The sequence below is a fragment of the Eleutherodactylus coqui genome, chromosome 4 (assembly GCF_035609145.1).
Source record: "Eleutherodactylus coqui strain aEleCoq1 chromosome 4, aEleCoq1.hap1, whole genome shotgun sequence".
In the NCBI taxonomy this organism is placed as follows: Eukaryota; Metazoa; Chordata; class Amphibia; order Anura; family Eleutherodactylidae; genus Eleutherodactylus; species Eleutherodactylus coqui.
In genome coordinates, this window is record NC_089840.1 from 27,865,073 (window position 1) to 28,153,430 (window position 288,358).

The 288,358-nt window shown below is 44.7% G+C and overlaps 1 protein-coding gene across 1 annotated transcript; it reads left to right on the plus strand.

The window, feature by feature from the left end:
* The first annotated feature begins 18,096 nt into the window (after window positions 1-18,096).
* Window positions 18,097-241,336, plus strand: HTR1F (5-hydroxytryptamine receptor 1F). Its single transcript, XM_066599147.1, has 4 exons — window positions 18,097-18,286; window positions 146,953-147,017; window positions 220,166-220,315; window positions 239,387-241,336. Exon 4 carries the CDS (start codon window positions 239,420-239,422, stop codon window positions 240,515-240,517), a length of 1,098 nt encoding a protein of 365 aa, XP_066455244.1. The 5' UTR covers window positions 18,097-18,286; window positions 146,953-147,017; window positions 220,166-220,315; window positions 239,387-239,419; the 3' UTR covers window positions 240,518-241,336.
* Window positions 241,337-288,358: the final 47,022 nt, after the last annotated feature.

Below are 288,358 nucleotides of genomic sequence, written 5' to 3' on the forward strand. Positions count from 1 at the left end.
ATAAAAATATTTTTTAATTATTAGAAAAAAACCTAAAGTTAATACTTTTTGGGGGGGCAAAAATGCATATTTTTTTAAGTGAATTTTTTTTCTTTAAAGTAAACGTCATTAATCTTTTTTGGACACGAGTTTTAGTCCCTCAAGGGGACTTGAAGATGTGACCATTCGATTGTTAAGATAATACACTGCATTACTTAATCAGTGCATTTAACTAAGCCTATGACAGCAGTGTACTAGACTCTGCCAGAGGGTTCAGTTGGATGCAGCTAAACTTCCTCCCCCTCCCCTTTTTTTCAGCTCCCATAGAAGTCTTCCAGCATATCTCGGTAAAAGATAGGGCAAGATCTATCTTTTGATGCTGCGTATAAATTCGGCAACCAAATTGCTAGCTTTCCAAGCGCAATTTTTTTTTTATGCGCCCAAAAATCGGTCATCTGAATGAATACATTGGAGTCCAATGCTTTAGATTTTTGCGATTTTTGGACGTAGCTAAATTAGCCGCATATATACTGTTGTGTGAATTAAGCCAAATGCTGGCCTCAGATATAAGATCATCATTCATTCGGGGAGAGCTGCCTGTGATTGGCTGAGCACCTCAGCCAATCACATTCAGTTCTTTCAGCAGGCGGGGATTTAAAATCCCTGCCTGCTGATAGATCAGCACCACAGTGCAGGGGACAGCAGGAGAAGACACGGCTGAGCCACTGCAGCTGAAGGAAGGTGAGTATCTATTTTTTTGTTTTTTAAACCACTTTTACTTGATTTTCAGGGAAGGGCTTATATTTAAAGCTCTTTCCTGAAAAAGAATGCAGAGGTGTTGGCAGACCATTGTCTTCAATGGAGCCACTGGCAGCAGCCGCAGCTCCATTGAAAACAATGTGTGCATTCCCTATGGTGCATGCATGCCCTATCTCTGCAGGCACGCACCTGTAAAATACGGACATGTGAACACACCATAGGGAATGCAATGTTGCAAATAGAAGCGTGTTTTTGTGCGTTCGTATGTACGCACAAAAACACGCTCGTGTGAACCCACCCTAATGGAGGCATTTTCTCCATATGTATTAACTTTAGAGCAGAATAGCCCCATAATACCATGCCACATCAATCAGTATACAATGGCTTTGTACCACATGTGCAGGTGGCCTTTATGTCATAGCATGTTAATTATCCGAGTACTCAACCTGCCTAATACAACATACTGAATGATGGATTCAGCGGGAGGGATGATTGAGCTTACTGCCCTACTGCCGAGTTCTTGTTCCTTTCTCCAATATCTATTACCAAGTCAATATTTTTAATCAGAAGATGGTTCATGGGCATCAGTCATCATTATTAGCACAGCACGGCTCTTTATAGTGTAGCGTAGAGAGTCAACAAACAATATAATATCTTTCAGCTCAAAATTCGGTGGTGAGATACAATGTTACACTTTCAATTAAAGGCACATTCACCAGTCTTATAAGAGAACAGATCATGACTAATCCGTCTGCGGGTCCTATTCCTTTATATGGGGCTTAAACAAATCCCAAAGTGCATCAGTCCCCAAGTTTTATTGTTACACGATTGTGTACAGGATTCTCCTTAGAGAGAGGAACTATATATGGTGAGTGAGGAGACTCAAATGGCCACGCACGCTCCTCTGGGTAATATGCAAATAAGGGAGATGGAATAAATCCTCCACAGTTCCACCTACTGAAAGGCAACATTCCTTCAAACCAAAGTCAGACTTTTTATACAAGCCTTGTTACAATGACCGGGAATTACAAGCAAAGCCAGACTCCATGTACAGACAGCTGTTTCAGGGTTTTTGCCCTTCATCAGTGTACAGTAGGAGTCTGGCTTTGCTAGTGAGAGGCCTGGGACGGGGGTCAGAAACGCTATCTTTTCTCCTTAGGGAGAGGAACTATATACGGTAAGTGAGGAGACTCAAATGGCTTGTATAAAAAGTCTGACTTTGGCTTGAAGGAATGCTGCCTTTCAATAGGTGGCGCTGTGGAGGATTTATTCCATCTCCCTTATTTGTACAGGATTCATCATGATCAATTCTTTCTATCAGTTCAAAGAGTGATTAATAAAACTGACAGAAACAGATGTCATCGGAAGTCACTGCATCATCAGAAATGGCAGCCATGGCATCGATATGAACAGATCTTAAAGGTACATTATATGGCCGAAAGTATGTGAGCCCCGACCATCACACCTATATGAGTTTGTTGGATATCCCATTACAAAATGATGGCTGTTAATATAGAGCTGAGTCTCTTCTGTGCCTACGCTCTTCAGGGAAGGCTTTTCATGAAATTTGGGAATCTGCTGTGAAAATTTGCGCCCATTCAACCATAAAATTTGTGATATAAGGCGCTGATGTGGGATGAGAAGGTCTGGCTCTCAATTATATCTCCCTTTCATCCCAGAGGTGTTGGATGCGGGTGAAGTCAAAGCTCTCTACAGGTCACTTAGTCAATTCAACGTATAGCAGTGCTGATGCTGCTGTGATCCCCTGCTGGCATTAACATGGCAGCAGGAATAACATGTTTATACAAACAAGGGAAAGGGCACAAAAGTGTTTTTCTACAGTATTTTTTTTAAGTTTTGCTTATGTCTCTGTATGGACCTGAACTATAAAAGCTATGATCACTATTAGGGCTCAGTCACACGGGCGTTTTTACGCGCATTTATTCGCATGTAAAAACGTTCACACTGCGTGCATCAAAACAAGGTTTGCACCTACTAAGGGTGACTACCCACTGCAGTTTTTTTTTCCCTGCGAAATTCGCAGCATTTTTTTTCTGCAGGGGTCTATGGGATTTGTAATGGTAAAATCGCGATCGTGCAAAATCGTGATTTCACGGTAAATTGTGATTTTGCGCGATCGCGATTTTAACATTACAAGTCCCATAGACCCCTGCAGAAAAAAAAATGCTGCGAATTTCGCAGGGAAAAAAAAACTGTAGTGGGTAGTCACCCTAAAGATAGAACATATGGGTGGCAATGGACGTGGTCACGCATTTTTTTTTTTTACATGCGTACGTTTTTTTGCCCGAATAAACGCACGTAAAAATGCCCATGTGACTGAGCCCTGATAATGCGTTATCGCTCACAATACGGATTATAGACCAAGGCAGGCCTGGACACCAGTATCTGGCATCTGGTTGCCATGGTAACCCATCAGCCGGCTGACAACTCCGTCTGTGAACCCTTTACATGCCACGATGTACATCGATTTCAGCCCATGCCATCCACGGGACATAAGTTTATGTCCTTCTGTCCTTAAGTGCCCCCCCGACCTGGATGTAAACTTGCATCCTGTGGCGTTAAGGGGTTAATTGCTGCATAGTTTTATACTAGTGTTGAATTAACCATCACAGTCAAGCCCTGTTTTGGTGTAAACTTTGCTAAAACTTCAGTTTGATGTAAACCCGTAGCTTGAGCGGTTCACCTTGAAAGAACGCACAATACTAATTATTCTTAATGTGATATAGAGACTGGTAGGTCGTCAGCCATTTTGGCAGTGTGTGACAGGCCTTCTTCTCTTTCCTTCTTTTTTCTTATTTCTTCTTTTTTTTTTGCTTTCCTTCTTTCTTCTTTCATTTTTTTCTTAACAAACTTTGCTTTAAAAACAGCTCAAAAGTACTTAGATACATGAATGTAGGTGACCTATAAGTGTTATGCAGGGGCGTAACTATAGAGGATGCAGGGGATGCGGTTGCACCCGGGCCCAGGAGCCTTAGGGGGCCCATAAGGCCTCTCTTCTCCATATAGGAAGCCCAGTACTATGAATAAAGCATTGTAGTTGGGGACCCCGTTCCAGGTTTTGCATTGGGGCCCAGGAGCTTCAAGTTACGCCTCTGGTGTTATGTATCGCTTTTATAGCGCCTAGACGGTCTTATTGTACACCAATTTTAGGGGGATTGGTGAAAGCCAGATTCTTTTTAAAACCAATTTGGACCAAACCAAACTTTTTGCCCAGTTTCAGCTAATCTGCCTGAATACAAGGGACTACAGGGACGGCTCCTCTTCAGTGCCTGCAGTCCGCAATGTTATTCCTGTAGCAGTTTTAAATATACAAAAGTTCTATTTTTTTTATCTATGACAACTTTATGTTACTCTGCACTCATCTTATGTTCCTGGCCGGCCGCGGGCGTGCTGCAGAGAATCCATCTCCCCTAACAAGAAGCTGCATTCTACTCCTCTTCACAGTGCAGGCACTCTCCCAGCTACCCCATGTACTGTGTCTCAGTGCATCAAGTGTAATACTAAGGCACACATTAAAAGATACCGAATGCATATCCTTTTAGGGGATCACACATACAGTACTTTTTTTTTGTGGGGAGACTACAATACTTTCCAGGGGGTGCACCCCTTTAGTAGCAATTGCCTCCACCAAACATTCCCTGTAGCTGCAAGATATGCAAAAGACCGGGGAGGAATTTCAGACCGTTCCTGAGTTCAGATTCTATTAGCAATTGATGCAGAAATATAGGTATTCCCAGAGCTCTATCTATCTATCTCCTATCTATCTATCTATCTATCTATCTATCTATCTATCTATCTATCTATCTATCTATCTATCTCCTATCTATCTATCTATCTATCTATCTATCTATCTATCTATCTATCTATCTATCTATCTATCTATCTATCTATCTATCTCCTATCTATCTATCTATCTATCTATCTATCTATCTATCTATCTATCTCATATCTATCTATCTATCTATCTATCTATCTCCTATCTATCTATCTATCTCATATCTATCTATCTATCTATCTATCTATCTATCTATCTCCTATCTATCTATCTATCTCATATCTCATATCTCATATCTCATATCTATCTATCTATCTATCTATCTATCTATCTATCTCATATCTATGTATCTATCTAACTATTTATCTATTTATCTATCTCACATCTATCTATCTATATATAATTTTATATATATATATATATATATATATATATATATATATATATATATATATATATATATAATTTGTGCCATTTTCATTGCCTGGTTCTCTCCACTTAGATGCCTTTCCATGAAGAGTGTATGAACAATGACAATAAGAGTGACAGAAGTGGAGCTCAGGAATGTGTCCACTTTAATCCGTCTCTGTTTGATGATCTTATTTCTTCATCCTCCCACTTCGTTCCGCAGCGCAGAGCGTTATTTCCTTCTAGAACAGTATATCACTCATCTCAAGCTGCACTGTGAAATCATAAGGAAATTCAGCATGGTGTCCCCCAGGGACTGAGAAATACAGTTCTGCTAAAGCTCACTGGAACTGATGTGCATGCTAAGAATATAAGGAACCAAAGATTTTGTTTCTATATTACAATGTATCATTAACCCAGATGTGTCTCTGTATGATGTATCACCTGGTGTGCATCATAACCAACACCTGCAATTTAGACACTTTTTTTGCCATTTGCACGCCTTCTGGTGATAGAGTTTTTTTAAATGAATACTAAGTTACTGTTAAAGGGACAATAACCTTTTAGACAACCTCTGCTCATCTACCAGCTTGTGTTAGTGTTATCATTTCTGTAATATACTTGCATTAAATTTGTGTTGCTTTACCAATGTAAATCATGTTTGAAGTGGCTTCTACTAGAGGACTCCCTTACAAATTCTCTGCAATCCACTGTCTGTTGTTAGACACAGAGCTTCTGTAGTAACAAGGACAAAGGGATGTTTCCTTAACAATGGGGAGAGAAGCTATCTTCTTTCCAGGCGGCTCCCCTGCACTCACAGGCTGCAGGCTGACAGTTCTGCATACACTGTGATAACAATCTCTATAGTCTCCGCATCTCTTGGGGGTGTATGTGTTTGTGACTTTGTCTATGTGTGTACATACATTATATTGGGTTTACTCACCATTTGGCAGAATGCCTGTATTGTACTGGAAGAGCAGAGGGGCAGGCATTCAAATACTGCCCCCCCCCTCCCAATGATTGGACCACAGACTGTGCAATACAGCATGGGAGCTAGGGCAAGGAAGTGCAGGATAGTGAACTACTGGTAGAATGCTAGGCTTGTTACAGCCCCCTGCCTGATAGTGAATTGCAAACAGCAGAGCAGCAGAAAAATTGGAAAGACTAGCTGAAACATCACAATGTACATACATGAAACAGGGTGAAAACAGTCTGGTAAGGAGAATCTGGTATATTTGAGAAAACATTTTGAAAACTTGGGTACACTTTGACACAGTAAGTCAAAAAGTTGAATTTGTCGTTTTACAATTTAGTACATACAGAAGCTAATACACACTAGAACTAGAAGTCCGATTGTCTAGTCCTCATCTCCCCAATATTTGTCATTGAAGGTAACCAGGAAGCCTCTCTAGATTTCTGATGATCATCCAGATCCAGTAAAGTCATTGAGTTTGTCCAATATCCAGCTAATGTGTATGACAACCTTAACAGTCCATCCTGATCATGCATGTACAACTCTTAACAGTGTATCAGAGCTCCATAGTAATAGAATGTTCATCTGTGCCAATTGGACATGATAAGGTCAGGTTTTCAGATTTTGCATACTGCATACGAAATATACATTGAAAAGTCTTACTCTTCATCCTTTACTTGCTTATTTGAGGGACTGAAGATAATTGACATTAAAGACTAGACTGGTGGCCTGGAGACAATTCATAGCAATGGTGCTCTCATGAATGATGAATACATTGGTTTTGCCTGAATGAGGTAGAATACAGAAGAGATGTGCATTATGTAAAATAATATTGTTTCTATACAAGGGGATAAGAAGTCAATTCAATAGGGCTGAGAAGATAAAAGATAGTGGAAAGTGCAAAGATATAGAAAATCTATAGGGAATAAGTGAAGCCCTTGAAACTGACAGCAAGGGTAAACTGAATACTGAGTGTGGCTAGTCATGATGGGGAGAGAAAAGCCTAATGATCGTTAAGGAAATGAGCTTCAGCCATTGTGTTTTATACAATGATTCCTTTGTAGGTGCAAACATTAACCTCTCTGATCAGCATCATCATCACAATTTCCTCCAGACATGTGACAAAATAGTTTTTTTCAAGAGATAAAAGATGTTCACATATATTAGATTGTCAATTGTTTAAATAGAATTTATTTGGGTGTAAGCCCCAACTTCTGATATCAGCCCAGATTAATCCTGTTCAAAACAATTCTCAAATCATAATAACTGCAATCTCTTAGAACCACCAGGACTACTCCTGTTGTATTGTCATCTCCTGTCCAGAGGCGAAACTTGAAGCTCCCGGGCCCCGATGCAAAACTTGTAACAGGGCCCCCAACTATAATGCTTTACTCATAGTACTGGGTTCCCTATATGGAGAAGAAAGGCCTTATGGGCCCCTCCAGACACCTGGGCCAGGGTGCAACCACATCCCCTGCATCCTCTATAGTTTCGCCCCTGCTCCTGTCTACTAGCTTACTGTTGTGGCAGTTATTATTCACCTTTCCCACAGCTGATCTATTAGAGTGGGTTAGCTGACCACATTGCTGCAGCTCGGCCTCAATTATAGTGGAGTTCCTGATTGGATTGACTCTCTTTAAATATGCCTGGCTTCTGGAATGTGTTGCTGGTTATAGCATAGATTATGTGCATTTAAATCCAGATTTTCCTGCTTGCTTTTAGTATCCTGTTCCAAGTCTAGCTTGTTTCTGGTCATCGTAGTCTTCTTCCTGTAGTTATTTCTATTCCAGTCTCTGCTTCTTAGCCTTAAAAAAATTGAAAAAGAAGTGAAGAGGGGGAGGGCTTTGGAGCAAGTGACAAAATACAAAAAAACTGACAGGAATTTTGTATGTAAAGATAGCTTAAAAATCCGCTAATATGTAGAGAGCTGCAGACGCCAATAACTCCAGATACTCTATAGGAGTGCCCAGGAAACAAACAAATTCCAGCGCAACTGAAAAAAACCATGAGGGCTGATAAGTGGTGTGACGTGTTTTGGCGGACTAAGGCGCCTTTCTCAAGCATAGCGGTATCTTGTCTGAACGCCATATTTATAACAAATGCATAGTTGTGCTAATGCTTATCGGGTTGTGCAGGAACGCCTCACGCTTGAACGCCGTGCCATCGGGTCACATGCTGACGTAACCGGAAGGAGCTGGCCTGATGGGAGGCACCGGCTGAAATTTGTTTGTTCTTGGTTTTTGTTTGAAAATAGGGGACCTCTCTTTAAGTAAGTGACTCTTGTTGTTTTCTACAATTGTTTAAAATAAGATGTTTTCAGTAGCGCCGACCCGCATTGCCTTTTTTCTCCCTCAGTGTTACACTGAGGTTATTTCAGTTCTGCTTCTTAGCCTTGTAATTGTTTCTTTATTCTCTGTATCTTTTTTTTTTGTCTTGACTCTTAGTTCATTTCTGCTCAGTTTGGGGTTTTTTTTGTATCTGTGTCTTAGTGTCCTTTCGTTAATTGTCAGGGTCAGTGTTACAAATAGTTTCCATTAACCCCTTAAGAGTGCGGCACTTTTTACTTTTTTCATTTTCAGTTTTTCCTCCCCACTTTAAAAAAAACCATAACTCTTTTATTTATTCATCAACGTAGCTGTCTGAGGGCTTGTTTATTGTGAGATGAGGTTTATTTTTCAACAGTACTATTTAATATGCTATATAATGAAGAGTAAATATTAGAGATGAGCGAACGTACTCGTCCGACCTTGATATTCGTGCGAATATTAGGGTGTTCGGGATGCTCGTTACTCGTAACGAGTACCACGCGGTGTTCTGGTTACTTTCAGTTTCCTCTCTGAGATGTTAGCGCGCTTTTCTGGCCAATTGAAAGACAGGGAAGGCATTACAACTTCCCCCTGTGACGTTCAAGCCCTATACCACCCCCCTGCAGTGAGTGGCTGGGGAGATCTGATGTCACCCGAGTATAAAAGTCGGCCCCTCCCGCGGCTCGCCACACATGCCTTGTGACTTAGCTGAGGGAAAGTACTATCGTGCTGGTGCTGCTGTAGGGAGAGCGTTAGGAGTCAGTGTAGGCTTCAAGAACCCCAACGGTCCTTCTCAGGGCCACATCTAATAGTGTGCAGGCTGCTGCTAGCAGTGTTTTTTTTTTTTTTTTTCTCAAAATCGGCAGTGCAGAGCATTGCACCCTCCATTGATACTACAGGGACAGAATTGTGTAGGCAGGGCCACAACACAGTTATTGTTCATTGAATATACGCAGTGGGGCCTTCCCTTTGCTAAAAAGGACAAAAAATTATATTTGGCCAGCCTGTGTCAGTCCTAAGGTCTGCGTGTACGTGTGTGCTGCGTGTACAATGTACAAAAATCAGACGCAACCAGCTACGCTTTACTGCAGCCTTGCGCCATTGTCTTTCCTGACTGGCAAATACCTGCTCTGCTAGAGTTAATAACTCTGCTACACTATAGTTGTGTGACACTTTTTGAGGGCCACACTACAGTTCTAAAAGTTATTGTTCATTGAATATACGCAGTGGGTGCTTCCCTTTGCAAAAAAGGAAAAGAAATTATATTTGCCCTGCCTGTGTCAGTCCTAAGGTCTCCGTGTACGTGTGTGCTGCGTGGACAACGTACAAAAATCAGACGCAACCAGCTACGGTTGAGTGCAGCCTTGCGCCAATTTCTTTCCTGCCTGGGAAATCAAATCACTGGTAATACAGCATGCTGAGGGGTAGGGGTAGGCCTAGAGGATGTGGACGCGGCCGAGGACGCGGAGGGCCAAGTGAGGGTGTGGGCACAGGCCGAGCCAGTGCGGTGGCCAGGGGTAGAGGCAGGGCCAGACCGAATAATCCACCAACTATTTCCCAAAGCGCCCCCTCGCGCCATGCCACCCTGCACAGGTCAAGGTGCTCTACGGTGTGGCAGTTTTTCACAGAGACGCCTGACGACCGACGAACAGTGGTGTGCAACCTTTGTCACACCAAGATCAGCTGGGGAGGCACCACCAACAGCATGCGCAGGCATATGATGGCCAAGCACCCCACAAGGTGGGACGATGCCCGTTCACCGCCTCCGGTTTGCACCACTGCCTCTCCCCCTGTGCCCCAACCTGCCACTGAGATCCAACCCCCCTCTGAGGACACAGGCACTACCGTCTCCTGGCCTGCACCCACACCCTCACCTCCGCTGTCCTCGGCCCCATCCACCAGTGTAGTTCAGCGCAGCGTCCAGACGTCGCTAGTGCCACAGTTTGAGCGCAAGCGCAACTACGACGCCACGCACCCGCACGCTCAAGCGTTAAACGTGCACATTGCAAAATTGATCAGCCTAGAGATGCTGCCGTATAGGCTTGTGGAAACGGAGGCTTTCAAAAGCATGATGGCGGCTGCCCCGCGCTACTTGGTTCCCAGTCGCCACTACTTTTCCCGATGTGCCGTCCCAGCCCTGCACGACCACGTCTCCCGCAACATTGTACGCGCCCTCACCAACGTGGTTACTGCCAAGGTCCACTTAACAACGGACACGTGGACAAGCACAGGCGGGCAGGGCCACTATATCTCCCTGACGGCACATTGGGTGAATTTAGTGGAGGCTGGGACAGAGTCAGAGCCTGGGACCGCTCACGTCCTACCCACCCCCAGAATTGCGGGCCACAGCTCGGTGGTGGTATCTGCGGCGGTGTATGCTTCCTCCACTAAAGCACCCTCCTCCTCCTCCTCCAACGCAACCTCTGTCTCGCAATCAAGATGTGTCAGCAGCACGTCGCCAGCAGTCGGTGTCACGCGGCGTGGCAGCACAGCGGTGGGCAAGCGTCAGCAGGCCGTGCTGAAACTACTCAGCTTAGGAGAGAAGAGGCACACAGCCCACGAACTGCTGCAGGGTCTGACAGAGCAGACCGACCACTGGCTTGCGCCGCTGAGCCTCCAACCGGGCATGGTCGTGTGTGACAACGGCCGTAAGCTGGTGGCGGCTCTGCAGCCTGCATGCCTGGCCCATGTCTTTAATTTGGTGGTTCAGCGCTTTCTGAAAAGCTACCCACGCTTGTCAGACCTGCTCGGAAAGGTGCGCCAGCTCTGCGCACATTTCCGCAAATCCCACACGCACGCTGCCACCCTGCGGACACTGCAACATAGGTTTAATCTGCCAGTGCACCGACTGCTGTGCGACGTGCCCACACAGTGGAACTCTACGCTCCACATGTTGGCCAGACTCTATGAGCAGCGTAGAGCTATAGTGGAATACCAACTCCAACTTGCGCGGCGCAGTGGGAGTCAGCCTCCTCAATTATTTACAGAAGAGTGGGCCTGGTTGGCAGCCATCTGCCAGGTCCTTGGAAAATTTGAGGAGTCTACCCAGGTGGTGAGCGGCGATGCTGCAATCATTAGCGTCACCATTCCTCTGCTATGCATCTTGAGAAGTTCCCTGCAAAGCATAAAGGCAGACGCTTTGCGCTCGGAAACAGAGCCGGGGGAAGACAGTATGTCGCTGGATAGTCAGAGCACCCGCCTGTCTATATCTCAGCGCGTTGAGGAGGAGGAGGAGGAGCATGAGGAGGATGAGGAGGAGGGGGAAGAGACAGCTTGGCCCACTGGTGAGGGTACACATGCTGCTGGGATGTCATCCTTTCAGCGTGTATGGCCTGAGGAGGAGGAAGAGGAGGAGGAGGATCCTGAAAGTGATCTTCCTAGTGAAGACAGCCATGTGTTGCGTACAGGTACCCTGGCACACATGGCTGACTTCATGTTAGGATGCCTTTCTCGTGACCCTCGCGTTACACGCATTCTCGCCACTACGGATTACTGGGTGTACACACTGCTCGACCCACGCTATAAGGAGAACCTTCCCACTCTCATTCCCGAAGAGGAAAGGGGTTCGAGAGTGTTGCTATACCGCAGGGCGCTGGTAGACAAACTGATGGTAAACTTCCCATCCGACAGCGCTAGTGGCAGAAGGCGCAGTTCCGAGGGCCAGGTAGCAGGGGAGGCGCAGAGATCAGGCAACATGTACAGCGCAGGCAGGGGAACATTCTCCAAGGCCTTTGCCAGCTTTATGGCTCCCCAGCAAGACTGTGTCACTGCTCCCCAGTCAAGGCTGAGTCGTCGGGAGCACTGTAAAAGGATGGTGAGGGAGTACGTAGCCGATCGCACGACCGTCCTCCGTGACGCCTCTGCCCCCTACAACTACTGGGTGTCAAAGCTGGATACGTGGCCTGAACTCGCGCTGTATGCCCTGGAGGTGCTTGCTTGTCCTGCGGCTAGCGTCTTGTCAGAGAGTGTGTTTAGTGTGGCTGGGGGAATCATCACGGATAAGCGTACCCACCTGTCAACCGACAGTGCCGACAGGCTAACACTCATCAAGATGAACAAAGCCTGGATTTCCCCAGACTTCTCTTCTCCACCAGCGGACAGCAGCGATACGTAAGCAATACGTAGGCTGCACCCGCGGATGGAAGCTACGTTCTCTCTCACCATCCAAAACGGGGACATTTCTGCTTCATCAATCTGTGTCTAATATTCCTCCTCCTCCTCCTGCTCCTCCTCCTGAAACCTCACGTAATCACGCTGAACGGGCAATTTTTCTTAGGGCCACAAGGCTCACTCATAATTTTTCGAAACAATTTTTATATGTTTCAATGCTCTTAAAAGCGTTGAAACTTTAACTTTAACCAATTTTTCCTTAAACTGGGCTGCCTGCAGGCCTAGTTACCACTTAAGCCACATTAACCAAAGCGATTAATGGGTTTCACCTGCCCTCTTGGTTGGCCATGGCCAATTTTTTGGATGTACATTAGTACTGTTGATACAGCAATTTTTGTGGGCCCTCGCCTACAGTGTAATCAAATTAATTTTTAGCCCACCTGCATTAAGCGCGACATTACTACCTCAGCTGTGTTGGGCAATGCAATGGGATATTTTTGTGTATCGCCGGTGGGTTCCAGGGAGCCACCCATGCTGTAGGTGCACACAGAGTTTAACCTACATCTGTCCACTTGTAAAGAACCCCAGTCTGACTGGGGCATGCAGTGTGGGCCGAAGCCAACCTGCATTAAGCACGACATTACTACCTCAGCTGTGTTGGGCAATGCAATGGGATATTTTTATGTACCGCCGGTGGGTTCCAGGGAGCCACCCATGCTGTGGGTCCACAGGGACTTCACAATAGGGAGTTGTACCTGCCTGTGTCTATGAATTAAAAACCGCGGTCTGACTGGGGCATGCAGACACCTTGACAGAATGAATAGTGTGTGGCACATAGGTTCCCCATTGCTATGCCCACGTGTGCAGCTCCTGATGGCGGTGGCACAGGATTCTATTTCTCATTGCTTCTGTACAGCATTGTGGGCTATCGCCCCGCCCCTTTTAAAGAGGGTCGCTGCCTAGCCGTGCCAACCCTCTGCAGTGTGTGCCTGCGGTTCCTCGTCATGGCAGACGCACTTATAAATAGACATGAGGGTGGTGTGGCATGAGGGCAGCTGAAGGCTGCGCAGGGACACTTTGGTGTGCGCTGTGGGGGGGAGGGGGGGGGGTTGGGCAGCATGTAACCCAGGAGAAGTGGCAGTGGAGTGTCATGCAGGCAGTGATTGTGCTTTGTTGGAGGTAGTGTGGTGCTTAGCTAAGGTATGCCATGCTAATGAGGGCTTTTCAGAAGTAAAAGTTTTTGGGAGGGGGGGGCCCACTCTTGCCGCTATTGTGGCTTAATAGTGGGACCTGTGAACTTGAGATGCAGCCCAACATGTAGCCCCTCGCCTGCCCTGTCCATTGCTGTGTCGTTCCCATCACTTTCTTGAATTGCCCAGATTTTCACACAAGGAAACCTTAGCGAGCATCGGCGAAATACAAAAATGCTCGGGTCGCCCATTGACTTCAATGGGGTTCGTTACTCGAAACGAACCCTCGAGCATCGCGAAAAGTTCGTCCCGAATAACGAGCACCCGAGCATTTTGGTGCTCGCTCATCTCTAGTAAAAATGTTTAAAAAATCTAAGTGGAGGGAAACAGAAAAAAATGCATGGGGGGGCTTGTTTCTACGGTATACACACTGCAGCAGAAGAAACATTATAACTTTATTCTGTGGGTCGTGTGGTGCAGAGTGTAAGCTCTCACCTACAACCTGAAGGCTGCAAGTTCAATCCCCGTGTGATTTAGGTAGCCGGCTCAAGGTCGACTTCTCAGCTTTCCTGTCTTCCCCTCTCCTGACTTTAACTAGTTTGTTGACCATGGTTCTTCTTCCTGCTGCTTGCCTTGGCCCTCAGCCTCCTTCTCGATTTTGCAAGAAATCCACCAGACTTGACCTTGTCTCTCTTCCTCAATTGTAACTCTGTCTACACCTTCTCAAGAACCTCAGTCTGTCCTTGTTCTTTGACTATGACTCTGCCTATACCCTCCAATACTGCATTATGGTGTTCCTGACCAGGTTGCGTCAATCACCTCATAAGACTATTTTTGTGGTAGCAGTCTGGGGCTCCCTGCAATGAAGACCAGACCCCGATTGGATAAAGGGTGCTGCCCTCAGATTTAGTCATAAGTCAAATCTGTTAGTCACAGCAGTTCCATGTCCACTGCTTGACATACTTCAGTTCTTCTCCTCCGCGTTGTACAGCATTGTGCCTGGTATGGACTGAAATGACACCTGAGCATTGCAGTCATTTCAATCAGCTGATTAGCGGGGATCCCGAGTGGTGGTATAGATCAGTGTTCCCCAACTCCAGTCCTCAGGGACCACCAACAGGTCATGTTTTCAGGATTTCCTCAGTATTGCACAGGTGATGTAATTATTGTCGGTGCCTCAGACATTGCCACAGGTGTTCTTACCATAGGAGATCCTGTTGGTGGTCCCTGAGGACTGGAGTTGGGGACCCCTGGTATAGATCATCAATAGTATAATGCTGGAAAACCCTTTTAACTGATAACTGAAATGCATGGGAAGTATATAGCAATAAACTTAACCATTTCCAATCCAATTTGTATCCTGGTTTTCCTAGGGGGCTTACTCTTTTTCTGCCATTATACAACGGCGCTATCTGCTGGCTAAAGCCAGTACTGCATGAGGTGACACGTTGGATAGGCTCTGACAGCAGAGAGACGGGCAATATACAGTAAGAGAACCCCTGACAGACAACATTGGAGCTGTACATCCTTAAATCATAATGTCTTCAGACGTCAGACAGTGGATTGTAAAGGGTTAATATGGTTTTTGTTATTATAGAAATACAATGTCACCATTTTCATAGGCGCATGACTAACATATTCCAAATGTAACTGTGAACAGACAGCGACAACTCTTAACAGGTATGTGCCCCTCTTGCAAAGTATGTCCCACTCGAAAAGCATGTACCCTCCCAAGAAGTATGTGCTGCCCTGAGAAGTATGTTGCCTGCAGAAAAAGCCTATTCCCCAAAAAAGTATATGACCCCCTGAAAATATATGCTATATGAAAAGAACGTCAGCCCCAAAAAGTTTGTGGTCCTGAAAGTACGTGCTGCTCTGAAAAGTGTATCATCTCCAAAAAGTATGTACTCCCTGAAAGTATGTGCCCTAGAAAAAGCATATGTTCTCTGAAAATGTGTGCCATTGAAACAGTGTCCCCCCAAAAAAGTATATGCTTCCCCTCCATGTGCACCTCCAAAAAAAAATATGTGCCCCTCAAAAGTATTCTCCCCTATAAGGTGCAAGTTGAAACGGCCCCAATATCCACAATACAAGGGCGCAACTTGCACTACAATATAGATGACTATATAAGAATAATAACAGACTATGAATGTCATCAGCTTGGATACTGCAACGTCTCTGTATCTCATTGGGTCACTAATTGTATGGATCAGGCATTGGGGACACTCTGCATTTTGTCGCTGCCCTGGTGCTGTACCCCCGCTGATGCGGGTCACTGATGAGGCTTCCGCTATCAGGCTTGCTTACTGTCTGCAGTATTGCTCGGTGCTGTGACTACTCTTCCTTAGTCAGTCCTCATCTGGAATACTGCACCCCACTTTAAAAAAGACATAGACAATCTGGAGCAAGTTCAGAGAAGAGTTGCCAAGATGGTGAGCGGTCTGCAAATCATGTCCTATGAGGAACAGTTAAAGGATCTGGGAATGTTTAGCTTGCAGAAGAGAAGGCTGAGAGGAGACTTAATAGCTGTCTACAAATATCTGAAGGGCTGTCACAGTGCAGAGGGATCAGCCCTATTCTCATCTGCACAAGGAAAGATTAGAAGCAATGGGATGAAACTGAAAGGGAGGAGACGCAGATAAGATATTAGATAGTGAGGGTGATCAATGAGTGGAACAGGTTACCACAGGAGGTGGTGAGTTCTCCTTCAATGGAAGTCATCAAACAAAGGCTTGGCAAATATCTGTCTGGGATGACTTAGTGATCCTGCACTGAGCAGGGGGCTGGACCAGATGACCCTGGAGAACCCTTCCAACTCTACCATTCTATGATCCTGCACTGAGCAGAGGGTTGGACCAGATGACCCTGGAGAACCCTTCCAACTCTACCATTCTATGATTCTACTCCGGGCACTAGCAGACCCTTTGCTGCTGACACAGCTCTGGTGCTTCTGTTCTGCAGGGAACACTTGGTGGCCGGATTACACCACCAAATTCTGTAGGGGTAACTCAGTGGTCAGATCGAACCACTGCCCTCTGCAGTAGACACTTTGTAGCTGGATCATACCACTCACTCTACATACATCAGTATCTTCCAACAACACATTGCCCAACTCCTATCTGTTTTAGCTGGATTCCTTCACAAGGATATGCTGCCCAACCACTTCCTGTCTTGGCCGAACTCCTCCGAGGAACAGACTCTGTAATTATAGCTGCATCTAGTGGCCAAAAGTAGCATAACAGGCACAGGGGTGCCCACAGCCTTTATGCTGCCTAAGGCAAAGTGTGAAATGTCCCCCCCCTTCCCCCCCAAAAAAACACTCTGTCTACAGGCATTGAAATACCAATACACAAGATAACCAACACATAACTAAAACATTGAGAATTCTCTGAAGTAATATAATAATAGTGCCCCCAGTAGTTACCCCAATAGTAAGAGTCCCTTTTAGTAGCCACAAAGTAATAATAACCCCCTTAATGGCCCCAGTAGTAATAGTGCCCCCCTTAGTCACCCTAGTAGCAATAGTAACCGTGTTGGTGGCACTAGTCGCAATAATGGCCCCCATAGTGGTTCCAGTAGTAATAGTTACCCTCATAGTGGCCCCAGTCGTAATAGTGTCCCCTGTAGTGGACTTCCAGCTGGGCAGCAGCTCAACAAGCCTTTCACTCACTTCATCTGCAGCTCCCATACGGTGGCTGCTGCTGCCATCATTCTGTGACTCCTGACCTCTCCCCCATTATGTACAGAAATTCAGAAGTCAGGAGTCACAAAATAATGACAGCAGCGGTGGTCAGAGCAGAGATACAGACCCGCCGAGTAAAGTGCTTGATGGGTTGCTGCCCAACCAGCTCACAGCCTGTAATTCTTTTTAACCAGCAGCCCTCCACCGCCCCACTGAGGTTCTGCATGCAGCCTACCGCCTGAGGCAGCAGGCTCACTTTGCCTCATGGTAGGGCCACCCCTTAACAAGCATATAGAATTACAATGCAGTATTGAGCAGTGAACCCTCACACACTGAGGAAAGACATGCCAGGAGAAGGGGGTACATAGGGGTTGCACTGCAAATGTCTCAGAGGGGCAAAACCAGCCCCTGAAAAGTATATCTCACCCCTAAAATGTATATAAAAGTTCAAATTGTCCTTGGCCTAGAATGCTGCACGTTACTTCTCGGTTGTGACAAAGTCTTTACAAAAAACATTGTATACAAATAAATCTTTCACCATTCATGACTTTAAATAATTGTACAAAATAGATACCAAAAAACAAGAAAAAAAACAAAAAATAATACAAAAAATTAAATGCAAGTATAGAAATAAAAGAAAAGTATAAAACCATAAAAAGCAAAACAAAAAAGCTGTAAAGAAATGTAGGGCAGCACTCAGAAAGGGGTCTCTTATCCCTCCTATACATGACCATCACAGAATGTAGAATCCAAGCACCAGGTGGCAGTAGACCTCCTATCAGAACCCAATGGAATGTTGCACACATAAAGCGGAGAAGATGCATCAGAACAAGGAGCTCTTGGGCTGCCTGCGAGTCTCTCTCCGAACAGCTTTTGCCTTATTTTCCTCCAGTCTTTTGCCTTCTCTTTAGCACTTTCAGGGTTTTCACTTTGCCTTGTCCTTCTCTCTGAGCTCACACATGGATTAACAAGGAATCCCATTCCGGGCTGTTTCTTCCTATTATTCTGCATGGTTTTGGGAAATGCTAAGAAAGTTGGAGCACATTGTGATGGGAGAGCAGCTGGGACGCACACGGTGCACAGGTAGGACGATCTCACCGCTAATGGATTTACCTAGAGCATCAAATGCAGAAAGGCGAACGCAAAACTGCGCTAAAGTTACCAAAATGTACTATAACGTATGAGAGTCATTCACAGACGGATGGTTCTTCGGTGTAGCAGAGCTGAGTTAGTCATTTGGTTACATCACAATGCGTTATTTCTGTTTTTACAGTTATGTTTGACTTTGTGTGCATAATGATGAACAGAGGAGTAAAGTGACGCAGTCAGCTGTGCTACAAGTCTATATAAAAGTAGCATTTTTCACTACATCTGTTGACTACTGCGATGTGTCTTGCTTGCAATTACTTATAAGACCGCAACTTTGTAGCTTTCGGCTTTTGTTTATTGTTACTTAGTTGTTCGAACCTAAATATTTATGCTTTCGAGGAGCCTAAATGGAAATATTATGGGTGGCTTCATACCTGCTTGGGGGGTTCTGCTTACCTGCTCCATTTGGGGATCAGGAAAGGGGAATCCCCACGCTGAATGACTCCGCCTCAGGGTGATGCGAACAGCACTAAACGGACTCCACTGAGTATAATGGAGTCCGTTCGGTTTCTGCCCGGTTTTTTAGAAGTGCTGCACGCAGCGCTTTATTCTTCCGGCATTTTGTGCCGGATCTGGAGTTTCCAACTCAGGTGTGAAATCGGTCTATTTGTGAGAAAATTGAAACTTCTCTTTTAGGCTTAATTCACATGAGCGAGTGCAACATCAAGCCCAATATCGCACTTGCCAGCGAGCGTTTTTCACGTGGATGCAAGGCGTTTTTCATTCAAAAACACCTCGCATCACTTCTGTGAAATTGCGATCCTCAGACGCTTGATTGATTTCAATGGGAAACGTCCCATCGGTCTTGCATGCATAGCGCACAGAATGCAATGACTTAAAAGGTCCCTTTAAAAACAATGGGCGAGGGGTTCCGGAGGAACACCAAAACATAAAACATGCTGCGATCCTCAACCTTGCAGCGAGGAAAAATTCCCTCTTGTGAATGGAGTCTATATTGGCGCGTCTCGCAACAAACAAAACCCGCGTGAGATTCTCGCCTGCGTGAATGTAGCCTTATGGACCGGACAGAGGATGAGGCCAAGTTCACATCTGCGTCTTCCTTTTCGCTTTAGGGTAAATTCACACAAATTATTTTTCCACCCGAATTTCAAACTGAAAAATCGGTCCAAAATCGGACAGAAATAGAACATTCATTTCAGTATAAATATTCACGTCGTACTTTGGTGCGATTTTCATGGGAAAATCACCCAGTTAAGTCTATGAGTGCATTTAAAAAAACGGATTGCACTTGCATGATTCGAGTTCGGTGTATTTTAAATACATGTAACCGTGGGGACTAGAGATGAGCGAGCGTACTCGCTAAGGCAAACTACTTGAGCGAGTAGTGCCTTAGCCGAGTACCTGCCGGCTCGTCTCTAAAGATTCGGGTGTCGGCGGGGGAGAGCGGTGAGTTGCGGGAGTGAGCAGGGGGGAGCGGGGGGGGGGGGGGAGAGTGAGAGATCCCCCTCGTTCCTCTCCGCTCTCCCCAGCTGCTTCCTGCTCCCTGCCGGCACCCGAATCTTTAGAGACGAGCAGGCAGGTACTCGCATAAGGCACTACTCGCTCGAGTAGTTTGCCTTAGCAAGTACGCTCGCTCATCTCTAGTCAGGACCTTAACAAAATAAGGACTACCAGAAAGTGCAGCGCCTACAGAGTGACGCTTTGATGCTTTACTTTTTTTTTATGCATGAAAAACAGTTGTAATACAGATGGAAATTGTGCATGAAAATCATCTGAAAATCACCTGTTTGCATACAGCCTTAAGGCCGCCCGCACACTGGTGCAGTCCGTTAAAAAAAACTGGACGACGCACGGATGGCATGCAGATTCATATTAATCAATGCAGCAGCACGCACTGCCCATTATTATTTTCACGCAGATACAAGCTGCATGAAAAAAACTCATCGCACGCACTATTCTGACTTGTTTTATGGATGAGACTCGCTCATTCAATGAGGAGAGAAGAATCGGACGGCACATGGTTGTCATCCGTATGTTGTCCATTTAATAAAAAAAAAGATGCAGAAAAAAAAAGAATTGGGTCTGATTCAGGTTTTTTTTTGTGGGCAAGAAAAACGGATGTCGAGCAAGATGAACAACAGACGCAAGGACTGAATATCGAGGCAACACGAAGTTGCGCAAGCATGAAAAAGGTTGTTTTTTGCAGATGCAGCATGCATGTTTTTTAATGAAAAACTATTTTCCCCAAGATCCCACATGAATGGAACGGCTGTTATGCATGGGCACTGCTTCAGTTATTGCAGTGGGACCCCCGGAGATAGCCGAGCTCTTGAACTTGGCTATTTCTGGCTGTGACATTGAAATGAATGGAGTGGTAGGGCGCATGCGCAGCCCCCGCTCTGTTGATTCCTGGATGCTCTAGACCAGTGTTCCCCAACTCCAGTCCTCAGGGACCACCAACAGGTCATGTTTTCAGGATATCCTCAGTGTTGCACAGGTGATGTAATTATGGTCGGTGCCTCAGACATTGCCACAAGTGTTCTTACCATAGGATATTGTGAAAACATGACCTGTTGGGGTCCTTGAGGACTGGAGTTGGGGACCCCTGCCCTAGACCACCATTCTCAGCACCCACCGATCAGAAAGTTATGTCCTATCGTGTATAAAGGGGATAACATTCTATCTCAGTACAACTCCTTTAAAGGGATATTTCACGTTCCATTAAGGGTGTCAGGACTGGTGGGGATTACTTGTTGTTGGATTTGCGCAAAGCATTTTTCATGGTGTTTTCAACGCAATTTTTAGGTGCAAACTACAAATATAACAACGCTTAACTTACCGTGTCAACTTTTTGCAATAAGTTCTTATCTTAAGGCATTAAAAAACTTTTGTCATGGTTCACCCCCGATCATGTGACACGCTGGTTGGCTCATTTAGCGCTGGACATGAGGGAGTAACGTCTACCTGTGGTTCCGGCACTGATAGGCTGGTTTGGTTATCTTTGAGTCCAGTCAGCCTATTAGTTGTTACTGACATGTGTATAAACCAGCCACATAGTTCTAATGGAGAGAGTTATACTGCTTGGGACTGGTCAGGATGTGCCAGAGTTTAGTTTAGTCCCCTGTCATTTTATTAGCGATTCACTTACAGGGTATTGATCAGTTTAGTAGTAGTGATTCAGTTAGGTTCTTAGGTTTAGTTATTCTTGTAGTAGTTGCCAGTTAGTCTTGAACTGTTTCCGATCTCTGTCCTGTAGTGGGGTCACTCTTTTTTGGGCAGGTGCTCTGCTAGAGGGATCAGTCTGGTTTTGGCAGTTCCGGCAAATAAACTCGTAAAGTTCTTCCTATCTAGTTTTAAGCCAATCTCATTTTAACACAACAAAACCCATTGTAAATCAATTAAAAGGGTAAAAAAAACTGAGTCGTAGAAAGTTATCATAATGCATTGGAAGTCAAGTTAAATTTTGCGGCATCTGTACCTGGCACAAATGTCTGTAGTCAAATATAGAAAATGTTATATATACAACGGTTTGGCTGTTGTCATTTTTGTAGTACTTTTGGGGACAAGTTTTTGTTTTTTCTAATGCCCCGTCTCTTAAGTTTGCTGTTTTTCTTGTCTGTAGGATTTGATAAATGAACAGATAAAGCACCCGCACAAAACGTTACATAATGAAGGACGCCACCAAAAGCTGCCGCTAGAAACATCATTAAAATGCATTTTCTACAAGTGTGTTAGGAGTGTTTATTAGGCTGCATCCACACCGGCTACAAAATCATGGCTACAATGCGAAGCCAATGGTTTGCAATGGGTTCTTTCACATGAGTGATGTTTTGTAGCGAGATTTTGTAACCTGTGTGGATGCAGCCTTAGGCCTCATGTCCACGGGGAAAATCAGGCCCGCCGCGGATTCTTCATGTAGAATCCGTAGCGGGCCCCTCCTGCCCCGCGGACATGAGGCCTAAAAATCAGAACAAACTCACCTGCTCCGGACAATGCGGATCTTCCTTCCTTCGCGGCCAGATCTTCTTTCTTCGGTCCGGCGGATGTGCGCAGCACGCCAGCGGCGTGCCGTGCGCATTTGCCGGGCACATCCGCCGGGCCGAAGAAAGAAGATCCGGCCGTGAAAAAAGAAAGAACCGAATCGTTCTGAGCTTAAAATCTGCATCATGTCCACGGGCTTAAAATCTGCAGCGTTTCTCCCGCATGCGGATCCGCGCCCCATAGGGATGCATTGGACACCCGCAGGTAGTTAAATACCTGCGGATGTCATTTTTCCCGTCAGGCGTGGATCCGCGTGCGTGAAAAAAATGGACATGCTCCATTTTCGTGCGGGTCTCCCGTGCAAACCCCATATGTAGCAAAATTTGCAGTTTTGACAACCAAAAACCATTACAGAGTCTTTGATAAATTCCCCCTACTTTTTGAGGCACTTTGTGGTACCCCCATAATTGTCCAAGATAACGAACTTCCACCCAATGTTCTTGTACAGCTGTGACCTTATAGCAACTGCTCCAGTATTTCTCTAGCTCTCAAGTCAATGATCATCACTCACGCCATCACCAGACGCATCCAGAAAGCCACATCACCGCCATACTGTACCACTGTGAGCCAGTGGTTCGTGCTTCGTCTATTTGTCTTTGCTGAGAGAAGACATTCACCTTATTTATGACACAGACAGGTAGGTCTGCGACTTTTGTAAAGTGACGTCACGGAGGGGTTGCAGCTGGATGGCATCTGCCTCCCTCTAGATTGGGATTGAGAATTGTTGCTGCCATTGGTCCTAATTTATGCATTCCTTTATATAACATAGGCCTAGTCTTTCCAGGTGGCCGGGACATTCATTACATACTGTATACAATACAGTGCTGTTACGTGTGCTGCTGAGACATGTTGCACTACTGTGCTTCCAGCAGCACAGCACTCTCAGGGTTAATGATTGAGCTGGGTGTGATACTTCCTGCTAGCCAATCCCCTGGGTCTGTGCTCTCATATAAACCCAGCTCATGGTCAGTCTGAAGCTGGTCGTGTACTGTTTGGATGTATCTGTGACATGTGTCCTGTTACTTGTTCTCTGTTTTGTTGCAGCTTGCTGTGTGATCTGTGCCTTGCTGTTCATGTTTGTTTGTACGTTTATTTTGTGTCAGTTTGGTCTGCTGAGTTTGTTTGCTATGTCTGCGCTAGGATGGCCCCTAGTGGCCCTCCAGTAGATGTGTCTTGCTAGCGTAGGGACTGCAAGATACGAGGGGCCTTGCCGGGGCTTGCAGCTTAGGTCATTGGCCAATGTACAAACTAACACCTTGCATTTATATTCAGCTTATCATCTGCTATTAGTGTTTGCATTGTGGCTGCTGTATGCTGTGTATTCTGGCTCTGTGTGTCCTGTTGTTCAGTCCCGGTCATGTGGCATGTGAATGCATCCTGTTGTGGTGTGTGGCTCCTAGGATCAGCTAGGGCCCAGATCCGAAGACCGCTGGGCTGCCCTTATTGGGGCAATGTCCCCGCTTAGGTAAGGCCATGCCATTCCTCCTGGTAGCACAGGGTCAGTTTGCTAGAAACCTGTGTGCGAACCTAGTCCGCTCTGGTCGCGATCGTGTGGGCCCTGTGCTTACTTTGCCCACACGATCGTAACAAGTTCCTTGCAAACGTATTTCTGTTTTGTTGCATTACAATCTGGAATAAAAATGGATTTTAATTTAAGTTTTATAGAATGAAGCTGACAGAATATCCAAATTGTTACAGCAGAATGAAAAAAAATACCTTGTTTAAAAAATAACCGAAAAGTTGTAAGCATCCTGAAAACAGAATTAAACATTTCTGTTTTTTTAGCCTATTGCTTTCAATGAGTTTTCAAAAAAATCTGTTTGCTGTGTTTTTTTTTTTTCTTCCTTTCTGCTATTTGTTAGTACGGTCTGCAGCGCTATTGGTTTGGCTAAGATAACGGAAACATAATGGACAGAAAGCAAACAGCTTTTTTTTCTTGAAAAGCCTATTGAAAGCAATAGAGTAATGGGGAAAAACTACCAAAATGGTTCAATTCCGTTTTTCTTCTAGCAAAATGCAACAGAGAGACAAAGTTGTGCTGGAAAGTTCCAACACAAATGTGAACGCAGCCTAACACTAATGCAGAGCAGAGGCGTAACTTGAAGCTCCTGGGCCCAGATGCAAAACTTGTAGCAGGGCCCCCAACTATAATGCTTTACTCATAATACTGGGTTCCCTATATGGAGAAAAGAGGCCTTATGGGCCCCCTAAGGCTCCCGGGCCCGGGTGCAACCGCATCCCCTGCATCCTCTATAGTTACACCCCTGGGCAGAGTATTTGGTAGTGAACAAGTAAAATACTGTGGAATCAGGTTTGATACAACTGGATACATTTTCTCTGGTTCTCTGGTTTTAGAACAAAATTCTCTCCCAGGACTGAAGGGGGAGTATATTACCTGTACTTGTTCTTCTATGCCATCCCTCCAATCTTCTGGTTTTAGGTGTAAGAGAAACCATTTTGACTGATTTACTTGGCATATATTCAGATATTTTTGTAAAGAACATTGCAAAAAAAAATAGAAAATCTGTGATTGACCTTTTGCTCACACAAATGTGTACTAAACACGGGCTTTATCCTAGAATTGTATTAGTAAATAGAACTTTTTATTATCTGTTTTACTTTATTTGATCTTCGATACATTTAGACCTTGACTAAGCTTAGGAGTGCTTATAGATTACCAATTATTGATCTCAGACAGCGCGTAACCAAGTGACCAAAAGACAGACGTCACTGGACGAGATAAAAGGCATAATGAGTTATGTATATGTTAAGTCAGGTGACTTTTTGGTCACCCGAATTCAATGCATTTGTTTTAAAGGATTATACATTTTCTGGCTGTTTGACAAATAAACTGAATCATTTGCGATTTACACAAGCGCTGTGTGACTTGTCAGAGATTCTTCGAGCTGCTTGAATTTTACCCTTAATTTGGAACGGCCGGAATATACGTGTAGCGCTACATGGCGCTAACACTAGGGTGTGTCCGCCCAGCTGCCCAGCAAAAAGAAAAGCACTGCATGCATTGCTTTTTCTTCAAGTATTTTGAGCCAAGTCTGTGACGGAGGTTCTGTTGACGATGTGAAACTGGCCGTAGACTACCAATGCACTGTACTTGCTCTGATTGGCTAGAACTGCTCATGTGATCAGCACTGACTAATCATAGAGCAGTGCACAGTGCACATAAAGTAGTTAAAACATTGTTACAGCAATGCTGGATTGGTGAAAACAGGCTGAGCGCCAATCAGTTCTTCCTTTCCATCACTAGAGTTCCCTTTGGAGGTTGACTGTTGGGGATCCTTTGGTATTTCCTGTCACTGCAGACGTTCCCTTAGGAGTCATCTATCAGAAATTCAGTGTTATGCTCTCTTCCCTGCTTCAATATCTACTGTGGTGTATGGATTAATTGGGTGAAAGGAAGCTATTTTCCTAGCTGGCTAAATCTGCCGTAATGGAAGTGCATTTGTTCTGGTCCCACCTCTACATGGGAATCGGTTATTTTCTTGCCTGAGGTATTTGCTGTGGTAGTAATCATCTGCAACTAAGCACCAGTGGTGATACTTTTACCGTGGGGCTTATTCACCTTTACCTAGCTGTGATATAGATTAACTAATATACCCGGCTTCAACAGAGTTAATTTGATACAGGTGTTTATGTGTTGTTCGCGCAGAAAATTTTCATGAAGTTATGGTTACTTCAGAGAAACTGAGGAATAAACTATGTATACGCAGAGGAGCATTAGATTCTCCTCAGACTGCATGTACCGATGTCCCTCTGCAGAATGTGCCATCCCTCCCACTCTCCTCACTTTTTACCCTTAAAGCAATACTGCTTTTCATTCAAATTTACCCCAGGCTGGAGGTTGCAGCCCTTTCTTAGCCTTACAGGCATGCTCCATTCCTGCAGTCCATGGCGGCTTCCTTATGTACTTTACAGTCTTTCAGTATATACACATAGAGGTCTGTTAGATTCTCCTCAGTACATACACATAGAGGTGAGGTAGATTCTCCTCAGTACATACACATAGAGGTGAGGTAGATTCTCCTCAGTACATACACATAGAGGTGAGGTAGATTCTCCTCAGTACATACACATAGAGGTGAGGTAGATTCTCCTCAGTACATACACATAGAGGTGAGGTAGATTCTCCTCAGTACATACACATAGAGGTGAGGTAGATTCTCCTCAGTACATACACATAGAGGTCAGGTAGATTCTCCTCAGTACATACACATAGAGGTCAGGTAGATTCTCCTCAGTACATACACATAGAGGTCAGGTAGATTCTCTTCAGTACACACACATAGAGGTGAGGTAGATTCTCCTCAGTACATACACATAGAGGTGAGGTAGATTCTCCTCAGTATACACACAAAGAGGTGAAGTAGATTCTCCTCAGTACATAAACAGAGGTGAAGTAGATTCTCCTCAGTATACACACAAAGAGGTGAGGTAGATTCTCCTCAGTACATACACATAGAGGTCAGTTAGAAACCCAAAACCTAAGCAAATGATGTGTATACAGAGGAGAATCTGAAAAAATAACTCTTATATATCATGGATTTTCACAAATTTTCACCCTTAGAATTGAATATTGATGTTGCGACCTCTTTATTTTACCTATTTAGGACCTAAAGAATGGTTGTGCCAAATTTCACGTTTGTACCACACTGAGAAGTTAGAGAATTAGATTAGGTACATTACATAGGGGGTCACTTACTTTCGTGCTTAGATTTTTTTGTTTATTTACAAAATCATACCTGTGGAATCCTAGTTTAAAATGTTTCTGCTCCAAATATAAATTAGAAAGAGTGATCTGGTGGGCAGGCTGTTTTCAGCAAGCTTTACTTGTAAGCCTGCCCCTCTCTTATCAAGCAGCAATACAAATTTTCGTGACACTCTGATGTCACTGCCATGCGCATGTGCAGATGAGCGCTGCGATTCTGCTCACAAACAAGATAGATGATCTGATGTCAGAGCATCATTAGAATTTGCAGCATTGAGAGTGGCCTGACTTACGGACAAAGCTTTCTGAAAAGAGAAACGGTCCAGCCTGCCCTCCAGACCGCTCTATGAAGTTTACGTGCTGCAATTAAACACACGCATATTCTGTAAATTGACATGGGACAATAAGCTTTCTAAATGGGGGTAAGTGATTATTCTAGCGCCAGGCTTAGTTTACTGTCTTAAATAGTGCTGACAGGTTCCCTTTAGGAGTCTTTAGGAAGATTCTTTACAGCAGCTTCATAGGCCATTCACACACTGGACAGATGACCCATTGACTTGCGTGGGAGACTGTTCTAGACATGCTCTGTCACTTGTGTAGAGGTCATTGTGCAGGTAGGGGATTAGATGGTCACAGCTGATCACCTAGTGTGAATGTTGGATCCTGTAATATCTACATATAGGTGTCACCTCTCAGTGTGATCTTGCCTGTGATAATGAATAAATGACTATTGCAGAGTTTTCTGCACAGATCAGGAAGTATCAGACTAGAATTAGGCTCTATGATCAGTGTGAAAAATGCAGGATGTTAAGATTTTTTTCTTAATATACATAGATTACAGCCCGGAAAAAAAAAAAAAAAAACACCAAAAATTCTTAAGATACGTTTAACACAAAAATGTTTATATATATAATAGGTCATTTTTTGATGTCACATTACCTTTAAATAGGACCTTTCATGTCTGAAGCGGCTCTTCTTAGAGTCTTCTACAGCTGCTATGAATGTTTTAAGTGTGCGGTGCTAATCACTCATTGTCAATCAAATCTGACGTCTGCCATTGTCAGTGACAGTGTCTACTTAACATACGCACAGCCCCGGGAGACAAATCTAAGGAAAGCTGTACGGAGGAACAGGGGCAAGTATATACAAAAGGAAGAAATTGTGGGGGTCAGTGGGCTGCGAAGCTATGTGGTCAACATAAGACATGACAGGTCCTCGATAGCATAGCAGACTAATCAGATAATACATTACATCTATATACAATGCGCTGATTCTTCCTGTGAGTATCTTGCAGTATAAGGAGGAGGTTGTCCGCATCGTGACTCTATAGCAGAGCTTAAGGAGATTGTACCAAGATCTCTTCAGAGTCAGTGGTGTCATGAGCCAAAACTGGAAGCACAGTGCAGTCCTTCAGTAACTGACGACATCTCCAGCTTAAGAGAAGATGCCAATCAACAGCCTGAAGGCTGCGGTTCAGCATTTGGAGGGAAAAGCGAGACCCGACTGAGTTGGCCATTGAAACTACCCATCAGACATGAAAGGGAGGAGATACAAATTAGATATTAGAAAAAACTTTCTGACAGTGAGGGTGATCAGAGAGTGGAACAGGTTACCATGGGAGGTGGAGAGTTCTCCTTCAATGGAAGTTTTCAAACCAGGGCTGGACAGACATCTGTCTGGGATGATTTAGTGAATCCTGCACTGAGCAGAGGGTTGGACCAGATGACTTTGGAGGTCCCTTCCAACTCTACCAATCTATGATTCTATGACATATCGGTAGTGATTGTCATACCATACAGGAAGTGTGAAAAACCAGATAAAAAGGACCCATACAAGATATTAGAATATAAAAATACAAATTCATATAATTTTGGCTCCTTTTATTGGGTGGATATGGATCTCTAGTATATACTGAATGGCCACTTTTAGTACAGACCACTAGCTACTAGTGCATTGGCAGCAGCTTGTCTGGCATAAATTCTATTAGGTGATGAAGGAATACCGGCCCATGCGGACAGGAAGCCTCTTGTAGCTTTCACAAATTAGATGGAGGTGCTGACATGTTCTGAACAGCTAACAGAAGCGGTCCAAATTCTGACCTACCATCAGCACAGTTCCATAGTAATCTGGATCCATCTGACCAGGCGATGCTTTTCCGCTGCTCAGTGATACAATTTCTGTGCTCTTTTTTTAATATAAATTCTTTTTAAAATGATGTTGGGTACAGAAAGAGAAAGGGTAGGGGTGAAATGCAGAGTTTACAAAACACTTATATGGTTCACATCTTTTGGTATCGAAATTTGCAATTATGGATACATAGAAGACGACAAAAACGAAACAAGAAGAGAAAGGAGACAAGGGAAAGGGAGGATAACAGAAATGGGAACAGAATGAGGATTCGAGTGACTCTGCTTTAAGAACAAAATAAAATCTCTACGGTAGATACGTTGTAATGAAGGGGCATAACGGCTGTAAGGGGATTTCTGATGTCTTTTAATAACCCTTTCCAATCCAATGTCGGGCCTGCCCCGACATCATCATTTCCCTCCACAGCTCCGATGTCGGGACAGGCCCGACACTGCAGTGCAGGAGTGCATCTGCACACGATCATCAGACACATCGGGTGCAGATGCACTCCTACACCGATCCTCATCAAGGTCCCCCGAGGAGAAGGCAGAAAGGGTTTTTAACCCTTTCTGCCTTCTCCTTTACACATTACATAGCGCTCAATTAGCGCTATGTAATGCAGAGAGATCCGGACGGCGATCATGTGACCGCCGGTGTTACCTGACCCCCAGTGGTCACATGAATGCCGAGCCAGGAGCCTGAAGGCAGAATGCAGAAGTATTACTTCCGCATCCTGCCCGGCGATCATGTGACTGCTGGGTGCCACCTGACCCCAGCGGTCACATGATCGCCGAGCCGGGAGGCTGAAGGGAGAATGCGGAAGTATTACTTCCGCATTCCCCCCATGGTGCATTGAGTACCTGCACCCTCTTGAACTCTGTCAGTTCAGCAGGGTGAAGGGAAAATGTATTTTTTCTCATCCATTCTCCCCAGCTCCAATTTATTTGGAGCTGGGGAGAATGGATGAGAAAAAAATAAAATGGATTGGAAAGGGTTAAGGGATTATTGTGAGGAGTTAGCCAAGGTGAAGAATGAAGTTTGGTCCCTAGCAGATGGCGTTCTAGTTCGGCCCATAGTTTGTCATTGGAAGAGTACATTAGCTCAATTATTCGGGCTAGAGGAACAGCATTGTAGTAGGATTCGAAGGTCAAGCAAACCGATACCTGCGGAGTGTTTATGTCTAATTGGAGTTATATATTTTACCCTGTGACTTTTGTTTTGTCAAATGAATCTGGAAATTAGGCGTTTAAGTTTGAAAAATAAAAATTCTATTGGAAGCACTCTCGGCAGGTAGACAACTTTTGGAAGGACTATCATTTTTATTAGGTTTTTTCTTCCTAGCCAAGATGTCTGGAGAGATATCCAAGTGGCAGGGTCTCTTTTAGTTTTGTCTAGCAGTGGTGTAAAGTTTAGCTTATATAGGTCGGATAGGTCAGGGGGGAGTTTGGCTCCTAGATTATGTGGGAGCATGTGTTTTGGAAGGGAGTTGTATTGGATAACAGGCACCAGGCCATTTCTATATTTAAATTGAAGAGTTCTATTTTTGAAATTTTTGTGCTCTTTTGCCCCCTGGAGTCTTGTCTTTTTTGTTTCAATGGGACTGTCGAGCATTTCTTGTTGTGACATTTCTGGCAATATATACTGTTGGGTATATTTTACACAATATCTGAATTAGAATGAAGGTCTTTACATAATACAAAGAATGTTTATCAGAGCTATAAAGTCAGAAGAACGACGTAAAGATCTCAAATTGTTGACTTTTTTTTAGAAGACTGTTTTGCTTTGAACATCTTCACTATGTGTCATTGAAGGTCATGTTACCCACAAGTATTTTCGGCGTACTTGTCAATTTTTATCAGTTTGTATTTGACAGTGATGAACCCCCGGGTGCCTAATTTATCAAGCATTTCTTCATTTTCCCTTCAGTTTCTACATAGCGCATTCAGAGCTCCACATCTTCACCCACAGGATATTTTAATTGCAGGTCAAGCTCTCGCACAAGCGTTTTGTGATGCTTTATTCCACTTATATTTGGTTTGTTAGGGTATGTTCACACACGTGGATTTTAGTGCAAATTAACATCAAATTTCCCATCAAAATTTGCAGAAGAAGTCTTGATGCTACTCTCTTTTTGCCCAACTACCTGCATTATTGACCCTATTCCCTCTCACCTTAAGTGGCTCTGCCCGGCTGTCATTGGTCACCTCATAACAATATTCAACCTCTTTCGTCTGGCATCTCTTCCTCCTCCTTTAAACACGCTCTCATATTACTAAAGAAACCATAGTCCACTTGTGTGGTACCGACCCATCTAATCTCTCCTTTATCTAAACTCCAGGAACGCCTTGTCTAATAAGCTATCTCTCAGATAACTCTCTCGTTGACCCCTTACAGTCTGGTTTTCGATCTCTACATTCTGCAGAAAATTCTCTTACTAAAATGTCAAACGATCTACTGATGTCTAAATCGTATGGCGACCACTGACTGAGTTTGCCACCGTAGATCAAATTTTCCTTAATATGCTCCACTCTGTTGGTCTTAAGGATATTGCGCTTTCATGGTTTCCCTCCTACTTACCTGACCATTCGTTCAGTTTAACATTTGCCAGCTGTACCTCTTCTCCTCTTCCCTTGGCTGTTGGGGTTCCTCAGGCTTCGGTTCTTCGTCCTCTCGTCTTTTCCATCTACACAGCCCTTATTGGGCCAACTGTTAGTAGATTTGGGTTTCAACACCATCTTTACCCTGATGATACCCAATGATATGCTTCTTCCTGTGACCTTACGCATCTGCTTCAACAAAACACCAGTGATTGTCAGTCCACTGTTTCAAACACTATGCTGTCTCTCTATCAAACCGAATGTCTCAAACACTGAACGTCTTGTCTTTCTGCCATCTCCCGACTGACCTAAACCTGATAACTCCATCTCAGTTTGTTGGTACCACCATAGCTACGCCCGCTGTCTTGGGGTCATGTGTGATTATGACGTTTACTCTTGGCTTGATTACTGCTGGTGGTCAGGAAAGGTTATTGCTATAGGTGAAGTCCAGCTCTGTTGTCTTGTGTTCCGTCAGCGTTTTTACACCTATTAGGACATGGTTGGACTAACATTTTAACATTGTTACTTTCTGTACTGGTTGCTGAGCATTTAGATCCAGGTTGAAGACTATAGAAGGTGTAGGCATGAAGCTTGCAGATGACAAATGCTTGAGTTTGTCTTCAGACGGATGCCTGGAACACATTGTGATCAATTCAATGCCAGCAGCAGGAGATGGGGGTCTTGATTTTGTAGAAGACAGTGACTTGTTCTCTCAGATGCTTTTAAAGAAAATGCACTTTTGTATGCCAAATAGGAAATGGCATTTATACTGTACATCATAGTGGGTGTAGTGCTCTAGTACCAGTATAGCTATCTAGTCCCTTCTGTGGATTAAAAGTCCATTTAGCCCAATGAGGTCCAGATGTGTTTTGAACAGTGTTTCACACATCCCCTTGCATATCCATGCACCTCCATTAAACGTCTATGGGGACTTTTGCTGCACAATACACAGAAATATAGAGCAGGGACTATTTTTTTTGCATGCGCACAAAATGCATGCGCGAAACATGCTCATGAGAACAAATCCATCGACATCAATGGGTTCTATTCTCTGTGCATTATGCATGTATATTTTCCGCACAAAAGGGTCGTGTGAAGAAGTCCTAAGGGTGCATTTACACACCCAGTTTTGTGCGTTGCGTGACTCAAAATTGGGTTGAAATAGACCCCATTGTTTTCAATGTGTATATTACCATGTGTGAAGATAGGAAAATCGCAGCATGTTCTGCACAAATTTGGCTCATTGTTCTCAATGGGTAACAAAAAAAGAAGTGCATCGCACTTACATGTATATGCGAGTTTTCATGCAAATGCATTGCTATTTTCAATCTTTCCTATTGAAAATACATGCTTTTTTTCACGCAGGTGAAAAACACATGTTGAGATCGCATGTTCAGTGATGCCATGTCATGTGATTATCTTGTAAATTGCAATGCATCACAACCTTACAAGCCCAATATCGGTCTGGGTCTCAAACTGATATTGCACCCTTAGGCTATATTTACATGGGAGGGCACAATATTGGTCCTAGAGTCAAGAGAGGTGTCATCTCTCCTTAAGGAGAGCACCCAAAAAGTGTGTGAAGACACCTAGGGGAGGAGACTTATGTTATGGGAATAAATATATTCCATGTACTTCACTGTCTGCTCCAAATTGGTCATAATGAGAAGTTGCATGCATGCAAATGTATCTGAGTCTGACTCCATGTGGTCATTCTTCAGCACACTTATGGTTTATTCACATCATAACGGCACAGATATAATTGAACATGACGCATCAATACAAATGTACGCCCCCAACATCATAGCAGCTCATGATTGGCTTAGTATGTAATGACTCTATGATAAACATATGTTAACACCCGAGGTGTATGCCGCTACCAAACATGTCACCTCTAACTAGATTAGAACAAACCAAACTTACACTGTGTTTATTATCCAAGTACCTTTTCCTTATCAGTGTATGAGGTCCAAGTGTTCTTTCTAGATAGGTTTCTTGTCAGAAAGCTGCGGGGGATTGTAACTCAACATTCTGCTTGCACATACCAGGGTATAATATTGAGCTCGTTAACCATTTAACTGCTAGCAATTTTCTATGAAGGTGTGTATACACACACACACACGTTTGCCTAGGCTGAGATGAGAAACATATGCATTATTACTATAACACTTATAAGGCCATGCATGCTCCTCTAGATAATGTACAAATAAGGTAGTTGGAACAATACCTCTGCAGCGCCACCTATTGGATAGCAGCATTCCTTCAAATCAATGTATAACTTTTTAACAATTCTGTAAAACAATGATTGGGAATAGGAAGCCAAGTCAGAAAACCACGCACAGACAGTTGTTTTGGGGCATTTGCCCCTCCTCAGTGTGCAGTAGGTTTCTGGCTTGGCTGGTGAGAGGCCTGTGATGTGGGTCAGGAGGGGTCTAGCCTCTCCTTAAGGAGAGCACCCAAAAAGTGTGTGAAAACACCTAGGGGGTGAGTGGGTCGGGACACGGCATCATCTTTCTCCAAGGAGAGCACCCAGAAGATTGTGAGAAGACACCCCTCTTGACCACATTACAGGCCTCTCACCAGCCAAGCCAGAAACCTACTACACTCTAATGAGGGGAAAACACCCTGAAACAGCTGTCTGTGTATGGTGTTCTGGCTTAGTTTCCTATTCCCAATCATTGTTTTACAGACTTGCTAAAAAGTCATACATTGATTTGAAGGAATGTAGCCATCCAATAGGTAGCGCTGCAGAGGTATTGTTCCATCTTCCCTATTTGCATTGGCCCAAGTTACTCAGACTGATATTGCTCTTGCAAACAAGCAATTCTCTGACTAGTGTGATGTGTTTTGTGAGAACACCACATCGTATTGCAACACTGTGAAAAATTGACATATTGCTGCAGTACTTAAAATGGTTAAAAAGAAAAGTATTGCATCACACTTACACATGGCATGCAAGTTTGTTGCGAGTGCCTTCCATAGGAAATACTGGCCATCATCGCCCAAAAATAGGACAGGCTTCAATTTTTCCATTTTGCAGCATTGCTACAAGAGAAAAATCACATGAAAATAGACCCATTGGAAATACTTTCCATGCAAGTTTTGTGCTTCCTGCAATGCACAGCACTCGCCCAATAAAATTGCCCATAAAATACAACCTTCCAAACCTTGCCTATGTGTCCAAAATAGCGCATTGATATTCGTTCTGTTTTAGCCTCAGTGGGATCCTTTGTTAGATTGAGAACTATTCACTGAAGATCTGATCAGCACAAGGTATCCGATTTTCCATTGAGGAGTGCGCTGGTAGCATTGGCCTTGTTGTGTCTTCTATAAAGCAACTTTAGGTGCTCTCATTGCACTCTAAGCATTCTCGGAGCACAGAAACCATGCACTACCTGTTCATCATTGTGTAAGGAGGAAGCGCTGACCCTGTACATCATGTAGAGATAGATCCAGGAACTTACTAGGCACTGCAGAGGAAGGTCCCTCCCCCCAGCAAGGTCCTGAAACTTACTAAAACTTACTAGGAACCCGAGGGAGAACAACGTAAACTGAATTAGAGGAGAAGGTAAAGACTATCCATGGAGGCCAGAGGTGTTGTATGGCAGGGAGAGACGAGCTGGGCATGCTGCTTATCAGGCATCATCTTGATGGTGAGATTTTTTTACTTTTGCCTTCAAATCCATCCCATAATGCATCAGCACAGTATTACCTAGAGGCTTTACCATTTCTGCCTGCTTGGGGGACAGTTTAATTATCATTACCTTCTATATTCACCTAAATAAGTACATAGTCAGGGGGTGACCTGTGATCTCCTCTAATATATCTGTGTGACAGGAGCTGTGTGATCATCATCAGTAGCTGTGGCAGAGGATTCTGTGTCCTCTTCCAGGCAGTTTCTATGGTAGGGTCCATGTAATAGCATCACACAGACTGATAAACTGGCTAGAAACTAAAGACATAAACCCAAGTAGATCTGAGCTGTCAGATCTGAGATCCCATGACCATCTAAGGAAAAAGTGGCCAGGAGTTTTAAATAGAAAGAAATAAGTAATCAATGTAACACCAGCCCTCCTATATATTGAGGGGATACCTACATAGCAAATGAGAAAAAAAAAACAATGGAGTGGCCCTTTAAGCAAAGTTATTTGTTGGTTTTTGAAACTTTATTTTCTAAATGAACACAGCTAATTTGCGGAAAAATACAGAAACACAAAGTATCTTTCTGCTCTGGTAATCACTTTGTTTCAGAACTCTGATCCTAATCAGGAAGACGCTTTATATTTCAGCAGCTAACGATATGTTGTTGATTTGATTAAAATAAACTAACGATACGTTTTTATAGAACAAAGTCCTGCTAATGACGGAAGACAAACTTGATGCGATTGCAACTCAAATGGTTAAACTTCACATGACCACTCTGTGTCACTCATATGTGTAACTCAATACTAGGCCCGCCTGAGGGGCCAAGGTAGACATCGGGGTAGGCTGGGGGCAGAGGGGCATGTGCCCCCCAGGCTGATGCCCTCAGAAAATTTGGGGAGGCTGCTTCTCCTGATGGATCCCCATTAACCTGGATGTGGCACGGCACAATGTTAAGCTTCAGCTACCCATTCAGAAAGATACATACTGGTGCCCTTAGCTTATTAGTGGTTTGGGCAGCCCCCTGGGAACGAGGGCTCCTAGGGGACACAGGGCCACCCAAATAGCAACCAGCTGCTGCTGGTAATTAGACAACAGTCACCACAGCTTTTCTATGGTGGGGGACTGCGGTGACAGCTGACTTGGGGAAGGAGAGGCCTGCATGGGTACACCTGGAGGCAGCGTCTCCGATCAAGAAATAATAGTAGTCCTTTGAACCTGTTACTGCTCCAGGCCTCATTGCGGATAATGCTTTACTGCCGGTGCAGGTATGTATATGTACTGTGTAATATATATAATATAGTGGCAATGTCTGCATTAGGGTGGGGATCGCCAGTCACTCACAGTCAATATAAAGTCCATCCAGCTCTATTTTATTCCAGCAATGGAAAAGATCAGTTGAAAAACAGTCACTTGCAGCATATAACCTTTGTGCAATAAACAGAAACAAAAGCACCAGCCCGGCAGGACACTAACTACACAGTACCTTGTTCATCTAGTAATAACATGCAGCATTTGTCAGCAAATATTCAGATGTTCACTCCCCGGCTCTGCCCCAGACTGCTTGGACTTGCAGTCCTTTATGTTCCAGTAACAAGCTCAGTCGAAACAGCTGAGCTAACTGGGACCCAAAAGGTTCTGCACCATGATTTTAATCTCATCCAGGCTAAGCATCTGGGTGAAATGCCCAGACAAGAATACGGGAGATGGTTGTCACATGCACTACACAACCAGGACTTGCCAGAAATTCCTACAGCTCCTTTAGCGTTGCTGTAGGCCTCTTGGCCTCCCGGACCAGTTTTTTTTTTTTCAGGTCTTTTCATCATTTTTTGAGGGACATCCAGTTCTTGGTAATGTCACTGTTGTGCCAAATGTAGTTCACTTCTTGAGGACAGTCTTCACTGTGTCCTATGGTATTTGTAATGTCTTGGAAATGTCTTAGCCCCCTTCTCCTGACTGACACCTTTCAACAATCAGACACCTTTGATGTCCTGTAAGCTCTTTATGGACCAACTACGAAAATGTTAGGAAAATCCTCTAGAAGAGCTGAACTTTATATGGGGGAAACCAGAATCTCTTTACATAATGGTAGTGGAGTACTACACCAGAAGGATATAGCTGTAGACTGCAATATTCTTCCGTTCAAAAAGCGGTAACCTAACAGAAAGGAAGCAAAGTGAATAAGGAAAAGCGAGTATACTCGCTAAGGCACTACTCGCTCGAGTAATGTGCCTTAGCTGAGTATCTCCCTGCTCGTCCATAAAGATTCGGGGACCGCTGCGGCTGACAGGTGAGTCGCGGCGGGGAGCAGGGGAGAGCGGGCGGAAGAGAGGGAGAGAGAGATCTCCCCTCCGTTCCTCCCCGCTCTCCCCCGCCGCTCCCCGCTCCATGGCAGCCCCCGAATCTTCAGGGACGAGCAGGGAGATACTCGGCTAAGGCACATTACTCGGACGAGTAGTGCCTTAGCGAGTATACTCGCTCATCCTTAAAAGTGAAGCCTTTCGGTTTCCTTTTTTTTTTTTTTTAAACCCTATTGAAATCAATAGGAAAAAAACATCTGTTTTATTTCAGTTTCTCTCCTCCAAAAATGGAGCAGAGAGACAAAAACCCTGAACTGACCCCAACACAGGTGTGAATGCAGCCTTCCACATGCTTGGTCTGGCCAGGCCATGAGATTGATTGACCCTTAAGATAATTTGCGAATCCTGTAGACGCCGTCATAGGCTGCAGCTCTATTTATCAGCAGCGGTGCCCTCTACAGCAGCGATTACATGCGCAGGTCGTTTCCATTACCAATTTCTATTTTCTCTTAGCTTTTACGGACACTGATGATTGGTTTGATGTTTTCTTATTAAATTTGTATCTTCCTAGAGAGTCTGACTATGTGGCCGGTAACATACAGCATCCAGAATCTTCTAAAAGGAGGTTTACCGTTAAATACTTAATCTACAAATAAAATACAGATGAGCAGATCTCTCCAAGCTGTTTTCTTCACCTATAAGAAGAGGGTTGTTGTCATGGCCGGTTGCGTCTCTCACCTCGTCCCGCCATCAGTCATGGCCGGCGCTGTGATCCCAATGTCATTTGCAGCAGATGCCGCATCCTCACTGCTTACACCCCAGCTAACACTGCTGCCCATAATACAACAACAACAAAAAAAATGGTATCACAGTAGTTTTATAAACAGAATAAAGTTAAAGGGTTTGTTCCGTTGCAAACTATTGATGGCCTATACTTAGGATAAGTCATCAATAGTAGACTGGTGTGGACCCATTGCCTGGGATCCCCTGTTTGCCAGGCCAGCAGATAGCTCTGTTCTTACTGTAGTGGTGAAGCTTGGTATTGCAGGCAAAGTTTCCATTCTTTTTAATTGGAATTTGGCCTGCAATACTAAGCCTCACCACTACAGTAAGAACGGTTTGTCTGCTTCCTTCAGAATTAGCTCAGCACAGGAGTATAAAACAAATTATAAATTGTCCCACCTTGCTTCATGTGCTGCAGCTCTGTTCCTGTCGGCAGGTATACTCACACGCATTCACATTGCCATCCGGCTGCTTTGGCTTCCGGCTTTCGTGAGATAATTCCTGCTTTATTTATATAAACTTGTGTTCATAACAAACAAAAGAGTCCGCGTTTTGTTTCACATAGAACCTTGATCACCTCTGGATAACAAACATTACATCAACCTTTAAAAAGCTTAATGTATAATTGATTAATTAAAAGCAAATGTGTTAACCCCTGCATTGACATTTTGTATTAATTGCCAGAATAATAAAAAAAGTTATGATTTTATTGAAAGTGGGGAGAAGACAAAAATAATTTAAAAAAAAACTGAAATGACCATGTCGTTAAGAGGTTAAGTCCATTTTGATTTTCAAATACTGACCAAAATACTGCTGTGAGCTCCTGCCTTTAGACAGACCCCACAGTAATATATTGTGGCCAATATCAATCAGTGTCTGATTCTTGCTAACTATGGGTAGGGAGTATGTCTTACTACTGTAAATGCCTGTTTAGTAGTGTTGAATAAAGTTGCCAGTTTGCCAAACTTTGGCAAAAAGTTTGGTTTGATTTGAATTAGTTTGAACTGAACCACAACTTCACTAATACCCCTAAAACTAGTGTATAGCACCATAAAAGTCCTTCTGTTTCTGCTGAAAGTTATGCATTATATAACTAAGGCCTCAGTCACACGGGCACATCGGCGCCCGTGTTACTGCAGGAAGGAGACGGACGTACCTGAAGACGGCCGTCTCTCTGCAGCGCCGAAGGAAAGAACATGTGACCGGCTTCATTGCCGGTCATGTGTTCTTTCATCAGTGCTGGAGAGAGACGGCCGTCTTCTGTCAGTCACACGGGCGCATCAGCACCGGTGTACGGGTGCCGATGCGCCCGTGTGACTGAGCCCTAAAGGTGATTATTAATAAGAAATCCACACAAACACTAACTCCATGCAGATATTGTTCTTGGTCAGATTTGAACCTCGTACCTCAGCATTGCAAGGCAACAGTGCTAACCACTGAGCCACCATACTTCTTCCTCAATATTACTACTTCTTCCTCCTCCTCCTCCGCTACTTCCGAAGGCAGAAGAAACCTGGTGGTTCAGTGGTTAACATTGTTACCTTGCAGCACAGGAGTCCTAGATTCAAATCTGACCAAGTACAACATCTGCATAGAGTTTGCAGGAGTTGATATAGAAGAATTATTTTAGTAAGTTCAGCCAAAAGGAACCACTGAGGTTCAGGTTCACGCAGAACTAAACTTTTAGCAAAGTTTGACCCGAAACAGTTAGTTTCTGTTCAGTCAATACTACTGTTCAGTCCTTTAGGGCAGTGTTCCCCAACTCCAGTCCTCAGGGACCGCCATCAGGTCATGATGTAATTATTGTCAGTGCCTGAGACATTACCACAGGTGCTCTTACTACAGGATATCCTGAAAACATGACCTGTTGGTGGTCCCTGAGGACTGAAGATGGGGACCCCTGCTTTAGGGAATATCTGTGACTGTTAGTCAAACTTTTTAAGCCGTTTCAACTTACAGTGCCGTGAGTCAAAGCAATTTGGAGATAAACTAAACCTGCTGTCATCTGTGTCCTGAAAGGTTGGATTGAGAAGACGACTCTCTGTACAGCATATATTTAATAAAATGTAAATTTTCTAATAGTATCCGGTTTAATTGTAAGGCTGTAACTTCTTCTTACTTCTAATCCGTGGGCACAGACGGTACAATAGTTAACAATTAGAGATGAGCGCGTATACTCGCTAAGGCACATTACTCGAGCGGGTAGTGCCTTAGCCGAGTATCTCCCCGCTTGTCTCTAAAGATTTGGGGGGCTGGGAGGAACAGAGGGGAGATCTCTCTCTCCCTCTCTCCGCCCCCCGCTCCCCGCCGGAACTCACTACTTACTTACTACTAGAGATGAGCGAGCATACACGATAAGGCAAACTACTGGAGTTAGTGCCTTATTCGAGTACCTGCCCGCTCGTCTCTAAAGATTCGGCTGCCGGCGGGGGAAGGGGAGCGGTGGCGGAGGAGAGTGGGGAGGAACGGAGGGGAGATCTCTCTCTCACTCCCGCAACTCACCTGTCACCCGCGCCGGCAGCCGAATCTTTAGAGACGAGCGGGGAGATACTCGGCTAAGGCACTACTTGCTCGAGTAATGTGCCTTAGCGAGTATACTCACTCATCTCTATTAACAATCTTTCTATCTGTATTTTCCACCTCTTGTGCCGTAGAGAGACTATGAAAATGAGAGTGGTCAGAAAAACTCATCAGACATTCAATGAGCTTAAAAAGGAGAGTGTTCTCTGCTGAGGAAGAGAAAGGCGACTGCGAGATGTGTGTTTATATGAAGTCCAGAGCTGATAAGAGACCGCAGAGATGGGCAGGATTCTAGGAAAATGGTTATATGCTAGTATAATATATCTAGTGTAGGAAAATGATCAGTCTGATTGTAACACAAGCGTGGTAAAATGCGTTCTGCTTATAAATGGGGTTTATAACGTAGTGTGTTTGTGACATTTATGAGCAGAGCGCATTTGACCATGCTTTAACCCTTTCCAATCCACTGTCTGACTTCTAAAGACATTCTGATTGAAGGCTGTACAGCTTCTGATGTCGGAAGGCATCCGGCACGGTATTCTTACTGTATATTACTGGCTGCTCTACTGTCGGGGGCCTCTCCGGCATGTCCAATACTGCAGTACTGGCTCTAGCCAGCAGGTGGCAGCATTGTATGATGGCAGAAAGAGAAAGCCCCCTAGGAAACCCTGAATCCAAAATTGGATTGCAAAGGGTTAAATTTACTGTCAGTTTTAAAGAGAGACTCTTTAAAAGTTGGTGCGACCCCCTTAGCCCCTTCCAGCTGCAGACCTTTTTCGTTTTTTCATTTTCTTCTTTTCCTCCCCACTTTCAAAACATCATAACTCTTTTTTTTACTTTTCTGGCTATGTATCTACATGAGGGGTTGTCTTATGCAGGGTGAGTTGTACTTTTCAATGGTCCAGCTACCATGTAATGTGCTGGAAAACTTTTAAACATTTGTAAGTGGGAAGAAATGAAAAAAAAAATGCAACTGTGTAATTCTGAGCGAACACTTGATTTTACGATGTTCACGAGAGGTTTACCTTTCCTTTTCTTCTCTATATGGCCCAGAACACCATTAGAATTCCTTCCAGTTATAACTCATCTCTACACACTCCCCCCATTCTGCTACCACCCCCAATGCCCTGTACACAAAAGTAGTTATCCCCTTTGTGTCTTATACAATACTTGTACCCTCATACAGTAATAACTCCCCCCATGGTGTCCACCACAGGAAATAATGCCTCATTTGTGCCTCACAGTAATAAAGTTCTCTTTTGTGCTCCAACACCGTAATACTTTCCCTTTTTATGCATCCTACAAGGTAATAATGCCCTCTTTTTGCCCCTGACAAGTAATGTCTTCATATCCTCAAACTATTGTCACCACAAAGCAGAAGTGGCTATCGGTGCCTCCAAAGTCGCAGTCCACCTCTTTACCGCCACAAAGTAATGATGCTCTCTCTGTGCTTTCCCCACTGTACCCCTCTAAGTCATGGTGCTCCACTTTGTACCAAAACCCAATATCCTCCAAAAACTACACCCAGCATAGCAGATGTAACTTTATCACTCATGCTGCTGCCGAACACAGTGCAACTTTTGCAAACCCAACTTCTTTCCTGTCTCCTGCTCTCACTGTGCAGTATATGCAGGAGATGGGGGAGGAGCAGGGCAATGCAAGAACTACAGTTTATCCAGCATTAGTGTGAGTAGTAAAGTTTCAGCTATTCTGCTGGCTGGAGTTTCTGCAATGGAAGTCACAATACTTGGCAGCTCAGATGGGGGCATATATAATAAAAATTTTAATGGGCTTTAAAGTGGCGGTTTTAACCATTTATCTGCCCTCTTGTGTATGCCCTTAGATGGTCAAACTATAGAAAATGCAGACACATAGCAGCTGTACTGTGGCTTGTATTCAAGAATATTTGCGAATTTACTTCATTCTTCAATTCCGATGACACAATGTTGGGATGTGTACAGTGCACGGCGGCTACAATGTCTACCAATCATTATCCATTGATGGCCATTGTCCAAGTAAATTGTCTTTGATGTCCTAAGGGCGAGCTCACGACATTGATGACCATGCAAGAAAAAAATGTATTTTAAAACTATTTGCTCCCGAGAATAGAATGAGGCCTTGAATATTGGCTTGTTGAATATTTTCTACAGCGACTACAGTGAGTGAGTTTATAAACCTGTTTTTTTATTTCATTGATTCATGACTGTTTGTGAGGAGCTGGTAGACCATGACCGGCACACCACAGGGATATGGCAGGATGATGAGGGGGGGGGGAAACACAAGTGTCAATTACGGGATGAGTTCTCTTATTTTACCTATAACTATAGAGAACTTTGTGCGCATTACATGACCCTGGAGGTCCCTTCCAACTCTACCATTCTATGATTACATCTCAGAGCAAATTGCAAGGAATACGTGTAAATGTTCAGTTTAGAATTCCTGTCCATTCTGTAGAGTCCGAAATCCTAATGTAACAAACAGTAAATCCTTAAAGGCTTTGGAAACATTTTGTGTATTTTATTATTTTAGTTTTATTATATCATCACTATCCGCTTTGTATTCTCACCGATCAGTTGTCTGAAGCGGCCATGGTGGGTGCCTTGGTCACATCACCAGGCAGAATGCCATAGATAGTGGCTGTGCCTAGCATAGCAGCTCAATTTTATTTATTCAAATAGGATGGAGCCACTCTCAGGTCATGTGACTAATGAACATTATGTCACATGTCTAAGAAGAGGCAACAGTGCTCATCCAAGTGTCGTGGTCTCTTCCCTTTCAGCTGATTGTCAAGGGTCACGGAAAACCCCCATTAACAAATTTCCACATCTGCTGTCATTGAATAGAGTGGGTCAGGAGCAAAGTCCACTTTATGCATGACAAGTGTTGACTGTCTTTGACAGCTGACACCTGATCACATCTGTCTGGATCAAAGATAACTGATTGCAACAGTTATAGGGCTTGTACCAGAATTTCAACTTATTCCCCATCCACCAGATTGGTGATAACTTGCTACTTGGTGAGGATAATGACCACAAAAACAACAACAAAAAATAAATTACACACACACCTTGAATTGTTGTTTTTTTTGGGTCAGCCTGTCTCCAAGTAGTCAGTAAGGTATATGTTCCCCACAATGGTACCAATATAAACTAACTGTCACCCCAGAAACAACATGCCCTCACACTGGCCCATCAACAGAAAATTAAAAAGTCATTGGGTCAAAAGATGGAGACAGGAATAAAAAAAAACGTTTTTGTTTTTTTTTAAGTACTACAGCACAAGAAAATGATAGAAATGTCTAAGTTGGGTGAAATGGAGCAAAATTGTGATTTTTGTAATTCTTGGGAGGTTGTGTTTTTACAGCATTTACAGTGTGGTAGAAATGGCAAGTCTCTTGTAGTTTCTCAATACCTTATATGGTATGTAAAACAGAGTCTGACAGCTTGAATATGCTGTCCAAACTGCTGGCCTCATGGTATAGAGCAGGAGAAGCCGAGCAGATTGATATATAGGTTTATAGGGAAAGATTTAGTATAACTTGTATTTTATTCATCTATATCTCTGCTCATTCTCGGCTAAAGAGTCCGGTAGGTGGAGCTATCAGTGATTGACAGCTATCTATGCATTTACAGTTATATACATACAGCAGTCAATCACTGATAGCTCCGCCTACCGGACTCTTCAGCTCAGAATGAGCAGATATATAAATGAATTAAGTACAAGTTATACTGAATCTTTCCCCATAAACCTATATATCAATCTGCTCAGCTCCTCCTACTCTGTAACATGCTGCCTGCAGAATACACTGCATGGTCAAGCCTACAGACTCCCTTTAAATGGTAGCATTGAAAAATATAACTTGCCTTTTTCATGTAGTTATGTCCCCAGAAAAATAAAACAGCTATGATTTTTTTGAAAGTGGGGATAGAATAATAAAAACAACCAAAGCTAGGTTGCAGCAGGAAGGGGTTAATGGTGTATGCGAGTACCTGCCCTCTCTTCTCTAAAGATTCGGGTGCCGGCGGGGGGCGGAGAGCGGCGGGGGAGAGGGGGGAGGAATGGGGGGGGGGAGATCTCTCTCTCACTCTCTCCCCCTACCCCCCCGCTCCTCCACTCCTCCCTGCTCACTCCCGCAACTCACCGCTCTCCCCCGCCGACACCCGAATCTTTAGAGACGAAGGGGCAGGTACTCGCATAAGGCAATACTAGCTCGAGTAGTTTCCCTTAGCGAGTACGCTCACTCACCTCTAGTTATTAATAATGTACTTAAGAACTTTGGTATGGATGCCACATCACAACCACAACTTAAGATGGGGCTGTCAGTGTAGCACCGATTTTCCCTTTTTACTTGCTACTGTATGCCTTTCATATACTGTAAAGCTGGAGTTCCTTGGGTCGACCAGAATAAATGGTTCCACCTGCAAAGAACGTACGGACGTCCACTTCACTTAGTATTCATTATTTTTGTTGCATATACAGAACATATCATCCACAAGATCTAAGAAACTGACCCTAGTAAAAAGTGACTGGCTACAAATTAAGGCCCGTATCTGGTTATCTTCCTGCAGTCAATTAACCCCTTTGTGTCTGCCATCTGTATATATAAGTCCTTATTGTTGATGCAACATGCAGCTAGGATGTATATATATGTCCTCCAGTTTAGCGGTAAGTCCCATTGTATAGCGTTCTGCTAGTAAAGAGATCCGGATGGAACTTTGTTTGTCAGTTCAGCCCTAATGAAGTGTCGTAAGGATTGGCTCTCAGCAATAAAAAGTGTTATACATAGCGATTAAAGTGAGCCGAAGTACCAGCGGATGACAAGAGATACCAAATAGTATGTACAGGGACCATTGCTCTCAGATATTCCAGTGATGATGGGTTAATTGGAGTGCACATATTTGGTATTGTTATACACAGGAGTGTGTCAGCATTTTTTGTAATCAGTTTTTTTCAAATTTATTACAATAAATAGAAAGAATTTGCTACTATTTCTGCCAATTCTTCTTTATATAAAATGTAAAATTAAAATGTACTGCTTTTGTTTTGGAACCATAAAAAAACCCAATCCATACCATTCAAAAAAAAAATAGATATCAAATAAAAAATATTAACCCTTAGTATGTATTGTTTTGAAAACATGAAATGTTAATGCGGACATTTAGGGATCAAAAGCCTCAGTCACAGAGGGGTTAGGGAGGTGTTACGTCCCGACCAGACCTGTGGCGTACACAAACGCAAGAAAAAGCACAACCTTGCATAACTCAACCAAAAGCATGACCGTGCAACGTAAACACAAAATGAAACTAATGGAAATCCTTTCCCTGTAAACCTCACTCCGAGAGGGACCCCTGCCTAATTGGCAGGCCGACCGCTCTGATAAGTGCAGACCCACACACGTACCTTGGCCACTATAAATCTTTACCAGGGAGCCCTGAATACAAACAGGAATAGTACAAGGTAATCAACTGTTGTACTTATCTGTAGCAGCAGTCTGCAGCAAGGAAAAGGAGCTCCAAAGACAGGCTGCACTCCTCTTCAGCATCTTCTGACTGCCATTACTTTTTAATTTTTCCATTGGCATAGTTGTGGGACGTCCTGTAATTTCTATTGGTACTATTTTGTAGTACATATGACTTTTTTGACCAAATACGGGTTTTCTATTTATCGGCATCTCATAGGCCATATACCAGCCGTAGACGTATGCTTGGATTGACATCATCAGGAAAATAACTGGTCCATAGGGTTAACACTGAACTTTCCCCCAAATGGGCTAATTGGCTTCTGCCTCTTGGGGTTTTTAGCTTCCTCTGGATTAACTAGGGGGTTGAAATAGGCTGAATTAGAGGGACATTCTCTTCATTCAGCCTTACATACTATGTTACTATGTGTTCCTCTCTTTCAAGACAATGTAGAGGAACATCACTGCAAGCTACAGAATACAGGTAATGAAAACTCATTAGAAGTAATGAAACCAAGGTCATGGCCAGGTGCTGCAACATACCGGACCCTCCAATTCATCTACGAGCTTCTGCTTCACGTCTACCACTTAGGAAGGAAGCAGACTACAATCCATACGGTAAACCATGCATAAATCTGAATTTAGCACAGTTCATTTCATCCTCTGTATTGCCAATTGAAGCTCAAATGGAGAAGACGCGAGCGCCGTCTGTGCCTGATTTCACATGGATTACTTTCTTTGGAAAGAGAGACCATGCTTACAATTTATACGGAACGGCTGAGAAATCATATTGTTCTCCTGTATTAAGGTGTATCCTGCCTGCTGCCAATTCTTCTTGAAATCAATTGTTTTGAGATCAGCAAATAAATGGAGAATAATCAAGGAATTATTATACAGCAAGTAACGACCTGGACAGGGATTTGCATACAATGAACAGCCCCTTTATTAGAGAATCTCTACACGCTCCTCTGCTTCACAAATGTACTTTTCAGCCAGATGCCAGGCAGCTCCAGCTAAATTCTGGCCAGAGTTGGAAACTAGTGTTGAGCGAACTTTAGAACTTTGCAAAAGTTTGATTCGGGCTGGCTCACTAGATTTCAGTCCAAATTAGTTAGAACTGACACAGAACATCACCGTTACCCCTAAAACTGGTGTACAACACTATTTAAGATCCATAGAAGCCCTGCATAACATTCTTAAGTTACCTAGGCAAGTATCTAAGTACTTTTCAGCTGCTTTTAAGCCAAAGTTAATGAAGACGAATTAAAAAAAATTAACTGGAAGAAGAAGAAGCCATTTTAGTAGGTTTAGCCAAGATGAGTTGCCCAAGGTTCAGGTTCGCGCTGAACCAAACTTTTAGCAAAGTTCGACCCGAAACAGGGTTCTACTGTTTCAGTTCACTCAACACTGTTGGACACCTATTGCAGTTTCAAAGGAAGAACCATGTGACAGGACTGAATTAAAGGGGATAGGTAACAAAGGGCGTCTCATCGTTCAGACCTTCACCAGTCTCAAGAACGAGAGTCCCATGTCCCCTTCTTCTCGTCACCCAGCCACAGTGATGTCAGATTGAATGGAGCGGTGGTTGCACACTCACAGCACTGCTCCATTCATTTCAATGGGGCTAATGGAAGGAGCTGAGTGCAAGCACTTGGTTGTCTCTGGCAGTCTCATTGAAAATTAATGGAGTTGCATTGTACATGCATGACTACTACTGTAATCAATCTCCTCCTCAATGTGGAAGATGCAGTGAAGCCTGCAGTGAGGAGGAGGATAGGAGACTGCCATTTTCAGCATTAGCCACAGGTGTAGCTAGGTTTCCCTGCACCAGGGACAGTAATTCCGTTTTGTGTTTTCCGCCATCTAAAGCTTAACTGTTTGTCGTGCTCCTTCGCCCACAGACTAGCCGTTGATCTGACGTTGGGTATGAAGAGCCATAACTGCACACTGGGCAAGACAGTTACAAAGGCTACCATCCACAGACATTCTCGTCCATGAGTTCTGTTCTACTCAATGGGTTGCATTCACAATCATTATAACCTCTTGGGCCCCAGGGATCCCGAAAATGGCATAAAAAGTCCCCTGGTAGACTGGATGGGTGGTGTGCAGGCCTGACCACCACTCCACCACTTCTCTGCAATTCAGTGCAATAGCAAATGGACATCGCTTGGCTATCTCAACAAAAAGTGAATGAATTGGTGATCACATGTGGGCAATCATGATACATCATTCTCATGATCCCTGGGGTCCCAGCAAGGTGCAAATTAAGTTCTATATAGGCCCTGGTCTCTATACAAATTCTGGGCCCCCAACAGTTCAAAGTTTTAAATCATCTGATACTACATAGCTACAGTATCAGAACTGAGATTATGGCATAGATACAATACCAGAATTGAGGGTGCTGCATAGATACAGGTAACAAAGCCAAGCTGACTACATAGATGCTGTATCAGAACGAAGCTTACTACATAGATATCTTACTAGAACCAAGCTTACTCCATAGATATCTTACTAGAACCAAGCTTACTCCATAGCTACGGTACCAAAACAGAGCTTACTACATGGATACAGTAACAGAACTGATTTTACTCTGTAGATACAATAAGAAAGCCACGCTTACTACATGCATAAGCTAAAGGAACCAAGTTTGCATTTGTCTACATCAGAAAAAAAAAAATAAATAAATATATATATATATATACAGTATATCCATTACTATGGTAAAAATAGCCACAAAATAAGTAATCACGGATCCATCAGAAAAATCATTTAGCCCGCATTCAGTTTTGTCCCCTTAAAAGAATATTCTAGCAATGTGGAATTTTTCTTCAGTTTTTAGCACCAAAAACTTCGTCAAAATCTGTATAAAAAAATGCATTAACCCTTTCCAATCCACTGTCTGACATCTTCCTACATTCTGATTGAAGCTTGTACAGCTCCAATGTCAAAAGACGTCCGACAGGGTATTCTTACCGTCTATTGCCAGCCACTCCGCTGTCGGAGCCTTTCTGGTGCACACACTGGCTTTAGCCAGCAGATGGCACCGTTTTATAACAGAAAAAAGAGAAAGCCAATTAGAAAACTGACTCCCAAATTGGATTGGAAAGGGTTAAAATTTGCACCATTGCTGTGGATTTTAATGTAGATCTGCATCAAACTTTACACGTTCAATTGGAAAGGGTGAAATTCGCTGTACATCTGCGTCAATATCTGCACTAAACGGCACAGGTTTTAACACAGATTTTGGTGTGGATTGGTACCCAAATCTACAATGTGTGCATGTACCATGGGGATGTCCACATGCTATGTAATTTTGGTGCACATTCTGACACGGATTTCACCCCCTTATTTGAAAATCCACGGTGCAGTATGAATTGTCCTGCTGCAGATTTAAAATTTACACCACAGATCAATTTATGCTGCGGATTCTCTCTGCAGTATGTACTGCTGGTACTGTTTAAGTGTTTGGTCAGACGAACGTGGTTTACACGCTGCTAAGCAACATGTAAACCACGCTGCTGACATGCAGGGATTATGTGCGTGAACGGGTTGTCTCTAGCTCCGCGGAGCAGCCCAATCACACATCCATGGTGCGGGCAGCCAGCTTCCACAGCTCATATAGGAGCCTATGGAAAGCAGGCTGCACAGCGTGCACCATGGAGCTAACATGTCCTAATTTTGTTAGAAGCGCAGATCCTGCACTTCTAAAAAGCATCCATGTGAGCGCTTCCATAGCAACCTATTGGTTGCTACTAGAGATGAGCGAACCTACTTGGTTCGGGTGTTTTTGCACTCGAGCCCCGCTTTTTCCGAGTAACTGACTGCTCGGACGAAAAGATTCGGGGGGCGCCGGGGTGAGCGAGGGGTTGCAGAGGGGAGTGGGGGAGAGAGAGAGCTCCCCCCTGTTCCCCACTGCTACCTCCCCTCCACCACGCTGCCCCCCGGCGCCCCCCGAATCTTTTCGCCCAAGTAGTTAGTTACTCGGAAAAAGCGGTGCTCGAGTTCAAAAACACCCGAACCGAGTAGGTTTGCTCATCTCTAGTTGCTACATAAGTGCTGTTCTCGCGCTGCTGTAGTAACGCAAGAAACACGCTCGTCTGACCTTGGCCTAAGGACTAAAATGCATGGCCGTATGCACAACTATGCATTTAAGCAGGAAACTCCTTCAGTCAGTTGTTTCAGTTCCTCCCTGCTCCCCTTTCTAGTTGCGCCCGGGGCGTACGCCCCACCTGCCCCCTAGCTACGCCCCTAGATTAGTCTTTTATCACCTGAATCAGTTATAAAAGTTGGTTTTGATCCAGCCTCTTTAACTTTCCTCCTTCTGACCCTATAGAAATCATCAAACAGGTCACATTATGAAATTTGCAGCAACCAGCAGTCCAAGTTCTATTCAATAGAATGGCGCAATTCTTTTAATTTGCATTATATATACAGAGATGTTTTGTGTAGTTGATAATATAATATAAAATCCCGTTTCTCATCGATTAAATGATGTCGGAAATGTTCCATCTTTTATCCAAGTTTGATTTGAAAGACAAATGTCGAAAATTACCATTTATATTGAAATGCATTTGAGACCACTTAGACTTTGCTTCAATTAGATGCAGTAATATCGCCTCAATTAGAGGTTTCCAAGTGTCAGAAAGGTCCCCGAAATGTGAGGAAAAGATGCAAATTATAAACAGGCAAGTCGTGGATCATAAGAGAAATGTGCAGATGTTATAATGAGGAAATCTGGAATTCATTGATTTAGTTTTATGCATTCATTACATTTTGGAGAACATTGCTCAATCAGCTTAGTTTGGTTGCTTAGTTATTGTAGAGATTTCGATTTTTTATTTCTTTTGCTCCTGACATCCATAGAGTTGTTGAAGTAACCTTCCGATCCTGGAACAAAACTTTGTCAAGGAACCGGAGGGGAAGAGTTATATAACTTGTCATCCTTTCTCCCCGTTCTACAGCCAATCCATTTTTTGGTGGGACGGGGGGGGACGGGCTCTTCATTTTTTAAACATGGCTGTGGTGCTCCAATGACTACTCAATGCATGGATGTGGCTCAGTGTTCAGCACTGCTACCTTGCAGTGCTAGGATCCTAGGTTCAAATCTCACCAAGGGCAACAGACAACATCTGCATAGAGTTTGTATGTTCTCTTTGTGTTTTTTCTTTTTCTCCAGAGCCGGAAAAAGATGCATGGTGCCTCATTACTTAGCACTGTTGACTTGCAGTGCTGGAGCCCTAAGTTGAAATTTAAGTGGGAGCAATATTGGCATGGAGTTTTACAATTCCTGACATTTGAATCTAGGACCCCAGCAGTGCTAATCATTGAGCTACATCCATTGAAGGTCCACCACACTTTTAGACAATGTTCAATACTTGTTTTTTGTGAATTTTCCGTTCAGCAGAAACAAAGTTCTTAAGGTTCGGGTTCTCACTGAACCACATTTTTAGCAAAGATCAACCTGAAACAGAGTTCTACTGGCTCAATTCGCTAATGTAGAAGCCCTGACTAGTTTATGGGATGTCACTGATGACATTCTGTGTTGGGCCTCCTATTGGCTGCAGCGATCACGTGGGTAAACAACTACGAGACTGCTGCAGCAAAAGTAAACAGACCCACCAGAGGACTGGAGCGGCAGTGGGGGAGCAGCGTGGTAGCAGGGAGGTGAATATTGTTGAGTTTTTATAATATATATAATTCATCTTTACTGCCAGCAGTGTAATGATATGTCAGAAAACCCACAAGAAATGGTGGTGATAAAAATATAAAGTTTTCTTAGTTGCAACTTTGCCAAAAAGTCAATATCTGAAATGGAATGGAATGAAGCAAGATTCTAGATAACGCATTGCCTGATGGTGTGACGGAGTGTGTAGCGCAGGGCAGACCTGTAGTGTTGAACAAATAGAAACAGTCGAACTTTCCTTCGTGTCAAACTTTACTAAATGCTCAGTTTGGCGAGAACCTGAACCTCGGGTGGTTTAACGTTACCAAATCCACTAAAAGAAGAAGGAAAAAGAAGCAGAAAGAATATTTTTCCTTGTTTTTGCTCCCTTTTCATTTTCTTCATTTACCTTCTTCTTTTCTTGTCCTTTTTTCTTATTTTTTTCAGCTTTTTCTTGATTATCTTTGCCTTAAAAAACAGCTTGAAAGTACTTCTATACTCTCCTAAGTGACCTAAGAGTGTTATAGGGAGCTTTAATGGCTCTTGGACGGTGTTATACTCTAGTTTCAGGCATATTGGTGAAGTTCCCGTTCAGTTGAAACTAATTTGAAATGAACCAAACTTTTTGCAGAACTTTGTTGAACCGGCTGAAGTTTTTCAAGAGTTTGCTCATCAGTACTTGGGAGTAGCCGTTAAATTAGATAAGATCACATGTGTTTTTGTAAAGGGAGCCGCCCTGCGCAGTGCCGACCGTACGTAAAGTAATGTGGAAACTTTTTTCTAATCTTGTTCTAACTGTAAGTAAAACTCTTCACTTTTATTAATGCTTCGGTTGGACACGTTTCATTGCATAACGATATTTTTAGCTTGATTAATTGAGATTAGATTCGGAAAGATTATTATCCTTTATTTCCAAAATGCATCCAAATTAAAAATCTTAATTATTCATTGCTGCTTGCAGGGATATTGCCTTGCTGCCACTCTGTGAATTCGGTTCATGACAGACAGAAAGTATTAAGTGCTCTGACACATGGTAGATGCTTTCCATGGAGGTGTCTGGGTCTCCTGAGAATATCACTAATTTGCCTCACTCATATTAGGAAATGTTAATCAATTACACTTTCCTCTTAAAATGAACGTATCCCGTCTCTTTCTATGTTAATTGAAACCAGATAATGAAACATTGTACATTTTTTAAATCTGTTTTTATTTTCTGATTTCACATGTTTTTAATTCTATTTTTTGTCCATGACTGTGGGGATAGCCATCTTGTCTGAGCTGCAATTAAAGGGGTTGTCCGGGGTCTTTCTAACCCTGGACAATCCCTTTAGCAATGTTTAAAGATATAATCTATAGCAGTCTTATGAAACATTCACATAATGCCTAGGAGTTGACTCATTGACTTCTATGGAAGGGTGTTATGGGCATACTCAGTGGCTTGCGCAGGGAGGAAAAGGAAGTGAGCTCTGTCTATCACCTATTGATTTCTATGGGAAATGCTGATTGATTTCTGTTGTGGAAATGCTGTGTGACCTTGCAGGGAGGGAGAGGAGGTGAGCTTTGGCCATCATCAACTCTGTCCATCACCCACTGACTTCTATGGGAGAGTGTTATGGATATGCACCTGTGCAATAAACGGGAGGAGGTGAGCTTTGACCATCATCTTTAGACTTCTATGGGCAAGCTATGTGACTTCTTCCAAGAGGAGGAGGTGAGCTGTGACCACCACCAAGTGGGAATTGTGGATATTGTCTTATCTGTATATAAATGTTAGCTATCACTGTAATCCTGCCCATAAAAATAATCGGATGACTGCTGAGAAGTTTTCTGCTTCCACTAAAAAACACATACAAAAATATTTCTAAGGCTGAAAACACATTGCAGTGGGTGCAGCAAAGCTTGGCGGTACGGAGTATAGGTGCGCCTGAAAGAGGCAGATTTTCTCTCCCTTGCCGGCCGTTCAAATTTCATGCCAGAGCGCAGCATGCAGAATAAATAACGTGATAACATTATTCGCTGAGTCAGCACAATTCCGGCGACACCAAGTTTATACAGTTTAAAGGTTTATATCACTTTTTAGGCAGAAGGAAGAGTAACAAAATGTGCAATTCTGGCATTTTTTTTTTGCAATTCTGTACACTGTGCAATATAAATAACTAGCTCATATACCCGGCTTTGCCCGAGTTATTTTTGATACGGGTGTTTACGTGTTGTTTGAACGGAACATTTTATGAAGTCAAGGTTACTTTAGAGGCACCAAGGAATAAAATATGTAGACACATAGAGGAGCGTTAGATTCTCCTCAGGCTGCATGTACGGATGTCCCTCTGCAGAATGTGCCACCCCACCCACTCTCCTCATTTAGGATCTAAAGAATTCATGGGCCAAATTTCACGCTTGTATGACATCGGGAAGTTACATTAAATAGGGATGCACTTACTTTTGCTATTAGCATTGAATAATCGAATTGTGACCCCTTTACGTTTCCTGTTCAGGATCTAAAGAATGCTCGTGCTAAATTTCATGCTTGTATGACACCGGGAAGTTACATTACAAAGGGGTGCACTTACTTTTGCAATTAGCATTGAATAATCGAGTTGTGACCCCTTTACTTTTCGTATTAAGGACTAGAGATGAGCGAGCATACTCGCTAAGAACAAATACTCAAGCAAGTATTGTCCTTTTTGAGTACCTGCCCGCTCGAGAGAAAAGATTCGAGTGCCGGCAGGGGGGGGGGGGGATGGGGAGAGATCTCTCCCCCCCCGCTCTCTCCTGCTCACTCCCGCCGACACCCGAATTTTTTCTCATGAGCAGGCAGGTACTCGAAAAGGACAATACTCGCTCGAGTATTTGTCCTTAGCGAGTATGCCCGCTCATCTCCATTAAGGACCTAAAGAATAGTTGCACCAAATTTCATGTTTGTACGACACTGGGAAGTTAGAGAATTACATTAGGTACATTACACAGGGGTGCCAATACTTTTGCACTTAGGAAATGTAAAACGGTCACAACTCGATTATTCAGTACTATTTGCAAAAGTATTGGCCCCCCAGTGAAATGTACCTAATCTAATTCTCTAACTTGCCGGTGTCGTCATAACATGAAATTTGGCAGGAGCAATCTTTAGGTCCTAAATAAGAAAAGTAAAGTGGTCACAACCTGAAAATTCAATGCTATTTATTTAGGATCTAAAGAATGCTCCTGCCAGATATATTATAGTTGTATGACATCGGGAAGTTAGAGAATTAGTGGCAAGTCTGTCAGTCAGTGAGGGCTTATAGATAGATAGATAGATAGATAGATAGATAGATAGATAGATAGATAGATAGATAGATAGATAGATATGGTAAATTAAATTATTTTTGCGCGTCAGTACAAGTACCTCAATACTAACTTTATATAGTTGTTTTTTGTCAACCGTTTTATCCTTTAAAAAAGATGTTTTTGCTGCATTCAAAGGTCTGTGTTACATGAGCATGTGCGCATTTGCGCCGTGTTTTTGTGCAGCGGGAATCGCATATTTGCGTCTGCAATTCCTTTTTTTGCTGTACTTCTTACTGCATATGCGTGCAGAAATAAAGGCAGTGATGCTCTCAGCTATTGAAATGGCCAATTAGTTTAATGAGTTCAGTATGTTCTTTCCCTTCGCAAATGCACAGTAAAGTAGAGCACATTGTGTATTTTTAGTGCAACGCAAAATACGCACTTGTAAACAAATCTATTGAACTCAATGGCTTCTATTCACGGCGTTTTGCACACTCATCTATATATATTCAAACTCTGCTCTGTAGCTTGCGAGTTCAAATAAAACAGTACGAAGATAGGCCCTGCCATATCTTTCTCGCACGCAGTATTAACGGGCGAGAATCCCGATAATGAAAATGAAACCACTGTAAATAATGGTTTAGTTCCACCCTGTTATGCGGCCATGATTATCACAGCCGCATAGCGGGACAACAGCATGCCCATGTGAGGAAGCCCAGAGTTGTATTTTCTAACGGTACTATTTAATGATCCACATGACTTTTTGATTGCCTTCTATTCTATTTTTTGTAAGGCAAGATATGCAAAATTAGCTATATTCACCATGCTTCTGAATATTTGTATTCACGTGTGCACCGTGTGGGTCAAATAATGTTCTAACTTTTATGTGGGTCATTATGAATGTGGTAATACTAAATTTGTAATGATTTTATCGTAGATGTGTGTGTGCAAAACTGCATTTCTATTTGAACCATTGGTTCCCTATGGTGTGTTTACATGTCCGTGTTTTACACCTGCAAAAAATTGGACATCCGCACGCCGGGAAGGTCAGTGCTGCGAGTAAATATTCCCCACGTGGAGTCCCCTCATCGTTGAACACTGTGACAGCACTGTCACGGTGTTCAGTGACAAGGGGACTCCCCGTGGGGAGTAAAGAATACCCTGCTACAGCTGTCACAGCTATGACAGCTGTGGCAGAGGATCGCGATGTTCCCCCATTGCTTTCAATGGGGTCGCCACTGCTGCTGGTGGCCCCATTGAAAGCAATATGATGCAGGCAACCACTGCAATGATTTTCAGGGAAGGGCTTTAAATATGAACCCTTCCCTGAAAATTATCCCTAGCTTGTGTAGAAAAATAAAAAAAATACACTCACCTCTCCGCCGCTGTCGGGGCTTCGCACTTCTAGTCGCTTGGCTTGCTGGCAGGCACTGCACTGAAGCCAATCACAGGCATCACTCAGCCATTCATTGACTTCATTGCCAATCGGGTGCAGCCCTTTCAGGAGGCGGGCATTTAAAAGAGCCGGCGAGCCAAGCGGCTAGACGCGCCGAGCCCCGACAGCGGCGGAGTGGTGAGTATATAATATATATTTTTTTTACACAAGCTAGGGATGATTTTCAGGGAAGGGCTTATAGTTAAAGCCCTTCCCTGAAAATCACTGCAGGGGTTGCCGGCATATGATTGCTTTCAATGGGGCCACCGGCAGCAACGGCAGCCCCATTAGAAAGCAAAGGGCGCAGACCTTCGTTCACACACTTTTTTTTGTTACATCTATGCAGCACTGTTTTGCACCCACATATGCGCATGCAAAACAACGCTCGTGTGAATGATGCATTAGGGGTAGAGGTGGGGTTTTCACTTTTTTGTATTTTTTTAATTTTTTAACAATTTTTTTTGTACGTTTTTCCTGGCTAGGGGGCTTTTTACTGTTTTTATAATACACTGCAATGCTTCAGTGCATTACTCTAGTTTATGAAGCCCTGCCCTCAAAGGCTACAATTGATTGCAGACATGGAGGCCTTCGCCAAGCCTCTAGGTACCATGGCAACAGATTGCGCTGGTCCAATGAGTGACAGAGACAGCCTCCTCCCTCTGTCATCCCAATACATGCCACGGTTGCGGGTGCTGGACCACTGTAGATACTGCCGGGACGTCTGTGCAGGTGCTGGGACTTCTGGGTAGCATTAGAAGTCGTGAATGCATCAGCTGATTGGCTGGCTATATCTACATCAAGCCAATCAGTAGCTACACCTGGGACCTCCAGCTACAAATCTGTCTCAGTGCCTGCATGGGTGTATCTACACCCAGCTGTCCCTGCACCTCATGTCATTATCGTTGCACCCAGATGGACGTTGGGTGACCACCTGAAAGTGAAAGCCACAGATTTTGCAATCATGTCCCCCCCAAGCCTTCAGCTTCGGGTGGTCAGCCTCCCAGCAGATTATAGTATATCTCAGTCTCTGCCAATGCGTTCTGCTAGGGGTCCCACCGGGGGACTCACCAGTTTCCCAATAGGGCATTCCAAGCCTGGAAACCACTATGATAAATAAAACTCTATAAGGCCTCCTGCACATGGGTGTATCTGCATTGTGGAGTCCACAGCAGGTGTCCGCCTCCGGACTCCGCAGCAAATATAGCCCATAGTATTCAATGGCAAAACGCCATTTAATCTCCACGATCGGAAATCAATTACGATTTTCCGTTCGTGGAGAATAAGTCGCAGCATGCTGCGATTTTGTGCGGGACATACACGGCTGACTTCCATTGAAGTCAATGGAAGCCGGCTGTCCCGCGGCACTTCCGCGGTGAGCACTACGGAAGTATTGCGGGATCCACATCACTCCAGAGCACCAGCAGCTACCGTGCATGTGTGACGGACTGCAAATCGCAGCGCTGTGCAGAAGCTGCCGGACAGGTACACAGGGGTCACTGGCCGAGCACAGAGACGAACTCCGCTACGGGAATCCCGTATGTGGAATCCGTCCTGCTCGTGTGCAGGAGGCCTTAGTAAAAAAAAACACAATTTAGCCGTGTGAAGTTGAACCAGCCTACAAATTGTAGTGTATTTCATCATTCCATTCATATGTTAGATGAAGATACTAAAATCCTAGAAACAAACACGAGTAGCTGATAGTTTAGTTTTCCACCCACTTCTGTTGTAGGGATTTCTCATTTCCATCTTCTGTTTCTGTTCCTGAAAGTCATACATATGATTTGCATTAAAATCAGCCTCCCACAGCAAAACGTTCACGACTTCATAGACCGAGTTCAAATGAATAAACAAATGGAAACCTCTGAATCAGCGCAGGCAATTAATATGCATCGCTGATATCTGCAGGAGCGAGAAATGCTATACGGATACAAATACAATCTTACATCTGCCTCTTCTTCTTTTATAGAATGAGTGCATAGAAGTAAAAGTGCACATTCTAGACTGTTAATCCCTTCAAGGGGGATTTCGGTAAACCGGAAAATTGGTAAAGAGACATTTTTTTGTTTTCACCCATTCCCTGGATGAATTAAATCTAATAGACCGGTAGGGGTCTGACCGCTGGGACTACTTCCATTAGTACTATTGAAATGAATGGAGAGGCACTGCACATGCGTGATGAATAGAGATGAGCGAGCATACTTGCTAAGGACAATTACTCTAGCGAGCTTTGTCCTTAGAGAGTACCTGCCCGCTCAGAAGAAAAGGTTCGGGTGGCGGCGCGGGTGAGAGGTGAGTTGCGGCAGTGAGCAGGGGGGAGCGGGGGGAGAGAAGGAGAGAGAGATCTCCCCTCTGTTCCTCCCCGCTCTCCCCCGCAGCTCCCCGCCCGCTGCCGGCAGCCGAATCTTTTCTTCCGAGCGGGCAGGTACTCGCTAAGGGCAATGCTCGATCGAGTAATTGCCCTTAGCGAGTATGCTCGCTCATCTCTAGTGATGAACTCTCGAGTGTAAGTGACATAACTCAGGTTGGGGCGGTTCTGCAGAAGTGGGAGGAAGTGAGGCAAACAGGACCCCCGTTGTTGAGATCGGTGGGGTTTCAGCGGTCAGACACCGACTGATCATCTAATTTTCCCTTATCCCATGAACAGGAGATAATTTCATTTTACTGGAATACCCCTTTAAATAATCCTTTTTTTTGTTTTTCCATTTTTGGTTTCTGCTCTCCACTTTCAAAAAAATCCAAACTTTTATTTTTTCATCAATGTAACTGAGGGTTTGTTTGTCTTTTTCAGTGCTACTATTTAATGTACCATATAATGTACTGGAAAACTGGGAAAAAAATGTGCAATTCTGCCATCTTCCTGTGAGGTCATCTTTTTAAGGTGTACACACTGCGGCAACCTTATTCCATGGGTTCATATAATTGCAATGATACCAAGTTTAGAGAGTTTTTTTTTTTTGGCTGTACTACTTAAAAATAAGTATCTTTAAAAAAAAAGTATTTTCTGTTGCTGTCTTCTGAACACCTTCAATTCTTTTTTTTTATCAATGGGGTTGTTTGAAGGCTGCTTTTTTTCTGGGACAACCTGTGGCTTCTATTGGTAGCATTTTGGCGTATATCTGACTTTTTGATTGCTTTTTTATCTATTTTTTTCTTGTAGAAGGGGTGACTAAAAAAGTACACTTCTTGCTTTGTGTTTTTTGTTTATCTGATGACGTTTAACATGTGGGATAAATGTGGGGCACCAGAATAGTGGGGCAGTGGTCGATAGAACATTTGGCGTGCGACTTTAAATGACTGCTACTTGTGGTCGAGTAGGGAATGATGGTAACTGTTGTCATGATGCCAGTTCATAGCCAGCCCTGAGCCCGCTATGAACAAAGTGTTTATAAGGGAATTTGGTGATATTGGGGGTTGTAGTCCCTTTCCCTGGAGGGAGGTGTAGTAGGTATTCTTGTATCTTGTCGCCACCGGAAGTGTGGGTGGTGACAAGATACAGCCTGCTTGACAGGCCGGCCACTCCCCCCTCTCAGGTCCTGTCACTCACTAACAGCGCCTTACCCGGTGCTACAGTGGCTTTCCTGCTGTGGACATACTGCACTGGGCTGTGGCCTCGGACAGTCAGGGACCGGGTATGGCAGAGCGGCTTTCCCGGCAGCCTGCCTGCATTGTGCGGGGGAGATGGAGTGAGTGAGTGAGCAGCGGCAGAGTGTTTTCCCCCGCAGCCTGGCTGCACTGCCCAGTGGCAGCAGACAGTGAAGGATCTGCGGTGCCGGACAGTGAGGGAGCAGTGGCGGAGGCTGCACAGCCGTTTCTCCATCAGCCTATCTGCACTCTGCAGCGGAGGACACTGAGGGAGCGGGGGAACCTGCGGGGCTGAAAGTGAGTAAGGGAGGGAGGGAGGTTGATGCTGAGGCTCAAGGACAGCAGGGACACTGCAAACAAACTGCGGAGACAGTGGTGGGTGATGGTGTGGCTGGCTTCGAGGGTTACGGTCATGGTTGGTTTCAGTTTTGGGGTTAATACTGAAACCAGCTGTGAGCGTAACCCTCCATCCCACCATTTACTGAATCTCCACGCTGCTAGGACCTTAAAGGCTTGAGCCAAAGGGGAGGTAGGGCTGTGAGAGGGGCGTTCCTGCTGTCATATCCCTAGCTTCCAGTGGCGTCAAGATACACTAATACCGGTGTAGTATTCAGTGCTATGCAGGTGGTCTTGGGTAGGAAGGAAGCTCCAGGAGTCCGGTTAACGGGTAATGCAATACAATTCTTAATTTTCATGTACTTTAGGCAGTTGACAGGTAAAAAAGGTCCTTACTGGAATTTCAGGATTGGAGAAATATCTTCTTTCTTTAAATAAATAATTTTCTTCTCTATGCACAACTTTCTCATTCTTTCTTCTATAATCCTCTGTCTCTCTCCTTCTGTATGTATATATATATATATATATATATATATATATATATATATAATCCTTTTCCTATATCTTTCTTTTCTTAGTACAATTCTTCTTTCTATCCCCTTGCTTATGCAGCCTTTCTATTATAATCTCCTCTCCTTCTCGCAGCACTGTTTCCTCCCTCCTGCTCTTACTCGATGCTCGCTCTTTCCTCTCTCACTCCCAGCTAACTCACTTTTCCTGACTGACTTTCAATACACTTACATTTTTAGAATAATAAAAAACTTGAACTTGCAATCTTATGATTGCTTATGCCATGTACTGCAATACTTGAGTATTGCGGTATATGGTATTTCTGATGGTATTCTGTTAATCAGGTCGTGTGATAAAAACACATCACAACCCTGTGGGCCTTTAAAACTCCAATCGTGGGTGTTGCACCCGGATGTAAGCTCTCAATGACAGCCAACATCATCCATGTATGTAACAGGTTAAGCTTCTGAGCCTCTTCCATATTAACGCCACATACCTGAGATGTAAATATACATCCTGGGACTTGAAGTTAAAGCCACAGACTTTTCTGACGTTTTACAAAGTGCGAGTTCAGTGTACATGAAAAAATGGTCTCTATGTATATTATCTGTATGGACCAGATCCATGACAAAAAACAATCAGCCAGTTACAAAATATTATGGAAATACACTCCTATAGTAGTAATATCGGCCAATCAAAAGTCTGTTGCTGTTAGGGCATTCTGAAAGTTATAGTTTCATCACAGTTGGAGAGCAGCAGGACATAGATCAATACAGTACTTTAAAGGAAACTTGTCAGGTCCCTCATTATGCCCGGGGTGTGGGCACTACAGTATAGTAGTACGCACTGATTTCAGCCGTCTCTCACTTAGGCCGCCTGCACACGGGCGGAAATACCGCCGTGGGATTTCCCTCGGGATTTCCGCCACTGAAAGTTTGCATAGGAGTGCATTACAATACGCACTCCTATGCAGACGGCCGCGGTTTGGCCACGCGAAATCTCGCGCGGCAAACAAACCGCGGCATGTCCTATTTTTGTGCGGGGCACGCACTCACCCGGCCGCCGGCTCTGGTCTGCGCATGCGCCGGCTGCGCCGCAGCCGGCACATGAAAGAGCCGGGGCCACCAGACGCGGGTGAGTACGCGCTCGTCCCTGCAGGCTCTCGGGTCGGGTCCCGCGGCGGGAATTCTCGCTGCCGGATCCGACCCGCTCGTCTGCAGGCGGCCTTATACTGTTTAGTTACTCAGTTTTCGAAAACTCACATTTCAAAGTTTGTATGGGGCAGAGATGAGTCCGATTCGACTCATTAATCTTATATCCACTGCTCCCTCTATCCCACTGCCATTGATTGACAGCAGGGGCGTAGCTAGAGGCTCATGGGCCCGGGTGGAAAAGTTTAGCTTGGGGCCCCCCTACAGACCCCTCCAACCCCCACTCCTTTTCATGGCTACTACTTCTACATCACTTTTAGCTACATTACTGTTTTTTTTTTTTAAATGACCGATCAATAGATCATTAGTAATCAGGGGTTTAGCAGAGCTTTAAAATATCCAGAACACAAGCCTCAAGGCATGCTTTGCTTCCTCAGGAAAGAAAATTTATATATATACACACACACACACATACACATTGGAGACAGCATAATAACAATACATACAATAGAGACAACATAAGCTAACTTTATATAACATGTTAGGGCTCATGTCCACGGCCAGGTTTTCACCACCTATTATGCGTGCGTTGGGCACACACACGTGGTGCGCAGTGAATGGAGTCAATGCAAGTCCATGGACTGCGTGTAGATATGCAAGAGAAATAAATCCCAGCATGCTCTCTTTCTTTGTGTACCATCCAACGTGAGCCCTGTACACTTGTATGGGCTGCATGTGATACACGGCCCATACGCAATACATTGTTTTCATACGCATTGACACTCTAAACACTCCCCATCACATGGAGTGCCCCTTGTCGTCGTCGCCCCCCGCCCCCCACTACCCATCACACAGAATCCCCTTTATACCACCCCACTCCCCATTACACGGAACGCCCCTTGTTTTCCCCCCACACACTCCTCATCACACAGAACGCCTCTCGTTCCCCACCCCCCATCACACAGGATCCCCCTCATTCCCCCCCCCCCGATCCCACAGGATCCCCCTTGTTCTCCCCCCCATCACACAGGATCACCCTCGTTCCCCCCCCCCATCACACAGGGCCCCCCTCGTTCCCCCCACCCCATCACACAGGGTCCCCTTTGTTCACCCTCCATCACACAGGGTCCCCTTCGTTCACCCCCCATCACACAGGGTCCCCCTCGTGCTCCCCCCCATCATACAGGGTGCCCCTCGTGCTCCCCACCCCATCACACAGGGTCCCCCTTGTTCTCCCCCCCCCCCATCACACAGAGTCCCCTTTGTTCACCCCCCATCACACAGGGTGCCCCTCGTGCTCCCCACCCCCATCACACAGGGTCCCCCTCGTTCTCCCCCGCCCCCCACCCCATCACACAGGTTCCCCCTTGTTCTCCCCCCCCCCCCATCACACAGGGTCCCCCTCGTTCTCCCCAGCCCCCCACCCCATTACACAGGTTCCCCCTTGTTCTCCCCCCCCCCCCACCCCCCATTACACAGGGTCCCCCTCGTTCTCCCCCACCCCATCACACAGTGTCCCGCACACTGACCGCAGTTTCAGCCCCACTTCAGTAGCCTTGAGTACTTCCAGCAACCTCATTGGTTGTTGGGGACACACCTTCCTTTAAGATGTGCCCGAGGATACAGTTACACAGAGCTGTGCACCAGAAGCAGGTGCTGACAGGAGTACAGTTACACAGATCTGCGGTGTATTCACAGAGCTGTGGAAGCACGAGAAGCAGTGAATACACCGCAGATCTGTGTAACTGTACTCCTCTCAGCACCTGCTTCTTGTGCACAGCTCTGTGTAAATGTATCCTCGGGCACATCTGAAAGGAAGGTGTGTCCCCAACAACCAATGAGGTTGCTGGAAGTACTCAAGGCTACTGAAGTGGGGCTGAAAAGAAACATGTGCGCGCGGGCCGGCAGCTTCTCCCGCAGAGGGGAGGAGTCTGAGCAGAGGTCCGGGAGGAAGCGCCGGCGTGCAGGAGAAGCTGCCGGCCGGCGCAGAGACCTTAATGAAAGTAACTGCGGTCAGTCCGTGTGAAAGAGGGCCCCAGGGGGCTCAGGGACCGGGTTGCAACTGCGACCCCAGCACCCCCTATATGTACGCCTATGATTGACAGGTCTCTCTACAGGCCGCCAGCACACGACAGGTCGGATTCCGGTGCGGTAATCCGACCCTGTGCCCATACGGTGACCTGGCGTACCTGTCTTTTCTTCTGTACTGCGGATGGTACGGCCAGTGAGCCGTCAGGCATGTGCAGTACATATTTTCCTACACTGTCGCTAGGTGATGACGCAGTTCCCGAGACCTTTATGCAATATTCAATGCAAGCCGTCCAAGCGGACACCGCAAAAAAAAAGAGTATGCTGCGATTTTTCCTCTGCGAGTGGAAAAACGCAATTGATTTCCGCTGACTTGACCATTTAGGGGGCTCTCCAGGACTTTAAAGGGCAACTAAACTTAAAAAAAAAAAATTCTGCCATATCATAAGAATTGATTGAAAGTTTTCCGAGACTAATGGCTAAAAGGAACATGAAGACATGTTTAGTTGAGCGCTGTGCCATTTCAGCTATTTCTGTTTCTGCTTGTAGCAGCGTATTGGCTCTATAGAAAGTCTATAGGGTTCATACACTGCTCGCTGATTACAACCGTTGGTTGCCCATTGGTTTTAGCCAACCTTGGGAATCTCAATACTTGGACTCACTGTGATCTAAACCTCTGACATGTCACTATGAACTTTCAGAAATTTCCTAATGATGGCTAATTCTGAGGTCCAACTCTCTGCACCCCCACCAATCAGATGATTGAAAGGACTGCTGCACTCAGACAAGTACCACGCTCCCTTCATTGTTTTCCAGGCACACTCTGTTCTTTGCAGCTCAGTCCTATGCAAATGGATAAGAATGAGCGATACTGTCATACACAGGGACCCCAAAATGTACAAAGCTGTGCCTGGTAAATAATCAAGAGACTGCGTCATGGGTCAAGGTATGGAAGGCTCAGGATACGAGGCAGCAGATGGAATAACTCAAGTGTAAAATATTTATTCAAGATCATAGAAGTAAAAGTAAACAATTAGATAGCAGATTATAGAACAGAATGTTTCCTACAGTCCAATTTTCCCTGATACAATCAATGAAAGACATGACAGACCTGCAGCTTATTTGTTAACTTTCCCTCTTTGTTGTGCACACCTAAAGATTTTCAGAGGCTGGCCTCACTTACAGTTCAGTGTGTATGACATTACTATTCAGTGATAAGCCTTTCTTCCTGCATCAGGTCATATCAATAGCCAGCAGAAATTGTCCTTTTTTAGGTGAGCATAAACCAATCAGCAAAGTCCAGTGAGTAATCTTACTTCCATTGCACCAAACTTTGGCACACACTATGCTTTTTGCAGAATTTTTAGCTCATCTTTTCCGTTAAACCTCTATGGTCACAGTACACATTAGTATGTGTGCTTACCGCTGAATGACTTGGCCTCTTCAATCAGTTGACCAGTAAGGATGCTGGAGGTTGAACCCTCACCAGTCTCTAAGGATAGGCTATCAATGTTATAGTCCCAGAAATCCCCTTTAGAGTGAAACTTTCATAAAGAAAGATTTTAATTTGCTACTGCGGTTTTCTAGCAATGGCAGACAAAGGTGGCATCAAGAAGACAGTTTTGCCAAGGTACAATGCCCAAATCTATCCATGCAGAGTATTTTAAAGGCAGCTTTGGATATCGCATGTCTGACTTAGTAAATGCACTGCCCTGATTGACTCTCTGTCTCCTGCCATGACTTCCAGATTTTGGCCTAAGGAGATCTGCAGGAGTGGCTTTAGAGATGCACTTTTGCTTTGGCAACAGGACCGCCCTTTCTGGCGTTGCATGTTCCTCCATAACTTGCCCATTCTTCTTCAGAACATTATTTTAATACTTCTGTGTTTTCATCTCCTTCACTTTTCTTTAATACTTTTATGCAGCTGAAGTCGGGCCGATAATTGATGGACGCTAATCATTGATAGGCAGAAGATGGCATGCTTATTCAGAAAGGGAAGCGCTGAGTTGATTTTCTTATGAAGACACACTGTCCTCTAATCTCCTAAGTAACCATCTAGTATTAACCTGCGGTGGCCTTTTCGGTCTAAATATTGTTTATCGGTGGTATTGTTGGAGGGTTGCCGGCAGACAGCGTGATTACCAAGCGCTTTACAGTGATTTACGAAATAATCGATAGCTACTTAGAATGTAACGACTTTAATAGCAGCAGAACACGTAGCCAAAGCCAAAATAGAAAACCCAACTTACCAAACTTTATCTTCCGATGACCTGATGATGCTGCCGTCAGCCGCCTACGTTGCCCCTGTGTATCAATCCTTCCCAGTGTCACTAAGCATCACATTACTGAACTGATTCTTCAGTAGGAAAGCAAACAACTGCTTGCCTGAATTAGAATGGGTGAGATGGGAGAACGGAGCAACTTATACGCCTGTAATAGGCCAAGTTCTGAAGGCCGATTTATCACTTGTAGGCTCTTGTGAAGCTCCAGCAATCACTATAATACTACACCAGTCTGTTCCAATTTTTCTTGCACTTCTTCACGTACCTGGAATAAATTGTTGCTGTACTTGAGTTTAGCTGGTTTGTGCAGTTGCATAGCAATGTCATTTTTATGAAATGCGTGAAATGTTGGGTTTGAGGATGCAGAGAAAAGAACATTTCCTCTAATATAATAGTAATAAAAGTAATAATGCTGATGGAAATTGAAGCCCTGGGCTTTCTTCTCTGTGTGAAACCTTCTCTTCATATTTTTCTGAGCACTATCATGATTTCCTATTTGTAACTGATACTGGCTGACAGCTGGGGTGTAAAGTTATTACAATGCCCATAGAGCTGTCAACCCCCTGAATAGAATATCTCATAAGTGGACATATTTGCAATCAGATGTTGTATCAAGCACACCTGATGCAAATAATCAAGTGCTTAATTAGTTGTATCAGGTGTGCTTGAGATCAAAATGCATCAAATACCTGGACTGTTCAGGGTTTTGTTGACTTTGACATTTGATTGAATATTACAAAAGAGTTAGTCTGAAAAGTTAAGAAAAGAGATCATTGCATTGTACAAAATAGGAAAAAGACAAAAAAAGGGAAGGCAATGAATGTTCCTAGAGATACAGTTGGAAGCAGTTCACAAGTTCAAAGTTAAAGAAATATTGGCTACACTACTTGGATGTGACAGAAAGAGGAAGCCATCACCACCTGCCACCAGATTCCTGAGGGGGCAAGTGATCAAAAGATGATGAATCTTTTTTGATCACTCGAATGACTGCAAAAGACCTGCCACAAGATTTGGTGGCAGCAGGCACTCAGGTTTCCATTTACACAGTAAGGTGCACACTAAATGCCAAAGGTTTTAATGCTTGAAAACCAAACCATACACCTCTACTGACCCAAAAGCACAAGAAAAGCTCCAATATGCTAAAATCCATATGGGTAAGCCACAGAAGTTTGAGGAGTCTGGTCTGTGAAGTGATTAAACAAAACTGGAACATCTAGGGCACATGGATCAACAATATGTCTGGAGGGAGAATGAAGTATACGCTGATAACAACCCACTGGTGACAGAGAAGCATAGTGGTAACTTGGTGATGTCTCTGTGTTTTGCTTCTTCTGGCACTGGAAACGTTCCACATGTGGAGCACAAGATCGATTTGGTCAATTATCAGGAGATCCTAAGAGAAAACGTCATGCCTTCTGTGAGGAAGCCAAAGCTTGGCCGTCAGTGGACCTTCCAACAGGACAATGATTCCAAGTATATCTCGAAGTCCACTAAGGCTTGGTTACAGAAGCAGTAATGGAAGATTCTGGAGTGGCCGTCACAGTTCCTGACTTGAACCCCATAGAAAATCTTTGGGTGAATTAGTAGAAGGTGGTTTCAGCACGCAAACAAAAGAATATTGGTGAATTAGAGGCCATTGTCTATGAGGCATGGGCTAAAAGCACATTTACACGTAACTGTTAAAAACACTAGCTGAGATAAAGTATATCTCAATAGACCGCACGCTGTTATCTCCATGGGAGTCAGCAAATAGCATTGCAACATTGCCAGCAGTCTTGAAGAGAACAATGCAGCTGTGTGTACAGCTGGGCGTGTGATTAATCACACGCTGGGCTCTGCAAACATCCCCTGGAGGTCCTTTTACATGCAAATGAAGATGATAAAGTGTTAATGGTCATTAATGACCATTAACACTTTATGCAAAAAGATCACAGAATCTTTCAGTCATATTAAAGATTATCTTTGCATGTAAACGGGCTTCATGATTCCTCAGGAATGCTGTCAGAACCTGGTATCTGGCTGTGCATCACTTTTGTAGTAAGTCATAACAGCAAAAAGTTCTCTTCTAAGCACTAAAGCCACTCGTCATGAAGGGATTGAATAATTCTGAGACTGCAGTAGTCATTAAATGTGGCATCTTGTTTGGGAGAAACTACTTGTTATATTACTTGTGTTCAGCTACTTAAATTGTTCTTACTTGATTTTTTTTGTTTTTGCAAACAGCTGAATTTGTAAATTTTGCAAATAAGCTTTATTTGCAATGAGGGGTTGGGGGGGGTGACCTTTTCAGGCTATCAGGTGAGCCTAGCATCACTTTACACCCTATTTGCATACTTTTTTCCCAGAGAGCACTGCATGGCCTATAAAAGGCTCTCTGTGCCAACTTGGCGCTCTCCATAAGGAAAAACCTTATTCCCCCAACATACTGTACCAGAAGTTTTTTTTTTTTTTAAACTGTCGTCGTAATGACAGACTGCTATGTAGGGGAAAAAAATGAAAAATTGATTTAAAAGTCTCATTTTCTGCAGCAAGAGACCAAATGAAAAGCCAGAAGAAAGCAATATCTATGTTAAATTCTCTCCAGAGAAATCTGTTGGAACCCAAAACTGAGGGAATGTAATCTCGCCAATACATGTCAACATGAAATGAAGTCTGACACTTCAACGGGAATCTGTATCTCATCCAGGATCAACACTCAGCTGGTAGAAACACTTCAGAAGATGGAGCAGACTGGCTGCCTAATTCCTGAAATGCGAATGCATGTCTACGAAGCTATGAATACTTTATATGATGTGAGATGGGGAGACACGAACGCTTTATTTTCAAGGAAAGTCTTGCATTTACATATATAGTGATTATTGGTAACAGCTAAACAATTTCCTTCTATTAAGCCCTGTCTGTGAGAAGGCTTAAAGGGGTTGTCCAGTTTTGAACTATTAATGGCCTATCTGCTGGATAAGTCATCAATAGTTGGTCAGTGGGGGTCTGCACATGGAATTCCCACCAATCAGCTGTGTGCTTGTAAACTGAAAAGATTTTTGCAGGTAGCTATGTCTTCACTGCAATTGTCAGGCTTGGTAGTACAGCCAAAGTTTCCATTAAAGTGAATGGAAACTTTGCATGTAATACCAAACCTGGCCACTCCAATGAGAACGGAGCTGTCTGCTTTCTACAGAAATCAGCTCAGTGCATGAGTGCAATGGTCTGATGAATAGTTGATAATCGGGGACCTTGGACAGTAGGCCCCTGCCGATCTACTATTGATGCCTTTTACTAAGGATAGGCTATCAATAGTTTACAAATGGAAAACCCCTTTAATAGAATACCTTTAAAGTACAATAAACTACAATACTGAAGTATAGAAGTGTATTGTACATGCCTCAGACACTGTTAGTTCAAAGTACAAACAACATTGATAAAGTTTTTTGTTTTTTTTAAAATTATGAGTAAATTTTAAAAATCTTACAAGTTTATAAAACCTCCTTTTCTAAGTCACGGCATTAAAAAAAATTGGTATTGTCATGACCTTGCATGTCCGTAAAAGATCCATTGATTAAAATATCACATTTATCCTGCATATTGAACGCCATTAGAAAAAAATATGTAATACCAAAAATTGTGTTTTTTTAAAAAAAAAAAGATTAATAAAAAGTGATCAAAAACTGTATGTACATGGTAGCAATAAAAACTATAGGTGGCCTCACAAAAAAAAAGCCCTCACACAGCGCCACAGAGAAATAAAAAAAAAGGTATGGGGGCCAAAAGATCACGGAAGAAAGTAATTTTCTTCTTTTTAACAGATAAAGGTATTTTATTTTTCAGTATGTCTGTAGGTAACATGGCCACAATGGAAAAACCCTTAGGCCTCATGTCCACTAGGAAATGCGGGCCCGCGCGGATTCTTTATGCAGAATCCCGCAGCGGGACCTTCTTTCCCGCGGACATGAGGCCTGAAAATAGATTTTTCTTACCTGTCCGGACGCTGCAGGTTCCTGTCCGTCGTGGCCGGATCTTCTTTCTCTCTGCCCGGTGGATGCACTCGGCACGCCGGCAGCATGCCGCGTGCATGCGCCGTGCACTCATTTATTTTTTTTTTTGAACTCCTGCTCTCCTGCACCGGAGAGCAGAAATTCAGCTGCGGGTGTACCGCTTCTATGGAAGCCTGCGGGAGCCGTCCGCGTGGGAGATCCGCAGAAAATGGAGCATGCTGCGTTTTCTCTCACTTGCGGGAGAAAGCGCAAATCCATTAAAATGGATAGCTAATGGATCCCTATGGGCAAAATTGAATGCAGCGGAATCCGCAATTCGATTTTGCCAGTGGACATGAAGCCTTACTGCGTTATATATGGCTGCCCCCTATGTAGCTCAAACTCCAGATTTGTTGCAGAACTTTCTGTGACTGAAAATCCGTTCCATATATCTGCATGGGGTTGATTTTGGCAGCGAGGATGTGGATTTCTGCAAGTGCGGAGTTCATGTCGGCACGTTTTTATTAATGTAGTTAGTTTTGCTCTGCTGTCAGACTATATGATTATCTCTATAACAAATGTTTTTGCAAAAGGCATCATCTCTCACCGCTACAAGAGGCAGGAGAGGCCTCTGAGATAAAGAGGGAAATCTGATGGACCGCATATTAAATCTGGTTTGACTTTTATTACAGTTAACAAGCTCCACTTTCCTGCATTCAGCTATTAAAATCTCTTGTATCAGCAAAAGTTTTAGCCTTATTTCAATATTATTAAGATGCTGATTTGACAAAACTGTACCCAGTGGCACAAGAGCGAGGGCCAAGCGAGGAGAGAATCTTGGTCAGATCTAAGCAAATAAAGTCACTCATTTACATTTCATTTAATGGAATGACTGCGTATCGTGTAGGAAGGTAAAACTGGCCAGGACAGGAATATAGCAGTAGCGGGGGCAGGCAGGAACAGAACGCTAGCCGGGACAGGAATATAACACTAGCAGGGGGCAGGCAGGAACAGTACGCTAGCTGGGACAGGAATATAACACTATCGGGGGCCAGGCAGGAGCAGTACGCTAGCTGGAACAGGAATATAACACTAGCAGGGCCAGGCTGGAACAGAACGCTAGCCGGGACAGGAATATAACACTAGCAGGGCCAGGCAGGACCAAAATGTTAGCCAGGAAAGGAATATAACTCTAGTGGGGGCAGGCAGGAACAGAACGCTAGCTGGGACAGGAATATAACACTAGCGGTGGCCAGGCAAGAACAGAGTGCTAGCTGGGGTAGATGTAACACTAGCGGGGGCAGACAGGAACAGAACGCTAACCAGGACAGGAATATAACATTAGCGGGGCAGGCAGGAACAGAACGCTAGCTGGGGTGGATATAAAACTAGTGGGGGCAGGCAGGAACAAAACGCTAGCCAGGAAAGGAATATAACTCTAGTGGGGGCAGGCAGGTAAAGAACGCTAGCCGGGACAGGAATATAACACTAGCAGGGGTAGGCAGGAACAGGACGCTAGCTGGGGTGGATATAACACTAGCGTGGGCCAGGCTGGAACAGAACACTAGTCAGGACAGGAATATGGCACTGACATGGGCCAGGCTGGGTGGGACACTAGCCGGGGAAAATATAACAGTGGCGTGGACCAGGCAGGAACAGAACACTAGCTAGGGTGGAATATAACACTAGCAGGGGCAAGGCAGGAACAGTACGCTAGCTGGGACAGGAATATAACACTAGCAGGGCCAGGCAGGAACAGAACGCTAGCCGGGACAGGAATATAACACTAGCGGGAGCAGGCAGGAACAGAACGCTAGCCGGGACAGAAATATAACACTATCGGGGGCCAGGCAGGAACAGTTCGCTAGCTGGGACAGGAATATAACACTAGCAGGGCCAGGCAGGAACAGAACGCTAGCTGGGACAGGAATATAACACTAGCTGGGCCAGGCAGGAACAGAACGCTAGCCGGGACAGGAATATAACACTAGCAGGGCCAGGCAGGACCAAAATGTTAGCTGGGAAAGGAATATAACTCTAGTGGGGGCAGGCAGGAACAGAGCGCTAGCTGGGACAGGAATATAACACTAGCGTGGGCCAGGCAAGAACAGAGCGCTAGCTGGGGTAGATGTAACACTAGCGGGGGCAGACAGGAACAGAACGCTAACCAGGACAGGAATATAACATTAGCGGGGCAGGCAGGAACAGAACGCTAGCTGGGGTGGATATAAAACTAGTGGGGGCAGGCAGGAACAAAACACTAGCGAGGAAAGGAATATAACTCTAGTGGGGGCAGGCAGGAACAGAACACTAGCCGGGACAGGAACATAACACTAGCAGGGGTAGGCAGGAACAGGACGCTAGCTGGGGTGGATATAACACTAGCGTGGGCTAGGCTGGGTGCAAAACACTAGTCAGGACAGGAATATGGCACTGGCATGGGCCAGGCTGGGTGGGACACTAGACGGGGAAAATATAACAGTGGCGTGGGCTAGGCAGGAACAGAACACTAACCGGGGGAATATAACACTAGTGGGGGCCAAGCAGAAACAGAACACTAGCCAGGACAGGAATATAACATCAGCAGGGACCAGGCAAGAACAGAACACTAACTGGGGGGAATATAACATCAGCGAGGGCCAGGCAGCAACAGAACACTAACCGGGGGAATATAACACTAGTGGGGGTCTGGCAGGAACAGAACACTAGCTGGGACAGGAATATAACATCAGCAGGGACCAGGCAATAACAGAACACTAACTGGGGGGAATATAACATCAGCGAGGGCCAAGGCAGGAACAGAACACTAACCAGGACAGGAATTTAATATCAGCGAGGGTCAGGCAGCCACAGAACACTAACCGGGGGAATATAACACTAGTGGGGGTCTGGCAGGAACAGAACACTAGCCGGGACAGGAATATAACATCAGCAGGGACCAGGCAATAACAGAACACTAACTGGGGGGAATATAAAATCAGCGAGGGAGAAGCAGGAACAGAACTACTGCCGGGAAAATATAACACTAGTGGGGCCAGGTATCAATGTAAACTTGCAGGAGCCAGGAAGGAATACAACTCGAGTGGAGGATCAGCAGAAGAGAATACTAGCAGGGATAGGAATATAACATTAGCCAAAGCCAGGCAGAAATGTAACACTGGCAGGGTCCTGTTGGGAATCTAACACTAGCGTGGCAGGGAGAGAACATAACACTAGTGGAGGGAGGACACGAATATAACACTAACGAGGGCCGGGCAATAATATTGGTAGTGGGGACAGGGATACAGCAATAGCGGGAGCAGGACAACAATCTAGCACTAGCGGAGATTGGTTTGAATATGTTGCAGTAGGTTGTAGGCAGCACAGGGAACAGGTTACAAAATACACATTTTTATTCTAACATATAAACTGCAAGAGGAATCTGGTTTTGCAATTTTTAGAAAACAGTTTATTAAATACATAAATCCTGTGAATCCGTTACAGGAACCGGTCTATTGACAACTATGGCCGCCTGCAGAAGGGCAGGATTTCCCGCGGAATTTCCGCCTGTCTAAGCTGCCATAGGTAGGCAGACGGCCGCGATTTGGCTGCGTGAAATCTCGCGTGGCCAACAAATTGCGGCATGCTCTATTTCTGTGTGGGGCTCCCCGGCCGCCGGCTCCGCTCTGCACATGCGCCGGCTGCCGGCACATGAAAGAGCCGTGGCCACGGGAGCAGGTGAGTGACGTGCTGCTCTCTGTAAGCACTCGGGTCGGGTCCCGCTGCGAGAATTCTTGCAGCCGGATCCAACCCGACCATCTGCAGGCGGCCTAAAAGTGAGAACAACTGGTTGTATACATCATGTATCATAACAATTATTAATTGCAATAACAGTAATGCAGACCTGAGTTATAACCAGAAATACTGCCGTAGTAGCTGGTAATTGGTAATCATGGCTTGTCACACGCAATTTGTAAATCGACTAAATCAGCTCTGCAACAAGCATATTCCGAACAGCGTTATAACAAAAGCTCCTTGACAAAACCTCCCGTGTTTCCAGCAAGTTTGAGCTAACAAACTCAGTCTTCTGCTTCACCTGGATATGAATTCCTATAGTTAAAGCACCAGTCCTAGCAAAACTGTTAAATCTATACAATGTTGCTTGCAGTGCACGCACTACGCAGTGCTTTACAAGGCCTCTCTCACTTACAAGGCCTCCCTCACTTACTGTACTGATGCAGGAGTACTCCTGTTTCAGCTTTGACTGTCCAGTTGGTGCAACCTCCTGCATGCAATCTCATCAGAAGAAGATCCAGATGTTCTTTTCCAAGTTGAGGCCGCTTCCACACAGGCGATGCAATATCGTCGCGAGTAAATATCCGCAATATCACATCTGTGTTCTGTGCGATATTGCTGCATTTTCTCGTGACGATATCACAATTTTGTGTCACGTGACTTTGTACCGCTCTTTTGCTAGGATTTTTGTGGAGGGCTTGAAAAAAAAAATACATCACCTAAGAGGCGCTGAGTATAACACTAGCAGGGGGTCATGGGGAAAATATATAAATAGTGGGAGCAGGGCAGAAATAAAACTCTTTCCTGTGTAGAAAGGGATGCACCCACAGCACTACATGGAAACCCACTTCGGGTCAGGCAAATGAAAAAACGCCAAGCCAAGTCGGAAGGTCAAAACCAAACCACCAGATTCCAATGTAGGTAAAGCAGTAAACACTTGGCAGCATAGATAGGTGCAAATCAGCTGTAAGCTTTCTTTTATTCCCCCATAACATATAGAGTGACAGCTAAGTTTCGACATCCACAGTCTTTTTCAAGCTTGTAATAGTACAGAGATAAGTGCAAACATATAAACCCAAGTCATGTAGTGCACCACCAATCAGTAATAACCACAAACGCGTGACAGATATATGGAATTACCATTTAAAAGTACCATGGACCCCAGGGTATAATAGAACCAGCAGCTCTCCATCTGTGGTTCGTAGCTGGTGGCTGAAAATATTCTTGTTGCCTAGGCCAGTCCCAACCAAGTAGAAGCCCTCATGGGGGTGGTCTGAACACCAGTAACAGATGATTTATCAGAGAAAAAACTCGTAAATCGCAAATTCCTGCAAAACCGACGTGTCCAAGTCCTATTTGAATGATTTGGTCCTTGAGACAGGGCAAAAAGAAAGGCGATGGGCAGGGTGAGCGGAATGACATCATTGAATGGCTGTGATTGGCTAACTCATGCGGCGTCAACATTGAATGGCTGTGATTGGCTGACGCCGCATGAGTTAGCCAATCACAGCCATTCAATGATGTCATTGCTCTCACCCTGCCCAACTCATGCGGCATCAGCCAATCACAGCCATTCAATGTTGACGGTGCGTGAGTTAGCCAATCACAGCATTAGCTTTCTGGAGGCGGGAATTTCAAGCATCCAGAAAGCAATGCTCTGTCGGTGACGAGAAGGGAGCGACAGCCTGCAGCAGCGCTGCAGAATGCCGGGGGAGGTGAGTACTGCTTTTTTTTTTTTTTTACACCGTATTCCCGGCGTATAAGGCGACAGTTTGGGGGTCGTCTTATATACCCAGTCGCCTTATACGCCGGAATATACGGTACATACTTTTAATGGTACCAAATAATGTGTTGAAAATTTTTTTAGATGGCGTGAAATGCGGGGAAAAACATAATTTGGCTATTCTTCTATGGGTTTGATTTTTATATTGTTAAGGCCTCATTCAGACGAGCGCTGTTAGCAGCTCACAGAATGCGCTTTTTATAGGAACCAATAGGTTCTTATAGAATCAGTCACATGAGAGAATGTTAGACGCGCTAAATCAGCGCACCTAACAAAAGATAGGACACGTGAGTGCAAATACACCTGTCGGCTCCGTGTCGGACCTGTCCTATCTATGCTGCATGCTTTCCATAGGCTCCTATGGGATCCTGAAAACATGCAGCCCGCACCTTGGATCGTGTGAACGGGCTACTGCAAGTGGCTTGAAGTAGCCGGTTCACAAAATCTTTACAGCACTATAACCGCAAGCTTTTCTTGCTGCTAACATCACTAAAACAGCGCTCGTCTGTCTGAGGCTTAACAGAGCTGTAAACTAGAGATGAGCGAGCATACTCGTCCGAGCTTGATGCTCGTTCGAGTATTAGGGAGCTCGAGATGCTCATTACTCGAGACGAGCACCACGCGGTACTCGTCTCGATTAAACGAGCACTGACCATTAAATTCAATTGAGCCGGCAATACAGTCGGCTCCATTGAAAGCAATGGGCTGCTGGCGATCGCGGGATGAATTGTCGGGAAGGGCTTAAATATATAAGCCCTTCCCTGCAATTCATCCAGAAATGTGTAAAAATAAAAAAAATATATATACTCACCTTGTCCCGGCAGACGGAGTTCAGCGCTGCCGGCCTGCAGTGGGTGTGAAGGGGGTGTGAGTCAGACATGCCCCTGATTGGCTCAGCGCTGAGCGCAGCTCTCAGCTGAATGACAGCAGTTCAGCACCACAGTGCAGGGGACAGCAGGAGAAGACGCGGCTGTGCCCAGGCAGCTGAAGGGAGGTGAGTATCTATTTTTTTAAAATCACTTTTAATTCATTTCCAGGGAATGGCTTATATGTAAAGCCCTTTCCTGAAAAAGAATTCAGGTGTGCCAGCGGACCATTGTCTTCAATGGAGTCGCCGGCAGCAGCAGCGGCCCCATTGAAGAGAATGCCTGCATTTTTATTCTTTTTTACACTAAAATCTTTCTTTTTCAGGTAAGGGCTTATATTTTTAAGCCCTTCCCGAAAATTCATCCCGCGCTCGCCGGTAGCCCATTGCTTTCAATGGAGCCGGCTGTATTGCCGGCTCCATTGAATTCAATGGGCTAACATCGTTCTTCTCTGCCACAGCTGTAACAGCTGTGGCAGAGGAGAACAATCGTTATGCTGACAGTGGGGGGGGGGGGGGGGGGTCTCACTCTTGCCACTATTGTGGCTTAATAATGAGACCTCAGAGCCCAAAATGCAGCCCTGCATGTTGCTCCTCGCCTGCCCTATCCATTTCTGTGTTTTTTACATGACTTTGGTGATTTGCTAAGATTTTCACAATTGAAAACCTTAGCGGAGCACCAGTCATATACAAAAATGCTCGAGTCGCCCATTGACTTCAATGGGGTTCGTTACTCGAAACGAACTCTCGAGCATCACTGAAAGTTCGACTCGAGTAACGAGCACCGAGCATTTTGGTGCTCGCTCATCTCTACTGTAAACATAACATTCACCCTAATGTGTTGGCTGACACGATTACGACAATACCAAATGTATTTATTGCGCTTTATTGCTTACAGTCCCACATTCTGAGACCCGTAACTTTTTCATTGTCCCATCCATGGGCCGTGTCAGCGCTCTTTTTATTCCGCATTGAGGTGTAGTTTCTACTGGTACTACTTTGGGTGTAAATATGACTTTTTGATCACTCTTTAATCATTATTTGGGGATGGGTGGGTGGCCAAAAAAGTGCAATTCTGGCATTGTGTATTTTTTTACTGACTGCGTTAACTGTGCAAGATAAAAAATGGGATATTTTAATATATAAAAATGATGGTTCTCTGAAAAATTGGCCCAATAAAAGGGAGGCCACAAAATCCACAAGATGCTCCTTGATTTCTGATGCCTGCTTTGAGTCATGTTACACATCAGAACCACATGTAGGATATTTTTTGAAAAAAATGCAGATTCAGGGTTGTAAATTTGGGGTTCTTATTATCTGATAACTTGTGTTGTGTTACAGAAAAAAATGAGTAAAATTAAAAATCTGCTAGAAAACGGAAATTTTCAAATTCATCCTCCACTTTGCTTTAGTTCCTGTGAAACACCTAAAGAGTTAACAGATTTAGGTAAAGGCATTTTGAAAACTTTTTAACCCCTTCCCGCTCCAGGGCGCAAGTTTACCTCCTGGCAGCGGGGTACTTCCCACAACAGGGCGTAAACTTACGTCCTGGGGATAACGCGAGATCACTTATGATCTCGCACTATCCTGCAGCGGGAGTCGGGCTCCTGCTGCAAAGGCGCAGGTGCATCGGAGATGCGCCCCCCGCTGTTAACCCCTATCACAGCCATCATCAGTGCTATACTGTAAGTGCCCCAGAGGGTCACAAATTGCGTAAAAGAAAAGAAAAATGACGCTCTCAAAATGGTACCGACATACAGCGCACATACGGTAAATGTTATGTATTAGCTATTTTGGGTGGCATGATACAGATCTTCCAAGCAGAAAAATTCAAAGTCTGATAATAGCAAAATTAGGATTTTTAAAAATACATAAACAAAAAACGTATCGCTGCATATCCACCACAAAACAGTACAATATACATGAAAAAATAATCTCAGAATCACCAGCATAAGTAAAAGCGAAGTTACTACCACTGAAAGTGATACTTCAGATCTGAAAAACGGATCCTAGACAGGAAGGCCACAACTAGCTGCAGGAGGGAAGGGGTTAATTTGCTTTTTGTTCGGAGAATGTTCTCACTTCTTTTATTCATTAAACTACGATCAGACAGAACTGGATTTTCCACATTTGAGTGTTGTTTTTTTCCTCAGATATGTCATGATTCACACTTCATATATATCTGATGGAATACCTATTTTAAGATTTTTTCATATGTAAATTTTCCGTTCGAGGCTCCTGGAGCTTCACAAGACACTGCAAGATCAGATCTGTAAAGACGAGATAAGAAGCCATTTACGTAAATCCCAATTCCAAACTAAAGATCTTTAAAGATTTGCAAATATCTATCTATCTACCTATCTATCTATCTCATATCTATCTATCTATCTATCTATCTATCTCATATCTAGCTCATATCTATCTATTTATCTCATCTATCTATCTATCTATCTCAACTAGCTCATCTCTATCCATCTCAACTCCATCTATCTCAACTATCTCATCTCTATATATCTCATCTATCTATCTATCTATCTATCTCATATCTATCTATCTATCTATATCTATCTCATCTCTATTTATCTCAACTATCTCATCTATCTCATATCTATCTCATATCTATCTCATATCTATCTCTCCATCTATCCATCTATCTCATATCTATCTATCCTTCTATCCAATATCTATCTCATATCTATTTATCGATCTCATATCTATCTATCTATCTATCCATCTATCTATCCATCTATCTATCCATCCATCTAATATCTCTCATATCTATCTATCTATCTATCTCATATCTATCTAATATCTATCTCATATTGATCTATATCTATCTATCTATCTATCTATCTATCTAATATCTATCTATCTAATATCTATCTATCTATCTCAACTAGCTCATCTCTATCTATCTCATATCTATATATCTCATCTATCTATCTATCTATGCCCATCTACTGCCTTATCCCTATCCTAATTCAGTGAGATAAAGGGGTTTTCCAGGGCAGTACTATTGATGACCTATCAATAGCTGATCAGCTAGGATCCACTGTTTGGGACCCTGTCTGATCAGCGCCACACTACATACTGGTCAAAGTGGAAGTTGCTGCTCCGGCCCTTGTGTATTGGCTGGAGCATGTTCCCATTGATTTCAATGAGAGCTGCACCTGCAGTTGCATACACCAGCCACTACACAAGGGCCGGAGCAGCAGCTTCCACTCTGACCCATGTGACCCACTCTGACAGTTGATGTCTGGTCAGCTGAATGGCCGGAGTCCTGAGCATTGGACCACAGCTGATCAACTATTGATAACCTATCCTAAGGAATAGTCATCAATAACAAATTCCTAAAATACGCCTTTCAGGTGCTGTATCATATGCCCAATTTTTTGCTAATAGAAATTCCAGGAAACTTTCTACAAAAGGGCTAGGTCTGCACTAATATCACAAAACCCAAACTATTTCATTTGCACCTGGTCATTCATCACATTTCTGGGCAGCAGCACTGACAAAAAAATGGAAACTGCATTTACTTAGAAGTTTCTGAGCAAGTAATAAATGTCTGTAGGAGGCTGCGGGCAGTAATACCCCATAATTCAGCTTATCTAAGGAGGACATGGCATAAGGTAGACAACCCCTTTAATTACTTGAGAACATTTGAATCCCAAATGACTAAACATCTAAGCCCCGCCCTATCCTCCTAAAAACATGCATTAACCCTCCTACAGTTTAGGAGGTGCTGTGTTCATTCTTCAGGAAAAGTACATTACAGTTTTGGACAAACCGAGCTTGTTCTACTAAATGGTTTTAGTGTCATTATAAAGTCATGATTTGCGCCTTCACTGAAGCTACAGCTGTTTGAAGTGGGGTCGGGAATAGTTAATTGTCACTTTGCAGTCAGCACAGGAAGGGGGAGGAGTGGAGACTAGCCTGGGGAAAAAATGATTTGCTATTCTCCTGCCTCTTCCTTGTCCCGGGGAGAGGAGTGATATGGACTTTTTTACATGTTATGGCACACCCCCATCAGTCAAAGAGGCAATGGAAGCCATCTATGCAATTTTCCTCACCAAATAGAACATGCTGCGATTCTCCCCTGTGAGACGAAAATCGTAGTTGACTTCCGCTCATGGGCAGGGGAGAATCTTTTAACATTGCATGTCTATGGACGGACATTGCTGCAGAAGTTACAGCCGGCATCTGGCAGTGAAAATCCATCCATATGCATTGGACCTAAATAAGCCCCACTTTTGGAGTGAGCAGGACATGCATCCAGCCCATTGACATGAGAACACAATGAGTCCTTTCCATTTTTCTATGCTCAGTAGACTGCAGAATAACTTGATTTCATGACATGACTTATGTGTTTGATGAGGATAACGTTAGTTCCACTTAGGTAAAAAAAGCCACAGAAATCCTGTAATAAATCATGACGTTCCAGCCTTCAGGAGCGATGCAGAAGACTAGTTATTGATTGCTATAGATTTACAGAGTCATCATTCTCAGCTTACTGCCAAATAGTTTGCTTTGAAGTCAGTCCAATTTGTGACTCAGATATGTCGTCGCGCTCACCGAAATGGCTTGTATTTAATAAAGTAATAAGCTGCGTATTGGAATTGGAGGGCTCTTCATCTTCTCTACATTTATATGACTCACCTGGTTTCATAAAATGGGAATAACGAAATACATGACCAAAGAAAAGTCGCAAAGTCTACGCCAGCCAAAAATATTCTTTTTTTTTTTTTTTAAAGGGGACGCGTCATCAGAAAATGACCTCATCAAGATTTTATGGTAAACATATCATTTTTGAAGAATTTCTGGTGATCTTATTTTTAATGTTCGATGTCACAATCTACATTTAAAATCCTGCAATTTTCCTGTAAGTAGAGATGAGCGAGCATACTTGCTAAGGGCAATTACTCGAGCGAGTATTGTCCTTAGCGAGTACCTGCCCGCTCGGAAGAAAAGATTTGGGTTCCGGCGCTAGCAAGCGGTGAGTTGCGGGAGTGAGCAGGGGGGAGCGGGGGGCAGAGAAGGAGAGAGGGATCTCACCTCCGTCCCCCCCCCCCCCGCGCGCGCTCTCCCCCGCCGCTCCCCACCCCCCGCCGGCACCCAAATCTTTTCTTCCGAGTGGGCAGGTACCCGCTAAAGACAATGCTCGCTCGAGTAATTGCCCTTAGCGAGTATGCTCGCTCATCTCTACCCGTAAGCCTAATAATAGTCTGACACATGCTGTACTTTAGAGCAAACGTTTCAGCTATCATTGTGTTGTTATCACAGGCAGGATTACAATGAAAAGTGATACCTACAGATAGATAATATAGGATGCACAATTCAACAAAGGTGACAATCACAACTCCCCTCCTCCCTTCCTGACATAGGGCACAGAGTATGCCCAAAATATTCTTCCAAATATGCCTACAGCAGGTTGGCCCATAGAGATATGGCCAAAAATAAAGTTGCAGCTATACAGCAAAACACCTTCACTAGAAGGTGTCTTGCATTGTAGGTGAAAGTTCAGTTTTTTGGGCCACCTTAGTCTACAGCTGATGGTCACAGCTTTTTGACTGCCTCTTCTCTGTATAGGTCATAGAGCATACCCACAACACTCTCCCACAAAAGTTAATGGGTTCCCTCCTGTACATTGTGTGAATGGCCCAAGAGTTCTGCAAACATATGTCTAAGGGCTCGTTCTGATGCTTGATTTTCCCCTGCAAAGTCTTGTTCTTGAGCCTTGTTGACTCATTATAGTCAATTAGGCTATTTAAAGCAACATGTTTTCACACGGACTAAAAGCAATGTCAACAACTTTTGATATGCAGATGACACCACCCTGCTTGTGGAAAGTGAAAGGGACCTGGAATACCTTAATAAACGAGTGCAAAAGGAAAGAAAACGCATGGGACTGTACCTCAACAGCAAGGAAAACCAAAGTCATGACGAAGAAGTGGAGTCGGTCCAAGAGTTCACCTTCCTTGGATCCAAAATCGATTGCAATGGGCAATCTGGACCTGAGATCAAGAGATAGATCACACTTGGTAGGATTGTAATGCAAGGAATGGAAAAGATCTGGAAAAGCAAAGATATTAGCATCGCAACAAAAACCAGACTGGTCAATGCAATTGTCTTTCCCATAACGATGCATGGTTGCGAGCGTTGGACGCTCAGGAAAATGAACAGAAAGAAAATTGATGCGTTCGAACTGTGGTGCTGGAGGAGAATGCTACGGATACCTTGGACTGCCATGATGACGAACAAGGTAGTGTTAGATCGCGTCAAACCGAAAATATCACTAGAGGGCAAAATCATCAAACAGCGGCTCCCATTTTGGCCACGGGATGCGCGCTAACTCACTGGAAACAGTACTAATGCTTGGCAAGGCCAGTGGAAAGAGAAGATCAAGACGGCAAAGAACAAGATGGCTTAAAGGGGTTGTCCCGCGCCGAAACGGGTTTTTTTTTTTTTCAACCCCCCCCCCGTTCGGCGCGAGACAACCCCGATGCAGGGAGGTAAAGAAAGCTCACCGGAGCGCTTACCTTAATCCCCGCGCTCCGGTGACTTCTCTACTCACCGCTGAAGATGGCCTCTTCCTCCGTGGACCGCAGCTCTTCTGTGCGGTCCACTGCCGATTCCAGCCTCCTGATTGGCTGGAATCGGCACGTGACGGGGCGGAGCTACACGGAGCTACACGGAGCCCCATAGAAGACTGCAGAAGACCCGGACTGCGCAAGCGCGGCTAATTTGGCCATCGGAGGCCAAAAATTAGTCGGCTCCATGGAGACGAGGACGCTAGCAACGGAGCAGGTAAGTATAAAACTTTTTATAACTTCTGTATGGCTCATAATTAATGCACAATGTACATTACAAAGTGCATTATTATGGCCATACAGAAGTGTATACCCCCACTTGCTGCCTCGGGACATCTCCTTTAATACAATCAAGGCCACCACCACATGTCAATCGCTGAATTAAAAGAAGCAGTGAAAGACAGGAATGCGTGGAGAATAGAGATGAGCAAGTATACTCGCTAAAGGCAATTGCTCAAGTGAGCATTGCCTTTAGCGAGTATCTCCCCGCTCGAGACTGAAGGTTCGGGTGCCGGCGGGGGGGAGCGGTGAGTAGCGGCAGTCAGCAGGAGGGAGCGGGGGGGGGGGGGGGGGAGAGAGGGAGAGAGAGATCTCCCCTCCGTTCCTCCCCTCTCTCCCCCGCAGCTCCCTGCCCGCTGCCGGCACCCGAACCTTCAGTCTCGAGTCGGCAGGTACTCGCTAAAGGCAATGCTCGCTCGAATTGCCGGCCTGCTATGAACATTCCTGCGCACCAAAGGTTAGGTCGTATCTTTTCACGTAGCAGGGAATTTAAGTTGCGTGCTTTTCAGTCACTCATCTCCTATCTTTTTAGGTATGTGTTTTTTGCATGTCTAAAATTCCTTCATCTGAACTCTTCCATAGGAAACCATTGGTTCTAAAAGGCGGGTTTTTCGCACATGTAAATTAACCATGTGATTACCCCCCTGTGAAAGAGACCTAAAGTGTATGTTATATAATACCATTATAAAATACAGCTCACCATGGAAATAAAAAAAACAAGCTTTCCTGTAGTTTCCTCATCAGATTTTTGAAAGAGGAGATGGGGAAAAAAAGGAAAGGAAAAAGGGCGGCAGCAGGAAGGGGTTAACCTCTGCATTGCTATTAGGTGGTGAGAATATTGCATGAAACAAACATCAGACCTTCCTGGATGGCAAAACGTGGCTTTCCCTGTCTCTTACATACACCACTGCGAAGAAATCCACGGGTTCATGTTCGGAAACACTAACTAAGAATATGAGCTGTGTTCAATATGGGGTTACCACTGGGGGCGGTGGGGTCTGGTTGGTGCGGGATGCTCGTCCTGGTGCTGCGGGGGTCCGGGCTGGTGGCTCTGTCCAGGGTTCCCCCACTCTGGTGATTGGTCGCGGTGGGGCGTCCCGCGTCTTGCGCGCCTGTCCGTTGGTCAGCCGCACAGTGTTCGGGCCGGTGTGTGCCACCAGGGAGAGGTGGCTTTATGATTCCCTCCGGTCGTCATGTGAACTCGTCCCGCCCCTCTAGACGGGAAGTTTGCATTTATACCTTGCTGCCCAAGATCCTGGTTGCCAGTATTTGGTTTTGACTTCTCTGCCTACACCTGCAATTCTTGACCTGACTTCTGTGTGTTCAACTTCGGCCTTTCATTTGACTCTCCCTCTGTTTTGCCCTCCTGTACTTCACACGTGTCTTTCGGTTTGACCCTGCTTGTTTCACGACTACTCTCTGGTCTGCTCAGCTGTTGCCTCCAGTCAGCCACGCGGTGCTCACCTGCCGGTCCTCCTATCCCTCCTTCTTTGGGATCCCTGTCACTAGTGCAGCGCAGGGACCGTCGCCCAGTTGTCGCCCTGGGGCCTAGCCCAGGGGGACAAGTAGGTAAGGACACGGGAAGGGACTGGCGTAGGGATCCCCTGTCCATCTGCCCCCGCCAGTCCTAACAAGCAGCCATTGCCTGCGCCGCATCGGGACGAACCTTCCAAGACTCTACAATGTAAGAACGTTTCCTCCTTCGGTTATCTTGTTTGTTAATTTTTGAACGCCCGGTTCCTTAGTTCTGAGTTTAAGATGAAGAACAACTGGAGACATATTGTGAGTCGTTGTCAGACCGTAATCTTAACTCTGTTTTGTATAATTAATCTCTTATCTGTTGAGTCGTCTTCCAGACTCTTCAGAATTACCAAGTACCGTCTTGAAAAACAAATTCAAGTCCCGATTTATCTTAACAACAGGAACGCGTGATGCGACCAATTCATGAAATTTCTACTGAAGGGGAAAATCGTTTGAATTAAGGAAAGATAATATTTTAACTCTGTAGACTCGTATTCCACAAGACGCGGCGCGGCGAGATTCAGACTGCTGCTTCAGGCTTTTGTTTGTGTAAAGCTGCCATATAGCGTTATGTCCGTCTGTCACATTGATGATTAGGAAAACCTCCAACTGTGTCATACATTATTAACCATCCGAGAACTGATTTGCATTTTTGCAGAATCTGTACAGGTGGGCCGAACCTGATTACTGAGGACAAGCAAAATCCCAACTGTGATGTACTAACCTAAAGGGGATGTGATACTACCATTTTTTAACTAATTAAAACCAGATAGTGAAATATTTGACCATTTTTATAATTAGTTTTTATTTTCTAATTGTAGATGTTTTGGCTCTCTTGTCTGTGCATAACAATGGAGGCGGCCACCTTGTCGGAGCTGCAGGTAACAGCATTTAGCGATATGTTTTACACCATCTTCATGGGTCATTCACTCAATAGAGTGTTGTGGGCATGCTCTGTGACCTGTGCAGGTTAGGGGAGGAGGTGAGCTCTGACATCATCTATTGTGAATGGAGGGGAGGATAGGTCCTGCCCCATATTATTAACTACATGTGGGAAAGATAGGGCAAAACCTATTTTTTTTTCTCCCGTACTATTGAATGGCGAGAATACCGTTAGTGAAAACAAAACCATTGAAATCAGTTCGTTTTGTCCCGTTATGCAGCTCGTGATGATCACGTTCATGGGAAGAAGCCCTAAGCCATAAAAAAATGCACTACCATCTGTGCTCACTGCATTTTTTTGCACACGGAAATAAGGGTTCATTCAGACGAGCGTATTCCAAAAACCTTTTTGCGCAGAAAACAAGTGTACGTTGCGTGTAGGCCTCCGCTAGTTCACATGGTCGGGGGAATCACCCCGCCCTGATTTACAGTAAATGGCTATTAAGCCAAAACGACGTGCCGAGGTATGCAGGTACGCACATACCAATGCGTACACGCTGCGTATTTTTGGGGGGCGGGCGCAAAGAAATTGGAACAAACCCTTTAAAATTAATGGGTTCCATTCTCTGTATATTGCGTGCACAAATTTTGCATGCGCATAATTTGCACACGCAAAACGCGGCGCTAATACGTTCGTGAGACCCAGACCTTAGAGACCAATATTACATATGTGAATAAGCCTATGGCTGCATGTCCGCCAGCGTTGCGAAATCCTGCGGCAAATCTCCTCCACAGGAGCCGCCGCCCCGGAGCAGGAGCCGGCAGACAGATCTCCGCAGTGAGCCGCGGAGAATCACGGCAACTTGCAGCATACTGCGAATTGCCGTCCGCGAGCAGAAAATCGAATGATTCTCCACTTGTGGATGGGGGGGGAGCTTTTCATAGCAAAGCTATGGAAAGCGTGCATTGCGTTCCCTGCGGCCGGATTATTGTCGCGGGGAACGCATTTTAAAAACGCCGGTGGACAGGCCGCCTATCTGTGTGCGTAATATTGGGCAGGTCTCCTTCAGGATGCTTTTTTCGGCCAGTTTTCCATACAGACTCCCGAGACTCAAAATCTTATATCGACTCTAATTTCCGTTTTGCGAATGTCCTGAGATAAACCCGAGACGTTCCTGGCTCCGGTCGGAGTCCATTGCATCACGAGCGTCTGAGAGTGTTATTCCCTTTTATCTTACCAATGTAGAACAGCGCGGAGTAAACCATACCATTAGTGGCAAACTTATCATTTGTCAGATCCAATTTTCCGCACGAGGTCTCAGAGTACGTTTTTTTTCCCCCTTAAGTGTAGCTACAAAAATTGAAGTACTGCTCCGCAGAATCGGCTCCGAGCGCTCGGCTTAAGAAAATAGTTTGATCTCAAGGCAAGAGCTGCAGCTATCCCCGACTGCCGCGTGTACGGAAATAGTCGTCACAGCGATTAGTGACAGAGCATGTGTCCTTTTAGAATGTCACGTTGGATGTAGAGTTAATGGGGGGGGGGGGGGGGTATCGGCGAATCTTGTGATACTGATGCCAGGTGCCGTTACATTCTTCATCTCATCTGTGCTAAACCTCTATCGCTGGCGATCGTCACAGTCCAAACCACTTAACGGCGAGTTTAATCCAGGCGAAATATGTTCGTAATCATCAGATCTGCAGGACATCGCCCTGTAAACTTTAACCCATTAATACCACATGCGCTTTATAATGATCAGAGATCACCTGATCGTCGCTGGTTCGGCTTCAATTGGGGAAATCTGTGGGCAGCCAGACTCTTCCCCTGCGAACAAGTGTGTAGTATTTTTCAGTGACAGTTCAAACGAATTGCCATACGTGTAAGGCCGTTGTCACACGGGCGTAAGCTCATTTACGCATTTTTTGTCACGCGTATTTCCACTGTGACCGTTGCATATTTGTGTGTGCATATGGGTGTTTTACTGTACTTTTTGCGTGCACAAATCATTCTTGAAACGGGCAATTAGTGTAATTAGTTTAATATGGGCTCTTCACCTGCATAAATGCGCTAGAAAATAAAACATGCTGCATATTTTTTTTGCGAAACACAAATATGCGCAAAATACACTTATGTGAAAAAAACTTAATTTAATGGGTTCTGTTTACTGTGAATTGTGCACAGTGGCTGTATAAGTGGTGGCTTGGGCACATGTATGTAGTGAGAGGGTGCAGGGCCAGATTGTAAAGAGGGCACCAAGTTTGTGTATCCTGGAGCCCAAAGTAAACATATGGGTGTCAAGGAAACAGGGCTTACGGGTCTGAAATTTACCAACCTGTACCATACAGCACGCGGGGGCAGACTGAAGGGTCAACTTATTTCCAGCTCCTCGGATACAGCACTGGTGCAATATGGAACCCAACATCGGACTATGCATGGCCCAACAAACTTTGTTGCCACCACTGACCGTTTGTTGACAGGTAGGTCATCCTCCTCGGTTTCTATCAGCTGACATACAATCAACACGCTTCTGGGTTATGGATCGCTTAAAGCATCAAGGAAACTAAAAGAGACTAAAGAAATCAAGGACACTAAAATAAGTTTAACCCTTTCCAATCCAATTTGTATCCTGGTTTTCCTAGGGGCCTTACTCTTTTTCTGCTGCTATACAATGGCACTATCTGCTGGCTAAAGCCAGTACTGCATGAGGTGACACGTTGGATAGGCTCTGACAGCATAGAGGCTGGCAATATACAGTAAGAGAACCCCGACGGATGTCTTCCAACATCGGAGCTGTACAGCCTTAAATCATAATGTCTTAAGACGTAGGACAGTGGATTAGTAAGGGTTAAAGCTGTATTATAAAAAAGAGTTAGCAGTGCTTAGATAAAAAAATATACAAAAGTAGATATTTACAGAAGGGAAAGGAGCTACAAATATGAACAAAACAGTATGAAAAGAAATAAAATAACAGAAATACCAATCTATGAAGTTGTTTGAAATAGTCCTGGAGGGAGCAGCATGAGGGAAGGTGGACAGTCCTGCATTTAGATGCAACTCTTGGGTCTGACAATGGGGGCAGGATGCCTCTTTAGTTATAAAATCCCTCTGTGTCCCACCCTTGCCGTCCTTCTTGTGACATCACGGAAGGTGGGCTAAGTAGATGAGCAGAACTTCCGGATGGAAACCCAATTTAATATTCTGGCTATATTTCTCCAGGAGGCACTCCAATAGGGAGACTATGTTTCATATCATAAATTTACCTATAGGTGGATACCAGACATATCATGTCCAGGGTTATTAGTTTGGTATGTGTGCGATTTCATGAGTCCTGGGGATCGCACAGCAATGGAAGTAGTGTAGATGCATTATGTTTGAAAATGCTCCCGGTTCCGAGGTTATACCTGAAGTCTGGATAAAATCCTTAGATTGTTCGAAACCCCAGTTTTTATTTGCCCTTTGATTAATAACAGTATTACTACCCCAGGGTGCAAAGTCTGGGTTTGTGTATTGGAGACAATGGTGGAGAGGGATGTAAACAATTGACATCCCCTTGTACTTGGTAACTTCATTAGCACAATACCAGGAACATCCAGGATAGTAGGAAGGAACAAATGGAATCCAAAGATCCTCAGCCCAGTGCAAATTAACATGTAAATGAACCTGCCCGGTACAGGATACAGGCATCTCAACAAGTGGCAGTCTTCAAGTGTCTCAGAGAGAGATGGCTTTTCCCAGGCATGGGTGTCCGATAACAGAGAGAGAATATCTTAAGGCCCATTAAGACACAACGATTATCGCTCAAAAACAATATCGTTGGGTGCATTTACACGGCAAGATGATCGCTCAAATTTTGCTCAAACGGCATTTTAAGTGACAGTTTTCAGCATTCACTTTGCTTAAGCTCTTAAGTAGGTAATTAGCTACTTAAGAGCTTATTAGTGTGTAAATGAAGGCTCTCGCTGTATACAGAAGACAGCAGGAGTGCTGTCTTCTGTATACAGATGCTCCGAGCTGGGTATGCAGAAGACAGCTGGAGCGCTGTCTTCTGTATGCAGCTCCTTTCTTCTCTGCGCTTTCAGCTTGGGTCCCGCTGAGAACTGCCAGCGGGATATCAGCTGAGAAAATCTTATCAGTGCTGCCGGCTGAGATATAAGTTTGCAACGCTGATAAGAGTCACCCCTCATTTCTAGAAAGCTAGAAGTGAGTGATGAACAGACAATGCACGAAAAGTGCACAATGGGTAGGCGTTTAGACACAATGATTGTCTTTTAAAAGACGGCTTTGAGCGAATTTTGAGCGATAATCGTTGTGTCTAAATGGGTTTTTATTTGCAAAAACTGAGTGACGATCTACCCATATCATGTGATCATATTGGTTGTTATGTCTTACCAATGCTGGATTGGAGCTGCACATGTAGTAGCTGTGATGGTCACGGCTCCTCCTCCTCTTCCTCCTCTTCTTCTTTCTCCTCTTCCTGCTCCTCTTCCTTCTCCTCCTCCCCCTCTTCTTTCTCCTCCTTTTCCTCCTCCTCTTCCTCTTGTTCCTCCTCCTCCTCTTCTTTCTCTTCCTCCTCTTCTTCCTCTTCCTCCTCTTCTTCTTTCTCCTCTTCCTCCTCCTTGTCCTTCTCCCCCTCACCCTCTTCTTTCTCTTCCTCCTCCTCTTCTTTCTCCTCTTTCTTCTTCTCTTCTTCTTTTTCCTCCTCTTCTTTCTCCTCTTTCTTCTTCTCTTCTTTTTCCTCCTCTTCTTTCTCCTCCTCTTCTTTCTCTTCCTCCTCTTCTTCCTCTTCCTCCTCTTCTTCTTTCTCCTCTTCCTCCTCCTTGTCCTTCTCCCCCTCACCCTCTTCTTTCTCTTCCTCCTCCTCTTCTTTCTCCTCTTTCTTCTTCTCTTCTTCTTTTTCCTCCTCTTCTTTCTCCTCTTTCTTCTTCTCTTCTTTTTCCTCCTCTTCTTTCTCATCCTCTTCTTTCTCTTCCTCCTCTTCTTCCTCTTCCTCCTCTTCTTCTTTCTCCTCTTCCTCCTCCTTGTCCTTCTCCCCCTCACCCTCTTCTTTCTCTTCCTCCTCCTCTTCTTTCTCCTCTTTCTTCTTCTCTTCTTCTTTTTCCTCCTCTACTTTCTCCTCTTTCTTCTTCTCTTCTTTTTCCTCCTCTTCTTTCTCCTCCTCTTCTTTCTCTTCCTCCTCTTCTTCTTCCTCCTTCCTCTACTCCTTCTCTGTTCTTATGAAACAAGGACAGATGTAGTAAATGTTAACTTGACACCCAAACTAGATTCACAGGGATGTATTTGCGCCTGCAAAGGATGGAACCAAGTGATGTAAATGGATAGGTTCACATGCGCATATTTTTCGTGCATATATTACTCTGCAAAAAAAAAAGCGGCATGCTCCATTTTCCTGCGCATTCGCGCACCCAAAGTCCCCTTAGAATCAATGGCGCAAATGTATTCAAAATATGCAAAGTGATGAGTTAAAGACTGCTTAATTGTGCAGGAAAAAGAACACTTCTGGAACTCATTATACTAATTAGCCATTTCAATCAGTGTGTATTTTTTGCCGCATACAAATGCACATGACCACGTGCGTGCAAAAAATACAGTAAATTACACCAATGCGTACGCAAAACAGCACTGTTCATTACGCAAAAATGCTATGCTCATGCACACGCAAATACGCATACGCTTGAGTGAATCTGGTCTAACTTTGGATTTTGGTGCAGCGCTATGGATTTCACCCCTTCAACTTGAATTCAATTGAAAAGGTAAAATCTGCTGCAAATCTGTATCAAAATCTGTGAGATAAACTGCTGTAAATCAGCATCGTATGAACGCCCCTTAGTCACTCAGCTTTCTGTGATCCTGATGATAAATTAGCGCAACTTTTCTGCTGTGACGCACTTCCCGGGAAAGTGATTGATAACTTCTCAGGGTGAGATATGATTGATGAATCCGGCTTAGAATAGAAAACTTGCTGCTACTTAGTTGTCTTAGACGTTTCCATCATTCAGCAGGGATACGTTACACGCCTGTCGGATTTTAGATTTCACTGTTATTGCTGAAAAGCCAGAAATGGTTAATTCTACCCCAGGTCTCACTACCCTGCAGCTGACCAAGTAAGGGAATGAAGCACAGACCTCTATCCTCAGAGATAACAGTGATAAGAACGGCTGCACTCGGGCTTATAAACCAGCGAGCTACACTTTTTGGAAGAAAAGCGCCTCTGGCTGCTCCAGCTGAGCACCGCGGTGCACACAGCTGCCGTCCGGCATCAAGTCAAGCAATGAGTGGAGAAATGAAGTTAATTATTTTGTGCTCCATAGGATTAGATCATATATTCAGAACACATAAGGGTGGGATAAGGGGCGGCTGAGCCGCCAGTCTTTTGTAACAAGAGCTGGCTGTTGACCGATGCCAATACTTGAGTAGGACGAGTCTGGGACGTTCTGCTGACCTGCACAGACTGGGTTGGTTTTGGAGAGCAGTATTGTTGTTCTGTGTCGTCTGGTTTGTGTACGGTTCTTTAGCGATATCTGGGTCTCTCCGATGGAAGGGGGATTAGTGGCGCCAATGTACTGATCACTTTACAAAGACTACAGTGGGTGCTATGTCCGCTGCTATACTTTATGGGCAGCACTAACTACAATGTCTCCGCTCAGGATAAATGACAACAGGTTTACTTAAAGGGGTTGTCTCAAGAAAGCAAGTGGGGTTCAGCACTTCTGTATGGCGATATTAATGCACTTTGTAATATACATCGTGCATTAAATATGAGCCATACAGAAGTTATTCACTTACCTGTTCCGTTGCTGGCGTCCCCATCTCCATGGCTCCGACTAATTTCAGCGTCTAATTGCCCGATTAGACGCGCTTGCGCAGAAGGGTCTTCTCCCTTCTGGTCGGTCCGGGCACAAGCGGTGTTCTGGCTCCACCCCCTTCTACGCGTCATCGCGTAGCTCCGCCCCGTCACGTGGTGCCGATCAGCCAATTAGGTGGCTGTAATCGGCAGTGGAACACAAGACATCCACGGTGCACCATGGGAGAAGACCCGCGGTGCACCATGGGAGAAAACCGCGGTGCATCCCTGGGAAAGGACCGGCGGCCATCTTTGGAAGAAGTTTTATAAGTTGATGAAACGCTAGAATGGTGAGTAGAAACCTTCTTTAAACTTTCTTTACACGTGTACATTGTAATGTTTGATTTAGAAGGGGGACTGGGCAGAAAATGAAATGTCACTTTTGCCTCGGGACAACCCCTTTAACTCTATCATTGGACAATTTCTCAATCCTGTCAGCAGGTGCAGTCGGTTCCAGATAAATACTAACATAGTAGGTAAGACTGAAAATAGATACATCTCCTTCCAGTCCAGCCAACCCCAACAATATTGATCCAGACTGTTAGGTCCAGGAGACCAGGGCGTTGTCTGGTCTCCTGATTCTGTTTCTTCCTGCAGTCACAGGGTAAAGGCCCATTTGGACTCAATGATTCTTGTCCAAAATTCACTCAAAGACGTCTTTTGAGCAATAACCATTGTGTCTAAATGATCGGACATCGTGCAGTTTTCATGCACGAGTTGTTCCTCGCTCAATTCTAGTTTTCTTGAATTGAGCAATGAACTCTCATCAGCGGTGCAGGCTGTTATCACAGTCAGCAGTGCTGATAAGATTCTTTCAGCTCATGTTGTGCTGGTAGTTCACAGAGGGCCGTGAGCTGTAATCACTGAGAACAATGCAGCCGTTTGCTTATGCAAAACAGCTGTATTGTTTGCTGAGCAATAGCAGAGGTGTCCCACTCCGTCTGCATAGCTCTTAAGTAGCTACTTAGCTACTATAGATTATGCAAAGATGATCGCTTAAAACTGTCACTCAAACTGTCGTTTGAGCGACTTTTGAGCGATCATCTTTCAGTGTAAATGGGGTATTATTATGGCTGGCTCTTCCACTTAGCTTGGGAGGATTTGTAATCAAGCTCCTATTTGAACCATCCAGTCTGTTCCCATGATGCCTGCTGTTGATGTCACTTCCTGTGATTGCTTGCAAGCTGCTGTCTCAGTCTGTGTCTGAATGCAGTTCATTGTGCACCCAACCAGTGTACTGTCTCTTAGTGTTTTTCTCAGATTCCTGTGTGCATACCTCTGGGCTCTGTCTGTCTGTCTATACCTTATATATGTTATCGCTGCTCAGGTACGCTTCTGGTTCCACTTAATGTTTGCTCTTGTATACCTGCATGCTCGTTGCATATGACCCTGGACTTCCCCACCACCAGGTAGGGAGGGACATCTGAGAGCCAGGGTCAGGAAAGGCGGCCTGGACCTCTTGACCATCTGGAGTACCTCCAGGACAGCGACACCTCATCCATCTAGATCAGGGTAGGACCCATTTCTATTCCTGCACTGAGTTCTCGCATTTTTCCTGCCTTCACCTAGGTGTCAGCTATCTCCCCTGGCGGGTGGTTCCATTTGGCAGGGAGACACAGTGGATCCACTATATCCGTAACACTGAGGAAGGCAAAAAACCCCAATGAAGTAGAAGCCAATTTTCCTCATTTTAAGGGGAAAAAAATTCCTTTCCCATCTCTAATCTGGAAATCTGAATAATCCCCAACCCTTCTGAAATAATCAGTGATATAACATGTAATATTGTAACGCTCAAGAGAGGCATTCACTTTCCACTTGTACTCTTCTAGTGAGTTGGCCATCACCACGTCCTCAGGCAGAGAGTTCCATAGTCTCACTGCTCTTACAGTAAAGAACCCTCTTCTGTGTTGCTGTAGAAACCTTCTTTCCTCTAGACGTAGAGGGCGCCCCTTTGTTACAGTCACAGTCCTGGGTATAAACAGATGATGGTAGAGATCTCTGTATTGTCCCCTGGTATATTTATACATAGTTATTCGGTCGCCCCTCAGCTGTCTTCTTTCTAAGTTAAATAATCCTAATTTTGATAACCTCTCTGGGTATTGTAGTCCGCCTATTCCATTTATTACTTTAGTTGCCCGCCTTTGTACCCGCTCAAGCTCTGATGTGTCCTTCTTGAGTACCGGTGCCCAAACTGTCCACAATATCCCATGTGTGGTCTGACCAGTGACTTGTAAAGAGGAAGAACAATATTATTGTCATGCACCCCTAGACCTCTTTTGATGCCCCCATGATCCTATTTGCCTTGGCAGCAGCTGCCTGACACTGGTTGCTGCAGTTAAGCTTACAGTTAAAGGAGATGTCCCGCGCCGAAACGGGTTTTTTTTTTTTTTAACCCCCCCCCCCGTTCGGCGCGAGACAACCCCGATGCAGGGGTTAAAAAAACCACCCGCACAGCGCTTACCTGAATCCCGGCGGTCCGGCGTCTTCATACTCACCTGCTGAAGATGGCCGCCGGGATCTTCTACCTTCGTGGACCGCAGCTCTTCTGTGCGGTCCACTGCCGATTCCAGCCTCCTGATTGGCTGGAATCGGCACGTGACGGGGCGGAGCTACACGGAGCCGCTCTCTGGCACGAGCGGCTCCATAGAAGACTGCTGAAGACCCGGACTGCGCAAGCGCGGCTAATTTGGCCATCGGAGGCCAAAAATTAGTCGGCTCCATGGAGACGAGGACGCTAGCAACGGAGCAGGTAAGTATAAAACTTTTTATAACTTCTGTATGGCTCATAATTAATGCACAATGTACATTACAAAGTGCATTATTATGGCCATACAGAAGTGTATAGACCCACTTGCTGCCTCGGGACATCTCCTTTAACTAAAGTCCCCAAGTTATTTTCCATGTCAGTGTTCCCCAGTGGTTTCCCATTTAGTGTGTAATGGTGACATGTATTTCCTCTGCCCATGTGCAGAACCTTACAGTTATCAGTGTTAAACCACTTTTGCCAGTTTTCCGCCCCCGACTTATCCAGATCCATTTGCAATTGTATTATATTCTCTCTTGTGTTGATTATTTTATATAGTTTTTTGTCTACAAATATTTTACTATAAAATCTCCCCACAATGTTGTTAATAAATATAATAAAGAGAATAAGGCCCAATACGTGTGTTGTGCATTCTAACATGTCAGCTGTTAAGCGCAAAAGCAGTGCAGACATATGACAAATGCACTTACAAACAGCCTACAGGAACCGAACCTGTTCGTAAATAGAAGACTGACTGTATGTAGCATTTATAACCCCCCTCCGCTTTCTATCACTGACCAGTTACTTACCCACTTACACACATTCTCGCCCAGACCAAGCATTCTCCTTTTGTATACCAACCTTTTATGCAATGTTTTATCAAATGCTTTGCAAAAGTCCAGATACACAAGTTCCAGTGACTCCCTGATCCGGTCTAGAACTTACCTCCTCATAGAAGCTGATCAGGTTGGTTTGATAGGAGCGATCCCTCATAAGCCTAGGCTGATATGGAGTTATACAGCTATTTTCATGGAGGTTCTCCAGGATCACATCTCTTAAATGGATATATAAGAGATGGAATACTGTAGATTAGACCAACAGATAGAAATATGAGAGAGAGGACTCCAGGACAACCTGCAAATTCTAGCTAAATTCAGTACCACGTGGACACCGCCCATTAGCCCAAAGAAGACAAACATAATGGTATTTCAGAAGAGAAACTCAAAATCAGCCTACGTTCATGCTGCCCACTTATACCTGTAGTGTACAGAAGTTAATGTGCTCATGGAAGTTTCTGGATAGTCTATGTAGTCTTGTGTTTCTGTATTTTTCCACTGTCTTCTATGTGTCTGAATATGATGTGTATTGCACCTTTGCAGAACTAAAAGGGTTACTGTCTGGGTAAGTATCTATTTGTATGTCATGTGACCTCATTATATATATGTGGGTACAAGGTGTGTGAAAGAGGGCTGTCTTGCAAAGATCAGTGAGAGTGGACCGGTAGAGTGTTGGTGGAGTTTCTCAAGAATCAGTGTCTGGGATCAGGGCACCACAGATAACTAGGCCAGTGTAAGTCACCCTGCTTCTCCCATGTTTCCTCCCTGTTGCTCCACGTGCTTTGAACCCTCACCATTTTGCCGGTGGATGTAAAGAGGACTGCTGTCATTAGTTTCTCACGGCTTTACCGACTGTTCCCGGTTTGGCCTTTTGAATTCTACCTCGTGTGTGAACTCTTATTTATTCCCTGGAGAGATCACCGCGGAGGAAGGAATGGTGGCGTCACGAGTGACAAGAAGGACTACGGTAATCCACTCATGGACTTCCCTAATTATTATAGTCCCTATGGATGTGTCCCTGGTTGCCCTCTGGGTGGGAGATGGTAGAGCAACCATGACAAGTGAACTACTCTACCCCTGCTGTCTATTAGGCTGGGGCACGCTTGTCGGACGCTACACACCAATTGACAGGTACACCTACCTGGGCCTAGAGATCAATTGGGGAGTCTCAAATCAGCATGGGGATTCTAAAAGACAAGGCATTCAAAACCTTCTGTACCACCAGATGATGACTCTACCACCTCAAACTACCAGTGATGGTCTGTCTCCGTTATTAGCTGCAGCCCCTGCAATGTCCCGTAAATCGTGCGGGACGACAGCTGTAAACAGAGACCAGAGTGGGGGACCGAGCAGTGCAGGACACAACGGGAGCGGGAGAGATGAGTAAACGATAATTTGCTATATTACTCAATAGGGAAGGGGTTCCATTGAGATGGCACAACTCAGACAAGCCCTTTATGATAATGTGTTACAAGTTGTTGGCATAACTTTGCTACTTCTGTGCAGGCTCTGTTGGACGTCTATATAGTGCATGTCCTTACAAAACGAAGCACCGGCACTGACTACAATATATTGTGCGCTTCCAATGTGTCAAATGTAGTTACATGTTTCAATTCCCACATTCATAACGATCCACATTTGTTTCAGGAAGGAAATATCACACTAAGATATCAAAGACTTATTAATTATCAGCTCTGCAGGGATGTTACCTTAGTAGGTCTTACTACTAGATGTGGCAGAAGTGATATGTATTAATCCCCTTACCACCTGGTCCTGGGTACATCTTCTTATAGAACGTACATGCAGTAGAAACGTATCCGTGCCGCAGTCAAACGGTGACTAATATGCTCTAGTATCCGCTGTATTATTATTATTACCTGTCATGTAGTTGGTGCAGCTTTAGGTGTCCAGTACTGTGCAAAAGCTTTAGACAGAAAAAAACAGAAGTGTTATGTTTTTTTGTCAATTAACAAAACGAAAAGTGACTGAACAAAAGAGAAATGTAGATCCCGTCACTTTGGTGTGACCGCCCTTTGCCTTTAAAACCACATCAGTTCTTCTAGGTACACTTGCACACAGTTTTTGAAGGAACTCGGCAAGGAGTATGTTCCAGACATCTTGAAGAACTAAGCACAGATTTTCTGTGGATGTCGGTTTTCTCAAATCCTTCTGTCTCTTCATGTAATTCCGTGCAGGCTGGATGATGATTAGATCAGGACTGGATGATTATGGTTGTGGTCCTGCTGCAGAATAAATTTGGAGCCAAACAGACGCCTCCCTGATGTTATTGCATAATGGATGAATATCTGCCTCTATTTCTCAGCATTGAGGACACTATTAATCCTGGCCAAATCCCCAACTCCATTTGCTGAAATGCAGCCCCAAACATACGAGAAACCTCCGCCATGCTTCACTGCTACCTGCAGACACTATTGTACCGCTCTTCACCACGATTCACTGCTGCCTGCAGACACTCATTATTATACCGCTCTCCCCCATGCTTCACTGCTGCCTGTAGACACTCATTATTGTACAACTCTCCCCCATGCTTTACTGCTGCCTGCAGACATTCATTATTTTACTGCTCTCCACCATGCTTAACTGCTGCCTGCAGACACTCATTATTGTACCGCTCTCCACCATGCTTCACTTCTACCTGCAGGCACTCATTATTGTACCGCTCTCCACCATGCTTCACTGTTGCCTGCAGACACTCATTATTGTACCGCTCTCCACCATGCTTCACTTCTACCTGCAGGCACTCATTATTATACCCAGAGGTGTAACTTGATGCTTCTAGGCCCCAATGCAAAATCTGCTTTATTCATATTACTGGGCTCCCTATATGGAGAAGAGATTCCTAATGGGCCCCCTAAGTCTCCTGGGCCCGGGTGAAACCGCATCCCTGCACCTCCTATAGTTACGCCAGTGATTATACCGCTCTCCCCCTGCTTCACTGCTGCCTGTAGACACTCATTATTGTACAACTCTGCACCATGCTTCACTGCTGCCTGCAGACACCCATTATGGTACTGCTCTCCACCATGCTTCACTGCTGCCTGCAGACACTCATTATTGTACCGCTCTCCACCATGCTTCACTGCTGCCTTCAGACACTCATTATTGTACCACTGTCCACCCTGCTTCACTGGTGCCTGCAGAAACTCATTATTGTACCGCTCTCCACCATGCTTTACTGCTATCTGCAGACACTCATTATTGTACCATGCTTCACTGCTGCCTGCAGACACTCATTATCGTACTGCTCTCTACCATGCTTCACTGCTGCCTGCAGATACTCATTATTGTACCCCTTCCCACTATGCTTCACTGCTGTCTGCAGACACTCATTATTGTACCGCTCTCCACCATGCTTCACTGCTACCTGCAGACACTCAATATTGTAATTCTCTACAGCTCTTCAGTGAACAACCTGCTTTCTTTTACAGCTAAATATGTTCCATTTTGACCCATCAGTCCAGAGCACTTGCAGCCATTTTTCTGCTCCCCAGTTCCTCTGTTTTATTGCATAGGCGAGTTGCTTGGTTTTGCTTCTACATCAATGATATGGCATTTTGGCTGCAATTCTCCCATGAAGACAACTTCTAGCCAGACTTCTCTGAACAGTAGATGGGGTTATCAGGGTCCCACTGGTTTCCGCCAGTTCTGAGCTGATGGCTCTGCTGCACATTTTCTGATTTTAAAGGGAAGTAAGCATGACGTGTCTTTCATCTGCTGCACTAAGTTTACTTTTCTACATCTATGCCCCTCAACATTGCCTGTTTCTTTGTGCTTCTTCAAAAGATCTTGAACAGCGCATCTTGAAACCCCAGTCTGCTTTGATACCTTTGCCTGGGAGAAACCTTGCTGATGTGGTATAGCTACCTCGTGTCTTGTTGCTGTGCTTCGTCTTGCCATGGTGTGTGACCTGTGACATTAAACTGTCTTCCACAACCTCACCTTTGTAGTGTTTGGCTGCGTTCACAAGGGACTGAAATCCAGCAGAATGACCGCACAGAAAAACCACAAGATTTTCAGAGGAGAAATGCGCGACCACTAGTGTTGGAGTGGCTTCACCGCCTGCATTCTGCTGCAGCCATCTGTCCCCATAGAGAGGAGAGAGACCACCGCGGAAACAGGGAAATGATTGCTATGCCACGTCTTTGAATTCCGTGTGGCATGTCAATTTCAGCGCAGCTTGGCCGCAACGGATTGGCCACTTCGCTGGCTAATTCCAGGAGGAAAAGTCACGGGCGGAATTTCCACAGCAATTATGCCCCTGTGAACCCAGCCATTTGGCTGTTCCTCACCCAGTTTTAAAGTGACCCTCTGGGCCTGGAGAAACAAAGATGGCCACACCAGCTTCTCTATCAGATGCACATTGGTTCTTATTTACAAGTACTGTCTAAAAGTTAGACAGTGCAAACTTAGGCCTCATGTCCACTCAAAAAACACAATCCGCGCAGAATCTGCCGCGGATTTCCGCGGCGGATTCTGCGCAGATTTGCTATAAATGGAATTTTTTTTGCATGCAAATATCCGCACACATTGCTATCAATGTGATAGCAATGTTGCCGATTCGCGCGGAATCCGCGGCAGAATGGAGCATGCCACGTTTTTTCTAACGCGTGTGAAAAACGCAATTCTTTTAAAATGCCATCCGCGGGTGTAAAAATCAATTTAATGGACCCGCGGATGGCAATGATTCCCTATGGGCAGAATCCGCAATTCCATTTAGCTAGTGGACATGAGGCCTTAGGGCGCCCACCCACTGGCGTTTGCGCCGCGTTTTCGCCGCGTTTCCCGCGATTTTTCCGCGCGTTTTTCGCGGGTTTTCCGTTAATTTCCATTGACATTCATGGGTGCATTAGGAGAAAAATAAGGACACATATGCAACTGACAGTTCCTATGTTAAAAACGCAAACGCAACGCAAAAAAACCGCCAGTGGACAGGAACACATGTTATCTCTATGCCTGTGCAGGAAAAACGCAAAACGCAGGTAAAAAAACGCCAGTGGGTGGGCGCCCTTAGACTAGAGAGTTCTAAAATGTGCCAGTTTATCACTGAATGATAAACCTGTTGAATAAAAACACTGCCTAGTTTAAATGTAGACCACCTATTAGCTGGCTTAGTTTACGTAAAAGATTGGGCTAAAATTTTGGCGCAATTCGTCGTGACTTGACAACATTTTTGCCGCAATGTGCCACACATCTTTTTTGGACAATTAGGAAAAACTGTCTGAAAGAGTCTAAAAACACATGATAAATGTGACACAAGCATGTATGACCGTTTTCTGGGGTCATTTGCGCCAGAAAACTGTTGTTTTTTGAATAGTAAGTGAACCCCACTTTGTATTAGTATGCATCATTAGTCTAAGAAAGCACACCTGCTATTATTAACCAGTGCTGCCCACATGAGTGCACCACCAGTCAGATCAGCATGGAGTCCCATAGACAACGATGTAGACTATGCACAGTGTGAATCAGGTAGTCAGAGAAGCGGTTCAGCCATCGTTGTTTCTCCAGGCCCGCAGGGTGGCTTTAAGCCTCCTACACAGCTGTTTCTGTTTCAGTTAATGACTGTGTTTCAACCTACATATACAAATAATGATCATTATCACCTTTTTGGTATAATTGGATAATCATACATCTGATTATAATCCAACAAAACCCCTGACCATGTGCGCGTGTACCTAGAAGAACCGATGCTGTTGCTGTCACACCAAATGTTGATTAGATTTTGATTTCTCTTTTGTTCAGTCCCTTTGCATTTTGTACACCCCTTAAAGACCAGGGTGTTTTGATCCTAAGAGACCAGATACTTTTTAAGGATTTTACCCATTTTTATTCAGCTACCAAAATTATTATTGCTGCATCTTTTTTTCTGTGGCATATAGGACTATTTTTATATCTTTTTTCAGATTTTTTTTTTTTTAGTTTTGCTTTATTTAAAAAGATTTAAAAAAACGCTTCTCCCTTCTCCTGTGGGTCTTCAGCTGTGTCTATCAGCTGAGAACCCAACCTGTTTCTGCTTTATTGCAGGAGCAGAGGCTTTAATCCTACGCCATACTTCTGCTGTCTCCCTGGATTAAAGCCTAGAGCTAAGCGCTGTATATTTACCGTGCTTGATCTTTAAGTTTTATTTACATGGACGCTGCGACTTTCGGCCGCCCGCATCGCAACAGAAATTCACATGAATGAGAGGCATTCGCAACCAAGTAGCGGCTGCATGTCCCGTTTTCTCTCCCATTCAGATGGCCGGGCTGCAGTGCATATACTCTACAGCCCGGAATACTGTTGGCCGGGGGGAGAGAGTTCAGGTCTGCTAAACTCCCTCCCCCTTTCCGCCGCCTGCTTGCTGCCTGGGGGGGAGCTTAGCAGAGCTAGTCGTGCTAAACGCTCTCTCCCTCCTCCTCTGCATGCTGGCAGCTCCCATCGGCTAATCGCGGTCAAAAGATAGGACAAGCCCTATTTTTTCGGGCTGCGCGTAAAAGCGTATGCTGGAATCGGCACCATATGTTCTATTTTTTTCCAGATGGCCAATTTTATGTGACACAAATTGTGGGTATTAGCCCAGAGGATGGACTTTTTATACTGATTCCATATACGGTATGGTCACATGTTATGGAATTTCTGCAGAAAAAATCTGCAGATTTTGGTATTGATTTCCAATATAATCCACATCTGTATCCGCATTTGTTACCTGCTCATCCATAATGCCTGAACTGTAAAATACTGTAGATATTCTGCAAGCAATTCTGCTGTGGAAAATCTGCAGGATTTCTTTAATAGATGAACATATCCTTAGAAGATGGGGGTCTCTACTAGAGTGGCCATTCATTGCATTACCCACGGAAATATCAATGTGAATTTGGGAAAACCCCTTTAAACACGTTATATATAACAGAAATGTATGAGGATAGAGATGTTACACGTGCCTATTGGAATCGAGATTGGGTCCTAGATGACATCACACTGTCAGCTCTGGCCCATGTGATGTTGGGGCATGCACCCTGTTATTCTGCGCTGGGCACTGGCAGTAACACTGCTGTCTGATGGTATGGGGATTGATAGGTCGGCGGGGAGGTGGTTCCCTATCTGGTCAATCAATCATTATGGAAGTGTATATATTTTGGCTCATCCCCTCTGACGGTGCCGGTTATTCATCAACATGTTGAAGATCTGGTCTGGTCTTGTCATCGTTCTCTGTTCCTGCTCCGCTCATCAGTCAGACAAGTCAGCTGTTTATATCTACTTATACTGGGGTGTTGTTACATCTTATAACCTGTCTTTTCGTTTCTTTAATATGTGTTCTATCTGTTACAACCAGTAGGTGTGGACCAACTGTGCAAACTAAACGGTTTGACTTTGGGCTAAACCTAAGGGCGTTATCCCAATGCCCCCCCAGTATTCACCTCTTCACCCCCGTACAACAATCTGAACTTCACAGCGGGGAACTGAACAGGCCGCTACCTCCTGGAATAGTCCCGATGTAGCTGGGAGGTGAACCACAGGAGTTGGCGACACTGGTGCAATGCGCCATGAAGCAGGCCAGAGAACACAGTCAGGATACAGTCCACTGACAACGTACAAGTGAAGTTCGGGTCACAAGTCCTAGAGTCGGGGCAGGCACAGTTCAAGCAAAATCCAAATAACAGGTCCAACGGTCGATGCACGTGAATCAGAAATGGAATGCTTTCGCTGGGAGCAGGAACAAACAAACACTAACACTCATGCAAAGGAAAGAGGATCCCTCGCTCAGATAAATAGCTAGGTAATAGCTAATTACCCTGCAGCTGAGCTGAGAGCACTGGAGAGGAATACGTTCTGCAGTGCTGATGGAAAGTGGAAGTTGGAGTCCATTCATACAGGACCAGTGGAGCGACGTCCGCTTCAGCTGGGAATAGCAATAGGACATCAGACACGGGTAGTCGAGCTAACACCCTCTTTCTGTTGTGCCTTCCATTGTCATCACCTAGGGCCAGGCAGGGTCGCACAAGCTCATGACATGGTGTCACCCTCATCAGGGCGGTTACTCTGCTTATAGGTAGAGTCCATCAGTTCAGTGGTGTTAGGGTCAGCTCCCCCTTAACGCCTATTTTGTGTTTCCTTATTGCCGTATTGTGTTATCTGCATTTTCACTGCTTGTCTATACCCATCCCTCAGGGACACAAATAGATCGTTTTTGGTCAGACATAACGAGAGATGTGTAAACTCTATAGAACCCTTTCAGTGATGTTCTGACATCCGGGCCATGTGATACTCCCTTGTGTGTGTAGTATAACATATCAGAACATCATTTTACCTAGAGGACCTGTTCGGGTGATCGGTGCCCTTTAAATTCCCATTTCAAAAATGCATAAACCTTCCTGTATTGTTAAATATTTTACATTGCTGTGATTACCTGAATCGCCTTTGCTTTGCACGCACTCCATTATGAGACTCTCCATATGCAAGCAATCAGTTCTAGGAAGGAGCCCCGACTACCGGTCGCAGATCTCAGCATTGTGCGAGTCACTTAAACATGAATACAAGCCACTTCTTCCTAGACTATTAGTTCTGTTGTTGCATCGCCAGTCTATTATTTTCCCACTTATTGCTTCTTATGAACACAACACAACGTTGCACGCCGAGACGCGGACATGTACACAGCCGGATGGTCGCAGACTTGACTTCAAGGAACTAATTGAAGTAATTTGTACTCCAGTCTTTCAATGTCTAATAAGGAAGCCGAGGCTGCCGGAGTCGTGACTCACACACTGATATGTTGCCTCGTTAAGAATTTCATATTAGACGTAACATTCGCCTACTGTATGACTTCAAATTGTAATACTCCATTAGCTCATTAAGTGCGTGCTGTTAACAGGCTGCTCGCTGTATGCCAAACCTTCGCCGCCCTGGCCGCGTGCTCGGCTAATAAGGACTAATTTCGAGATTATAAAAAGCAAATTCTATGAAGGACTAATGGTTTCTGCGAATGCTTTATGCTCCTCGTTACCGTTAGAAAACCAACCGATGCTCTGTTTATAGCATCTGACAATGAGTACCAGACGCCGCTTCTAGTAAACAACGTTATGCATCCACCGTTACTTATTTCAATTATCTCTAATGGAGGCTTTTTAGCCTTTACAAGTGTGTTTTTCTTTTTTTTCTTCTTTTTTTTAGTAAAATTGGTACTCGAAATGTGATAATTGGGGTCGTTGAAGACACAAGAAGGTGCTGGATTTTACTAAAAAAAAAAGTCGGAAACGGCGAACGCCATGGCCATCCTTTTTTTTTTTTAAGACGATTTCCTTAAAATTTTAAGAGCTCAGAGTGTTTGGTACCTTAGACTCCACCCATCAATTAGGCCACACCTTAAAGGGTTGGGCCAAGAGCGCAATCACTGCTTATTAGTCGTTCAGCAAAAATTGGCTCCGGTTCGGGCGGACCCTCTGCCATTCTGGTATTGCAGGACGGCCATTCATGTAAGGCCATTGTATAATTTTACGTTTCGCCTGCAACAACCATTGCACGGAAATGTATATCTGGCTGCGACATCCACCTGCAATGATTGCTGCCGGAGATAGGGCGATTAGCTGTTCACCCTGGGCACCACATTCTAGGAGGGATTATGCATCCTCAGACACCCCCTTTAAAGGGGTTGTTCAGGGGTAGAAAAGCAAGGCCGCTTTCTTCCAAACACAGCACCACCCTTGTCCATGGGGTTGAATATGGTATTGCAGCTCAGCTCCATTGAAGTGAATGGGAACTGAGCTGCAATACCAGAAACAACCCACAGACAAGGAAGTGCTGTTTTTTATATCAGTTTTTGTTCACAGTTTTGAAATACTGAATATAGATTTGTACCAACTTGCAAACCCTTATGAGAATGAGTCCCTGGCTCCCACTATTGACACCCTTTACAATCAGCTGATTTTGCTGGGGTACGTCATAGTCAAACATACATTTCACCTGAGAAATGCGGTATTAGAGGGCACCCATTAATTGGCCATTATGTAATACCAGGACAAGGTACGGTCCACCGGGACGGTTGTCGCTATTACTGAGCAGAACTCCATTCGGGGTCATAGAGGGAAGTTTCTAGGGAGCGATTACTCTGTATGACACTTATAAACCCTACTACAACATATGACCATTTATCAGGTGCCCTCCGCCCATTGCCACATTTAAACATACAGATGTAGAAATCTTTAAAGTAGTTGTAATAAGTGAAATATATATTGCACTGAATAGGCAGTCTGCTTGTATTCTGCTTCCATAGAAAGCACAAGATAGCAGCATACCCATACCAGTACAGCTCTGTGAAAAAATACTGTACCAGAACCAAGCTCATAACAAATACATCATGAGTAGAGATGAGCGAGCATACTCGCTAAGGTCAATTGCTCGAGCGAGCATTGCCCTTAGCGAGTACCTGCCCGCTCGAGAGACAAGGTTCGGGTGCCGACGCGGGGGAGCGGTGAGTTGCAGCAGTCAGCAGGGGGGAGCGGGGGGAGAAAGGGAGAGAGAGATCTCCCCTCTGTACCTCCCCGCTATCCCCTGCAGCTCCCTGCCCGCCGCCGGCACCCGAACCTCTTCTCTCGAGCGGGCAGGTACTCGCTAAGGTCAACCCCAGTACATAGATACAATACCAGAACCAATCTCAATATATATATATCCCCAAAATAAAGTTCATAAGCTAAATACAGTAGCGGAACTAAGCAATTATGTTGCAGGGGGAGGAGATAGAGCCAAGAGGAGAAGGATTCATATAGCTCCACGTGACACATTGAGGAAGGTTAGACCTAAGGGGAGCAAGCGCCCAAGCCTACATCCACCTGTAGTGCATTAACGTTAAAAAAAAAAAAAAGAGTAAAAAAAATAAAGTCTAATGAATAAAAAATAACCAGGGGGTGTTGATCCGGGTCTTGGAGTCAGGTAGGAACTCTCAAATGCTTATCCAGGGATTATTCTGACTGCCATTATGGAGTCGGGAAGGAATTTTCCCCCCAAATCGAGTACATTCCCTCATTGTTTTTTTTTTTTTTGCCTTCCTCTGGATCAACAAGAGGGGGGTGGAAACAGGCTCAACTAGATGGACATTTGTCTTTTTTTCGGCCTAACATACTACCGTATGTCACTTATTTTCAGGTATGTTACTATGTTACATTAAAGCAAGCCTCCGGTTTCAGGACAAAAGTTTGTCCTGGGACCGGAGGAGGCAAGTATGCTACCAGAGACAACGAAAGCAATCTTCAAACTATCTAATCTCCACAGTCCATTTGGTAGTATTAGACTACCACTGCACTATACCTGCTCTCTGATTGGCTAGCACTGCTCATATGATCAATGCTAGCCAAACAGAGAGCAGTGCCTAGTGTGCATTAGGTAGCTAGAAGATTTCAGCTGCCATCTGAGATGACTGAAAACATGATCTCAAACCAGTGCATTAAAAGGGAGATTGTCAGAGAAGTGACAGTGCGGGCAATATATACCCTTCCTAAAACCAAAGGGTTGCATTAAACAAAAACGTGTTATAAAAAATACTCAAAAGAAACATTTCTGCAATAAATTAACTTTATTAAAAATAAGTATAAAGTCAAAAAATGATCCTCACATATTTGAAATTGTGGCGGATTTACTATGAAGGCCAGACACAGGAAGCAGACATTCCTCTGGCTTTTAGGCGGTTCCTGCTAGGTTGAAGTAGGAGAAGCATGTGTTTGGCCACCAGTTGGAGTTCCATATCAGGCCCTCCGGTACGGCCCTTTTGCAAGTGCCAAAATCCGGCTACCAAGCAGATGCCAGTGAGCAGTTTAATTAGAGAATCCCCTGTATGTGTGGAGTTGGCTGTACTATGCATCCGCAGTCTGTGCTGAACCTAGTCCTTGTTTCATGGCAGAAACTGCCCTCTACGTACCTCAATAAAGACACTTGGACACTACAGACGTCCTCGACAATCGATGTGACTACTAAGGTGAATAACTATATGTGAGTGTTTAAACCAGACTGCTACCCTCGTTAGATAGGGGCTCATTTGTTAAAAAGTGTTTGCAGCTGTTCACACCCCTACCCTCCAATTATTTAAACGTCTTATATCTAATGGACTTGTGTCGCCTTCAAGTCTAAGGCCAATAAATGTTGTTACTGCAGTATGTTGGACCCAGGGGCGTAACTAAAGGCTCAGGGGCCCTGATGTAAAACGTGAGCTGGGCCCCCCCCCCTCTATCTGTACCCGTACCCATACCTAAACCATGCTACACAGAGGCATAACTTGAAGCTTCTGGGTCCCAATGCAAAACCTGGAACAGGTCCCCCAACTATAATTCTTTATTCATAGTACTGGGCTCCCCATATGGAGAAGAGAGGCCTTATGGGCCCCCTAAGGCTCCTGGGCTTGGGTGCAACCGCATCCTCTGCACCCTCTATAGTTACGCCCCTGGTTGGACCCTCCATTTAGTGTTCACCATAAGTCCCTCTCTGCTGTCATGATGGTGTGTGTCACAATGTATTGCTACCACTACAACCCCAGGAGTGAAACTGGAGGAGTTATACCCAAGCCGGCCTGGAGAGGAGCCCTTCTTCACAGCTGGTACTTCCCACCATTAAACAAGTTGTCAACCAGGGTGAATGCAGGCGCCTATCCCCAGACCCAGGGGCCCCTTGTTACATTTTCATGCCCTTTTCAACCTGTACATTAGGCCGCCTGCACACGGGTGGAAATCCCGCGATTATCCGCAGGATTTCCACCAATGAAAGCCTGCATAGGAGTGCATTACAATACGCACTCCTATGCAGACGGCCGCAGTTTGGCCGTGCGAAATGTCGCGCGGCAAACAAACCGCGGCATGTCCTATTTCTGTCCGGGGCTCGCAGAGCCTCGCACAGAAACGTCACTCACCCGGCCGCCGGCTCCGGTCTGCGCATGCGCCGGCTGCCCGGCAGCCGGAACAAGAGAGAGCCGGGGCCGCCAGGCGCGGGTGAGTACACACTCCTCCCTGCAGGCGCTGGGGTCGGATCCCGCGGCGAGAATTCTCACCGCCGGATCCGACCCGCCCGTCTGCAGGTGGCCTTAGATGTACAGCATCATTTTAGATGATCGGTGCTGTAAAAAATAAATGGCATCTATATAAAGTACAGCTCATCCAGCTAAAAACAAAAGCCTCAGAGAGCTACATCAAACAAAAAAAACAAAAAACGTTATGACCGTCATCATGCAAAGAGGAGAAATACAAAAAAATTGTTCTTGTCCTCAAAGCTAAAATTGGGCTGACCCTCCAGAGCCTGAATATGTTGTAGCAATTTGTGAAAGGTGATGTGAACTTCTTCCATTATTTGCTTTCTCTTCTTGGACTCTTTTATATTCAGAATTGCAGAATATTGTGTGTAATTTCGGAAGAACATCAAACCAGCAATCATTGCTCCTCCATAAATAAAATATCCACTAAGTGACTGCACATACAGATGCAGCAGCGCCATTCTTTACGGACGGAACGCTATTGTTTCTGCGTAGGTTGGCTGTCGCCACTATCCTATTTGCATAGTGTGGCCAAGGCCATTCAGTTTTAAGACCGGTTGCGCTCTGAATTGCATAGACTAATCACGCCAGCAGATTGCGATGCTGCACCAATGCAAGTTATGCATCGGCACTGGCACATCTGTAAGTAAAATCAATGTCCCTTTGAGGGAATGTGTCATCAGAAATGTATAAATCAAGTTTTTGTTGGACATATTGTGAAGAATTTTTAGTGTTTTTTTTAATTTTTTTTATTTTTTGATGTCATGAATAGAGATGAGCGAGCATACTCGTCCGAGCTTGATGCTCGTGCGAGTATTAGGGTGCTCGAGATGCTTGTTACTCGAGACGAGCACCACGCGGTGCTCGTCTCCATTAAACGAGCACTGACCATTGAATTCAATGGAGGCGGCAATACAGCCGGCTCCATTGAAAGCAATGGGCTGCGGGCTAGCGCGGGATGAATTTTCGGGAAGGACTTAAAAATATAAGCCCTTACCTGAAAATCATCCTAAAATGTGTAAAAAGTAAAAAAAAAATATACTCACCTTGTCCCGGCAGAACGATGTTAGCCCATTGAATTCAATGGAGTCGGCAATACAGCCGGCTCCATTGAAAGCAATGGGCTGCCAGCGATCGCACAATGAATTTTCGGGAAGGGGTTAAATATATAAGCCCTTCCCTGCAATTCATCCAGAAATGTGTAAAAATAAAAAAAATATATATACTCACCTGGTCCCGGCAGACGGAGTTCAGCTGCGGCCAGCTGGCAGTTCTCCTGAACTGCTCTCTGTAGTATTCAGCAGCCGGGGATTTAAAATCCCCGCCTGCTGAATGAGCTGCCTCTGATTGGTCACAGCCTGACCAATCAGAGGCAGATCTCACTCACACCCATTCATGAATTCATGAATGGGTGAGTGAATTGTGCCTCTGATTGGCTCAGGGCTGCTCTCAGCTGAATGACAACAGTTCAGCACCACAGTGCAGGGGACAGCAGGAGAAGACTCAGCTGTGCCCCGGCAGCTGAAGGGAGGTGAGTATCTTTTTTTTTTTTTTAAATCACTTTTAATTCATTTCCAGGGAATGGCTTATACGTAATGCCCTTCCCTGAAAAAGAATTCAGGTGTGCCAGCGGACCATTGTCTTCAATGGAGTCGCCGGCAGCAGCAGCGGCTCCATTGAAGAGAATGCCTGCATTTTTATTCTTTTTTACACTAAAATCTTTCTTTTTCAGGTAAGGGCTTATATTTTTAAGCCCTTCCCGAAAATTCATCCCGCGCTGGCTGGCAGCCCATTGCTTTCAATGGAGCCAGCTGTATTGCCGGCTCCATTGAATTCAATAGGCTAACATCGTTCTTCTCTGCCACAGCTGTTACAGCTGTGGCAGAGGAGAACGATTGTTATCTTGCCACTATTGTGGCTTAATAGTGAGACCTCGGAGCCCGAAATACAGCCCTGCATGTTGCTCCTCGCCTGCCCTATCCATTTCTGTGTTTTTTACATGACTTTGGTGATTTGCTAAGATTTTCACAAATGAAAACCTTAGCGGAGCACCAGTCATATACAAAAATGCTCGAGTCGCCCATTGACTTCAATGGGGTTCGTTACTCGAAACGAACTCTCGAGCATCGCTGAAAGTTCGACTCGAGTAATGAGCACTCGAGCATTTTGGTGCTCGCTCATCTCTAGTCATGAACTACATTAAAAAATCCTAATATCCTGCAGTTCTCAAACCGACCACTAAGCCTAATAATAGACTGATATTTTCTGTTCTGTAGAGGAAACTTTTCAGCTGTCATCTCATTATCATCCCAGAGAAGATTACATATAGATAATACAGGATCCACCATTCACAATAGGTGATGGTTACACCTCACCTCCTCCCCCTCCCTGTAATGGTTACATAACATGCCCATAACACTTTCCCAGTAGATCCACATCCCTATACAGTAAACAAAGTGTCACAACAGCGGACGAGAATCTACTGTACCTATAAACAATTTGACTTTAGACTAAACCTGAGGCTGTGCCTCACCAGTCGGGATTAATCTCACTAGTCGGGATCTGGTCTCGTATGAAGGCAGCTGTCGTTATGCGGTCAGAAAAACCGTAATGTAGTACCAGAGGATGTAGACAGACATAGTCAAGGACCAATCCAAAGTCAGGGCTGGGTGATATGTTACATGGTTGAGGAACAAGCCAACGGCTCCTTCACACGAGCGTATACGTTTTTACGTCCACTCAGACGCGCCGTGAATCTGCATGAATGGACGAATTTTCGTGATCAAGTCACAAGCTTAATTTTCTCATGGTCACGTATATTGGCTGGGCGTGAAAACGCGGCAGCATAGCCACATATACAGTATATGCTCATGTGAATAAAGCTTGAGGGTCAAAGAAGCAGTGGACAAGGAAATAAATGAGCATAGTAACATAGTATGTTAGGTTGAAAGAAGACATATCTCCTTCTAGTTCAGCCTATTACCCCCCCCCCCCCCATGTTAATCCAGAAGAAGGCAAAAAAAAAAATGAGGTAGAAGCCAATTTTCCTCATTTAAGGGAAATAATTAATAGTGACTATAACATGTAATATTGTATCGCTCCAGAAAGGTGACCAGGTCCCTCTTAAAGGCCCATTTAAACAAAACAATTATCACTCAAAAGTTGCTCAAAAGACTTCTTTTGAGTGATCGTCGTGCGCATTTACACGGCAAGATGATCGGTCAAAATACACTCAAATGACAGTAAGTGTGTAAATGAAGGCTCACGCTGAATGCAGAAGACAAGTTATCTTCTGCAAACAGCTGTTGTCTTCTAGGAGCGCTCAGCTGGATACCAGCTGAGCGCTCTGAGTGGGATATGCAGAAGACAAGCGGGGCCGCTAGTCTTCTGTATACAGCTGTATTCTGCTCGCAGCGCTCAGTGGAGTATACAGAAGACAGCTGGAGCTCTGTCTTCTGCATACCCCTGCTGCGTTCACGGAGCACTCAGCTTGTATACAGCTAAGAGCTCCGAGCAGGGTATGCAGAACACAGCTGGAGCGCCGTCTTCTTCATACTCCTACTGTGTTCTCAGAGCGGGATACCAGCTGAAACAATAGTATCAGCGGTATCCCGCTGAGAACTCAGCACACGGCACTGATAAGGTTCATCTTTCTCTTTCAGCTTGCTGAAAGACAACAATGATTGACTCGTTAGCGAAAACTGCATGATGTCCATGAAGTTAGACCCAATGATTCTCGCTCAAAAGATGGCTTTGAGCGATTTTTGAGTGAGAATCATTGAGTCTAAATGGACTTTAACGCTGTAATCAGGACTGAGGTAAACAGGAAAGGGATGGGTCTGTACCAGGATATCAAATAGAAAACAACTAGTACCTTTGCACAATAAAGACTGAATACTCACGTACCTGCTGATATACAGTACGGAGTAGCCCTAAATAGCTCAGAACCTATCAGTATTGGTTGGGGACTGGAAAGCCCGGGTGCGCACTTCGGCTTTTTAAGAGTTGGACTGGATGCGCTCTTGCATTCTGTGGGACCCAGGAAACTGACAGGAGATGCTGCGTCTGTCACAGACAATATATAAGGCACATAGTACTGGCCACGCCTGATGGCATGAGAAGGTAGGAACCATGACCAGCAGTCTTACTCTTGCATTGGCCTGAAGTTGTGGTATGAATGTATGTGACTGACTGTTGTGGATGAGTCCTTTGTGTGTGTCCCTTTAACTGTGTGAGTGACGTTATTGAACAGCTTGTGTAGTTGAGGGGCGAAGTTAGAGAGAAAGATAGAGTTAAGAAAAATGAAGTCGAAGGTGGTGAACATTCCTGCACTGAGCTCGGCGTAGAGTAAGGGTTCTCCTGCCACTACAAAAGGAAGGGATGCAAGTTAAGAAGCCTGGTAATCAAATAGAAAACTTGAGTGAATGCCGTTAATGAGTCAGGAGTGCATACCCCACGGATGGTCTATCAGATAACTGAGACTGAAGACGTCTAGAGTTTGGAGGGAAGAGGGTCTCCTAGAAAGCCTGTAATGTTGAAGGTGTGGAAGAGAAGTGTAAAAAAGATGGTGACGTCTGCACAATTTACTACTTGTTGGAGAATCCAAGCTAAAAAGTTGTGAGTAAAGTACAGCCGTGCACCTCTGGTTGGGTTCCTGGAAAACTTATTCTTAGACTGTGGACTCTTATTTCACACCGTGTAAATAGCAGCCTAAAAGAGGAGCTGGTGTCACGTGACATTCAGATTCTTTAATACTACGTTTATGTACTGCGAGCGACTGGGCTAGGCCAAGCTGGCGCTACTGATGGGAGAGATCGCAGAGTCACCCGTCACATTCCATCTTGTTCCCCCGTGGTCGCCCCTGTCAGGGCGGGCCTCCTGCTCAGGTCACTGCAATCTAGATAGTAGCCCCTCTACACAGTTGAAGCCATATGGGGCTTGGTTAAAAGAATTATCAGGGAGGTTGTGCCCCCTTGACCGAAGGTTAAAAACAAGTTCTATTGTTTTAGGGCAAAGTTTTTTTCTATTTAAGTATTGAGCCAGCCGATTGGATGAGCAAGATCAGGTGACTGGGCAATGCATCACATTAGAGATCCTATCTATGCCTCCCAATGGGTGTCAGTGTGGTGCCAAACATAGTTAAGAGAGGAATGGGTCTCTTGACAGAGGAGATTGAAACATCCTACAGGCTTTGTGTGAAGGTCATCGCAATAAGTGTGATTTGTCCTGTTTTCAGAAAAAAGGCAGTTTTTCATCCAGCTTTTCCAACGGAATCATCGGCGTCGCTGTCGCCTGGCTCCGCTGTGCTTAGCCAAAACGCAAAACTGTGTTGGCGAATTGGTTTATAAAATTAAGTTCAAGCAATAAGCCTGTGTTTGGGTAGGTTTACATAGGGCAAAGTGCTGTGGAATGTCCGTAAAATTTCCACATTCAAAACACTGTCGGCGCTTATTTTGGAGTCCAAGAGATGGTGCTAACCTCTGAAGTCTTCAGCTATCAGAGCTTCCTTCACCTGGTGGCCTCCAGTGAGAACAACGCCCCTGGTCAGATGATGTGGTTGTGATCCTCTGTGCTGCACTCACTAGAAGCCACTGGGTGCCCGGTGAAGGAGTGCGCTGACAGCTGAAGACTTCGGAGGTGAGAAGAACGCTTTATCTTCTAAAATCAACTGTGGGTACGCAGCTGATTTTGAGTCAAAACCTGCACCAATTGTGCAAATTTTGACGCTGTTTTGGATGCTAAAATTCTACGGAATTTCCACTGCAGACATTCCAAAGCATTTCCACTCCATATAGACATTCCCTTTGAGATACAGTTGGGGGCACGATACCAAAGTTTGTAAAGTAGGACACCACTCCGGCCGACAACCATCGGACCACCTGTACAATAACACAGAGCATGCACACAACACTCTCCAGTGGAAGTCATTTGGACTTCTTTCCATCGAGCCGATGGCCTATGGAGCTGCTGTAAAGCACATCTCTAAATGCTGTAGCTCAGGCAATATAGTTATGTACAGGCAATAAAATCAAAAAATCTACAATCAAAAAATAAAAGCAGATCTTAGAAATGGTTTTAATTAGTAAAAAAAAATAATATAGGTGACACATTTCTGTTACCGTTTATTGCATAGAGCAAAGCTGTAAAATATGGAAGAAGTCCTTGTTCTCTGAAGCGCGGGAGCCCTAAGTGATATCCCGGAGCTGTGCATATTAATGCAAACACATTTTGCACAGTGGAAATATTTTTTTTTTTTTTGTGGAAAATCTGTGAAGCTGACGAAAGCTGACATGTGGACAGATGAAATCTTATAACGGGGGTTATACACTCAGTGCCAAGTAAAACCCCGATAGCTTTTATTTCAGGCTGCTAGAACCGCAATCGTCATCTATCTCCCAAGAATTTGCACTCGCCAGGCTTGCATGACGTTCGTTCTCATCTCATACAAGAAGCGCTTAATATTTAACTGCAAAACTCACAAATTCAAGCACAAAACACGAAGAGGCGTGGGGGAGGGGCAGGCCTTCTATTAATAGACTCCCCGGACCAGTATGTTCAATCATTTTTCCAGTTCAGTAAAAAGCCTTCTTCCATCGGGAGGAGAGACGGCCGCGTCACCGGCTCGTAACAATCACAATTATTCTACAAATCCAAGGAAGGAAGGAACTAATCCTCTCATTATGAGGTATAACGTACGCAGAATCGCAGCACAGATACTGTACGACTAATGCTGAACCTCAATGTCACCCCGTTTGTGGCAGGTGGACGCTACGGTGCAGCGGTGACAGATGGAGGCGGAGACAGATGGAGGCGGAGACTGCATATTTGTTCATATAAAGAACAAACTTTACAGAATGAAGGCAATGGATAGAAGATATGGCTCAGTTTCTAGGAAGTGTATTTACGCATTCCATATACTAAATAGAGTATTTTGGTTCATAAATAGGCGCGAAGATAGGATATGCTGGTACGCGAGTGAAATACGCCGCAAAGATATGCAAATATGAATAAACCCACTGAAATCAATGGGTTCTATTTGAGGGGATGCCGCTCATTAAAAATGCGTGTGTAAATACGCACCCTACATACGCTTGTGTAAATGAGCCCATATAATGCATTACATGAGACACTCGGGTAAATCGCCTTTATAATCCTTCCTGAATTTGGTAGCAGCAAGACACCGATAGTAACTCATGCCTTCCTTAAATACACCCAACACTTGCCTCACTACATGTACTTCTTGGGAGCCTCGTAGGAGCTTACCACTAGGCATCCAAACTCGTAGACATCAATACCAGCAAGAACTCACATGCTACACTACTTTCTCTCTTTGCGTCAGGCGCCTTGCTGCACCGTCTGACGAAAATAATTAATCAACAAGGGAGTTATCTACCTTTCCCTGTTTGAGCCACCACTCAGTCCGATACGAGACGAAGTCTTCCTCAATAGCACAGTCCCTTGTCTCCTGCTATAAACCCTATTGCAGGCCTGTGGGCAACTAAACATGGTCCCTAACTGTGTGCACACCTAATGTTGGGGGTTCCTCATAAGTCTGTTGACAGGAGGTATGAACTTGACTCAGGAAGAGTCACTCTCGATCATGTCCAATGCTCCAGGTTGCTGTAGAACAACCCCAGTTGTGTTCCATCTAACTCCGAGCAGAAGGCACAGCAGGTCATCCAGCACCTGTGCATCCCAGCTATACCCAAGGTCTCTCTCTCACCGGGCTCACAGTCTTTGGGCTTCCTTCGGTTGGGGGTCATCTCCAGCCTAAGTGACTTTCCCTGGCTGCTCTGAACTGTGCCATACACCACCACTACTCATGATGCAGCTCTCTCCTCCTTCATAGGATGGCCAGGCAGAAACTTCAGGCCTCCTTTTCTCGGGGGAACATGTGGACTCTTTTACAGCACTTCCATGAGCCTGAACCAGACACATGCGCACCTTCTTTCCGGTGCATGGCCAGTTTCCTCCTCATTGCTCCTCTTGCTTGAGGTGATGGGGTAAGGGGAGTGGGACCCAGCATGGCCAACGGAGCCTTGTCTCTGTGATGGAGGGAGTGCGGGAGAGCTCCCTACACCCCTCTACATGTAGATGGATTTCTTCATTCTTTTTAGATCTGTGTCCGGCGAGAACAAAGATTCTGCAAACTAAAGGTCTTTTTGGCAACTGAAAGCTAAACCGTTGTTGAGAGATTACGATGTTCAGCATGTGTAGCTGTCCACACAATATTGGGCCTCATTTAGCAAAACTGTCTAAAAGAAAAACGGTCATTGCTGCTCATAGCAACCAATCACACAGCGGCTTTCATTCAGAAATGAAAACCGATCTCTAATTGGTGGCTATGGGCAACAAAGACAGTTTTTCTTTTAGACAGTTTTGATAAATGAGGCCCAGTGTTGGTTATCCTACATAAATGTATTGCTCCTTGTCACATAGAGCAATATACACTGAGTGGCCCTTTCAATATTAGAGTTTCCCAGTATGGAAATTAGACCAGTGACTAGGGTTGCCACCTTTGTCACCAAAAAATACCATCCAAGGTAAAAGGGATGAGGTTTGGGTGTAGTTAAGGGCCTGGCCTATCATGACTTCTTGTTTTTACCTTCATTATTCCAGTGACACCATATATGCTTCCATGATCTGTGAACTTGATTGGAGCCAGGGCTCAGGTTCCTTGTTGGCATTGCATATGGAGATTTAAATGCCTCACCCCTATGGGTTGATTCTTCTTCTGTGTGCTGCTGGTAACTCTTTTCTTTATACTGAGAAGTTGTGATCAAGGCAAAACATGCAACAAAAGACGATCCTGTGGACTTAACTTTTCACCAAAGGGGTCAAGGCAGGATGTCAGGAATCGTTCTGACCAAGTCAAGAGCAGCCAAATACAACACTGGTGCTCAAACTAACATGTCTAAATGCACAACCTGTTGTTCTTAAGCACTGATGGGCTATAACAAGAGACGAGCGGTTCCAGTGCCATTGCGCTGTGAAGTTCTAGTAGACAAGACAGGATTAAAATGAACATAGTAACATAGTATGCAAGGCCCTTCACAGACTAGACGTGTATTCTAACTCAATTTTATTAAAAACTAGCTGATATACCTGGCTTCGCCCGAGTTAGTTTGGTACTGGTATTTATCTGGTGTTCACATGGAAAATCTTATGAAGTCGTGGTTACTTTAGAGATACCGAGGAAAAACATATGTTCACCATTTTGCATAGTTCTCTGCGTTACCCAGGAAACACCACGGGAGGTAACCATGCAACGTTTCCTTTATATAAAATGACATCAGGAAGTGAAAGAATTTGATTACGTACATAAAATTTGGACACTAATTCTTTTGCGCTTAGAATTGAATAATCGAGTTGGGACCCATTAGCTTTTCCTACTTATGACATAATCAATGCTCCTGCCAAATTTCCTGTTTCTATGACACCGGAAAGTGAGAAAATTAGATTCCGTATGTAAAATTTGGACGCTGATTCTTTTGCGCATAGAATTAAATAATCGAGTTAGGACCCATTAGCTTTTAATATTTATGACATAATCAATGCTCGTGCCAACTTTCCCGTTTCTATGACACCGGAAAGTGAAGAAATTACATTCCGCACATGAAATTTCGACGCCAATTCTTTTGCGCTAGAATTGAACAATCGAGTTGGGACCTATTAACTTTTCCTATTTATGACATAACCAATGCCCGTGCCAAATTTCATGTTTCCATCACATTGGGAAGTGAGAGATTTAGATTATGTACGTAAAATTTGGACGCTAATTCTTTTGCGCATGGAATTGAATAATGGAGTTGGGACCCATTAGCTTTTCCTATTTATGACATAATCAATGCTCGTGCCAAATTTCACGTTTCTATGACACCGGAAAGTGAGATAATTAGATTCCGTACGTAAAATTTGGACGCTAATTCTTTTGCACATAGAATTGAATAATCGTGTTGGGACCCATTAAGTTTTCCCATTTATGACATAATCAATGCTCGGGCCAAATTTTAAGTTTCTATGACATTGGAAAGTGACAGATTTAGATTACGTACGTAAAATCTCGACGCCAATTCTTTTGCGCTAAAATTGAATAATTGAGTTGGGACCCAATTACTTTTCCTATTTTGGAGATAATCTATGTGTGTGCCAAATTTCATGTTACTACGACATCGGGAAGTTGGAGAACTTTTGGCGAGTCAGTGAGTGAGTGAGTGAGTGAGGGCTTTCAGCTTTATACATATAGATAGCTAAAAGCATATAGGGCTCGGTCAGACAAACATAAGTTAGACGCAAACCGATGGTTGTGTCCGTGAGGATAGACCAAAAAGTAAAGAGAAAAGGGCTATTATGTAGCCCATGAGGGTAGATATAAGGAGGGAGTTAGAGGATGGTACATAAACCCTTATTGTTCCCAGATAACTGGCGACAATAAGATTGAACACCTCCCCCGTGCTACATAAATTGGGGTTGAAGGTTGGTTACTCAGAAGACCAAGGGAAAAATTATTAGTCCTGATATGTAGCTGACTAGCTGCCAATTCTATATAGAATCATACAGTATGGAAACCAGAGAACGGTTAGAATGTGCCAAGATTGGCTATGATCACAATATTACGGCTTCGGGCAATTGCAGTTTCTACGGTTCATAACAGTTTCTACGGTTCAACGCGTTTCCTTGTAAATTGTACTGTTCATCAGGAGCCGTCCACGTTGTTAAGAGCTTATTATGGTAAAGGATGAAACAAGAAGATATAGAAATTGGAGCAGCTATGGCTAGTGTCACAACAACGAATAAAGAATTGAAAACAGCAAGTAGTCCAGGATCTGATAATCCCTATTTTGATAGACCCGGCTGCCTGGATTAATTCCTTGCTAATTCAAGAGCACATTCACCAGATCCATTAAAAGAAAGCAGTCCCCAATGCTGCTGACTGACTGCCAATTGGCGCAAACATACACTACAGGTGCAACATTGGCTAAACCGCAGCCATACTACAGGTTGCACCCAATTCTAAATTAAGCTTGCACGGTCTGGGTTTGCTCAATTGCTAGCCCTAGCTCTCTACCAGTTGCTCTAGGTCAACATAAAATAACAAAGATGCAGTGATATAGCCTGTTGCCTTGATGGTAGGCAACAAGCATTAGTGAGTCTGTGGAGAAAGCCCCACTCATATATTGCTTAAGGGACTACCTACTATTTCAGTAGCATAGTATGCAAGGCTGAAAAAAGACAAATGTCCATCCAGTTCAATCTGCTTCCACCCCCCTTGTTTATCCAGAGGAAGGCAAAAAAAAAACAATGACGCAGAAGCCAATTACCCCATTTTGGGGGAAAACAAATTCCTTCCCAACTCCATAATGGTAGTCAGAATAATCCCTGGATCAACATTTGAAAGTTCCTACCTGACTCCAAGACCCGGATCAACAACCTCGCTTGTTATTTAATGTCTAGTCGCCTCTTAAACCCCTCCATTGATTTTTGCCATCACCACTACTGCATTACTGAGCATAGTGAAAAACATCTCCCCATCAGAGGGATCCAGATTTCTGTTGGATCATGCTGATGGGAAGATCAGAATTTGGCACAAGAAGCATGACTCGATGAACCTTTCCTGTCAGCTGGTCAAAGCATGTCAGCACCTCTGTCTAATTTGTGCAACCATATGAAGCATTCCTGCCTGCATGGGCCAGTGGAATCTGTGCTGCAAGGAATTACTGCAGTTCTGAAAGCCAAAGGATATCCAATGTGTTACTAGATGGAAGGCTGTAATAAAGTGTCCATTCAATGTATATTAGAATCTGTATCCTATTGATAGAATATAATGGAGCCTAAGTCTATGCATTTGTGTATTTACCCTCTAATACCTTTTACAGGTCTTCTATGGGCAGGATAATTGAATATCCTCCACATAGACACCAATAGATTTGGTTTTGTATTTTTAGATTTTATTTACTTTTATGTTAGAAAAACAAGGATCCGTTTTATGTTTTGCTGTGACTCACCAAATTGTCAAAGCACATTTTTAATGTTTCACTCCTCTCTATTCATAAAGAAAAGGATGTTTACTATGTCAACAGTGAGTCATAAAGAAAGATATCATTTGCGTAAAGAATATAAAAGTTGTTCGAGGACAAAACACAGAAAGGAAAAATGGTTCGCCTAAGACTCAAAACCAGTATAATCCCTTGGGTTCTAGAAACATTTATCTCAGGAGGAAAAGAAAAGCTTCAAATCAAATAAAAATGAAGAAATGTTTAATCCAGAAACAATAGCGAAGTTTTCTTGACATTTTCTAAAGGTCTTACTTAGTCTGAATATATCCATCGCATGAAATAAATGAGGCCTTCTTGATGGATTTAAATATCAAGTATTAGGTTTAAAAACAAGGTTTGTATGTAGAGATGAGCGAGCATACTCGCTAAGGACAATTGCTTGAGCGAGCATTGTACTTAGTGAGTACCTGCCCGCTCGGAAGAAAGGGTTCGGGTGCTGGCACTGGTGAGTGGTGAGTTGCGTGAGTGGTGAGTTGCCTGCTCGTTCGGAAGAAAAGGTTCGGCTGCTGGCAGGCAGCGGTGGGGGAGAGCGGGGAGGAACGGAGGGTAGATCTCTCTCTCCCTCCCCCCCCCCCCCCCCAATACCCCCTGCTCACTCCCGCAACTCACCGCTCACCAGTGTCGGCACCCGAATCTTTTCTTCCTAGTGGGCAGGTACTCGCTAAGGACAATGCTCGCTCGAGTAATTGTCCTTAGCGAGTGTGCTCGCTCATCTCTATTTGTATGTTATTGTATGTACCATGATTCTTCTACTTGTATCAATGATGTAGCATCTAGCAGGGTCGTTTCTGTGGGAAATTGCTGTCAGGGTAAGAATCAAAAATGCCCCTCCACCACAACCATCATATAAGACTATACCTGGAAGTCTCTGCACGTCCAACTTTTCTATGATGTTTGCTCATGCCTCTCAGAAAAACAATAAATACATATCTTACAGAAAGTCCCAACAGAAAGAAAATGATGCATCCATCTGTTATTTTTTGCATTGAGTTTTCCTTTTAATGCATTTAGAAAGCCTCATTCTTGGTTTGCAGACTCTCCTACATTCAAGTTTGTGGCTGAGGGTATTCTCAGCACTGACAGGGGCGTAACCATAGAGGATGCAGGGGATGCGGTTGCACCCGGGCCCAGGAGCCTTAGGGGGCCCATAAGGCCTCTTTTCTCCATATAGGGAGCCCAGTACTATGAATAAAGCATTATAGTTGGGGGCCCTGTTGCAGGTTTTGCATTGGGGCCTAGGAGCTTCAAGTTACGCCTCTGGCACTGAGCAGCTGGTCTCTCACGTATGTGCAGAAGTTGAACTCCCCCTTACCTCCTCTCTTTCAGAAGCTGTGTAGCACAATTATGGCCACTCAATACAACACAGCTATCTCTCATCCTCTCTGAGTAGTTGCTGGTCCCATTCTCCCCTTACTGCTGATAAGAGTAGAAAATTCAACTGGAGTTAATTATAGCTCTCTGTAACAGTAACTTTCTCTGCTCTCTGTTCTCCTGATCAACCCCTGGCACTGTCATACAGCCCTTTTTAATAGGTCAGTGGAAAAGCAGTGACTGACTGCACTTTCACAACATAGGAGCAGGCTATGAGAGGAAACAGTCAGTTTACTCAGCCTGACAAAGTTTGCTAAGATTTCAGTCCTCCAGCATGCAGTGCGTTAAAAAACAATGCAAGAACTGAAATGAATCAAAAATTTTTCATCAAAACCAATTACAAAAAGTCTTAATTTCCAAAAATACATTGATTAAAAAAAGTGCAAAGGCGTGCATAGCCTTTAAATATGTAAGCCACACCATCAATACAAGAAGATAATGAAAAGTGGAATACAGAAACACCATTCACATGGTCAATGACAGGTGGACACTTACTCTTTCAGTCAGGAACAGATGCAGTACATGCTATCACTATATGAAGACCAATATAACCAATAATACGGTCATACCGTGATCAGATGCCAGTTCTACACAGATGGTCTGACAAGTATTATATTACAGGCTACCCAGGAGAATACAGCACTGATCAGAAAAAGTCATAGGCAGAAAATATTACAGTTACATCCAGTAACTCATAAGTGACTTCTTTCTGTTTGGAATCATTGACTTTTGTTCTCTTGTCCACTCAAGCAGATCTCCATGACATTTTTGCCCAAAGACCTCAGTGTTCTTTGGTCCCTTCTTTCTGAAGCCCATTACCACCCTGTATAGTAACACAAATTCAGACCTCAGTCCAAACCCATAAATTAAATTAGACAGCATATGAGTATCCTTAATTTAAGCCTTAGACCAGCCCCCTAATTTAATTCAGACACTAGACTCCTTAAAGGGGTTGTCTCGCGAAAGCAAGTGGGGTTAAGCACTTCTGTATGGCCATATTAATGCACTTTGTAATATACATCGTGCATTAAATATGAGCCATACAGAAGTTATTCACTTACCTGCTCCGTTGCTGGCGTCCCCGTTGCCATGGCTCCGTCTAACTTCGGTGTCTTCTTGCTTTTTTAGACGCGCTTGCGCAGATCTATCTTCTCCATTCGGCTTGGCTCGGCATCACCGGCATTTTGGCTCCGCCCCCTTGTACGCATCATCGCGATGCTCCGCACCCGTCACATGTGCCGATTCCAGCCTCTGATTGGCTGGAATCGGCACATGTGACGGGGGCGGAGCTTCGCGATGATGCGTACAAGGGGGCGGAGCCAAAATGCCGGTGATGCCGAGTCAAGCCGAATGGAGAAGATAGATCTGCGCAAGCGCGTCTAAAAAAGCAAGAAGACACCGAAGTTAGACGGAGCCATGGCAACGGGGACGCCAGCAACGGAGCAGGTAAGTGAATAACTTCTGTATGGCTCATATTTAATGCACGATGTATATTACAAAGTGCATTAATATGGCCATACAGAAGTGCTTAACCCCACTTGCTTTCACGAGACAACCCCTTTAAATAATGAGCCCTAGATGTTAACTAGGGTTTTTAGACACCAGAACCCTAAATTATCAAACCCTGGTCCAGACCTCATACATTTATCATACCCCAGTCCATACTGCTAAATTTATTAGATGCTGGGCCAGAACCCCTAAATTAATTGAATCTCAGACCAGGTCCCTTAAATCATATGTGAAGCCAGATCATTTGTTTACCTTCCTGGATCCTCTTCAGCTCGTGGCTCTGGGTCCTCATGCCATTCAGCTACAGAAAGTTGTATGTACACTATGTTTTAGATAGCATCAGAACCCAGATTGGCAGTTTCTGGAGCTGAATAGGGGTCAGAAGGGTATCTAGACTGTCACTCCTTGCGCTGTCAGTGTTATTTGGCTGCCTGCTTGCTCTCTTTCATTCAAGGATGGGCAGCTGAACAGTAGTGAGATGTTCTGGGAATGTTATTGCCCACCCTACCCACACCAAAGAAGCCAAAGCCTCTATTGGTCAACCCCTCCACCGAATCTGGTAGTGTCTAGCATGTTATGGAAATCGAAAAACATACCCTTCTTCTATGCTCCCATTTTGTTGTGTAGTAACTTTGAAACTCAAGCTTGAGAAAGACCTATTTCACAGGTCGAAACTTTGCTGCTGCTTGTGATTTTTATGCAGTAATAAAGTTTTTTTCTATTTTACTATCTTAGCATCTTCCAATGCTGCTATACTCTTTGCTAATTTGGAAACATTTTTTGGGTGGTTGTCCAAACCCAATTGTATAGCATGCATACGGTATTACTACCAGTCTTTTGAGGTGTGGATTTTCCCATTGTGTATGCTGCTGACCACCTTCTATATTTTAGACCCTTGGTTGTAGTGACAAGAACCATGAACACAGAGGTTTACACTGACATTATAGACTATAATGTGCTGTCAAAAATGTGCGAATGGGCAGCAATACTTCCAACAAGACAACGCGCCTTGTCACAAAACCAACACTGTTTTACGTAAGTTTGAGGAAATGGATGTTCCAGAAGTGGATTGGCCTGCACATAGTCTTAACATGAACCCTATTGAACATCTTTGGTACAAACTGGAACTTCGGGTCAGGAAATATCAACAGTGTCCTCCTTCTTGGAGATAACTTGCCAAATATTTTCAGGATGAATGGAGGGAAATACTAGCTGAAGTGTATCAGATGTTAGTAGAAAGTATACCACGGAGAGTCTCCAAATGTCATTAGGGTCAAAGGAGCCCCACTAAGTATTAACATATGGAAATAAATACTACTTTTGATTCTTGCTCAAGTGTCCAATTACTTTTTGGTAAGATAGTATAGATCATCATTTCTAAAAAGTTTCCATATTATGGCCATCTGAAATCCCGTCTTTACTGTGCTTTCGATTAGTAAGCTTTTTCTATGTCAACCTTATAGGGTTCCCATTTCTACCTAGTTCTTGGGTTGAAAACCAAAGAGCATGTTGACCCAGATCGCCATGGCATCTGCCCAGCTCGCCTGGGCAGAGGCCAGCCTTAGCTACAAGCACAGTAGCTGTTTATATCCCCTTCCTAATGCCATCATCTATACAATGAATATACACAAATTACATTGTTAGCCAAACTATGAACAGAATGCAAACTCTACAGTGTGCGATGAATGCAATGAAAGGGGAATGTGTAAGCTCGCTCTATCCGAGTCAGTTATTATGTCTCTTACACATGAATTCTCTTTGTGCAATGTAAAAACATAAAATGGTTTTGGAAAATTTAATTAAAGGTGATATCTGGAACAAAGCAGACGGAGCTGAGGGATAATGTCTGCTAAACAAAGCAAAAAGAATTAATTTTTTCTCAACTTTCAACATTCTGCTGTTTGTATTACATCCTCTTCTGATCCATTTTTGGGTATATTTGATACGCCCTGTATGTGACTTTACAAAGAAAATAGTTGAGGTTCGTTGTTTTAAGCAAAAGATCTCTGTGTTAGAAAATTATAGTATACACTGAATGATCACAGCATTAGGAACCCTTACTCAATAACATATTGGTCCACCAGTTTGGACGTCACGGCTTTCCGACATCAGGAAACAAATTCCACAAGGTTGTAAACATCTTCGAAACTCTACTCAACGCATGCCCACTGCAGAAGCTCCATTTGGTGCACATTTTGCGGTTAAGTGAGAGCAGATCTCATGACCCTTTCCCGCATATCCCAAACATTTTCACTTGGGTTACAGTCTGATGAGTTTGAGAGCCAAGGCATCGTGGATAATTCATTGTCGTGTTCCTGCAACCACTCCCTAGTGATGTGAGCTCCGTGACACGAAGCATTGTGCTGTTGAAATATGGCATTGTGGTTGAAGAAGGCTTCCTGAAACTACTAGTGCAGAAGGCAACTAATAGGTCCATATAGAATGGGGCTCATCACTCCAGAAGACCTTCTGTCATGCTCAAGACCATTGATGTATTTCCTGGGGCCATGTGAGGTGTTGTTGATGATACTAAATCATCAGGGGGCACCTTTGTCAGTCTTTGGCCATTGAGCCCCAACCCCAGTGGATGCGAGGTATGCTGCATGGTCTTTGAGGAAGTTCCCTGCTGTTGTACTGTTGGGTCAGTTGTTCCGCTGTGGAAGGTTTTTGCTGAGATATCAGATGTCACCCGATGCTAGCTTTTAGGCTCAATGATACATGGCCTGCCATTGTGTGATTTTCTGTCTGATGTCTCTCCTTGGTTCAACCAGTCCTGGTACACGCTTGATATTGTGGTTCAGGAACAGCCAATAAGTACAATTGTTTCAGAAATATTGGCACCACACCTCTGGGCATCAACAATCTGCCCTTTGTCACTAAAGTCACCACATTTACCCATAACTGCCAGATTTTGCCTACTCCTGCGCAGAGGAAAGGTCAGTACATTATCTAAGAGCTGATCGTGATGTGGCCATCACGTGGTACTGCATTATTGTTCCTAATACAGTGATCATTCAGTGTATTTACCTAGATGGCTCTGCTGTGAAGTATGCCAAATGTAGCAAGAGGCACCGAAGCTGAAATCTACGGCACATGGGAGCAGTCACAGGTTTTAGCCATAATTTTCCCCAGTTCCCAGGATAAGTTACAATAAATCTAATGAGCTGTGCGTGTCCACACACCTATTTTCGCCTATCACCACCTACTTTTAAAAAAGTGTCAGAGGCTGGCGTACAAAGGCCAAAAGTCACAAATCACAACATAAACCTTAATTTGCAAATTTTGCCAGAAATTACATAATAATTGTGCTCCAGTGTGCATGTGGTGAGGTGGGGGAGGATCCTGCTCTTCTGCATATGAGGGCATTATCTGTATATGAGGGCACTATTACTATATGGAGGCACAATAGATGCACCATTAATAAATCAGATGCTTTTACTGCATGGAGGCACTATTGCTGCAGTGGAGAACATTGAAGTTACTATTAAAGGCACAATGACAGTACTTTTATTGTATGGGGCCACAAAGAGAAGACTGGACAAAGTTTGCCCTGGGGCCTATTCGACTCTACTTACATCCTTTGTGGGGTCTGAGGTACCTGCACTAGTGGTCAACCTGCGTCCTAGTGGTAGGATACTGTAGACAATAAATGTTATTTTTCAGTCTTCCTCTTGCCATTGCCACTTAGGTGCTACGTTTTGTTATCATCTTACATAGTGTTTAGCTAGAGTAGAAGGTTCATCGGCCAGTGAGGCAGCTCTGCTCTGAGAGGTGGCATTTTATTGAGATGAAGGGCATATGCCGGTTTCAATGGGTTGTATTATACATGGTGATTCAAAAATCAGGACCACTGAGAATATCTTCTGAACAAAGACAGATACAAGTAGGTAACTTTGTAGAACTTTGTGATGGTCAGGGAAAACTTTTTGGCACGGTGGTGGTGCCTGTCAACCCTCTTGGAGACAGCCCTCTTGGATTCAACCAAAGAAACTTCAATGGTAAGGGGTCATGGGATTCATGATTTAAGGGTAGAATGTCATCAGAAATTGATAAGTGCAGTCATTTTTTTCAATATCTGCAGCCATTTTTGAGTTGTCAATTATGTCATGTTGAGTATTAATAAAGTTATGTCGAATTATGTGGTAGAAAAGACATTAATCACATGTCCTTTCAGATACCAGAGGCTACTATTAACATTCCAGCACAGATCTAATATCGCCCTGAATGTGTTTCCTGACAGTTCGTGTACTCACTGGGCATCTTCTTGGGTGTTCTTGATTAACCCCCCTATTGACGAGCATTTTTGCTTTTTTCTATTTTCGTTTTTTCCTCCTCCCTTTAAAAAAATCGTAACTCCTTTAAAAAAATTGTAACTCCTTTATTTATACATCGACGTCGCTGTATGAGGGCTTGTTTTTTTTGCAGGACGAGATGTATTTTTGAATGGTACTATTTATTGTACTATATAATATACTGAAAAACTTTTAGGAAATTCTAAGTGGAGAGAAATTGAAAAAAAAAATTGACATTCCGCCATCTTTCGGTCCGTCTACTTTCTACGGCGCACAAACGGCAACAAAAATTACATGATAACTTTATTCTATGGGTCAGTACGATTACTACGATACCAAACTTATATAGTTTTTTTTTTTTGCTGTACTACTTGTATTTTTTTTAAAGATATTTAATTTTTTAAAATTATTTTCTGTCTCTATTTTCAGCGCCCAATAACTTAAATTTTTTCATCGACATAGTTGTGTGAGCGCTCATTTTGTCCCAACGTTTCTAATCGTACCATTTTTGTATACAAACGACTTTTTGATCGCTTTTTATTAAATTTTTTCTTGGAGACAGGGTGACTAAAAAAGCGCATTTCTGGGTTTTTTTTTTTTTTTTTTCGGCTGACGTTCACCGTGCGGGGTAAAAAATTCATTACTTTGCTAGATCAGACTTTTATGGACGCAGTGATACCAAATACATATTTTTGCTTTATTATTCAGATTCTTCTATTGCAAATTTGGCAAAAGGTTTTTTTTTTTTAACTTTTATTACTTTTTTTTTTTAATAATTAGCAAAACTTTAATTTTATTTTTATACTTTCTTTTAGTCCACAGGGGGACTACAACCAGCAATGCTTTGATCGCTCTTGCAGTATGAGGTAATGCCATAGCATTACATCATACTACATTCTGACAGGCAGCCTACCCAGCCACTCCACTGGGACGACTTGATGGGCAGCCTGCCAAGACGGCCATGGGGCCTTTTAGAAGGTCCCTGGCTGCCATCACACCGGCACGGCTCCCCCAATCTCACCGTGTGGGGGGGGGGGGGCATACGGGACCCCCGAACATTGTTCGGGGGATTTAAATGCCGCCGTCAGAACTGATGGCGGCATTTTAAGGGTTAATAGCTGCAATTGGACGCGCAACCGATTGCAGCTATTCCCCGCGGGTGTCAGCTGTAATAAACAGCTGACTCCCGCGCTGTATCGAGGAAGATAGCGGCAGGACTTAAAAACATTGTTGGGCCGTCACTAAGGGGTTAAAACCCTCAGCCACCTCACAGGTGCTTCTGTTTCCAACCATTAAGAAGATCTCAGTTCTGTCCTGGATTGGTAACGGCATCTTCTGGTACCTGAAAAACAAACTAAAAAACATGTGATTAATGTTTTCCACGCCACATAATTAAAAGTTACAACTTTTTTAATACTCAACATGACAAAAAGTTTTCCCCGCCCATCTAAGTGTTCTACAAAAGTTTCCTACGTGTGTCTTTTTTGTTCAGAAGATATTCCGGGTGGACCTGACTTTTGGATCACCCTTTACAATGTATAGGCAGTGCTGCCTTTGCGTGCCATGAGCCAATGGCAGCCTTCTCCTCCTGTATGAACACGTGGATGGACTTCTCATTACTTTGATTTGTTGTAATGTTTCGAGCTATTTAGGTGAAGCCTCATTGGATGCCATTTATCCGTCTACCTCAAGCAAAGCAGAAAACATTTCTATGGCAACTGTCTCAATAGAATCACAGACCATGGGAGTGAAGGGCTGTAACCCCATTCACATTCTTATGGAGACATTACTGGAGATGTTGTGTTAAATCTGTAGAAAGATCTATTTAAGGATTTCTGCAAAACCGCTAAACAGAATCAAGTGACGACGTGCACAACTGTCGTCTTGCTTTAGCTTCTTGCTCGGAGCAAACAAACATCTATCATATCTTGTCTGGATTTAGTGTTTTCATATTCTTTTAATAGCTCAGTCATAATTCACTGACTGCAGAGTCATTCTCTGCTCCCCCTACATTTGGCTGCTGACACTTGCCTCTATATAAGGGTGCAAAACTGAATATGTAGTATATACTGTGTGCGGTATTGACCATCCATACGTCTCGTCAGCCTCTCAGTATTGTCTCTTTCAGACTTGTTCACAGTTAATTGTGGGTGACCAGAAAATAAGTACTTTTTGTTTTCTTTTTTTTTTAACTTTTAACTTATTTTTTTCTTTTATTTCGACCTTTGGTACCTCGTAAGGGCTCAGTCAGACAAGCGTTTTAACGTGCAAATTTTTTGTGCGCAGAATGCAAACATCGTGATCCTCTGCTACAGCTGTGACAGCTGTGGCAGAGGATTTCTTCATCTCCACGGGGAGTCCCCTTGGAACCGGTCACTGTGACACTGCATTAGGCTAAATGTCCACGGGCGGGTCGGATTCCGTGCAAGGACTCCCGCGCAGAATCCAACTCTGCATGCGGCCGGTGTGCTCTGCACACCTGTATTATTTCGGTGGCGGCATCCGCAATGAACTTTTTCCACTTCCGGGTTAGTTGTTCTGCGCATGCTCCTCATGGCTCATCAGACATGCGCAGTACAGTTTTTTTTTAAATCTGCTTTCCTGTGGGATCTGTAGCAAGTCCACAGTGTCAGCTGCGGCTCTGCCGCAGATCGGACGGCTTCCACTGACTTCAATGGAAGCCGTCCGTGTGGGAACCGCACAAAAATGGAGCATGCTGCAATTTGTTTTCCGGACTGAAAGGTCCGCAAAACAAATTTGCATGCTTTAATCCATTTGCGGATGCCCATGCTTCTCTATGGGTGGCTTGATTTGCGGATCTCCTGCACAGATTCCGCAAATCAAATTTGCCTGTGGACATTGGGCCTTAACAGTTAACAGCTAGTTCTCAAATACACTAGTTCTCCGTTAACAAAGCATGTCATATTTTCAGTATTATATGTCACACAGTAAATAACAAAGTCTTAAAAGTTCTGAAAATGCCTTAGTACCCTTCTGACACTTTTGAATAGTCCTCACATGTATAGATCAAACCTTATGATCTGGCACAGTCCATGATTCTGCTGCTCCTTCTGTTGTATGTGTGAACATTGGGACTAGGAGAGACCGGTCTCCAGCAATCCACTGATGTTTGTACTGTTAACAGAGAGAGATTTGCACAAATCCTCTGCAGGATCACGCTGGTTGGAGAGCTAAACCTCTTCCTTACCCTCTGGGGTGGTCACTGGGAGCCCTCAGACACATAGCAGATGACTATTCTATGTAGTAGCAATGGAGTTGCAGTGCCAACAAGTCTCAGCTATGGCCTTTAAGTAGGTAGTATTTCACAGCAGCATCTTGAAATCCCACAATCTGCACAGCAGCTTGACCAGAAACGCAGCTAAGCTTCTTACAAGTAGGCAGTAGACAGAAGGCTCCAGAACCACAACTATATCTCTTTTATTTCCTCCCAAGCTGTCTACCAGAACCTTCCAGCAGTTTCCTTTTACTCATTCGCTTCAAATTGAAGAAAGTCTCTTTATATTGTTTCCAAATCTGGTACTGTAGGCTCTCATATATCAACAGTAACATAGGGAATCTATCACCCTGCTACAACATCACAAGCTCTTTGGCTTCTCAGCCTCTTTTACTATTAGGCAGGCATGGTGTAACACTGTGGACACTGAACAGCCTTATACCATCTTTATTGTATAAGGCTGTTTCTCCGACTTGGGATTCTCTCACAGCTCACACATTTAGGCTGCTCTCAACCTCACAGCAGCCTTCTATGGTTTTCTTTTTTCGCTACCAACCTGACTACGGCCAACCTGGTTTCATCCTCAGGCTTGTTTGTCCACTTCACCATGACTATTTACCTGCTACACCCTGCTGTTTATACCAAAACAGGCACCACCCTACAGGGTACAATCTGTCCTATCATTTGTTGATCAGACTCATATGTCCAACCTAGTATATTGACCTGGTGATATAATGTATACCTTCCAATGGCCACTGGCTTAAGGCATGAGACTACTCGAACAACTTCCACAGAGGCCACAACAAAACACTAATTGCACAGTTACACATAACACTAGATGAAAATTTTCTTTCTCATTTGTGGGAATTTAATGCAAGTTGTGTGTTGTCTAGGTCACATATAACTGGTCATGTGTTTTGGTTTTTTTTTGAGTCATAACTTTTCCCTTTCTCCATGAATCTAAATGCACACCAAATTGTACAGATATAGCAAATTTTAACTTGACATTTAACACATTAGGATGACATTACTACAACTTACTATAAGGCCTTAGTCAGACGGGCGATTTTTCGCGCGATTTGCGCATGCGCATGCGTCCGGCGATTTTATAAAACCATTGCTTTGCAATGGTATCGGACACGAGCGCTTTTTATGCGCTCGTCCGATAAATTATAGAACAAAAAAAAAATGAAAAAAATTTAAAAAAAAATATCGCAGATCGCACCTATCTGCGATCTGCGATTCCTGTTCTCTTCCCTATATGCGCTCAATGGGGCCGGCGGCAGCAGCGCCGACCCCATTGAGAACATATAGAAGACAAATCATTCTTCTCTGCCTCAGGCCAATACAGCCGCTCCATTGAAAGCAATGGGCTGCCGGCGTGCGCGGGGTGAATTGTCGGGAAGGGGTTAAATATATAAACCCTTCCCTGCGATTCATTCTAAAATGTGTTAAAATAAAAAAAAAATTGTATACTCACCTTTCCGCTGCAGCTGGAGTCCAGCCGCGGCCGCTGTCAGTTCTCCTGAACTGCTTCTTGGCACTATTTAGCGGGTGGGGCTTTAAAATCCCCACCTGCTGAATGATCTGCCTCTGATTGGTCACAGCCCTGACCAATCAGAGGCTGAAAACACTCACACACCCATTCATGAATTCATGAATGGGTGAGTGACTGCTGCCTCTCAGCGCTGAGCCAATCAGGGGCAGGTCTGACTCACATCCATTCATGAATTCATGAATGGGTGTGAGTGAGGCATGCCTCTGATTGGCTCAGCGCTGAGCCAATCAGGGGGCAGGTCTGACTCACACCCACTGCAGGACTGCCACGCGGAGCTCCGGCTGCCGGGAGAAGGTGAGTATACAATTTTTTTTTATTTTAACACATTTTAGGATGAATTGCAGGAAGGGCTTATATATTTAAGCCCTTACCGACAATTCATCCCGGGCTCGCCCACAGCGCATTGCTTTCAATGGAGACGGCTGTATTGCCGTCTCCATTGAATGCAATGCGCTGGACAGCTCCGGCCCGTTTCTAATGAAACGCGGCTAGGAGCAGATTTTCGGGCGATTTGCGGGTGACTTGCGCGCACCGGTCACGCAATTTGCAGATGCGCATCCGTCATGCGATCCGCAAATCGCACGAAAAATCGCACGTCTGACTAAGGCCTAATGCTGTAAATCAAGTCATCACTGTGTATCAGTCATGACTGCTATATCTGTGTGCATTGAGTGCCGTATGAACAGAGCCCTACATTTATGGATTGCTTGTGAATTTATAGTTAGTTGCCCCTCCACCCCCCTCCTCCCTCAGGGCTCATGTCTCAAGGAATATATTTAGCATTGCTCCAATTTAGACTCAACTATATGGTTTCTATATTCTGTTGTACACTTTTGAGCATCTATATTTAAACGAACATAATAACACGGGTTGTCAGAATGCGAGCATTCAATGTCATGACTAAATAAGCAAAAGCCTATTCTCTATCCTTTATTGCATTGGGTTAGAATCCCCAAAGAGCAATCGGAGTGATGGAGAGACTCCTCAGAAAAGCCTTCTAGCTAGCAAGTTTCATTCGTAAAACGAGAAGTAATTGAAAAAAACTTGGCTTGCATAAAACAACGACTTAAATTGCTTTTTCTATTTAAGCATAAAGCACGGAAGGTCGGGTCATCCTGAAACACCGGACAATGTCTGTTTAGTAGACTGATTTATACAGTAAGACGTGACTGTGAGATGGAAAGATGTTAATTTACAAGATTGTGTTGTCCGGAGAAATAACAACAGATTGATATATGTGCCATAATATGGGTCAGAGCGTTTGGACAGATCTTTGACTCAAAGAATTCCATCTTTTATTTTTTGACATATTGTAAGCCCAGTCCTTGTCAGGATGGTAGGAATTATTTTTAAAAGGAGAACAACTAAGAAGACCCTCTTTAAATTCTATAGTAATAAAAAAATAAAAATCTGGTCCTTATAAAGGTCTTAAAATTAGGAAAATACAACCTCAGATGAACAAAACTACAGGACAAATTACATTGTCATTATTTATTTACCAAAAACTAGGACAAACTTCAGAAGCAATGTGTGAAAAATTACTGCTTCCGTAGGGATTAAGAGGGTAACAGCCAGGTTCTGCTAAATCAAGGTCCTTTGATTAATTGATCAGCAAGTGTGACCGCCCCTATAAAAGCAAAAGTTTTAGCAGTTTGCTGGTATGGAGTATTCAGGCATGTGTTAATAAGATTTAAGACACTACCTGTGGGCATTTTTCTGAGGGGCCAGCTCCCTTATATATCTCCAGCATGTTTAGTACTGTAATGTAGGTGGTTTTGGATGTCTGTTGGAGGTATCCCTGAATCGCAGAGCTGCTGGACGATGTGCATCCTTTGTAGCAGTCTCTCTAGCTGTAGTCCCTGCAGCTTTGTTCTCTCAGCAACGTTGCATTATGGAGTTGCGCTTCTCAAACACCGGCTGCCTCCTTTCTTGCGCTACTGTTCCTCTCTAACAGGCACAGATTCTCAAGAACATGTCCTTCATGGCTTCCCAAGCCGACTGCTCACTTTCTCTCCCAGGAATGCAGTCTTGCTTAGGGCTTCGTACCACTGGAATTGCTCTCCAGCTTGCAGCTCTCTATGATCTCAAGTCCTCTATATTTCCCACCATGGCCAAAACTGAGTCATGTAGCAGGACAATAATCCCAAATACACCAGCAAAACTACATCAGAAGGGTAGAAAAAGAAAATAATCAAACTGTTGCAATGGCCCAGTCAGAGTTTAGACCTCAACCCAATGGAAATGCTGTGGTGGCACCTTAAGAGAGCTATGCATAAGGCCTCATGCACACGGGTGAATTTCTGCTGCGGAACCCGGAGCGAGCATCTGCCTCCGGGTTCCACAGCAATAACTCTCCATAGCATGCTATGGAAAAATGATTATTCATGCATACGAGTGGAAACAGATTGCGGTTTCTGCTCGCAGATGAAAAAAATCTAAGCATGCTCCTTTTTCCTGCGGTGTCCTCGCGGACAGCTACCATTGAAGTCAATGGAAGCCTTCAGACCTGTGGCCTGTCTGCAATTGACATTGCGGAAAGGCCACGGATTCCATGAGAAAAGCAAGAGTTTAAAAAAAATCTGTACTGCACATGTCTGACAGCGAGCCATGAGGACCATCTGCATTACAGAAGGAAGAAAAAAAAGGCAGGTATGCACGGATGCCGCTGCAGCCAGGACTGGGGGGGGGTTGAAAAGGAAGTTTTTCCCCAAAAGGGCTAATTGGCGCCTGCTCTTGGTTTTTTTTGCCTTCCTCTGGATCAACAACACAGGAGGATAGACAGGCTGGACTAGATGGACATTGTCTTCATTCGGCCTTACATACTATGTTACTATGATGCCACTCCATACAAGGGCACACAATACTTGTAATGTTGAAAAACACTGTACAGTCCTGAAAGCAACGAGGCCTAACTTCTACAAGGAGACAATCTCCTCGCAACTATATTTGTGCCCAGTGCCCACTACATGGACAGTTTGTTAAGTGGTACTGGGCTATGGAAGTGGCAATCGCTCACTGGCCTTTACTCTTAGTTGACACTCTTCATGGCACATGTGGCTTTCCATCCCCCAGATATGCACTCTGGCCAGACCTTGGACCTTAATTGCTGACTCCAGCTGTGGACAGCACTCTACGGTGCGTATACCGCACCATGTCCCACCACCACTATGGTTTGTTGCATCAATCTCTCTCCAGTCTCTACACTTTTCATTGGACCTAGTCACTGCTGGAAGGGCGCCACCTTCCTCTCCTCCAATGCACTGATGCTCTCACCCTGATCTGTGCCATAGCGCTCATCTGCAGCCAAAGGCTGCTCTGGCAGCCACATCATCAGCACCAATGTCCACATTCTTCACTTCACCTGTGCAGCAGCCGCTATGCCAAAAAGGAGGCCCAGCTCATCCAAAGGGAAACCTTTATAAAAACACTAAACTTTCATTTGATGGGCTTCTAAAAAAATATTAATGTCGCGTAAACCAGGCATGACCATAATGCATGAACTACTGTTAACCCACTGATACCTGGCCTGGATAACTCAGTGGGCTTCCCTACACATCCACAGTTGGGGAATGCGACTACACATGTGGCAAATATGACATTTCTCCTCTTGCTAGAGCTTTGTTACACATTGTCCAAGATGACCGCTTGATGCTTTTTATACAGTGGCCTTCCCCTTCCTCGGATGTCACTAAGGATTCTGCAGCCATATCACCAAGAGGGCATAGCTTAGTGTGCAATTCTGATGGCCTCAAAGGGAGTATGGCTTAGTGTAAAGCAGTAGAGCTTTGTGGGCGGTACTCGGCAGTGTAGCATATCTTCTTGTACGGGAGGTAAGCTCCCCAACTACCTTACACAATTAAAATTTGTGTAAAAACAGTGGGCTCAGAAAAGCAAAAAGGGCCAGAAAGGAATTAAGAAACTAATGTAAAAGTTTATGTGACCCTCTAGGATCTTATTTTAGAAAGACGCTAAGAAAAATAACATCTCGGCCATTAAATCACACACAGTAACGACACAGCGACCCCGTGATGTTGAAAGTGTTTGAGAAATCATCTCGCTCTTTTTACACTTGCAGGACTTTGTTATTTTAATGTCTCCCAATATTTTTAGAATTTAGATTTTATGTTTTAAACTAAAGTCCAAACAAGTATGGAAATGTGATGAATGGGACTTATGTAACCCACGGCTGGGAATAGTGGCAGCTCGGTAATTAATTTTGGTGCTCCTTAAATTTATTATTAATTTTTTTTGCATTTTTAGACCTATTTTACTATTTGTTTGATGACCAAGAGAATCTATGATCTAACAGCTCGGGGGTTGTTCACAGCATATCTTTAATGTACACTTAGAGTATAAATGTACATAAAAAACACACATGTAATTTTAGGCATGCCTGTATGTTTTTTTTATATTTCATATACATTAAACACTTAGCTGTATGTTTCTAGACGCGTGTCTATTTTCTAAGGCATAACTTCAACCTGATGGAACCCAATGCAAAATCAGTAAGTGGGCCCTTCAACTACATGGCGTCTCGGAAGTGTAGAAATACCCATAGAGAATGAAAACCATTTGCCAGATGGTGATGTAGTTTTATATACAAGCTGCTAGGGAAGGCAGAAACCTCTTAGGCCATGTCACCAACATGACGGTCATTTTCAATGCCACCATCTTTGATTCAACTTCAATTTTTTCCAATAGAAAGGTAAGTGTGTAATATACCAAACTGGCAGATAAGTTGATAAGAACCACAATAGCGTGCTCACAGCGGAAGTATCGTGTGAAGGACGGCTTCCACTGACTACAATGGAAGCAGTCTGCGCGTTTTTTCACGGCAATTAGAGCATGCTGCAGTTTTTCACGCTACGGAATTCCGCAGCATGAACATTGAGCTGTTAAGTTCAATAGAACCCAATAGCTGCAGGATAATGTCGCAGATTTCCGCTGCGTTTCACGCGGCAGAGATCTGGCTGTGTGCATTAGCCCATAGTCAGAGTAAGATCACATGACCCCCCTGAGAAGGACTCCAGAAAGGACCACTGGGAGCCTTGGCAACACTCTGCTCACAGCACTGACGTGTGAACGTAGAATTCCTGCATGTTGGCAGCGTGGCTTACAGGTTACTGTAGCAGCGTGTAAACCACGCTCGTCTAAATGCTCCCTTAGGGCGCTTTTACACGACAGTTTTTATGTTCAGTTTTTTGTAAGCCAAAACCAGGAGTGGAGAGAAAGTATGGTGGAAAGATTTGCATGTCTTCAATATTTTGGACCCACTCCTGGTTTTGGCTCACAAAAAACTGAACATAAAAACTGTCGCGTAACAGCGCCCTTAACTATGCAGTATAAATTAAATGATGCATTTTTTCCCTGCATGTTGGTACAATTATGACAATACCAAAATTATATTTTTTTTAAGGTTTTTTCCACTTTTGCACAATAAACTCCCCTTTCTTGTAAATTATTGTTTTTTTGCTACGCTGGATTCAAAGTCTTAATGGATCTTTTTTTGCCGTGCAGGATAATAGTGTATTCAATTACAGATGTGGCAATACCAAATATTTTGTTTATTTAGGGGGGAAAGTGGGCAAAATAGGTTTTCTTTATGGCTATTGTTATACTTTTTTTTTTTACAATTTTAATTATTTTTTTGTCCCTATAGGGAACTTGAACCCGTGATCATATGATCATTATGGTAACACATTGCAGCACATCTTTACTGCATTGTATTATCACTACTACTAGCAATCATACCATGGCAGACCCTGACATCAAGCAGTGGCATTGATTGGCATGGCAACTAGAGATGAAACGTACTTGTTTAGGGCGATTTCGCAATTGAGCACTGCTTTTTTCGAGTAACTGGCTACTCGGGCGAAAAGGGGGGCGCTGGGGTTGAGCGGGGGGTTGCAGAGGGGAGTCGGGGGGGGGGGGGGGGGAGAGCTGCCCCGTTCCCCACTACTACCCCCGGCGACCCTCGAATCTTTTCGCCCGAGTAGTCAGTTACTCGAAGAAAGTGGTACATGATTGTGAAATCACCCTAAACGAGTACGTTCGCCCATCTCTAATGGCAACTCATCGACCCTCCCGATGGAATCACAGCGGGCCAATGACGTAAATTTGTGCTATGAAATATGGAAACCATGGCTTCCCCTTTGGAGTGCCTCCTAGGCAAATATGGCCAAAATATTAAATTGGAATTCCATTCGAAAGATCTGTGCATCTACTTAGCTGGCCTCCCCATGATGTTACAAGAAGGACGGCAGAGGTGCGGCTTTAAGAGGCTTTAAAACTAAAGGGTGTTCCTTCCCATTGTCGGATCCAGGAGTTGCACCTGACGCAGGACTGTTCATTTTTCCGCATGCTCTTCGCAGTCAGGACTAATTAAATCATGACATAAACTGGTGTTTATTATTTTGCTCCTTGCGTGTATTTGTATGTCCCTTACCCTTTTGCTAGACCGTGCCTGGATGCGACTTAGGCTCCATGTTTCACGAGTGCATGATCCTGGGAGATGGGAATAAGTCAACCCTATGGTCTTCCCTTGGCTGCCTTTCGTCCCAGATTGATGACCATTGGTACGTCTATGACTCTGCTACCATGACATGCATGTGCTATATAAATGAAGATGATTATTATATACAGGCAATACCATGCCTGTCCTGGTTTGCTTTTAGCTAAGGAGAATAGTATAAAGTACATTACATATGGTTGTTAGATTGTATCATTCCTACATTGCTACATTGTATCGTTGTTACGTTGCTAACTAACTTAAGAAAAGTACATTGAATTGGGTTTACTACAAAGTATTGTACCAAGTGCACAGAGTATTATATATACCATCGATCATTAATTATACTGTTATCTATGCCATGGTTATTTCCCATATTGATTGATGATTTAGTACAACCAAAATGCTATTAATGCAAAATACAGTACATCAGACTTTAGCGATGGACTGAAGAAATAGTTTGAGGTTCATCATAAAATATCCCCCTGCAGTCCATTACAGCTTTAGTACGGATATTCCCACATGGCTATAAAGTCTTTCTTTAACTGCGGTTTTATTCCTTTAAGAGATATGAATGAATTCAGATTAAACATGCAAATGAAAAATGTATAGGCAGGAAGATGACAAGTGATGAAAAAAGGTCTGAAAGATTCAGCGGATTAATGAAGATTTATGACAAGTGCCCGGGGTCAATATAGGAAGCGCTGAACCAATGTCAAGGCTTCTCCATGTGGCCGGGCCATCTGGTTTTAGAAACAAAAACAGCTGAGATTGGCCTCTCAAGTGGAAAAAGGCAAAGAGAAAATGATCGAATAGATATAGGAGACTGTATGTGTATATACACTGCTTAAAAAATATAAGAAAGCACTTGAATTGCACATCGGATCTTGTTGAATAAAATATTCGAGTTGAAAATCCTTATTGATATATATATATATATTAGTGAAATCTATTGAAATCAAAAATTATGTTTCAGTGAGCAATGGAAACCAAGATCATCAACCAACAGAAAGTTGGTGTATAGTGTGGATAGCGCTGGAGCCGCGGGTGTAGTAGCCATGCAGATCACTAGAGTAGTCAGGTTAGCCATGAGTCGTTGTTGGGAAGTCTTGGTTGCAGTACAAATGAAGGAGACGGGAAGCCTAGTTAGATGGAAAGCTTGATGTCAGCAACAGGAGGTCTCTGTTTGCAGTACAAATGGATGAGGCAAAAAGTGTAGTCAGATGGAAAGCCAGAGGTCAGCCACAAGTAATCACGGTTTGCAGGTTTAGGAGATGACACTTAAACAAGGCAATGGGGCACAATTATCTCGCAAGGAGCTGGGGGAAGGGCCAGTCTTTTATAGAAAGTCCTAATTGGAAGCAAGAAAGGGCCAGGACAGGGAGGCAGGAATTAGGCTAACAGGAACTTGTCCAAAGACCTGGATGACTCAACAGGAAGAGCCACCAGTCTGGTAACAGGAGGTCTTTGGTTCAAGTCCTGATAGTTGGCTTACAAATCAGAATTGGTGAATGCCAATCAAGCGCACAGAACTGTACATTGAGCACGAGTCCCACTACAGGTTTCGTCAGAAACATGCAATGGTCCACTAGAGGTCATTTTGTAGAGCTCTGGCTCCTATTCCCGATGTTGTGTCGATGTCCTACTGCCCTGTGTAGCTCTCCAACACATAAAGATACCACCTGTTGGGAGACATACCAGATACCTTCCTGTGATGCCACATATGAATGGGATTGCTAATTGGACTGCAGGTAGCACCTCATGTACCAGTCATGACAAGCACACCAGCATAATGCAGAACTAGAGAAGAATTATTCAGGAAGTAGACTGGAGAGGAATTGTCTCCAGTCCCTTTTTGGGGTTGTCCTAATTAGACAGATTGATATTCCTGAAGTGTTAGTGACTTGGGGTTATACTGCGATGTTAACAGGGTTGTACCAAAATTGACTTTTATCACCATAGGATAGGGGTCAAAAGTCTGATTGGCAGTGTCTCACCACTGAGACCCCCATTTTTCCCCAAAAGGGGTTCCATGTCCTTCTATCTTCTTCACTGCAGGCTCAATGTACCCTTTGTATTAAGAAGCAGATTGAATTGAGCAGGAATAACAATTCAATGGGCTTGATGGAAATAGAGTTCCTTGGGCATCTCTAGCAGTTCCATTGAAGATAAATGGTGCAGCACCGCACGTGTGCGACCACCGCTCCATTCAATCTCCTCCTCACTGCAAAGGGTGCAGAAAGCCTGCAGTGAGGAGGAAAGGAGGACACAGGACCATTCTTTGGATCAATGGGGTCTTACTGGTGAGACCCCCATCAATTAGACTTTTATCACCTGTTGTATGGTTAGGTCATAAAAGTCATTTCTGGTACAACCTCTTTACATGTTCCCCAAATAGTTTTGAGTGGTATATAATATTTAATCCTCTTAAACATACTGAAGTTAAGTCTAATTCAATTCTCTCTCCTTAATGAGAACTTCAAATTATCTTTAAGGAAATCATGCCTGTCCTCCTTACATGGTCTAGAACCCAACATCACATCTCATCATGACTCAGGACAGCCTCCAGCACACTCCAGTTATTGCCAACTGCATGTTTCTCAAGCTGTGATATAAGCTGGCGCTATTCCTATCAGCCGTGCATTTATGCAGAAGGAACATATCTCTCTAATCAATGGCCACCGTCACATACAGCCTAAAAGTGGTTAAAGGCGGAAATGTTAATCCAGTGAACCACATCATCTAGTCTAAGAATATTATAAAGGAGGCAAAGGCTTAAAGGAGTCTTCCCATCTTGGCTTTTCTTAGCTGGGATGAGAGACTGATGCCGTGGTTACCAGCCGAGCGTTGCTTCCTTAACTCTCATTTAAGTGTATAGGAGCTTCAGAAACCGTGTTACACACTGTACTACGCTGTTACCATAGCTCCTATTCACTTAAATGAGAGTTACACAAACCGTGCTCAGCTGAAGCTCTTAGCTCCTTCCGACAAGTGGTCAGGCAGATTTCTTTAATCCCTTCCCTCCATATGGCGTAACGGTACGTCATGGCAGCGGGGTACTTCCCGCAACTGGACGTACCCTTAAGTCATGAGGATAGCGTGAGATCATAACCGATCTCGCACTATCCGGTAGCAGGAGCCGACCGTCACTGATAGCCAGCCCGCCGCTGCAAGAGTGGGGGTGCATCGGTGATGTGCCCCCTGCTGTTAACCCCTTCCCTCCTGTGATCTATGAAGATCGTGGCATGGGAAGGGATCACAGAGGGAGCACGCTCCTTCTGTGATGTCATCAGGCTCTCTCGATGTAATCACAGAGAGCCTGGCTGGTTGCCATGGTAACAGGACGCCACCTACAGGCGTCCTGTATTACCATTGCCTATCGCTGCAATTGGTGCTATGGTGTAAGTCCCCGAGAGGGAAACAAATGGGGTAATAAAAAGATCAAAATAATGTACAAAAAATAAAAATGTAAAAGAGAAATTTTTTTTAAAGAAACCCTTTTTGGGGCTTTTTCTCATATTAGCATACAAAAAAATCCCACATACTTGGTATTGTCATGTCCATAACGACACATAAAATAAATTGAATATGCTTTTTATCCTGCATGGCAAAAAGCGTAAAAAAAATGCAATTAGGCCTCGGTCACACGGGCGTTTTTTGCCGCGATTTGCGGATCGCATGACGGATGCGCATCCGCAAATCACGTGACCGGGGGCGAAAAGTCGCTGGAAAAATCTGCTCCTAGCCGAGTTTCCTTTGAAACGGGCCTGAGCAGTGGAGCGCTGTCCAGCCCATTGAATTCAATGGAGCCGGCAATACAGCCGGCTCCATTGAAAGCAATGGGCTGCCGGCGATCGCAGGATGAATTTTCGGGAAGGGCTTAAAAATAAAAGCCCTTCCCTGAAAATAATCCAAAAATGTGTAAAAATAAAAAAATATATATACACTCACCTTGTCCCTGCAGACGGAGTTCAGCCGCGGCCGGCAGTTCTCCTGAACTGCTGTGAGTAGTATTCAGCAGGTGTGGATTTAAAATCCCCGCCTGCTGAATGGGCTGCCTCTGATTGGTCACAGCCCTCACCAATCAGAGGCAGCTCTCACTCACCCATTCACCCACGCCCGGCCACGGCTGAACTCCGTCTGCAGGGACAAGGTGAGTATATATTTTTTTATTTTTACACATTTTTGGATGATTTTCAGGGAAGGGCTTATATTTTTAAGCCCTTCCCAAAAATTCATCCTGCGATCGCCGGCAGCAGATTGCTTTCAATGGAGCCGGCTGTATTGCCAGCTCCATTGAATTCAATGGGTGAACATCGTTCTTCTCTGCCACAGCTGTTACAGCTGTAGCAGAGGAGAATGATTTGTCTACTATATGTTCTCAATGGGGTCGGCGCTGCTGCTGCCGGCCCCATTGAGCGCATATAGAGAAGACCAGGAATCGCAGATCGCAGATAGGCGCGATCTGCGATTTCTGTTCTATAATTTATCGGACAAGCGCATAAAAAGCGCTCATGTGTCCGATACCATTGCAAAGTAATGGTTCTATAAAATCGCCGATCGCATGCACAAATCGCTCGAAAAATTGCCCGTGTGACCGAGGCCTAAAAGTGATCAAAAAAGCTGTATGTACCCCAAAATAGTACCAATAAAAACTACAGCTCGTCTCACAAAAAATAAGCCCTCACAGAGCTCCATCCATGGAAAAATAAAAAAGTTTTCAGACTTTGAATGAAGTGATTTAGGAAAAGAAGATTTACAAAAAAAGAGTTTATTGCAGAAAAGTGGAAAAACCTAAAAAAAAAAGAATTTTCTTATTGTTGTTATCGTACCGACCCGCAGAAAAAAATGTATTGTGTCATTTATGCTGCATAAAATAACGCTTAAAAAAAAGCAAAAAACTACGGCAGAATTGATGCGTTTTCTCTCCCTGCTATCAAAAAAATAAGTTTTACAACATAGTCTATGTACTCAAAAATGGTACTGATAAAAACTACAGTTCGCCACGCAAAAATCAAGCCCTTATACGACCGCATGCATGTAAAAATAAAAAAGTTATGGGTTTTGAAAAATGGAGATTAAAATCTGCCAAAAATCGTTGCGTTCTTAAGCCCAAAATAGGCCATGTCCTTAAGGGGTTAATGTAGTAGACATGGCCTATGCACTGAACAGCCACTTTTTAGAGCCATCAGCCTTCTCTCGATTGGAACTTCCATGTATGGAAATCCCTGTGACCATGGAATGAAGCATAAAATCACATGACAAGTTTTCTGTGGATCAGTTTCAATATAAATCCACATTAGATGGGAAAATCCAGCAATTTGAATGACTTCCAATGAGGTTTGGTCATCAGTGTTAGGTTAGCAAGACTAGGATTTCACTGCCAATCGTGAGGTTTTCTCATGTCACGATGTGGAGAGTATACGAAGAATGGTGTGCTCAAGCAAAACAGACAGTTAAAGAGAAACCTATGGATGGAAACAACGCATCATGGAAAGGGGTCAGAGGAGGATGTCAGGAATTGTTCTGACCAACAGGAGCTGCACAGTCAAGAGCAGCCGAATACAACACCGATGCTCCACCGAATGTACAACTTGACGTTTCTTAACACAGATGGGCTATAACATCAAATGACCAGTTTCCCTCCTCATTCAAACATACTATCATATCCCCACTGCTTAAAAAAAAAAACAAAAAAAAAAAAAACTCTTGACTCGACCGATGCTGGCAACTACTGACCCATCTCAAATCTCCCCTACATCCCCAAACTATTAGAACGCCTGGTTTACTTTCACCTTATAAGCCCTCTCTCAGAACGCTTTCTTCTTGACCCCCTACAGTCTGGCTTCCGCACTGTAACTTGCCAGAAACCGCCCCGACTAAAGTGTCAAACCACCCGACTGCTATGTCAAGGAGAGACTGCTCCCTACGGATCCTCCTCAGTCTCTCTGGAGCATTTCACACTGTTGAGCTCAAACTCCTCCTCAGTATGCTTCGCTCCATTGGCCTAAAGAACACTGCTCTCTCCTGGTTCTCCTCCTATCTATCTGACTGCTCATTCAACATATCCCTTACATGCTCTACCTTCTCTCCCCTTCCCTTTGCTGTAGGGGTCCCCCAGGGCTCGGTCCTCCTCTTCTCCATCTACACAGCCCCTATTTGACAAACTATCAAGAGATTAAACTCCATAAAAGAGATTTACTCCAAAGTGGTGTGGGGGTGATGGTGTTCGTTGCGCTTTTGAAACTGGCGGCACGCAGTATTCCTAGATGAGATGAGGCTTTTATGCCGGCTGAAATTAGCTGCGTGACTGTAGTGCAGATTTTGATGCAGTTTTGACACAGAAATTCTGCAGATTTGCATAATTTTCCACTGCAGAAAATCCACAGCATTGTCACCACACAGGAACAGACCAGAAAGGGTCAATTTATTAAAATAACATTATTAATTTTGTACAGTGAACGTAATCAGAAAGAAAACACAATGCCAGAATTTAGCTTTTTTTTTAATCGCCCTGTCTCCACGTAAATGAAGTACAAAGATCAAAAAGTCATACGTACCCCAATAAAAACTACAGATCACCCCATCAAAAACAAGCCCTTGTGTAACCATGTTGCCGGAAAAACAAAAAAGTTATGATTTTTTGAAAGTTCGGATATCGGAACTGCAGAATGTGAGCATCACTGACCGTTGATCATGAAAGGGTTAATGCTGCAGCTGCAGCAGCTATATTAGGGAAACGGCTTGCACCTTAATCATACAGTGCTGATAATTATGGCCACTAAGACCTCTCTCCTTTCTTTTTTCCCAGAGTCACCTACAGCAGTTTAAGCTGTAAAACTATGAAAAGCATCAAGTCCAAGTTCCATCATGCATGTGAGTAACTGACTATAAATTATTGGTAAATGACCTAATTTTCATAGCTCAGTGTATTGTAATGTGGATATCCCATGATTTCATGTAACAAAGACCACACAATCCTCTGCACTCTTTGTTTAAAAAAAAAAGCATCTGGAAGAAGTAGTCATTCTGCTGCAAAACTCTGCATGCGGTTCCATCTCAGGCAGATATACAAATGATGAGAGTTGTGGTGATTAGATGAATGACCTTGTCACCGGAGACCCTAAAAGTGCTTCCCCCCTTGGCCTATAAGAGGCTCTCGGAGGCTCCGTGTGTGCAGTGACCTCTTCTTCCGCTTGTGTAGAGTTTGTTGACCACTAGACGCCTCTACGACGCAGAGAAAAGATTTCACCCCATTACCAGAGTCTGCGAGGGGTGCATTATTGGAATTTGAGAAGTGGATGGTTGAATTGGCAAAATTGCCACCAGCTGGGCCGTTCTGACCAGACTGTAAGAAGTGTTGGGAGCAGTAGATGTCTGAGGGCACACAAGGTGACCAGGCTCAGGATGCCCCCGACAGACCAGTAGAGAGGAGCATCTGACCAGATGTAAGAGCTGTTGGGGCCAGTAGATGTCTGAGAGCACACAAGGTGACCAGGCTCAGGATGCCCCCAACAGACCACCAGTAGAGAGGAGCATCTGACCAGACTGTAAGAGCTGTTGGGGCCAGTAGATGTCTGAGGGCACACAAGGTGACCGGCTCAGGGTGCCCCTTATAGACCACCAGTAGAGAGGAGCATCTGACCAGACTGTAAGAGCTGTTGGGGCCAGTAGATGTCTGAGGGCACACAAGGTGACTGGGCTCAGGATGCCCCCGACAGACCACCAGTAGAGAGGAGCATCTGACCAGACTGTAAGAGCTGTTGGGGCCAGTAGATGTCTGAGGGCACACAAGGTGACTGGGCTCAGGACGCCCCCGACAGACCACCAGTAGAGAGGAGTGTCTGATCGTCTGACAAGCATGAGCAGCTCCAACTGTTTCATTGTCCGCCATCCAGAAACAGCTGGCACCATCATCACAAACCCTTGTGACTGTTGGAACTATTTCCAGGTTCTTGTGCAGCGCCCCAGACCTAGGAGGTGTTTAAGCAGCGGGGTATAGATAAGATGGATATCATGATGACTCTTCTGTTCCTCCTGGCAGGGTGGAAAAGATGCCAGCAGGGGCGTAACTATAGAGGATGCAGGAGATGCGGTTGCACCTGGGCCCAGGAGCCTTAGGGGGACCATAAGGCCTCTCTTCTCCATATAGGGAACCCAGTACTATGAGTAAAGCATTATAGTTGGGGGCCGTGTTACAAGTTTTGCATCGGGGCCTAGGAGCTTCAAGTTACGCCTCTGGATGCCAGGGTCTAGGGTCTAATTCCATTCCGGACAAAAATCCTAAATATAAAAAGTTGATAATTAAACAATAATGCGGGTAGTAGTCCTTGTCCCTGAAGCGTTAGTGTGGTACCTCAGTGGAGTAATTTGGTGATGAGAAGAGACTGCAGGCAACAGACGTTAGATGATGAAACAACTTTTAACCATCTATTTGCAGGCAGAGAGTACTTGGGGTTGCAGTGATGACATTAATTGCAGTAAATTCACTTGAGTAGATGACACTTTAAGTGACATTTCATAGACATTGATTAACCCTGTATATCCCTCAGGGACCTAATGTTAACCTCTTAAGGACATGGCCTATTTTGGACTTAAGGACACAACGATTTTGGGGGGATTTTCATTTCCAGTTTTCAAGAGCCATACATTTTCTATTTGTCTATCGACACAGCCATAGGAGGGCTTGTTTTTTGCGTGGCAGAGTATATTTTTTATTGGTATCATTTTTGGGTGCGTATAATGTATTGTAAAACTTTTATTTATTTTTTGAGAGCAGGGAGAGAAAACACATCAATTCTGGCATTGTTTTTTATTTTTTATTTTTTTTACAGCGTCAAACAGCACAAAATGACAATACATTTTTTCTGCTGATCGGTACGATTACAACGATACCAAAAACATTATGTTTTTTCCATTTTTGCACAATAAAACCCCTTTTTTTTGGATATTTTAATTATTTTTGCATCGTTGCTTTCAAATGCGTATAACTTATTTTCCATAGAAAGAGCTCTTTGAGGGCGTGTTTGTTGCATCATGGCCCATAGTTTTTATTTGTATCATTTTACACTATTTAAGGTTTTTTTTTTTTAAAACAATTCATGTCCCCATAAGGAACTTGTACCAGAACACTTATGATCGTTATGGTAACGCATTGCTGGACCTATGTTATAGCAATCATAGGCACTGGTAAAGCAGGACGGCTGTAGCTGCCATCCTGTTGCCATGACAAGCAGTCGGCCTCCGTGGTTACATTGAGGGGGTCTGATGAAGTCAGAGGGAGCGCCCTCCCTCTATAAACACTTTACATGCCGCAATCTACATAGATCATGGTGTTAAGGGGTTAGCAGCGGGGGTCGTTGTCCTGATGCACCCCCACTGTTGCAGTGGGAGACTGGCTATCAGTAACAGCCGGCTCTCGCTGCCGGATGCCGCAGGATCTCTTCAGATCCCACAAGATCCTCATGACATAAGGTTACATCATGTTGCCCTAAGTACCAACCTGCCATAACGTAACCTTACATCCTGTGGAGGAAAAGGGTTAAAAACATTACATTTGCAAAATTCCTGTTTTTCTCCCTGGCTCTGAATATCCCTTGCTGACTTGATTTCCTCTTCTGGCTTTCTCCCTCTCTATTTCTCTCCTTCGTCATTTGTTCTTTCTAACAATTCCGGTTGTGTTAGTACTCACACTTTTGATGTCCTAGCTCCCCACCGCACTGACTGTTAGTCAAGACGGTCTCCTTCAGACTCTTCTGAGCTGGCTGGAATTTCTCAGAAGACTTTGTAAAGATGTTTGCCTTGTTCCTCCCCGGTCTCTATCTCTAGAGACTGTCTTCTGTGAGCTATCTGCAGGACTAGACTGCCTAACGCAGCCCACTCAAAAAAGTACCTTTTATGCTTCTCTTCTCCACCAATCCTAAACTAGGGGAAAGCTCTATTCAATCCCAGCACTAGCTAGGGGTGACTGACAGTTATTAGAGCAGGTTAAGGTGTATTCTGCTCAGTCATATAGTGTTAGGTGGTAGGAACATCAAAAGGTAACCCACTATTGACCATATAAAGCCAAATACACATAATTTAACATTATGAAAGATACATACACACCATTTAAATTAACTAACAATAGCAGCCCTGTGGGACCTCAACTCTGGGGTACTACACTTGGTGGAACTAGGTTGTCTTCAGCAATGAATCCAGGTTTAATTTTGGTACTGATTACAGCCATGTTTGTATCTGGACACCTAGAGATGAGCACCTCAATTTTGCCTTTGCTGTGGAGTGGCACACTGCCCCCCTGCTGGTGTGATTGTCTGGGGGCCATCGCATACGACATTTGGTTCCCCCTAGTAGTGGTATAAGGGACAACAACAGCTCAGAGATATGTTCAGGACATCCTGCAGCCACACGTGTTCTTCTCATGGCGGCTTCCAAGAGGCAGCAGGATAATGCTCGGCCGCACACACAAGGGGGTCACAGGAGCCCCCACAACATTGTCACACTTCCATTACCTGCTTGGTCACCAGATTTGCCACAGAATACCATTCAGAACCAACATCCCGTATACAAGCTAGAGGCATCACCATAGGGCACAAGAGCCTCCATGCATACGCGCCCGTGTGACTGAGCCCTCACAATGCTACCAAATTTATTTTTACCACCGGATTTCTTTCTATGTTGCTGAGCTACAGCATTTTTACATTTCCGCTTGTGTAGCTGTGCAAGGATTTGAAGGGGGGGGGGGGGGGGGGGGGGTTGTAATTAAATTATTCTGGTTGAGCTTCTTTTTTTAGACAATTGCATTAATTTTAGTACTGCCCATTCAGATACAGAGATAATAATGTGTCCTTTTTTTTATTATTTTTGTGTTTTAATAAACTATTCTGTAGAAAAAAAAAGTTTTTGTATTCTTTCTATAAAACTACATAGGCGTTGTGGTCAGAGTTGACCACAGCACATGAGGGGTTAAACAGCTGGGTAATATAACCAATAAACTGCCTAATTATGTGCATAGGAGTAATTAGATGAGCAAGTGCTCTTCTTAATGGGGGGGGGGGGCATATTTCCCCCTCCCTTGGGGACATTTGAAATTTTACAGGAATCTGTCATTCTCCTCTTCCTCTATAGTGTCTGCTCATTCACTGTTGTTGACCCCTCTCTCTCCTGCGAACAGGCTGAAGTGACAGCTGTACATTTAGTAAAAGCAGCTCCCACTTTAACTGCTTTATCTCCATTTAGAACAGTGATTTTGATCTTGTTTTAAAGAGAAAAATCCATCTTCCTAAAAAAAAAAAAACAAAAGCTTCTTTATTAGAAAAATATTAAAAACCACGAATAGTAAAAGATCAGCACTTGCCCTGATGCCCACACGCCGTACACTCTCCAAATCAGTAAATCTTCTGGATCACAGCATAGTGATCAGAACAAACTCCAAGTTAATGCTTACCCAAAACAAACACAAACAAATGCTCATATACAAAGCAGAGCAGAGGGAACTGGAGCGCCCCATGTGCACAGAGAAGCAAACTACATGCTATCAATAACTATATAAGCTATGTTAAAGAAGATAAAGATGGATAGCGCTCCAAAAAATGGATAAGACGTGGTTGTCAAAAAATACAGAGAATATACGTAAATAAATATGGGGCAATCGTATGCAGAAGGTAACTCACCCCGTGACGCCGGGCCCGTCTGTGGGGTGCCCGTGCGTCAATATCCAAGATGGCGTGTCAATCCAGAAAGAAATTCCTCGCACCGGTCTCACGAGACATCCTGAGGAGAGCGTCTTGGTTGCTCCCGGCGATGAAAAAACCACCACGGGATAGGGATAGATCAATGTGAAAAACAGAAAATTAACCAGCGCTCCGGTGCTTTGGAAAATGGCAGATGATGCAAGGTAGTGCAAACGAGGTGTATATGATGTGGATGTTACTTACTTCGCAGGGGTGCTAGTGGTTAAGCACCCCTGAATCCAAGGTAGCAGGCAGAATTCAGAAGGTATATATAGTAATTCCTTTTTATTGCGACGCGTTTCGGCCGTTATATCGGCCTTTCTCAAGCATGTTGGGATGGCGTGTTTGTGGGGAAACCGATGACATAGAAAAACATCCTTCACTATATAGAAGTAGTTAATAATTCCTCAAGCTGTCAGGAGTAGCATTTAGTGCAGAACCAGAGAGGACTTGTTTAGCACTCAGTTTTACGGCTATACATATCGTATACCATCCTGAAGAAGAGTCTGTGACGACTTGAAATATGTTTTAACAGTTTGTATACCTTAATACAGTCCTTGAAAATGAATGGAGGAAGAGTCTTCTCTAGTTCTACACCAAACAGGGGCGTAACTATAGAGGATACAGGGGATGCGGTCGCACCCAGGAGCTTTAGGGGGCCCATAAGGCCTCTCTTCTCCATATAGGGAGCCCAATACTATTAATAAAACATTATAATTAGGGGCGTGTTACACATTTTACATTGGGGGCCAGGAGCTTTAACCCTTTCCAATCCAATGTTGGGCCTGCCCCGACATCATCATTTTCCTCCACAACTCCGATATCGGGACAGGCCCGACACTGCAGTGCAGGAGTGCATCTGCACCCGATCATCAGACACATCGGGTGCAGATGCACTCCTGCACTGGTCCTCATCGAGGACCCCCGAGGAGAAGGCGGAAAGGGGTTTTAACCCTTTCTGCCTTCTCCTTTACACATTATATAGCGCTCAATTAGCGCTATGTAATGCATAGAGATTCCGGCCGGTGATCATGTGACCGCCGGTGTTACCTGACCCCCGGCGGTCACATGAACGCAGAGCCGGGAGCCTGCACCATGGGAGGACCTGCTTACCTGACCAGTGTCTTGCACATTCTCCTTCTGTCTCCCGGCCCGGCGATCATGTGACCGCCAGGTGCCACCTGACCCCAGCGGTCACATGATCGCCAAGCCGGGAGGCAAAAGGAGAATGCGGAAGACGCCGGACAGGTAAGCAGGTCCCTCCCTGCACCCTCCTGAACTCTGTCAGTTCAGGAGGGTGCAGGGAAAATGTATTTTTTCTCATCCATTCTCCCCAGCTCCAATTTATTTGGAGCTGGGGAGAATGGGTGAGAAAAAATAAATGGATTGTAAAAGGTTAAGTTACGCCTCTGACACCAAATGTTACTCTGAGTCCTGATTGAACAATTATTCCTCTATTTACCCATGGATCGACTGATTAGTTTGAGTAGCCAGCAGCAACCAAGAGCCTTCATATAGTGGTGTGTGATATACAACACTACAGGATGAGCATACATCTGTCGCCGGGGGTCTACACATTCTGCACCTCTCATTTCTCTGTTGCATCTGCTTCTCAAGACCTATTATCTTCTAGTACATGCTTTCCTAACCACATTTCATTCATGTCCCCAATGAATAAATCTATCAGTCAGAAGAGCAGCTGACCTTTCCGGCTAAATGAATTCTGAATTATTCATCCTCAGCGTCGCAGATTGACAATAGTGCAAATCTCAATTTACTGCTAGTAGATGGCAGCTGGCAATATATACAGTTAATATAATAATCAACACTAAGTGGTGATTGACTAATCCTGCGCTTCCTATAAAGCCTCATATGCTACTGTTTATCTACTAATTACACCATAAATATGCAACTTCATTAACTTCTACACCGGGTAGAAATTACAGCATCACGTTTAAACTTTGAGATTGCTCATATGTGTTTAATAGTGACGAGAAAACTTGTGAAAAGTTCGGTTCAATCCAAAGTAGTTTAAACCGAACCGGAAGTTCAGCAAAACCCTTAAAAGTTGTGCATAGCATTAGGAGCCATAAAAGCCCTGTATAACACTCAGAATGTTATACAAGGCTTTTTCGGCTGATTTTAGACAGTGTTATACACCAGTGTTAAGGACTAGAGATGAGCGAACGTACTCGTCCGAGCTTGATATTCGTGCGAATATTAGGGTGTTCGGGATGCTCGTTACTCGTAACGAGTACCACGCGGTGTTCCGGTTACTTTCAGTTTCCTCTGAGACGTTAGCGCGCTTTTCTGGCCAATTGAAAGACAGGGAAGGCATTACAACTTCCCCCTGTGACGTTCAAGCCCTATACCACCCCCCTGCTGTGAGTGGCTGGGGCGATCAGATGTCACCCGAGTATAAAAGTCGGCCCCTCCCGCGGCTCGCCTCAGATTCCGTGTGAGTTAGCTAAGGGACAGTGCTGTTCTATTGGAGTTGCTGTAGGGAGAGTGTTTGTAGTGAGTGTAGGCTTCAAGAACCCCAACGGTTCTTCTTAGGGCCACATCTACGTGTGTGCAGGCTGCTGTTAGCAGTGGAGAAATTTTTTTTTTCTCTCAAAATCGGCAGTGCAGAGCATTGCACCCAGTATTAGGGACAGAAGTGGTGCTTAGGCAGGGAGAGTGTTAGGAGTGAGTGTAGCCTTCAAGAACCTCAACGGTCTTTTCTAGGGCCACATTTAACTGTGTGGAGTACTGTGCAGGCTGCTGTTAGCTGTGTTGCTTTTTTTTTTTCTCAAAATCGGCGGTGCAGAGCATTGCACCCTGCATTGATACTACAGGCACAGAATTGTGTAGGCAGGGCCACAACACAGTTATTAGTCATTGAATAGACGCAGTGGGCCTTTTCTTTTTTAACAAAAGGGAAAAAAGTATATTTGCCCTGCCTCTGTCAGTCCTAAGGGCTCTGGGTACGTGTGTGCTGCGTGGAGAACCTAAAAAAATCAGACGCAACCAGCTACGGTTGAGTGCAGCCTTGCGCCAATTTCTTTCCTGCCTTGGAAATACCTGCTCTGCCACAGTTAATAACTCTGCAACAGTAAAGTTCTGTGACACTTTTGCAGGGCCGCAACACAGTTATTAAACTTATTATTCATTCACTAGAGGCAGTGGGCCTTTCCTTTTTAAAAAAAGTTAAAAAATTATATTTGGCCTGCAGGCTTGCGCCAATTTCTTTCCTGCCTGTGAAATCAAATCACTGGTAATACAGCATGCTGAGGGGTAGGGGTAGGCCTAGAGGACGTAGACGCGGCCGAGGACGCGTAGGCCCAAGTGAGGGTGTGGGCACAGGCCGAGCTCCTGATCCAGGTGTCGCAGCCGACTGCTGCGCGATTAGGAGAGAGGCACGTTTCTGGCGTCCCCACATTCATCGCCCAATTAATGGGTCCACGCGGGAGACCTTTATTAGAAAATGAGCAGTGTGAGCAGGTCCTGTCCTGGATGGCAGAAAGTGCTTCGAGCAACCTATCATCCAGCCACAGTTCTGCGCCGTCCACTGCTGCAAATCCGAATCCTCTGTCTGCTGCTCCTCCTTCCTCCCAGCCTCCTCACTCCACTACAATGACACATGCTCAGGAGCGGGAAGACTCCCAGGAACTGTTCTCGGGCCCCTGCTCAGATTGGGCAGCAGTGGTTCCTCTCCCACCAGAGGAGTTTATCGTCACTGATGCCCAACCATTGGAAAGTTCCCGGGGTCCGGGGGATGAGGCTGGGGACTTCCGCAAACTATCTCAATAACTCTGTGGGTGAGGAGGATGATGACAATGAGACACAGTTGTCTTGCAGTGAGGTAGTAGTAAGGGCAGTAAGTCCGAGGGAGGAGCGCACAGAGGATTCGGAGGAAGAGCAGCAGGACGATGAGGTGACTGACCCCACCTGGTGTGCAACGCCTACACAGGACAGGTCTTCAGAGGGGGAGGCACGGGCAGCAGCAGGGCAGGTTGCAAGAGGCAGTGCGATGGCCAGGGGTAGAGGCAGGGCCAGACCGATTAATCCACCAACTGTTTCCCAAAGCGCACCCTCGCGCCATGCCACCCTGCAGAGGCCGAGGTGCTCTAAGGTCTGGTAGTTTTTCACAGAGACGCCTGACGACCGACGAACAGTGGTGTGCAACCTTTGTCGCGCCAAGATCAGCCGGGGAGCCACCACCAACAGCCTCACCACCACCAGCATGCGCAGACATATGATGGCCAAGCACCCCACAAGGTGGGACGAAGGCCGTTCACCGCCTCCGGTTTGCACCGCTGCCTCTCCCCCTGTGCCCCAACCTGCCACTGAGATGCAACCCCCCTCTCAGGACACAGGCACTACCGTCTCATGGCCTGCACCTACACCCTCACCTCCGCTGTCCTCGGCCCCATCCACCAATGTCTCGCACCGCACAGTCCAGCCGTCGCTAGCGCAAGTGTTGGAGCGCAAGCGCAAGTACGCCGCCACGCACCCGCACGCTCAATCATTAACCGTCCACATAGCCAAATTTATCAGCCTTGAAATGCTGCCGTATAGAGTTGTGGAAACGGAGGCTTTCAAAGCTATGATGGCGGCGGCCCCGCGCTACTCAGTTCCCAGTCGCCACTACTTTTCCCGATGTGCCGTCCCAGCCCTGCACGACCACGTCTCCCGCAACATTGTACGCGCCCTCACCAATGCGGTTAGTGGCAAGGTCCACTTAACTACGGACACGTGGACAAGCACAGGCGGGCAGGGCCACTACATCTCCCTGACGGCACATTGGGTGAATTTAGTGGAGGCTGGGACAGAGTCAGAGCCTGGGACCGCTCACATCCTACCCACCCCCAGAATTGCGGGCCACAGCTCGGTGGTGGTATGTTCGGCGGTGTATGCTTCCTCCACTAAAGCACCCTCCTCCTCCTCCTCCTCCTCAACCTCTGTCTCGCAATCTAGATGTGTCAGCAGCAGCAGGACGTCGCCAGCAGTCGGTGTCGCGCAGCGTGGCAGCACAGCGGTGGGCAAGCGTCAGCAGGCCATGCTGAAACTACTCAGCTTAGGAGATAGGAGGCACACGGCCCACGAACTGCTGCAGGGTCTGACAGAGCAGACCGACCGCTGGCTTGCGCCGCTGAGCCTTCAACCGGGCATGGTCGTGTGTGACAACGGCCGTAACCTGGTGGCGGCTCTGCAGCTCGGCAGCCTCACACACGTGCCATGCCTGGCCCACGTCTTTAATTTGGTGGTTCAGTGCTTTCTGAAAAGCTACCCACGCTTGTCAGACCAGCTCGTAAAGGTGCGCCGGCTCTGCGCACATTTCCGCAAGTCCCACACGGACGCTGCCACCCTGCGCACCCTGCAACATCGCTTTAATCTGCCAGTGCACCGACTGCTGTGCGACGTGCCCACACGGTGGAACTCTACGCTCCACATGTTGGCCAGGCTCTATGAGCAGCGTAGAGCTATCGTGGAATACCAACTCCAACATGGGCGGCGCAGTGGGAGTCAGCCTCCTCAATTCTTTTCAGAAGAGTGGGCCTGGTTGGCAGACATCTGCCAGGTCCTTGGAAACTTTGAGGAGTCTACCCAGGTGGTGAGCGGCGATGCTGCAATCATTAGCGTCACCATTCCTCTGCTATGCATCTTGAGAAGTTCCCTGCAAACCATAAAGGCAGCCGCTTTGCGCTCGGAAACGGAGGCGGGGGAAGACAGTATGTCGCTGGATAGTCAGAGCACCCTCCTGTCTATATCTCAGCGCATTCAGGAGGAGGAGGAGGAGGAGGAGGAGGAGGAGGAGGGGGAAGAGACAGCTTGGCCCACTGCTGACGGTGCCCCTGCTGCTTGCCTGTCATCCTTTCAGCGTGTATGGCCTGAGGAGGATGAGGAGGAGGAGGATCCTGAAAGTGATCTTCCTAGTGAAGACAGCCATGTGTTGCGTACGGGTACCCTGGCACACATGGCTGACTTCATGTTAGGATGCCTTTCTCGTGACCCTCGCGTTGCACGCATTCTGGCCACTACAGATTACTGGGTGTACACACTGCTCGACCCACGCTATAAGGAGAACCTTCCCAGTCTCATTCCCGAAGAGGAAAGGGGTTCGAGAGTGTTGCTATACCACAGGACCCTGGCGGACAAGCTGATGGTAAAATTCCCATCCGACAGCGCTAGTGGCAGAAGGCGCAGTTCCGAGGGCCAGGTAGCAGGGGAGGTGCGGAGATCGAGCAGCATGTACAGCCCAGGCAGTGCAACAGTCTTTAAGGGCCTGGACAGCTTTATGGCTCCCCACCAAGACTGTGTCACCGCTCCCCAGTCAAGGCTGAGTCGGCGGGAGCACTGTAAAAGGATGGTGAGGGAGTACGTAGCGGATCGCACGACCGTCCTCCATGACGCCTCTGCCACCTACAACTACTGGGTGTCGAAGCTGGACACGTGGCCTGAACTAGCGCTGTATGCCCTGGAGGTGCTTGCTTGTCCTGCGGCTAGCGTCTTGTCGGAGAGGGTGTTTAGTGCGGCTGGGGGAATCATCACAGATAAGCGTACCCGCCTGTCAACCGACAGTGCCGACAGGCTAACAGTCATCAAGATGAACAAAGCCTGGATTTCCCCAGACTTCTCTTCTCCACCAGCGGACAGCAGCGATACCTAAGCAATACGTAGGCTGCACCCGCGGATGGAACCATCGTTCTCTCTCACCATCCAAAACGGGGACATTTCTGCTTCATCAATCTGTGTCTAATATTCCTCCTCCTCCTCCTGCTCCTCCTCCTGAAACCTCACGTAATCACGCTGAACGGGCAATTTTTCTTAGGGCCACAAGGCTCACTCATCTAATTTTTCTAAACAATTTTTATATGTTTCAATGCTCTTAAAAGCGTTGAAACTTTAACTTGAACCAATTTTTCGTTAAACTGGGCTGCCTCCAGGCCTAGTTACCACTTAAGCCACATTAACCAAAGCGATTCACCTGCCATCTTGGTTGGGCATGGCCAATTTTTACTAAGGTACATTAGTACTGTTGGTACACCAATTTTTTGGGGCCCTCACCTACAGTGTAATCATAGCAATTTGTATGTTCTTCGCCTGCACTCATGGTACAGAAGTGTGTGCGGGGTTGGCCTACACTTTAGCTACATAAATGTAACTTGGGCCTTGGCTATACTAAGGCTACTGAAATGGAACTAAGACTGCGCTCCCGCTATACTGCTGCTTCGGAATTGTTACTGGGGCCTGTCTTGAGTGCTACTATTGCTGACATGGAACGAGGACTGCGCTCCCGCTATAATGCTGCTAGTGATATGTTAGTGGGGCCTGTCCTAATGCTACGGCTGAAATGTTACGAATTATGGGCTCTGCCTATACCGCTGCTAATGGTATGTCTCTGGGGTGTGGAAACAGAGGCTTCCCAAAGACATGATGGCGGCGAGGCCATTTCCCACCACCGCGGTTAGTGTTAAGGTGCATATAACCACGGACACGTAGTGCCTCAAAAACATCCCCCGCCATGGCCCACTTAATCCTGGCCACATTCCGAAAACCAACAAAATAAAACCGCGCTACTAGGTCCGCAGTCACCACCACATTACCACCAACGCGCTTACTGTTAAGGTACATATTACCAGTCTGACTGGGGCATGCAGACACCTTTACAGAATGAATAGTGTGTGGCACATAGGTTCCCCATTGCTATGCCCACGTGTGCAGCTCCTGATGGCGGTGGCACAGGATTCTATTTCTTATTGCTTCTGTACAGCATTGTGGGCTATCGCCCCGCCCCTTTTAAAGAGGGTCGCTGCCTAGCCGTGCCAACCCCTCTGCAGTGTGTGCCTGCGGTCCCTCGTCATGGCAGACGCACTTCTAAATAGACATGAGGGTGGTGTGGCATGAGGGCAGCTGAAGGCTGCGCAGGGACACTTTGGTGTGCGCTGTGGGGGGGAGGGGGGGGTGGTTGGTCAGCATGTAACCCAGGAGAAGTGGCAGCGGAGTGTCATCCAGGCAGTGATTGTGCTTTGTTGTAGCTAGTGTGGTGCTTAGCAAAGGTATGCCATGCTAATGAGGGCTTTTCAGAAGTAAAAGTTTTTGGGAGGGGGGGGGGGGGGGGCACTATTGACGCTATTGTCGCTTAATAGTGGGACCTGTGAACTTGAGATGCAGCCCAACACGTAGCCCCTCGCCTGCCCTATCCGTTGCTGTGTCGTTCCCATCACTTTCTTGAATTGCCCAGATTTTCACACATGAAAACCTTAGCGAGCATCGGCGAAATACAAAAATGCTCGGGTCGCCCATTGACTTCAATAGGGTTCGTTATTCGAAACGAACCCTCGAGCATCGCGAAAAGTTTGTCCCGAGTAACGAGCACCCGAGCATTTTGGTGCTCGCTCATCTCTAATAAGGACTCATGTTGAATGAATCATAGAATGGTAGAGTTGGAAGGGACCTCCAGGGTCATCGGGTCCAACACCCTGCTCAGTGCAGGATTCACTAAATCATCCCAGACAGATATTTGTCCAGACTTTGTTTGAACACTTCCATTGAAGGAGAACTCACCACCTCCCTTAGTAATCTGTTCCACTCACTGATCACCCTCACTGTCAGAAAGTTTTTTTTCAAATATCTAATTTGTATCTTCTCCCTTTCAGTTTCATCCCATTCAGTTTGAACTAAACCAGTAGAACCCTACTTTGGGTAGAACTTTGCTAAAAGCCTGGTTTGGGTTCATCCTCTAAAGTCCATATTTCCCCCTCCCCTAGGGACATATGAAGTTGCACAGGGATCTGTCATTCTCCTCTCCCTTTTTACTGTCTGCTCATCACCCTGTTATCCCCTCTTCTCTGCACAGGTTAAAGTGCCAGCTGTACATTTAGTACATGCAACTCCCACTCGGTCTGCTTTATCTCCAGCTAGAACAGGACTACAACAGTACTTTTGGTCTCGTTTTAAAGCCAAGACTCATTTTTAAAAGAGGATTAAAATTGAGCTGGTCAGAGATAGAACTCTTAGACTAGTATCCCACCCAACCCCATTCGGGCAAAACAGTTATGTAATTAAATGTCTATGGGACTGACAAAGACAGCTGACTACAATGCTTAGCTGTTTTCAGCAATCCTATAGATTGAATGCAGTGGCAATGTTCATCCTTGACCAATACTCTATTCAAAATCCTTCTCACTGAGGTCATACGTTGAGGAGGAACAGGGGACTTGGACCCTTGTTTTAGTAATTAGTGGGGCTTCCAATGACCATAGAGTATATTTATCCTAGATAAATGTTGTGTGGGGGAAAAAGAATAATATATATATATATATATATATATATATATATATGCTGATGTACCCGGCTTCGCCCTAGTTAATTTGGTACTGGTGTTTATCTGGTGTTCACACGGAAAATCTTATGAAGTCGTGGTTCCTTTAGAGATACCGAGAAAAAAAATATGTTCACCATTTTGCATAGTTCTCTGTGTTACCCAGGAAACACCACGGGGAGGTAGCCATGCGACGTTTCCTTTATAAAAAATGACATCGGGAAGTGAGAGAATTAGATTCCGTACGTAAATTATGGACGAGAATTCTTTTGCGCTTTTTGGGATTTCAAGCCCTGCGTCCAGAAAGCAATGCTCTGCCAGGGACCAGGAGGGAGCGACATCCTGCAGCAGCGCCGTAGACCGCCGGGGGATGTGAGTAATGAATTTTATTCTTTGCTCTGCTGTGTTCCCGGCGTATAAGGTGACAGTTGGGGGGGTTGTCTTATACGCCCCGTCGCCTTATATGCCAGTATATACGGTATATATTTTTATTGTAACACATTTCTGGATGAATTGCAGGGAAGGGCTTCTATATTTAAGCTCTTCCCGACAATTCATCCCGCGATCGCCGGCAGCCCATTGCTTTCAGTGGAACCTGCTGTATTGCCGGCTCCATTGAATTCAATGGGCAAACATCGTTCTTCTCTGCCACAGCTGTTACAGCTTAATCTTTACTGTAGCTAGAAGCATTGGCCAACAAAGCTACTTTTAGCTTATTAATCTAGACATCGCATGACCATTTTATTAGAATCCCCATCTAGTAGCTCATTGAGCCTTCTTTGGCCTTCAAGTTACAATAATTCATCATAGTGCATATTCCATTAGGTGATGAAGTCATTCTACAGAAATATGGTACCTATGTCTCGGAAGTTTCTTGTAGTTGCCACAAATTAGATGGAGGCACTGACCTGTTCTGAAGAGCTGACAGGAAGGGGTCATCGATTCATGCTGCTTGTGCCAAATTCTGACCCTCCTATCAGCACGGTCAGAATGATTCCTGACAAATATCAGTAGATGGGCAGCAGCACACTCTAAATAAACCACGATGTGGGGGAGCCTTTACAAAAGCAAATGCAAGGACTTCAATGCTGGGTCCGGACTTATTGACTCCAAAAGGACATCATGTATTTGGGGTGAAGTCAGCTCTCCGGGATTCCTCTTAAATAGATAAAAATCTTTTATTCCTCCATATAGAGCTGCGACGTTTCGACCTTTAAAAGGGCTTTATCAAGCATGCAGCACATTTAAAAACCACATACATATGTATTGAACCTACACCAATCATCAGCCAACACCCATTATACATAAACTACAAAAACATGGTTCAAGGAGTGGCTCTCCGTTAATCAGGTATCGCCATCTAGCATGATATGTCATATTTACATACCTCCATAAGCATATGTCATCAAGACTCCCCTATCAGGTGCATGATAAAGCCGAGTGGGGTCAAATCTTGCATAGTAACCACCTTCACACAAACTTTCTACAGTAAAATACCTATACTCGTTTCTAAATCTAGATGTCATAATGATCTAGAAGTGATGATCTCCGAACCCTTTCGGTAATGAGTTATTTCAGTCCACGGATCTCCTCTTGCTGGATGTTCTTCCTTGATCACACCATTCTCTGTATACTCTCCACACCGTTACAAGGGTAAAAAACCCACGCGGTTGGCAGTGAAATCCCGGCCCTGGCTAGTCCAGCACCGATGACCAGACCTCGTTGGAAGTCGCTCTGATCCTTGGATTTTCCCATCTTAATGTGGATTCACACTGAAACTGATCCAGGGAAAACTTGTCACATGATTTTATGCCGCACTCTGTGGTCACATCTCTAATTTCCAGACAGGGAAGTGCCAGTCGTAAGAGGGCCGGGGTCTCTAATAAGGTGCTTATTTAGGGTATATATTAAAGGCAAAATCTTTGCCTGCTTCACAACTCATTGAACTTACCATTTGCCAATCATGTTGTACCCACTTTTTCTTGTGGCACTTTGAAAACAATGTAACAATATTTACATTATATAATTTTACCGCTAAGGATTATATTGTAACATTAAACAAAATGTAAAGCAAAGTATAAGTTCAAGCAAGACTAAGTTTAAGGGAGAAGAGGAGCCTGCTGGTAATAAAGGCCGTTACCTGGCACGCTTCCCAAAATACCACCATTTAGATGACAGATTTATAACTAAGGATGTGGTTTCCTCCCTGTCACTTATTCCCACAGCAGCTCATACACAGATATTAACAATTCATAGTTTTGTAAAAGTAAAAGATTATTAATGGAAGATGCATCCGGAAACACAGAAGGGTCATGAATAAATGTATTAACCTTTCTTAAATCTAACCTTAGGAGCGAAATATCGATTTTTGACCAAGTCCACTGGTTTTTAAAGGGGTTACCCTCAAGAGCCGTAGCCTCTTCAGTCAGCTGATTAGTGGGGTTAACCTCATGTTGAAAATACTGGGGGAAATAGATAGATAGATTTATTTTTTGGCTATCTCTTTCAGATCTATCTCTCCATCTATATATATAAAGACGAAAGCCCTCAAAGACTCACTGACTGACTCACTCACTGACTGACTGACTCGCCAAAAGTTCTCCAACTTCCCGATGTCGTAGAAACATGAAATTTGGCACACGCATAGATTAGCTCTAAAATAGGAAAAGTAATTGGGTCCCAACTCCATTATTCAATTCTATGCGCAAAAGAATTAGCGTCCAAATTTTACGTACGGAATCTAATTCTCACTTCCCGATGTCATAGAAACAGGAAATTTGGCACGAGCATTGATTATGTCATAAATAGGAAAAGCTAATGGGTCCCAACACGATTATTCAATTCTATGCGCAAAAGAATTAGCATCCAAATTTTACGTACTGAATCTAATTCTCTCACTTCCCGGTGTTATAGAAACCCGAAATTTGGCAGGAGCATTGATTATGTCATAAATAGGAAAAGTTAATGGGTCCCAACTTGATTATTCAATTCTGTGCGCAAAAGAATTAGCGTCCAAATTTTACGTACGGAATCTAATTTGTTTCACTTTCCGGTGTCATAGAAACGTGAAATTTGGCACGAGCATTGATTATGTCATAAATAGGAAACGCTAATGGGTCTTAACTCCATTATTCAATTCTATGCGCAAAAGAATTAGCGTCCAAATTTTACGTACGGAATCTAATTCTCACTTCCCGATGTCATAGAAACAGGAAATTTGGCACGAGCATTGATTATGTCATAAATAGGAAAAGCTAATGGGTCCCAACACGATTATTCAATTCTATGCGCAAAAGAATTAGCATCCAAATTTTACGTACTGAATCTAATTCTCTCACTTCCCGGTGTTATAGAAACCCGAAATTTGGCAGGAGCATTGATTATGTCATAAATAGGAAAAGTTAATGGGTCCCAACTTGATTATTCAATTCTGTGCGCAAAAGAATTAGCGTCCAAATTTTACGTACGGAATCTAATTCTCACTTCCCGATGTCATAGAAACAGGAAATTTGGCACGAGCATTGATTATGTCATAAATAGGAAAAGCTAATGGGTCCCAACTCCATTATTCAATTCTATGCGCAAAAGAATTAGCGTCCAAATTTTACGTACGGAATCTAATTCTCACTTCCCGATGTCATAGAAACAGGAAATTTGGCACGAGCATTGATTATGTCATAAATAGGAAAAGCTAATGGGTCCCAACTCGATTATTCAATTCTATGCGCAAAAGAATTAGCGTCCAAATTTTACGTACGGAATGTAATTTTTTCACTTTCCGGTGTCATAGAAACGTGAAATTTGGCACGAGCATTGATTATGTCATAAATAGGAAAAGTTCATAGGTCCCAACTCGATTATTCAATTCTATGCGCAAAAGAATTAGTGTCCAAATTTTATGTACGTAATCTAATTCTCTCACTTCCTGATGTCATTTTATATAAAGTAAACGTCACATGGTTACCTTCACGTGGTGTTTCCTGGGTAACGCAGAGAACTATGCAAAATGGTGAACATATGTTTTTCCTCAGTATCTCTAAAGTAAGCACGACTTCATAAGATTTTCCGTGTGAACACCAGATAAACACCAGTACCAAATTAACTCGGGCGAAGCCGGGTATATCAGCTAGTCTCATATATATCTATCTAATATCTCTCGCATATCTATTTATCGATCTCATATCTATCTATATAGCTATCTCATATCTATCTATTAGAGATGAGCGAGCACACTTGTTCGAGCATTAGCATACTCGGGATGCTCGTTACTCGAGATGAACACCACGCGGTACTCGAGTCAATTGCATTTCCTTCCTCGCATGTTTAGCTCCATTTTCTAGCCAATAGACATGCAGGGAAGGCATTACCACTTCCTGCTGTGACGTGCCAGCCCTATCCCACCCCTCTGCAGTGAGTGGCTGGCGAGATCAGGTGACCGCTGAGTACTTAAAGTGGTCCCGCCCGCGGCTCACCTCAGACACATGCTGGCAGAGGTTAGGGAAAGTGCTGCTGCTGATATGAGGAAAGTGTTAGTGTAGGATCCTGTCTTCAAGAACCCCAATGGTCCTTCTTAGGGCTACATCTGACCGTGTGCATTACTGTTGTGGCTGGCGGGGAGCAGCAGTGCATCATTTTTTTTTTTTCATCTCGGGCTGTGCAGGCCATTACAGCTATAGCGTTCTCAGTCTGCAGTCTATTATACAGAGTATAGGGAAAGTGCTGCTGATATAGGGAAAGTGTTAGTGTAGGATCCTGTCTACAAGAACCCCAACGGTCCTCCTTAGGGCTACATCTGACCGTGCGCATTATACTTGTGGCTGGCTGGGAGTTGTAGTGCATCCATTTTTGTATTACGCATCTAGGCCTGTTCCCAGCCTTTCAGTAATAGCGTTCTCAGGCTGCAGTGCCGTACAACCAGCTCTCACCGTGAAACTGCTCTAATATTTCCAAGCCTGCTGCGAACGACTTCAGTTATACTGTTCTGTGTCTGCAGTGCATAACACAGAGTGTTGGGGCACAGCCACTTTTATAGGGAAAGTTATATACACTATACAGTCCTCCTGATCCTCCATGCAAAAACCCCAAAGCTCCTTCATAGGGCTACATCTGACCGTGGGCATTATCCTTTTGGCTTGCTGGGAGTTGTACTGCATATATTTTTGTAATATGCATCTTGGCCTGTTCCAAGCCTTTCAGTAATAACGTTCTCAGTCTGCAGTGCCGTACAACCAGCTCTCACCGTGAAACTGCACTCAAATATTTCCTAGCCTGCTGCAAACGACTTCATTTATAACGTTCTGTGTCTGCAGTGCATTAGACAGAGGTCTCACCGCTAAACAGTACTGTAATATTACCGCGGCCCCTACAAAGTATTTAAGTTCTGACGTTGTGCAGAGCGTCTCACAATACCCTTTCCTTGGTGGGGTTGATAGCCGCAGTTACCAGCACTATCCACTGGCTTTAGAGTCTTCTCCCACTCCATACAGCCTCTATTATCTACAAGTCTCTGCGAGCGGTAAATTACCCCTAGGTATCAGCGCAAGACAGCGGGTTAATTTTCTCAAGTCACAGCATAGAGCCTCCGCTATCTACAAGTTTCTGTGTGCGGTTAATTAAGCCACAGTTGTCAGTGCTGTACAGTGGGGTAATTTATTTAGGCCCTGCTCTATTCTTAATCCGCAATGATGTGGAGCAGGGGTAAGGGTCGAGGACTCAGAAGCAGACACGGGCGTCCAAGTGAGGGTGTGGGCACAGGCCAAGTTCCTGGGTGAATCACAGCCAGCTGCAGTGGGATTAGGAGTAAGGCAAGTTTCTGGGCTCCCCAGCTTTATATCACAGTTTACGGGTCCGCGTGGTAGACCTTTATTACAAACAGAGCAGTGTGAGCAGGTCCTGTCGTGGATGGCAGAAAATACGTCCAGCAATGTATCGCCCACCCAGTCTTCTACGCAGTCCACTACTCCCGGCCCAGGGACTGCAACTCTGAATCCTCTGGCTGCTCCTCCTTCCTCCCAGCCTCCTTACGCCATGTAAATGACATATTCTGAGCAGACAGACTCCCAGGAACTGTTCTCAGGTCCCAGCCATGAGTGCAATAAAACAGTTCCTCTCTCACCTGAGGAGTTTGTCATGACCGATGCCCAACCTTTGAAAGTGATGGGGCTGGGGACTTCCAGCAACTGTCTCAGGAGCTTTTTGTGGAGGAGGATGATGAGACACAGTTGTCTGTCAATGAGGTAGTAGTAAGGGCAGTAAGTCTGAGGGAGGAGCACACAGAGGATTCGGAGGAAGAGCAGCTGGACGATGAGGTGACTGACCCCACCTGGTTTGCTAAGCCTACTGAGGACAGGGCTTCAGAGGGTAAGGCAAGTGCAGCAGCAGGGCAGGTTGGAAGAGGCAGTGGAGTGGCCAGGGGTAGAGGCAGGGCCAGAGCGAAGAATCCCCCAACTGTTTCCCAAAGCACCCCCTCGCGGTAAGCTTCCGTGCAAAAGGCTAGGTGTTCAAAGGTGTGGATGCTTTTTAGTGAGAGCGCGGATGACCGACGAACAGTGGTGTGCAACCTGTGTCGCACCAAGATCAGCCAGGGAACCACCACTACCAGCCTCACCACCACCAGCATGTGCAGGTATATGATGACCAAGTACCCCACAAGGTTGGACGAAAGCCATTCACCGCCTCCGGGTCACACCACTGCCTCTTCCCCTGTGTCACAACCTGGCACACAGATCCAATCCCCCTCCCAGAATACAGGCACGAGCGCCTCCCGGCCTGCACCCACACACTCACCTCCACCATCCTCCACTCCATCCGGCAATGTCTCTCAGCGCAGCGTTCAGCTGTCGCTAACACAAGCGTTGGAGCGAAAGTGCAAATATGCTGCCACCCACCCGCACGAGCTTTAAAAGTGCACATTGCCAAATTAATCAGCCTGGAGATGCTGCCGTACAGGCTTGTGGAAACAGAGGCTTTCAAAAACATGATGGCGGCGACAGTCCCGCACTACTCGGTCCCCAGTTGCCACTATTTTTCCCGGTGTGCTGTCCCTGCCCTACACCAGCACATCTCCCGCAAAATAAATTTTTCCCTCACCAACACGGTTACTGAGAAGGTCCACTTAACCACGGGCACGTGGACAAATACTGGCGGGCAGGGCCACTTTATCTCCCTGACGGCACATTGGGTGAACTTGGTGGAGGCTGGGACTGAATCAGAGCCTGGGACCGCTCACGTCCTACCCACACCCAGAATAGCGGGTCCACCTCGGTGCTGGTATCTGCAGCGTTTTATGCCACCTCCTCCAAACCCTCCTCCTCCGCCACGTCTACCACTCAATTAGGAGGTGTGAGCACATCGCCAGCAGTTGGTGTGGCACGCCGAAACAGCACAGCAGTGGACAAGCATCAGCAAGCCGTGCTGAAACTAATCAGCTTAAGTGACAAGAGGCACACGGCCCCTGAGCTGCTGCAATGTCTGACAGAGCAGACCGACCTCTGGTCTTCGCCACTGAGCCTCCAACCGGGCATGGTCATGTGTGACAACGGCCATAACCTGGTGGCGGCTCTGCAGCTCGGCAGCCTCACACACGTGCCATGACTGGCCCACATCTTCAATCTGATGGTTCAGCAGTTTCTTAAAAACTACCTGTACTTGTCTGACCTGCTGGGCAAGGTGCGCCGCTTCTGCGCACATTTCCGCAAGTCCACCATGGATGCTGCCACCCTGAGGACCCTGCAACATCAGTTTCAGCTGCCAGAGCACTGACTGCTGTGTGATGTGCCCACACGCTGGAATTCTACGCTGCACATGTTGGCCATGGGCTGCAACATGGGTGGCGGAGTGGTAGTCAGCCTCCGCAATTCTTTACTGAGGAGTGGGCAGGGATGGCAGATATCTGCCAGGTCCTCGGAAACTTTGAGGAGTCTACCCAGATGGTGAGCAGCAATGCGGCAATCATTAGCGTTACCATCCTGCGGCTTTACGGCAGAGAAGTTCGCTGCTAAACATAAAGGCCCGCGTTTTGCAGTTGGAACAGGAGATGGGGAATGACAGTATGTTGCTTGATAGCCAGACCACCCTCATGTCTATATTTCAGCACATTTTGGAGGAGGAGGCGTAGGGAGGGAGAGGGGGAGGAGGAGGAGCAGGAGGGGGAAGAGACAGCTGGCCACACTGCAGAGGGTACCCATGCTGCTTGCCTCTCATCTGTTCAGCATGTATGGGCTGTAGAGGAGGAGGATCCTGAAAGTCATCTTCCTAGTGAGGACAGCGATGCGTTGCGTACTGGTACACTGCCACACATGGCTGACTTCATGTTAGGCTGCCTTTCTCGTGACCCTCGCGTTAGACGCATTCTGGCCAACATGGATTACTGGGTGTACACCCTTCTTGACGCACGGTATAAGGAGAACCTTTCCACTCTCATTCCTGAAGAGGAAAGGGGTACAAGAGTGATGCAATACCACAGGCCCCTAGTGGAAAAAGTAATGCTAAATGTCCCATCTGACAGTGCTAGTGGCAGAAGATGCAGTTCAGAGGGCCAACTAGCAGGGGAGGCACAGGGATCAGGCAGCATGTCCAGCGCAGGCAGGGTAACAATCTCCAAGGCCTTTGCCAGCTTTATGGCTCCCCAGCAAGGCTGTGTCACCACTCCCCAGTCAAGGCTAAGTCGGAGGTAGCACTGAAAAAGGATGGTGAGGGAGTACGTAGCCGATCGTACCACCATCCTCAGCTCCATACAACTATTGGGTGTCAAAGCTGGACACGTGGCATGAACTTGCACTGTACGCCCTGGAGGTGCTGGCCTGCCCTGATGCTAGCGTCTTGTCAAAGAGGGTGTTTAGTGCAACTGGGGGAATCATCACGGATAAGCGTACCTGCCCGTCAACTGACAGCACCGACATGCTTACCCTCATAAAGATGAACAAAGGCTGGATTTCCCCAGACTTCTCTTCTCCACCGGTGGAAAGCAGTGGATCCTAAAGAATCATTTTGCTGCAACAGGAGAAAAATGCATCTTCTATCACCCCAAAAAAGGGGAGAATTAGCTTTGTGTATCCCTCTTGGATATCATTACTCCTCCTCCTAAAGCAGCATGTCATCACGCTGAACTGCCAATTTCTATGCGGCCCAAAATGCTCTGCTTAAAACTTTTTAAAGTTTTCAGTTTTTAAAGTTTTAAAAGCTAAACTTAAACCAATTTTTGCGGAGGGCTGCCTCCAGGCTCTGTTACAAGTTAACCAATAATGAGCTGTATCTTCAAAAAATGTTTGTGGGTTTCACCTGCCCTTGTGCTTGAGCAGTTTTTCAGGGGTATACCTCTACACTGGTTCACCAATTTTTCAGGCCATTGCCAATACTGTTAGCAAACTAATTTTTCCAGGCCGTGCCTATACTCTTGGTAAACAAATTTTTACAGGTGTTCGCCTATACCTTTTCTACTGAATGGTTTGAGGGGTCCGCCTATGCTCATGCTACAGAAATGTTACTGGGGTCCGCCTATACTCTTGCTACAGAAATGTTACTGGGGTCCGCCTATACTCTTGCTACAGAAATGTTACTGGGGTCCGCCTATACTCTTGCTACAGAAATGTTACTGGGGTCCGCCTATACTCTTGCTACAGAAATGTTACTGGGGTCCGCCTATACTCTTGCTACAGAAATGTTACTGGGGTCCGCCTATACTTTTGCTACAGAAATGTTACTGGGGTCCGCCTATACTCTTGCTACAGAAATGTTACTGGGGTCCGCCTATACTCTTGCTACAGAAATGTTACTGGGGTCCGCCTATACTTTTGCTACAGAAATGTTACTGGGGTCCGCTTATACTTTTGCTACAGAAATGTTACAGGCGTTTGCCTATACTTTCGCTACAGAAATGTTACTGGCAATCACAGAAAACGGACATTACTTACTGAGTGAGCAGTGCATAGAGATGCATGCTCTCACCATGCAGGTAGCTAACTACTAAATGTAGGAGCAAATTACACCTGTGCAGGACACCGATGAGACAGCCACTCACACTGCCTCTTGATAGAGGGCAGAGGCTGCTTGGCATATACTCCCACACATAGTGGATATAAAGTGCTGGACCATTCTGATATATGTAGTTCACCATGCAGTTCTGGGACTGAGCCTGACCCTGGGCCCGCTTACATGCTTCCAACACAGAGTATTGCTGCATTGTGGAGATGTGTTGAAGTACTGGCACCTGAGTCCCCTTTATGCCCACGTTTGCGGCTCCTGACAATTTTGTGACGGAGGTGGCACAGGATTGGAATGATGATCGTACGTCAATTTATCATCAATTCTCAACAGCATTATGGGCTATCCCCCACACTTTCAAGAGGGTCGCTGCCTGGCCTTGCCAACCCTCTGCAGTGTGTGCCTCTAGTTCTTCCTCATCAATTACGCACTTATAAACAGACATGAGGATGGTGTGGCTATGAAGCGAGCGTGTGGCATGAGGCCAGCTGAACGCTGCACAGGGAAAATTTTGTGTGCGCTGTGGACGCAGGGTTGTGCGGGGGGGGGGGGGGGGGGTTGGATAGCAATGCCAGGAGAAGAGGCAGCGGTGTCACCCGCAGGAAGTGATTGTCCTTGGTTGCAGCTACTGTGGTGCTTAGCTAAGGTGTGCCTTGCTAATGAGGTTTTGTCCCAAGTAAATTGTTAGGGGGGGTGACCACCAGACTCTTGCCCCCATTTTGGCTTAATAGTGGGACCTGGGAGCCTCAGATGCAGCCATGCATGCTGCCCCTGCCCTATCCGTTTCTGTGGTGTTTCCATTACTTTCTGATGTTTTCTGGTGCTTGACAAGTCATCACCTATGCGGAGCATCAATCCCATACAAAAATGCGTGAGTCACCCATTGACTTCAATGGGATTCGTTACTCGAAACGAGCTCTCGAGCATTACGAAAAGTTCGATTCGAGCAACGAGCACCCGAGCATTTTGGTGCTCGCTCATCTCTAGTGCTGAGCCTTTCTGAACACATGACACCCACTTTAACCCCCCAGCAGTTTAGGATGAGCTCTGTCGGTTCTGAGGAAAAAGGGCATTTTAATTTAGGACGAACAGAGGTTGTTCTACTTTAAATGGTTGTAGCTCCAGTTCTATCATGCTTTTGAAGTCATTTTAAAGCTAAGGTTCTTGTCTCTACAGAACTGATGGTACAGCCAGTTGAAGTTCAGTCAGCCTGTGCAGAACAGAGAAAGAATGGGGGCCAGGCAGCAGAGATGCTCTGTAATTTTCCTGCTTATTCCCTGTCCTAGGGGGGGGTGGTGACCTGAATTTTTGTTCATGTTATCACACCCCATCAAACAGAGAGCATATTTGCTCTCTGATTGTCACATATGGGGTTTTCCCCTGAAAACAGTGAAATGATTAAGACTTGTTCATCTAATCATTCCTCTACATTGTTCAACCCCACAGATGCTGTAGTCATTGCTGGCTAAAAGTTTTTACAGATAGATATGTTTCCCCGTACACAAGGCTTTCATAACAAAAAATAAAAAGAACAAAAAAACAAAAACTATACATAATTGGTATCACCACATCCATAACAAAAAAATCCAAAAGAGCCCTATATACGTCAAAATAAAACCAATAAAAACTACTAGTGATCCCACAAAAAAAAAGCCTGATACAGTTTTGTCGACTAAAAAATAAAACTGCTCTGATGCAGGAATGTGGAGCCACAAAAAAAGTGTTTTTGTAAAAAAAAAACTTTATATTGTGCTAAAATATAAAAGATCTATAAATTTGGTGTTGTCATAATCACAATGACCAATAGAATAAAGGTGATCATACTATTTATACCACACCAAGTGCCATAAAATTAAATAATTAAAAATAGTGAAACAGCTTTATTTTTCATTACTCTGCAGCAAACATTTTTTTATAAAATCACCGGGTCGGCTAATACTGGAGTATATACGGTTTATAGTCGAAATTGTTTTTTTTATAAAACTAGAACCCGTCCCACAAAATACCAGATCTCATACAGCCACACTGAAGAAAAAATAAAAATTTTATGACTGCTGATGCACAAAAGGGAATCGATTTATTGGCTCCTAAGGCTGAAATGTTACATCGCTAATGACTCATTCACATGTGTATTTGCGCAGCGTATTACATGGGGCAAATTTTGCTCGTGTAATACGCAGTGAATGGAACTGACTGATTTCAATGGGTTCATTCACATGAGCGTATTTTTTCACGAAATATGCGATCGTCTCTAAAAATACGCAACATGACCTATCTTCTGCGCACCGCAAGAACCCATTGAAATCAATGGGCTTTCGTAAATGCACATGACATACGCAGAATACCTGCATATTAGCTGTGCATATACACTAAGAATCAATGTAATTTTTGCATACTTTTTCTGTATGCAAACACCTGTGCATTTGTGCAGAAAAATACACATGGGAGACAGGGAAATTTTCTAGCAAAAGCGTATTTCTGTCGCTTAATCACACTGCGTAATTATGCAGTTGGAATACTCTTAAGCCTTTGTGAGCAATGCCTAGGGGTTAAAAATAAGGTGATTGAGTTCTGCCTTAAATACATTAACATGAGAATTACATTCAAAATCTACAATACAAAAAGTGAAATTTTTGAAATAATTTTTCCAATTTTAACATGACTGTTGAGGGGTTAAAACTAACGGGAGTTGGGAAGTTACCAGCCAGCTGTCTCATGTGTATTCCGAGCATTACACAGCCGTGGCAAGGGACTCGATGGGAAAGGAGTGTATATAACGTTGAGAACAGGTAGAACAGGAAGAGTGATTACTGCGTCTGGAACTCATCAATTTCCCTTCGCCTGTAATAGAGTTTGTAGAATATAAACCAGTGAGACGCATTTGACTATAACAATACAGCTCCGATGTCCAAGACGTGTCGCCGTCTGCTGCGTCCATCCAAAAACCATCTATCAAAACAAATCTGATCAGCGGTTTTAGCGCACATCAAGCATTTAAACCATTTTATTATTTCATTACATTATGTGGTCGTTAACGTCATTACAGACGGCGAGCCCCGAGCAGATGTCCTGCCAGTGTGTCCTTGAAGGGAAGTAGACGTGGACAGTCGTTATGGAGGAGTTGGCGCGGAGCTCGCAGTCTTGTGAGATCCCATAGAGTCTACTGAGCAGTCTGACATCTGCTCCAAATACTGTAAAAGTAGGGAGTTATTACAGATGATCTCCGGATGTGCCCCCCCCCCCCCCCCCCCCCAGAACTCAGATAGAGAAGTTTGATATCGATGGAAACAAAAAAAAACCAAAAACTTTCATCTAGCAAAAATGTCTACCACAAGATGGTCCTTGTTGGCAACCAATCACTTTCACTTCTCAAGCTGCTATTGTAAAATGAAAGTTGCACTGTGATTGGTTGCTTTGGGCAGCAGGGACTCTAATCTTACTGTTAGACAACTTTCTTAAATGAGCCCCAAAATGTTTTATTTTGGCACTTGATATGGGAATGCCCTCCAATTAATGAGTACTGGTCGGAAATTACTGACCTCTAAACGCACTATTGCCTCCCCTACTAGCTATTGACCTAGACCCCAGGGTGACGCTGTTTGGCCTACTGGAGGAGGAGGAGGTGTGGCCACACCACACCCGTACCTTTCTGGAAAAAGTGCTGTTCTTGGCCCGCAAGGCAATAGCCATGAGGTGGATGGCTGTGGAAACCCCTTCAATTCTACATTGGACCCAACTGGTAAATACCGTAACTTCCTATGAGAAAATCATCTACCAAAACGGAGGCTGCCCGGCCAAATTCAGGAAAATATGGGGGATATGGATCGACTCCCATTCTACCTTAACCATGGAATAAACCTCGAGACCCGATATATACACCCTCCCCCCCCTTTTTCAAAAATAAAAATAAAACAAATTTAAAAAAAAAAAGTTTTATTCTGCAGTTGTCGTCACTAAAGGACTATGAGACAAAATAGCTGCCGACGAAGACAGGAGAGCATTTTGTGTCCTTGATGTTCACATCTACCAGTCTGTTAATAGTGTGCAACGTCATTTTCTAACAAGTTTTGGTGATGATCCACCAGCGGGCTCACAATTTGTAAGCGGTACTACAATTTCAAGGAAAAGGTTGCATCTTTAAGCAAAAATCACCCAGCTGTCCACCAGTAAGCGTGGAAACAGTGGAGTGTGTCCTAAAAATCCACCGCCAGAGCGAGAAGAGAATTGGACGTCCGACGCCGACTGTGTGGAAGATTCTGCACAAATGTTTACAATGTTATCCCTACTGTTTGCAGTTGTTACCGGCCCTGAAACCAGATGACAAAGCCGGTGACCTTCTGCAAGAGTCTGCAAACTGTAATGGAAAGTGATGGTTCCATGGAATCTTTAGTGTTTAGTGATGAAGCCGCCTTCCACCTTTTGGGCTCAGTTAACAAATGTAATGTCAGAATGGGTGGAAGGGAAAACCACCTGCCTACATGAAAATCACAGGTTTCATCTTCCAACATGACGGCCCCACCCTCCCTTCCACCCTTATTTTCACAATGAAGTCAGTAATGATCACAATAGCAGACTACCAAACAGATGGATTGGCATGCAAATGGTGATAATGAACTTATTCCTTGGCCTCCATGTTCCCCGGACCTTACACCTCTTTCTCTGGGGTAGTGTTAGAATCTACATGCCCCCCTTACCACCCAACATGATCTGTGGCACCACAGAAGTTATAACCTCAGTCAATCATGATATGCTACAACATGTATGGCAGGAACTTGACTACAGGCTCAATGCATGTTGAGTGACAAAAGGGTCTCACATTGATCACCTCTGATGAGGAAAACATTTTTGGTGTTGTGCAACAAAACTTTTTGAGTTTCCATTTGCATTGATATCAAATTTATGTATCTGAGGGTCATTAAACATTTGTTATGAGTGTACTCCCATCCATTGGCTGATCATCCAGCTCTTTCCAGTGTAGCAAGCCGGATGTTGTCATCAGCGGACAGGGGACAGGGTCCCGGCTTCACTCCCATTGAAATCAGTGGGAGAGTTGCGCTGCTACTGCACTTCCTGCTCCTGTTATGGGACATCCTTTCAGGGAATAGGTCATCAATTGAAACAAGGCTAGACAACCCCTTTAAAATTGCATGCAATGCTCCAGAAAATGCTCTAATGGTGGAACTTTACTCTCAGGTAGTTACAGTTTGTAGCCATAGCCACCAACTTACCCCTCCTGGCGGCCACAGCACACAGAGTAGACGCTTGGCTCTGTCGTCTGTTGGCTCAATAGCGTTAAAGCTATTCCTACTTTTAGTTAGAGCTAGCTGGGTTGTCTAATGTTTCTGTAGTACTTCCTAACTTTTTGTAAATGGCAAAACCTTCAATTTCTATTTCAGTCTCCAAGTTCATTTGTTATAATAAAAATATATATTTTTTGTAAGTCTAGTGTCCACATTGTAACCTGGTTCCTATGTTGCCTGCCTCTATTTCGACACCAGTTCTATGACATTGGCCCAGGGACTCCACAGCGAAGCCCACATGCCTGCCCCTACTTTGATACCACTTCTATGACAATAGCCCAGGGACCCCACATCTCAATTGATGGAGTTAATGGGTAAAGACCAAGGTTCCTCGGCAATTGGCCCAAAGACAAAATCAGTGTGTGGTGCAGTGGATTTACATCCACTGATCCTGACACTGGTGCTCTCACTTGCTGAACATTGAGCTACGCCATAACTCTGATTGGTAGCTGCAGTGTCCAATCAGGAGACTTCTGTTGTCAATCAGAGCTGTGCAGCAGGTCAATATAGCAGGGAGGGAGTGCACCACTGTAGAGGGGGATGCCTGCCATAATAGGTGTTTTGGGTTTGTGCAGTAATGAGCCTGGGGGCTTTCAAGAGTACTATAGTTTTGTTGTTTGCAGTATTAATATGTGATATGTGGCCACCCTCTAGTGGGCATAATATGTTATTGCTTGTCATTTTATTATTATTCTCATAGAGTTATATAAACTGCTTTATACTGGCTGTGGGAGTCACATGGGGTGTAGGGCCTCAGAGGACTGAGGCACCATAGAGAGGTGCACTGGCTCCAGTTGTGGTGTAGTTCACACCATAAGAGAGATGGAAAGCAATGGCTACCTGCCGGGTATTGATTTAGGCCGCCAGTTATGGCTAAACTGAAACTAGGCCTATGGCCCTTAGAAACAAAGACTTGCTGATCAGATAACAGGGTTTCCCCAGCTCTGTCAAGATGAGCGCTGTATTCATTGGACATCCTTGACTGCCATGTACTACCCCACTGCAACAAGAATGAATGCTCCATTGTTTTGAACCCAGAGGCCTGTTTATGTTATTGTTTGGGACTGTGACATCGAGAACTTTGCCACCAAAGCCTTCGTTATAGTGGAGTTTCCTACAGAATATAGAGAGGAGAAGGAGTGAAACCATTTGTGAAACGTTGCTACATTCAGTTCAAGTGTGATCACCTCCAATCTGATAGGAAGTACAATAGAATATGGCCCTGTTTGTAGTTAAAAAATTGTTTGCATGGTACTAATTGGAACTGTCTCCCTGTTTTGACACAAACTGCTATCTTTGGTGATGCAGAAATACACCCGAGCGCATTCTCAGGCCTATGGTTCTGCAGCGCAACTCTGAGTCCAGATCTCAGAGCCAACAGTATGGGATGAAGATGGGGCTCCCATTACACTGGCAGTATCCATCAGTGCCTCAGACCCCTATTTCTCCCACCTAGGGAAGGATCTGACACTACCTCAGGGCCCCCATTTCACCTCAGAATGAAGTCCCACCCTCAGAGCACTTCCAGAAACATCAGGTGGAAAAGATTAAAAGATGAGTTTCGCCACAATGGTAGGTTAGTCAATGAATCGAATGAGATTCTCTAGCTAGAAAATATGTTTGTGACTAAACAATTTTGCCATTTCCTCATGAGAAAATTCTACCTATTGTACGAATTCTCCCGCTGTATCATCTTCTGTGTTCTAGTTTATCTTTGAGGCAGTTGCAATATTGCTGTCTCACAGCTAGCCTATCTTAGGGGACCACACTGTGGCAACTCAGCTTCTTTTTGGATAGTAATTCATGATTGCCTAGCCTCTTAATTTTTTTTTAAATGTTATATTTCTGGCTTCTGCAGTGTGTTGCTGGTTATAGTCTAAGTTACAGATATAGCCAAGTTAACTTTAGTGTAAAACTATTATGTTCACGAGGGCAAGTGAGCACCGGGCCTACACGAATGTTACCATGGATAGGGAAAACACCAGGTGAAACAACCACTGATTAACACCTCTCCCTATCTTCTACAAGGCAAGATGACCAAGGACCTACCTGGGCAGGAACATTTCACCAATAAGGGGCGGCCCAGCAGCCTTTGGAGCTTGGCTTTTGCTCCCAATATAAACCCACATGCCCAGGCTAGGACACATACAAATGCCACCACTGACAGGGACAACTGGATAGGATAAGACGACACAGAGCCATAGTCACACCATACAGAAGCCAATACACAAACACTAGTAGCAGATGTTAATGCTATAAATGACAGGTATTTGTTGACATTTTGGCCAAAATATGGAAGCTAGTGGGCCATGTCATGGCTCAAGGCAATACTGCTAGTCCCTATACTAATCAGGAGTCCAGAGACATTACCAAACAAAACCACAAGACACAAACCTTTCTTGCAGCCACCATACAGAGAACCTGCTCACACCACAGAGAGAGAGAGAATGAGAACAGAGAAAGCTGACCACACCCACACCTGGGAAGACAGCTTTTATGTGTACTGACCTGGAGTGATTGGCTGACTGGAGACAGACACAGGCCCAGCCAGCACAATCCCCCACACCTGAGCAGGAAAGCTCTAGAGAACCTGTAGTACAACAGATCTCAGGTAACAATAACTTTCTGCAAGATGTTATCTTTAAGCCATTAAAAAGCTATTGTTATCTTACCACACAAAACCCATTGAAAAGCTGTTGAAATAGCAAACAAACTATAGCACAGAAAGTTATTTTAACATGCTAAATGTCAAGTAAAACTATGTGTTTTATCCAGTATTCCTTGTTCCTAGTTTAGCTGGTTTCCTATCAGTGTAGTTGAAACAGGTGGATGATATGTGTGATGACATGCCCAGGAACAGGGATGGAACCAGCCCATTAGAGATGAGCGAACGTACTCGTCCGAGCTTGATACTCGTTCGAGTATTAGCGTGTTCGAGATGCTCGTTACTCGTGACGAGTACCACGCGATGTTCGAGTTACTTTCACTTTCATCTCTGAGACGTTAGCGCGCTTTTCTGGCCAATAGAAAGACAGGGAAGGCATTACAACTTCCCCCTGCGACGTTCAAGCCCTATACCACCCCCCTGCAGTGAGTGGCTGGCGAGATCAGGTGTCACCCGAGTATATAAATCGGCCCCTCCCGCGGCTCGCCACAGATGTGTTCTGACATAGAGGAGGGAAAGTGCTGTTGGTGCCGGAGCTGCTATAGGGAGAGTGTTAGGAGTATTTTAGGCTTCAAGAACCCCAACGGTCCTTCTTAGGGCCACATCTAACTGTGTGCAGTACTGTGGAGGCTGCTTTTTGCAGTGTTGGACATTTTTTTTTTTTGTATATCTGCCGTGCAGAGCATTGCGCCCTACAGTAATTATTCATACTCCAGGGCCAGAAGTGGTGATTAGGCAGGGACAGAAGACATATTGTGAGGCAGGGACAGAAGACATTTATTGAATATAGGCAGTGGGCCTTAGCAAAAACATTTGGGCTGCCTGTGACTGTCCTCAGTGTACTGAGTCTCTGCTGGGGGTAGTTGTTCTCCTAATTCATACGCAGCCAGCTAAGTGTTACAGCAGGCTTGCGCAAAATAATTTCCTGGCTCTGTGTTGGCTGTTAAATCACCGCTGTATTCCAGTCCACAGTGCAACAGAGTGCAGTTATTTGACATACTCCAGGGCCAGTAGTGGTGACGCAGAGACAGAAGACATATACAGTGTATATAGGCAGTGGGCCTTTCCAAAAACATTTGGGGAAAAATATCTATTTGGGCTGCCTGTGACTGTCCTCAGTGTACTGGGTTTCTGCTGGGGGTAGTTGTCCTCCTAATTCATACGCAGCCAGCTAAGTGTTACAGCAGGCTTGCGCAAAATTATTTCCTGGCGTTCCGTAAGCGAAGTCAGCCTCCAACCACAGGCCAATAAGCGGCACATTTAATTACAGCGTTCTGTTTCTGCACTACTGGTAATACACCATGCTGAGGGGTAGGAGTAGGCCTATAGGACGTGGACGCGGGCGAGGACGCGGAGGCCCAAGTCACGGTGTGGGCACAGGCCGAGCCAGTGCGGTGGCCAGGGGTAGAGGCAGGGCCAGACCAAATAATCCACCAACTGTTTCCCAAAGTACCCCCTCGCGCCATGCCACCCTGCAGAGGTCAAGGTGCTCTACGGTGTGGCAGTTTTTCACAGAGACGCCTGACGACCGACGAACGGTGTGCAACCTTTGTCGCGCCAAGATCAGCTGGGGAGCCACCACCACCAGCATGCGCAGGCATATGATGCCCAAGCCTCCGGTTTGCACCACTGCCTCTCCCGCTGTGCCCCAACCTGCCACTGAGATCCAACCCCCCTCTGAGGACACAGGCACTACCGTCTCCTGGCCTGCACCCACACCCTCACCTCTGCTGTCCTCGGCCCCATCCAGCAATGTCTCTCAGCGCAGCGTCCAGACGTTACTAGCGCCACTGTTTGAGCGCAAGCGCAAGTACGCCGCCACGCACCCGCACGCTCAAGCGTTAAACGTGCACATTGCCAAATTGATTAGCCTAGAGATGCTGCCGTATAGGCTTGTGGAAACGGAGGCTTTCAAAAGCATGATGGCGGCGGCGGCCCCGCGCTACTCGGTTCCCAGTCGCCACTACTTTTCCGGATGTGCCGTCCCAGCCCTGCACGACCACGTCTCCCACAACATTGTACGTGCCCTCACCAACGCGGTTACTGCCAAGGTCCACTTAACAACAGACACGTGGACAAGCACAGGTGGGCAGGGCCACTATATCTCCCTGACGGCACATTGGGTGAATTTAGTGGAGGCTGGGACAGAGTCAGAGCCTGGGACCGCTCACGTCCTACCCACCCCCAGAATTGCATGCCCCAGCTCGGTGGTGGTATCTGCGGCGGTGTATGCTTCCTCCACTAAACCACCCTCCTCCTCCTCCAACGCAACCTCTGTCTCGCAATCAAGATGTGTCAGCAGCAGCAGCAGCACGTCGCCAGCAGTCGGTGTCGCGCGGCACGGCAGCACACCGGTGGGCAAGCGTCAGCAGGCCGTGCTGAAACTACTCAGCTTAGGAGAGAAGAGGCACACGGCCCACGAACTGCTGCAGGGTCTGACAGAGCAGACCGACCGCTGGCTTGCGCCGCTGAGCCTCCAACCGGGCATGGTCGTGTGTGACAACGGCCGTAAGCTGGTGGAGGCTCTGCAGCCTCATGCACGTGCCATGCCTGGCCCATGTCTTTAATTTGGTGGTTCAGCGCTTTCTGAAAAGCTACCCACACTTGTCATACCTGCTCGGAAAGGTGCGCCGCATCAGCGCACATTTCCGCAACTCCAAGACGGACGCTGCCACCCTGCAACATCGGTTTAATCTGCCAGTGCACCGATTGCTGTGTGACGTGCCCACACGGTGAAACTCTACGCTCCACATGTTGGCCAGGCTCTATGAGCAGCGTAGAGCTATAGTGGAATACCAACTCCAACATGGGCGGCGTAGTGAGAGTCAGCCTCCTCAATTATTTACAGAAGAGTGGGCCTGGTTGGCAGACATCTGCCAGGTCCTTGGAAACTTTGAGGAGTCTACCCAGATGCTGAGCGGGGATGCTGCAATCATTAGCGTCACCATTCCTCTGCTATGCCTCTTGAGAAGTTCCCTGCAAAGCATAAAGGCAGATGCTTTGCACTCGGAAACGGAGGCGGGGGAAGACAGTATGTCGCTGGATAGTCAGAGCACCCTCATGTCTATCGCAGCGCGTTGAGGAGGAGGAAAAGGAGGAGGGGGAGGAGCATGAGGAGGAGGGGGAAGAGACAGCTTGGCCCACTGCTGAGGGTACACATGCTGCTTGCCTGTCATCCTTTCAGCGTGCATGGCCAGAGGAGGAGGAGGAGGATCCTGAAAGTGATCTTCCTAGTGAGGACAGCCATGTGTTGCGTACAGGTACCCTGGCACACATGGCTGACTTCATGTTAAGATGCCTTTCTCGTGACCCTCACGTTACACGCATTCTGGCCACTACGGATTACTGGGTGTACACACTGCTCGACCCACGGTATAAGGAGAGCCTTTGCACTCTCATTCCCAAAGAGGAAAGGGGTTCAAGAATGATGCTATACCACAGGGCACTGGTGGACAAACTGATGGTAAACTTCCCATCCGACAGCGCTAGTGGCCGAAGGCGCAGTTCCGAGGGCCAGGTAGCAGGGGAGGCGCAGAGATCAGGCAGCATGTACAGCGCAGGCAGGGGACCATTATCCAAGGCCTTTGCCAGCTTTCTGGCTCCCCAGCAAGACTGTGTCACCGGTCCCCAGTCAAGGCTGAGTCGGCGGGAGCACTGTAAAAGGATGGTGAGGGAGTACGTAGCCGATCGCACGACCGTCCTCGGTGACGCCTCTGCCCCCTACAACTACTGGGTGTCGAAGCTGGACACGTGGCCTGAACTCGCGCTGTATGCCCTGGAGGTGCTTGCTTGTCCTGCGGCTAGTGTCTTGTCAGAGAGGGTGTTTAGTGCGGCTGGGGGAATCATCACGGATAAGCGTACCCGCCTGTCAACCGACAGTGCCGACAGGCTTACACTCATCAAGATGAACAAAGCCTGGATTTCCCCAGACTTCTCTTCACCAGCGGACAGCAGCGATACCTAAGCAATACGTAGGCTGCACCCGCGGATGGAAGCATCGTTCTCTATCACCATCAAAAACAAGGACCTTTTTGGTGTGCGCTGTGGACACTGGGTCGTGCCGGGGGGGGGGGGGGGGGGGGTTGGGCAGCATGTAACCCAGGAGAAGTGGCAGCGGAGTGTCATGCAGGCAGTGATTGTGCTTTGTTGGAGGTAGTGTGGTGCTTAGCTAAGGTATGCATTGCTAATGAGGACTTTTCAGATGTAAAAGTTGTTGGTAGGGGGGGGCCCTCTCTTGCCGTTATTGTGGCTTAATAGTGGGACCTGTGAACTTGAGATGCAGCCCAACATGTAGCCCCTCGCCTGCCCGATCCGTTGCTGTGTTGTTCCCATCACTTTCTTGAATTGCCCAGATTTTCACAAATGGAAACCTTAGCCAGCATCGGCGATATACAAAAATGCTCGGGTCGCCCATTGACTTCAATGGTGTTCGTTACTCGAAACGAACCCTCGAGCATCGCGATAATTTCGTCCCGAGTAACGAGCACCCAAGCATTTTGGTGCTCGCTCATCTCTACAGCCTATGTCATAAAAAAAAACAAAAAAAAAACAAAAACACCACAAACCTTAATTGAGCAGAGGATTATTCATATTATTTTGCTCCATAGGAGGCCTCACATACTTAAACATTTCAGAACAGCCTCACATAGCACCATTGAACCTTCTTTAAATTATGCACAAACATCGCCTCTTGGGTTCTCCATGTGGCAGCAGTAAAGCATATGTCAATGCTTCTGCCATTCCCAAAATATCCCCAATATCGGTTTTACAACAATGCCATACAAAACAATGTCCAACACCTGTAGCCTGATCACTCACGCTCCTAGTCATACAACCAAACTGCATGCAGAGGACAAACACAATGAAGCATGACCGTGCATAACTAACAAACAATCCAAAAGCACCACAGTGGGTAACAAACATAGCAAAACCAAAAGGGAAAATCTATCCCTAAACAAAACCCCTTACCGAGGAGGGGTCGCTACCTAATCAGCTGGCCAATCGCTCTGATAGAGTGAACCTGCACGCAAACCTCGGCCAATAAGCTATCCCTACCAGGGAACCCTAAAGGAAATACCGTAACACCAGTGGTACTTAGCTTTAGCAGCAGTCTACAGAAATGAACAGGAGCTCCAGGAACAGGCAGTGCACCTCAGTGATCCAAGGAGAATAGTAAATTGACCAGCCATGCAGATAACCCAGAGCCAGACTATAAAGGACCTAAAACCAGAACCAGGTGAGACCTGTCATCAATCACCTGACACTCCGCCCCTCAGAACCTGGAAAAGCAAAGACACAGCTAAAACCTGGCCTGGCCTGGTCTGAATGCAAGGAGGCGATACCAGCACAGCTGCAACTCATAGGAGCTGTGTCCTTAGCACACTGGTTGCCCAACTTCGTTAACATCATTTCTACCAAGTTTTCTCCTCACCTTGGAATAATTGCAATATGTGGCTGTCCGTTTTTCATTACTGTGTCGCATATGACTTTCGATACGCCTTGCTACACCATTATAACTATATTAAACATAATACATGACATCCTACACATGTAATATTATATTGTAGGCCTTTCACTAAACTATGGTGCCTTAACTTAACTCACTAGCATTAAGTGCTCCCACCCACTGGCAATATTTTCTTTCTTGCGCTGCGAGAGCACGAGAAAAATCTCGCATTGCAGCGCAAGAAAGAGGCCGGTATAGAACCGGTATATCACAAGTGCTTTCAATGGGGCTAGCGACAGCAGCGCTAGCCCCATTGAAAGCATAGGGAGAATGCCGCGGACTTCTGCCACAGCAGGTCCCCGCGGGGATGAAGGAAACTCCTGCCACAGCTGTCACAGCTGTCACAGCTGTGGCAGAAGTCCGCGGCATTCTGTTCTATTACTTTCAATGGGATCCCGATGCTGCCGATCCCATTGAAATCAATGGTTTCAGCCAAGCCCCGCAGAATGATTATCGGGGAAGGGCTTGAAATATAAGCCCTTCCCCGATAATCATCAATAAGTGTGAAAAAAATCCCCGCCTCCTGAAAGAGCTGTGCAGATTGGCTGAGGGCTCAGCCAATAGCAGCTACTGCTTAGCTATTGGCTGAGCGCTCAGCCAATCACACATAGCTCTTAGCTGTTCATTCATGAAAAGCTAAGATATAGCTATTCATGAATGAACAGCTAAGATATAGCTATTCATGAATGAATAGCTAAGGGCTATGTGTGATTGGCTGAGGGCTCAGCCAATAGCTAAACAGTAGCTGCTATTGGCTGAGCCCTCAGCCAATCTGCATAGCTCTTTCAGGATGCGGGGATTTTTAAATCCCCGACTGCTAGAAGAGCTTCATAGCAGTTGCAGGCAGCCAGCAGGAGGACGCGGCTGAGTGGTGAGTATGATTTTTTAAATTTTTTTTGCACACTTTTGGCAGATTATCGGGGAAGGGTTTATATTTCAAGCCCTTCCCCGATAATCATTCCGCATGGCTTGCAGAAAGCAGTGCTTTCAATGGGATCAGCAGCAGTGCCGATTCCATTGAAAGCAATGGAATAGAATGCCGGGGACTTCTGCCACAGCTGTGACAGCTGTGGCAGAAGTCCCCGGCATTCTGTTTCTCTTTTCAATGGGGCTGCGCTGCTGCCGCTGGCCCCATTGAAAAGACTGGCGATATGTCGGCGTGATGCCGATATCCCGGCGTCATGCCGATTTTTTACTCGCACTGCGATGCGAGACTTTAACTTTAGAATCGCATCGCAGTGGAGAAAATATTGCCAGTGGGTGGGAGCCCTAACTCCTTCCGATAGTGCCATAAAGTCCATATGCCCCATACTGGTCATGGATTTTACACCTAACAGTCCAGGGGAAATTAGCACACTTCCCAATGACCCACTTTGCTGGATATGGGCCATTCCAATACACATGGACCTTGGCAAGAATTCCCATCTTCAGGTGCTGTGTAGGCCATTTCAATACCCCCACTCAGTATTGGGAAACAGCAGAGAGCAGGGAGACTCCCTCTGCTCCCTCGGCTGCTGGCTCCTTCACCCTGGTGATCTGGCCTCTTTTTGATCATCTGTGGCTGTCTTTTGTCAGTCTCTCTCTGGGCCCTTCTCAGTTGGTGGCCCCTTGTCGATGACCAGCATGGGGAAACAGCCAATGTGGTGATGCTGCTTGGAAACTGCCTCCCTAACTTTAAGATCCCAGTCAGTGCTCTTTGCTCTCTGCTGCCTGCTCTGTTCTTTTTCTACTGCATCACAGTCTGGAAAGTTCCTAGACTTCCCTCTATAATCTCCACCTCTCAGACAATCAACACTGAGCCTAAGGTCCTGACAGCACTACAATAAAACAGAGCCCAGTCAAATCATATGACCTCCATGGTAGGTCCTACAAATATAGATATACATTTTAACCATGTAAAAACAGGTATAATAATAGGGTTAACCCCTTACATAGTCTTGTTCCTGTGGTGATATCTAGTCTAGTATTTTCTTTTCAGCCCTGTAGGTTGTTGTTAGCTTGTTCACTGTTTGTACAGTTGTAGTGGTGTCATCCTTGAAGAATGGAACACTACATTTTTACTGCAGACCGCCAGGCACTGCTATGCTATTTTCATAGGTCAGTCACCACCATTCAGTTTAAATGGTGGCATTGCTATGCAAATAGCCCAACTAATTAACTCAACAGCACACTAAAGGCCCATTTAGATTGGACGAATGTTGGGCAAATGATGCCTGACACTCGTCCCCGCACAAACTAGCTCCCGTGCACCTGCACAGGAGCTAGTATCACTGGTTCACAGCGGGACGGGTGCAGGAGATTTCTCTTCTCTTGCTCCCCAGCCAAGGTCCATTGACTTAACATAGTGGCTGCTCAATACTAAACGGCGGCTGTTTACACTGAACGATCATCGTTCAGCTCACCGTCGATCATTTATGCTGCATAAGCGATGGACGATGAGCTGAACGATCATGCAACAGTACAACATTGCCCGACATTTGTCCCGTCTAAATGGGCCTTAACTCAGGATGTATTAACGCTGCCACATCAGTATCTGTCTTTTCTTGCTTCTTTGCTCATCTCTGCTCAGTTTGCTTGTTTCTAAGTCTTAATGTCTTCTGATTGTTTGCCAGGGTCAGTGTTTTAGATAGGGTTTCCATTAGGATTATTTTAGGATTACTCAAGGACAGTAGTGGTGTCTGGTGTTAGGGTCAGTGTCAGGGATGGAGTAGACGAAAACTTAGGTAGAGCTAGAGTCATTTATTGTTAATTTGTTATTATCTCTTCACCATCATCCATCTGCCCCATCATCATCCATTTATCACATCATCTGATTGCCATCATCACCACTCATCTGCTCCATTATCTGGTTAACATAACATCATCTGTTTGTTTCAACATCGGATTACCATCACCATTCTGTTCCTGTCATCTATTGGCAAGTTCCTATTCTTGCATTCTTTTTACCTAGCAGTGTTGATATCTGCTCTATTTCATTGCTTATGCGACTGCTCTGCCAAATTACATCAAGCCGGCATCATTACAGATGCTTCATATGTTTAAGTAACTCAAAGATATGCAGTATTTCGTTACCTTAAAAAGCCCAACAATGTTCAGCTCTGCTAATATGATTGCACAAGGATTTTCTAATGATGACTTGCCCTTTTAACATGTTCACTTAGGATTGGCTAACACATATAGCTATTGGCACATATAAGTGGGTCTTTGTATGTCTTTGTAGATATTCTACTAAGCATCAGCCATTTCCACCTATAATAGTAATTTACAACATGTACAATACCTAGACTGGATTTAAAGTTACTGTTTTGGAGTGCCTACTGCTCATACGGATGGAACACACCATATGTATAACCATCAGCAACACCTTTTCTATGTGAGTGTGATCTACATCTCCAGTTAGGTGGAATTTACTAGGACATATTTATGCCATCTCTATTTTTATCATAGTCCCAAGGGACGAGAGAGAACGAGATACGCGAACACCCTGAAGCATGAACTGCTGGGTGCTCGGTGCAGTTCTTCCTATGCTCTAGATAATAAATAGCTGAAAGAATTCCTACATCACGAATACTTGTTGAGAAAATCCTCTACCCCTCTGAGAACATGGTAGTTGGATTATTTCTCCTTGTACAAGATAAACTTTTTATGTCATAACACTTGCCCAATCACATTACATACGTTCAAAGGCAGCAACGCGCATAGACTATAGGGAGCTCAATAGCACAGATTTAAATGAGCCCCCAATCTCACGGCTCAGTTTTATTGCAAGGGGTTAAATATCCATATATATTATTGCTGGACTTCATATATGTTCCTTCTAGAACTTTCAAAAAGGTCACGTCTACTTTTTACTCTAAAGGCCCATTTAGACAACGATTATCGCTCAAAATTCGCTCAAAAGTGGTGGTACCCAGCTCTCAGCGATAGCTCTAAGAACAGAGCAGCTCCTGCTGTTCTCGGCACTATCAGCTCAGTGGGATACCAGTTGAGAGCTCAAAGAACAAAGCAGCTGTTTGCAGAAGACAGTGGGAGCGCTGTCTTCTGCAAACAGCGGGAGCCTTCATTTACACACTAATAAGCTCTTAAGTAGCTAATTAACTTAAGAGCTTATGCAAAGGGATCGCTCAAAACTGTCACTCAGACTGCCGTTTGAGCGAATTTTGAGTGATCATCTTGCCGTGTAAATGTACCTTAACTTTGCTGCTGTGGATTAACAGGGAGCAAACAGACTGTTCATTGGGTGGGTATAAAAGGCAGATCCTGGGTGACTCAGCCGTTTTCGCAGAGAGCCTTGTGAGGTATAAGTTGTCTCTGAGCTACTGGAAAGCTGGGTTTTCCTAACCACTGAGAAAAAGAGCACAACTAAGATTCTTGAAGTGGCACTCTCCAGCTGTTGCAATGAGAGTGCCAGAGTGGAGGCCTAACAATCATCCAAGGAAATGATAGCTGCAATTACCAACCGCAAGTGCCGAGCTGTCAATGGGAAATAGACCACCGGCAAGAGCAGATAGACCAACAGCTGGTATCTAGATATTCAGGTTTCGGTGGTACAATTACCCAGGCTCATCATCAGTAAAACAGTTTATTCTAACTTCATCACTGTGCAGCCTCCCCAAAGATACTGTGCTACTAAAGTGTTCAGGAGACAGTGATTGCATATTTCAGTTAGCGGATTTAGTAATTTAGTTAACTGAAGTTCCTGCAAGACTAAGTTACTTCAGAGGAGACTTCTAGTCTCAACGGCCATCTGTGCAGCTATTTACCCCTGGCCAGGGCAAACCTCTTATTGACTTTGATAATTCTCTATTGCGTACACAATATTAAGAACACCCTATTTGTAGGGTGCGGACTGAGTTATAGCATTAGTCGAATGTTAGTAAACTGATTACACTGTATCCAAATAATATCACCTAGGAAAAGAAGGGCCTAAGGCTTATTTCTTCCCAAGACTGGGTCCACATAGGGGCTGAGTGGAAAGCCTGCCTCCAAACCTGCAGCATTTGGTGCGGAATTTGAAGTGGGTTGTATTGCGTATTACTCTGTGGAATTCACCCCTTCATGATAAAATTGACATTCTGTGGAACTGAATTCTGCACCGCGTGTCAATTTCTGCAGGGGTTTTGTGTGGATTATTACTACAGCTTCTGGACGAGATTTTCAAAATCTTATGCCAAATGCTGACCTCTAGAGATGAGCGAGCACACTCGGTTAAGGCAGTTACTCGAGCGAGCATCGCTCTTCTCTGCATACTGGTCCGAGCAGATTCGGGGAGGCGGCGGGGCGGAGTGAGAGAGATCACTCCCTGCTCACCCCCGCCACCTCCTCGGACCAGTATGCAGTTACTCGAGAAGAACAATGCTCACTCGAGTAACTGCCTTAACCAAGCGTGCTCGCTCATCTCTACTGACCTCCCATCAACACGGTGCAACAGAAATCTACATTCATTTGTCCATCCAATGTGTTTCCACTGCTCAGTACTTTTGCCCTCTGGAATCTCGGTTTTCTGTTTCTTTTAGACTGGTCATATGCAGTTAGATCCCATCTGTGCTAAGGGATGGCAAGTTTTATATTCAGACACATTAGTTGCACTAGCGCTGTGTTCATCTACACTTGACTGTTCAGTTCCTCCTCTGACCCCTTTTAATGACGAGTTGTTTCTATCACCAGATCAACTTTGGATGTTTTTATTTGATCACACCATTCTCTGTATATTTTCCACACCATTACATGAGAAGGGTTGGCAGTGAAATCCTGTCATCCTAGTTATGATGACCAGGTGTCAGAGCTTGAACCCATGACCTCCTGTTCTCCAGTCAGTAGCTCTCCCCAGTGAACTATCCAGCTTGGTGAACATGATCTTCTGCATACCTCAGCCTTGTTACCTGATCCCAGTTCTCTAGCTCCTGTCTCCCGGCCCTGACCCCACCTCTGCCTTTGATTGTACTTCCTGTATAAGCCTGGCCCTGACACTCCCTCAGTGTGAGATTATTCTGCTCCAGAGCACTTGATCCAGCTTCTATTTGCCTGCTATTGCTACAAGACTTCTCAATACTGACTCCGGTCTTTTCCTCCTGACTACGTTACCTGCCTCATCCATTGTACTGCAACCAAGAATCCTCGCTATTGACTTCTGGCTTCCATCTCACTACTCTCTAGTACACTGCATAACTACTGCTCCAGCGTTTCCTCTCCACCACCGGTAAGACGTTACACCAGGCTTCGTTGGAAGTCGCTCAGATCGCTGGATTTTCCCATCTAATGTGTATTCATACTGAAAGGGATCCACAGAAAACCTGTCACGTGATTTTATGCTGCAATCCGGGGTCACGGGGAGAATTTTCATATAGGGAAGCTCCAATCATACAAGGGCCAACATCTATAATAAACAGGTTATTCAGTGTATAGCTGTTATCCAGTTAACGTGTTACACATATGTGTGTCAGAAACACTATCTTTTATCCTTAGGGAGAGCAGTGAATGAGGAGACTTAAAAGGCCATTAATGCTCCTCTTAATAATATGCAAATAAGGGAGATGGAACAATACCTCCACAGTGCCACCAATTGGAAGGCAGCATTCCTTCAAATCAATGTTAGACCCTTTATACAAGACTTGCAACATTGACTAGGAAGTGAAAGCCATGCCAGATTCCATGCACAGACAGCCAAGCCAGAAACCTACTGCACACTGATGAGGGGCAAACAGCCCGAAACAGCTGTCTGTGTGTGGAATCTGACTTGGCTTTTAATTCCCAGTCATTGTTACAAGGCTTGTATAAAAAGCCTAACATTGATTTGAAGGAATGCTGCCTTCCAATAGGTGGCGCTATGGAGGTATTGTTCCATCTCCCTTATTTACTTGTATGTGTGTCATATATTGTTGCCCACCATACAAAGCTTTTGACCTAATAATCAGACTGTGGCATCTCATTTCCAGGGTTATTATCTAAATTCAGTTTCACAGCTGGTGACACAATTGCATTTATGCCAATAAAGATGATTTTTCTTCATCAGCGGTGATAACATTTACTGCAATAACACAATTACTGCGAGTGACAAAAGTAGTCGCATTGGAATCGGATTTACAAGAGAGATTCTCCAGAAATGGCAGATGGTCAGTTTCAATCAGGAAAAATAGCTTGTTCGTACAAGGAGGCGCTTCGCGGTTATCACGAAGCTCCTGAATCACACTTAGCATTGTACATTATGTTCTATTACATATGTACTGAAGGTGTAACTTTATGTTAATGGAGTTCATTTTAACCCCTGATTGCAAAATATGCATGTAAATCATTCTGATTATGGGGTTCGGCTGCAATGGGACACCAATAAGGTCGCTGTCTGACTAGGTTTTCGTTTGCTGGAGGATAGAATGGCATAGTCATTAGTCCTGGCCTCCACCGCTTTGAACCTGGATGGCTATTACCTGCTTCTTCTAGTGACTGGGACTCCCGTGTTGAATGGAGGGACACCTAAGGGGGAATTCCAGAACTTTACAAAGTTCTAACCTTTTACCACAGCCGGCCTCAGTAAAGCATTCAACAATGTCTTTTTGTTTGCCTAAAATGAGTGCTTGTGCTTTAATCAGGGCATATTTTTACGCACCTTCTAGGTGTCTCCTCACGTGACTTCTAGGTGCTCTACTTAAGGAGAAATTATACCCTTCCTTAAACAGGGTCTGTCACATGATCATCCCTTCCAACTTTTGAGTAGCAAAAAGAGGGACAAGGGATGGTCGCAGTAAATTTTTATGACAGGCCCCGCCCATTTTACGCTTAGCCCCGCTCACTTTGGATCCTGTAATACTGACTTCCAGTGACCCCCTTTCATGGACATAGGACTTGCAATGTGAAGTGTCTCACACATCGGACACCACATGCACACGGTCTGTTCTGCGATGTGAGTTGCGCCTGCAGATCTTTGGCGCAGCTTGCTTTCAGCCATGTAAATGCAGCCTTAATATTAAGAGTTCCCCCTTAGCAGCCCCAGTTGTAACAGCATCTCTATTAGCATCCACAGCAGTAATAAGGACCCCCATAGTGGTCCCAGTAGTAATAATGCCCTCATTAGCAACCCCTGTAGTAATAGTGCCCCTGTTAGCAGCCTCAGCAACAATAGTGCCTCCCATAGTGGTCCCAGTATTAATAGCAACGCCCATAGTGGCCCCAGTAATCATAGTGCCCCCAGTATCAGGCCCAATAGTAATAGTGCCCGTTAGTGAGCTCAGTAGTAACAGTAACTCCCATAGTGGTCCCAGTAGTAATAGTGCCCCCGGTCGCAGCCCCAGTACTAATAGTGCCCCTCATAGTGGTTCCAATAGCAATAGTGTCCCTGTTTAAATATCGGGAGGCAGGCAGAACATACCTCCTGATGCCCAGAGTATGGAACTGCATCTCAAATTCGAGACTGCACATAGAATCTGGGATGATAGGGAAAAAAACTACTTACATGTCAAAAGAATAAGATGAAAAATAAGCAATTGCATTAAGGTGGTGCAGGATATGCCATAATGTCTGATATGTGGGGGGTCCACTTATCGAAAGTACCAAGAATGGAGAGACAATTGCACATATTACTGGTCCTCATTGTTCTACTCTACAGGAGTTACTAGAACAGTCAAGCTTGATTGTTTGAACTGGCAGATGATGTTTTACTATTGTCTTGGTAGGTGGGAAACCCAGAAGGGGACAAGTATCTATAAGGTGTTTAAAGGGGTTTTCCAACATTTACAAACAGTTTCCCCTGTGTAAGGGAATAACACAAAAAAACATAACCAATACTCACCCTTGCACTGTGCCTCTAATCCAAAATGGTGCAACTTTGCAAAACTTACAGCATGAGGCCTCTTTCCCACTAGTGTATATCGGCCCGCTGTTTTCCGGTCGGCCAATATACGCTGTGATCTGTTGCATTGTATTCCAATGCATCAGATCACATGGCCGAAAAGTATTCCCATGACGTAAAAGCACCTAGCCAACCAATATAGTGCCGGGCTATTTACGTTAGGCCCAAAAGATAGTCTTGGAACTATCTTTTGGGCCGGAATACGCTGGCCACTGCATGGGCTCCTATGGGAGCCAATGACAGCGACCAGAGAAGGGAGGTGGGAGGGAGTTTAGCAGCATGACTGCTAATTTCCCTCCGTCTTCTCTCCTGCCTTCCAGCTGATTCCAATAGAAGAGGGCAGGAGGGGGCGGAGCTAAGTCCTGCCCCATCCTGCCTCCTCCCAATGCTTGCTGTGGACAAGGGGCAGGATGGGGGTAAAGCTAAGCTCCCACCCCTTGTCCACAGCTAGCAATGGGAGGAAACGAGATGGGGTGGTGCTTAGCTCCGCCCTGCCCCCTCCCATTGGAATCAGCCAGAAGGGAGGAGAGAGGAGGTGAGACAAGAAGGGGAAGGCTTAATGGCAGCCTTGGCGTATAAGCGCCAGGGCCTATGCCGTCCAAACGAGCGCACAAACGTTACATTTGTGTACCCATTCACGAGGTTTTACACCTCACATCATAGCATATATCGTCTGGCCGTGAAAATGGTGGCCGATATACGCTCATAGGAATAAAGCCTTACCTGCACAGGTGCTTCAGAAAATCTGAATAGAATGAACGTACCTTCAGAGTGGTTTCATGCACAGCATATTTTGGAAAAATGCTACTGCATTACTGAAAATAAGGTGATTTATTATGAGAGACTTTAAAGGAGATGTCCCGCGCCGAAACGGGTTTTTTTTTTTTTTAAACCACCCCCCCGTTCGGCGCGAGACAACCCCGATGCAGGGGTTAAAAAAACCACCCGCACAGCGCTTACCTGAATCCCGGCGGTCCGGCGTCTTCATACTCACCTGCTGATGATGGCCGCCGGGATCCTCTGTCTTCATGGACCGCAGGGCTTCTGTGCGGTCCATTGCCGATTCCAGCCTCCTGATTGGCTGGAATCGGCACGTGACGGGGCGGAGCTACACGGAGCTACACGGAGCCCCATAGAGAAGAGGAGAAGACCCGGACTGCGCAAGCGCGGCTAATTTGGCCATCGGAGGGCGAAAATTAGTCGGCACCATGGAGACGAGGACGCCAGCAACGGAGCAGGTAAGTATAAAACTTTTTATAACTTCTGTATGGCTCATAATTAATGCACAATGTACATTACAAAGTGCATTATTATGGCCATACAGAAGTGTATAGACCCACTTGCTGCCTCGGGACAACCCCTTTAACTATCTGGATATCTGGGATGCTGAAACCTGCAGATGTCATAAAGGTAACAACTTCCTGTCAATTACTAAAGATAATCACCTTACCTAACTTGTACAAGACCCGACTAGAGGGATGGCCATTTTGGGCTTAATATTAACCAACAGACCTGACAGAATAACAGGGGTGCAGGTTGGGGGGTACCTGGGAAATAGTGACCATAATATAATACATTTCAACTTGTCCTTGAAGAGAGTTTTATAGGAGAGCTACGAGAATACTAAACTATAGGAAGGCCAAGTTATACCAGCTTAATGATAACCTTAACCTTATTGACTGGGATAATGTCCTCAGAAATAAGAGTATAGACAATAAATTGAAATGTGTAAAAACTTCCTAATTACTTACTGTGAGAGATTCATACCTTACAGGAATAAAAGACTCAGTAATAAGAGAAAATTAATGTGGCTCAATAAAGACATAAAACAAGAAGGCAGCAAAGAAGCACTAAAAACCTATAAGGAAAAAATAAATTATGTAAAAATCTGATAACCGCAGCAAAGATGGAGACAGAGAGACTTATTGCCAAGGAGAGTAAAACTAACCCCAAATTGTTCTTCAACTATATAAATACTAAAAATATTAATACTAACAATGTGTTGGCCCTTTAATAAATAATGTAGAATAAATTGTATGATGATGAGGATGATGAGGAAAAAACAAATCTATTAAACTGCCTTTTCTCCATTGTATTCACAGAGGAAAATGAAATGTCAGATGAAATGCAAAGTGATAAAGTAAACTCTCCACTAAATGTCACCAATCTAACCCAAGAAGAAATGTAGAACTATCTTAAAATATTAAAATAGACAAATCGCCAAGTCCTGATGGCATACACGCCTTGGTTCTAAGGGAATTAAGTAATGTGATAGACAGACCCTTGTTTCTTATATTTAAGGACTCTCTAGTGGTGTGGTCTGTTCCACTAGATTGGCGCATAGCCAGTGTGGTGCCAATATTCAAAAGGGGGTCAAAAATTGTTTGAAGGGTTTGAGATGCCATCCTGTCCGAGCGTGCTGGCGGGGGCGGCGGGGGTGAGCAAGGGCAGCAGGGGGTAGTGGGTGGTTGAGAGAAATATCTCTCTCACTCTCCCCCACTACTCCCCGCTATCCCCCCCTGCCCTCTCCCCCTCCCCCCGAGCACGATCGGACAAGAATGCAGTTACTCGAGAAGAGCGAGGCTCGCTCGAGTAACTGACTTATCCGAGCGTGCTCGCTCATCTCTAATCTCATATCTATCTTTCTATCTATCTATCTCTCTATCTATCTCATATCTATCTATCTATCATGCCTGGTCTCATATCTATCTATCTATCTATCTATCTATCTATCTATCTATCTATCTATCTATCTATCTCTTTATCTATCGGTGCACCTCAACAGTAAAGTGAATAGCGGAAACTATGCTACAAATAGGTCTGGGTACATTCGGGGCTGAAAGATGGCAAATTAGGTTTAACAGTGATAAATGTAAAGTTATGCACATGGGCAGAGGAAATACATGTCTTTCTTCGGCCTTACATACTATGTTACTATGAAGTTTTTTTAGCCCAAATGTCTTGAGCTCACGCATAGAGAGTTTGCTGAGGATTATCCACCGCAAAACTGCATCAAAATCTGCCACATTTGGGGATGTCTCCATGGGAAGGAAATGCTGCAAAATTTCCACAGCAGAAAACTCTACAGCAAATTTCAAGGCATGTCCACATCCACAGCAGAGTCAAAACCTGCACCATTGCTGCATCAATATCAGCTGGGAATCCGCAGCTGATTTCAGCAGATTCAGCGCTCCTCTCACCTCCCAATTCTTCGCGCTATCAGCACAACCTTTCACCTGGCACCTGGTGGCCAATAGTGAGCGCCGCGCCGCTGATCAGGTGATCCATTTGTTCAGATTGTTTGGATGCGGAAATGTTGCTCATAGGAACGTACGCTTAATGTAGATTTTGGTGTAGATTTCACCCCTTCAATTGAGTTAAACTTGAACATGTGAAATGTGCAGCGGATCCACACCAAAATCTTTGACAAAATTTCCATCAAATGCTGCAGATTTTGATGTGGATTTAAGCCAGGGCCAGAATTCCACTGCCAAGCTTGTGGGGTTTTCTCATCTAACAGTGTGAAGAGTGTGAAGTATACAGAGAATGGTGTGGTCAGGAAAAAACATCCAAGAAAAGCAGATCATGTAGATGTAAACCACCAAAAGAGGTCAAAGGAGGATGTCAGGAATTATTCTGGCCAACAAGCGCTGCACAGTCAATAGCAGCCAAATACAACATGTCAAAACATAATACATGTCGCTCCTTAGCACAGATAGCCGATGACAACAGATGACCAGTTCCAGAAGAGAAATGTTGCGTCCTCTGGACGTGCAACCTCAATAACATAAATCAAAGGCACAACTGTGCAAAAGGAAACAAAAACTAAAGGGGAATGCTCTCCCTATCATCCCCTAACCCGGGAGGGGGCCCTGCCTACTCGGCAGACCGACCGCGCTGATAAGTGCGAGCCTGCACTCGAGCCTGGGCCACTGACCAGTCCCTCACTGGGAGCCCTAGCACAAAAAAAAGGAGAAACAAAACCAAACCAAACAGTAAAGAACTTAGCTTAATACGAAGAGCTTCCACCACTCTGTGTTGCTCCGACGCTGTCCAACATAGGACTGAAGTGATTGACCAGCCCAGGGGTCAAGGCTAGCACAGTTTAAATAGGAGCTGAGCTAGTCAGCACCAGGTGCTGAATGACATCACTCTTGCCATTACCACACCCCTCAGCTCCAGGAGAGGTAGGAATGCTGCTAAACCCTGGTCTGGCCTGAAAGCAAGGTGGGAACCTCAGAACGGCTGCAACAGTACCTCCCCTTCTAGGAGGGGCCCCAGGACCCTTAAGATCAGGACGACCAGGGTTTGATCTGTGAAATGTGATTTATTACCAACTGCTCCTCCCCATCTGCTAGCACAGGAGCCGGGGGTGGAGGGTCATTCCCAGGATCGATAAATCTTTTGAGCAGAGATTTGTGGAAAACATTGTTAATTTGCATCGCACTGGGAATTTCTAACCGAAAAGCAACCGCGTTACTCTTCTCAGTTATTTTAAATGGACCTATAAATGGCGAGCCAAGTTTAGCGGACGGTTGTTTGGGTTTTCTAACTCTGGTAGACAACCAAACCAAGTCTCCAACACGGAATTCCGCCCCCGCTGAGTTGTGACTGTTAGCAACTCGCTTGCTCTGCCAAACTGCTCGCCGTAACTCTCTCTGGACCTCGGCAATAATAGGCCCAGAAGAATCTGGCTGCCCCAGTGCCGGAGCCGTAGCAACACACCTCTTCAATTTCTGAACCCTCTCAGGATCCATCTTAAAACCCTCTTGGGTATAATGTTTGAGCGTCAGTCTCTCAGGAGGGGATATGCGGCTCCTGGGGAACTCGCAGTCAGGGAGGAGTTTAATTGCACAATCCCCCTGTCTGAGCGGTGGCAATCTGTCTGCCCCCTCTGGGGAATACACATCAGAGAGGTCAGCGATGACTTCCGGCAGCTCTTCTGCCTGAATAGAAGCTATAACGACAGAAATGCAACCAGACAAACAACCAGGGCTTCATTTAACAATGTCCCCCTTCTCCCAGTCTACTACCGGGTTGTGTAGACGTAGCCAAGGCAGCCCCAAGACTACTTGCGAAGGGAGGGATTCTATGACATATAATGTTATAATCTCCATGTGGAACAGCCCAATTTTTAAACGGACGTTAGGCACACAAAACCTCAGACTTCTCTGCGATAGTGGAGCAGCAACAATGGCAGATACTGGGATGGGAGACTCCAGAGCCTTCATCTCTAAGCCTAAAAGTTTGACCGTCTCCCGATGAATTAAGTTAATGCTAGCTCCACAATCCAGAAGGACTCTTATGGGACTGCCCACTCTGTCACAAAGGATCTCTGCAGGAAGCACCAGTCTGGAGGGTGATATCCAAGCAATTTGATGGCCTATAGGGGTCCCCTCAGTAATCTCCGGGCCATCAAGTCCTGGCTGGCAATTATTACGGGAACACTGAGCCATACGACCAATGCGGTTACAGGAAAAGCATCGACCTTTACACTGTACTTTGTTCCCACTCCTAAGCCTTGCAGCCAGAGACCCCAACTGCATGGGCTCCTCCACATCCGCAGATAAGAAGCCAGAATCTATGCAGAGTTCCTGATGCCTCTCCCTGATCCGTCTCCCAGCTTTGATAGCCAGAGATATGGCCACATCTAGACTGCGGGTACTGGATAACCTACCAGTACATTCTTGATTTTACTGGATAGACCCCAATGGAACTGGCTCTTTAAAGCAGGGTCATTCCACTGGGTTTCTGCTGCCCAACGTCAAAACCCAGCACAATAATCTTCGACAGAGGAGTCTCCCTGTTGTAAACGTCTGATATTCCCTTCAGCCACCGATATCTTGTCTGGGTCGTCATAGATAAGACCCAATGCAGCAAAAAAGTCATCCACCAAGTCCAAGGCCTCAGATGTTGGGGGTAATGAAAAAGCCCATGCCTGTGGCGCCCCCTGCAGTCTGTACATGACAATGCCCACCTTCTGGGCGTTGTCCCCTGAAGACACTGGACGTAGTCTAAAGTAGAGCTTACAGGCATCCCGAAAGGATCCAAATTTCTGCCTATCACCAGAAAAACGGTCGGGTTGCTCAATTTTTGGTTCCTTGCTGGGAACCTGCAGCGCAGTTTGTCGCTGTTTTATCTCAGCGAGCTCAGCAGCCAGTGTGCCAAGCTGGTGCGACAAAACCTCAAGGGGATTCATAGTAACAGCACAGAATCTCCCTGAGTAGGTAAGGGCTGGGCAATCTGTTGCGTCCTCTGGATGTGCAACCTCAATAACATAAATCAAAGGCACAACTGTGCAAAAGGAAACAAAAACTAAAGGGTAATGCTCTCCCTATCGTCCCCTAACCCGGGAGGGGGCCCTGCCTACTCTGCAGACCGACCGCGCTGATAAGTGCGAGCCTGCACTCGAACCTGGGCCACTAACCAGTCCCTATCAGGGAGCCCTAGCACAAAACAAAAGGAGAAATAAAACCAAACCAAACAGTATAGAACTTAGCTTAATATCAAGAGCTTCCACCACTCTGTATTGCTCCGACGCTGTCAACATAGGACTGAAGTGATTGACCAGCACAGGAGTCACAGTTAGCTAACCCTGGTCTGGCCTGAAAGCAAGGTGGGAACCTCAGAACGGCTGCAACAAGAAACAGATAGATGAGACTCCAGTAAGTAAAAAAAAAGTGCAAAAATTGTATCACTGGGCAGTGTAAAACATCAATTGTTTTTAATGGGGCTGGAACAGCATCGCACATCATGCAAGGTACATGCGAGTGCTATGCAGTATGAGGTTTATCCGCAGCAGAGCATTGTTATTTTCCTGAAGTGATGTGAGGCAGTTTTAACACACGGGGACATCACATATTGGCGAGCGTGATATCGGGCCGAGTTTCATGGCCGTATATCGCACTCATCCGTGTGAAATTAGCCTTAGAAAGTTATAGGACTTTTTATCTATACTCTCATTTCGCTTCATTCGAATAAACTGAATAACTGAAACAAATGTATAAAAAAAAGTTAGTAAATGACCTCTATGTATTAATGACATCGGGGCAAGAGGAGATGGTTGGTAAAAGAGGGGAAATGATTATTACACTCCGGGACGTTGATTCATAGAATTCTCTGGCGCCTCCATTACTCCAAGCACTTTAGTCCCTCTTATTAACATTTCCTTGGCTGAGATGAGAACTGGCAGAGCAGAAAAAAGATCTCAGCACTTTAAGATGAAGATCCGCTTTAATTAACATTAAATATATAGTCCATAAATGTATAATCCAGGGTTTTTGTTCTCCATCGTCCTCATCATTTTTACTGCTCACTGATTCTGCTGTTCATCTCTAGAGGAAAATATGTTTCAGAAACCATCAGCAAGTAGGTTATCTGTTTATGATGAATCCTTTTATATCTTTAGTCTAACATTAAGGCTGGGTTCACACGGAGCGTATTCCCACCAGGAATCCTGTGGTTTGGCTGCAGCAAAAACCGCGAGATTTCCGCCGGAAGAACCGCCACGGAAAAACCCGCGTCGGCTTTGAAGTGGCCTGGCCGCTCGCTCTTCCGCTGAGGCCGGCGCTCCCATAGAGGAGAGCGCGGCCGCGGCGGAAATAAAAAAAAATAGACATGCTGCATATTCTGAAACCGCGTCTGCTGCCGCCACAGCTGTGGCTCCAGCCTGACTTACCGCACCGGATTGGCCGTACCGTGTGGACAAGATTTCTGAGAAATCTCGTCCACATGGCTGGCTAATCCCGAGATTAGCGGCCACAGGCGGATTTGCCGCGGCGAAATTCCGTGCGAAATTTCCGTGGCAAATCCACCCTGTGTGAACCCAGCCTAAACATTGTCTTCTGTATCCAAGGCAGTGTAACCAATTCCCAACATATACCATCATTTCAGTATTAGAGATGAGCGAGCATGCTCGTTTAAGCATGCTGCTCGATCGAGTATTGGTATAGCCGAATAACTGCTTACTCGACCGAGCAGCATGCGGGGGGACGGGGGGTGCCAATATAATCATCCCTTTTTGTAGCTCTGATAAATTGCCCTTTTTACCCATTACAACAAGGAGTGATATGTGAGCAGATGGCCAATAAACCTTATATACCCACCAAGCCAGCCCACAACACGTTACTTCCTTCATGGTCTACGCACTGCCGACGGTCAAAGTAGGAGTTGGTCATAGTAACGTGATTCGACTGTGTATTTCTAATATGCTTCCATCCATTTCATCTTATTCTATTTGCAGGTCTTCTATGCTTTTTTAAATCATTTGGCACTTTTCTGAGTGTCCTCCTTTGACAAGGCATGTTATATAACAGACCATAAAAAGCTGCATTCTGCTTCATCAGCTTCATGGCTGTGACACATCACTGGAGCAATGTGAGCCAATAAAACGTAAAGAAAAGCAGAAAGTGACATTTTTGGGAAACAGCGTAATAAATAGTGAATGTAATAATATATCCATGTAAAATATACTCTTAAGGTTTATACATAACTAGCCTTTGCCTGCGACTTTATCCGCGTGAAGTTCCTATTACGCTTTCTAGATGATACAAATCGTAACTATCCTCATAATTATTATGTTGCTAACCCATCGCTAATTAATAGAGATGAGCGAGCATACTCGCTAAGGACAATTGCTCGATCGAGTATTGTCCTTAGCGAGTACCTGCCCGCTCGGAAGAAAAGGTTCGACTGTCGACGCGGGTGAGAGGTGAGTTGCGGCAGTGAGCAGGGGGGGCGGGGGGGAGAGAGGGAGAGAGAGATCTCTCCTCCGTTCCTCCCCACTCTTCCCCGCCGCCGGCAGCCGAATCTTTTCTTCCGAGCTGGCAGGTACTCGCTTAGGACAATGCTCGATTGAGTAATTGCCCTTAGCGAGTATGCTCGCTCATCTCTACTAATTAAGTTTTGTTATCCTTCTTTATCATATATCTTAGGTGTCTCTTTATTATATGAACCATTCTCGTAATACCTGTATAATCCTAAATATTGAAGGACCTACTTGTAAACCACATTCGTAGTATTACTTTCAGATACAAGGATCACCAGACTCCTAGCGGAGGTCACTCTGGAACCAGCCACATAGAGCTGACCATGTGAAGAATAGTCCTTCTTCAAGTCTATTCCGGCTACCTTCAATGATTGCCCCTGCGATTTATTGATCATCATTGCAAAGCAGACCTTCAGGGGGAACTGCAGGCTTTTAAACTCAAACGGGTACTCAGTTGGTAATAATGGTATTCATGGTACAAATACGGTTTCCCCCTTAGTGATTACTGTGGCCTCGATGGCATTCCAATGAGAACTTTTATTTGCAGTCTGGTGCCATTACATAATTTCGGAGGGTATAGGTTCCTAAGTAACATAACTGGTGCACTAATCTCAAGAATGAGGTTATGCGGGGGGAGACCGGCTGGGTTGAGGGTGCTTAGGAATTCCATGGGATACTTTACTGCGTCATCAGTTTGTAGTACTGAATCTATAGACTTATATTGCATTTCTTCTCCTTTGAATGAAGATCATTAATAGCAGCTGCTTTGTCATTTTGGGAGTGAAAATCGTACTCTCACGTAACCAATTAATGGGCTTCACTTTGTCAGAGATGTTGGGGTACACCTTAAGTGATGTGACCACTACTGCTAAGCTTGGTGTTATGATGAGCTTACCTTCAAGTGTAGAGTTTTCTGTGTCTCCTATTTTAAGTAACTTTTCTGAAAATTGTCCATCGATGCGTCACTCACCTCTCATATTTGTTATTAGGGCGAGCTTCTGAATATGAGGCCACAAATATGAAGATTTTAAACATGACCTTACTTCTTCAGCTCATGTTCCTGTGGGCACAACTGGTAAAAGTTTGCCGAAAGTCTCCAGCTAAGAGAACCGTAACACCCCCCATTAAGCCATCATTTGCAGTTATATCTTTCAGCATTCTACTGAGCGCTTCACCTCCACCTTCTTGAGCCATGGCGCATTCATCCCTTAGTCTCTTTCAGCACCTGCACCATATTACTCTGCTTTGATATGTTGCACAGAGGTGTCTCTACATGCATCAGATTTAAGAGTAGTTCAAAAGTTACCTCCATCTATTAATGTGGTAGCAATGCCAGAAGAGGCGACAGCCAAGGTTATCCCACAATCTTTCCATATTCTGGCTAGATTTAGGACAAATGTTTTGCCGGTACCCCCAGGAGCATCCAGGAAAAATATTTGACCAGCGCCCTTCTCAACACTTTCTAAAATTTGGTGGTAAACTTGAAACTGTTTTTCAATTAACGAATTTTCGTTATTAGACACTGCTTGTGCGAAGAAAATTGTATCGTAACTGATGCCTCTAAGGCAATCTCTATTTTGTAAGACTGTTTCATATCTTGTAGGTTGAGGGAAGCCATAGTGTTCTAAGCATTGTTCTCCTAAAGACAACACTGCATCTTCAATGGAAATCAGGCATTTAATAGAAATGTCATCCGTAATGTGGTGAACATTTTCTAGCAATTCTGACACTATGTGACACTTTACGTCCTCCGACATACTATCCTTGTATTTTTCACATAGAGATAAAGCATTCGGTAGTTGACAAAATATCAACAATAGAGATGCGCGAGCATACTCGTCCGAGCTTGATGCTCGTTCGAGTATTAGGGTGCTCGAGATGCTCGTTACTCGAGACGAGCACCACGCGGTACTCGTCTCGATTAAACGAGCACTGACCGTTAAATTCAATGGAGCCGGCAATACAGCCATTCAGCTGAGAGCTGCCCCTGATTGGTCCCTGCGCTGAGCCAATCAGAGGCAGCACTCACTCACCCATTCATGAATTCATGAATGGGTGAGTGAGAGCTGCCTCTGATTGGTGAGGCTGTGACCAATCAGAGGCAGCTCATTCAGCAGGCGGGGATTTTAAATCCCCACCTGCTGAATACTACAGAAAGCAGTTCAGGAGAACTGCCGGCCAGACGCGGCTGAACTCCGGCTGCAGCGGAAAGGTGAGTATACATTTTTTTTAAAATTTTTACACATTTTAGGATGATTTTCAGGTAAGGGCTTATATTTTTAAGCCCTTCCCAAAAATTCATCCCGCGCTCCCCGGCAGCCCATTGCTTTCAATGGAGCCGGCTGTATTGCCGGCTCCATTCAATTAAATGGGATAACATCGTTCTTCTCTGCCACAGCTGTTACAGCTGTGGCAGAGGAGAACGATCTTTATGCTGACAGTGCGGGGGGGGGGGGGGTCTCACTCTTGCCACTATTGCCACTGTGGCTTAATAGTGAGACCTCGGAGCCCGAAATGCAGCCCTGCATGTTGCTCCTCACCTGCCCTATCCATTTCTGTGTTTTTTACATGACTTTGGTGATTTGCTAAGATTTTCACAAATGAAAACCTTAGCGGAGCACCAGTCATATACAAAAATGCTCGAGTCGCCCATTGACTTCAATGGGGTTCGTTACTTGAAACGAACTCTCGAGCATCACTGAAAGTTCGACTCGAGTAATGAGCACTCGAGCATTTTGGTGCTCGCTCATCTCTAATCAACAATACTGAGAAAAGTTCCCATAGCCTGAGTGAAGAATCACTAAAAGAAGCCTCTTCCTTAGTAGCATTCCAGTGCTTACCATCCTCTAGCAAACCTAGAGCCTTACAGACTGATTGATATATTGGGTGAACTATACCATTAACAGTCTTCAAATCCAAGAATGACGTTGAAACTCTAATTTCATAGAAGACTAAAAAAATAGCACTCAGCGTTCTTAGGGTGACGGTGTGCTCTCTGCCCAAAGCTTGATCCCTTTTAACTTCTGGCCGGCCATCAACGTCATTTCTACGTTTTCTCCTCTCAAATCTGTTATTTTCTATACATAGTAGGGAAGAACTTCCACATAAAGAAGAGTTTTTGCAAAATCATCTGTTCTGCATAGGTCAAAAAATGCTAAAAGTGTTGTTTTCTGGGGGCTGTTAACCTTCTGTAGCAAATTATTTTTGTCATTTGGATTAAAATAGATACGCTGGCCATTCTCCAAAGGCACAGCGAGATGAAAGACTGTTGGAAACCTTTTGTGTATGGGAAATGCCAGAATTCTCCAGACGGCCTCAGAACCGCTAATGTATCGACCACTTTCGTATAATTTGATCTCATCACTATCATTTTCAAGACCAAATGAAGCCTAGCTCCTGCCTTCATTAACATATTTACATATGTATTTAATAGATTTTACAGACCTGCAATACTTTAAGTTAATATGGGCAGCAAATGTACAAGAAAGAACAGGACTAAAGGACACCACCCAGCGGTTAGCCAGGGTTGCAATGTTGATTTCAATGGTGAAACCACTGTCCTTCGGAGCTCTTCGCAGGTGTTGGGGCTATCTGTCATTTCCTGTTTGGGTTTCTTTCAGGAGGAGTTGAGGATACTTTTTGCTGCAGCGACCTTGGTCTCTATTCTTGTGTAGAATTTGTGTACAATTATTAACTGAAACTAGATCGATAGTACAACAAGTGGTTGGTATTAGTTTCTCCGGTCATGAATAAAAATTTAATGCAGATATTGTTTTTTTGAGGAGCAACTTTGTTTTATGGTCAGGCTGGTGAATATTAACAGAATAAGCATCCTTACTATAACAGAAAAGCAGTGGATACTGTAAGGCATCGTATGAATGGTGCAACTCACTGATACATTGTAACCTGTTATCGTGGCTTTGTAACACAATATCTCGTTGTTTGAACTGCTGTCCTATGATGACTTGCTGTAGGTGCATTAAAGTGTCCTCTATGAGCATTGACTGGTTTTCTATCGGCATGGATAACAACTTTTTTACAATTTTGTGGTATTTTCTTTATAGCAGTTTTTAAATCCCTTATGTACGGGTTCTTATTGTGCAGCATCGCTTGCAACTGTTTAACCAAATTGTGTTACACGCCAGGCAAATTGCTGCATCTCAAGCTTGCTTTTCGTTCATCTTCACCAATTAAATAATTCTGTTAGTTAAGCAGCTCTATGAACCTCGGGGTTATTTTCTTTGCATCTAGCTGCTCCAGCTCTATGAACCTTGGGGTTATTTTCTTGGTATGTAGCTGCCCCAGCTCTATGAACCTCGGGGTTATTTTCTTTGTATGTAGCTGCCCCAGCTCTATGAACCTCGGGGTTATTTTCTTGGTATGTAGCTGCTCCAGCTCTATGAACCTCGGGGTTATTTTCTTAGTATGTAGCTGCCCCAGCTCTATGAACCTCGGGGTTATTTTCTTGGTATGTAACTGCTCCAGCTCTATGAACCTCGGGGTGATTTTCTTGATATGTAGCTGCTCCAGCTCTATGAACCTCGGGGTTATTTTCTTGGTATGTAGCTGCCCCAGCTCTATGAACCTCAGGGTTATTTTCTTGGTATGTAGCTGCCCCAGCTCTACGAACCTCGGAGTTATTTTCTTGGTATGTAGCTGCTCCAGCTCTATGAACCTCGGGGTTATTTTCTTGGTATGTAGCTGCTCCAGCTCTATGAACCTCGGGGTTATTTTCTTGATATGTAGCTGCTCCAGCTCTATGAACCTCGGGGTTATTTTCTTGGTATGTAGCTGCCCCAGCTCTATGAACCTCGGGGTTATTTTCTTGGTATGTAGCTGCTCCAGCTCTATGAACCTCGGGGTTATTTTCTTGGTATGTAGCGGCCCCAGCTCTATATACCTCTGGGTTATTTTCTCGGTATGTAGCTGCTTCAGCTCTATGAACCTCGGGGTTATTTTCTTGGTATGTAGCTGCTCCAGCTCTATGAACCTCGGGGTTATTTTCTGGTATGTAGCTGCCCCAGCTCTATATACCTCGGGGTTATTTTCTCGGTATGTAGCTGCTTCAGCTCTATGAACCTCGGGGTTATTTTCTTGGTATGTAGCTGCTCCAGCTCTATGAACCTCGGGGTTATTTTCTTGGTATGTAGCTGCTCCAGCTCTATGAACCTCGGGGTTATTTTCTTTGTATGTAGCTGCTCCAGCTCTATGAACCTCTGGGTTATTTTCTTTGTATGTAGCTGCCCCAGCTCTATGAACCTCGGGGGTTATTTTCTTGGTATGTAGCTGCTCCAGCTCTATGAACCTCGGGGTTATTTTCTTGGTATGTAGCTGCTCCAGCTCTATGAACCTCTGGGTTATTTCCTTGGTATGTAGCTGCTCCAGCTCTATGAACCTCGGGGTTATTTTCTTGGTATGTAGCTGCCCCAGCTCTATGAACCTCCGGGTTATTTTCTTTGTATGTAGCTGTTCCAGCTCTATGAACCTCGGGGTTATTTTCTTTGTATGTAGCTGCCCAGCTCTATGAACCTCGGGGTATTTTCTTTGCATCTAGCTGCTCCAGCTCTATGAACCTCGGGGTTATTTTCTTTGCATCTAGCTGCTCCAGCTCTATGAACCTCGGGGTTATTTTCTTGGTATGTAGCTGCCCCAGCTCTATGAACCTCAGGGGTTATTTTCTTTGTATGTAGCTGCTCCAGCTCTATGAACCTCGGGGTTATTTTCTTTGCATCTAGCTGCTCCAGCTCTATGAACCTCGGGGTTATTTTCTTTGCATCTAGCTGCTCCAGCTCTATGAACCTTGGGGTTATTTTCTTGGTATGTAACTGCCCCAGCTCTATGAACCTCGGGGTTATTTTCTTTGTATGTAGCTGCCCCAGCTCTATGAACCTCGGGGTTATTTTCTTGGTATGTAGCTGCCCCAGCTCTATGAACCTCGGAGTTATTTTCTTGGTATGTAGCTGCTCCAGCTCTATGAACCTCGGGGTTATTTTCTTGATATTTAGCTGCTCCAGCTCTATGAACCTCGGGGTTATTTTCTTGGTATGTAGCTGCCCCAGCTCTATGAACCTCGGGGTTATTTTCTTGGTATGTAGCTGCCCCAGCTCTACGAACCTCGGAGTTATTTTCTTGGTATGTAGCTGCTCCAGCTCTATAAACCTCGGGGTTATTTTCTTGGTATGTAGCTGCTCCAGCTCTAAGAACCTCGGGGTTATTTTCTTGATATGTAGCTGCTCCAGCTCTATGAACCTCGGGGTTATTTTCTTGGTATGTAGCTGCCCCAGCTCTATGAACCTCAGGGTTATTTTCTTGGTATGTAGCTGCTCCAGCTCTATGAACCTCGGGGTTATTTTCTTGGTATGTAGCGGCCCCAGCTCTATATACCTCTGGGTTATTTTCTCGGTATGTAGCTGCTTCAGCTCTATGAACCTCGGGGTTATTTTCTTGGTATGTAGCTGCTCCAGCTCTATGAACCTCGGGGTTATTTTCTGGTATGTAGCTGCCCCAGCTCTATATACCTCGGGGTTATTTTCTCGGTATGTAGCTGCTTCAGCTCTATGAACCTCGGGGTTATTTTCTTGGTATGTAGCTGCTCCAGCTCTATGAACCTCGGGGTTATTTTCTTGGTATGTAGCTGCTCCAGCTCTATGAACCTCGGGGTTATTTTCTTTGTATGTAGCTGCTCCAGCTCTATGAACCTCTGGGTTATTTTCTTTGTATGTAGCTGCCCCAGCTCTATGAACCTCGGGGGTTATTTTCTTGGTATGTAGCTGCTCCAGCTCTATGAACCTCGGGGTTATTTTCTTGGTATGTAGCTGCTCCAGCTCTATGAACCTCTGGGTTATTTCCTTGGTATGTAGCTGCTCCAGCTCTATGAACCTCGGGGTTATTTTCTTGGTATGTAGCTGCCCCAGCTCTATGAACCTCCGGGTTATTTTCTTTGTATGTAGCTGTTCCAGCTCTATGAACCTCGGGGTTATTTTCTTTGTATGTAGCTGCCCCAGCTCTATGAACCTCGGGGTATTTTCTTTGCATCTAGCTGCTCCAGCTCTATGAACCTCGGGGTTATTTTCTTTGCATCTAGCTGCTCCAGCTCTATGAACCTCGGGGTTATTTTCTTGGTATGTAGCTGCCCCAGCTCTATGAACCTCAGGGGTTATTTTCTTTGTATGTAGCTGTTCCAGCTCTATGAACCTCGGGGTTATTTTCTTTGCATCTAGCTGCTCCAGCTCTATGAACCTCGGGGTTATTTTCTTTGCATCTAGCTGCTCCAGCTCTATGAACCTTGGGGTTATTTTCTTGGTATGTAACTGCCCCAGCTCTATGAACATCGGGGTTATTTTCTTTGTATGTAGCTGCCCCAGCTCTATGAACCTCGGGGTTATTTTCTTGGTATGTAGCTGCCCCAGCTCTATGAACCTCGGAGTTATTTTCTTGGTATGTAGCTGCTCCAGCTCTATGAACCTCGGGGTTATTTTCTTGATATGTAGCTGCTCCAGCTCTATGAACCTCGGGGTTATTTTCTTGGTATGTAGCTGCCCCAGCTCTATGAACCTCGGGGTTATTTTCTTGGTATGTAGCTGCCCCAGCTCTACAAACCTCGGAGTTATTTTCTTGGTATGTAGCTGCTCCAGCTCCATGAACCCCGGGGTTATTTTCTTGGTATGTAGCTGCTCCAGCTCTATGAACCTCGGGGTTATTTTCTTGATATGTAGCTGCTCCAGCTCTATGAACCTCGGGGTTATTTTCTTGGTATGTAGCTGCCCCAGCTCTATGAACCTCGGGGTTATTTTCTTGGTATGTAGCTGCTCCAGCTCTATGAACCTCGGGGTTATTTTCTTGGTATGTAGCGGCCCCAGCTCTATATACCTCTGGGTTATTTTCTCGGTATGTAGCTGCTTCAGCTCTATGAACCTCGGGGTTATTTTCTTGGTATGTAGCTGCTCCAGCTCTATGAACCTCGGGGTTATTTTCTGGTATGTAGCTGCCCCAGCTCTATATACCTCGGGGTTATTTTCTCGGTATGTAGCTGCTTCAGCTCTATGAACCTCGGGGTTATTTTCTTGGTATGTAGCTGCTCCAGCTCTATGAACCTCGGGGTTATTTTCTTGGTATGTAGCTGCTCCAGCTCTATGAACCTCGGGGTTATTTTCTTTGTATGTAGCTGCTCCAGCTCTATGAACCTCTGGGTTATTTTCTTTGTATGTAGCTGCCCCAGCTCTATGAACCTCGGGGGTTATTTTCTTGGTATGTAGCTGCTCCAGCTCTATGAACCTCGGGGTTATTTTCTTGGTATGTAGCTGCTCCAGCTCTATGAACCTCTGGGTTATTTCCTTGGTATGTAGCTGCTCCAGCTCTATGAACCTCGGGGTTATTTTCTTGGTATGTAGCTGCCCCAGCTCTATGAACCTCCGGGTTATTTTCTTTGTATGTAGCTGTTCCAGCTCTATGAACCTCGGGGTTATTTTCTTTGTATGTAGCTGCCCCAGCTCTATGAACCTCGGGGTATTTTCTTTGCATCTAGCTGCTCCAGCTCTATGAACCTCGGGGTTATTTTCTTTGCATCTAGCTGCTCCAGCTCTATGAACCTCGGGGTTATTTTCTTGGTATGTAGCTGCCCCAGCTCTATGAACCTCAGGGGTTATTTTCTTTGTATGTAGCTGCTCCAGCTCTATGAACCTCGGGGTTATTTTCTTTGCATCTAGCTGCTCCAGCTCTATGAACCTCGGGGTTATTTTCTTTGCATCTAGCTGCTCCAGCTCTATGAACCTCGGGGTTATTTTCTTGGTATGTAGTTGCTCTAGCTCTATGAACCTCGGGGTTGTTTTCTTGGTATGTAGCTGCTCCAGCTCTATGAACCTCGGGGTTATTTGCTTGGTATGTAGCTGCTCCAGCTCTATGAACCTCGGGGTTATTTTCTTGATATGTAGCTGCTCCAGCTCTATGAACCTCGGGGTTATTTTCTTGGTATGTAGCTGCCCCAGCTCTATGAACCTCGGGGTTATTTTCTTGGTATGTAGCTGCCCCAGCTCTATGAACCTCGGGGTTATTTTCTTGGTATGTAGCTGCCCCAGCTCTACGAACATCGGAGTTATTTTCTTGGTATGTAGCTGCTCCAGCTCTATGAACCTCGGGGTTATTTTCTTGGTATGTAGCTGCTCCAGCTCTATGAACCTCGGGGTTTTTTTTTCTTGATATGTAGCTGCTCCAGCTCTATGAACCTCGGGGTTATTTTCTTGGTATGTAGCTGCCCCAGCTCTATGAACCTCGGGGTTATTTTCTTGGTATGTAGCTGCTCCAGCTCTATGAACCTCGGGGTTATTTTCTTGGTATGTAGCGGCCCCAGCTCTATATACCTCTGGGTTATTTTCTCGGTATGTAGCTGCTTCAGCTCTATGAACCTCGGGGTTATTTTCTTGGTATGTAGCTGCTCCAGCTCTATGAACCTCGGGGTTATTTTCTGGTATGTAGCTGCCCCAGCTCTATATACCTCGGGGTTATTTTCTCGGTATGTAGCTGCTTCAGCTCTATGAACCTCGGGGTTATTTTCTTGGTATGTAGCTGCTCCAGCTCTATGAACCTCGGGGTTATTTTCTTGGTATGTAGCTGCTCCAGCTCTATGAACCTCGGGGTTATTTTCTTTGTATGTAGCTGCTCCAGCTCTATGAACCTCTGGGTTATTTTCTTTGTATGTAGCTGCCCCAGCTCTATGAACCTCGGGGGTTATTTTCTTGGTATGTAGCTGCTCCAGCTCTATGAACCTCGGGGTTATTTTCTTGGTATGTAGCTGCTCCAGCTCTATGAACCTCTGGGTTATTTCCTTGGTATGTAGCTGCTCCAGCTCTATGAACCTCGGGGTTATTTTCTTGGTATGTAGCTGCCCCAGCTCTATGAACCTCCGGGTTATTTTCTTTGTATGTAGCTGTTCCAGCTCTATGAACCTCGGGGTATTTTCTTTGCATCTAGCTGCTCCAGCTCTATGAACCTCGGGGTTATTTTCTTTGCATCTAGCTGCTCCAGCTCTATGAACCTCGGGGTTATTTTCTTGGTATGTAGCTGCCCCAGCTCTATGAACCTCAGGGGTTATTTTCTTTGTATGTAGCTTCTCCAGCTCTATGAACCTCGGGGTTATTTTCTTTGCATCTAGCTGCTCCAGCTCTATGAACCTCGGGGTTATTTTCTTTGCATCTAGCTGCTCCAGCTCTATGAACCTCGGGGTTATTTTCTTGGTATGTAGTTGCTCTAGCTCTATGAACCTCGGGGTTGTTTTCTTGGTATGTAGCTGCTCCAGCTCTATGAACCTCGGGGTTATTTTCTTGGTATGTAGCTGCCCCAGCTCTATGAACCTCGGGGTTATTCTGTTGACAATTTGCTGTAGCAGCTCTATGAACCTATGGATTAGTTTGTTGGTAAACTGTCACTGCAGCATGGTTAACTTTGCTGTTTCTTTTAGTGTACTTAGTAGCGGCTTCATTGCGCTGTCTTCTTCTGATCGCACCAGTAATTCTAGCTCAGCGTTTTTTAGCAGTTTTCCCAGAATTAGAAGTACTTTTAAGCTGAGGAATGGGGAGTGTGTTTGACACATCTTTATAAGGCATGAAAATGTCTATAAGAAAGATCTTGCAAAGAAAGAAAATGCTGTTTATTTATGGGATTCCCTTCCACTTCAAACTTTTTATTCAACTCTCCATTGTTATAGACTTCAAACACTGACCTAAATATTTGCCTGGCTGCTATTAATTTGCACAAACCACTATAAGTGTGAGGCCGCAACATATCAGCAAAATAGTCAGTAGAACTGTTATAATTATTCCCATCACTATCATGAGATAAAATAGCTTCCTTCTTGTATCTTTTGCCAGGTGTTCCTTGTCTATTTACTGGATCTGCCCATTCACTCCATCTAGGGTCGTTTCAGGGAAGCCCCAGGCTCCTGTGGTGGGCTGCCCTTTTTTTGGGTGGGCACTCCTTTCATTAGGCACGTTCTATGACTTTTAGATAAGGGGTCATTTGCCCTGGTGTATAGCTACGGTTGCCATTCGGTCGGTAATTAGGTCCAAGGACTGATGCTTGTATTTATTTTTTACCGGCAATGTTAATTACCTGTAAAAAAATAATTTAGGTTGTTACTGCTGGATGGGTGGTACCTCACTTTTATATGTACAGCCCCGCTCATACACGTCAGCAGGAAAACACAAAGTCAGACACAACCTCTTGCTGCCGAGAACATTGCTCTGCTCTCCACTCCTTCCCCGGTCTTTGCACATGCTGTACTACTGGGGATGAGCAACTCTGTAGTAGAGAGCAGAGCAATGTTCTCGGCAACAACAATTTACAGGGAAGCAGGGACTATATCTAAGAGAAGGCCTCTACGGGGGTCACTATTACTACTGAGGCCACTGTGGGATCACTATTACTACTGAGTCTACTAACAGGGACTACTGCGGCCACTAACAGGGCCACTAAGGAGGACAGTTACCATTGGGGCCACTACTGGGGGCACTGTTTTTTGGGGGATCATTGAAGTAGCCACAATTATTAGTTGGGATAACTAGAGTTAAAAACATACATCGTGATAAACCACCTTTTTTTTCATTGTGGCCAATGCCCATTGTATATCCCTACTGTATTGGCTGTGCAATGGCATATGTCGAAGGTATACATTAAGAAATACTCTGGATGAAATAGATGTGTTGAGCTGATGGATGTCGGAGACAAGCGCGGTAATTCTCTCTACTGAAACAAATCTTGATTTTCTACAGTATGGTAAAAGTTGTCCCAATTACAAAAGGTGAGTGAATGAAGCAAGTAGAAAAATGTCACCATGCCCGCCAGTTCTCCTGAGCCCTCATGTACGAGAGTCAGCTAATGTCATCTTCGATCCTTGTGAAGACTGTTTGCTGATGAATTTTATGTTTTTTTCAATATTAATAGTCTAGAACCACAAATCAGTTTTCAGAATTAAACATGAAAAAGTATTTGTCCTCTCAATGATTTCCTCTGTTCTACAACAAGGAGCAGGGCAATATTCCTCCAAAGTTATGAGAAATGTGAAAGACTGATCTCCGGTTATCAAAAGGGCTTGGCTGGAGTTGTTACTGTAAAATGTGGTATAAACACGTAAAAAGGGGTTACGGCAGTAAAATCATTTATCATCTATCAATAGGATATGTGAGAAATGTATGTTTGCTGAGGTACAAACCACTGGGATTCCCGGGAATCGTGAGAATGATGCACCTTAGTGAATGGAGCAACAGTGCACATGCGTGACCACCACTGAATTCATCATCTATAGCAGGGGTGGGCAATTAATTTTCCCATGGGGCCACATGAGAAATTGGAATGGTTTTAGAGGGCCAGACCAACATACGAAGGCTCCATGCACATTGCCTTAATGGGGCCGTATTCCAGCCGCCCGATTTGCGGCCAGAATACGGCCGCCATTGAAAATGAATGGCGCTGTAATACGGCGCGGTGAACACCCGGTGTTTCACCCCGTTTTACGGCGCGGCCCCCGTGTCTGCCAATGGAGAGGGGAGCGGTAAGGAGCACTCCCATCTCCACTCAGAAGTTACAGTGGCATCACTTAGGGCTCATGTCCACAGGGAAAAGAAGAATTAAAATCCGCAGCGGATTTTAACTCTTCTCCCGTGCGCGGATCCGCACCCCATAGGGATGCATTGACCACCCGCGGGTAGATAAATACCCGCAGATCGTCAATAAAAGGGATTTAAAAAAAAATGGAGCATGAAAAAATCTGGACCATGCTCCATTTTCATGCGGGTCTCCCGCGGGGACGGCTCCCGCGGGCTTCTATTGAAGCCTATGGAAGCCGTCCGGATCCGCGGGACACAAAAATCACATTTTACTTACCCGCTCCGGTTCTTCTCTTCGGCGCCGCGCCATCCTCTCTCAGCCGCGGCCGGATCATTTTGCTTCGGCCCGGCGCATGCGCGGGGCACGTCACCGACGTCATCATGCACATCCGCCGAGCCGAAGAATGAAGATCCGGCCGCGACGAGAGAAGATGACGCCGCCGCGAAGAGAAGAAACGGAGCGGATGGGAGGTGAGTTTATTGTCATTTATTTTTATTTTCAGTGCTCATGTCCGCGGGGCAGGAGGGACCCGCTGCAGATTCTACATGTAGAATCCGTAGCGGGCCCGATTTTCCCCGTGGACATGAGGCCTTAGTTTCGCTGCTTCCCGTTGCTGACACCGGACTCATTGGTGAGTCACCAGGACACTCTTTGCGGGCCGGTCCGAGCTATTCAGCGGGCCGGATGTGGCCCGCGGGCCGTGCTTTGCCCAGGTCTGATCTATAGAGATAGCCAAGCAATGTATAAACACCAATTACTTGAATTATAAAGAACTGGTAATGAATTTAAACAAGAAAAGAGGCTTGAAGTTGGTCTACCCAGCATCACACCTTGTGCTGAGAACAATGTCCATGTGGGACAAAAGAAAAGCAATCATTCAAAGACAACCCTGGCATAATGCAGTGCTTAGATAACAAAGGAATGGTGCTCATAATAATTTGTCTTGAACACTAATTTTGGGAGGCTCAGGGAACCCCAGAACTTAATGTTTATTAGCTGAACTTATTAAGATAAAGAATCACAGAATTATCCAACCCCCTGCTCAGTGCAAGATTCACTAAGTCATCCCAGACAGATGTCTGTCCAGCCTCTGTTTGAAGACTTCAATTGAAGGAGAACTCCCCACCTCCCGTGGCAACCTGTTCCTCTCATTGATCACCCTCACTGTCTAATATCTAATCTGTGTCTCCTCCCTTTCAGTTTCATCCCATTGCTTCTAGTCTTTCCTTGTGCAGATGAGAATAGGGCTGATCCCTCTGCACTGTGACAGCCCTTCAGATATTTGTAGACAGCTATTAAGTCTCCTCTCAGCTTTTTTTTTTTTGTAAGCTTAATATTCCAAGATCGTTTAACCGTTCCATTTAGAACATGGTTTGCAGACCGCTCACCATCTTGATAGGTCTTCTCTGAACTCGTTTCAGTTTGTCAATGTCTTTTTTAAACTGGACACAGAATCTAGATGAGGTCTGACCAAGGAATAGTAAAGGGTAATAATTACCTCATGTGACCTCTAGACTCTATGCTTCTCTTAATACATCCCCGAATTGTGTTTGCCTCTTTGGATGCTGCATCACATTGTTGACTCATGTTCAGTGTTTTGATCAATTAGTATACCCACAGCTTTTTCATGCCCAATTCCTTCCATTTTGTATGTGGTCCTTTCTTTTTCTTGCACAGATGTAAAACTTTGCATTTATCTGTGTTAAATACCGCTCTATTCTCTAGTCGCAGTCCACTGTTCAAGCTTGTCTACCTGATTCTCGAGCTTGATATCTATAGATTGATAAAAATATGCACTGAAACATGATAGTCATAATCTCTTACTTGGAGTTTCCAACATAGAAATATGAACTGAGTAAAAAATATAAGTTCAGTCCTTGTATGTTCTATAGGCCCCACATGGAATACTGCGTACAGTTCTGGTCACCGGTGCTCAGGAAAGATGTTACAGTACTGGAGGGGGTTCAAAGACGAGCAACTAAACAAATACATGGAATGAAGGGACTGGAATACCCAGAGAGGCATCAAAATTTGGATTATTTACTCTAGAAAAAAGACGGCTAAGGGGCGACCAAATAACCATGTATAAATACATTAGGGGACAATACAAGGATCTCTCCCAGGATCTGTTTATACCCAGGACTGCGACGGTAACAAGAGGGCATCCGCTACGTCTAGAAGAGAGCAGGTTTCATCACTAACACAGAAAAGGGTTCTTTACTGTAAGAGCAGTGAGACTGTGGAACTCTCTGCCTGAGGACGTGGTGATGGCAAAATCCATAGTGGAGTTTAAAAGGAGACTTGATGTCTTTCTAGATGGGAAGGATATTACAGGATATAAATCTTAGGTTAATTGTTAATCCGGGTATACAGGCAGGTAGGAACTATTAGAGGTTGATCCAGGGAACAGTCTGATTGCCATTAGGGAGTCGGGAAGGAATTTTTCCCCCAAATGGGCTAATTGGCTTCTGCCTCTTGGGGTTTTTTGCCTTCCTCTGGATCAACAAAACAGGAGGATAAACAGGCTGGACTAGATGGACATTGTCTTCATTCGGCCTAACATACTATGTTACTATATAGCCTTTGATAGAGTGTTAAAGGGGTTGTCCCGCGCCGAAACGGGTTTTTTTTTTTTTCAATAGCCCCCCCGTTCGGCGTGAGACAAACCCGATGCAGGGGTTTAAAAAAAAAAAACGGATATTACTTACCCGAATCCCCGCGCTCCGGTGACTTCTTACTTACCTTGCGAAGATGGCCGCCGGGATCTTCACCCACGGTGGACCGCAGGTCTTCTCCCATGGTGCACCGTGGGCTCTGTGCGTTCCATTGCCGATTCCAGCCTCCTGATTGGCTGGAATCGGCACACGTGACGGGGCGGAGCTACGAGGAGCAGCTCTCCGGCACGAGCGGCCCCATTCAGAAGGGAGAAGACCGGACTGCGCAAGCGCGTCTAATCGGGAGATTAGACGCTGAAATTAGACGGCACCATGGAAACGGGGACGCTAGCAACGGAACAGGTAAGTGAATAACTTCTGTATGGCTCATAATTAATGCACAATGTACATTACAAAGTGCATTAATTTGGCCATACAGAAGTGTATACCCCCACTTGCTTTCGCGGGACAACCCCTTTAACCCTTTGACTACTGGTGATCAGTTTGTGTATGTCGGGACGCTTTGCTTCTTCGTATTGTACTGTTTTTAGATGGCTTTATGCATGTAGTTATGTGGTCACCATATGCTAATTATATTACCGCATACATTGTATAGTGGTATCTATACAGTGGGAATTACTAGTTAGACACTTAATAGTAGATTATTTTTGCAGTGTATGGTGTTGGCAGCATTATATAGCATTGTTATTTGGGCGACTATACGGAAGTGTTATTTGACCAACTTATGGGACTATTCTATGGGCACCATACTGTTCCCTCTGAAATTGGATGAATCATTTGTGCGTAGGTGACTGCTCCACTTTAACCAGAGGAGGTGCCTTCAGGTAATAGGAGATAGATTGACTTTGGATTTTTAGTATAAATAGACTTACATCGAAAAATCAACCTGTCTGCGGAAATTCACTGAATAAACTAAACTAGTGAAATCTTTTCCTGACTTTTGATTACATGAACACTTCCGGATGCAGAGTGATAAACAATATCCTGGAATCTTAATCTAATCCATTTATCCTGACGTCAAGGGATGATGTTACATTCCATTTAATAGCATCTTCTGCTAATGTGTTTTGCTTTATGAGTACATTTATCTACCTGTGTAATGGCCGCATAAGACAATAAGGGAGAGAATTATTAAAACTGCTTCATGGAAAAATCACATTTCAGCTCTTACTTTTCAGGGTCTTTTTCAAAAGATTGGAAGAAGAAGCTAAATAGTTGCTTTGGATGACTGTTACACTTTTTTTCTTGCATTGGTTTTGATACATCTCCCCCTATAAACTGAGTAGCCACTTTATTGGGGACCCCCATCCAATAGCGTATTGGTTTTCCTGGGTCTTGAGAACCACAGCAGTTCATCATGTGGTAGATTCCACTAGGAGTTGAAATCGTTCTGCAGGAATATCGGCCCCTGTGGACAGGAAGCGTCTTGTAGTTCCTGCAAATGAAATGGAGGTGCTGACGTGCTCTGACCAGCTGACAGGAAGGGGTCATCGGTTCATGCAGCTTGTGCCAAATTCTGGCTCCCGTCAGCACGGAGAAACAGAAATCTGGATTCATCTGACCAGGGCATGTTTTTCCACTGCTCAGTGATACAATATTCATGCTGTTTTGCCCACTGGAGTCTCATCCTTCTCTTTCTCTTAGACACAATGGCGATGGAACTAGTCATCTGCTGTTATACACTATCCATGCTAAGGAACGATGAGTTGTCTTTTCGGACACATTAGTTGGAGCCCCAAGTTGCTTGACTGTGTAGCGCCTTTTCATCAGAACAATTCTTGACATCCTCCTCTAACCCCTTTCTGTAAAAAGTTATTTCCATCAACAGAACCCCCTTTCGCTAGATGTTTTTCTAAAGGCCCATTTAGGCACAACGATTATCACTCAAAATTTGCTCAATGGCCGTCTTTTGAGCGATAATCGCTGTGTGTAACTGCACTGACATTGTGCAGTTTTCGTTCTCCTGTCGCTCATCGTCGTCTTTCAGCATGCTGAATGACAACGATGAGCCTTATCATAGATTCACAGCGGGATACAGCTGATACTATTGTTTCAGCTGTATCCCTCTCCCTGATAACGGGCTGGGTATGAAGAACAGAGTGGTCCAGCTCTGTTCTCCATACCCGGCACGGAGCACTCAGCTGTATAACAGCCGGGCGCTCCCTGCAGAAAACACCTGGATGCAGAAGACAAGCGGGAACACCCCGCTTGTCTTCTGCATCCTCCGCTGGGAGGGCTTGGCTGTATGACAGCTGGGCGCTCCCAGCGGGTAGCAGCTGTATGCAGAAGACAAGCGGGGACTACCTGGCCCCGGCTAGTCTAGCGCCGATGACCAGACCTCGTTAGAAGTCACTCAGATCGCTGGATTTTCCCATCCAATGTGGATTCATACTGAAACTGATCCACGGAAAACTTGTCACTTTATGCCGCACTTCGGGGTTATGGGGAGAATTTCTATAAAGGGAAACTCTAATTGTAGACGGACCGGGGCTCTAATAAAGTGGCCATTCAGTGTATTTTTAATATTTTCCTGTTGTCTATTCGGTCTCATTTCAGTATTTAGCTCCGTGCATATTTATGAATACTGTAATCTTTGCTAGTAGGCAATGAACATTTCCTCCCATTATTTAATGCTTTCTTGTTTCTTCCTAGATGCATATAAATAGATTCAGCGCTGGATATCAGCAGATAATAGAATTCTTTTGAAATGTACAAAGCGAAAAAGACCAAAAAGAAAAATGTTCGAAGAACAAAGAACAATTGTTCTCAATGTCTGAGCCCTGTGAGGGTCCCAAAATGAAGGTACGCTAATCATCATCATTGTTGTTATTATTATTATCATCATCATCATTAACCACTTCCGGACCGCCGAATACATATACATTTCCTGCAGTCCTGAAGTGTGTATGGAGCGGACTCAGAAGCCAAGCTTGCTCAGCACTCAGCGGATATCTGCCATTTCTGACAGCTGCTGGTAACGGCCGCGATCAGAGTTTGCTCTGATCGTAGCACCTAACTGTTTAGATGACAGGTAGGTCAGCCACCCTTGTTTCCACCAGCCGACATACAATTAACACACTTTGGGGTTATGCATCACTTAAAGTGTTCAAGGACAACTAAATAAAGTTTAAAGCTGTTTTCTAATAAAGGTTACCTTATATGATAAAAAAGATACAAAATGAGATATTTATAGAAGGGTACAGAGCATAAAAATACATACAACACAGTATAAAAACTAGAAGGGATAAAATAATAGGAAATAGCAGTCTAAGAAGTTGTTTCACATAGTCCTAAAGCGAGGAGCACATGGAAAAGTGAGTAGTTTGACAATAAGGGGAAGATGCCTGTCACGTACAGGCGAGGGCAAGGCTTAGATTGTGGAGTGACTGGTACCCAACTTTGCAGGACTCTACCATCACCCAGACAAGTGACCATCACCTACGGCCACAAGTCTACAGCAATCCGCCTGGCCCTGCACTGCATACCAATTTGTCCCATACTGGACAGGAGGAGAGAGTAGAAGGGACAATATATATCGATCCCACCTCTGTCCTCAATCACTCTGCAGTATTGAAAACTTGAAGTCGTTAGAATACAGGCTGACTTGTACCCAGCTTTCCCAGGATCCTGCACGCGTATGAAGCGAAACCTCAAATCCTCCACCTGATCCATTCTAACGCACTCCAGAGCTCTAACAATACTTATACAAAACACTGCCACCCCGTTTCGTTATTGGTAAACTGAAACCCGATTGATGAATTATTAATACAATTTTCGGACAATATGGTTTTGTGCTAACACGGCCCAGGTTCACAAATTCATTTAAAGTTTAATTCTCAAAAATAGCAGTGCTTATTTACAGAATAATACAACAATGATGTTACAAGATATTTGGCAAGAGACTTACATATGATATTCACAGACAATAAAATAACAGGGACTAAAATAAGAGGGTTACCATTCTTAAGTGTGGAGCCACACAGAAAAGGAGAATCCGTCCAGTCCGCACGCAGGGTGCACTCCAGGGCGCTGATCATGAGCATATGTCCGTGTGTGATTCTTAAACTCTCAGTGTGATAATTCCCATTTAGCTCCTTCCAGCCCCCATGGAGGTCTGGTTTACCTTGGAGCACATAATCCCTGGCATACATATTTTCTTTATAACTTCGTGTGGGTGTGACCCAACACGAAAACATAGCGACAACATTTCCTCTCACAATTTTACATGCATTTTCAGACCCCAAATCATTATGTTGACATATATATTTCACAAGATATGTGGTCTGGAGTCTCCGGGTGTTGCACAAGGATGGGAATCTCTGCATCTTATTCGCAGTGATGCAACATTTTACAAACTATCCTTGTCAACAGGCTGCGATGTACAGATCAGCCATAATTTCAAAATTACAATTTTTCTTTGTCTAGAAGGAGCTTTCTTTGTTAACTTTAGACTCCAAAAAGTTATCAGATCTGGCTTTAGCCCTTCAAGAAAATGATTCCTGATTGGCTGGAATCGGCACACGTGACGGGGCGGAGCTACGAGGAGCAGCTCTCCAGCACAAGCGGCCCCATTCGGAAGGGAGAAGACCGGACTGCGCAAGCGCGTCTAATCGGGAGATTAGACGCTGAAATTAGACGGCTCCATGGAAACGAGGACGCTAGCAACGGAACAGGTAAGTGAATAACTTCTGTTTGGCTCATATTTAATGCACGATGTGTATTACAAAGTGCATTAATATGGCCATACAGAAGTGCTGAACCCCACTTGCTTTCGCGGGACAACCCCTTTAAATGTGGAGGCTGTAGCCTGTCAGACATTCTGTGTGTGTCTCAGTGTACATCTGGGTCGCACCTCCACCGTCACCGTCCTCCTTATAACATTACTGAAGGCTGGGTAAGTAGATGTGCAGATCATCTGGATGGAAACCCAACTTAATATTCCGGCCATATTTCTCTAGGAGACACTCGAATAGAGAAGCTGTTGAATGATCAATATCATTTTTTTTTGTCCCATCTCTGTGGAGAGAAATCACAGTCAGCAAGTCTGGTGGATGTGTATTGAAGGTGTAGGGAAACAATGGAATCTCCCGGTTTATATGGTTATCACTACAACAAAGGTCTTCCTTGTTGGTCCCAAAAAGAGCAAATTGTGTCAAAGGTGCAGGGGTGAAAGGTAGTTGAATGAATACACTTTAACATCTCCCTAAATCCGCTCAACCTTTACCAGACCAGAAAGCTGACAGATTGACACACAAAGATGGGTGATAATCTACCAGTATCATGTTATCTATCTATCTATATCTATCTTTCTATCTCATTTTTATCTTTCTTTCTCATATCTATCTATCTATCTATCTATCTCATATCTATCTATCTATATCATATCTATTTATCTATGTCATATCTATCTATCTCATATCTATCTCATATCTATCTATCTATCTCATATCTATCTATCTCCTATCTATCTATCTCATATCTATCTATCTCATATCTCTCTATCTATCTATCTCATATCTATCTATCTATCTATCTATCTCATATCTATCTATCTCATATCTATCTATCTATATCTATCTATCTATATCTATCTTTCTATCTCATTTTTATCTTTCTTTCTCATATCTATCTATCTCCTATCTATCTATCTATCTATGTATCTATCTATCTCATATCTATCTATCTATCTATCTATCTATGTATCTATCTATCTCATATCTATCTATCTATCTATCTATCTATCATAATGATCTTTATTTACAGGGGATTTACTTACATTTTCTTTCATCTGAGTTTTGACAGCGGTGACATACAACCATAAAGAGAAATGGCATACTTAAACAAAACAATTAAGCCCCTCGGTTTACTATTAGTCCAATTTATTAATAAACCGCTGTATGATGTACAAAATTTATTGGAAAGGCTAACACAACGTCATCCAAAATTTTTCTTCACTTCATTCTTAGTGATTAAAGGGAATGTCTAACTATAGTGTTGGTTTTTTTTGTTTTTTTTTAAAAAAACAGGTTCCCCATCATAGAAAATAACAGATGAGCTACTGCTCACCTCTCCTGGCTTCCCGCAAGATGTATTGTTTACAGGCTGCAGCGGCCTGCATAGGGGATCGGCACAGGCTGCTGCAGCCAATCACAGACCTCAGCACTTGAGTGAGGTCCCTCAGACCATGTTCACAGAATCAAAGCCTGCAATGTCCACATGGGGCGTAAACGCTGTAGGTTTGCATGCAGTAATTATGCTGCGTATTACAGTACAGGCCAAGTGGATAAGATCAAGAAATCTAAGGCACACACCATGGGAAAAATCCACAGTGTAAACTGATCTGCAGTGGAGATTTTGAATCCACAACATGTCAATCTATGCTACAAATTCTCATAGCAAATCTTACCCCTTAAAATGAAAGGTGAAATCTGCAGCAAATCCGCATGTTGATTTTGACGTGGATTTTTTGCATATTTTGCTGCGTATTCACCGAGAAATCCACAGAGGAGAGAGGAAACTTTCTACCAGATGAGTATCATGTAGAGCAGAGGTGTCAAATTCATTTTTACCGAAGACCTGCGATATCGGGCCGTGAAACTCTGCCCACATTCGCCTTTGCCAACGTACAATTTCCCCGCTCTGGAGGAGGGAAAACCTACATGGAGCATATGAGCGACTCCCCCAAGGTGAATGTGTTTTGCGCCATAACCAGCAGAAAAGTGTACGACCCCCTCTTTATCTATGAGAAAACAATCACGGGTGTTTTGCACCTGGACGCTTCAGATATGGCTTCTCTCGCAGCTGCAACAGGAAATCTCAATTTCATCTTCCAACAGGACGGGGCGCCCCCCATTTTCACAATGAAGTTAAAAGTGAGTTCAATGGGTGACTACCAAACGGTTGGATAATCCGTGCAGGTTGTGACCTTAGATGTTGGAAACAATTTTGATGTTGTGCAGCAAAACATTTTGAGTTTCTGTTTCCATTGATATCAAATTTATGTATCTCAAGCTCATAAAACGTTAGTTATGGGTGCTTCAAATTGGGAAGATGGCTTGTATAAAGAGAAATAGTATGTAGAGGGACAGTATACATTACCGCTCAAAAGTTTTAAAACACTTCAATTTTTCTAGTTATTTTTGATGTTAATACAGTTCAAGTCCAGCAAATAATGTGAAATGCTTAAAAACATAAATGCATAAAGATGTTATGAAATTTTAACCTGAAATGTAACAATAGTCTGAATTCCTGATTTTAACCAAGGGTTTTTTTCAGGGAAGACATCACGAACAGCTGCTCTGCAGCACAGAAAGTAAATCATGGTATGCAATTGGATGCAAACTATTCCTATAGGTGTCTCAACTTTTGTAGGTTACTTTCAAACCCTCTGATTCTTTATAACCAGTGATAGAACTGACTGCATTGCACCCTCTAGGGTAGGATTTTGGTAGTTTTGCTCTTCGGGACTGAGCACATTGCTATCATAATAGCAAGAAAAAGGCAATTAATCAAAGAAGACAGACAGTTATAACTAGCAAAAGTGTAGGTCTGTCCTACAGAGAAATTGCCGAAAAAGCCAACGTGGCAGTCAGTACACCCATAGCAGCAAAAGGCACTTGGAAACTGGAGGAAACTCTGACAGGAAGAGGTCTGGCAGATCAAAAGACACTACAAAATCACATGACAAGTTTTTGAAATTCAACAGTTTGCGTGATCGGCACCTCACAGCCCAAAATCTTTAAGCACAGACTTACGGCAAAAACACATGTGCTAATATGCTCACTGCTACGGAGCATATCAGTGCATGAACCGAGTATTGTTTTTTGTCTGACTATTCAAACTCCCTGCTATAGCATGGGAGTTTGAAAAATAAAGCGGGAAGATAAGTCTTGCCCATCTGTTTAAGCCCTCATGCAGAAAAAAATAAACAAATTTCCATTTCAACTGTGAAGACAAGACTTCTATCTGTGGATTTGACAGAGTATCAGTAAGAAAGACACTGCTAAGATTGCAAAATTAAAAATAAGACTTGTGAGGGCCAAGTGTAGTGGCAACGGGGCGCCTCCATAAGTGTATGCATGCATTTGTCTTGTCAGTGTCTTCTGTGTTGCAAGAATGATGTGTATTGCCTAGCTGCAGCAATGAAGAGTTAACTGCCTGGTATGTGAGCTGACTGTCTGGAAAATGTATCCATTTGTTTGTCATGTGACCTTGTGAGATATAACTGTTTGCAAGGCGTGTGCAAGGTGGTTCTGTTCTGAGTTCTGAGAACTTTCTGGGTTGGAACCATTCTATTCTGGGCCTGAAGCAGAGAGGTATTCAGGAGTTCCACACAGGTACCTTCAACCTGTGTGGTTCGGAATGGAAGCGGCAGAGAGAATAGCCTAATGACTGTCGGAGACTACTACCCCCCAAGAGTTTGCCAGTGTGAACCTGACCATGAATGTGGACTAGTAGAGATTAGAAGAGAGAAGAGAGTGTGGTACCGGGCCAGGACCTACAGATAACTGTGACTGTGGTTTCTCCTGACGTCCTGTGAATTCTCCCTGTCACACCGCCTGTCTAGGAAACTGCTGAACTGTATTTGCTGCTAAAGTTGAGTAAAACAATTGGTCACCCGTCCGTTTCAGGGAGGCCGTGTCTTAAAAAGTACCCGTGTGTGTGGATTTACTCCGACAACCAGGAACTCTCCCACGGAAGCTGCGCGAGAGAGGGTTTACTCTGCCATCTAGGAATTCCCCGCTGCAGAAGAAACAGTGGCGTCATGTGTGACTAAAAGGACCCAGGCAATCACTAAGTGGGTTCCCGTTTATTAACCGGCCCTTGAATGAGTCACCGGTTACCCTCTGGGTAGGAGATGATAGAGCCACCATGACAAGGCCCAAACTCTAACCTGCTGTCTCCTAGGCCGTGGCCCACTTCTCGGTCGCTGCACAACAGCACCTTCAGTGGACTACTGAAGAATGGAAGAAGGTCTTATGGACTGATGAATCAAAAGTTGACATTTTCGATATATCACACAGGGTTTGTGTAAACCACTGACTAAATGAAAGTATGTAACACCAACTGTCAAACATGCAGAAGGAAGCGTGATGGTCTGGGGCTTTTTTGCTGAGTCCAAAGTTGACAAATTGCAGAGTGACTGGCACAATGATTAAAAAGGGCTACCATATCATTTTGATCCGCCATGCAATACCATCTAGCTAGTCAGGGGTTCATAATAGAGCAAGACAATGATCAAAAACATACTTCTAGGTTAAGTCAAAGCTACTTAAGAAGACAAGAAGAAGCTGGTAGGATCCAGAGCATACAATGGCCTACAGAATCTCCAGACCTAAACCCCATTGAACTTGTTTGGGATGAACTGGACAGAAGGGTGAAAGCAAAGCAACCTGCAAGGGCAGCACATTTGTGGGAACTTCTGCAACAATGTTGGGAAGACATTTCTGAATAATATCTGAATGCAGCTGTAGAAAGAATTCCTTGATTATGTAAAGCTGTTATATCAGCTAGAGGGGAGACTGGGAAGAATCAAAAATCTAGACTTAATTTGGTGAAACAAAGTTAATCTATTAATTGTATTCCTCTTAACTTCTTAATTTGTTCTCTGCTTTCATTTAAACGTTCATTTGAGACATTAAACTCTATAAGTATTGATACAAAGTGGGAAAAATTAAGGTGTTCTAAAACTTTTGACCAGTAGTGTGTAGACAGGTACAATAGGAGGAGAGTATATAAAGAGATAATGTATAGAAGAGATAAAGTATAGAGGGACAGTATATAGAGATAGTATATAGAGGAGAGAGTGAATAGAGGGACAGTACGTGTATATAGAGATAGAATAGATGGACAGCATATAGAGAGGTGGTATGTAGCGAGACAGTATGTAGACAGTATATAGAGAGACAGTGTATAAAGTGTTAGTAGACAGATATATGGTATATAGAGGTTCAGTATATAGAAAGTAATTATACAGATTGACGGTATGTAAAGAAATGGAATAGAGGGATTGTATACAGAGGGATAGCTAAGAGGGGAATAATTCCTTTAGGATGAGGGCTTCAAATAACTTTTACCGTTTATTGTATTATGTTTTCCATTCAGGTGTTGTAATACTGTATCTATTACATTAGGTTATAAGATACATCAAAATATGTACAAACGTTTTCTGACAGCTGTAGTTACATTATATACAGAATGGTACTTTTATTAGAGACCCCGGCTCTTTCATGATTGGCGCTTCCCTGTATGGAAAATCTCCCCATGACCCCGGAGTGGGGCATAAGATCACCTGACAAGTTTCTATGAATCATTTTCAGTGTGAATCCACATGAGATGGGAAAATCCAGCGATCTGAGCGATTTCCAACGAGGTCCGGTCATAGTTGCTAGACTAGCTGGGGCCAGGATTTTATTGCCAACGTTGTTGGTCATTCTCATGCAACAGTGTGGAGAGTATACAGAGAATACATTGCTTGAGGAAAAACGTCCAGTGAAAGTGCATCCTGTAGATGGAAATAACTTGTCACCGAAAGGGGTCGTAGGAGGATGTCAAGAATAGTTCTGATGAAAAGGTGCTGCACTATCTAGCAGACCAGGATTTCACTTTCAACCTCGTGAGGTTTCCTCAGGTAGTGGTGTGGATAGTACGTATACAGAGAATGGTGTGATTGAGGACAAAGGGGGATGGAAACAACTTGTTGATGAAAGGGGTCAGAAGAGGATGTCAGGAATCATTCCAAGAAACAGGCTGTGCACAGTGAAGCAACCTGTGGCCAAGTACAACACTGGAGCTCCAAATAAAGTCTCTGAATGCACAAGTCATCAATTCTTAGCATAGATGAGTTAATAGCTGTCAACCAGATCCAGCGCCATTGTGTCTAAGAGAAACAGAAAGGTGAGACTCCAGGGGGACGAAGAGAGCAAATATTGGATCACTGAGCAGTAGAAAAACATCCCCTGGTCAGTTGGATCCAGTTCTGTTGCACCGTGCTGATGGGAGGCCAGAATTTGGCGCAGGCAACATGAATCAATGACCTTTCTTGTAAGTCTGATGGAGGCGCAGTAATGGTGTGGGGAAGGTTTTCTTGGCCCACCCTGGGTCCTCTGATACCTGTGGATGGACACCACACCGAATTACTGCAGGCCAAAGGAGCTCCAACATACTACTAGATGGGGGGCTCTAATAAAGTAGGCATTCAGCATATGTTCGAATAGGCAATATGGAAAAATATTTTTTTATTGAAACCCCTATAAGTAGTCTTTTCAAAAAATAATAAAATATATGTACGCTGCTTTAAGAAGTTGGGCTCAGGTCCTTTTCTCTTGGGTCCTTCTAGGGAACTTTTGATCTACAGGGGCTTCAGTCATTCCTAGATAATGAGGAACATTAGTTGATCTTACCGCATCTTTGCCTGCACTGTCACGAAGTACGAGTATAGCGCATATCTATTAGAGTAGTATAACACGCCAGTATCCACCAGCACAGTCCGCTGCTCAGCAGGGTCACTTTTCCGTTTCTAATCACTGCTTCATTAGCTATTGCCGCGTAATTATGAGCTTGAAGAAACCAAGTGAGCTGTAATGAAAACTGATTAATAGCTTGTGAAGGATTCATCCGCGGACCTTGGGGTTATATCATCATATCATATAAATCCAATATGCAGAAACAAGAAGTGCAATATGCCGCGTGAACAAAGTCATTAGGGAGAAAGGTGTAGAGCTTCTTTCCTTGTTAGGATCATTAGGCGACTGCTAGTAGTCCAAGTTCGCAGTTCATTTATAATCATTATTCATATTTAAGTTACATGGCGGAGGGTCTATGACATCACAGAGGGAGCGCCCTCCCTCTGCGAACCTTTTAAATCCTGCAATCAACATTGATTGTGGCATGTAAGGAGTTAACAATCCTTGCTATTGCAGATGGAGGCTGTGGATAGCATGAGATTAACTTCTGAGCCCACTCCGCCCATAGACTGTAACTATATGCCTATTCGCGGGAACACCTTCTCACACAGAGCATATGGGCAGGAAGGGGCTAAGCAATTAAACTTTTGCCTTTGAATACCTAGGTTCTATCTACTGCTATCTAAAACTTAGCAATAATGTTACCTTGTGAGAAATCCATAACAGTAATATTTTGTGAACAATATCAATAACTCTCAACTAATATCAGTACTGACTCATAGTCATAGTTTTATTTGCTGCACAAAATATCTCATTCAACAAACAGAAGGGGTTCAGGCGATGGTCACTTGGTAACAGCCAGGTCAGTCTCTGTTCCCTGCAGCAGGCCTACTGGCTAACTAGTTTTAATCCTTTCGTGGTATGCAGATATAGTGTTCTTTTATGAGGCCGGCCTCACTTACGGTTTTGATGTGCTGGACTTACTGCTACTACCGACCCAAGTAAGGCTGCAACATTGGCCGGGGTTAGTAGAACTCCTCTCTTCTCTGCATCTTTCTCCACTGATACTGTCTTTCTGCAAACACTAGAACCACTGTCTCCAGTCTGCTCAGGCACGGTCTTATGCTACTTCAATTCTGCACCATTCTTTCCGAGGCCTTTTTCTCTACTGTCCCTGTGCACCAGAGAGCAGCCACTTCTTCCTCAATACCGTGCCAACTCGGCCTCCTACGCGGAAAGAAATTGTGCTTTTTATGTGAGATGGTGTCCATGGAGCGTGCTCAGTTCCACTGCACCATTTGGCACACATTTTGGTGCACAAAGCAATTTTGCAACAATTTTTGGCACCTTTCCCAATTCATCCGCAAGGCGAGATTAATACTTTATGGTGAGTCCCTTACATATGTATGGAGGTATTCTGTACCAGAAGCATACTGTACCAAGCCTTCCTGTTCCAATTTAGATAGCTATAAGATCTTTATGCCCAGCAGGACGGCCTCTGCCATGTGCATGAACCCTTAGGATGTGCTTACATCACACTTGCGATTCATGTTCAGTGTACATGATGGGAGCACTTTTCAAACTATAAACAGATGTTCCCATAGACCATCATTGGCCACATGTATGCAGTTACTGTATAGGGACAATCGATAACTGCACCTGTCCAAAAAGGATGGCCCCTTATTTATTTTTTTTACTTTTTGATGTGACAATTGGGAAAAGATTATTTTCCATTGACCATGGCAATGTGTAATAATTTACTATGTTATTGCATTATGATGTATTTCAGGCTGCCTATTAAGGCCTTAACACTACAGGATGTACATTTACGTCCTGTAAGTTCAGGGTATGCATGGATGTATTTACAGCTGACACCTGCCTGCAGCAGCTCCGATCAGCAGCGCCGCTCGTCGCAGCTGTTAAACGTTTAAATGCTGCAGTTAATTCTGACAGCTGCATTTAAATGCCCCCATGGATGTTCAGGGGTCCCACAGTGCCCGCTCGATAAGATCGCCAGTTGTCATGGCAGGGGGACCCTATGAAAGGCCCCATGGCTGCCTTTGCAGATTACCTATGAAGCCATGCCTTGGAAGAAACCATGGCTTGATAGATTACCTGTCAGATGGCGGTAATGTAATGCTATGGCATTACATCACATTGCAGTGGAGATCAAAGCATCGCAAGTTCTTGTCCCCTCTAGGAACTAAAAAGAACTGTAAAAATGTGTTTATTAATTATTTTAAAAAATAGTTAAAAAGTTTAAATAAACTTTAAAAAGTTAATAAAAGTAAAAAAAAAAAAAAAGAAAAACTTTTGCCATATTTATAATCAAAGAATCTAAATAATAAAACCAAAAACATATTTGGTACCTAGAAAAGTCCGATCTATCAATGTAACGGTATTATTTACCCCGCATGACGAACGTTGCCAGAAAGAAAAAATAATGCCAGAATTGCGGGGGGGTTTTTTTGGTCACCCCATCTACAAGAGAAATTGTAATTAAAAAGCGATTAAAAAGTCATATATGCTCCAAAATGGTAGCAACAGAAACTACAGGATGTCCTGCAAAAAACAAGCCCTCGTACTGCTATGTTGACGGAAAAATAAAAAAGTTACGGCTGTCAGAAAATGGCGACAGAAAATAATTTAAAAAAAATTAAATATCTTTGGAAAAAGATAAAAGCAGTACGGCCAAAAAAAAAATCTGTATACATTTGCTATTGGAATAGAATAAAATGATTTTTGTTGCAGTGTTTACGCCGTAGAAACAAGACCCACCCAAAGAGGTCGAAATTTAGATTTTTTTTTTCCGTTTCACTCCACTTAGAATTTTTTTAACGTTTTTCAGTATATTATATGGTACATTACATTGTGTCATTAAAATATACGACTTGTCCCACAAAATACAAGCCCTCAGACAGCGACGTCGATAGATAAATAAAAGAGCACTACTCGCTCGAGTAATGTGCCTTAGCGAGTATACTCGCTCATCTCTATTAAAGACCTGTCACAGGTACATCCCCAAATAGACAAACCATCACGGCAGCCCAGCACATAGCTTACTTAGATCGGTGTAAGAAAATAAATGTGCCTTGTGATATCTCAGGCGATAAGGCGTTACGATCGGGGGATATGAGGAATGATTTGTGCTTTATCATTATTACGCATTGCCATTGTCAGGATGTCAGCAGAGCTGCGCTAGAAGAACGGAGCATCTGTGTGGACTGATGTACGATAAGGGGAGAAATAGAAATGTAAAACTGCAGCATGAGCGGAAAATAAATGAATACGTAAAACGTGCCCGAGAAGAGAATTGGGAAGGGCAGACATGTCTGTGACACAAAGGTTAAAGAAAAGAAGTGATTCATGCACAAGGTGGCGAATTTATCATCACGGGAACTTTTGATGCCACTTTTCTGACAGCTTTTCTTTTTTTTTTCTCCAGCTTAAAGATGCAGCAGATTTATAAAATGTCGCACAATGTTGATAAATTTGTTGCATCTTTAAAGGGGTTATCTGCTTACCAGACAACATTTCCTCTATGAGTCCTGCTGGGCTAAAATAACCATCCGCTGCTGCAGCCCAATGGTGGTCCGGATGTTTGTTGGGGAAGATGATGTCACCAGTTGTCACCTGACTGCTGTCACTTTAGACAACGATCGCCATGAGGACAGTGGAGCTGCAGCACTGGATCATGGGGGATGAGGACAGGTAAGTACTGGTCTTTCTGTTTTAGCACACACAGCTAGACCTATAGTGGAAAGGTTCTGGTAACCGGACAACCCTATTAAATATGTATCCAGTCACTTTGTACATCACCCAGCTACGGGATTGAGATTGGAAAAGTAGCATGTCGTAAATATCTCTAAAAACCTAACTCCTTTCAAACCCCGCCCCCTTTTCTAGACACTTTTGAAGAGTGAAGTAAGAGGTTAAACATGATCTTTTTAGCGTAAATTTGTTTTTTGCATAGTTTTTAATTTTTACAGTCATGTATCCTTATCCCTCTGTCCATCTATCTATGAATGTGGCCAAGTTTATGCACTTCACAAGATCAGGCGGTCATGACAGCCACCGGTAACTGTTACAATAACAGCTCTAATCATTGGAGCTGTTTAAATGCAGCTGTCAAAGCTAAAGTCCAAACAGCAAGAAGAGGGACCCCTTTCCACTCACCATTGGCATCCCCTGAAGAGTCTTAGGGCTGCAATGCATAGATACCTATCAAGCATATGATAGACAACATTATAAAATCGCTATATACTGCAATACTGAAGTATTGCAGTACATAGTGCAAACAATCAAATGATCACAAGTTCAAGTCCTCTACGGGAACTAAATGAAAGTATAAAAAAAAATAAAATAAAGTTGTAACAGTAAAAGAATAAATGAGCAAAAGTTAAAAAAAAAAACGCTATTTGTTGTTTTATCCCTAAAAAAACGAAACAATTAAAATATCCCATATATTTGGTATCAACATGAATGTAGAAGTCTGAATATTAAAATATTGTAATATTTATCCTGCACGGTGAAGGGTGTTAAAAAAAATGGACAGAAAGTCAGAATTGCGTTATTTTTTTTTCCTTTACGGTATCCCAGCTCCCAAAAAGTTTGAATAAAAAAATTATCAAAAAGGCCTATGTTTCAGGCCATGGCCTGGATGGAGACTGGAGTGGTTGCAAGTCTCTAAGCTCTGAAAGAGAGGGGGACATATAAAAGCTACTAAAAGCACCAGGAGGACAGGAACCAACCCAAGCAGCTGGAGAAAAGATTGCCCAGAATGATGGCTACAGAAAAAAAGGCAAAAACGGGCCCCAGCGGCTCACAACTTTCTTCACGGTACTTGCCAGTGGAGGAGAAAAGGAGGAGAGGGCAGCCAGTGCGCACCGCAAGGAGTAGAGACCAGTCGGAACGGCAGCTCGGGAGGACACTTCTAAACAAGTGCAGGGTATGAGACCTCTCCTGACCCTTCACTCCCAGAACCCAGTGAATTAACTCACCCGACAGCAACGGGGAGTCCACGAACGCATAGAGGCAGGGTGTCACATTCAGGGACATCCAAGATGGCGCCTGCTCCCTCTCCCCGCACTGATTCTCACGCCACACAGTTGCAGCATACCACATCAGCAGAGGAACATAAAGGCCTCGCACAAAGGTCTCATTCCCCAGATAGAGAACTTGGGATTAGCAACACAGAGGCTTTGAATGAGGATACTGAAGACCCTTTACTGAATATACGATGCTCAGAGCAAGCAGAATCAGAGCTATTTATTAAGGAAATGATCCTGGCTCTAACGGGATCTCTTCAAACGCATATATCAACCTTCTCAGCCTCAATGAACACTTCCATGGCAGAAATAGGGAACAGAGTGGACCATTTGGAGAGTAAAATGGAGGAAGTCACGACATCACATAATGAGCTAATAGATGCGCACTACAATGTGGTGGACGAGATGGAAGCTCTCAGAACTAAAGTGGCAGATATGGAAGATAGAAATAGGCGCAACAATATAAAGATACGAGGAATAGCAGAATCAGTCCCTCAGTCTGCCTTAATAGCAGATATCCAGCAATTAATGAAATACCTACTGCCAAAGTCCACACTAGAGGAAAGAATAATAGACAGAGCGCACAGACTACCCCGACCCAGAACGGTACCAAACCACTTGCCCAGAGATTCGATAGTGCAAATCCATTTTCTTCACAACAAGGAAGCTATGATGCATGCGATTAGGAAAAAAGCACTGAGAGAAAACAAGATCCCGTACAAATGGGGATTTCCGCCTAAATTGATTGTTTCCAAAGACAAATTCATATTATACAAATACCTGAAGAGGGTGAGAAGCTTTTAAAAAATTGGAATATCCGAGTGACCAGCTCGAACTCTTTAACACGTTTGTCACCGGAATGGGCAATAAACTCTAACTGCTGAACATTAGATTAAAATGGAAAGTATTTTGACCACTTTGTTCATTGTTCGCCTGTAAGAGGAGAAACTTCCGCCTAGTTTCAAAGTCTACAGAAGGCCTAATTCTTGTAACGGCCGGACTGTTTTCCTCCAAAAAAGACGTCCTTTCTACAAGAGACGTACAAGTGCCTTGATGAAGGAGGCTGATATTTTGTTCTCCTAAAGTTCTTTTCCATTCCATGATACCTCTGCTCTTGATAAACCCCTTGATACCCAATTTTTTTCCAACAGAACCGAAACACAATTTTGAGACTTATGAGCAACAGATCTATTATTCTCAGAATACACAGTATGTCGAGTTTAGAATTCATGATGTAAATGCAAAGCGCCAATACAAGAACCCACCATGAGCACAAAGGTGAGGATCCAGTGGTCAAAGTGCACATTGGCATCAATGAACAAAGAGTGTTCTTTGCTCGGAGGACCGTGACTGCAAATATCTTCCTGAAAGAGGAATTCCAGGCCTTATTTATGGGAAAGGGGGGTCTCCTTTGAGGGAATTTCCCTATGAAGTAAGTGTTTTCCTACATACTCTTCACCACATCTCCCATCCATTAAGAAGCGCAGAAACAAAAACACCCCCCTTTTTTTGTTCTCTCTTACATCAAAGTGAAGAGGGGGGATGAGTGTCCAAAACCTTAAGGCCTCCTTCCCACGAACGGATTTACGCCGCGTAAATCCGCGGCAAAAATCTGCTGCGTTGCCCCCTGCTATTAGGTTCTATTGAACCTAATAGCACAATGCTCACGGTGCGGAATTCCACCGCGGAATTTCGCACCGTGAAATCTCCCGTCCTCACCCGCAGCATGTTCTATTTGCTGCGGGTGTACGCGCTGACGGCTTCCATTGCAGTCAATGGAAGCCGTCCGTTCACGCTATCTCCCGCTGCAACCAGCGGAAGATAGCGTGAAAAAACGCTTCCCCGCCTACCGCCGCGCGTCATATGACGCGGCCGGCGCGTCACGTGACACGGCTGGCCGCGTCATGTGACGCGGTGGGCGTGTCACATGACGCAACGGCGGTGGGCGGGGAAGCGTCTTCACGCTATCTTCCGCTGGTAAGTATGGGGTCTCTGGGGGGCGCCGTGATGGAATATTACGCGGCGGAGCCCGTCACGCTCGTGTGAAGCCGACCTAAGGCGTACTATAGAGCCAATCTAATACAACAAATCCGGTCCTGGGGCTTCCCTAAAGAAGCCATAAATTGGCCAGCAAATGAAAAATACTTAGGAGGTGGCTGGGATCTCCGGTCAATACTACTAGCGGCATCACTCAATCCAAGCAGACATCTATCAAACTGCCCTACTATTAAGGCCTCAATTGAGGCGTGGAACTACCTAATAAAAATCTCCAAATCCCACTCCCCCAGATGTCAAGTACCTATCCCAATAGAGACCCTAGAACTTCTAATCCCTAACTTAACAATCAAAGCTTGGAGACAGAAGGGAATACATTTAATTTCAGACATACAGGATAACTTAGAACTAAAACCATTTGAAAAGCTATGTAAGGAAAATGGTCTCACTAGATACGAATTATTCCAATACTGGAAAATTAAAGGTATTATGACATTCCAATTACAACTTACACTAACGCTACCCGTTTACATGTATAATTTCTTATTTACCCCGGATATGCCAACACTACGTATGAAAAATGTATACAATATCTTTAACGGTGAAGCTGAGGAGGGGGGAATCACTTTTTTTTTTTTAAAAAGCCCACCTTCTTAGCTGAGAAAAAGACTTGAAAACCACACACCACTTAGCCCAATGGGTTAAAGCTTTTAGATGGGCATATAAAGTACCGTTTCTGCAAGCTCACTGGAAGTACCACAAGATGATACAAGGTATAAGACTGGCTAGACTCTTCCAGGGGACCCCCAGTACATGCTGGCAGGGCTGTTGGGAAATAGGTTCCCTTCTTCATATATTCTGGGAGTGCCCCTCTTTTCTCCCCTTTTGGAAATCAGTATTCGTGGTAATCTCCCAAATCATGAGTTTAAAAATTAAACCAAAACCACAAATGTCCATTTTGCTGCTGGGTGTAGAAGAATTTCCCTCAAAATGCAGGAAGATTATTGCACACATCTCTGCCAATGCTAAATTGTTGATAGCAAGAGAGTGGAAATCCCCTAATGTACCCTCAATCCAAATGTAATGAATATGACCTCTGAGCTTAAACTATTTGCCTTAAGACAGGACAGAATGCAAACCTATGAAGAAACCTGGCAGCCTTGGCTAAATGGTGTTTGCAAAGCATTAGTTTAACAATGGATAATAGTTAAGAAATTATATCTTTGATTTATTGATAAAAAAAGTATGTAAAGAAAGACTAATTGTTGGGTCTTGGAATGTGTAGGCTCTGGAATGTAGCTTTCCCCCTTCCCCTCCCTCTCCTCACCACCCTAATCCTTATTGCTTCCTAGTTTCATGTTTATGTTTGTTATGTAAGAAGAAAATATGAAAACAGGTTTGCAACATGAATATAAGCTGTAAAATTTATTGTCGCTATATGTAAACTGTCTGTCAGGGAGTGCTGCTGGGATCTGTAGTATTAAGGTTCCTAGCAGCACAGCTCCACAGGTGAGGGTTAATTGAGCTGGCTGGGTGTGGTATTCTCTAGCAGCCAATCTCCTTTAGCCTGCAGCATATATAAACCCAGCCCCTGTCAGTAGTTGATGCTGGTCTTTGTATTATTTGGATGTATCTGTTTTGTGCCCACTCAGAGCTGTGTTTGCATGTTGGTCTGTTGTGACGCTCTGCTTCCCTAAAGTTGATATGCAGATCCCCTCTTTCCTTTCCCTGACAGGTGCGGCCTCCAGACGTCTTATGTCTCATATGTGTGTCAGTTGGTGCATCCCTGACACAGTTCCCTATGTCAGCTTGGTTGTCTATTCCCCTGGTATGAGGACACTTATAGACTTGCTGTGGATTTTCATCTGTGTGCACGTGAGCTCTGGGTGGAGTCCATGTAGGCACTACCTGTTGTAGTCTGGTGGGAGCAGTCCTGTTCTGTGCTTATTCTGTCTCTGTTTGTGGTGTGAACATGTTCTATGTATGGTGACTGCAGGAAAAGTTGGTGTTGCAGCTTGCTGTGTGACCTGTGTCTGGTGCCCCTGGACTCGTGGTTAGTGTAGGGACTAGTGGTATAGACAGGAGCTGTGACGTGGCCTGCTTGCTTCCATATTTTGATCAAAATGTCAGCTAATCCTGGTATTTATAGCTTATCATTTGCTACTAGTGTTTGCTGCTGTATGGTGTGATTCCGGCTCTGTGTGTCAGCTTACTCTGTCCAGTTGACCCTGTCATGTGGCATGTATAGGAGTCCTGTTCTGGTGGCGTGGCTCCTAGGAGCAGCTAGGGCTCAGATCCAAAGACCGCTGGGCCGCCCTTTGTTGGGGCGATGCCCCCGCTTAGGTAGGGTCATGTCATCCTCCCTGTAGCACAGAGCCAGTTGTCTGAAACCCGTGTGTATCTGTTCTTGGTCTCGACCGTGTGGGCCCTGTGTTTATTAGCCCACACGATCGTAACACTGAAAGCAGTGGGTTGAAATATAAGCCCTTCCCTAAAAGTCATCCCTAGCTGTGAAAAAAAGTTTTTAAAAAAATCATACTCACCTAGAAGAGCTGTCTGGCTCTTCTCCCCAGCACAGTAGTCTTCTTCTGTGTTCTGGAGGCAGGGGATTAAAAAATCTAGTCTTATTGGCTGAGCACTTAACCAATCACAGGCAGCGCTCAGCTGTTATTCAATGAGTGCTCAGTAGAGATGAGCGAATGTACTCGTTTCGAGTAATTACTTGATCGAGCACCGCGATTTTCGAGTACTTCCGTACTTGGGTGAAAAGATTCGGGGGGGCGCCGGGGGGCGGGGGGAGGCATGGCAGAGTCGGGGGTAGCAACAGGGAACAGGGGGGAGCTCTCTCTCTTCCTCTCCCCCCCACTCCCCGCTGCAAACCCCACTCACCCCCGGCGCCCCCGAATCTTTTCACCCAAGTATGGAAGTACTCAAAAATCGCGGCGCTCGGGCGAAAAAGGGGCATGTCCGAATAGGTTCGCTCATCTCTAGTGCTCAGCCAATCAGATCAGCGCTTTCTGGGGGCGGAGATTTTTCAATTCATTCAATTTATTCATTCATTTCAGTGGATCCTCCTGAGATAGCCAAGTTGACTATGTTCAGTGGTGCCATTGAAGTGAACGGAGCAGTGATGCGCATGCATGTCTTCCCACTGCCATTCACTTCAGGACTAAGCTACAGCTGGGGTGTTGCATGCCAGGTAAAACCTGCCATGAGATAAGACTTTTCATACATTTGCCACATCTAGCAGCAAGTACCTATCCAATGTGCAACAGCGACATAAAGAGCATTGCGTAATAATAATAGAATTCATACAGCCGCAGAACTTAGTTCTCGCTCCTTCAGATGAGTAATGCTCTTCAGATAATGACGGCGCATGTAAATGTGTAAATGTATCATTAAAAGTGTCTTTTTACCTTTTCCAGCTATCAACTCCCCGCTGTTAACTTTACGTTTAGATGAATATGGATATTCGAAACACAACGGAATATAATTGCACGCAACAACTATCGAAAGGGATTGCGAGCACGATTCTCATCTCCCTCAGTCTGTCCGCCCTGACATTGATGACGACTGCAATAAACTCTCTGGTAATTGCTGCAATAATTGTGACCCGGAAGCTTCATCATCCCGCCAACTATTTGATATGTTCCCTGGCGGTGACGGATTTTCTGGTCGCTGTCTTGGTGATGCCTTTCAGCATTATGTACATTGTGAAGGAAACTTGGGTGATGGGTCAAGCAGTATGTGACATCTGGTTAAGCGTAGACATCACTTGTTGCACATGTTCAATACTGCACCTCTCAGCTATTGCATTGGATCGTTATAGAGCTATTACCGATGCTGTGGAGTACGCCAGAAAGCGAACACCCCAGCGTGCTGCCTTCATGATTGCCGTAGTGTGGATCCTTTCTATATTCATATCTATGCCGCCGTTGTTCTGGCGGCACCAAAGCAAGACTCGTGACGATGAGTGCATCATCAAACACGACCACATTGTTTTTACTATTTATTCTACGTTTGGCGCCTTTTATATCCCGTTGGCGTTAATACTTATCCTTTATTACAAAATCTATAGAGCTGCTAAGTCCCTATATCACAAAAGGAACGTGAGCCGCTGCGAAAGAGAACAAAACGGGCAAGTTCTTCTAGACGCTTGCGGGAAAAGTTCTACTTTTTGTATGGCGGAGAAGTCTATCTCGGACCACTCGACGGACTTTGAGAAGATTCATATCACCATTCGGAACCCAAGAGCTGAAATGAGACACGAAAAAAAAATCCGGAGGAAGCAAAAAATATACTGCAATAGGGAACGCAAAGCTGCCACCACCTTGGGCTTAATCTTGGGCGCGTTTGTCATTTGTTGGCTTCCGTTCTTTGTGAAGGAAGTTATTGTAAATATATGTGATGCATGTTATATCTCGGACGATATGTCCAATTTCCTCACGTGGCTTGGATACCTCAACTCCTTAATTAACCCTCTGATCTATACCATCTTCAATGAAGACTTTAAGAAGGCGTTTCAGAAACTAATTCGATGTAGACATTATCTATGAAGAGTCGTTACTTGAAAGGTTTCCTTTAAGTTGTGTTTCTTTTCTGTAAAACCATATTACGCTACAGAACGATTAAACTGAGCCCAACGATGGTCTACTAGATTTTCTTATGCTATAGTGATCAAATACTTTTACATTACCTGTTATTATGCTGCTGTTCATTCACTTATGGTGCCTTGCAAAAGTATTCACACCACCACTTGGTGTTTCCTGTTTTTGTTGCATTACAACCTGGAATTAAAATGGAGTTTTGGGGGGTTCGTACCACAACATGCCGACCACTTTGAAGGTGCAAAATATCTTTTACTATGACCCAAACAAGAATTAAGACAAAAAGCAGAATTTTAATGTATCTATCCACTCCCTGAAAGTCGATACTTTGTGGAGCCACCTTCTCTCTTGGGGTTTGTCCATTAGCTCAACACATCTACACAATAGGGTTTTTGCCTATTCTTCGGAGCAAAACTGCTTGAACTCCTTCCCATTGGATGGTTGTGTTGGTGTCCAGCAGTCTTCACATCATGCTATAGATTCTCGATTGAAGTCAGGTCTGGGCTTTGATTAGACAATTCCAAGACCACACAAATTGGGGAGTGCTTAGCATTAGGAGACATGGATGCATACGGCCAATAATGTTTACTATAGTTTACTCCAGGAACTGGGATAGATTATAGGAAAAAATCTTCAACATCTCGGAGCTGGTGTAGGCTTTCATCTGACGCACAGAGGTGCCACCAAATGAAACATGTATTAAAGGGGTTTTCAGTGACTACAGTATTGATAACCTATCCTCAGCATAGGTCATCAATAGTTGATTGGCAGGGGTCCGTTGCTCAGGATCCCCACCGCTGTCACTTCAATCAGCTGATCAGCGGACCCCCACGATCAACTATTGATCCCCTATCCTTAGGATAGGTCATCAGTAGTTTAGTCCTGAAAACAATATTTAAGAGGCTTGTGCCTTTTAATATAGTTGTCACAAATGGTTGGGTGCAGGCTTTACTTAGAGCAGCCTATGAAACATCAGTCTAAAAGTGAACCTCCATCCCAGTTTCACATCTCTGTCAGATAGGACAGATTTTTTTCCAGAATCACCCTGTACTTATTTCCATCCCTCTTCCATTATACTGGCCAGTCCTCTCCCCTTCCCCGTGATGCAGCCAATAGTGCTATTCACAGTGGGAATACTGTTCTTGGGGTCATAGGAAGTGTTGGGTTTGCATCACAAATAGCGATTCCCATTATGGTCAAAAGTTTAGTTTAAGGCCCCCTGTCACCGAGCACTGCGGGAGCCGCCGCCTGGGAGCAGGAGCCGCAGGCGAATCTCGACCGGTCAGCCTAATCTGATAGATAGACTGACCGCGGAGAATCAGGGCAATTCGCAGCATGCCGTCACTTTTTAGTGATCCAAAACCAGGAGCGGGTCCAAAATACGGAAGACATGCAAATCTTTCCATTATACTTTCTCTCCACTTCTGGTTTTAGCTCACGAAGAACTGAACATAAAAACTGCCGTGTGAAAGCACCCAAAGTCTTATCTAAGCAAAGAACTTTCCTCCATGTGTTGGGGAGTCGTCCACTTGCTGTTTCGTAAACAGGAAATGTTTTTTCTAATGTTTTTCTTTCAGCAGTGGCCTTTTTCTGGACACTCTTCCATAAAGCTCGCTCTGTACAGCATATGGCTTATCCACATCAGCATTTGTGATTCCATTAGGAACCTCCATTGCCGAAATTCCAGTAAAAAAGCAGGAAGAAATAGTACAACATACTGCATTATTTCTTTCTGTAAAATGCATGACGCTGAACAAACCCAATTATTGTCCATGGTGTCCGTTCTGTGCCATTTGGTTCCGTCATATGATGGTTCAGTTCAGACACTGGGTAGTATTTTCCTGCTCCATAATGAAGCAAGAAGGCGAAACACAAAAGTACCAATGTGAACGAGCCCTAATAATGCTCCTATGGACCGATCCTTCCATCTCCACTGTAACTCTTTGGAGCCCCTTCAGATTTATGGTTGGTGTCCACATTGGTCCATGCCCAGTCTGGGAGTATTGGTGGGCGGCATACTCTTGTGCCATATTCTTTCAGTGTTGGTATGATGGATGTAATGGTGCTCTTTAGGAATTTTCAGATGCCGCTCCATAACTTGGTCTCTGACCTGCTTGGAGAGCTCCTTGGACTTCATGAGCAGGGGGTTGGACCCAATGACCCTGGAGGTCCCTTCCAACTCTACCATTCTATGATTCTATGTTTATTCTGACATCATGTGACACTTAGGATCTGTTCACATCACTGTTATGGGAGCACCAAAACTGAATCCACTGGCTGATCGGATCCATCTTATAACGGAACCAAACCAAACAGACACTATTGACTACAATGGGGTTGTTCAGCTTCTGTCCTTCTACAGCATGCTACACCACCTTGTCCTAAATTTAAACAGAAGTCAGTGATGTTGGCTCAGAAAGGAGCCCCGGATGCTCATGTGAACATAACCCTAGGCGGTGATTCTAGGGCACAACTCGAATTGCACAGCACACAGACACTCCGTCCGTGGGACACTGCACATTATTTGTCGTATTCTCGTACAAGGCTCACTCAAAAATAGGACATTTAGCGAATTTCTAAACTCGGTGGGCCTGAAAAATCGCCCTTGAGAATAAACCCATTCAAATGAATGGGTTCTTTTTCCGTGGGAGTTCTGCCTGTCTCGGATACGTACAGAACTTGCATGGGAATATCGGCCGTGTAAATACAGCCACATTCAGCTAATTATGTGACTAATGAAGGTAATTGGTTGGACCGGACCCTAATTAGGGGTTTCATACCAAAAGGGGTGAATATATATGCATTCATTACTTTTCAGTGTTTATTTCACTATTTTTCTTTTCAGTCCACAGTAACAGTTTTGACTATTTTCTCTGATGCATTGCATGACATCTAAATTACAATCCATTTTAATTACAGGGGGTGAATATTTTTGCAAGGTGCTGTATTTTTTTAATTTGCTGAACCTTTTGGAGAATATTCAATGTACATTCATGATATAAAGGAAACTAAAGAATTAAAGAAATAAGAAAACTATTTTTGCTACATTATATTTCTACCACATGCATCGTGAAAAATCATCAATATATGGATATGTATTTTTTTGCAACTGAACAGATAGATAGAAGTATATAAGATATTTAACCTATATTTTGATGGAAAAATACTACATTTCTGTATTGAGCAGAATAAAACTTAAATGGGTTTTATGATTACCAAACCCCATTTTATGTACCCTCTTAGAGAATACTGTGTATATAGAGAAAGAGCCCCCATTCAGGACCCTCATCAATTAGTGTCAGAGGGGAGAGTGGATATAAAGAGCGCCTGCCTCTCTGGAGGACCCGACAGTTTCCATTCTAATGAGCACTGTGTAATGCTCAATTTCCCCTGTGGTGTCGCTGCAGAAAGCTTGATCAGTTGTTAACAGGTTACCCCTAAGATTCAAGTTTATTTCTGTGGTACCAGAATCAAGACACCATGATCAAGAGCCTCACTTACTTTATTAGCCAGGGTGGCTGTGCAGGTTATCATCAGAGAACCCTTTTATCATAAAGGGATTGTCCAAATCAGACAATGGGGCATACAATGCATTTGGAATTTTTCAGACCCTTTCACTTTTTACGTTGGGGCCTTTTACATATTTAAAAAAAAATCCCCATCATTCTGCACTCAGTACCCCATAATGACAAAGTGATAGAATGTTAGAAATCTTTGTAATGTTTTAAAAAATGAAAAACTTCCATTTTGCATTGACATAAGTATTCACACCCCACACTCAGTAGTTAGTTGAAGCACCTTTGGCAGTGATTACAGCCTCCAGTCTTCTTGGGTATGATGCCACAAGTTTTACACACCTGGATTTGGGGATTTTCTGCCATTCCTCTCTGCAGATCCTCTCCAGCTCTGTCAGTTTGGATGGGGGCCGTCTGTGGACAGCTGTTTTCAGGTCTCTCCAGGTCAGGGCTCTGGCTGGGCCACTGAAGGACATTCACAGAGTTGCCCCTAAGCCACTCTTGTGTTGTCTTGGCTGTGTGCTTAGGGTCAATGTCTTATTGGAAGGTGACCCTTCTGCCCGGTCTGAGGTCCCTTACGTTCTGGATCAGGTTTACATTAAGAATATATCTATACTTTGCTCATCCAGCTTTCCACAGCATGATGCTGCCACCAGCATTCTTCACTGTAGGGACGGTATTGGGCAGGTGATGAGCGACGCCTGGTTTCCTCCAGACATAATACTTAGAATTGAGGCCAAAAAGTTCAATGTTAGTTTCATCAGACCACATATTCTTGTTTCTCGGTATGAGGGTTCTTTAGGTGTTTTCTGGCAAACTCCAGGTGGGCTTTCATGTATCTTTAACTGAGGAGAGGCTTTTGTAGCCACTCTGCCATAAAACCTAGATAGGTGGAGGCTGCAGTGATGGTTGACCTTCTGGAAGTTTCTTCCATCTACACACAAGATCTTTGAATCTCATTTAGAGTGACCATTGGGTTCTTGGTCACCTCTCTTACCAAGGCCCTTCTTCCTGATGACTTAGTTTGGTGGATCAGCAGCTCTAGGAAGACCCCCAGTTGTTCCAAACTTCTTCCATGTAAGTATTATGGAGGCCACTGGGCTCTTGGGAACTTTGTGTAGCCTTCTCCAGATCTGTGCCTCCACACAATCCTGTCTCCGAGCTCTACAGGCAGTTCTTTGCTCCTTGTGGTTGGTTTTGGCTCTGATATGCATTGTGAGCTGTGAGACCTTATATACACATGGGTGTGTCTTTTACAATTATGTTCAATCAACTGAATTCACTTTAGGTGACACAAATCAAGGTGTAGAAACATCTCAAAGATGATCAAGAGAAATGGAAGGCCCCCAGAGTTACATTTCAAGTTTCAGACCAAAGAGTCTGAATACTTATGTCAATGCAAAATGTTAGTTTTTCATATTTTTTTTTTCATTTAAAAAGATTTCCAACATTTTATTTTCACTTTGTCATTATGGGGCATTAAGTGTAGGATGATGGGTGAAAAACATGAATTTGTTTTAATTTGCGCAAGGCCACAACATAACAAAAAGTTAAAGGGTCTAAAAACTTTCCAAATGCAGTGTATGTGTTACTTTTTCAAAAATGGGTGGGGCCTAGTGTTAAGGGGTGTGGCTGCACACAGCCTAACAAATTTACTATGATGTATGACAGAAACTGGCGTACATTATAGAACAAACCTACTCCAGCTCGGAGACGGCATAGGTTTCCATCTGGCGCCTGCAGGTACCGTCAGAACAAACAAATGACGCCTCTTAATACATTTGTGGCAGGAACGCCAGTGCATAATTTACTTCCATATAAGCTGCTGGTCTAAGTACATTTGTCTCAAAGGGGCTTATTTACTTAGACTAACATTTCACATGCGTGTCCAGGTAAACCCTGCTCCCTCCCACCTACAAACGATAAATGTATTAAGAGGTGCCACCCCTTAATACAATTGTTACATCTCGCGGTACCTCGGTGTGCCAGATGAAAACCTGTGCCAGCTCCAAGCTTGAGTAGCTTTCTGCTTCAATGTATGCCAGTTTCTCTCGTAGATTGTATTAAATGTGACAAGCCACGTACCCATGGCCCCTAAAGCCGGACTTACACACTTTTTGAAAAAGTGGTGATGTGCGGCGTAAATGACTAAAAAGTCACAGTTTTGGCATGTGCATCAAAGTTGCAACTTTTGGATGCCAAAATTCTGGCATCCATGTGATAATAAATAGGTCTCAATATGTTTTATTAACTGTTTATTAGCTTTTTACCCAGAATGGTAAATTGGCCATACATTATGTAAGTAGATGGGAAGTTTAAGAGCAGCCTTCAAAGTTTGGTGTCATAAACTGCTCTGTTCGTACTGTTTCTTTCCTCTCCTTTGCTGGCCAGATACCATTTGATCCTAGAGGCCTTATTCAAGTTTGCATTTTCGACTAAGTTTCAAACTGAGCTCTGCTTTTCTTTTTTTACCACTTTTACTCCACTATGTGATGTCGCTGGTGTATCCAATCATGGTCTACTATTTAAATCCTGCCATTTCATATATTAGTGCCTAGGTGTTAGCACATCATTGGGCTAAACTATGCCCACCCGTGGTGGCCAATGGCTGCATGAGTGCTTTATGCGGTTACTGACCATTGTGGGTGATTAGCTGTAAAATGTGTTTCCACCCTTCAGTCTCTGATACCACTTCCGCCTGACCCTCTGCTACTTTGGACTCCGTCTCATGCTACCTTGTCTTGTCTATCTGTTCCAAGTGAAGTCTGTTCCTGCTACCAGCCTGTGTCCACTCTACAGCCAGTATCCTGCTGCCACTCTGTGTTCACCTGCCAGCCTGTGTGCCCATCATCCTGTTCTCTGCTCCACATCAGGACTTCCTTCTGCCCAGTCATCACTGTAGCATGCGGATGCCAACTAGTCAGTACCATACCGATTGCAGCCATGAGATTCCAATATCCTGCCTAAAGGTGTTACTTTCTATTTTCACTGACGATGAAATCTTAACACTTAGTTCTGATTTTGCACTGTTTGACAATAAAGCAACGTTACATTTGGTAATTATGTTTTATTTACTTACAGAAATATTGCCACTTTTCAGTTTTGTTATGGCGTTCGTTCTGTACTTCCAAAATTGATAGCAGGAAGTCCAACCATAGTGGTAGTTACTTTTAAAGGGCCACTCTCATGACGTATGGAGCAGAAAGCCAATAATACCATACCTTGTGCAGTGAGAGCTGTGCCTGCAATACTATGCCTGGCCACTTCACAATGTATGGAGCTATCTGCTTCCTGCTCCATACAGCATGACAGTGGCCCAGCGCACAGATGATTGGCGTAGATCCTGAATGGCACACTCCTGACGATCAGCTATTGATGATCTGTCCTGAGGATAGGTCTTCAATTTTTTTACACCTGAAAAACTCCTTTAAATTAGCTCCTCTAGAAAACTAAAGGGTTGAATGAAGCAGTAATACAGCTGACAACTTTGGGGGTTTTCAGCTCAAGAGGATCGCCATCTCCAAGGTAAGCTACTTGGCATAGAAAGAAGATTGAAGATCACAACTGACCGCAGCCACCTTTATTCTCTTCAGAGCAAACGTATAAAATACATAAGAAGGGTCAAAATAATTCCTGTCCATCCAGCCACTAGCTAAACACATAATGTCCCTTGCCGTCCAGCTGTAAGCCCACTACCCACTCTTACTCTGAGTTTACGACCATTACCTGCATGCTCCGCTGTATCCTATGCAGCCAGGGCCACTGACTGATACCATCTGGCCAGACCGGAGCCAGAGAGCTACAAGCTCACAATTCCCACCATCTCATCAGAAGTTGCTGTTTGCAGACAGAAAACCCGGACGGCCGAGGGGGTTGCCATGGCAACCGGACACCATACAATAGTTTACGGGCCCGCTATGGCTTGTGATCACTATTATGAGCGATAATGCATTATCATAGCGATCAGATTCTTTATGGTTGAAGTCACCTAAAGGTTCATAAAAAATGTAAAAAATAAAAATTGTGTAAAAAAAAAGCAACCCTTCTTTGTGCATTTTTTTCTATTTGTACAAAAAAATGTAACAACTTGTACAGTAAATTGCACAGCAGATGCGGACGAATCTCCGCACCGCCGGAAGAAAGAACATGTGACCGGCTCCATTGCTGGTCACGTGTTTTTTTCTTCGGCGCTGCGGGGAGTTGTCCATCCTGAAGCGCAGCCGTCTTCTGCGTGCAGTAAGGGCTCAGTCATCGGCGCCCGTGTGACTAAGCCCTTAGCCTCCTTACTCTCAGCTCTTCTCCATAGCAGTGATGTCATGTGGGGTAGAACCAAAGGTCCTTTCAGTCCACAGCCATAAAATCATGTGACCTCTTCCTCTGACGATCCTCGAACATCTATAAGTATAGCCATGTACAGGCACTTCAAAGGGGTTTAACCCCTTACATTGATGTGAGATGTCCACATTTTTTGGCCATATCCTAAATTTCCCTCCATTTCAACATGCAACTGCTCATTCCTATACAGCATATTCCACGGTGAGCGGAGAACTGGTACTAAGTGATTTCCTTTGATTCCAATCACGTAGTCCCAGCATTAGCCTATAGGCCTTACTAGAGGGAGCTCATGGTATGGAGATGCATTAGCAGTGAACTCCCCGCAGTGGCGGCTGCTGCCAGAATTATAATATGGAAGGGCTGTAGACGAAGCAAAAATTTCATACAAAACACAATCAGTTTCAGATGGCAGATAGGAAAAAAGGAGGCAGAGCGAATAATCCAAGAGCTATTTAACCCCTTCCCGGCATGCGCTGTACGTGTACAACGCATGTTGGGTGTCAGTGTATGCAGCGAGCTCACTACGTACACTGCGGGGGTCCACCGTCTTTGACAGCTGATACCCACCGCTAACAGTCGCGATCAGCGTGAACGTTAATTGCGTCTGTTAACCCTTTAAATGCTGCTGTCTGTTCTGATGACGGCATTTAAATGCCCAGATCAGTGATCGGAGGTCCCGAACTGCGCCGCCGGCTATATGTTCGGTTGTCATGGCATCTTAAGGCCTTCTGAGGGCCCCAAGGACTGCCATGACTGATTGCCTATTAAGGTGTGTGTGAAAGACTGCCTGTCAGAACAGAGTATAATCCAATACTGTAGTAGTGCATTATGCTGTGTGAGCGATCAAATGATCACAAGTACAAATCCCCTACGGGGACTAAAAAAAATAGATGTAAAAATAACTTTAAAAAAAAAAGAAGGTTTTATTAAATATTAGAAAAAATAAAAAGTAGTAAAATTTGGAATTTTCCCAATTTTCTTATCAAAAAAATAAAAATTTGGATACACAGCATCCAAAAAAGTCACATGATTCATCCTACGCGGCAAACACCATATAAATATATACGCAGCACCAGAATTCCGCTTTATTGCCCACCCCATTTGGAAGGAAAAATGTAACAAAAAGGGGCCCAAAAGCCGTACAAAATGGTGTGACTAAAAACTACAGGTTATTGCGTGAAAAACCAAACTTTATATAACCCGGCCGACACAAAATGTAAAAAGATATGGAGGTCAAAAGATGATGGCAGAAAGAAGAAAGCAAATGTAAAAAAATCAATCAAGTCATAATTATAGATGAGCGAGTATACTCGCTAAAGGCAATTGCTCTAGCGAGCATTGCCCTTAGCGAGTACCTGCCCGCTCGATACGGAAGGTTCGGGTGTCGGCAGCGGCAGGGAGCTGCGGGGAGAGCGGGCCGTAACGGAGGGGAGAGTTCTCTCTCCCTCTCTCCTCTCCCCCCCCCCCCCCCCCCCCCCCCGCTCCCTCCTGCCGACACCTGAACCTTCGGTCTCGAGCGGGCAGGTACTCGCTAAAGGCAATGCTCACTTGAGCAATTGCCTTTAGCGAGTATACTTGCTCATCTCTAGTCATAATACATTAAAACAAAAACAAAAAATATATAAAATTTGGTATTGCTGAAATCCCACTAACCCACGCAATACAGATATCATGTCATTCTTACTGGACCATGAATGTTGTAAAAGCAAACGCTCGCCAATAATTGTCCATTTCACCCACTTGGAAATTTGGAACAGTTTTCCAGTTAAATGGTACCATTAAAAAATACAAATCGTCCTGCAAAAAAGGAGCCCTCATTTAGCGAAGTAACCAGAATGTTAAAAATGTTATGATGTTTTTGAACGTGGGGAGGAGAAAAAAAAAGAAAACAAAAAAGGGAACCAGCAGGAAAGGGTTAAAGAAGGCCTGTCATGTCCTCATGTAAGCAGGCTGAATGTATAGCTTTGCAGCAGGGGTCACTCAAACTCTAACAATGTTTTTCTTTTGTACAAACTCACCCCTCATTACTCCGCATCGGTCCTTCGCAGATTCGTCTCATGATATTGGGATCTGTCAAGTGGGCGGTCCCCACGGTTCACCATCAATAGGTGACAGCATAAAAGGTCTTTTATCCTGTTCCTTTGATGAAAATGAAGTTGTGCAGACTTATCCTGCCTGGGTCTTCTCCATATCACTACTGTTAAGATCTGCAGATAGGAGTCAGTAGCCACCGGGGTAACACTAAGCCACCGACCAAACTGTATGACACACTAACACATGCGGCATTCGCATGCTAATGAGTTGCACTGAGCTGTGACTCATGCAGCTACTTTAATTGCGTAACACGGCTGCCATTCAAAGTGAATGGCAGCGGACGTGCTACGCAATTAGCATAGTGCGGCTTACAGCGCCAGACAGCCTGCGCTACAGATTTAGCATGCCATCTTTCAAGGATGGCGCTACTACATCTGTACTGCAGGTGAGCAGTAGAAGCATGTGCTATCTGATTGGTTGCGCATATCATGGGTGACAGCAGATTTGATTGACAATGGGGGGGGGGGGGATTGTCTCCAGTCAGGAGTTCAAAAGTGATATGTAAGTCAGTATCTACTTGCTAATTATTTTGGCTTTTTTTCAGCTCAACTCTATAAGGGCAGAGCTGTGATCTGGGACTATAGTTTAGCTACACTGTCTAAGATGAAGTAGTTAGGGACACACCCTCCATCTTATCATTGGTTCAGACTGCAGAGGAGGCAGACAGGGGGTATGTTGCAGACTACTTCAGATCCCCTTTGGGTAGAGACTTACATAGCAATTTTAAGCTCCTGATTGGAGGATTCCTTTAAAGGGGCTGTCTAATCAGACAGATTTTGCCAGGGGAAGTCACAACCAGCCAGGCATTTATCCCTGCAGTGCCAACTGCAGGAGGGGTTGTAGTATTACATGCTGACCATTCAGATCAGTGGCCATCCATGTAACACAAACATTGTTTGAGTCCACTAAAATTGGAAGCTGCTTCTACAGATCAAAACTAGGGTGACATCATGGCATCACGTGACCCACACTCTGGCACATGCTCAGTGGTATGTGGATGAATTGGTTGGCTGAGAAGCTTGTGTTCCAGCCAACCGATCAGTGCTTGCCTGTACACATTTACACTGGCTCTCCTTCGTGGAGGAAGCTAGTTGTACTTCTAGTCTGAAGGCTTTTCTCTTCTATGCGTTGGCTCCTGTCCTGTTCCACTGTCAAATAAGCCTGGCGGATGTTTTGGGTATTTGGGGTCTATCTTTTGACTTTGTCAGGGCTCAAACCCACAACCTGTTCCATTTGGCAGCTTTCTCTGCTAGGCTATCCATCTTTGGACAGTTTCTTGCTGAAACCCAGCTTTGTTCTATGTTTGCTTGCTCCTGCTAAATCCACTTTCTGGCTCCACCCTGCTACTAATTAGGACTTCCTATATAAACCTAGCCCTGCCACTCCGTCAGTGTGTGATTATTGTGTTCCCCCACCTTGATCAAGCTCCTCTTTTTCCAGCTCCTCTACAAGCATACCAATACCTACTGCTGCTGACCTTTGGCTTTCATTGACTACACTTCTGTGTCATCTCATTTGTACCGCATATCGATACCTCTTGCTGCTGACCTTTGGCTTCCATTGACTACACTTCCATCACATCCATTTGCATCGCATACCGTGACTTCCCATATAACAACTTTCGGCTATTCTGACTACTCTCCCGTGACCGGCTCGGTTACTACACCTGTGGCTCCAATCCAACATCGGTAAGACACAACAGACTTATTGCTTATTTTGCATTGGTATTACATCTGATTATGTACTTGTTTAACATCTATACCATACATATTATTTACTGTAGTATATTAGCCCTGTCTTCTAACTAGAGAGAGTCAGGGTCGCCCCAGGTTCCTCATCAGGGCAAGTGCACTGCTTTTAGGTAGGGTCTCATTGCATTAGTAGGTTAGAGTCAGATTTCTCGTTCCTTCACTTTGTGGTTTCTTGTGTTCTCTATATGAGAATATTGTGAGAGTATCCATCCTTTTAGGAAAACAAATTAAATCCTATGCGGACGAAGTTTTGCATCCAGCTTGTACATAACAGTAGCTCTCTATTCTGGCTCATAGAGGAATGTCCCAAACGGGGGCACTCCTTTATAATGTCTATATACCGTAATGAGACAACCTCTTGGAGTGCTTATATAATAACAATAATTAAGTCTACAATCAACATATATAGTTCTATAGGATTACGCTCCAGAAATACAGTATTTTCCATGTAGATTTAACACTCTAATTGGAAATTACATTTTACATTTGGAACACATGGAATTATCCCCAAAATAAAAAATGTTGTCAGGACCTGCAGCTGTCAGACTGTGTGCAGCAAATGAAGCAAAGAGGCGTAAAAAAATCTGCAGGAATCCCTCGGTGTTTCTAAATCATAAACTCTAATTAGATCTTTCACACACTTCTATAAATATTGTGTATCCAAAAAAAGCTTTCAAATAAAGTAGTCTAAGCAAAAAGAATGTTAACACTTCATGTACGTCTAGGGTTGCCACTTTGTAGTGTCTTAGACAACCAATATTCCACCACTGCTCAAGTGTGCATCAGGTGGTCTAAGAAGCGGGATGGCCATCACTGAAGCAGGGCCCAGGAACCAGTGGATCAGCAGGGGTACAGGAATAAATACTTCCTCCCCAACTTCCCATGACAAAATTTTGTCCTAAGTCCAGAGGGTCACTTTAAATCCATGTTGACTGCATACTCTTATGCAATTGTAAGATAAGAAGTTGCACATAAGTGGCAGGTTTATCAAAACTTGCTTGTTGTGGCTTGCCAAATGTAATCAGGAGGTTAAGCAAGGATGGCTCCATGGCGTCATCCCAAGTTCATGTTAACGCACTTCTTGGGCATTCTTGATGAGCGCCATGGAGTGCCTGTTTACCATCACTGCAGAAGTTCCCTGGATAGTCAACTGTCAGGAATACCTTGGTGTTTTCTGTTTCTGTAGAAGTTCTGTTAAGTGTCATCTGTCAAAAATCCCTCAGTGTTTAATGTTCTTCTCTTCTCTGCTTTAATGTTTCTTGTAGTGTATGGACTGGTTTGCCATCCAATGGTGGTTGGATGGAGTCCAGTCCTGTCTGTTTCCTCCTTCGGATAGTCGAACATCTGAGTAAATCCATGTATTTTCTGTCCCCCCTCAATTTAAAGGTATACCAGACACCTGAGTAATGTCCTGTTTGTCCCCTCCACCTGTATGGTTGTCAGACACGTGAACCAAGTTCTATATATTTCTGCTCTATCCGTATGGTTGTCCGACTCTTGTACCCTGTGCTGTCTGAGGTGTTTGGTGTGGCTGCAGTTTCCTGTCAATTGTGTTCCTTCACTTAGCATTATTAGCATTTCCATCTTCGATATGTTTATCCTGCCCCATCTTCCATCCAGGGATGGCTTAGGTTCCTCAGATCACCCTGCTTTTAGGCAGGGTCTTCCAAGCTGAAGTTGTTTCCCTTGTTTAGGTATTAAAATATAGGTGTCTGTTGGTCCATTATGGACCTAATTACGTCTTGGTTTGATTTGTTGGTGATGTTAGCGAGGGTTGCTGTACTTGCCACCTGCATGAATATAACACTGCTCCTCTATGCTTCTGTCCCGCACAACAGTGGGGCAATGGTCTATAGAGAGAAATATCTAGGTTCTGGTCTTGGTGTTCTTCCAAACAAATTGCCTCAGTGTGTAATTTTACAAAGTTTTATGGATTCAACTAAAGACCGTCCAGTTATAGTGCGTATCTGGGGCATGTGAAAATTTACCACAACTACTATCTTATACTTCATAGTTCTCAACGATACATCCCAAAGCTCCGAAGAACTGAGACTCCTCATGCAAGATCCATGAAGAAAACCACCAGCTGAGTTTTCCATTATGCTTCAGAAAAATCTTTATTCCTCTCCAGTCTCATTAATTCTAACAAGGCAGAAGCTTGTCTCCTCTCGCTCTCCCAGACCAAATATCTCAAGTGAAAATAAATTCTTTAAAACTTATAGATTTTCTGTAATGTATCCGGCTATCGAATGCCAGCCGCTGACTTCCTTGATTAGGAGCATCCGTTGATTTTTTGACATTTTTAGATTTGAAGTTGCAATATATATGCATAATAGGGGAGAGTTATCAAATGCTTTCTGGCGGGCAAAAAACTTCAAAATTTGGTGCAAACTCTGCTTACGGTGAAACTTTGCAACTTTGTTATACCTGTGCTGCTCCATGGCACTCTCCTAGAAAGGGCACATGGCTTATTGGTTGGTGTCATGGCCATCCCAAACCTATGCTTTAATGTATAATTTACGCCAGAAACTGCCATGAATTATATCGGAAATGTGTACGGAGTTGCCGAGATCTGCCTGATAAATGAAGAGGCGTGCACCCCTCTTATATTGGCAGATTGGGGCATATCTATTATTCTTTATACGCCTGTTTTCCGGGTTTTTATGCCACGCCACGCAACGTTTTTGAAAAGTGGGAAGGGCCTAGTGCAGTCTGTCATGTTTAATTTAATGTAAATCAGAAACTAGCGTATATTATAGCAGAAGCTTATGCCAACCTGAAGCTGGCATTGGTTTCCATCTTGCACATGGAGGTGCCATATGAATTGCTAGTCTAAGTAAATAAATAAATCTTGTTATTTGTATAGCACCAAGTTATTCTGCAGCACTTTCAGTTATTTTTTTATTTATTACCCCCCGCCAAGCTGGGTACTCATTTTACGAACCTCAGAAGGATGGAAGACTGAGTCAACCTTAAGCTGGCTACCTGAACCATGCAGGGATTGAACTTGCAACCTTCAGGTCGTGAGCAAGAGTTTAGGACTGCATTTCTGCTGCCTTAACACTCAAGGCTCATATATAAATTAATACAACTCATTGTGCACCGATGGGGATAATATTAACTGCTGAAAGAGGGTAGTGCAATTAGGGAATCCCGCTGTCATGAAAGGAGGGACATGCCTGTGCAATGTTAGGTCGGTAGAACGTGTAACATCTGCATGGATGCCAGGACCCAAGTACCCAGCAGAACGTTGGCCAGAGCATCACATTACCTCCGCCAGCTTGACATCTTCCCATAGTGCATCCTGGTGCCATCTCTCTCCCAAGTAAGTGATGCACATGTACCCGGCCATCCACATGACGGAAAACAGGATTTATCAGACTAGACCGCCTTCTTCCATTGCTCCATGATCCACTTCTAATACTCACGTGCTCATCATAGGAGTTTTCGGTGGTGGATAGGGTCAGTATGGGCACTGCGGTCAGTTTACGACTACACAGCCCCGAACACGTTGAGTTGTGATGCCCTGTGTGATCTGATATCTTTCTATCATCACCAGCTGGAATTTTATGAGTAATTTGTCCTGCAGTCACTCTTCTGTAAAATCAGACCAGACGGGCCGCCTTCGCTACCCGCGCACATCAGTGAGCACACAGAACCCCTCCAAGCAAAACCTCTGACGCGTCACTATGACAAATGTCAGAGGATGTATAGAGTGATAGGTACACTTTAACCTTTGCTTTTGATAAACGAGGCTAAAACAACATTTCCAACTTGACCACTCCCATTCTTCTTGCCTGTTTTCGAACATTTTGCATCATTTTCACTAAGACTTAAAAATAAATGAAATAACAAATGGGGGTTGATGGGCCCAATGGGCCTAATCTATCAAAACAATCTCTAGGGATAATTGTTACGTCGGTGGTAATGAATACGATCAGTTCTGTGTGGACAATCCTTAGCAGATCCGTAAATTCTGCATGTAAATACGGCCTTTGCTGCAGATTTTGTCGCGGACTTGTAAGTTTTCTACCTATTGCATTGGAAATGGTGAAATTCACAGTGAAAATCGGTGGCAAATTCGCAACATAATAAGCGTGCTGAATATTTGCACCAATATATCCACGTCTTGTACTGCGCTTTTTCATTGCTTTGTTAAACTCTGAACAAATGTGAAATCAGAACGCGGGCTTATTGATCAAAAAAAAAAAGTCATTAGTGGTAAATGCAACAAAAACATTGTTTACCGTACATCCCAACTTTTGAACAGCATAAAAAGGACAATTCCGGTAGCATGCATAGCATGCTGTGCCTCATTTTTCTGTTAGGCCACACCCCTTTTACACTAAGCCACACCCTTTCTTTCCCCTCACAATAAGGGCTCTTTCACACGAGCGTATATGGGCTGCGTTTTCACGGCCGCCTGATATACGCTACCCATCTGATACATTGGTTTCCAATGCATCAGTTCAGATGGGAGTATTCCCGATGCTTAAAAAATGCAGCTCGCATACGGTGCGCATTCCAGCCAGACGTTTTTACGCCGCAAGAAAACATAGTTCTGGAACTATCTTTGGCCAGACTATAGTGGCCGCTGCCATAGACTCCTATGGGAGCCTATGACAGCTGCCAGAGAAGGGAGGTCGAAGGAGTTTAGCAGCGTGACGGCTAAACTCCCTCCCCCTTCTCTCCCACTCTCTGCCCCTTGCTTGCTGTCTGCAATGGGAGGGCGCAGGACGGGGTGGGAGTTAGTTTGCTAAAGTCCCGCCCCCTCCCCCTCGCTGGCAGCTGCCATAGGCTGGAGCAGAAAGGGGGAGGGACTAGCTTTGCTAAGCTCGCACCCCCTCCCCTTGTCATAAGCCGGCAAGGGGCGGAGAGGGAGTGGGAGTTTAGCAGAGCTAAGCTTCCACCCCCTGGCCAACAATATCCTGGGGCTGCGGCGTATATGCACCGCAGCCTCGGCTGTCTGAAGTTGCCTCTCGTTCATGTGATTTTCGACCGCACTGTGGCCGTGAGATGGCCGACCGAAAATCATGGTGCCCAGGTGAATGAAGCTTAATACTACCTTAGAGACCCTCTCACAGTAAGGTTCCTCCTTACCCCCTTAGCCCTTACAGTAATAGTGCCCCTCAGTGACCCACTCACAGTAATAGTGCCTCTTAATGTCCATCATACAGTATTAATTCCTCGAGAGATGCATGCCCCCCTAAGTAATAATACCCCCACATGCCCTCCTCAGGATGCCCCCATCAGTAACAATACACCCACGTCTTCCTTATTAATAAGGCTCTGCACGCCCCCTCAGTATTAGTTCCCCCACATGTCCCACTCAGTAATATTGCCCCCTCTTGGTAAGAATGTCCCTGTATGCCCCCCTCAATAAGGGCTCCTGCGCACCTGCGTTTTTCTTGTGCGTTTTTTTCACACGACATTGCTGCCTTTTTATTTTTGTGATCGTCAATGGGACTTTCGAATGTTAAAAACGCATCGCACAAAAATCGCAAAGCACCAACTTGCGATGCGTTTTTAATATCTCTTGAAAAAAAGCAGCGATGTCGCAGCATTAAAAAAGCGCAAGTGGGTGTGAGCCCTAATACTCAGAAATAGTAAGCCATGAAAAAAATATATAAAATTGGTATCAATGTAACTTTAAGGACCCGCAGTGTAAAGTGCTTGCTGTAAAAACAAAACCTAGCACAACTTTTTTTTTACTATTTCAGTCCGCTTATATGAAACTATTAAAAAATACAACTTGTCCCACAAATAACAAATCCTCATAACAAGTCCTCATAACGAGCCCTCATATTGCTCATGTTCATGGAAAAAAAAGAAGGTATAGTTCTTGAAAAACAAGAATGAAAAAATAAAGAAAAAAGAAAAAACAAAAACTGTCAGGTCTTCAAGGGGTTAAAGGGGTTGTCCCGCGCCGAAACGTTTTTGTTTTTTTTTCAAACACCCCCCCCCCCCCCCCCGTTCGGCGCGAGACAACCCCGATGCAGGGACTTAAAAAAAAAAACGCACAGCGCTTACCTGAATCCCTGCGCTCCGGTGACTTCTTACTTACTGGTTGAAGATGGCCGCCGGTATCTTCTCCCTCGGTGGACCGCAGGGCTTCTGTGCGGTCCATTGCCGATTCCAGCCTCCTGATTGGCTGGAATCGGCACGTGACGGGGCGGAGCTACACGGAGCCCCATTGAGAAAAGAAGAAGACCCGGACTGCGCAAGCGCGGCTAATTTGGCCATTAGACGCCGAAAATTAGTCGGCTCCATGGAAACGAGGACGCTAGCAACGGAGCAGGTAAGTGAAAAACTTCTTATAACTTCTGTATGGCTCATAATTAATGCACAATGTACATTACAAAGTGCATTAATATGGCCATACAGAAGTGTATAGACCCACTTGCTGCCGCGGGACAACCCCTTTAGGGAAGCACAGTAGCTGTTGATAAGGTCCTTCAGCCAGTAGCCGTATTGCCGGCCCCCTCTATGAAGCGGCACGGTGCCGCCTGAGGCCAGAGGCTCAAGTTGCCTCATGATGAGATGCCCTCTAAGTTTACTGTTAGAGATGAGCCACCATACTCGCTAAGGCAAACTACTTCAGCGAGTAGTGCCTTATGCGAGTACCTGCCCACTCGTCTCTAAAGATTCAGGGGCCGGCGGGGAGCGGCGGGGGAGAGCAGGGAGGAACGGGGGGGGGGGGGAATCTCTCTCTCACTCTTCTCACCCCCCCCCCCCCCCCGCTCCTCCCTGCTCACTCCCGCAACTCACCGCTCTCCCCCGCCAGCACCCGAATCTTTAGAGACGAGCGGCAATACTCATCTCTATTTACTGTACATGGAGGGAAATGAATGTGCCGGATCATACGGTTAATGTCGTTGTGCTTTAACCCCTTCAGGAGCCAGTGCTCCTATAATATTCCTAATGCTCGTCCCATTGCGGGGACGTCCTTACATCAGCATCATGGTAAATACATCCACTTGTCTCCAGTAGTTGACAAGATGCAACAACTTATAATACTTGAACATGATAACAAGATAGCAAGTTGATTTATAGAATGGAGTTCCTTGGTTTTCGCTCCTTCCCAGAGACAACCTGGTTTCTCGGATGTAACTACCTTAGGATCATGTATCTGTCGTTATAACTTAGCTCACAGACACTTAGATGATTTTTTTTTCCTGAGCTTTTTCTGCAAAGTAGAGAAGTGCAGGAAATCTCTTCTGGTCCTAATTCTGGTTGTCATGGTAACCATGTCCAACATACACAATGAACTCTAAAGAAGCGTAACAGGCGGAGAAGACATTGCATAACGGGAAAGAAGGTGAACTCCGGGAAACTACAGGGGAATCCCTCAACGCTTTCCATGCAGGTTTGTTTTCTGTTAAAGCTACAGTACAGTTATTCATATTTTCTGGAAACTGTTGGAAAATCGACATACACTGTATGGCAGCTTTGTTAGAGATCCTGACCCTTTCATGATTGGCGCTTCTCTGTATGGAATTCTCCCCGTGACCCCGGAGTGCGGTATAATATCACGTGACAAGTTTTCTGCGGATCAGTTTCAGTGTAAATCCACATTACATGGGAAAATCCAGCGATCTGAGTGACTTCCATCTAGACCTGGTCATCGGTGCTAGACTAGCCGGGGTCAGCATTTCATTGCCAACCGTGTGGGGTTTTCATATGTTATGGCGGGAAGAGTATACAGAGAATGGTATGATGGAAAAGAAACATCCAGCAAAAGGAGGTCCTGTGGATGGAAACAACTCATCGCCGAAAGGGGTTAAAGGAGGATGTCAGGAATCGAACTGACAAACAGGTGCTGCACAGAGAGCAGCCAAATACAATGCTGGTGCTGCAACTGCAACACCCCAGAAGGGTGAGCCTGGACACCGTGTAGAGCTAGGAGGGTTAAGTGCTGACATGTCACGGTGGCACTTACCATGCTCTGGTCCCAGAGGGATGACACGCAGCTAAGGCCAGTGTAGATTGCCGTCAGAGCTCCAACACTCCTTTGGCTACGAGTGCCAATAAAGGGGATAAGGAGGGTTGTAGTCGATATCACTCATGACGCCACCGTTCCCAATCAATGCGGTGGAGTAATGACACGGAGACTTGTGTGTAGTACCTCGGGTCCTCAGGAACGGTTAAGGCCCGGTATAACTTTACTTGAATAAACTTTGTATAACAGATAATTACAGGTATAATTCACTTGTAGTAGTTACAGGCTAGAGCTCAGAAGTAGGGAGGATACACAGGAACAATATGGCCTTATAGTTCATGTTATCTATATGTCACCGCTCCTGGAATTTGGGAACACTCCGGAGAAGGAAAAAGGGTAGGGGTCACTCCACAATCACTCTGGCAGACAAAATCACTCAAGAAGACGGCTTAGCCTAGATGCAACCCGCACAGCATCCGCGTGGGTGTCACAATTACGTACCTCTGTGCGGTGATCCTAATAACGGATGGCTGCACAGGAAAAATGCCTGTGATGTGACTGGGTACCTGGTACGGTGGGTCGCTCTATACAGAATTATTTGGGGGTTGCTCTCACTCTGGGGAATTTAGTAACTCACTCGTTCTCCCGTGCGTTTGACATGCGGTAAGGCTGTCTCTCCTTCTCCTCCATATTAGCCACAAATAAACCAGAGGTGTCTCCCTGTGCCCCTGCGGATTCTCCAACGGATTGGGGAAGAGGGAAGATCCTCAACTCCTGCAAAGGGAGCCTCTCCTTCTTCTCCATTTACGATACAGGGAAGCTAAATGTGCTTCCCTGCATCACTGTGGGTCCTCTAACAGCATGGGTAGATGGATGATCCTAAACACCCCCACTCCCGCTCTCAGACACTCACTTTTATAACCTCACTTGTACCACATGACACAGTAAGAATAGATACATTCAGCATGCAGAGCTGACAGGCAATGATTTTATGGGAGTTAACCCTTCAGATGCTGCAGCTGTGCAACACACATACTGAAAATGACATGACAGCTTTGCACAGTGCATCCACATGAGACAATACATGTATGACAATTATGGGGCGGACCAGTATGATGTTCTGGGACACTACACAACAAACATGTGCGAACACACAGCTCATTGTTTCTTAGCCTGGATGGTCTTTAATAGAGATGAGCGAGCATACTCGCTAAGGCAAACTACTCGAGCGAGTAGTGCCTTATGCGAGTACCTGCCTGTTAGTGTCTAAAGATTCGGGTGCCGGTGGGGGGCGGGGAGTGGCAGGGGAAAGCAGGGAGGAATGGGGGGGGAAATCTCTCTCTCACTCTCTCCCCCATGCTCACTCCCACAACTCACCGGTCTCCCCCGCCGTCACCCAAATCACTCATCTCTAGTCTTTAATAGAGATGAGCGAATATACTTGTTTCGAGTAATTACTTGATCGAGCACCGCGATTTTCGAGTACTTCCGTACTCGGGTGAAAAGATTCGGGGGGCGCCGGGGGGCAGGGATAGCAGCGGGGAACAGGGGGGAGCCCTCTCCCCCCCCCCCCCCCCACTCCCCGCTGCAACCCTCCACTCACCCGCGGCGCCCCCCGAATCTTTTTGCCCGAGTACGGAAGTACTCGAAAATCGCGACGCTTGGGCAAAAAAGGGGCGTGGCCGAGTAGGTTCGCTCATCTCTAGTCTTTAACAGTAGACAACTAGTTCCAGAACCACTTACACAATGGGGCAGTGGAAGCACAACTCCTGGTCAGATGGATCCAGATTTCTGTTGCATCATGCTAATGGGAGGTCAGATTTTGGTACAAGCAGCATGAATCGATGACCACTTCCACCTAGTGGAATCTACACCTCCAGAAATTGCTTTAGTTCAAAAGACCACAGGAGGTCCAACACAGTATTAGATGGGGGTCTTGTATGTATGGCTTCTACATGCATGGTGGCTTCTTTCATGCTGATAGAGCAGGCGGAGCAGGTTTTGAAAATAAAATTGCCCCTGGATAACCCTTTTAAGAATGATTGATTATGGTCTATGTTCTGCATAAATATTGACAGCAGTAGGGTGTAAGCATTATTTTTTTCATTATTTTACCAAGCATTTAGGGCCAGGTCACAGGGTTGTTTTTTTTAACTAAATGTTGTCCATGTATTCCACAAACAACACGTGTCCCCATTATATCCTATGAGACTAATGGTCCCAGTGAAAGAACTTGCTGCATGTCCCATTCTTGTCTATTTCACAGATAAGAAAAGTACAGCACAGGGATGGAGAAACTCGCAGAAACACATTAGTCAATTAACTACCCAATTCTTATCAACGTTATGCAGAGGCGTAACTTGAAGCTCCTGGGCCCCAATGCAAAACCTGGAACGGGGCCCCCAACTACAATGCTTTATTCATAGTACTGGGCTCCCTATATGGAGAAGAGAGGCCTTATGGGCCCACTAAGGCTCCTGGGCCCAGGTGCAACCACATCCCCTGCACCCTCTATAGTTACGCCCTTGATGTTATGTATTCCATCACATGCAAGGGATGTAACCTCTTTGAACAGAACCATGTGTCCTGTACATGATTATTTTAGTCCTAGCTTTTGGTCTATTAGAATGTGATTCTCTTGCTAGGAAACCCAAATATTTCTCAGTAACTGCATAATTTCTGTCAGGTTCACTATGAAAGTCGACCTAGACGAAGATTATGGAGGAGATTTATGAAAACTGTATAAAAGAAAACTGTCTCTGTTCCCCATAGCAGCCAATCACAGCGTAGATTTCATTTTTCAAGAGCACTATGAGGAATGAAAGCTGTGCTGTGATTGGTTGTTGTAGACAACAAGACAGTTTTTGTTTTAGACAGTATCATAAATCTATAAGTGGTTAAATACCCATGCATATATATCTATGTATATTATTGCTGTACTTTATATATGTTCCTTCTACTAACTTCAGGAAGGTCACATGACTGTTGTTTTACTCTAACATTGCTGCTGTGGATTAACTAAGTCAACTGCAGGTTGTCTGATAGGTTTAAAAGGCAGGCTAGGTTCTGACTCAGTAGTTTTTTGCAGAGAGCCTTGTGAGGAGTGAGCTGCCCCAGTGCTATTGGAGAGATGAGTTTTCCTGTGTCACAGAGGAGTGCAACTCGGATTCCTAGAATGGCACCATCCAGCTTTTCAGTCATTGGGGTATGTCTGCTTGTGAGTGCCGTTCGCAGTTCCTTAATTCTTGTAAGAACTAGATGTAACATACACATTATGGTGGGAGATTGCTGCTATTACTGACTAACCCCCCCCCCCCCCAAAAAAAAAAAGCCTGATTCACTCAAAGTCTCAACTTTTTGGGTAGTTAGTAGAGATGAGCGAGTATACTCGGTAAAGGCAATTGCTCGAGCAAGCATTGCCTTTATAGAGTACCTGCCCGCTCGAGATGAAACGTTCGGGTGCCAGCGGCGGGCAGGGAGCTGCGGGGGAGAGCGGGGCGGAACGGAGGGGAGATCTCTCTCTCCCTCTCTCCCCCCCCCCGCTCCCTCCTGCTGACAGCCGCTACTCACCGCTCACCCGCGCCGGCACCCGAACGTTTCATCTCGAGCGAGCAGGTACTCGATAAAGGCAATGCTCGCTCGAGCAATTGCCTTTACTTAGTATACTCGCTCATCTCTAGTAGTTAGCTCTCCCTGGTTATGGTCTTGGGCTCTTTGCTCTGGACCAGTTTGGGATGAAGGGTCTATTGCACACTTTGGCTCTCATGCCACTTATTTCTCATCTGGCGTAATTATTAGCTTAATGAAAATGCTCTTAATTAGCTTAAGTAGTGAAATGTCTTATATCTGCATATTCCCAGCAGAGGCTCAGATACATCTGGCGAGCTCTTAATAGCGAGCATAAAAATTAAAAGTTATTAAAAAAGTTTACAGTCTGGAGCTTCTCTGATCGCGCCGCTCTTCAGTCACTCTGACAGTAATAAAGGTCGAGACATTTCACAGACATATGGCATCCTTCCATCTTTTGCATCATCAGGTTATACACTCTACTGCTCCAGGTTCGCCGTCACTGTCCTTTATTTATTATGTTTGTAGTTAGTAGAGTAACTCAGTGTTACGGCGCTGCAGTCGCCATCTGGACATCGTCAACAGCATTTTCATCATATCAGATTAGCATAAATCAGCATTCATTTCCTATTTCTCTTCTATATTAGACAATGGGGCAGATTTGCTAATTCTGTCTAATAAACAGAGCAAACTTAGACCAGACAGATTTATCACAGTGGTTCGTGCTGGATGATCAATCCGACCAGGAGCGTAACTAAAGGCTCAGGGGCAAAAGTTCATCCCGGAAATTTGCAGCATGTTCTATTTTGACGTCTTATGTCCAGACGCCTTCCATTGAAGTCAATGGAAGTTGTCCGATCTGCGGCTCACCCGCGGAATTTGCGTCATCTTGTAGCGACAGCACGGTGTCATTTGTACTGCACATGTGCGCCGATGCAACGCTGGCACATCCGCAGTACAGACGAGAATATAGGCGGACAGGTACACAGGGGTCACTGGCTGGACACTGCGTGGAATTCTCACATGCGGAATCTGACCCGGCCGTGTGCATCCAGCATAAAGCCGGATTCACATTTGTGTTGGATCTTCCAGTCGGAGGTTCGGTCACAGATCTGGCTCAAAATACTGGAACAAAAAGAGCTTTTTTACTTCTTTCCAAAAAAGCCGAGCAGCTAGGCAGAAAATTTACTACTGGTACAAGTTATACATCTCCCTGTATATAGTGATATACCAGCATGGTCCATATCACTACATACGGGATGTCCAGCTTATACCAGTAGCAATTGCGACCCCTAGTGACACCCCAGTGAATCCAACCAGGGGCGTAACTATAGAGGGTGCAGGGGATGCGGTTGCAACCGAGCCCAGGGGCCTTTCTGGGCCCATAAGGCCTCTCTTCTCCATATAGGGGTACTATGAATAAAGCATTATAGTTGGGGCTCCTGTTACAGGTTTTGCATTGGGGTCCAAGAGCTTCAAGTTATGTCTCTATGCAGCATGGTTTAGGTATGGGTACGGGTACAGATACGGATAGAGGGGGGGGGCCCAGCTCACGTTTTGCATCAGGGCCCCTGAGCCTTTAGTTATGCCCCTGAATCCAGCGCATCTTTAGTCACTGGACATGAACAAACCAAATGTGTAAAACCCGAATTCGGGTTGAACTTTGCTAAGAAATCCTGGTCAGTAAGAAAACAGACTCCAGGTGTAGTGACCCAGAGGGTCCTACAGAGTAGTCAAAGAGAGTTAATAAGTTCCTAGGATCTCACTATGAGCCTCAAAGGAACATAGGAGGTGGCCTAACTGAGCTAGAAGCTGTTATTCCGGAAATATCTATCCTAGCAACAGCTTACTGATTGGTGTTTTAGTTGCAGCTTACTGATTGGTGCTTTAGTTGCAGCTTACTGATTGGTGCTTAAGTTGCTTAGCAACAGCAGAGCCCGCATGGGAAAACAATTTTAAGTGTGCATATATTGTCAGTTGGGAGTCAGAGATTGGCAGCAGAAGAGGGCAGATGCAAAGACAACAGCAGGAGAGGGATATAGTGAGGTGAGACAGCGAGTGTGTCATCAGAAGAGATAGAGGGAGGAAGAACGGAGAGTAGTGGAGTTTCTCCTCCATCCTGAGTAAGAAAATTGGAGCCAGTCAGAAAGAGAGGTCATCATAATTGTGAGTGTTACCAACCTTGTGCAGTTAACTAACGGAATATAATCTACCCTGTATGAGCCCTTACAGTCTGTCGCTGACAGCCCCGGATAAAGTAAAGGGGAAATGTGGATACAAATGTTACTGTTGTTGCTATCATTGCTCCCAAATCCACAAGAGTGAACTGTCTCTATGACCAGACATTACAAAGTAAACTGCATGCCTTCAGTTTACTGGCATCCAATTGGACTGGTCTCGTTATTTCATTACCACAAGTAAGGTTTTTCTCATATAAAGGCATTGGTGTCACATACAGATATCAGCAGTCAGTACCTAAACTATGCAGAGGCTCTTACCAACCGCCTGCTGCGTGAGTCGCCATATTTCTCAGAGTAGCTGCTACTGTGACCAAGTGTAAACTGACACCACCCACGCGAGCTACCTCTGGCTCACTGCGCAGATGGTTCATGTCTGCTAAACTGGAAGTTAATAAAATCCCTTGAAACTAGTACTCAACATTGCCTTAAGGCATGGTGGTGGTTCTGCAATGGATGTGGCTCAGTGGTTAGCACTGCTGACTTACAGTCCTGTTTTCCGATATTCAAAATCTCAAAGGATAACATGTGTATGGACTTTGAAAAACTCCATGCAAACATTGCCCTCAGATATAAACCTAGTGCTTCAGCCCTGCAAAGCAACAGCACTTTAAAATAGACAAATTGGCCTGTCCCAATGGCATACACCGCAGGGTTTTAAGGGAATTAAGTAATGTGATAGACCGTTGTTTCTTATATTGAAGTACTCTATAGTGACTGATTCTATTCCAATGGATTGGCGCATAGCTAGTGTGGTGCTGATATTGAAAAAGGGTCAAAAAGTGTACCTGAAAACTACAGGCTGGTAAGTCTTACTTCTCTTGTGGGTGAAATGTTTGACGGGTTTTTAGGAGATGCTATCTTGGAGGACCTCAAGGAAAATAGCTGCGTAACTCCGCATCAGCACAGGTTTATGAGAGATCGCTCCTGTCAAACCACTCTGATCAACTTCTACGAGGAGGTAAGTTCTAGACCGGACCGGGGAGTCACTGGATCTTGTGTATCTGGACTTTTCCAAAGCGTTTGATACTGTGCCACATAAAAAAGTTGATCTATAAACTGAGAATGCTTGGTCTGGGTGAGAATATGTGTAAGTGGGTAAGTAACTGGTCAGTGATAGGAAGCAGAGGGGGGTTATAAATGGTACATACTCTGATTGGGTCACCGTTACTAGTGTGGTACCACAGGGGTTGGTTTTGGGTCCTATTCTTTTTAACATAGTTATTAATGACCTGGTAGAAGGATTGTGCAGTAAAATAGAATATTTGCAGATGATACAAAATTATATGAAAAAAATGAACACAAGAGAGGACACAAGCCGGTTGCAAAAAGATCTGGATAAATTGTGGGCTTGGGTAGTAAAGTGGCAGATGATTTTTAAAGGTTTATTTACACGAGCGTATATCAGCCGGTGTTTTCAGAGCTGGCCAATATACGCTTCCATCTGAGTAGTCCCCCCCCCCCCCCTTCCCTACCCCTCACCGACTCTTTGCCTCTCTCCACCCCTCCGAGCAGTTTGCAATGGGAGTGAGCGGGATGGGGGCAGAGCTAAGCGCCTGCCCCTTGTCCATAGCCAGCAATGGGAGTGGGCGGGACAGAGTGGAGTTTAGCTCCACCCCTGCCCCGCCCCCTCCCATTGCAAACACTAGAGTGGAGGAGAGAGACAGAGAGCTGGTGAGGGGGAGGGAAGGGGGAGACTGCTCAGATTGAAATGTATATTGGCCCGCCGTGAAAACATCGGCTGATATATGCTCATGTAAATAAGCCCTAACACGGATAGATGTAAGGTCATGCTCATGGGCAGGTCAATACATGTCACTCTTACACACTAAATGAGAAAACACTGGGAAACATAAAAAAAAAGGACTTGGAGATTTTAGTTAACTGTAAACTTAACTGGAGCAACTAGTGTCAGGCAGCATTGGGGGGTAGTAGGCTGACCTGGAGCAACTAGTGTCAAGCAGCATTGGGGGGTGGTAGGCTGACCTGGAGCAACTAGTGTCAAGCAGCATTGGGGGGTGGTAGGCTGACCTGGAGCAACTAGTGTCAAGCAGCATTGGGGGGTGGTAGGCTGACCTGGAGTAACTAGTGTCAGGCAGCATTGGGGGGTAGTAGGCTGACCTGGAGCAACTAGTGTCAAGCAGCATTGGGGGGTGGTAGGCTGACCTGGAGTAACTAGTTTCAGGCAGCATTGGGGGGGTAGTAGGCTGACCTGGAGCAACTAGTGTCAGGCAGCATTGGGGGGTAGTAGGCTGACCTGGAGCAACTAGTGTCAAGCAGTATTGGGGGGTGGTAGGCTGACCTGGAGCAACTAGTGTCAGGCAGCATTTGGGGGGTAGTAGGCTGACCACGATGGACATATGTCTTTTTTTTGGTCTGACATACTATGTTAAAGAAAAAAATAACCTGTAACGTCGTGAAAAGAAGAAAAATATAAAATCCATGGAGAAACCCATGAAAAGATATTCCAGTATCCTCATTTGAAGGATTCAATCTGCAGACACTTTTGTAATATGTATTTTAATGTTTCCTGAAAAAATTAAATACATGATGACGACAGCAGTTTTCTGGAATGCGAGGGACTTTTATTTTGCACAACAGGCTTTATTACTTGTGTTTTAATATTTGAGATCATCATGGGATGACTAGTGAGGGCAAGTCAGGCTGCAGGTCTCCAGCGATGTGTACAGGACTCTCCCAGACGCGCGGCACACAGTAGGGCATCATTTCTTCGCGAGCACTAACAGCTGTCAGGGCTGACAATCCCCTTCCCCTCACTTTCTGTTGTCAGGAGGACAAGTGCAGAGAGAACAGGAGGTTCTGATTTTGGCAGCAGGTTCACCTTGTGAGGGGTGATACTCTGCAGAAGAGAAGGGAACACAAATATTGCAGTTTGCAAGAAGAAGGTGCCGGATCTGTAAGGCTACATTCGCATCTGAATTGGAGGAAACGTTTGAAGCCTTCGACACACATCTGTCAGAAAATCCAAAGCAAACTGCACTATTTCATCCAGGAACATGTCGGATGGCATGCTGAAAACCAGAAAGACCCTATTATAGTCAGAGGGGTCTGTCCGGCACCATTTGGATTAGTCATGTGCAGGATCCAATGGTTTCGGTAATTTCATTGTTCAGCTTTGAAATGACACTGGAGCACAAGCGTTATGATAAATGGGGATGCCAACAGCACAATCCTCACACCAACATTGGGTTGGAGGAATGCATGCAAAGTCACTCACAGGGTCTGATCCTTAAGACCCAATAGATACTGTATCCAACAATAGCAATGTGACAGCATGCAGGGTGCAGCTTCAGACAGCTTCCTTTATTCCCCTCCACAAGACAAAACACAACATTTTGACTCAAGTGAGTCTTCATCAAGTATAAAAGTTAAAAGCAGACATGCACTTATATAGAATAGAATAGCATTAGAATATACATATAACAACATTATAAGTATGTTTCCTGCAGGTTACCTGCAGACTGAGAGGCTGAGTTCAGGTTAATAACATTTCTGCTGCAAGCATAGAAACAGTGTCCATAAGTGATGTACAAGAGGGTGAACAGAATGATTTGCAACAGCCGGATGCCTGGACTAGGCCACAGCTATGGCCAGACCAAGAAAGCTTGGCCTTGTGTCTTCTCCGCCTCTTTCTTGACCAGCCCCCCCCCCCCCTACACATCCACTGTTAGCAGGGGGGTCGTGTCCAAAGGAAACTGGTTGCCAACCATCCCTTTCAAGAACTTCCTCAACTGGCCATTTCACAACCGCAATAGCCCAACTTGCTATTACTTGCAATGTTCCCATTGACCACTGCAGTGGGAACAGAAATGTCCACTTCCTACATAAATTAGCTGCATGCACGAGTACATCGGCCCAGCAAACAGCTTATTGGCAGGGATCCCAGGCGGCGAGCCCCCATTGATGACCTACCATCAAGCCCATCAGTAGTTTAGAGCTGCACTCCCTTTAATGGAATTCTTTCTTCTTGTAGAATCTTTTGGCTTTGGGGTTACAAAAATCTGAAAAGAATAAAAGAATGTACCGAACAAGTTGAAGAGTGCAATCACCTCTAATCCTGGAACATGTTTCGGAGGTGCGGGCCTCCCCGTTGACCCGTACGCGTCTTTCTCTAGCAGCATTTTAAATAAGGTTTCTAATGATGTTGAAACAAGGAGTCTGAGAGCACCTGTCAGAGCGCATTACACCACTGCCGGAGAAGCATTCATGGGAACCGGAACAAGTCAACTGTTTCTAACCATCTCTTTGTATCTTGTAGGTGCAGACTATTCTGCACATTAGTAATGATAGATGAGAGGTTGACTATTACAGAATATATCTAAATAATTCACACCCATACATCACTCAGTCCACATTGGGAATGAAGGAATTAAAAGCTCGCAGGTTTGTCTTCTATTCGAAATGAATCAGTCAACCAAAATTTACGAATGATGAAAGTTGTTTTTAAAAGGGTAGAAACATAGAAAACTCATAGTAGAAATAGTCCCCCTGGTCAGTGTAGTCTGCCGTATATTATTTCTTTCCTCGGATAGATCTCTGGTTATCCCATGCAGCTTGAATTCATTTAGTGTTGATTCTCCAACCATACCTGCTGGAAGTCTGTTCTAAGCATCTACTACTCTTTCAGTCAAATAAGAGTTCCTGATGCTGCTTCTGATTTCTTTCCCAAGATTTTGTCTTCTTGTTCTAGTATTTAGCTTTCTAATACTAATACATGCACTTCCATCTCGAGCCTTATTTATACCTTTACCATATACCATTATGGGAGCAGGAAAAGGGAACCAATGGAACCGACAAAACCAAACAGTGCTATTGACAAAAATGGAAACCGGAAGTGGGCAGAGGTGAAGCTATGAGAAGTGTGCGGCGAACCTCTAGTTGTGAGACTTGAGAGAGAAGGTCTTTGCCCTATGGGCAAGAACACAGCCAAAGGAAAAAAGTGTACTAGAGGCTAGAAAATGACCGCATATGAGCCAGAGACAGACACCCCTGGAGACCTACTTTATATTGTACACAGTAAGGTTTGTCACAGTAGGTCCTGAAAAGATTAAGGCTTGTATGGTGAGTAGAGATGAGCGAACGTACTCATTTAGGGCAATTACTCGGTCAAGCATCGCTTTTTTCGAGTAACTGCCAAAATCAGGCGAAAAGATTCGGGGGGCGCCGGGGGTGAGCGGGGGGTTGCAGGGGGGAGTGGGGGGAGAGAGAGAGAGAAAGCTCCCCCCTGTTCCCCACTGCTACCCCCGCTCCACCCCGCCGCCCCCTGCCCCCGGCGCCCCCGAATCTTTTCGCCCGAGTAGGCAGTTACTCAAAAAAAGTGATGCTCGATCGAGTAATTGCCCTAAACGAGTATGTTCGCTCATCTCTAATGGTGAGCACATTCGGGTGGCTTGCATACAGAATAACAGAATCAATGAAGGATTGAGGACTTTCGGTTACTCTTGGTTCACGGGCTTCAGAAACCCTGCACAAATGGAAATATTACTTACATTTGTGGCCTGGACACTGCCTGTTGTTAATTCTTGAACCTTATTTATCCATATTGTAGTAAAACTGTTTGCACAGTATGAACGAACCAAATTCTTACATTTCATATTCACAAAGCCTGCAATGTGCAGCTATGCCCTGGGCCTATTATCCTGAGTCACATGGTGTTACGTCCACCGGGTGCACCTCGCTGCATGACGGACGCAGGAGTGGTAACATGTTCAAACAGGACGCGCTGGCTGGAACACCAAAAGGACAGTGAACTATATACTTGGAACTGGACTCACAGACACACATAACATAAGGACTGACAAACGACCAAAACACTTACCTTGCATACCTGCACATATATCAGATGGAATATATCAGTACAAGGTATTAGTTTGTGGATTGGCCAAGTCACTTAAGCTCGCAAGCCACTTCAAGACACCTTGTTGTCTCATGGGTCCCTACTCTAATGAGACAACATCTACCAGAACCCTGTCTGCAAGCAGGGCAATTGCCCTGATAAGGACGGCCCCGCACTTGAACCTAAGGGCATCACAAGCCTACAGATGATGCATAATTCAGCAGGACAGGGCATAGTTCACACCAACACAGTAGGGATAGCATACAACATGGAACACCATTAACACTGAACATGCCTATTCACACCTAATGTCTGGCCACCTGCACAGACACTGAACACAACACTGTTCACACCTAGAGACTGAACACATATAAAAGGCATACAGGAAAACTAAACCCTAGTGTGAAGAAATACCAGATTCCTCTAGCAGAGGGACTGGTGTTTATATGCAGTAGACACATGGAGATTGGTTGGCGGGAGGAACTTCACACCCAGCCAGCTCAATTCACCCTCACCTGTGAAGATGTGCTCATGGAAACCTGTAGATCAACAGGTCCCAGAAGCACACACCTAACACGTGGCCAACCTAGGCATGACTAAGAATGATCTGATCCTGGTCATGATTGTTTTATGCTGCTCTTCTCAACCTTCGAGGACAAGGCCATCATGATTCCCATCATGAAACAGGAATTAACCTAAACTGATGCCAGCCTTCAACTCCCTCAAAAGATCCGGTCTGAATTGCTGATCCAGTTCCTTTTGGGGATAACGAAACACCCACCCTGATGCCCTGCACTTGGCTTCACTTACGAAGCTCTGGGTATCACCACATTGGGTCCTGATACCAACAAGCATCAAGATGTCACTTGCACCTCTACATACTCAGTCCTGATGCTGGATGGTGTCCAGACATAGTGCAGAAGTGCCCAGAGCTAAACTAGAGCCAGGAAGTATAACTAGAGGTATAACCAGTAAAAAGAGGGAGATTGTGATACTGCAATATTGAGATCTGTTGAGGCCACATCTGGAACTCAGTTCTGGAGACCTCACCTATAGAAAGATATTGATAAAAAAAGACGAGCTGCAAAAATAGTGGAAGGTTTAATGACCAAATAGCCTGGAGAAGAGAAGAGAGATGGGGAACATTGTCACATAGTGACACAGTGTGTAATGTCTATCCAGTTCAGCCTATTATCTTGCAATGTTGATCCAAAGGTAGAAGCCAATTTACCTTATTTTAGGGGAAAATCTCCTTCTCAACTCCAATCTGGCAATCAGTATAATCCCCGGATCACCGACCCTTCTGAAGTAATCAGTGATATAACATGTAATATTGCTGTACTCAAGAAAGGCGACCAGGTCCCTCGTGTACTCTTTAGGTACGTTCATCATCATCACATCCTTGGGTACAGAGTTGTATAGTTTCACTGCCCTGACAGTAAAGAACATGAGGGGAACCTTTATATATGTTACAGGAGGAGAGAAGGGAGAAGGGGACATGATGAAAACCTTCATATATGTTACAAGAGGAGAGAAGCGAGAGGGGGACATGATGGAAACCTTCATATATGTTACAAGAGGAGAGAAGTGAGAGGGGAACATGATGGAAACCTTTATATATGTTACAAGAGGAAAAAAGGGAGAGGGGGACATGATGGAAACCTTTATATATGTTACCGGAGGAGAGAAGGGAGAGGGGGACATGATGGAAACCTTCATATATGTTACAGGAGGAGAGAAGGGAGAGGGGGACATGATGGAAACCTATATATATGTTATACGAGAGAAGATGAGAGAAGGGAGACATGATAGAAACCTTTATATATATTACAGGAGAAAGAAAGGAAAGGGAAAGAAATATAGATGAGCGAGCATGCTTGGATAAGGCAGTTACTCGAGCGAGCATCGCTCTTCACGAGTAACTGCATTCTTTTCCGAGCAGGCTCGGAATAGGGGGGGGGGGCGGCAGGGGAAGCGGGGGGGGGGGGGGGATCTCTTTCTCCCCCCCCCCCCCCCGCTACCCCCACCGCACTCCCCACCGCACCACACTCACCCCCGCCACCTCCCCCCCACTGAGCCAGCTCGGACAAGAATGCAGTTACTTGAGAAGAGCGAGGCTTGCTCAAGTAAATGCCTTATCCGAGTGTACTCGCTCATCTCTAGAAAGGAATCATTATATATGTTAAAAGCATAAATACGGTTTGGGATGGAGGTGTGTGTATTAGGAAGCTAAACAGTAGAACAGTGGTGGCGAACCTATGGCACGCCTGCCAGAGGCGGCACACAGAGCCCTCCCTGCTGGCACGCGTCGACGTCAGCCACTCACCACGTTAGTAAATACCGGCAGGGGGCCGTAGCTTTCTGGGCTGCTAGCTGCACTGATCCCGGTGCACACTGACATCAGTGTGCAGCCGGGATCCTCCACCCCCCTCCCCTGATGTCTCCTCTTAGGTTCCGCGAGAGCAGGGGGAGGAGGTGTCTGGCAGCACACTGACGTCACAGTGTGCACCTGCAATCAGCGCTGCTGGAGGCGTGCCATGCAGAAGAGCAGCGGCACTCCAACGGGGGGGGGGGGTAAGTATATAGGTCTTGAGGGGGCACTGTCACGGACTGAGGGCCACTGTGCGATGTCACCATTATACTGGGGGTTGCTGTGGGGTGTCACTATCATACTGGGGGCCGCTGTGGGATGTCACCATTACTACTGGGGGCTGCTGTGTGGTTTCACTATTACTACTGGGGCCACTGTGGGATGTCACTATTATAATAGGGGCCGCTCCAGGGGATGCCACTATTACCGCTGGGCGATGTTTACATGTGGCAGAAATGGGCAGGGCTGTTTTAGAATAGACAGCGTACAGATTTTGACTGCTTTTTAGATGCGGAAATGCTGCAGAATTTGTCACAGTAATTTCCGTTGAGGACATTCTGCGGTATTTCTGCACCCAAAAAGCAGACAAAATCTGCACGGTCTACTTGGAGCGCCCCTGTCCTTTTTAGAACGACGGGGGTAAAATAGTATGTAATGATAAACCCGCCTCCTGACATGTTGGCACTTTGCGATAAATAAGTGGGTTTTGGGTTGCAGTTTGGGCACTCGGTCTCTAAAAGGTTCGCCATTACTACAATAGAACAATGGGGCAAAATCTAAAATTACTTGGGGGGAGATCAGAAGCTGTCAGGAAATATTATCTTACTGAAAGAGTAGTAGAAGCCTGGAACAAACTTCCAACAGAAGTGGTTGGAAAATCAACAATAAATGAATTCAAGCTACCTGGGATACGCATGAATCTATCCTAAAAGAGAAATGATTTCAGTGCAGACTAGATTTATCTGCTTCTATGAGAGTGAAGAGGGTAAGTATACTGGATTAATCAAATAGCTAATCACTGATTTTGTTCTTCTTCTGCGTCTGTGCCCTATTGTTCGCCCTCTTCCCCCAAAACAAAGTGAAAACCATATATTATAGAGTGACGGAGGCTAAAAATGTTTTTCAACAGGTGGTTCAGTTTTTCTTTTGTGACGGCTGATTCATACGAACAATGAGCAGCTGTGAAATTTGGTTTCCTTTTTCACTGCTCAAAGCACTCAAAAATTGCTTAACACTCGGCGGGGCTGTGTGGGCAGGTGCGTTGTCATGATGGAAGAACCAGTCACCTGTTTGCCCACATAGCGCTGAGTATTTAGCAATTTCTGAGAAAACAAAGCATGACGTCCCTGCCTCACCTCCTGTATTCACCCCATCTCGCTCCATGCAACTTTTATTACGACTGCTTAAAGCAGTGGGAAAGGAAACAAAGTTTCCCAGCTGCACGTTGTTTGTATGAATCAGCCATCCCAAAATAAGGGAAAAACTCAACGACTTGTTGAAAAAAAAAAGTCTCTGGAGCTGAACGCAACCTTCCCCAACAATGTCGGCTGGCATACCGCCTCAGAAGGGGTGTGCAGACATTCACCTATTAGCGCCTTGGCAGTGGTGCCATGGGCTTAATGAACCGTAGGTGAGGGCGGCTTCTCCCATTTCTATTGCACATACATCAGTGTGCAAAATAACGTGTTGAAAGTGAAGTTCGTTTTCCAATTAGAAAATGACATTCCTCTTTTGTCTCCTGTTGCAATCGATGGAATTAACTTCCCCAAGGTCAGGAATGAACTACAAAGTAGGTTGGCATGATGGAGTCAGAGAATGAATCTCATTAATCTTGGGATATTGGTCCCAGCTCAATTTTCACCAGGACCTGTAATGAATCAGTCGCACTCTTGGGCTTGTGAAGAGGCAGTCGAGGCGTTTAGCACATGCAAGGAAATGATTCTGACCTAAAATTATGTTTCCTCGCTGAAAAATAGCTTATTCACACTTCCAAATCACTGGGGCTGATGACTAATACAGGCGTTACCCAGAAGAAGGCAACCTCTGATACCCATCGCTAGGAGCATCTGAGGGTAAAAACGCTGATTATTCCTGCTTCTGTTAATCGGAAGCTGCAGTAACCACCAAGCACTATATTAACCCCTCAACATTTTTTTGAAGGAACGAGGTAAAAAAAAAAACCCTAGATTCCGCCATTAGATTTTTACCATGCAGTATAAATTACAACTTTTTTCTCTGGGGTGCTTTGATTATAATGATACCAAAATTATCTATTCTGTTTTTATGTTTTTACACTTTTGCTAAAAAAAACAACTTAATTTTTGAAATTGATTCACAGATATGGCAAAGTTTAACCCAACTGTGATACCCTTCTGCCACAAGTTGCTTTAATCAATTGAAAAGCTATTGTTATCTTAACAAAACAATAGCCATTGTAGAGTAATTGAAGGGGCAAATAAACCGTGGCACAAGAAGTTATCTGAACGTGTTTGGCTACATCTGTATTTGGCATTCACAGATTTTATTATTCCAGCAACACAATTGTGTGAGGGCTTGTTTGTTTTTGTGGGATGAGCTGTATATGTAGCATTTTGGGGTATATATGACTTTTTGATCACTTTTATTGCATCTTTTTGAAGCAAAAAAAACTAATAAAGCAGCATTTTGGCTTAGTCTATTTATTTGTGCACTGTGTGGCATCAATACAGTGTTTATTTTGTTCTACAAATTGCTAAGGCTGTGGCAATACCAGGTGAATGTGTGTAGAGATGTAGAGATAGATAAATGTATATATATATATATATATATATATATATATATATATATATATATATATATATATATATAATATAACCTTTTAATGAAAAAACAGACATTCTTTTTCTTCTTTCCTGCTTGGAGCTTTTTTTTTACCTTAAAGGGGTTGTCCCGCGGCAGCAAGTGGGTCTATACACTTCTGTATGGCCATATTAATGCACTTTGTAATGTACATCGTGCATTAATTATGAGCCATACAGAAGTTATCAAAAGTTTTATACTTACCTGCTCCGTTGCTGGCGTCCTCGTCTCCATGGTGCCGACTAATTTTCGGCCTCTAATGGCCAAATTAGCCGCGCTTGCGCAGTCCGGGTCTTCTGCTGTCTTCAATGGGGCCGCTCGTGCAGAATGCCGGCTCCGTGTAGCTCCGCCCCGTCACGTGCCGATTCCAGCCAATCAGGAGGCTGGAATCGGCAATGGACCGCACAGAAGCCCTGCGGTCCACAGAGAGAGAGGATCCCGGCGGCCATCTTCAGCAGGTGAGTATGAAGACGCCGGACCGCCGGGATTCGGGTAAGTACTACCCGGTTTGTTTTTTTAACCCCTGCATCGGGGTTGTCTCGCTCCGAACGGGGGGGGGGGGGGGGGGGGTTAAAAAAAAAACAAAAAACGTTTCGGCGCGGGACAACCCCTTTAATTCTATGCTCCAGTAGGGACTTGAACCTGTGATCTTCAGATCACTGATGTAATACACACTATTGCAGTGCATTATTTTACCTTACCTTTACATTTGACAGTGTTGACAGACCCCAATGCTGCTCTTAGGCCTGTGGCTCCCATGGCAGCCTATCGTCTCAGGGGTTGATGGGCTGACAGAGGGCGTTCCGTTCCTTTCTTATTCACTAAGATGCTGCAGTCAGCATTGAGGGTTTAACGGACAGGATCAGAGTTATCTCCAATACTGGGCGCTCATATGGGGTGCCAGCTGTATAATAAGCTGTATAATATAATGATAGCACACGGGCATAGCTCCTGAGTCTGTTGCATTATGAACTTCCCATAGTGAGGTAATAGCATAGTGCAGGGTGGAAAGAGATTTAAGACAACAATGAATGCATATAGGGCTAGAGTAACGGGGTGACCCAGTTTAATGGCAATAGCTACCTCCATAATATGCTTAAAAGGGTTTTTCAGGACTAAACTATTGATGACCTATTCTCTGGAGGGTCCCCACTGATCAGTCAACTGAAGAGGCCATGACACTCAAGTGAGTGCTGTGGCCTCTACTGAAGCCAGGGATGCCATGTTTATCAGTCATACTAGTAATTATTCGGAAATTAATAGCACCAGTGTTTTTGGTGGTGCAAACAGCTCTAGTACATGCGTGTGTTACAGACACACACAGCACTGCTACATGCACACGTCACATATGCACACAGACAGCTGTGCTACATGCTCAACTATATGCACGTGTCTCACACACACAGCTCTGATTTATGCGCGTGTTACAAACACTCACAGCCCTGCTACATGTGCGTCACAGACACAGCTCTGCTACATTATATGTCACCGACACACACAACTCTGCCACATTATATGGGCATGTCACACACACAGCTCTGCTACATTACATGGGCATGTCACAGACACACACAGCTCTGCTAGATGCACATATCACACATACAGCTGTGCTACATATATTTTGTAGGCCTGTACTGGTTTAGGATATGTGATAATGACATCATCATGTGACCCCCCTGACTCCTCCGACACAGGTGACTGATGACATGATGGTGACATCATCACAGTTAATGTTAGCAGATGGCTGCTGTCAGGTTCTGCAGGTTAGTGATAGTGTGAAGCAGTAGTGATGATGTCAGCATACAATGATCATGGGCAGAGCTAAGAGCCTTGGTGGCTGATTACATGACGGGGACACCATCACAGGTCCTGTGAGCTCATGGCTGCTGTCAGGCTCTGCATGTTTTATGTTGTAGGACCTGCAATTACATCACCATCATGTGATCAGGGGCGGAGCATGAGAAGCACTCACACCCTAAAGGACAAGTCGACGTTAACACTTTGATGGCCTGAAAGCAGCTCAGTCTCATTCAAGTGATACCAGGCACAGCCACTATGCAATGTGCATACTGTGCATGGTATGGACGAAAGTGACAGTGGCATTCACCAGAGCAAGCTGCCACTTCTTTTAGCAGATTGACAGGGATTCTAAGTGGCGGATCCCCGTCAATCAACTATTTTCTGAGGATCCATAGTTTATTCCCAGGAAACCCCTTTATATCGACTTCCCCTTAAAATCAGTGACCTGGAGATAAGAACCTCCTTGTGTGGGAGGACCTTTGATATTCTATTCAGGCTTTTCTGAGTGATATTGGTCTTCTATCGGTCTGAAATGCCCGACAGTCACCTCGTTTAGAAGCACGCTTAGGCCCTGAGCTCAGCGAGAAAACAGGATTTTCTGATTTTTTTAAATATAGATTGTGAAATCGAAAATGATAAAAAAAGAAAAACAACAAAAATTATTGAAAAATATGTGCAACATCAAGAACTGATTTGTACAATAGCTAATTTTCTGATGACACAATCTCTTTAATTACAGATTTGAAATACCCTCATCTGATAGAGGCCTAAATCTGATGCCTTAATTAATATCTTATCAAGTTTTATATGATTTCCATAACATATCCTTTGTGTTTCATCTAATGGGCCAAAAAGAAGAGATATTTTTGCCACTTTTGCCTATTTCTCGTATATCGGCTCACATTGACGTCTGAGGAACATCTAGCGTGAATGCAGTTATAAAAGGATAAACACCGCCCTCTAGTGGAATACTTGTAGAATGCAAGATTATTGCTGAATGCAGAGCCTATCACTCACAATCTGGTATTTAGGCATTCTCACCTATTAATCACAGGGCCTAAATATCTCATAACTTTACTAAGTTTTTATAAAAAACCTTGGTAGTCAGTAAATGGCACAACACTTTTGCTGTGGCTTTTTTGCCTTCTTCTTTATGAATCTTGGCTTTTTAGACATCTTGGAGTATTGCTTTTTTTGTTTTTTATTTTCAGCATTATCCAACCAAACATTTTGTGTCCATTCTTCCCAGTGATGAATTGCATTAGACGCTCCTGTATGGGTGACCCGCAGGCCTGGCCAATCTTTTATCCTCCTCAATGCATCCCACCAGTGCTTATGTAATATAGTGAGGGCCTCCATAGGAAAACAGCACCACTCTATTGGGGCTCACGGAGGCAGATATTTTTCTTTCATGTTTTCATCTTTGCATTTCAAAAGCCATAACTTCTCTACTTTTCCTTTGGCAAAGTCGTATGAAAGCTTGCTTTTTGAGGGATGACTTGAAGTTTTCACTGCTACCATGTTGGGATACATAAAATAATAATAAACTTTATTTGTATAGCGCCAACATATTCCGCAGCGCTTACATAGATAGGGGGGGATACAGAAAGACAATACAAACATTACAGAACCACGGTTACATAGTAATCAGTGGATGGAAACAATAGGGGTGAGGATCCTGCTCCAATGAACTTACATACTACAAGTAATGGGGCGATACAGAAGGTAAAGGGGCTGGAGATGTGCACAGTATGGCGAGGTGGAGAGTGAGCGATGTTATACACATAGACAATGGTCAGACATTTAGCCATGTGACAGTAGAATCAGTATGACTGCAGGAGCGGTTTATGATGGCTAGCAGGGATTGCAGTCAGTAGGTCAGGGAGCATGTTATCAGGCGGAGAACAGAGGGGTTTGTTTACGGAGTGCGGTATGCCTCCCTGAAGAGGTGCGTTTTTAGAGCACACCTGAATTCGGCGAGTCCTGGATTGCTCAGGTATCCTTTGGTAGCGCGTTCCAGAGGACCGGTGCTGCTCTGAAGAAGTCTTGGAGGCGGGAATGACAAGTTCGAATTAAAGGGAATGTATTAAGTAACAGTTATTAAAAAAACCTTCTGGTTTTGATACAAAATTCTGTACCAGGTCAAGGCGGGAAGGGGCGGGGTGGGGGAATATTATCTGCAATTGTTCTTCTTTGCCATTCCTCTGATGTGCCAAGTCCAAGACTATTTTTGGATGTGCCCGATGACCGCTGCAATTTTCTGAATACCTAATTCACATTGTGCACTGCTCTCTCAATGTCCAATGCTACTTACATGATCAGTACTGGCCAATCATAGAGCAGGTACAGTGCATTAGTAGTCTAACACTACCAATGTACTATGGGGTTAGGTAGTCTGAAGATTGTGTTGGACATTTTGGATGGAAGAGAAAAACTGCAGGTAATATAGAACTCCCACCTCTGGTTTTGGGACATAATTTAGTACTGTAGCCAGAAGGTCACTCTAAGTCTGTCTGGGGGAAATGGGAAAAAAATATCAATTCCACCATTACACATAAGGTAGCTCACAACTAATGTCATATCACTAGCCTTAACCCAATCACCATAAATGAGAGGTATCATTCAACTAAATAAATGGTAGATGATGACATCAGCATAAAACAGCCTATGGGTGTGCTCACATGGGCATATGTGTACCGGGTATTATGCAGGCTCTGTACTCTAGTGTGATATGCAAGATCTCGCAATCAATCAATTACATTGTCTAAGGAAGTTGCGATCACATTAGCAGCTGTATGCAGGCTCTCAGCTGGCTCCACAGCTTGTAAAAATGCTGTAAAATGCTGCGGGCCCCTGCGGCCCATCATACTTACGGCCATGTGAACCCGGGCTAACACAGTAACACTAATACAGCAGTCATCAACATTATCATCAGTATGGACAATAATGACCGATTTATTAGTTGAAAAGAGTACAGTTTCTCCACCAAGTAAGTGGGTGTAAGGAGACTTACAGGTCATGCCATGCTCCTCTGGGGAATTTGGTATGCAAATGGGAGATGTTACAATGCATCTACAGTGCCACCTTCATTTTTGCTGCATGCAGCAAGACTAAGGTTTAAATATAGCTTTAAAGAAAGCAATACAATATGGAAGGTTTAACAATAATAGTTTATTCAAATTAAGTGATAATCGAGCATAGTGATGACTATATGTCCTTCTTTTGTAAATTATTATATCTATATACAAAGGCTAAAGGTTGCAACTTGCATTGCATCACTCGGAGGTAGCATCATCTGACTTGTATAACAGCATCCAGAGTAGCCCACTTTCAAACACCAAGGCAGAGAATTTTTCTCTAGGAACTGTACAAGTAGGGTGCCCCTTCACTTGTCTAAATGGTTACTGTCATAGTTCCAAAAAGTAAAACTTTTATACCATCTTAGCACAAAATGCCTGTGTCAATTTTCTAATCTTCATGACAGAACAACACTATACTCTGCCATGAGAGTACAGAGACAGAAAAAGAAACATATTGTGTGCAAACTTAATCTAAACATGCACAGCTACATTTTATTATACAACCATGAATGCCAATCCTTCTCCCAGATGCACGATACTTAGTATACAATCTTTATCTAAGACATACACAGCTGATCCTCCTCCCAGACGCACGATAACATGACTCTTCATTGTGTGCAAACTTACTCTTAAGACATATATTTTATTATACGACCATAAATACCTCTTTCCAGACACTCCATAAGCAGGGACTTCAGCTCTCTGTCCAGGACAGAAGATAACTCTTAAATTCATGCAGGCAGATAGAAGCAAAATGGGAATTTCATGCTCTGCTTCTGCAGGGAGTCACGCAGTTTGCAGAAGGTTAAAAAAATACAATAAAAAACACTTTTAGTCCCCTTTTGCATTGCAAAGGGTGAAATTAACATTGAAAATCCATGGAATGTAAAATTTTTTATTATCTAAAAAAAAAACACCAAGTCAAGTAATCAGATTTAGTACAGATTATTTCCACAGTGTGGAGCTAAAATTTTGAACATCTCATCCACCTTTCTGCATCTGTGAATGCTGTGGATTTAAAAAGACACCCGCAGAAATTCCACAGCAAACTGCCTGATGCGAATGTAGCCCTAAGTATGATTTTTTTTAAACTGTCTTCTATCAGTTGATCCTGTATATATTATCTGACCTGTGCATGGAAAGTCAGTACCTGCTTTAGGCCTCCTGTCCACGGGCGGATTTGCATTGCAAAATCCAAAGCAGGATTCCGCCTCCATATTTCGCAGAAAATCCAGCCCACAGTAGGCTATGGAAAAACTCGATTTCCTGCCCACGAGCGGAAATCTATTACAATTTTCCACTCGCGGGAAAGAAATTGTAGCATGTTGTGATTTGCCGCGGGCTACGCACAGCCGGCTTCCATTAAAGTCAATGGAAGCCATCCATGCCGCAGACATTCCGCAATCATCATTGCGGAATGGCCACAGGAGCCGCATCATCGCTATGGCGATGGCGTTCTCTCAACTACGCATGCGCCAGCCGGCACATTCGCAGCAGAGGAGGCCAGGTCATTGCCATAGCGATGGCACGGTGTCCCCTGTACAGCACATGCGCCGCTCAGCACATTGGCAGCACAGGAAAAGACGGAGAAGACGCCGGACAGGTAAGCAGGCTTGGCACCGAGTCGAACTCCGCTGCGGGAATCCCACATGTGGGGTCTGACCCGCCCGTGGACAGGAGGCCTTATACTAAAGTCACCTGTTTTTAATCAGTTATCAAACGTAGACCACTGAGAGTTGATTGGCGAAGGTCTGTTACCAATCTGCTGATTACTAGGCCCGCTGTTTGTGCAGATAAAAGAGGAAGCAGATAGCGCTGTCTGTATTGCAGTGACCCAATTTGGGACTGCAGATATAGCTCTCATTGAATTTAGTGGATGCTGAGCCTGTAGTGCCAAATCGTGCAATGATGACAACACTACCTGCTTCCAGCGCTGCCTGCACTTTTAGAGCTGCCCACATTGACAGTAGGTCTGCGGGCCTAGGGATCCTAAGCGGCAGTCTCCCAAGATCAACTATTGATGACCTATCCTGAGCATCAATTGTAAGACTCCTCGACAACCTATTTAAGGTTGTTCCAAAGGTGTTACAATGTAATCAGCGGAGTCCGTATATACAGGTAAGAGAAGGATGACAGGTAGAAGGTGATCCATAGTGGAGATCCATTGGTACACACAAGCAGCCAGTGCACTGAAGAATAGTCTGCAGAGCAACCAAGTGAGAACTGGAGTTTCCCATATTACATTGCAGCTTGCTAAGTAGCGGGTAGTAACATGGCAATACTGGCACTGGCCTGCAAATAACATTGTAAGATGCACAAACATAATAAAATATCCTACTCTCATCTTTCCTGCATGTTCAGTGTTGCACCTTTGTACTCGGCGATGGGTCTTTTTACGGTAGGGCTGCCGCGTGTGTCACCAAAAACTATCAAGCAATTTAAAATGGGGCGTGGCTTATCATGACGTATCCCAGTTAGTATCTATAATACTAAAAGTGTCCCTGTAAGTGGCCCAAATTGTAAAAATGTGCTTTCCTCAACCCTGAGCAACAACTATGGCAACTTTGCTCACTGAGTAGGGTCTAGTCTGGCTGCTGCAGCTTCCGTACGGCAAGGTCCTGCATCCTTTCCCAGTGTCTGCACTCCTGTATGCACGGCACATAGCACTGACACTGGGGAAGGATGCAGGGTCTCTGCGTATAGCAGTAACAATGGCCGGACTGGACCTGCTTCAGTAAGTAAAGTACTTGCTGCCATGATTGCTGCCAGCTGAAGTTGTTTACTGGGAGAAATATTCTTTAATGGTCAGGAAAAAGCAAAACGCTAAAAAAAAGATTTTTTTAAAAAATTTATAGTTGTTCATTTTTAAAATTAGTATATTTACGCTAATATAAAGTATAGGAATGGGTTCCTCATTTTGTTTTGGATGTTTTGATATCTAATTTGTATAGTTTGGCATTAGGGCGCATACGACAACGGTTTTGGTTGGCGATGGCGAAGGGTCATTTTTTTTATGTATATATTTTTATTTTATTCTGTAATTTTTTTTGCTTATTTTTGTAAATATTTTTTTTACCATCCATGTCCCCCATGATGTCATATAAAACCTCTTCACACTGTATTTCTTTTTTATATTTCAGGACTTTTCCATAGGAGCCCCAGTTACGGGGGAAAACCTCATCCTGTAGTGACAATAGGACCCTGCAGCTCCATTGTGACAGAGGGCACCCTGTGGTCATGTGATCCCTGGGCTACATAGAGGAAGTAACACTTCAATTTTCACTCTTTAGTACATAGCGTTCGTTGAGCACTATGTAGCATAGAAAGGAGAAGGCAGAAGCAGTTATGAACCGCTTCTCCTCTGGGTCCTCTGCTTTGTCTGACAGCCGGGAACCTGACCTGCTCCTGCTTGATTGCAGGAGCAGAGGCTTTTATCCTGCGCTGTACTTCTTCTATCCGTAGGGATTAAAGCTCAGGACCAAAAGCTGTAAATTTACCATACTTGATTTTTAAGGGGTTAAAGAAAGACTTAAATCCATTTCGAATAAATCAGATTAGACTAGGTCCGCATCCATTCATTTAGGGCAAAAAATCCTTACAAACTATAAATACGTGAATCAACGGCTCATCTTCAATTCATATTGGGAGCTGTTATAAGCAAATTTCACAGTAGGCAGAAAGTCAATCCAATCGCCCTTGAGATAGTTCATGTATCACTATAAATACTGTTCCAAAGTTTGGTTGGTATGCTCGTCTGACCATTAAATGTGGATGGACGGCAAATAATAAGTTCTCTTTAATTGCCAAGGAGGCATAAAAATTCTTCCAGAACTTAGAAGTGAGTTGAAAACCATGGTCAGAAACCACATTGTCGGGCAGGCCATGTAAGCTGAAAGCTTCCCGGATGAATGTAGCAGTTCTGAAGTCTCTTCAGCGGAAGGCAGTTCTTTTGCGAGTATAAAGTAAGCTATCTTGGTAAAATAATCAATTATTACTAAAGTAGTGTTCATGTCCTTAGAAGATGGTAGTTCCACAATAGAGTCCACAGAAATACTGTAGAACCCAGAGGATGAGAAGGAATAGGAAGTGGTTAAAGTAACCCTAAGACTGAAACACAAGGTGTCTTCTAGGACATGGCTGGTAAGAAGCTCATCCCTGGACATCTGTTTTTGTTATCTTGGTCACCAAAAAGACTTACAGATCTAGAGTCATGAGATAGACATAAAACCTCCAGTCAAGCAATCTTAGGAACATGGAGATAGTGACCCAAGGCCTAGACTCCATTTTTGAAAGCTTTACGTATGTTTTTGAAGGGATTATCTAAGAATGAAGTTCCATTGTAACCTTCTTTGATGTATACTATAGTATATCGCTAGTAAGGTAGCCCGACAAAGTAATTAGCAGGTAGAATGGTGGTCTTGATATACAATCTTGCAAGGATTACAAGAACAAGGCCACACTAAATTACAAGGCCACACATATCAAACACAAAGCCCAGGGCCGAATCCAGTCTGCTCCCTCATTTTATGTGGACAGCCAACAGCGATTCTATTCACCCCACCCGCACCTCCAGTCTGGGGGCTACAATGCAGAGTCTGTGGCCGCTGACCTCTCCCCCAGCTAGGGATGCCACCTTTGTCACGAAAAAATACCGGCCATTGTAAAAAGAGGCATGTCTTGATGGTGTGTTTTGGGAGCGTGGCTTATGACACCGTTTTTGTTTTCTCCTTTATCTCCTGGATCCCGTCCAGTGGCTGTGCGCATGCGCAGGATCCAGGCCAGCGTGTTCTAGCGATTAGATGACGTTTAATGTGATTCACACTAAACGTCAACTACTCACAAGAACATGCTGCAGTCTGCAGACGCTCACATCGCATACAATCTACACGCAGGCACGTGTGACGTCCCCTAGGGTGGCCCCAGCGTTAATAGTGACACCCCACAGTGGTCCCTGTAGTAATGGTGACATCCCACAGCGGCCCCCTGTAGTAATAGTGACATCCCACAGCGGCCCCCTGTAGTAATGGTGAAATCCCACATAGGACTACAGTAGTAATGGTGAAATCCCTCAGCAGCTCCCTGTAGTAATGGTGAAACCCCACAGCGGACTACAGTAGTAATGGTGAAATCCCTCAGCGGCCCCCTGTAGTAATGGTAAAATCCATCAGCGGCCCCCTGTAGTAATGGTGAAATCCCTCAGTGGCCCCCTGTAGTAATGGTGACATCCCACAGCGGCCCCCTGTCACAGATGACAGCTGCGGTAGAGAATCCAGCTGCCGACACCCCTTAATTATTTTTCAGGGAAGGGCTTGGAATATAAACCCTTCCCTGAAAAACAACCGAAGCTGGTGTAACAAAATGTTAAAAAAATTCAAGCTCACCTTTCTTCAGCTGCCAGGGCTCAACCGCATCCTGCCACTGCTGTCCCCGACTCTGCACTGAAGTTCTTTCAGCAGGTGGGCAATTAAAATCATTACCTCATAGCTGTTGACAAAGGCTTTTGCCGAAACGCGTTCAGCGTGCACTTGTGAGCTGTATGCTTTATTTTATTCAATAAAGAAGGAAATTTTTAACGGTAGCAGCTCCCCTCCATCTCTATTTTCTGCTCATATGGGCAATTAAAATCCCTGCCTGCTAAAAGAGCTGCTTCTGATTGGCTGAGGCGCTCAGCCAATCACAGGCAGTTCTTGGCCATTCATTGAATGACAGGTGAGAGCTGCCTGTAATTGGCTAAGCACCTCAGCCAATCAGAAGCAGCTCTTTCAGCAAGCAGGGATTTTACTTCCCCGCCTGCTGAAAGAACTTCAGTGCAGTGGACACAGGATGCGGTTGAGTCCCGGCAGCTGAAGAAAGGGGAGTATGATTTTTTTTCTTTTTACACCAGTTTGGATTGTTTTTCAGGGAAAGGTTTATATTTAAATCCCTTCCCTGAAAATCAATTAAGGGGTGCCTGCAGCTGGATCCTCTACCGCAGCTGTCATCTGTGACAGCTGTGGTAGGGAATTCTTTATTCCCCGTGAGGATGAAGAACTCCTTTGCCGCATCTATCACATCTCTGACAGGTGCAGTAGGGAATTCTTTATTCCCCGAGGGGATGAAGAAAGCATCTGCTGCATGTGGCAGATGTGTTCTTCATCCCTGTGAGGGAAATGGCATCCCGACCAAAATATCAGCCTGTAATAGGGCTGGTAAAGAAAAAATACTGGCAACGACCTGGCGGGAAAAATACCGGCCGGGTGGCAACCCCTAGTATCTGCACGGAGCCACCCTAACGCAGAGCAGATGCTCAGGTGAGAGGTCAGCAGTTTTACAGACTCAGCAGCAGCTTCCTGCTGCCACGGGACAGGAGCTGCAGGCTGGGTGAAAGGCAAGCCTGTAGAGATATTGCTTGTCCAGTTAACAATAG

Bases quoted from the DNA above. Each gene is read 5' to 3' on its own strand.
- HTR1F (XM_066599147.1), top strand. From the start codon at position 239,420: ATGAATATGGATATTCGAAACACAACGGAATATAATTGCACGCAACAA.